The following is a 272029-nucleotide window of genomic DNA, read 5'->3' on the forward strand; positions in this document are numbered from 1 at the left end:
GCTCTAGAAACCCTTTCAAAAGAGCATCCAGACAGTCCCTGGTAAGCAACTGGAGATGTCCGCTGTGCTAGTTTGCTAGGTAAGCACAGCAGTAACAAAGTGCCACAGACTGGGTGGCTTAGGCAAAGGCATTCGCTGTCTCACAGTTCTGGAGGCTGGAAGTTGGCCATCAGAGTGTCAGCAGGGTTAGTTTCTTCTGAGGCTGTGAGGGAGGGGTCTGTCTCACACCTCCCTCGCTGGCCTATAGGTGGCTGTCTTTCCCTGTGTCTTCTCATCATCCTCCCTGTGAATGTGTCTGTGTTCAAATGCCCCCTTTTTATAAGAGTACCAGTCATATTGGATTAGGATGAGGTCATCCTAATGACCTCATTTTAACTTAATTGCCTCTGTAAAGACCCGGTCTCCAAGCCAGGTAACATCCTGAGGTACCGGGGGCTGGGGCTACAATATGTCTTTTTGGGAAGACATGATTCAACCCATAACAGTGTGCAGATAAGGCCCATGTTCCTTCCTTTCTGTATTCTGCTTCTCCACACTACATGCATGCCTTCCGCTCTGAGCAGGATGCACGCAAGGTCTGGGGAGAAAGGCCGGGTGTGGGCTGTTGGGCTCCGGGGATGGTGTCCCAGGCCTGCCTGGTGAGATGAGTCCCCAGCCTGCTTCAGGCTCCACGTGCGTCCTTTCCCAAAGCTGCACGTGAACAGAAAGGACAATGACGAAAGATTGAAATGTTGGTACCAAGTATTTGTTGTTCCTCCTCCACGGAGGAGGATTATACTTCTCTGTCCCACCGGAGGTGAGTACCCTCCACTACCTCCACTGACAGCCAGTCGGCCACCTATGAGTGAGGCCACCAACCACCCGCTGACTTGAACATTTATTGTCAGAGTCTCGGGCCTTCTTCTCTTATTTCCTCTACCTGCTTTTAAGTGCGTTCAGACCTGTGATCAGACTCTGTACAGTTTCACACATGGGCTTGTTGTCTCTCTCTAATCACATCATTTCCCATAAAGTTTCTGACTGCAGGGGCTCAAACACTGCTGCGACCAGTGTTGGCGCCCAGTCCCAGCTTTGTCCCTGGTCTGGTCACAAGATATCCCACGCATTCCAACCTGAAGACTGAGATTGCCATGGAACAGAGGGATCTAGTTACATGAGAAATAGTGGATCCATTTATAGTATTAGGAGGGGGAGGAAAGACTGTTTTAGAAGCATATACAAGTATACGAGGAAGTTGCTATTCAGGTTGTGATTAGGTTATGCAAACAGAAATTGGTTAGCTGTCGGGAAAACACGAGGGCAAGTTGGAATCTCAAGCTGAAACCATGGTTTCAAGTGACTGTTTTTGGTCTCTGAAATCATGACCTTGTTTTCTTCACTCCATCAGAGCCAAGGCCAGTGATCCCTGCCGTGGCCTTGTGAATCATTCCCTTACCCAACAGTACAACCCACAGTCTGGTTCTCAGCGTGCCATTCATGAACTGCAGGAACACAGACTCCAAGCTAGCTCAGCCGATGTCTGTCATTCTTCTTTGCAGTGGTCACAGTTAGGTGAGAACTGCCAGTTGACTAAGCAGATGGGTTGGCCAGTGGCTCCTATCACTGTTAACCAAATAAGGGGGAAGCAGGCATCATGTGAGGGGCCCTGGCCAAAGGTCTCAGTGGTCATAAGGGGCCCAGGACTGTGAGTTCACTGTTGGGATTTACCTCTGACGCTGGTCTGTTGTGTGAGCTTGGGGAGGGCCCTTCATCCTTCTGTGCTCCGTTTCCTCATCCGTAAGGTTGCACTAGTGAAGGTCTTCACCCTATTTATTTGATTCTAAACTTTTTGAAACCAGGGCCTCAGCTACCCGCCCCACTGCTTTCTCTTCAGAAGGGTGTGGTTTTTTCTTTCTATAGTCCACTCTGTTTCCCAAACACAATGGGCAGTGTAGTGGTTCGCATGATTGGTCTATTACAGTTCTAAAAATAGAACCAGTCACTTGGATCTCCTACTAATTGCCCCTCTGCGGTTGATAGACTCAGCGGGCAAGGAGGCAACACTTTCTCCTGTTTTAGAGTTAACTCGAAACGCACACATTGTGTGCCATTGGAGGGATTCCTGAGCAAGGAAGCTGGAGGATTTAGAGGCGAGAGGACTGTTGACCCTGTGGCTCAGGATTTCTTACATCCCAGCCCTTGATCTATTCCTGTTAGCTTGCCAGCTGCCTTTCCCCCTGCTTGGCTCAGCAAAACTTGGTCGCTCTTTCAAGGCTTCTGAAGCCTCTCCCACGTGGCCTTCCTCTATCCTTCTCCTCATTCCCCTAGAGAGGGGGTCCCTTCCTCTTCTCTCTCTATAAGCACCACTTTGTTGTGATACACTGCTCTGCACCACGGGTGTTTGTGCCTGTGCTCTGTTACATGGTCTGAATATCATATCCCATAGAGCGCCCACGTATAGCAGGTGAATGGAGGATTCACTCAGCTGGGTCTCATTTCCTTCCTCTGTTGCATGTCACGAACCCTCACCCCATCTGTTCTGTTCTTCAGTCTCAGTAAGTACATTTCTCAGCCATTTTCTTAAGCGCTGTGGTGGGCACTGTGAGGGGCCTCCCTGATCTCCCTTCAGAAACAGAGGAGTTTTTCCCTGGCTCCCGGGAGTGCAGTGAGGGCTCGCTCAGCGATCAGCGCACTGCACAACTGCCTAGCTAAAGGGAACCCCTCCTTCAAGGTCATGCCCCTGTCCTACAGCTACCCCCTTGAATGACTGAACTATAGGAGTTTGTACGGGCTTCCCACCCCAATTTGGTACAACTGCAAAAGGCCTTCCCAGCCTCAGAGATTCCTGTGAGATTGGCTGAGGCCTTCATTAAGACTGAATCACCACCCAAGTTCTCTGCTCTTCCCTGTTATTGCTATTGATCCCAAGAGCACCCCAATAGAGGTCATGCACACCAACTCCATCTCAGAGCCTGCTTCCCGAGTACCTGCTGCGCACCAGATACTATTCTAGGTGGTGGGGTTAGAGTGGTGAACAAGAGCAGGTCCCTGCCCCGGTAGAACATTGTTCTCTTGAGAGGAGGTGGACAAAAAACAAATGCACATATCAGACAAATAAGGGAGTGAGAAAGTGACTCAGGAAGTAGAAGAGAAATTATATATACCATATTTTGCATTGTATAATGTGCTTTTTTTTGCCCAAATTTTTGAGGGAAAAATAAGGATACATGGTATGTATACACGGATATAATAATGATTACATACCATGGGTATAATAATGAGCATAATAATTCCATGTATAATGCACACAAAAATACACACATATACACAGCAAAGTCTGGTATATATTTTTTAACATCAGCCAGTTTGTGCTTTCTTGACTGCGTACTTCTGCAGTGGGTATAGCTGCTCCTTCCATTGCTACTTCTTGGTCTTCAGGTTCTTCTTCGTGCTTGTTGAGTCAGTGGCACATAGCACGTGTTTTCTTGGGCCTCGTATCCAGGGGCATGTGCTTCTTGCCTTTGTGGATTTCCTGAGGTTCTCTTTCTGAGTCTGGTTAATGACGTTGAGAACGTGGTCAATGAATGTGCAAACAACGTGAATCTTGGAGAGCTGGGAGACACCACCTGTCACTTTGGTGAGGCACAGCTGGGACAGCTTCACCTTCAGGTCATCCAGCTACTCCAGCAGCCACTCCTTGCCACAAAGGCCTCCAGCCTTACTGAGTGTTGGTCAGTTGCTTCAGGGCAATGCTGAGTGGTCAGTGTAGGGAAAGAAAAACTTTTCCTCTATCCTCTTAGGTTTAGTTCCAGGAGACTGTGAATTAAACTGACAAAAGACAGTTTAACAGGAGCAAGTTTTATTTTGCACGCATGTGAGGGCTTCCCTGAAAAGAAGTGAAAACCCAAAGAGGGGATTAGACCCAGGGGGCTATATACCACTTTAACAAAGGGTGATACAATTACAGAGAAGTGACTAGACAATGGAAATACAGGGGTGGTTTGAGCTTTTAGGGCCATCAAATTGTGGGAAAGTGACTGGGAAATGTATGGTAAACAGAGGTTGCTCACTAAGGTTTGTTGTGCAGACTCAAGTTAATGCTGTCTTCAGGGGGAAGAGTCATCTCCCTTGATTAAAAGTGTTCTCTGCTTTCTGTGCTGGAGAGGGAGATGCCTTTACAAATGGAAATTCATGCTACCTTTACAAGGGAAATGTATGCCCTGCTTTTAGGTGGTAAGAGGGAGGACAGGCAGTTCTTCCTGAGCATATTTCTTAATTGCTTTCAGCTCCAAGTAATCCTTAAGCCCAAGTGGCATATTTTGGAGTAACCTATCCTGATCCCCTCTGTCAGCTAAGGAGGACCTGATTTCCAATAGAGTAGTGTCTAGAAAATATGAAGTAGAAATAGTAAATTAAACAGAAAAACCACCTCTTTATAATGCCTGTCTAAAACGAAAGAAAACCCAACTTTATTTATGAATTCACCTCCTACCCCGCCCTTTATAGACCCCATTGCCACTGCTCCAGTGCAGGCTCTCAGTTCTCGGCTGGACTGTCCCAGTAGCCTCCGAGCTTAGTTCTCTTTTCCATTATTTTTCTCTGTAAGCCAGTCTGTAAACCCAGTTAGATTACGTATTCGTAATGATGACAGTCAGTGTGTCACTGGCCCACTCAGCATCTCAGTTTTTCAGTCCCTGCAAGATAAAGTCTAAACTAATTTGTATTTTCAACACTTTTCAGTCTGGCTCCCAGTTTACCCATGCCATTCGTGTATCCCCATCTTCCCTTACCCGGCTATCCTGCTCCACCTAGACTCATTCACATGACGGTCCTTAACCTTCGCATGCCCTTGAACCGCATCCTGCTCCGTACTGGGAACCTGCAGCCTGTCTGCCTGCCTGAGGTACTTCCCGTGGACCGCTCAGGGAGCACCTCTTCTTGCCCCTTCTCCACCCGCCAATACCACCAGTTGTTTATGTTGCTCCTTTAGCTCTTACACATTCCTAAATTGATAATGATCTTTTATGTGTCTATTTCTTACCTCCCCAGCTAGATGTTAAGCTTTTCGCAAGCAAAAGTTATGCCTTTTACTTCTTTGTCTGACCCTCAGCAGTTTTGCACTTGGAAAGTGGACCCTTTTTCAGCATTTAATGCTGTGTGCTGACTTAGAGACAAACACCATTCCACTAGGGAGCCCTCATGCGACACTGACTGGTGGTTCCAATTACAGGAGGCGCACATGGGAAGCCACCTCCCGTTCGTTTTCACTCCATTAGGAAATTCTTTGTGTTAATTCAACATTTTGTCCTATGACCCATTAACTAAAGCTTCTTTGAAAGCAATTCAATTAAAACTCCGTGATTTTTTCAAAATTGCCAGCAATTCTAGACTCCTAAGTCGAAACTATGGCTTATAAAAAGCGCATTTTAGACATCACCGTAGCAGTGGAGGGGCGCTGCAGCCCAGGTGTGTTTGAGGGTGAAGTTCTGACAAGTCCCTCCCACACTGCTGAGGTCACTTGGCTGGTAAATAGATTTTGTAAATGCAGCTTACTGTCCAAAAGCTGCAGCGATGGCCAGTGGGAGTGGGGAGAGGTTGGGGTAGAGGGACTGAGCGAACAAGAAAAAGGACTCATGGACAACAGTGTGGTGATTGCTGGGGGCAAGGGGGGCATAAGGGGGCTAAAAGGTAATGTAAAAAAATACAATAATGATTTCAAAAAAAGCTGCAGCATAGGCTCTGGCCAGGTAGCACAGTTGGTTGGAGCGTTGTCCTGATACATCGAAGTCATGGGTTTGATCCCCGGTCAGGGCACAAAGAAGGACAATGGGTACAGTGAGTACGTGAGGACAATTATGTGCAATGAGTACATAAGTAAGTGGAGCAACAAATCAGTCTCTCTCTCTCTCTTTCTCCTGTCTTTGCTCTCTCTCAAATCATTTTTTTAAAACTGCAGGATAAGAAATACAAACTGTTCTAGTTTGGTTTGAACCCAAAACAAACACATATATACACACAAATATGTATATACATATTCTTTCTTTGCCTAAATAAGTATACTAGCAACCTGGGTGTCCTGACACAGCCCCAGCCACCAAAGTTAAAAAACAGCAGTCACCACTTTATAGTATCTAAAGTTCTTCATTCTCCAAAAGAAAAGTCACCCTCTTTGAAATAGCCTTTTCTGCACCGAGAACTGTTATTTTCTCAGCAAAGATTTACTGATAGCTTACAATCCACCAAATTGCAGTAAACAATACAAAGAAAAATAATGCCTGAGTTCTTTCCCCGAGTTAACAGTCTACTAACAGGTGGCAGGTAATATAAGGTTATTAAGTTCAAGTTCAGGTGCCAGGAGAAATGTGTACATTGGAAAGGGTGATAATACATAGAAGGAGGGATACCTTGGGTGGAAGGGAAAGGACAGGTCAAAACAGACTTCAGAAAGGATGTCTTAAAAGATGCTCACTTGGTTGGCAGTTCCTCAATAAGCTAAACATAAAATAAACATATGACTCAGCAATTCCACTCCTGCATATATACCCCCCAAAACTGAAACAGGTGCAAATAAGAACTTTGTCCACAAATATTCACAGCAGCACTATTTAGGATAGCAAAAAAGTTGAAACAACCCGAACATTTATCAATGGATGAACGGATAAGCAAAATAAAGTATATCCATACAATGGAGTATTATTTATCCATAATATACTGGTAAAATGATGTGCTAATATGCTACAACATGGGTGAATCTTGAAAATATTATGCTAAGTGAATGAAGCCAGACACAAAGGCCATAGATTGCATGATTCTGTCTATATAAAATATCTAGAATAAACAAATTCATAAGACAGAAAGCAGATTAGTCATTGCCAGAAGATTAGGGGAGGTGGTGGACATGGGGAGTAACTGCTTAATGGTTACAGAGTTTCCTTTTGGGAGGATGAAAATGTTCTGGAATGAGGTATGTTGACAGTGAAGACAGCACCAGGTGTTAGACCAGAGGAGTCAGACTGGACCTTGTTGGATCAGCAACCTCAGTACTTGAGTTCTGGCTAAGAAAGAATTCAGAGCCAAGTGCAAACTATAAGAGGAAGTTTATTTAGAAAGTCACAGAGGTAGTGGAAGTGACTTTTGGTCAGAGTTGTAGGAGAAGTGGGCTCAGGAAATGAGGTACAGGGGCCAAAGAGCAGTGCTTGGAACTGAGGAGAAAGAGAGAGGTAAGGAGAACATACCTTGGGGGAGGAGGTGGGGAAAGGCGCTGGCATGCTCCGTAGGGAGAGCCACGGTGCTGGGTCCCCTATCTTGAGGATGTTTGTCTTGAAGTCTCTGAGGAGGATCCCAATAGAATAGTCATCAGCTTTCCAAGTGTGTCCTTTCAGAGCTGTGGTCTCTGCTGATTGGTCGGTGCCAGAGCAGGGGGTCATTCGTCAGTGCAGCTGGCCCTGAGTCCGCCACAGCGTCCCTTGTCTGGTTTTGCTGCTTTTCTGGGCCTGGAGCTGAAACCCACCTGAGGCCTGGGTGTATTTGGTGCGAGTCAGAACCTCATTGTCCTGGGGGCTCCACGCTTCAGGGCTCTTCCCCAGCCCTCCTGCCCTTTCCCTGTCTGAGGGGTCTAGCAATGACCATGACTGTGGAGGAAAGGTCAGGGGAGGGTCCAAGCTGCATGACCAGGGTATGAAAGGTCAGAGGGTCTACACTGCGTGCGCAGTGATATGCTAGGGGAGGAAAGGAAAGGTCATCCTGGGTCCAGGTCACCCAGTCTTGCCCTTTGCCAGGCACTCACGGCTTTCTGCCCTGGTGACCTTCTGTGCCTGCTCCATCATCCTTGCTCTGCTCCCGTCTGTCCAACCGCCTACCTCAGGTGGTGATAGTGTTGCACAGTCAATGAATGTACTGCATGTCACTGTATTGCTGAATTGTACCCTTTCAAAAAGTTAAAATGGTAAATTTTATGTTATGTGTATATTACAATAATAATAATAATAATAACTATAATAAAAACACATACACAACTGACACGGGGGACAGAGTGTTGTGGGAAGAGGGAACAAATACATGTGGACCTGAAACTACCCGGTGGGTGGCTTTAAGAGATTTGATGTGATTGGTGCCAATAGCATCTCCTGGTCACTGTGGCAACCGAAAAGGTCCCCCAACCCCACACATTTCCAAACACCCCAAGGGGTAGTGCCCATAGCCAAGAACTGCTGACTTAGACACTGAGCACTTTCCACATTCAATGTAAACATGCCCTTCATGATCACCAGCATATTTAAATTAGAGCTCATTTCCAAGGGAGGATGTTAGCTCATCGATTCGAGGTCATCGACACAGGTGAGGCACTACTCTGGCATGGCATTATTGTGATATTGTAAATCTTCATTGAATAGGCAGATTGTTTGATTAATTATAAATTATTGCTCCATTAGGTATGACATGTACTGAAATTCAGGAAATTGTATTAAAATATGGGCAGGAAGATAGTTTTATGTCAAGACAAAAAGTCTTTATGATATTTTATTTAAAGGTGATTTTATGGCAACACAGACTTGGAATGTGGCCTTATTTTATGAGACACTTAAAACTAATGTGGTGGGCCACTCTGAAAAAGATCAAATGTTATAGATTTTGAACTGCCTCTTTAGGATTCTGTCCATTAAGTGATATTGGATGCTATCGATTGGGTTGGGGAAAGCCTTTTGAGACCACATTTTCTGACCGAAATAGTTTAAAGGGGAACAAACAGAAGGGAAACCCAAGTTTACTTTTGCTTTGAAACACCCTTCCAAGAAGGGCAGTCTGCTAGCACATCGAAAAGTAGATTGAAAAGTAGATTTATTACCAATTCAGCTTGAAAACAACACCCATCCCCATTTGTCCTGGGGCCTTGGTCAGGTATGGCCTTGGTCAGAAGTCCTTTGTTCCCTCTTTGATTGCCAGGATATCTAAATGAGAACCTTGTTACAGGGGGTATCTTGGCCTATGGAATCAAGGTCTCTAAAAATGGGTGGCAAAGAATGGAATGGAGGGAAGGAGAGAAGAAAGAAGAGAGGCAAAAAGTTTAAGCGACTACAGTTCACTCATACAAATATATATCCCAGTAGGTATAAACAGTATTTCTTTTTAACAGATACTCCTCTCATGGACCCCAAACCCCCACAGATGTGTAAGCACAAACACTTATCTACACATATACACTCACACACACGTCCCTGGAAGAGATCAAAAAAGAATAACGTAGCACATAATTATGGTGCTTCTTTTAGGTATCAGCCCTTATTCAGTTGTCTTAATACCACCACCGACACCAGCCCCACCCTTCCATCATCTGTGTCAGCGCAGCCACACCGAAGTCCATTCTCCTGACCTTCCCCATTGCCTCTGCACCCTGTTACCTTCTGACACAAACACACAACATCCTTTATGTCCCTGACCTGGGCGGTAACACCACCCTCCACCTCACCTCCCAGCAATCTCTTGATTGTACCATCGAATGGCTCTTCCCACTCCTCAACTTCCTAGATATTTTGCAGCACCGAGTCTTTCAATAATTCACCCGAGAAATGTTTGCTGTGAGCTTACTAAGCGCCATCAGGGTTCCAGGCAGTAGGAATACAGATAAGACGGACAAGATCCTGAAACCCTCTTTTCCTTAGTCTCCAGTGTGGGGAGGGAAGAATTTCCCCTCTTTCCACTCAGTTCTTCTGGCTGGCCTGGAAATTAACAGGAGACAATAAGCAACCTTATTATGTATGCACATAATGGGGGTTCTGTAAGAATGTGGGACCCTGAGAACAAATTGGGCAGTTGATGCATATGGAGAGAGGGGTGGTGGTTTGGACTTCAAAGGGGAAGAAGGCAATAATTCACAGGTAGCTGAAAAAGAGCAAACATGTAGTGAGCAAATTCTTGCTGGGCCACCAGAAACAATGGGACGCAGAGGGGAGTCTACCAAACAGGCTTTGCTGGCTATTTCCCTGCCTGCCACTTAATTCATATAGCCAAGGTGACTATGCTAAGGGGAATTGCTAAAATGAATAGTTCCTTTCCTTAAGTAGGTGTTTCTATCTGAATTCCTTCGGGGAGGTAAGGGGGAGGTCCAAAGGTTCTGAGTCTTTTGTTTTTTAAAAGTAACCAGCTTAAAATAATCAATATCCCAAAAGGCATATTTTGGTGTAGCAAAACTCTGATCCCCCTCACGGTTTACAACAGTCTCCTACGGTTCAAGCATCTCAATTTCATTTGAATCAATACAATTGTTATTGAGCTATTATCTGTCTGCTGTCTAAATCACTCAGCTAACCCCTGTCACTTTTCCTAAAGTCATTATTACTAGACTAAAGGTGTTCATTTGCCTGCGCGCATCAAAGCAAAGTCAAACTCGAACAGGAGTTTGCAGCCAAGAACGTAAGGTTTTATTATTTCAGGAAATGAGTCTAAACCTGGCATTGCAGCTAAGCTAGTGTGGTTCAAGACCTGGCTCCCTGGGGCTTCTAGGGGATGGGTTTTATAGGGGGCAAGGGTGTTAGGGTCATGGTGAGGATTGTGGCCTCCACCGATTGGTCAGCGTGAGGGTAGGGGGTGGTTGATCTTTGCAGCTGGTCCTGATGTCAGCCATGGCATCACCTCACCGTGTTTTTCAAGGGTGTGGGCAGTGGGGTCATTCTGGAGCTGAAGCACAATTGAGGCCTAGATGTTGTTCTAGTTTGACTGAAACTCTGGCTCTGTGGTGAACAGACCCAAGCCTTTGTTCCTAAGATTATTTGATACCATCCAGAACCTCACTGTCTACGAGGGCTTCATGATGAACGGAGTGGACAAGAAAGGGAAGGGGAGGCAGGTAAGTCAGGGTGCTCTTAGTGTGGGCAAGGCCAGCTTGAGTCAAAAGGAAAGAAGGAGAAAAGGTCACATCAAAGAAAGGAAGTTTCTGCTCGGTTACACCATCAGGGGGTTTCCACCCCCTTCCATCGCTTTAGATCTGCCTCTGGAACAGGGATCAGTGTAGGCACAGATTTCTCAGGAAACTTCTCTGGTCTCAACTAAAGGTCCTCTCTTCCTCTTTTGTTGCCCAAGGAACTCTCATCTCTCTCAGCACTTAATCATTTTACCTTGAGTAGAGTTATTTATTTGTATGTTTTATTTCCTGTAACCCATGACTTCCATGAGTGCCGGAAATGTGATTTATTCATCTTTGTGTACTCCATGGGATGCAGCCGAGTAGTTGGTACTCAATAAATGTTTGTTGAGTGAATGATTGAGCTCATGTTTGGTTCAAAATGCACTTTATCATTCTGCGTTTCTTTTTTCTCTCCCAGTAATTCAAAACAAAACCCACAAGACATTAATTCAAAAAATGTGGATCATTTATTTCTGCTAAAAGGCAAAATACAGCCAAGTACTGACATCTATTTGTGATAATGATCAATTTAGAGATTATACTGAAATTTGAAAACAAATTAATTATAATCGAGAAACATAGAACCATTCACTAATTATAGCAAACAGTAAAATAACCTTTGAGTCCTCAATCATGGTCAAAAAAACAGGATTCTAAATCAATGCAAAGGTAGGCAATCCTTTGTGAATGTTTGATTTATAGAACAACTTAAACAAGAAGGGGAAAGTTGACGCTCAGAACTCCACTCTTCAAGGCAGCACTTCCTTGCTCCCCAGCTGGGAGCAACTTTGTCTTCTCTTGGGCAGACACACAGCTGGTGTGGCGAGCAGGTAGCTGGGAACCCCTGTCCCAACTGTCCCCAGCACCGCAGGTCTGTGTCTGTCACTGGGCTGAGGGAGGGATGTTCGTGGCATCGCAGCAGGAAACTCAAAATGGATTTTTTATCCAAAAAAGAGATGCTATAAATTAGGCTAAATATATAAAAATAAAGCTCTTAATGGTCCTCTTATATTATATTTTGAGTTAAATGGCTCTTGGAATCAGGCGTGGTAACCTAACCATAAAACCTTAATGGTTTGGGCAATTGCATTTTGAATTCCTACCAGCAAACCAGCTTTTGAAACCCCCTCTTTCGGTGCCTTGTTTTAGCAGCTGGGAAAGTTCTATTTTGCTCTTCTGTAGTCCTATTGACCTTGTAACAGGACTCTAGGTCCCGTGGCCTCTGTCTGGGGTCTGGAAGGTTTCATATGCAGACATACCATTTGCTGAATCACAGTTGAAACCCCATGCCAGTGGCATCTCTTAGAAAGTAAGAAAAATAACACAAAAATGGAACTGTACAAGAAATGAGGCATTGAAGATGATTCTTGAAATGCTCTTTCTGAGATTTATTGCCATTAGATTTTATTCATTTGTGCAAAGAACAATTTATTTTCTCATATAATTCACCTGAAACCTATGATATGTTCTCATTTGCTCTGAAATCATAAACTCACGAGGTCGGAGAAGCCCTTGGAGATCATTTGGTCCAGTGCCCTCATTTTTTCTGCAAATACAGTGAAATCGCTTCTGTTTTATCTTTATCATAAGTTCTACATGCCACAAACTGTGTGAATACTTCCTCTGGGTTCCCAGTGTAGCAAACTGGGTTTTATATTTATAAAACTGTGGGAAGAATAAATGCAAGATGGAAGAAAACAATATCAGAATCAAGTCTATAAAGTGAAACTCTGGAAAAAGACCACAGAGTCAAAATTTTAAACAAAGACTCTACATGCAGGAAGAAGAAAAGGAAGAAGCACCCACCAGCAGTGGCTTACATAACTCCCTGACTCCTCGGCACCTAGGAGATGCGCTTATTCTTTCATCTGACCTTTGGGAAGCTAGCTTGGGCATTTGAGCAAATAACCGGAGGCCCCTTTATAAGGACGGCCTTGGTGGGCGGGGATGCCTTGGTCCAAAAACTTTTTTCTGTCACAATTCTCTCTTTCTTAGGACACAGGAAAGCCATGAGCAGGGCTGCCTGGTAAAACAGGGGTGTTGTCTTTTTGGGTCCTTTGTGATCCAGGAGGGTTACGGCTACTTGTAGAGAGAGTGAGTGGCGTCTTTGTAACATGGTGGAGAAGACCTGGAAATGGAGGAAGGTGGCATAAAAGCACATCCCTTAAACCCAGGTGCAGGTGGAAAGAAAACTGTTGCAAACCAGAATAAAATAGTCTCTGGATCAAACTCTTTTACTCTTCAGCTGGATCAGTTCCACCTTCATCTGCATTACATACTGAGATTCCTTGTGATATTTTCTTTTATTAAGGGGTGTTCAAAAAAGACTTAACAACTATTGATCGATTTTGATTCCCCTCGATTTAAATCAATGAAAAGACATTAATTAAGCGCCTGCTACGTTTTATGAGTTATGGTGTTTCTGGGTTTATAAAATTGAATTAAGACACATTTCCTGCTATTCAGAAGTTTATCATCTTATGGGAAAGACAGACTCATCTATCACCACAACAGAGATGATAAGAGCTAGGGGAACACAGATGAAGGAGCAATTAATTCAGCCTGAGACAGCCAAATAAAGCTATAAAAAGGTAACGTGTGAGTTAGATTTAAATGTATTAGAAGTGTGGTCAGGCGGACAAATAGGACGGGTTTACTGAGGAGCAAGCATGCCTGGCGTGGGTGGAGTTAGGTGCCTACCAGGGTCGTGGGGGATGTTGCAGGGCTCTGCAGAGGGGTGCTGGGGCCAGGCTGTGAGGTGCAGTGAGGGGCATGGGGAGTGGTCACTGGTTGTTGGTATTATTGTTTTGAGAAGGGGGATGGAAGGATCAGATCTATACTTTAAGTAGGTAACCTTGGAAACAATGTGGAGGGCAGAAGAGGGAGGAGAGCCCATGTGGGAAGCCTGAAAAGAGTCTAGTTGGAGGAGGATGAGCAGCTGGACTGCCAGCAAGTCTGGATGGGGGAGAACACATGCTAGAAATGTTTGCGGGTGGCACTGGTTGTATTTGCTGATAAACTGCATGTGAAAGGCAAGCAAGAGAAGGAGCCAAATGGAGTCTTAGGGCTATATCTTGGGAAGAGGGTGGATATGGTTCTATTACTGTCTCCAAAAGATAGACTCTCAGCTTGGGCAAAGTGGTAAATATATCATCCTGAGAATCCAAGTTTGGGTTAAGAAAGCAAACTGGAGAGCCAGCTGAGTATCTAGACACTATCTAAAATCATTCTTTTTCTAGATAGTGTCTAGAACAAGAGATCTAGACACTCTGTAAAATCATTCTTCTTGTTCCTCCCCTCTTAAACATACACTTCTCATTTCAGCTTCTTTCTGTGTTAATTTTCCCCCACACATTTGCTTTAAAAAAAAACAGCTTCATTGAGGTATCGATGACATACAATGAACTTTACCTATTTAAAGTGTACATTTTGTTGGGTTTTGAAATGGAACTATCATTACACTCAGGATAGTGGGCATATCTGTCGCACCCAGCTTCTCCCTGTGCCTGTTAGAAGTTCCTCTCTCCTGCCCCGCGCTGCCTCTCCTGGTCCTTCTCTTCCCAGCGTTACCGATTTGCTTCCTGTCACTGTTGAGTAGTTTGCGTTTTCAAGAGTTCTGTGTAAATGGAATCATGTAATAAGTATTTATTTTTGTTCAGATTCTTTCACTCAGCTTGATTCATGTTGCTGTGTGTATCTGTCCTTCATTCCTGTTGACTGCCAAGTAGTTCCATCACTCGGCTTTTTTCTGGGTTAGTTTCCTCCTTTCTTTGCTGCCCGGCTGCTTCCTGTGGAGGAAAGTCTGGCCCGTGGATGTCCCACGATTTACTTTTTATGGCTGCCTGCACCAAGAACTGATTCTCAACCTGATCCAAAGGTCAAAGATTCCTGAAATGGGATCTGACTGACCTGCTGTGGGTCAGACACCCATGCCCGGGCCACAGGACTGCGGTTGGGTGGGCAGCGACTTGATGGTGTGGCAGAGCCATGAGAATCTTACAATGCGTTTGACTTCTGCCGTCAGCCCGCATGGAACGTCCCTCTGACCTTGCACCACTCTTCAGCTTCACGCCAAAGTGGTGAAGTGCATCATTCTAGGGTGCATTCCAAACGTATCACATGTTAGATGTAAAAAGTATATCCTAAAAGGCAAATTTCTCTATAAATTCAGAGTAGAGAAGACCTTTCTAACTATGATACAAAACCTAGAAGTCATAAAGTAAAAGATTTAAAATTAAATTCCATAAAAATAAAAATCCTTGCTTGGCAAAAAAGCTCCTTGAGCAAAGTGAGAAGACAAATGGCAAATTCAGAGCAAATTGTTGGTAACTCATTTCACACTCAAAGTTTAATGTCCTTAATATTTTAAGAGCTCCTAGAGATCAATAAGAAACAGTTCCATTACCCAGAAGAAAATTGGGCAAAAATGTAAAGAGACAGTTGACAGAAAAAAAAAAATACAAACGGTTCTTAAATACATGAAGAGGCAGTCTCCCTTATATTAAGAGAAACACAAATTCAAACCACAATGAGATACCATTTTCCTAGCAAATTAGTAAAAACCTACGTGTACGAATGCACAGTGTTGGTAAGGACGGGAGAAGTGGGCGTTGTCCTACGCTGCTGTTACAAGTGTCAACTGGAGCCCCTTTAGGGGAAAGATTTAGTAACGACCATGAGAAGAGGTTGTCCCGTGCAGCAGTGTTCGCTGTGGCAGGAAACGGCAGCGACTCAGACGCCCACCACCAGGGAACTGTGGAATACCATCCGGGCACCCACGCCGCAGGACACTGGAAGCTGCACAGGGAGAACCAGGGCACTTCAACGAATCGGTGTTGAAGATTCCCGAGATGGAGCATGAAGTGAAGATAAAAGCAAGATGTAGAATGACAGGCAAGGAGTGCTTGCTCTCCTTTGTGTAGAGAGGAAGAGACTGCATTTTAAACTTGTGTCTGTTGGTCTGTGTGGAAGGATTCACAGGGAATATTAACACGGTTACCAGAGTGGGACGGTGAAGTGAAAAGTGGACACAGTGGAGGACAGGGGTAGAAAACAGACATTTGTGTCTGCTTAATTAATTGTTTAGTTAGTTAGTTAATTAATTAATTAATTAATTTTTCAGTCATGTAAATGTATCTACTTAAAAATCTAATGGCTTTTAAAAATTTATATCGCTTGCCTTAGATCGAACCAAGCCATTTTCTTGTAAGCACTGATTCACATTTTCAGGTTTGCCTTAGCCAGGCCAGCATGCTTCCTCTCAGTTCGGCTTCATGATTCGGTTTCAGCGTCTGATGCCTACGAATCTGGGTCATGCAATACACACATTCACACCCACACTGGGGAAAGCACACAGACGTGTGCGGACACTCACCTAAGTCAGCACGGGCTGTACATCGAGGGCCAGGTGTGCACACAGCCCAGAAATAGAGTGGAGTGAGTGGCATCTCTCTGGAGGAGGAGTGTGGGGTGTGAGGAAGTGTGATTTGGGACCGTACCTGGAGGGGAAAAGAGAAAGTGAACGAGGGGAAGGGAGGTGGGATCAACAGGGAGAGAAAGTTCTTTTGCTGCAAGTGCTACAGGTCCCTGCAAGGAGACAACTGTCTCTGACTCAGCAGATCTCAGAGCTGAGTCACCGTATCCTGCAGCACCGTGTGGGCTGATCCAAGAGGCCCCGGCTGGCCCCACGCCTCTGATTCCGTGTTCCGCATCCCTTCAATTTTGGGTAACCCCAGAAGTTTGAGGGCAACCAAGAGCCCTCTGGGCACATCAAGAGGCTATCGTGACCTTTCTTCCCAATAACTGGAGATAAGACCAGAAGACAATGTCCACTTTTGATGGCCCCATTTAGGGGGGTGAAGGAGATTGCTGTGTCACTGTGCCAGATTCAAATGCAATTCTCCCTCGAGAGCAGGGGTGTCAAACTCATTTTCCCCAGGGGCCACATCAGCCTTGCGGTTGCCTTCAAAGGGCTGAAATAGTTTTGGGACTATATAAATGTAACTACTCCTTAACTGTTAAGGAGTTGAAATTACATTCAGCCCTTTGATGGCAACTGTGAGGCTGATGTAGCCCCCGGTGAAAATGAGTTTGACACCCCTGCTCTAGAGGGAAGAAGGGTTTGCTGGCTTGAAGGCCTTTCAGGATAGTATTCTCTTTCCTGGCTCAGGTGCAGGGTGTATCTCCTTGACCAACTCATGTTCTGAAACAGCTCCCTGATGTCACCGCTGGGAAGTGTTCTCAGCCAGCTGCTCTGCTTGCCCTGGAGTGTGATCTGGAATGCCTCCAGCTGACATGAAAAACTCCAACGTGCAGGCCTCTGAGTCTTCGGTTCCTCATAACAGAGCTCTTAGGTGAAGTAGGGTATTAATCATTGAGAACATTTATCCAGCACTTAGTGTTTGCTTAAAAAAGTCACATACATTACTTAATTTATTGTTCACAACTACCTTATACACTTAACTGTTACCAGCCCATTTTACAGGTGAAGAAACTGAGCTTTGAGGTTAACTGCCTTCTCGTGTTTGCAAAGTTGGTGAGAAGCAAGCCAGTATTTGAACTAGGATTTGAATGAGCCTAGAAATCTGACACTTAAGGACAGGATGTCCCCCCCCGGAATGTGCTTGTATAAGCCCTTTGTGAAGTAAGGTTCTGCACACATCACTTGTTGTTACTGTGGAACATGGTCATAGCTAGCAGTTGCTGAGCAATTATGATGTGCCACAGATGGCATGTGTATCATCTCATTTAATCTTAACAATAACCCTTTGCGTATGTTGCTGTCCACGTAAGAGGCCTTGTCCAGGGCAGCGCAGCTGATGACTTTGGAACACTGGCAGTCTGACCCCAGGCCTTCCCCCATGCTGTGCTGTCTTCCCAAAGACTCAAGGGTTCGTGACAGACATTCAATGAGGTGTTAATGTTTCTGATTGGAAACAACTGAGAATTCCGATGTCTCTGGTATATGGCAGCGTGGAATTTCAGTTCCTGTGCAGATCCACTTTGAGAAAGACAAAAGTGCGAGTGGTCCAAATTCCGTCCAACTACCTTTCTAACTCCACCCCAGTTTCATGTCTCTGTTACTTAGTGCTCCGTGCCCTTTCTGTTAAGATCATTAAGGATCAAGTAGCCAGCACAGTTGTTAATTTGCGCTCTCCTCTCCTTTCTCCCTCTTCCAAATAGATCATTTGTCTTGTCAGATAGGCTATATCTTTTTCTTGGGGGATTTTTATCTGATTTCCCATGAAAGAGTGCTTATCTGCAAACCTACCCTTAACTCTGCACAGATAAACCCCCTCTCTGTTAGGAAACCACATTTAGTTGTCCCTGGGGAGTGATTCTCTTTGTTTTCCAAGTACTGCTAAAATTCAGTTTAGGCATGCATGTATGAGGTCTGTCCAGAAAGTATCCAGCCACGCTCTATGACAAATAGAGACATTTCTTGAAGAAGATACAATGTACATAGGACACTGACACCTCAGTCTCCTTCCTAGTGGGTACCTTGGGACCTCACACAGTTCTCCCTAACACCATCAGCTGTCCCATCATATTTTCCTGAATCTCATCAATTATCTGAAATCTCCTCCCTTTCAAAGGTGATTTTAGCTTTGGGAAAAGCCAGAAGTCACAGGGTGCCAGATCTGGGCTATAGGGGAGCTGATTCACCTGGGTGGTTTGATGTTTCACCAAAAAACTCTGCACAAGACATGATGCATGAGTGGGGGTGTTGTGATGAAGCTGCCAATCACCAGTTGCCAAAGCTGCATCTGTTTTTGTTGTATTGCATCTCTCAACTAACAAAGAACATTGAGGTAGTATCCTTATTAATTGTTTGGCCTGGAGGGGCATACTCATGATGCACAACACCTTCCCAATCAAAAAACACAGTTAATATGGTCTTGATCTTGCTGTGACTTTGCAGCACCTTCTTTGGGTATGGAGAGCCAGGTGACTTCCATTGGGATGACTAAGCCTTCATTTCCAGATCATGCCCATAGATCCACCATTCATCCTTGGTTACAACCTTCTTGGGGAAATCTGGTTTGTTGGTAGCAGTTTGAATCAAGTCATTAGCAACTGCAGCACAATGTTCCTTGTGCTCTAATAGCACAAGCCACTGAACAAATTTCGCAATGACACATGATGCCAAGATCCTGCATCAAAATCTCGGACACAGTAGTTTTTGGAATCCCCAGATCAGCTTCTAGTTCTCACACTGTGAGTCGCCAATCTTTGTTGATCTCAGCCTGTACACATAGAGCATTCTCAGGTGTTCTGCTGGTTGCAGGCCTTCCAGAACATGGATCACTTTCTGCAGATTCTCAACCATCTTTGAAGCCTTTGTGCCACACTTCTATTTCTGCTGCACTCATTGTATCATCCCTGAAAGCCTTCTGAATCATCCAAATAGTTTCCTCAGAGGAATGTTCAAGCTTAATGCAAAGTTTGATGTGCTCTACTTGCTCAGTCATTTTAAGTGGGACAGCCACACGGTGCACATGCTCACTCAATGGCGTCTACCACCCCCACTGACTGGTACAGTGAAGTTGTCGTTGTTCACACATGTGCATTCCAGCCCACTCTCCTTGGCTGCCAGGTTACATTAATGTCATGCAAACCATTCTCATGATATTAAAGATGGCTGAACTTTTTCTGGACAGACCTTATATATTTCATAAATCTCTAAAATCACTCCTAAGCAATCTTTAAGATTACAAAAAAGAGAGAGAGAGAGAAAGAGATGCTGCTTTTTCTTGACTTCAAATTTATAAAATTCTTTTCCTCCTTCTAAAGACACAGTGCCAACATAGTGTGTATGTGTCTCAGATTCCACTGTAAGCTTCTTGAAGACTGGGACTATTTTGTACTCACCTGCATCTCTCACAGTGCCTCGTACATAGTATGCGCTTAGTATCTATTTGCTGAGTGTTGTTTGTAGATTCAGAAAGCGCTGTTTCAATCAAGGAGTATTTATTATTTATTATTATTAATTATTTTTCTTAGCCTCTTTGCCATCACGATTTCTGTTGATCTGACAGTGCTGATGCACAGTTTTATGTAAAGCTCCTACTATGTGCCAGGCAGTCTGCCAGATCCTGAGGATGCAAACAGGATGAAATCTACTTTCTCCACTTCAGGAACTCATGTCTACACTTCAGCCTTTTTTTCCTGAGAGGAGAGTGCCATCAGTCCCTTAAGGGATAGAGATGTTTCTAGAATACAGAAATTTTCCTACATCCCCAGATGTAAGCACAAGCTGCAAAACGAGGCAGCTTGGAAAGGAAAAGACAGCCCGTCACGCTTGTGCTCACGGCACCCTTGTTATTGTTCCAGGTGGAAGGCAGAAGACAGAGGAGCAGAGAAATGGCAGATGAAGCCTTTTAATTTGCTGGCAATTAATTCTTTCACTTATTTTAAATTAAAATATTCAGCCCTTTCCCCGTCACTCATCGACAACTGTTAACATCAGTGTCTTTTCAGCATTTGGAAGGCCCTGAGTATAAATAGCCCATTACCTTGCAATGAAAGATAAATTGTGGAATCTTGATTAAACAGAATCCTCTGGGAACTAGCTTTATCGGTCCATTGATTCTTCTACTTATTGGAGATTTAGCAAGAAAAGTTTATTAGCATTTGTTCATTCCATCAATTAATCAACACAACACGGTGTGGTGGTTAGGAGCGGTCTCCGGAGCCAAGCTGCCTGGATTCAATCACAGTTCCATCACTCCGTTACCTTGGGCAGCTTGCCTCTCTGTGCCTCTGTCTCCTCTTCTGTGAAATGGAGCTGACAGTGGTCTTTATTTCATAGCATATTTATGAAAAATTATATAGATTAACACACATAAAGTCCAAAGGACAGTCCTAGAATGTGGTAGGTGCTACATAACTTACTGTTATTATTGTTGCCCCCTCTTATAGTCTATCCATGAAAAGACAATGAGCAGGATGAGCACGATCCCTCCTCCCAGCGAATTCCTACTGTTATAAAAATGCTCAAACAACACAGAATCATACAAAGTAAAATGTGAAAACATACTCCATCTCTCTGAATTCCACTCCTCAGAGGTAACCATTATTAATAGTTTTATGTGTATTCTTCCAAACTGTTTTTTCTAGGCATATGAAAATATATACATAGATATCAGTTGTTCATTTTTAGAAGAAATATAATAATGCTGCTAAAAATTTATCAGTACATTCTTGCAGGTCGGTCCATACACATCTCCTTTGATGTGGCCGCCTTTGCCTTCTATGATAAACCAAATTTTTAAATTTAATCTTCTTATTTCTTAAAAAATCCTCACCCAGAGATATGCTTTTTGATCTGAGGGGGGAGGGGAGAGACATCGATGTATCCCCCGTACGCACCCCAACTAGGGATTGAACCTGCGACCTTTCAGTGTAAGGCGCAGTGCTCCAACTAACTGAGCCACCCGGCCAGGGCTAATCTTCCGTTTGATGCATGTTAGTTTGTTTCAGATTTTTAAATAGTGCAAACAATGCCAAAATGAACATCCTGTACAGTTACCTTTGCACAGTTGTAGACTACCTTTTAGCAGAGGCTCCCTAAAATGGACACTGTTTTTCACAATGGACAGTCCATAGCATTTTAGCATTGTCTCTTAAACTGGACATTCTGTTTTTATGTTTATATGAACATGCTCAGTTGACAAAGCAGGACTGAGACAGCATTGGAAAGGCAGCCTCACGGCCGTTATGACAACAGCTACCCCACCACACCAGGCTGTGGAGAGGAGTCAACTGGGTTGAAACAGCTTGTTCTGTTGCAGTTTTCTTCCTTTTAAAGATGTGGTAGGAACATTCTCATTATGAGCTGTGATTAACCGAGTTCCAGGTAATTAAGGCTTTCATCTCCGTCTCAGAATCTCATTTACATCCCCTTTCTCTTCTAGTTTACTCTCCCCAAGACATCGTGACCTGGCAAAAAACACACAAACACATGAATCTATGACTTTCGTTCTTTTCCAAATTTTTAAAGCATCTGGACAGTGAAAGAAGGAGCAAGTGAGCAGAGAAAAGAGAGGAAGAGGTAAAAGAAATGACAGCCAGTTGGGGACCATGATATGTTTATACTGGAAAATCGCTCAAGAGCATCCTCATGCTGTAACTACACACAGGTTATGACAAATTGGGTCAATGCATCTGTGGTCCTGAACTAAGCCAAAGACAGGCCAAAACGTGGCCCCTGGATGCATGAGTTAGGGTACAGGCTGTTCCCTAAGGTTGTCTGAGAGTCAGGCACAGGGGCAGGCTCTTCCTCCCTCAGTGGGGGCTCCCCCCTCTGTCTAAGGTGGCTGCCGAGGTTGCTGCCATTTCCCACACAGCAGGAAATAGAAGACGGAGCACAGGCCCCTTCCTCTGTCAATAACATGCTACTAATGTTCACATCACTCTGCTCACGTTCCGATGGCGGGAACTTAGCCACATGTCCCTCCTAGTTGCCATAACAAAGTACCACAAACTGAGCAGCTTAAAATAACAAAAATTTATTGACGCACAGTTCTGGAGGCCAGAAGTTCAAAATCAAGGTGTTGGCAGTGCTGTGCTCCCTGTAAACCATGTAGAAAACAATCCTGCTTTGCCTCTTATAGCTTTTGTATTTTTTCTAGCCATCTTGGCATTCCTTGGCTTATCCATGCATCCAATCTCTGCCACCATCGTCACATGCCACCTTCTCCCTGTGTATCTCGTTGTCTTCACAAGGTCGTCATTTGATAAGGGCTTTTATCATATTGGACTAGGGCCCACCCTAATGATTTCATCTTAATGTGATTAAATCCACAGAGACTATTTCCAAATAAGGTCACATTCACAGGTATGTGATTAGGACTTTAGTGTATCTTTTGGGGAGGGACACAATTCAACCAATAATAACGATGTATGTTAACTATGGCTTTCTGACTCTAGCATGTACCAGAATCATTTAGCAGATTTGTTAGTATACAGATTGCTGGGCCACATTTCCAGATTTTGTGATTCAGTAGGTCTGGGGTGGGGCCTAAGATTTGCATTTCTCTTCTTTCTTTTCCTTTTTTAAAAATCCTCATTCAAGGATATATATATATATATTGATTTTAGCGAGAGAGGAAGGGAGAGACAGAGAGAGGCATTGATGTGAGAGAAAAACATTGATCAGTTGCCTCCCCTATGCATCCCAACCGGGGATGGAACCTGTAACCTAGGTACGTTTCCTGACTAAGGATTGAACCTGCAGCCTTTTGGTGTACAGGACAATCCTCCAACCAACTAACCCACCCAGCCAGGGCAGATTTGCATTTCTAATAAGTCCCCAGGGGATGCTGTAGCTGCTATCACTGATGGAATACTTTAAGAACCACTAGCACAGGGTCTTGCAACTCAGTATAATCCCCAGACCAGCAGCACCGGCGTCATCATCCCTGTTAGAAATGTAGACTATCTTTTGGCCCATGTCCCAGGCCTACTGAATCAAAATCTTCATTGAGCGGGTGATGTGTATGCATATTAAAGTGTGAGAAGCCTATTCTAGGAGACCCACTGTTCCAGCACAAGCTGGGAAGTCAGCTACTCCAGATACAGATGCAAGGTTTTATAAGATCAATCCAGTAGGCTCAGTCCAGGTCACGTTGGCCGCCTCATAGAGGCCTCTAAGAGCCTCAGGTGGTATCTGGCTCTCAGAAGCCACATCTCTCCCAGAGGTCGCCATACCCACCTTCACACCTGCGCATGCTTGGTGGATCCTGGGAAATCATACCTGAGATCAAGTTTTCAGACAAGTGACTGAACCTCATATGCAAATACCACATTTGCCAAAGAGAAAAAAGAGCTACTCTAAGAAGCCAGTGAAACTTCCAGTCACTGATGGTGCTAGGCCACAGGGAAGTGGGAGACCCACACATGGATGAAGGAGCATATAAGGAAAACGGTTATGAGGGTTTTTTCATGGACCTGTGCTTGATCTCTTGACTTATCTTGATTTCTTTTAGTGCAGCCTTGGGGATAACTATTTGTTTTCATGGCTACTCTAGTTTGAGAAACAGGTTCCCTTTTCTACGATACAGTTTGCGCTCTAAAGGACACTCAGGAAACAGCACGGCCCCTGCGAGTTCCTCTGAACGCACTGAGAGTTGTGCAATTCTCGCTGATATGGTTCCCAGTGATATTGTTTGCGGTGAGGTGTTTGCTCTGGCAAGACACGTTTCCAGTGGTCATTATTATGGTTTTCTAAATAAGGAACCTGGCCAGACCTGACCTTGCACTGAAGCGAAGAAAAGCTTTGGCATCCGAGACTGCTGCAGTGACTCAGGCCACACCTCTGCTCGCTGGGCTGGGGCCTCTCTGCTGCTCTGAACTTGAGACAGCCCAAGTCATTTGCTCCTTGCCTGTTCATGTGTACCCGCTGAAGGCAGTTTACAGAGTTGCCCACCTCCGGAAGATATGCTCCCAAAGGTGGTCCCCCTCCTGTGAAAATCTAACTCAAGAGCAATAGCATAGGAGAGTTTGAGCTGATATCTGCCTCAATCTCTTCACCAACTTCAACCTCTCCCTTCTGTAGGTACCGAGAGGAAAAGTGACTCAACGTGGCTCCCACAACTAGCCCAAGGCAGAACCTGGAGTAAATTCCCAGTGCTTGCCATGTCGCCCCTTCACCATGCTGTTCCCCTGGGAGGTGAACTGACTCTGGTGTCAACCATAAACTTATTACCTGCCCTGTTGCTCCAAACCATCACCAGTTCACACTTGCATTCTCTGCTCCTACCCAGTCAGATACATGAGTGTTAGCCCAGAATTCTGTTTCCGGGGCAGTACAGGTCAGGGATATACCTACCACCCAAAAGTGGGATGGGAGGCTATATGGTAGGACGGGCCGTTCAGGAGGACCTGGGAGTCACGCAGGCGGTGAGCAGAACCAGCCTGCTCCACGAGGTTCTGTGGGAACCGGATGACAGGCCCATCTAATGAGGCATCTAACACCCACCTCCAGCAGACAGAAGTCTCTGGGATTGGAGATCAGATGATGGCAGACATATCCGTTTTTTGAGCGATCCTAGAATTTTGTATGTGTTTATAAGGGAAATCTCTTGCATTTTAAATATTGGCTCACATTTTTAAATGTCTTTTAAAACACTGGCAGGCTAAGCACAATCCAGCCCATGGGCTGCCAATACAGCGTCTGCAGCACAGTGCTGGGTCTAGAAAAAAAGGGACGCCAGGCATTGCATAAATATTAAACCCTTCTTCATCTGTTGTCTTCCATGCCCATGAGAAGAACTGGAAATAGACCAAGAAACATTTCTCAATATTCAAATACGCCTGGAATTTACAAAATATTCAGGACAGTAGGGTCCACAGAAAATAGGCCTTATCTATTGCTCAAAAAGGGCCTTATCTATTGCTTATCTATTGCTTGTAATTTCAGTACACTCTTTGTTTTATACAGACAGTGTCAAGCAAAAAAGCTTTGAGTGTATCATTTTTTTAAAAACCTGTTAAAAAAGAAGTAATTCTCTCAAGGCCATTTTCGATGTTTCAGTCCCTTCTGCGCAACCCCACTTGCTTCCACAGCTGTTCAGTCTGCTGAAGAAACCCACTTCTGACCCTTCAGTAACTGAAGCAAATTCGCCTGCATTTCAACAAGAGCACAGGGACCCCTTACCCCATGGGTAAGCACCATAGTCAGGTTAGCACCTCTCATTCTCAATTCCTTTCCATCCTCGCTGGGAATTTAACACCCAAAGCACCAGTTGGGCAGCATTCCAAAGAGTTTCAACCACATGTTAACACTCACGTCCCCCTATCAGGCACTGCAGGCTGGATCCCAATCTCAGCCACTCATTCATCTATGCCTGACTTAGCTCAGACAGAACAGAGCAAAACTCTTGGGTCACAGGCCACATTCTTTTATCAGATCATCCGAGCTGTTGCTGAAGGGTGTTCATCGCCTAGACCAGACACCCCGGGCCTCGTGACGGAAGCCATGCCTTCTTCTGTGTATGCTCACCAGGCCCTGGCACCTCCGAGACTCTCCAAAGTGGTTTGCACAGCCTGCCGTGTTTGCTCCCTCCATCTGTCCAGCCCCACAGAGAGAGACCACAGGGAATGACCGGCCAGGGTGCTGTGCTGGCACAGAATGCTCAGCAGGGACTGGGGGCCAGGGGACAATGTTCCAGAAGCTGGCTGCAAGGACTGATGAGAGCTGGCTCTTCTTTAGAGAGCTTTCTGGGGGCGGGGGTGGGGGGGTGGGCTCTAGGACCTCCAGGTCTTCATGATGCGGTGTTGTAATCACAGCAGTGCTAGCTTTTATTGGGTATTGATTATGTGCCTGGCAGCGTTCTAAATGCTTCACCTGCATAATGTCACTTAATCTTCCCAAGAATGTTCTGAGAAGACTGATATTATCTTCATTTTGTGGATGAGGAAACTGAAGGTTAGAGAGTTTCCTTGTTCAAGGTCGCAGAGAGGGGCTCAGCCAGGATTCACACCGGTCTGTCTGGGTTAGTGCCCACTCATGTTTTGGGAAAATCCAGCTGTCTTCTCAGTGCTCACGTGAATCAGTTGTTTACCGGAATCGCAGGGAAGCACGCTGCAGCATGATTTTCAGAGGTGGCCTTGTGTTGTTGTTAATGTGTTGGAGTCAGACGGAATTGAATTTCAGATTTTACCGCCCCCGCCCCCACGCCACTTCCTGGATGTGAACTTGGGCAAATTACTTAACCTTCCTAACCTTAGTTTCTCACAGCTACGGAGTGAAACGAAATTAGTACCTATCTACCTCAGAAGAGAATTCTCAGAAACAAATGAGCTAATGGATATAAAGCACTCACTAGGATCTGACACATATTAAGTGCTAAATTGATTGTAGCTGGTGTTAAAATTTCCCTTCAGTTTTAGCTCTTTAAGAAATCCATATTTTCAAGAACGGCGGTTCCCTTAAGTGAGGTCTATGTATTACTAAGATGCTCCTAAGATGGAGAACAAACGTTGAAGGAATACATGATCCCCTCTATGCCCCCAGCTCGTGGTGCAGGCTGGCTCCCCCGGGGCAGTCTGGGCCGTCTCAGCGAAGGCCCCAGCAGGCTCCGCCAGGAGCTCTGGGCCTAGCTGGCCTTCAGGGCATCCTGACTTGGAACAGAATGACAAGACCTCTAGACCTTTTACTGATCAGCCACTGGGCGGGAGCCACGCCAGCCTGGGCGGGAGGCTCCCTGCAGCTGAGGGCCATCAGCCACAGCTCCCCGCAGCTGGGACAGCCAACCCTCAACAGACAGGGAAGGGGCATCTGGTGGCAGACCACAGTTTTCACTGCAGTTCAGTTGTACTGTTTTGTCTTTTTAAAATTTTTAACTACATTTTTCTTCCTAATGATCCCAACGTTTCATGAGTGAGCACGTTTTTCTCATGCACTTGCAGAGGCCATTAGGCGGTGAGGTGCTCCCCTACCTGCCTGCTTGTGCCCGTTTTTCACACAATGAAAAGTGACATACGGCAAGTCAGTGACAGTGACAGGGGATCACACCAGATCTTCTGCCATTCAGGCCAGGCTCTGCCTCTACAATATTGGTTACTTCTTCTTTTGCCACCATCTCCAGGTTCCGTGAAGCCAGACCTGAACATTGTGTTTGGTTTTGTTTCATGGAGAATGCTGACTTCTCAGGGCCCTGCCCCGTCACGAGAGCATCGGGAGCTCTCTCAATCGTATTCCACCTCCACACCTCAGGACCAGGACCAGGGCTGGGTGGGAGTGGCCGAGGGTGTCCCAGTCCACTGCTAGCCGCACCAAGCAGAGGAGCCTGGGGAGACAGCACCCTCATTGTGTAGCACTCAGGCCTTCCTGCACCTTGCGCCGCATCCCGGCTCGCTTCCTAAGCACAGCTGTCTAAAAGCAAGGAAGGCTGTCTTAAATCACGGTCAGTGCCAGGGACTTCTCCAAAGAAGAGCCAGTTGCATAGTCCATGATGAACCCCAACTGCGGCCACTCTGGTGACAGTCTTGATGGGCATCGTAGGACATTTCAAAGCTTGTTGCCAGGTATGCAATTTCTGGCTCCAGTAAAGTTGTAATTTCAGCACTCCTGAAGGATTCACCAATAAATTCTCTTTTATTTCCTGTAAGGGAAGCATTTGAAATATACAGTGTATTAAATCCCGCTTTGAATTCACCTGGCCCTCAGGGTATCATTTTAACCGTTTGCTGTCCATCCGGACAGGGGCTCCTGGACCCATCGGAGCTCTAGGCCAGAGGGCCCCAGATTCGCTCTTCGGACAAACACGCATGCACACACATGCCGGAGAGCTGGGGGGTGGCCCACTTCAGACACATAGAATTTATGTTAAGAAGGTTAAATGGGTCAAAGAAAAACATTTTATACCGAACAAAGGCATACTCCACAATACAGACCTAACAGCTGGAACTTTCTGTGACAATAACAGCTATGTTAGAAATGTAAGAAAAAGAATGCTTGAAATACAATATTTGTAAGAGACTCAAACACACATCTCAAACTTGGACAGCTAAAATAAACAAAAATTGTCAAAACCACAGAAGATCTGGATCATAAATAGAATTCTTCTTTTGCAAAGAGAACAAATGCCATCTTTTTCAGCTTTGGTGGAACATTTACAAAAGGTGATCTTATGATAAGATACAAAGATGAACTCTAAGTTTTAAAACATAAAATTTATATGAGCCATTTTATCATATCACAAAGTAATAAAACTGGAAATTAAACAAACAAATAGACCATCCACTTGAGGTGAAGGGCAAACTTCCGGGTAGTTATTATGACAAAATGAAATAAAAATTGTATAGTTTATTTTTATGTTATCCTCACCCGAGGACATCTTTGTCCTTGCTTTAGAGAGAGGAGGGGAGAGGAAGAAACATCGATGCTAGAGAGGAGCATCGGTTGGTTGCCTCCCACACGCACCCGGGTCAGGGGATCATACGGGCAGAGCCAGGGGGTCATATAGGCAGGACCAGGGATTCAACCCTCAGCTTTTCAACTATGGGATGCTGCTCCAAGCAGCTGAGCCACACCCGCCAGGACCTGCTGTTTTTAAAACAAGGAAATTGAATACACTTCTCATGTATTTGTGTAATAAACACTTACTGATGACTGCTAGATGACAGCCATTTGTTCTAAAAGCAAGACATACAGCACTGAAAAGATCAAGTCCATTCTCGTGGGCTTATGTTCCTACTAGATTGGGAGGAGATAGCTAGTAAAGAAGGACAGGAGTAAAACAAGAAAATATCAGGAGTGATACTCGTTTTAATAAAAATAAAACAGGCCCTGACTGGTGTAACTCTTGGTTGGGCATTGCCCCACAAACCAAAAGGTAGCTGGTTTGACACCTGGTCAGGGCACATGCCTGGGTTGTGAGCCAGGTCCCCAGGAGGGGGCACATGAGAGACAACCCATCGATGTTTCTCTCCCCTCTTTCTCCCTCCCTTCCCCTCTGTGTAAAAATAAATAAATAAGATATTTAACAAAATAAAATAAAACACAATGATGTGACTGAGAGTTACTGGCGTGGGGGCGGTACTACTCTTGGTTGGGAAGGCCTCTCCGAGGGCACTTGAGCCGAGCTCTGCACGGAAGGAAGAGCCTGCCGTCGGAGGACCTGGGAATGCACGCTGCAGCAAGAGGACGTGCGGCGCGTGTCGGAGTCAGAGGCTGCGCTCGGCGCGTGGGGAACTTAGGGGCTCCACGTTTCCTCATTACTGAAGAAAGAGTGAAAATAATTGAATTGTTCATTTAATTCAACAACTTATAATAAGGATTAAAAAGCCTTTAAAAAGAAGAAAGGAACAGTAAAGTAAACAACCAAAATAAACTGGTGCAAAAACAAAAACAAAAAGAGAACAGGATTGATTTGAAAATCCAGGTTTAGTTGTTTGGGAGGAAAGGTATAAAGAATAAGCATTTAATCAAACATTTTTTTTTAAAAAACCATATAAAAATAAATGTAGAAGGCAACTGAATTTTTTTAACAGAACTCAGATAATTCTAGCACCAAATCTGACACACACACAAAGAAAGAGAGAAAAAAGCATGTCAAACTTTAAATCAATCTTATTTACCCCTCTGGACTCATAAACCTACTAAATTGAACTCATAGTATATGAAATGACTCGTGGTTCACACCCAAGAAAGCTTCATTCCAGAAATGCCAGGATAACTTAAAATTCAAAAAAAAATTACATGATTTTTTCCAGTAAGATCTCTTTTATAATCACAATGGATGAATAAATGCTTTTGATAAAATTCAGCCCTTTTTTCAATTCAGAGTTACTCTGGCAACTTGGAAGACTAAGCTAACTTGGACCCCTTGCTTCATGTGACACAGAGAAATGGTAGATGACATACAATATACACAATTTAAATAATAGCCGGGGTCCTAAGAAAGAAAAAACTAGTTATATAAACAATGAAGAAATTTAAAGCCAGAATCAGAAGCTGATGTAATGATGACTTAGGGAATGCGGGTGGGGGTATCAAACCCCAATACTGGCTCTAATAGCCAAACATCAGCTTGATTTTTTGGGGGGGAGCCCATTAAAGGGTAGGATATTTGGTTTGGGGCCTGTATAGAGTGGGAGGCTGTGACTGAGATCGTTTTATAATATTGGGATGCCAAGAACCGAACTGGGAACAAGAAACATGCCATTCCCTGGAACAGCAAAGAGATGAGGAAACTGGAATCTTAGAGTTTTCTCTAGTTAGAGAAAAAACTCTTCCCCTAGAAACCAAAACCTCGAGCTTGCACTCTGCATGAGCATGGAGGCCAAATGTCCACTGCACTGGTGGTGAAGGCGTCTCCAAGTAAAAAAATCCAAGTAGAACTGGCTCAGCACTAGCAAGTCCCCAGAGCCCACTCCCACGGTCTGCTTTTCACAACCTGTGTTGAGAATGGTTTTTTCATTTTCGGAGGGTGGTAGGAGAGGCAGAGGGGAAGAATAAGAAGAGACAGAGGCTGGTTGACTGGGTGTGGCCTGGAAAGACTGAAATACCACGTGGCTTTGTTGAGACAGAGAAGCTTGCTGACGCTGAGTACGAGCACAGCAAAGCCCAGAGGACGAGAAGACCGCTCGTCAGAGAGCACCTCACAAGCAGAAATTACCGTGTGACAAAATAATCCACTGGTTAGGATTCACGATTGGAAGAAACTGTAAAAATAAGTATTTTTAAAATGATTATGTGATAAAAGGAGGTAGGTGATTAAAAGGCTGAAATTAAAATTCAAAGGGAAAATTAAATAGCAGATTTAAACACCATTTAAGAAGGTATATCTGAGAAAACTAGAACATAACAACAAAGTGTAAAGGGGTGGAAAGTATGACAAAGAAACTAAGAGTCAGAAAGATGGACTGAGAAGGAACAAGTAGTTTTAGTTCCAAAAGAAAAGATGAAATAACAGATAAAATATTTTTAAATTATTATATTTTCAGAATTGATAAAAACATGAATCCTTAGGTTCAAGAAACACACGAAGTCTTTAGCAGGATCAAAAATTCACTCTATAACTAGATACATTTGGGTAAGTGAGAACACACAGACAAAAGAGAGAAAATTAAAAGTAAGTAGAGAGAAAACACAAATTCCATTGCTGCAAAGGTTGCTATATGTCCCCCTAATATAGTCTAAATCTTCTGGAAAAATACAGTTTTAATTGGGCATATGGATGCTAATGATAGAATTCTATAAATAAAGCATGACTTCCAGATTTGACTTTAGAATCCTGTAATATTTTACATAATTATGAAAAAATTAAAATTTTAAAAAGCAACTCCTAAAACTAAAAAGTAAAAGGAAACAACCCTAACTTGTATTTAAATGGTGGCATAACCACATGTAAAGAAACTGGTTAAAGTGACTTTAACACACAGTAATTTGACTATATATCTCTGGTAGTATATACTCTTAAGAACAAAATTAATTACAGAATTAAAAAAAAAACTATTCATAGTAATCATATCATTAGTGAGTAGCAGTGGTATTACCACGTGTGCATTTGGGACAAAGCAAATGCGTAGCTATGGCACGGCATTGGGCTGCTGGGGCTGCCATGACAAACCACCGCAGACTGGGTGACCGAACAGCAGAAATTTATTTTCCCACAGTTCCGAGGCTACAGAGTCCAAGATCAAGGTGCCATGAGGGTTGGATTCTGGGGAGGCGCCTATTCCTCGCTCACAGACAGCTGCCGGGCCCTCCATGGCCTTTCCTCTGTGTGCCACACACACACACACACACACACACACACACACACACACACCCCTCTCGTGTCTCTTACTCTTAAGCACACTAGTCCTATCAGATTAGGGTGCTATCTTGTGACCTCTTTTAACCGTAACTATCTCCCTGAAGGTCCTATCTTCCAGTACAGTCCCACTGGGTGAGAGCTTCTTAATAAATTTGGGCAGACAGGTTTCTGTGAGAATTGTCAGGTGTCGGCTCAGCTATTGAGTCTCATTTGCTGCTGTCCCTTGCCTTGCACAGAACCCCCTTGGGAAGCCAATGGCAAGAAAGTGCACTTGACAGGGCAGAGCTCAGGTATTCCTGGGTTTCCTGGGTGGAGGGAGAAGAGAGACACGCCATCTAGTAACACTCAAACCCCCCACTCTTACAGAACCACCAAGAGGTAACAGGCAGAAAGTACAAGAGAACACAGAGTGGGGGCCGAGGTTTCAACGTAGGTGCTCTGACAGGTGAGAAATAGGATAGAAAGGAGAGGAGGGGGCAGGTCGGAGAGGAAAGATGGAGGAGGAAGAAAATGGCCTCCTCTATGTTCCCCACTACATTTTCCTTAACTCACCCCCCTTTAGTTCCCACCTACACATCTAAGAAAGAGAGAGATAAAAAGGGCAACGAGGATGAGTCAAGTTCAAAGGGATTTGATTGGCCACAGCGTTCTCGTGGATGTACTTGTCTGGGGAATGTCTCTTTCGTACCTCCGGCATGCTAAGCAGGGCTGCAGTCAGTGGCTTACACCATCTCTATTCCGGAGAAGCTCATTCTCTCTCCTGTCCTTAGCATGCTTGGATCATCTCTTCTTGCCATCAGAAAGTTGAAATATAGAAGCCCAAGAAAGAGGTATAGCTTATGGGAGAAGGTGTCAAGGAGGTTACTTGGTCTACATATAATGTTGAGTTTTGCCTTCGAGTGTGAGGAAAAAAATCCTTCGTTGGTTACTCCAGCCTCTCAGTGACCTAGAGTAGTGTCTGGGGCCAAAGTACCATAATAGACTGCATGCATTTGTTTGGCCCTGTGCTCTGAGCGTGGTGTCTCTCTTGTGGCCTCATGGGCAAAGGCTAGCTCTGGCAAGAAGGGCTCTGGTGTCCAGAACCCTGGGCCCAAGCCCAGCGTCACCGCAAAAGGATAGCACCTCACGCCAAATGAGCAACATAGATGATCAGATCTTCCGTGCTAATACCTCTGTGGCTAATGCCTTGGCAGGGGACCACTCTGCTCTGAGCCCAGCTGAGCAGTGACTGCTCATAGGGACCAGAGGGACCAAACGTGCAACTGTGAGGAAGACCCAGTTCTTGAGAAACGGTTGCTGTGCCTTCCATGTCTGCTCCTTTGCTGGCCGTGCCTCACGGTTTTCTGCTGTCTCCCTTAGCTCTTCCTGATGGATCTCACGGTGCTCCCCAACCGTAGGGAAACCCATTTCTCACAGAAGCTCTAGGAAACACATAATGGTGTGAGGTGATGGTCTCCAGCAAATGGGGCCTCACTTCTTGCAGATGATGTGGTTGATTTGTGAATGGCTCACTCTGAGTGGCAGATGAACAGTAGTCAAGGCAAGTTCAGAGACCGTTGCTACCTTGTTTTAGGTTTATTCCCAAGTTGCCACAGGGGCCTCAGATGCCATCCCAGATCCTCTGCTTCCCTCTTCTGGTCAGTGAGGAGAATCTTCGTAACACCACCAGGGTTCAGGGAAAGGAGTAATACGATGCTACCTAGTCATAAAACAAAATCATAATCTCCACAAGATCGCCATTCAGTTCACACATAGCTACACTCAGGAAGCAGGACGATGAAAGCTAATACCATCACATTTCAGATGCACTCACACGAAGGTCATTGTGGCATCTACTCTACTGGAGAGACCCAGTGGAAAGAGGGTAAACCAGCAGTCCCAGCCCAGGTTGTCAACGTGTGTTTTTGCAAAAAGGGAGTTCTGTGACCAAATAAATTTGGGAAATCTTAGGGTGAGGTAAGTTACACAGGTTTCTTTACAAACATTTCTCATAGCCTTTATATTGTCAATATGCACTGTGAATCCCCAAGGGGGTTAGCACATACAGTTTTTGATCAATGATTCCTTCATTGAGGAGCAATCCAAGGTCTAGAGTTTCATCCTGCAGAACACCAGGGGGATGGGGGTGGGGGCAATGAGACCCTAGACATTGGAGAGGCGAACTGAGAAAGAGAAATGTCCACACTATGAAATGACAGGTGTTGTCTCATGCAAGCCAGCACAAAGACCAAGGAAGCAATGACCACCAATACCTCTTGAGTTAATATTAGATTAAATTTTAGTGACCAACTCAGAGTTGAAGAGGATACTAAAGGTTCAAACATCCTTTTCATTTTTTAGAGAAGATGACCGAGACTCAGAAACCCAATGAAGAAATGTAACCATAGTATCTATTGGTGGGAGTCCAGGACTCACGACCATTTTGCCCAGAGGAGCTATGCAAAGAGTCCTCATTTTGCCATATTGGGTCAGCGGGTAGAAAAATAAAAACCTTAGTATAGGAGAGTATATATCAGGCCAACCCATTCACTGGGAAGAAGTGTACAAGATGTTGCAGCATCTGACCAAACAAGATCAGACTCACTATTGATTTATAAACCCACAACGGGCACTTTCATAAAAGTCATCATCTTTGTTCACACACTAAATGGAAAGTCAGGAAATACAGTTTGTGTTAAACTCCAAAGAGCTTCGATGCATTGGGAGAGCACCGCAGCCTTCTGCATTTGCTGAGACTATTCTGGTTGCTAGCGACAAGAACCCAGATTGAACTAGCTCAGGCAGAATGCAAAGGAGGGCAGGGAGCAATTTATTGGAAAGTTCTTATAACAAAAGAAAGAAGAGAGAGAGAGTGACAGAGCCACCAGGATTCTTCCTCTTTCTGTCTCGTGTGCTTTCCCTCTGCCCGCCAGCTTCACTGTCTTCTCCTGCAGGTGGGATCTGCCACCCCAGGGGGTTATGGCCACACGGGGCTCATAGCCTTGCAATGTCTCTTACCAGAAAGGAATAGTCTCAAGTTCAAAAGTTCCAGAGAAGGGCTCTAACTGGCTTTGCTTATTGCATTTTTTCTGAGACAAGGGATAGAGGGTCCTAGGAGAGGCAGACAGCATGATGGGTAAGAGGTTCAAGCATTGACTCCCCTGCCTGCTAGCTCTATGACCTCGGGCAAGTTACTATGTGCTTTTAACGCAGTTTCCTTATCTGTAAAAAGGGGATTATAATGGTATCTGCTTTATAGGTTTTATATGATGGTTAAGTGTGATAAAACACATAAAGAATTTTATGTGGTACCTGCAACAAGGTAAGCAATCAAAAATCACTAGCTATTATCATTACTGGTTCAGCCGGGAGCCTTGAAAACCTTGTAAGGTGGTTTCAAGGAATAAATGATATGATAAATGTCAAGCATTTAGCATCTTGTCTGCCACATAGTAGGTATGCAATAGAAGTTATCATTGTTATTATCATTAAGGCCGTGTAGGTGGGCTGTGGAAAAAATGACAGCTCTGATGTGAAGGGGGATTTCATTCATTCATTCATTCATTCATTCATGCCACAAGTACTTATTGAGTGTTTGTGCTGTGCCGGGCACTGTGCCAAATGTGAAGAACACAGAGCAACGAACAAGACCAACAAGGCGCTGACCTCACGAAGCAAATGTTCTAGTGAGGCTTTTAGAAGGGGCCTCTTGTTCTGTCCAGGAAACACAGTAGGTGCCCACTGCGCCTACCAAATGTCAGACCCCTACCTTCCCTGTCACTAACCAGCCCTGCAGATTTCCTGTCTTCTGCCTTTTCCTAAAACACTGTCACTGTCACCACCATATCTTTCTATCTCCTTGTAAAAGGATATGTTTTTCTATTCTTCTTTTTAAAAGACTTTATTTATTTATTTTTTAGAGCTAGGGGAAGGGAAGGAGAAAGAGAGAGAAACATCATTGTGTGGTTGCTTCTTGAGCGCCCCCTACTGGGCATGTGGCCCGCAACCCAGGCATGTGCCCTGACTGGGAATCAAACTGGCAACGCTTTGGTTCACAGGCTGGCTCTCAATCCACTGAGCCACACCAGCCAGGGCCCTTTTTCTATTCTTGATAAATGATAATCACTGTCATTTTTTTCTGCATGTGTGTATTACATGTACAAATTGTATTACATGTATGAATTCTTTTTGCACTTTATATATATGTTTTAAAATGGTAAATTTTATGTTATGTAAATTTTGTCACAGTTAGAAATTAAAATGCGGAATCTCAGGCCCAACCCAGACACACTGAATTTCAGCATCAGCACTTTAACAAGATGCTAGGTGATTTGTTTAAATTTTGAGAAACCCTGTATTTGACATATACTCTTAAGATATAAATTCCCATCATTCATCACTATTCCTAACTGAGACATATATTTTACTTTTCTCCCTTTTTATCTTTTTTCTCTTGGAATCCTTCATTTGTAAGAAGAAGGGAGAAATCACCGTGGCAGCTGGCAGGCTCCAAGGACAGTATGATGCCATGGCAACTGCTTCCATCAGTAACTTAATTTCATGTCTGCTTTTACATCTTTCTCTCCTTAATTCTGAAGTTGGGAATTTCTAAAAAATTATATTTTATTGATTATGCTATTACAGTTGTCCTGGTTTTTCCCCCATAACCCCCCTGCACCAAGCACCCCCACTCCCTCAGGCAATCCACCCACAACTGTTCATGTCCATGGGTCATTTGTGTCCGTTCTTTGGCTACTCCATTTCCTATACTGGACTTTATATCCCCATGGCTATCTGTAACTACCTATTTGTACTTCTTAATCTCCTCACATCTACACCCATTCCCCCATACTTGCTCCTACCTGGCAACCATCAAAATGCTCTCTGTATCCATGAGCCTGTCTCTGTTCTTCTTGTTTGCTTAGGTTGTTTTTTAGATTCTACTGTTGATATATTTGTATTTTTGCCATTTTATTGTTCATAGTTTTGATTTTCTTTTTTTTAAATAAGTCCCTTTAACATTTCGTATAAGAATGGTTTCATGATGATAAGCTCCTTTAGTTTTTTTTTCTTGTCTGGGAAGCTCTTTATCTGCCCTTCAATTTTAAATGATAGCTTCACTAGGCAGAGCAATCTTGGCTATAGATCCCTGCTTTTCATGACTTTGAATGTTTCCTGTTAATCCCTTGTAGCCTGAAAAGTTTCTTTTGAGAAATCAGCTGACAGTCTTATGGGAACTTCTTTATAGGTAACTAACTTCTTTTCTCTTGCTGGTTTTAAGATTCTCTCTTTGTCTTTAACCTTTGGCATTTTAATTATGCTGTGTTTTGGAGTGGGCCTCTTTGCATCCATTCTATTTGGGTTTCTCTGTGCTTCCTGGACTTGCGTGTCTATTTCCTTCACCAAATTAGGGAAGTTTTCTTTCATTATTTTTTTCAACTAGATTTCCAATTTCTTGTTCTTTCTCTTCTTCTGGCACCCCTATGATGTAAATGTTGGGCCTCTTGAAATTGTCCCACAGGCTGTTCAGACTATCCTCATTTTTTTGGATCCTGTTTTCTTCTTGTTGTTCTGACTGGTTGTTTTTTGCTTCCTTATGCTCCATTTTATTCATTTGATTCTCAGCTTTATTCATTCTACTATTGTTTCCCTGTAAATTGTTCTTTATTTCAATTAGTGTATCCTTAGTTTCTGACTGGGTCTTTTTTATGCTGTTGAGGTCCTCACTAAGTTCTTTGGGCACCCTTGTAACCAGTGCTTTGACCTCTGCATCTGATAGATTGCTTATCTCCATTTTGTTTAGCTCTCTTTCTGGAGTTTTGATCTGTTCTTTCATTTGGGCCATGTTTCTTTGCTCATTTTGGTGGCCTCTCAGTGTTTGTTTCTATGTATTAGGTACAGCTGCTTTGACTCTGTGTCCTAGTAGTGTGGCCTAATGTATGTAATAGGTGCCCTATGGGGTTTAGTAGCATAGCCTCCTCTATCACCAAAGCTGGGTAATCAAGGTGTCCTTTGTGTGGGTTGAGTATACCTTCCTGTTATAGTTGAGCCTTGGTTGCTCTTGGCAGTTCAATGGGAGAGATTTACCCAGGTCAGTAAGCTGCAGGGATTGGCTGTGACCACTTACCACCAACTTCTGCCCTCCTCTGTGGAGGATCAGCTGTGCAGGGGCATGGTGGTGATGCTCCAATGTGGTCTGTAGCTATCCACTGGGTGCGCTGACCCTGGGGTTTCCAAGGTGGTGCATGCCAAGGTGAGTCCCCACCTGTGTTCTTCCCAGGGCCACCCTGCATGAGCTATAAAGCAATCTGAGATGGCTGCTACTTGTGCTGGGCTTGAAGATTCCCAGAAGAAGCCAAGCTGTGAACCTAGGCTGGCTGTTGTTGCTAGTGCTGGGCCTGCGGGTCTCTGAGGCAAGCTGTTGCTTGTTTCATAGGATTTAGGAGGTTGTGAAGCAGAAGCCAAGACCAGCCATTCATATGGAAGAACAGCTTGGGTGGGTCCATAAATTGGGTGGGGTGGAGTCTCTGGGGATCTCCAAGGCAGGGTCAAACAGTGTTAGCCATGTTGATGGAGTCTCAGGTATGGCACCAGCTTGTCAGCTCTGTGGGGAGAAGGTTTAGCAAAGGGACAATGGCCTCTGCTCATCTTGATACCAGTCACTTCAGTTTCTCCCTGTATAGTGCTGGTGCCTTTACTGCTGCTACCCCAATGCTGGAGTTCAGAGGGAGTGAGTCTGAGTGAATTCATGTATGGGTTCTTTAAGAGGAACTATTTGGGACTCCAGAATTTTCTTCCCTAGATTCAATCCTCACTGGTTTTTGCAGCCAGAAACTGTGGGGCCTTATGTTCCTAGCAATAGAACCCTGGGCTGGGAGGCCTGGTGTGGGGCAGGGATTCCTCGCTCCCAAGATATCCCTCCCAAATTTTTATCCTCCCCACATGGGTGAGGGACCAGCCCGTTCTGTGTCTGCACTTCTATCAGTCTGGTTGGATGTGGCTTCTTTAATTCTGTAGTTGTCAGACTTCCATTCAACTCGATTTCTGACAGTTCTGAGTGATGGTTGTTCTATATTCTAGCTGTAATTTTGATGTGGTTGTGTGAAGAGGCAAGCCATGTCTGCCTATGCTGCCATCTTGACTGGCAGTCTCTCTGTTGGTATTTTAACAAACTATAGAAATGATCCCTGAAAGTATAGTCTTTCTTTTGGTACTTTAAAGACCTGGTAGACCACTGCTTTGTCTAGGTACTTGGTAGACTTGCCATCTTGATTAGTTTCAAATCTAGGGCATATAGAACCAAGGATGCAGAAGCTCAACTTCATCAAAAATAGAAGAATCCTTTAAAAATTGATCAATAAAATCTTACAGTGCACTATGTACAGAAATCATTTTCAGGTGATCAAATGGGAAAAGCAAGTCAATAAAGCTTCTAGCAGACAGTGTAGGAAAGTAGCTTTATGAATTCTGGGTCAGGAAAGATTTCTCAAACAAGATACCAAAGCACTTGCCATTAAAAAAAGTTTGAAAAAGTGACTCTTTCCAAACTTGGGACATATTTTCATTAAAGTTTACCACTAAAAGAGAGAAAAGACAAGATTCAAAGTGGGAACAACATTTCACAATGAGTCTAAACAATAAGGGGTATCTATCAAGACTACATAAAAAGTCCCAGAAACTATAAATCAAAAAGAAAACAAAAACAAACAGTCCAATAAAAAATGGGCAGCAAAGTTGGACAGGTGTCTCATGAAAAGGAAACCCAAGCAGACAATAAGAAAGGTGCTCAGCCTCAGTAGTTAGCAGGGAAATGTACGCTAAAATCGCACTGACAAGCTCTCGCCAGAGAGCCAACACCAAGCATTGCAAGGATGTTGAACACCCAGATCTCTGATACTCCGCTGGAGGGAGTGTAAACTGGCACAATTACTATGGAAAGCAGATTGACATCGTCTAGTAAGCTACAAGAAGTACATAATTTACGACCCAGCCATTCCCCTTCAAGGTATATGTCCCCATAAAACATATGCTTATGGGCACCAAGATACATATTTAAGAGTGTTCCTAGCAGTATTGAATAGTAGCTGCAAACCAGAAACAACCTAAATCTCTATCAAGAGTGGTGTAAGTAACAAATGATGGCATTTTCAGACTATGAAATGCTGTACTGTGGGAAATAGGAGGGGGAAAGTACAGCTCTATGACATAGAGAAGATGAATCTTAAACATATAATATTGCATGAAAAGAGACAAACAGAACAGTATACATTACTATATGATGTAATTTACACTAAAAAATTTTAAAGGCAAAATTAAATGATTTTTAGAACTTTAACTGTAAAGAAAAGTAAGGAAGCCAATACTATAAAAATCAAGAGTATTAACCTGTAGGGGAGGGAAGGCTTACAAATCAGAAAAGGTTTTCAGGGTGTTAGTGAAGTTCTGTGTCTTTACACTGGTAGGTTACACACGGGCTTGTTTTACAAATTGTTACATCATATCTTTATTTTGAAAACCTTCCAGTATGTCTGTTATATTATATGCACAGCGCTGATTATACTGCATGCCTACTGGATAGAGATAGAAATTAATACAGTGGGATAAAGAATAGCATTCAAGTTCAAAGTCACAGCTCTCCAAGAGGGTGCTGAAGGTCACCAGTTTAAGGTTGATCACCAGAGCAAGCACTGATGCGGTTTGCTGCTAAATGGGTCAAGTGGTGCCTTGCCCAACCACGTTGTACATTCCATTAGAGTAACTCGTAGGAAAAGGTTTTTCTAGAGAAAACATACAGTAGACATTAAATCCATATTTTACAACTCATCAAGGCTAAGCGTCTCCCAGAACCCCTATCTCTGAGTGAACGTGTAGCTCCACAGATTTACACCTGGTAGAGCGGAAACTCACAGGATGGATGGAGAGTGCCAGCTGTCAGACCTTGTGCTGCTGGGACACCGCTATTCCTAGCACGCCCCCAGTGTACTGGTCCCTGAGCACCTGACCAGCTCCACAGCTGCAACAGATGCACCAGCAGCAGCCGCAATCGTTTCTGCGCTGCACCAGCACCTCCCACACCCTGTGATGCTGCCATTGTGCATCCTCCCTATCTTCCCCACAACTGTCTTACTTAGATTCTTCATTACCTTCTAAAGCCAAAGCAGATTTTCTCTGTTGGGAGAAACTAAGGTGTGTTCTATTGACTTAGGAACATATCAACTACACAGCTGCTTCTTCAGAAGCTGTCCCGGACTCACGGGAGAGTTGAGAGGACACCTGACTGGCCAGGGCCTGATTCTGGACTTGCATTGTGTGCCCATGACCATCAGAGAGGTCCTGTGTCCATGGGACTCATCCCTTCATGTGACTAGGACTTGATAGGCGGATGTACAGAAGGACTGTGCATCAGTGTTCTAGTTCTGGCTTCGATTTCATCCCCCACCTTCTGAGCAAAAAAGAACCACAAACCACCTTCCCACTTCCTCTTTTACTTGGTTACCTCAGTCTCTTTTCTGTTTATTCTTCTGGGGATCGTTCCTGTAGGTGGCACCAGCTCGAGTGAGAATTCAGTGAGTCAGAGCCTGGGGAAGCCTGGGAAAGTTTCTAACTTGCAACACATGTTGGTTTTCCTCCTCCCAAAGTGGAACATCTGGTATGAGGTCTGTCTAATGAGTTCATGCAGGCTCATCTTCTGGATTTCTGGGGTTCACATCAATGGAGGTTTGATTCGATTAAAGAAGCATTTATAAAGCACCCGTTGTGTGTATGCAGCAACATGGGACACATACAGAAGAAGCATGTGTGCAAGGCTGAATAATGTCCCCCGAAGACAGCAGGTCCTAATCCCTAGAACCTGTAATATTACCTTATTTGAAAAAAAGCATCTTTGCAGATGTGGGTAAACAGAGGATCTGGAAAGGAAGAGAGTATCTTGGGTTAGCTGGGCAGGCCCTAAATGCAATCTCATGCATCCTTATACATGGACATCCTCCTACAGGCAGGATGAGGAGACTTAGACACACATACACAGAGGAGAAGGCGTTGTGAAGACAGCACAGAGAGATCCGAAGGTGCTGGCTGTGAAAACGGAAGAGATGCGGCCACGAGCCAAGGAATGCCGGAAGCCACCAGAAGCTGGAGGAGGTGAGGAACACACTCTTCCCTAGAGCCTCCAGAGAGAGCGGAGCCCTGCTAATTCCTTGATTTTGGCCCAGGGGTACTGACTGCAGACTTCCGGCTCCAGAACTGCAGGAGAACAAACTGCTGTTGCTTTAAGTCACCAGATTTGTAGTAAGTTGTTACAGCAGCCCCCAGAGAACTAATACAGTTTGGAAACAGCCCTGCTCTCCAGTAAGGGGGTGAGGACAGGGTTGTGCTTACTCTCTCTCTCTCACACACACACACACACACACCCCAAAATAAAACAAACAACAGAGGGTGACGGGGTGACATTTAGCGTTGAAGAGCATGCTGTCCAGCAGCAGCACCGTATCATGTGAACGGCCTAGTTCATGTCAAGTCACTGGTGCGCATTTGACGCCGCGCACTCGGCACTTGCTTGCAGGCTCACCTCACACACGCCACCCCTTGTGGTGACCAGGCCTGGCACGAGGATCGGCAGACTTAAGCTCAACAAAGACAAGAGTTGTGTTGGAGCTCTGGGAAGGAAGCCACTCTCAGACTGTTGGGGCTGGAGACCTGGCTGGGAGTGAGTAGAAAAGGAGTAGAACCGACTTCTTGTTTGAAAAACCCACTGGACAATGTGCGGATCCAGCATCCAGGGTCTCATTGACAGGCTGTACTTGGAAGGAGCCGGAGCTTACCCCGCAGTGGAGAGGCAAGTGGGCTCCCGGGACTGCCCTGGGGACAGAGGAGTCCTGGGGAGTGCTGACAGGCTGTAGACTCCGGGACAGTTCCCATCAGAGCGCCAGGGAGAGAGATGATTTATTTCATCTTTAAGCGGTCCGCGTTATTTCACCTCAGAAAGGAAAGACCTCATTTAATTTTGGTGATGCCATTGACGAGCGCATGAGAAATGCTACGCCGGGTTGTGAGAATGGATGAGCCCTCTCAGCATCACAGAATGCGGTGGCTGGTGGAGGAACGGGAGGGGCCCTGCGGGCGGACCCTCTCCAAAGGCTGCAAATGCCTATGCACCCCCCAAACACTGCTAGCTCCCCTGAAGTGGAATCCATTAACACCATCATAGCCACCAGTCTCGTGGTCCTTTGATTTGAGGAGTCAGGGCAAGGACCCCAACCATGGTACTTTCTGCTCAGATGTTAGAAAAGGCAGGACTTGGATTCATAATCAAGAATGGGCGGTGGTGCCTTCAGGAAGTCCTTACGAAGCGGTCCTGGGTCAAGGTCCCCGTCAGCACAAGCTTTCCCCAGGCGACAGCTCATCCCCTGTTGCCTCTGCAGCTGTGAACAGAGTGTGCTCCCCACTGACCAGCATGCTGTGCCGCCGCCGACTGTAGCGGTGCAGCCTGAGTTCACCTCCCTGTGCTTTAGAAGCTGGCAGGCCTGAGTTGCATCATAGACACGATTTCCACGCTCCTCTGCTCCGCTGGGCGCAGGGATTCACTTGGAGGGCCGTTGTCATTACTATGCAGATTGCTTCCCTGTCACTTGATTGAACACTTAGGAAGAAGAGGTTATTAATGTACCTTCTCCCTCAATTTCTCAGTGTGGGAAATCTGGCCACAGAGCCAGGCACCGTTTGGCTCCCAGAGCCACTCTGCAGAAGTGTCAGAGGTTCTGAGATGGGTGGTAGCCCCAGAGTGAGAGGAAGTCTCAGAATAAGCTCCCTTAGTGGAGCTGGGTCCGCCGCTGCTCCTCAGGGTCTGCGTTCCTCCCGTGCCGCTCTGGCAGCTTTGCCTGCTCCGGCGCCGGCCAGTGGTGCGAAGGAGAGGGAGGGCTGTCCCCATCCCACGACTGGGGGGAGGGTGGGCACTGCACAGGAGCTCAGGAGCCACCCTGTGGGTCTCTTTAGGAAAGGACCAGCCTGTGGTTTGAGGCAGACTCATGAGAAACAAGACATGCGTATTTCCAATGCCCTGCCCATTAGTCAGTCTGCCCCCACAGCCCGCCAATCAGCATCAGCTACTGTCAGTAAGTCAGGTTTGTGGAGGGCAGGGGACTTGTCAGGCCAGCCTCCCCACCGTGACTGGTAGGCCACAGTGCTCTGAAGTGGACACAGCACCGTGATTCCATTCCATTTCTTCACCCAATCAGTGTACCAGGAGAGACAGGACAGGCATTTTCCGGAGCACCAAAATAGTGAGAGATCAGAATCTAAAGACCCAGTGATGAAAGGCTGCTTAAAAACACTGGAGCAAATCTATGTAATGGGATACCCTGTAGCCAGTAAAAAAGAAAAGAGTTGGTTAACATACATATGAAATTAGTTCAGAATATATTAAGTGAAAAAAAAGGTGCAGGAAATATGTATAATAGGACACTTTGTGTAAATTCAAAACATGTGAATATATGTATATCTTTCGGTATATTACATTCATAAATTTTTTCTAGAATGCTCAAGAAAGTATTAAAAGTGGTTGCTTTGAGGATAGAGGTTGTTATTTTCTTTCTATATATTTTTAATGCTACATGTATATTGCTCTTAATTTTATTTTTATAACATTTTCCCAAAGTTTCCAAGGCCACCCCTCAGAGGGTCTTTCCAAGCCCCTCCTCTCGACTCCAGAGCAACCTTCTCTGGCCGTGCAGGCTGTATCCTGAACAACACAGGTGGGGCTGAGATCCAGGCTGCGGTGTGTGCGCCTGGCTGTGACCTGGGCGCAGGTTGCGGACACTGAGAGGCACGTCTTTCTCTAATTCCCAACATGCTGTGCTGCGCCACCCTTCATTTCACCTGTCACTGCTGGCAGCCCTTTATTTCCAGCACAGTCTGGTTGGGGTCTTGCTCCTTAGCACCCCCCCACCCCCACCCAGCCTACCTCTCAGACCGTCCTTCCCACCCTGGCCCCCACCCCTAGTCTAAGGCTCAGTCAAACTCCAGACCCACCCACCACCACAGCCAGCCCAGGTCTGCTCTCACGCGACCCGCCTGCCTGGCCGGACGTGAAGTCAGGCAGACGTTTCTGCGTCCCCAGCGTCTGCAGGTGCGCATGCCGGTGTTTATCAGGCGCAGCTGGTGGACAGTCAGCTCTCGATTAGTCACGCAAATGGCAGTGCGTGTTGGCACGTGTCATTTAAAGTCATAGATGATCGTGACGGAGGGCTTTGGATGATTGTTCTTGGAATATAATTGGTGATTTTTGAAATACAGACTTTTTCCACCATAGATTTGCTTGAATTAAAGTAACTTGTGTTCTTCATCTACTCAAAGTAGGAGACTAAAGGAAGGCAGAGCAAATCCACAAGAGACTAAGTCAGCCAGAGATTAAAGATTTGCTCTGAATAGTGTGCACAGAGGGGCCGAGCTCACTGGGGCCCCTGGGTAGTCTGTGTAGAGGAGCCGAGTTCACTGGGGTCCCTGGGTAATCTGCACAGAGGGGCTGAGTTCACTGGGGTCCCTGGACAGTCTACACAGAGGGGCCGAGTTCACTGGGGTCCCTGGACAGTCTGCACAGAGGGGCCGAGTTCACTGGGGTCCCTGGACAGTCTGCACAGAGGGGCCGAGTTCACTGGGTTAAGCCTGTGCATTGGTTTCTCCCTCTGTTTTAACATAGCAACCCTCCTGCAAACTACAAACCAATGCCAAACTGGCCTTTCCTCACAATGTTTTCTTCTTCAGTAAAATTAGTGTGTGTGTGTGTGTGTGTGTGTGTGTGTGATATTAGTGAATTTGATTTTACAAAGCATCCAGAATCCTCTTACTTTAGTAGTAACCACTTGAAGCTTAAAGTCAGCCTCAACCCACTTTCTCTGGCCTCATCTTCAGAGGGAAGCGTCATTAGTCTATGAATTTCTAGAGGTTGGCCCTACGTGCCCTTTACAAAGGCCTGCTGCATTGCCATTGCTACAGACATAATGGAATTTCACATTCTGACTATGCACTTTCATGATTAGGGTACCAGGCGAATGGTGTGTGTGTGTGTGTGTGTGTGTGTGTGTGTGTGTTGACTCATCTTCTGTGATGGTTGGACCTGACCTAGACTGGTGGCGGTTCTAGCAGAGGAACATATAAGCACAGAGCAACACGGTGGCAGGATCAGGCTCACAGATTTGGGGATGGGGCCGTCCACATGACCCTCTAAGAAGTATAAAGCACACAGAGCATTGCTTCCTACCACGGGGGCGATGAGAAGCAGCGTGTCTTCCTTCTGCCTCCTCCTCCCCACTGCCCCACACCTGGCAGTCCGCCTACAAGCGGCCCCAGAGACTTTATCTGAGGAAGGGGCAGGAAGAATTGCCCTCGCTCACCAGATAAGCTTGTCAGGGTAGAAACGTCCATTTGAGCAGATGTGTTTTCTGTTTTAACAATACAATCGAGGAGGATGATGGTTGCCCTAGTGTAGGAGTGTCAGTGACAGTTTTAAATTCCGTAGGGAAGGGACCAGGAGGCACGCACGCAGGCACGGAATGAGAAAGGCATTTCATAATTTTGCAAGAAACTGATGTTGCCCCTCATCCTTTACTGTGAAGATCTGGAAAAAGCACTCGTGGTACCTGGACATGCGGACAGCGACACCAGGCAGAGGCCACCAGAGTTGTTGGCTCTGGGATTAGCCAAGCCCAGCAGGTCACCCACTTACTGCCTCACACTCGAGAGCAAGAGAGGCCGAGGCAGGTTCTCGGGGTTTGGCGCCAGGATCTGCCTCTTCCCGACTGTGTGACCTTGGACAAGGAGCCCACGTCCTTCCCTGTGAAATGGGGCTGGTGACAGTGCCTCCAACAAGGTGACCAAGAGGATTATGACCAATAATACCTGCGGAGGGTTTGGCATGGTGCCTGGCACAGAGTAAGCGCTCGAGAAAAATTTCCTTCTCGTTATGCTCATGTACTTGAAAACAGTATGTCCCTCCTAAGTAGGCTAATAATCCACCTGGAATATTTTTCAACAAATGCCTTCTTCATAGACTAGATGCACGTAAACTCCAATCACGCCTAGGTGAAATGATCATGAATTCCAAATTGGTGGTGGCTGACATAAATGCACTGTCACTGCTTCTGTTGCCCATGTTAATACTCCCCTCCATTTGTACAGATAACTAAGAGCTAAAGGAAGTCAAAATAAAATGTGAGAGCTGTAATGCCCAAGTGGAACTTATTTAAGGAGTGATTATGGCTAGAAAATGGTCCATAAAAATAGCTCTCATCCTTACATCACCTCACTTGCTCCCAGCGGTGCTTTCAAGACTTCCTGAAAGCAGGCCTGCCCCCCGCAGACCCGGGACTCTGTTCTGCCTCACACGTCCCCAGCACACTGCCAGCTGAGTTCTAATTGCAGAAGCTTCATTACCAGGGATGATTGAAACTATAAAAAGAGCCCAGCTGAATTTTTCACATCCTGCTGGGTGAGCACAAGGACCGGCTCCTGTTCCCGTCCCCTCCGCCCCTTAGCAATTATACAAAAAAGTATACCTGCGTTGTCCGGCTTCTGCAGGAAGCTCCGAGCAGTTGATAGATGGTACCTCCCTTCTCCTCTGCACCCCCCTCCTCGCCCACGAGCGATAGGCCTGGCCTTCCTTGATAGCTGCAGAGACAAGAGCTTCATTTCTTAACCTCCCCAGCTAAGTATCTGCCTCAAGTCACCTAGAAATGTGTGACCGGAGAGAGGTAACCGACGTTTCTTCTGGCCCCATAGGCTTTTGTGACAACCTGTTGGCAACTATACCTGCAAAGCGGCCTGTCTCAGCTACACCCTTTGCATTCTGGGCCATCCACAGCACCTGCTCGGTGCTCGGTACTGCGTTAATTGCAGTGGAGCGAGATGTCCAGAAGCGAGAGGCCGCCGAGGAGTTTAAAATAGAATTGGGAGGCAAACTAGACAGGACTGCTCCTGCTTCAATAGCTAATAACTTTCAGGGTCAAGGGAGTGATTTATGCAAATTTTATATAAAATTTAAGCAAAATGTTTTTTACCTTTTTCTATGAGAGAGTGAGAGCAAGAGGGTGAGGGAACATGTATTTGTATATCTAAAAAGAGAGAAATGTCTGGAAGGATGTTCACCAAAAACGTTGACGGTTGCCATCTCTCGGACCCATGTAGCCAAATGCTTGAGAATGTAGTCTGAAGCCACAGCGTGGACTTAAACCCCAATTCTGCCACTGAGTTACCTTGTCTTTGATATATTGAGCCTCTCCAAGTTTCGGGTTTCTTAAAATGGGATAGTAATTGCAGGATCTCATAGGGTTCTTGGCAGGATTAGCTAGGAGAATGTACGCAGAGCGTTTTGCTGCGCCTGGCATTTAAATATGAGTGCTCAATAGATGTAACTGTTCACCGCGATGAGATGTGGGAAGCGGAGAGGGTGGGAAGGGAAGTCTCGGGAAAGGCAGGACTTGAACTGGTCCCTGGAGAACGGTGAAGATGTGGAAAGCTAGAGGGGAGGGCTGGGATGGGCTAGGGAAGTGTCCTCAGCAGAGACGGAAGCAGGAAGGAGCCTCACCTTTTCCCCACAGGAGGGAGGCTGTGAGTGAGGTGAGAAACGAGGCTGCATCAGCAGGGGCCCCAAGTCGGTGGGGGTTCTCAGGGATTTCGGTTGTTGTCCAGTCGGAAAAGAATGCTCTGGATTGCATGTGAGCGAGGAAGAATCTCATCAGTTGAGTGCATTAGAAAATTGCTCTGTAGATAAATTTTTTTTAATGGAGCTAGAAGGATAATAGAGGCAAGATGGTGGCTACGATTGTGTGGATTTTAGTGTCCCTGATGCCCCCAAGTAACAACGAGCATAGCAAAACCCGCTGACAAGAAGCAAGCCACCCAGACTAGAAGGTTACGGAGGGAGGACCGAGGACATCTGACAGTCCTGAGAGCCAGAGGACTCAATGACTAACAAGGGTTTGCCTCCAAAGGAGGGCGTCTCACAGACGTGTTGAAGCTGAGTGTGTGAGGCGTCTACGCAGGCTCTGGATGGTTGATGGTGGCATCCAGCCTACTGCCCCTCGGAGGGAGAGTCAAAGGTGAAGGAAACTTTTAGAAAGATTTTAAAAGGAAAATGCTCTGTATGGGTCATTGCCCTCCCCGACACTGTTGAGAGACAGGGAGGCAGACCGCAGGCCAGCGGGGCTGGTATGCTGATGTCGAGTGAGTCCAGATGCCCGTGAGCAGGGCTAGACGGCCAGACAGACAGCTGCGAAAGCAAAGGTTGGAGTGTCTCTTCTCACTGATTCTTGTCAAGGAAGTAAAACCCCTAAAAATTAAAAAAAATAAATAAAAGGGTGCTGAGGACCGAAGCTGGGATGACTAGGCTTCTCTCTCCATGAGGGTTTTCATCCTCAAGAAGCTGGACTGGGTTTCCTCACGTGGTCATGGAAATATGCCCAGGTGCTAAGTCTCTGCTTGCTTCAAATTCAACTTTACTGATGTAACATGAGTCCAAGTGAGTCACAAATCACAGGTGTCCCGCCCCCAAGGCACAGGAACTGACTCCATCTCTGACGTGCCATTGGTCGAAGTAAGGCGTGGGGGCTGACTACACGCTGTGCGAGGTGAGCTGCTGGCTGGGGGTGGAGGGCGTGCCTCAGTGTCGCAGCCCACACCGCCCTTCCGGGACTCCTGTGTGCGGGTGTTGATGTTCCTGTGTCTGGCTTTCATTGCTTTTACCTCTTCCAATATATTTCATTCCCTTTATTTCTTCCTGATGCCTTGTGAGATAGTCCTCAACCTAATTGTTTGTTCACTAATTCAAATTTGTATGTATCTATTCTGTGATCTCTTCAATTGAGTTCCTTAATTAAACTGTTATATTTTTTGTAGCTGGTATTTTTACTTGATGTTTTTTAAAAATTATTTTATTCACTTCAGTTACCAATACCATCTGGTAGTATTACACTTATTTCAAGATTTTTTTTTATCTGTCTATCCTATGTAGTATAATTGAGTTTATTACCATTCTGTTATTATCAGTGGCATTCCTCAGCTTTCTGGGTACTTTCATCTCTGATTTTTTTCTTTTTGCTTTATAGTTGTCCACTACTTGTTTTTGTGCCTTTACTGGGGAGAAGTCAAAACTCAGCCTCTTATCTGTGTCATTCCTGCTACTTCAAAGGGACATGGGGGGTCACCCCTGGGAAGGGAATCAGCAGCTCAGGGTCTGGGTGTGGCCATCCCTGGTTGCTGCCATCTCATAGGGCGATCTTGTCCCCACAGCCCAAGCGATTAGAAATGTAGGTCTGGAACTTCAGAGAGAGGTGAGGGTGGAGGACGTAGACCCACCAGAGTTTGGGGAAGTGACTGCAGCCATGGATATGCCTAAGATTTCACAGAAAATGAGTACAGAAGGTAAATGTCAGGCGGTCGGGTTCCGCAGGAGTCAGTGGTCCAAAGGGAGAATCTGGTTCTGCCTTCGAGAGGCACAGGGAATGCTGGGAAAAGTGAGAGCCATGTTTTGGTACCTGTCAGACCACATCTGTTTTCTGTGCTGTGGTTTCTTCCCTGACTGACAATCAAAATGCATAAATATATGTGACACTTCAAACAGACAAATCCACTCTGTACAGATCTGCCTAAATATTTAGACATAACCAAGCGGTGACAGAAATTATGGAGAAGTTGGAATTCCAGTCACTAAAGGCGATCCGTCAAAGAGAACAGCTCTCGTTGCACCCTGGCTGTCAGCGTCAAACTGGGGCTGGTTGCATCTTCTGGAATGGGGTAAGGGCAGCTCAGCAAATGTGGGGGGGCCCTCTCTAGTCAACTGCCTGTGCCCCTTACCCCTGAATTGTTCTTTGGGGAATTTTCTTCTCATGGCATTCCACCATGAGACGGCAGATTGGGGACATGAGCGGAGGTCAGAGTTTACACAGAGTTAAAAGAATATTCTGTCTAGCATCAGAAAATCGAGTTCAAGTCCCAGCCCCACTGGTTACGGCCTGTGTGACGCAGCCTCCCGGAACCTGCTCTTATCCGTACAGTGAGGATGTAGATCCCCGACCCCTCTCCCTCATGGGGCACGTGAGAGTCGGAGCTCATGGATGGCAGTGGTTTTTGAATTGTGTTCTTTGGGCTCCAGACTTTCACAGTGGTTCCTCAGGAGCCACAGCTACAAGGGGGAGGGAGGGTGGGAGCACCCCGGGGGGTTCTGTTTGCCCCGCACTGCACCAGGGAAGCTCTTTTATCTGCATTATGCACTGAGGTTCCAAAGGACATTTTGTCTGAAACCATGTGTCTGCTGTTGAAAACCACTGATGTGTATGAAAGGGCCGTGCTTAAACATTACGAGGTACAATTGACATATTTAGCATTACAGCAGTTTCAGGTGTGCAGCATGATGATCTGACATTTGTATACACTGTGAAGGAGTCACCACAATAGGTTTAGTTACCACCTGTCACCATGCATAGTTGCCCACATTTTTGTTCTTGTGATAACAAGCAAGAATTAGTATTACCACCAGGGAATAAGTTCACTGCCCTGGGTAAATGTTGGATGAAAAAGAATACACATCTGAAATGAGCTTTTTGGATTATCTGTGCTCTGCTCTTTCTGGCGTCCTCTCTTGAACTTCGTTATCAGCTAATTAAGAATTCATTGTATGCGAATTTCTATGATGATAATTATAATTGAGCTCCGAGTACTGTGCTGAATTATAATCTCCTCCTGTAAGGCCACAGACTTACTTGAGTACGCCCACGGACTGGGGGCTGAGCAGCCTGTGACCAGCCCACGTTTTAAGTTCGATTCCCCACCCTGGGCCCAGGGGAGCTGTTGGGTAGGGGCGGGGCCCAGGCGGTCCCCACCGCAGAGACTCCATCAGGGGAGCGAAGAGCCCCTCGGCCCAGAGAGCCTATGGGAGGGCTCGCCTTCCTTCCCGGCTTCCACACGTGGTTTCACGGGTAGACAAGGCCCTGTCACCAAGGGCTGAGTCCTGGGGCTGAGAGGCGGGACTCGGAATTCTGCTGGCAGGTCATGAGCCACCTGGCTCTGGTCAAAACAGGATTCCCTGGAGCTCGGGGTGTGACTGGTCCATGGGGCTAGTGTTCCGAGTGAAGGGAGATGGGTGAACGAAGGAAGCGTTTCAGACCCACGCTAGTTGGGATAAACCCTATCAGGTGCAGTAACCATGGAAGCGGGAGGTAGTTAATTATCATTTGTGTAGAAGAACACCATGTGTTGGCCATAAGTTCCTCCTTTTCAGCAATAGCACCCAAGAAATGCCAGTCAGAAATAAAGCGAACACTTAATTGAACAAAGCTCTCACATTCTTAATTATCCTTGCCTCTCACAACCACAGGCCTTTCAATCAGCGTCTCTCCAGGCAGCAGCTTCTGGAGTCAACTTGCTTTTTCTGAAGTCTGCTTCCACTGTCTCCGCGACACACAACAGCCTGTCTCTCTTCAAACACTGTCGTCTCCAATGCCACCTGGCCACCCACCCAGGACACTGGGAGGAAACATTGCTGATTTGTTTCATTTCAGCTCAATCAGGGAAAAGGGAGGATTGGAATGGTGTTTCTTAAAGTCATGGTTAAGGCCTAGGTGACCTCTGTCATGGTAGGAAAATGAGAAAAGTCTGGGGGTCTCTAAATGGAAAGCAGCAAGATCTTATGTAGAGGCTAAAGGAAAATTCCAGAATCATTCGTTTGTCCCAAGCAGAAGGAGCACAGAGCCCGTCGGTTCCGAGGAGACCGTGGGGTCCAGGCTCCCATCAGCTCACACCACAGAGGTCCGGACGAAGAACACTGTCCACCAAAGGGCAGACCCAAAGAACGTGGTTCGTACTGTCGGCCCTCATTTTGGAAACTTTCAGAACCTCACCAGGAGCTCCTAGTTGCTCCCGCAGAGAGTTTAAGAACATAAGAATTGCCACATGACCCCCAAACGTGATCTGCCCAGCCCCGAAGTTGCTTTATCACGAAAACTCTGGAGATGTCTTATGGGAGGGCATGCCGCCCTCCAAACCCAAATGTCCTTAGTGTCCAGCAGGAGTGTCTCCAACAGCGAAGTCTCCATAATTCAGAAGAGCACGTGAGCAGTAGGGCCGCTTTCATTACTCCCCCGCTTAGAAGCCTCTCCTGACTCTGATGTTCACAGGACAAAGACCAAACTCCTCCGTGTGACTGAGGCCCTCCGTGGCCTGGTTCCGCCAGCCTCTCCGGTCTCTCTGTTGGCCACATCAATGCTAATACGCATGCTACGCTCTCTTGCAGCTCTCCAACCTGCCGTGCTGTTTCATGCCTTGGTGCAGAGGGTTCCCTGGACGGTGATGCCCCTACTGCCCACTCTGGACCGTCCTGGTGATGCCGTCACTCTCCTTTATGCCCCGACTCAGAACAGCACCTTCCCTGTGGAGCCTGCCCTGGGACTCACAGGCTTAGAAGCTCCACGGCTCCAGGCTGCGGACCACCACCAGTCCGACCCGGGAAGTTGGGGATCCTGCCGTAGAGCAGTGAGGCCTTTACATCAGAGTCGGCTCTTTAAGGGCGTGTGTGTAGCCTCACCAGACTCAGCTTTCTCTGGACAGGGATCGCGTCTCTTTTACCCCTTTCCCCTTCGGGCATAGCACACGGTGTTGCTCACAGTAGGGGCTCAATAAGACTTTGTTAAAAATCAATGAATTAATTGAGTGACATTTAAAAAAACTCATTGAATGAAAGAAATGAATAAGTGAAACTTTAAAAAAGGTATCTGACTCAAGCTACGCTAATAAAAGAATCTTGAATCATTGCTAGAATGTTAAGATTTCTGTTGTAAACATAAAAGGAACAAGAAAAATAATTATAGAATAAACTTGATATGTGAAACTTGAATTTAAAACAGAAGGTAATGTTACTCATTTCAGTTTTCAAAAAGTACACACAGAACTGAGATAAATTATATTTGCATAGTATGTCATAGTTTCCAAAGCATAGTTATATAGTCTATTTCATTTGAACTTAGCAGCAGCCCCGTGGGGTAAGGTAGAGGAGATATTTATTATTCCCATTTTTCAGATGAGGCAGCTAAGGGTCACAGAGGTTAAAGAGCCGCACCGGAAGTCACGCAGAGGCAGAGGTGGACCCCCAGCATCCTGGGGGTAAGTTCAGCATTCTTTCCGCTCCACCAGGTGACCCCTGGTGGGAGGGTTTGATCATTTCACTGACGGCGAGAAGCTACTCCACGCTGCGATGTCCTAGTTTAACACTCTGAGCAGACTCCTCAACTGCCTTTCTGACAATAGGCAACAGGGTCCCAGGCAGCTCCAGGCCCAGGCATCTCAACAGGGTCCCAGGCTGCTTGAGACCTGAGGCAGGTAAACTTCAGAGTCATACCTCCACTCCCTCAATCTTCCTACCCACAGCTGACACTCTGGTGGATGTGGCTGCTCCATTGTCTCGCGTTTCAGATTCATTTTTCCGAAGACTGCAGCCAGAGAGGGAAGCTAGGGCAGGCAAGGGTGGGAACAGAGAGGTGATGGAGGGATGCAGGAAGAAGCAGACAAACCTGGGGTCAAATCTAGTCCTGCCTGCTTACTTTTCCATCTAGATAGCCAGTTCTTCCAGCACCATTTGTGGGAAACACTTCTCTTTCCCCACTGGATTATGTTAGTGTCTTTGTGGAGCATCAGTTGCCTGCACGTGTTCATGGTCTATTCTTGGGCACTCTATTCAGTCTCATCGACTTACTTATTTGTCTCTCCTAACACCACGCTGTCTCTATTAGTGGAACTTCATAGGAAGTCTGGAAGCCAGTTTAAGTCCTCCAACCCTGGTCTTTTTCAGCATTTCTTTGTGCAATCTAGGTTCTCTACGTATAAATGTGAGATTCACCTTGAGAATTTCTACAGAAACCCTGGTGGGATTATGATTAGAATTGCTTTAAATCTATAGGTCAATGCGAGGATACTTTACTTCTTAAGGATATTGAGTCTTCCAATTTATAAACAGGGTTTATCTATCCATTTATACATTTTAAATTTTCCCTTAGGAATGTTTTCCAGTGTTGAGATCTTGCACATATTCTGTTAAATTTACTCCTGACTATCACATGTTTTGCTGTTGTTGAAAATGGAGTTAAAATTTTAAAAATTAATGTTGTTTTCCAATTCTGTCTACTAACAGCAAATGGAGTTAGTAAGGCCTAAGCTTCAGAGTCCTCCTTTGCAAAGACCCTTTGCAAGACCTTTGGAGGTACCTTAGTGGTTTTAGCTATCATAATTTTATATTGTTTTTCTTAGACTGGGTTCCCTGAATTGTAAAAAATTCAGACCACACAAAATTTAGATCCATCCATCTGAGAGTAATGTTCTTGATTTCTCCTAGGGCCTCAGCCTTTTTCTCTGTAAAGTTGGGATCGTAATCCCTATCTCCTGAGATTATATTTTTATTGTGACAAAATACACATGGCAAAAATGACCATTTTAATCATTTGAAAGTGCACAGTTCAGTGTGCTATTAGTACACAACATTGTGCAACCATCACCTCTGTCTAGTTCCAGGACTTTATTACTCCAGAAGGAAACCCTGTACCCACTAAGCAACTGCTCCTTATTCTCCCCTCCCCCAGCCTCTGACAGCCACGAATCAGCTTTCTGTCTCAATGGATTTGCCTATTCTGGATATTTTATATCAATAAAATGGCCTTTTAGAATCCTGCAATCTGTGGCCTTTTGTGTCTGGCTCCTTTCACTTAGCGCAATGCTTTCGAGATTTATCCATGTTGTAGCATGTGCCAGTACTTCTTTCTTCTCACTGGCTGAGTGAAATTGAATTGTAACACACCACATTTTGTTTACCTGTTCATCTGTTGGTGTACATTTGGGTTGCTTCCATCATTTAGCTATTGTAAACAGTGTTGCTATGGACGTCAATGTACAAGTTCTTGTTTCAACACCTGTTTCCAGGTCTTTGGGGCATACACCTGGGAGTGGAATGGCTGAGTAATTCCAAGTTTAACATACTGAGGAAATGCCTAACTATTCTCCCTCTTTGGGTTACTTGAGGATCAAATGAGCTAACACATGTAAAGCTTTAATATAGTGCCTGGCACAAAAGACTTAATAAATCACTGCTAAAAGATAAAATTTAAATTACTTACAAGGTACTGGCAATAGATAACATCTATCATAAAATATGTCATATGCTGAAGGGAACAATTAGTCTCCACTCCCCATTGTGTTGTGCGGAGGGAGCACCCTCAGACCAACATTCTGAGACCCTTTCCTTCCCACTTCTGGGAAACGAGGAGTGACTTTCTACGTGAAAGACCCAGCTGGGTGTGCTTGTGTCAGCCCCTTCACTCTGCCCTCGAGATCTCCGTGCCTGCAGGGAGCACACACTCGGCCTCCTCCACTCTGCCCCGGTCAGGCCTGAGCCTGCTCGGCTCTGACTCAGGCTGCCAGAGCAGGATGGCAGGTACACGGAATCTGGGCCAGGCTGCCAGCAGGCACACTTGACCACAGATCTAAACCGCCTGCTCCAAACACCTTCCTCGTGAGCAATAAAGACTGTGTTTTTGCCTTACATCTGCCTGACCTCTGTGTGCCTCCCATAATTGGTTCTGCCTGTGGGAAGTACAAGGATATGATATACTGCCTGCCCCCCATTCTCTGCCCCTACAAAACCCTGAACAGATCCAGAAAATTTAAGAAGCCTGCCTTTAATCCCCAAGTTCTTCTACATCAACTATAGGTACTTTAAGTTGAAATCAAATATCATGAGTGATTATTTGTGTTTTTCAGAGAGTTTTTTTTTTTTATTCTTTGATCTTGGAAAAGTTGGAATTCAAACAAAAAGGTTTTGGACTATTCTCTGGTATTGTTATAGTAAACCTTGATACAGAAAACGCTTTGTAAGCAATTCTCCAGCGTGGAGAGAATTCATTCCAGCGTTCCCATGTTCTTTGTTGTTGTCGTTGACACTATTACAGATGTCCCCATATTCTTAAATTGCCAACCCAGAGATGGCATTTGTTTTCATTTTTGCACTTAATAGAGCGTGGCATGACATTCATGCTTTCCTCCCCTGGGATGAGGGTAGAATTGATGAGTAGTGAATGTTACTTTTTAGTTTAATTCACTAAGCATTTATTGAGCATTTCCTATGTGCCAGGCACTGTGCCAGGCGTTCTGAAGGAGACCAAGACGAGTAACCTTCCGGTTCTATAAAGGAACTTTTGGTTTGGTGGCAAATGAAGGAAGATATTACATAAGCAAGGACACAGCAAAATTTAGCTGATCTGGTTTCAAATGGGTTTCAGCCATTTGGTTTAGATAATTAAAATCTAATATATCTCACCAAAGGAAATTGGATTCAGGATTTTTATTTCATTACTACTCCCGCGTTGGTTATCCTCCCTTCTGTGAAGCTCAGTTCCTCTTTCCCTTCGGAAAACAACATGTTTCCTATAGTTGCCAACATATCACGGCCCGTTCAATAAACAGTTTATTTTATCATTATGGACCAATCCTTTAAGTAACTTCCTCATTTAGGGTTGTTGTTTTTTTTCCCTGCTACTTCTTAAGCATATAGCAGGAAACATCAGGCTAATGCATGAACGAACTAATGAATAAATAGAATCCTAGACTGAGACTCAGAAAACCTGAATTTTAATTTTGTCAGTAATCAGGGGTGTCCAACCTCTTGGCATCTCTGAGCCACACTGGAAGAAGAGTTGTCTTGGGCCACACGTTAAATACACAAACACTAACGAAAACTGATGAGCAAAAAAGAGATTTTAAGTAAATTTACAATTTTGTGTTGGGTCACATTCATAGCCATCCTGGGCCACACATGGCCTGCAGGCCACAGGTTGGACAACCCCCACAGCCGCTTCCCAGGGTCCCAGCTCACACTATTTCATATGACACATAGATTCAAAGGATTAGAACACAGTGACATCCAGGGCGTCTTTGTCCATGCAAACCTACATTTGAATGTATCCTGAAGGACACATATAGGGACATTCAAGGCCCAAATGACAGGCAGCTGTCACTAAATGATTTAGAGTGGGACTTTGAAGTTGCCGCTCAGCTCTTTCCCCTATTAGCTGTGTGACCTTGAGCAAGTCACTTAACCTCTCTGGGCCTTAGTTTCAAATGTTCCAAGGGGTTACTAATATCCCCCTAGAAGGTACTATGAGGTCAGGGAGTACGTGTTTTAACCAAGGGGTCTCAGGATATCAGTTTGCATGTTAAAGCATTTTATAAACTTCAGAAGAACTCACCCCCATAAATATTAGGGATTATTATTCTATGGCATGCCAAGTTTATTTAGTGTTTTTTATTTAGAGAGAGATATGGCCTAAACACTTTTTCTCCCCATCCAACTGGCTTTAAAACTGAGAATCTCGGTCAGTGGAGAGATTTCGTGGCTTCTCCGTCTCCTCCCTGTGGGCTTCCTTCCTAGCTAGTTCTCTCCCCCTCTGGATAGCTGTAAAAGCAAGAACGACTGCCAGGACAGCTCTTATCAAAATATTTTAGCACTTCCGCATCTGGTCCTGGCCATAAAATAGATGTGAAGAAACACTTATGTAAAGCTTTCGGAGCTGTGAAGGAAAAAGGGAGCTCTTATTTTATTGGCTCCCATTCATATATCTCCAGGACAGGAAGGGGAAAAAAAAACCCACTAAAAGATTTAAACCAAAAAGGCATTCAGTGAAAGAGACTTCAAGATATGACATGAGTCATAGCAACTAAGGTAAACAAGAGAAAGGAAAAAGCAGTGAATGCTGTAGAGTGAATTATCTTTCCCCTGGGCTCTGTTTAGCTCTGAGTACCAAGCACACTAATGAGCTGAGCCAGTGGGAGAACTCAATGATCCATATGCTAACAGATCTGCTTTCCACGCGGTCCTTCCCACCCCTGCCCGACTGCTGCGCTGACGCTGACGGCCCACATCCTTCCCAGCTGGTCTCCCCCCACCGCCCCAAACCCCTTCCTACCATTTTTTTCTGTGGCCCAGTTCTTTCTGTCCCAGCCCTCCTCACGGTCAAACAGAAAGTGGGTAAGAAAGATGACATTCATTTAATATGTATTGGGCATTTACCAGGTTCCAACGACTTCGCTGGGACCTGGGTGGGAAGATAAGACAAAAGCCCTGCCCTGGAGGAGTGTGGGGAAAGCTGCAGTGCAGAACTCACTTGGGGGTGCCCTGGGGCCACAGATAGGGCCCGTCACTCTCTCCCAGGGCCACCGGAAAGACAAGAGCTTTAATTAGGCATTTCTCATATTCATTGTATCCACTGTCTCGTATTGACTCCATGATATCCCTTAGGAGGGAGGCATCATTTTTATCACTTAATAGATTAGGAAACCAGGGCTCAACATAATTAAGTAAATGACTCAAGGTCACAAGTGACCAAATCTAGCTGACTGCAGAGCCTCTATTTTATCCAGTAACCTTGTGCTGTTGGCATTGGACAGGAAGATAAGGCTGGTGAGAGTCAGAGGAAAGGAGAAAGGGTCATAGGTTGGAAACCCTAGGTGGATTGTGGGTGCTACGTGGCAGAGTGGCAGAGAGACAGCCCTCAAGTGGCAGTGAGAGAAACAGGGAGGAGTGAGGAGAGAGGCCCTATGGAAAAAGAGAGAGGGAAGCCATGGTGGGCTAAAAACTGCCCTTACCACCCCCCAGATTTGGGTATTTTCTAGCTGGTTGTCAGACCGCTGGTAGCTCAACCTGCCATGGTGAAAGAATTTATAGAACAGAAACTGCTAAATGTTACAGATCAGCAGCCCACCCCTCTAGAAAAAATAGCCAGGTCACCAGCACACCACTGGAGGGGAGGTGCGGGAGAGTGTGGCTGGTCAGTGAAGCGTTTACAAATAATAAATTTCTTTGTGGTGGTTGTTGGGGGTAGGGGTCTCAAGTCTCAGCGATGTGCACCCCATCCATTCCCATGCCTCTATTTCTCATGATAAAGGGGAGTTCTGCATGTGTGTCAGCATTAACTGACTTTTCTTTCCCTTTTTTTCACATGCTGTCATAGTCAGACTTCTTTGGATGTCGGATTGCAAGTGACAGAAACCAAACTCAAACGCCCTTGAGCGAAAAGGGGCATTTGTTTGATCAGGCACTCCACCCAGGAAGTTGTAGGAAGGAGTTGGCCTCAGGGATCCCTGGGAGTCGGAAAGTGCTGTCAGCTGCCAGCTCCGGATCTCTTCTCCCTCTTTGTTTCGCAACTTGATTCTAGGTGTTGGCCTGTTCTTTCCAATGGCACAGAGGGCTTCTGTGCCGCGGAGGTGGGCGTAGCGAACCTCCAGTGGGAGAGGGAGGAAGCGGCCACAGATACTGTCGAGCTGTGTCTCCACAGCCCCTCCAGAAGAAAGAGACAGCTTCTCCCTTCCGGTATCCAACTCTGTCCCAGGGAACAACTGTGACAGTTCTGGCTTTAGTCGTATGCCCATGTCTTGGCCCATCGCTGTGGCCAGAAGAATGACATAATCTGCCTTCCTAAACCCCGAGGCCAGGGGGAGCAAGGTTCTGTTTGGTTGACCTGCGTGGTTTGGAGTAGGACAAGTGGGTACCAGAAGAAAGGGGAAAGGTAAGTTAAGTGAGCCAACCCAAAAGGTGCCCCTGTATCTGCAAATCTTATTTTCGGAAGCATTAACATCCTGGATCTTTAGATTATTTAAAGGAGGCACTTAAGCTACCTGGGACAAGGGCACAGTCATTTGACTTCAGGATTATTTCCCTACCAAGCTGATTTTTCACTGCACTTAGAATAAAATTTAAAATCCTTGTAAGGCCCTATGAGATCTGGCCCCCTGCCTACATCCAATTCTCTAATTTCTTTCCCTGTCACTACCTAGCTACCCAGTGTCCCCTTCATTCACTCCAGTCTAGTCACACTGGCTTCCTTTCTGTGTCTCAAGGAGGTCTAGTTCATTCCCATCTTCTGGCTTTCCAATTGCTGTTCTCTCTGCCAGCCAGAAACGCTCATCCCGGGGGTATCCCCATGGCTGACTCCTTCTCATAACTCACCTCACACATCACCTTTCAGAAGGACTTCCCTTAGCTACGACCAACTAGCTTTTCTCCCAGCTCTAAACAACTTCTGTCTCATCATTGGCATGTTTTACTTGCATCTACCATCATCTTGTATTTGCTTTTTCCTTGATGATTTTTAAACATTGTTATTATCCTGGCTGACCCTACAATGGAGACATGGGTTAATTTCTCTTTTTCTCCTTTGCAAAAAGCAATGCATCAAGTATCAATGCCCCTCCTCACAGGGCATTTTAATTTGGAAGTTTAAAAAAAAATTTAAGGACTTAACACAGTGTCATGCATGTTGTAAGTGCTCAATAATGTGTCTTAAATGAATGGGTGAATTTCTGAAAATCCTCTCAAGTCTTCTTAGCTCATTTTTAACCTCTATCCACATGACGACACATCTCTCTTCCCCAATAAGCACTGACCTCCTCAGCGCAAAGGACGTTCACTCACGTTCACCTTTTTATTCATTTATTTTTTTATTCCTATCCCCCTCCACCCCTGATCTTTGGCAAACCATCAGCTTGTTCTCTATGTCCATAGGTCTGTTTCCTTTTTGTTTGTTTATTCATTTCTTTTGTATCTGTAGATTCTGAATATAAGTGAAATGATACAGTATTTGTCTTTCTCTGTCTGATTTATTTCACTTAGCATCATGCCCTTTAGGTCCATGCATGTTTTTGCAAATGGCAAGATTTTGTTCTTTTATATTGCTCGATAATATTGCAATATCAATCATATAATATCACATCTTTTTTATCCATTCATCTGTTGATGGACATCTAGATTGCTTCCACATCTTGGCTGTTACTAGGAATGCTGCAATAAACATAGGGTGCATATATCTTTTTGAAGTAGTGTTTTTGTTTTGTTTGAATAAACACCCAGTGGACTTGCTGGATTGTAGAGCAGCTCTACTTTTAATTTTTTGAGGAATCTTCATACTACTTTTCACAGTGACTGCACTAATTCACAATCTCATCAATAGTGTATGAAGTTTCCTTTCTATATTCATTTCTTCTGGATTGTTGAATTTGTTGGCACATATTTGTCACGGTATTCTTCAGTGATTCCTTGTGTTTCTGTGGTGTTTCATTATATCTTCTCTTTCATTTATGATTTTATTTTTAGGGGGCTCTCTCTTTTTTTTCCTTGATGAATTTGGCTAATGTTTTAGCAATTTTGTTTGTCTTTTCAGAGAACCAGGTCTTAGTTTTATTGATCTTTCCTATTGTTTTTTAAATTTGCATTTTGTTTTTCTCCTCTGATTTTACCTATTTCCTTCCTTCTGTTTACTTTGGGTTCTGTTTGTTCTTCTTTTTCTAGTTCCTTTAGGTGTAGAGTTAGATGTTTGATTTGGGATTTTTCTTGTTTCTTGAAGTAAGCCTGTAAAGCTATCAACTTTCCTTCTGTGAATTGCTTTTGCTGCATCCCACAAATTTGGAAAAGTTGTATTTTCATATTTATGTGTTTTAAGATAGTTTTTGATATTTTGTTTGTTTTCCTCTTTGATCCATTGGTTGTTTAGTAATGGTTGTTTAGTTTCCATGTTTTTTTGTTTTTTTGTTTTTTTTTTCAGTTTTCTTCCTGTAGCTTTCAGGTTTTATGCCAGTGTGGTTGGAAAAGATGCTGTATGTGACTTTAATCTTCTTGACTTTACTGAGGCCTGTTTTGTGGCCTAATATGTGATCTATCCTGGAGAATAGACACTTGAAAAAAAAATGTGCATTTCGCAGTTTGGGGATGAAATGTCCTATAAATGTCTATTAAGTTGATCTGATCTAATGTGACATTTAAGGCCATTATTCCCTTATTAGTTTTTAGCTGGATGATCTATCCATTCATATGAGTGGGATATTAAACTCCCCTACTGTTACTGGATTACTGTGGATTTCTCCCTTTACTGGTGTGCAGATATTTGAAATTGTTATATCTTCGTCTTAAACTGAGCCCTTTGTAATTATGCAATGTCCTTTTTTGTCTTTTTTTTTTTTTACATTTTTTTTGTTTTAGAGTCTATTTTGTCTGATGTGAGAATTGCTTCCCCACCTTTTTTTTTCCCATCTGCATAGAATATCTTGTTTCTTCCATTCACTTTCAGTCTGTATGTGTCTTCCAATTTGAAGTGAGTCTCTCATAAGCAGTGTATAGATGGATCATGTTTTTGGTCTGTTCTGCCAGCTGTGCCTTTCGATTGGAACATTTAGTCCATTTACATGAAAAGAAATTATGGAAAAGTTTGTACTTATTGCCATTTTTGTTCATTGATTCTTGGTGGTTTTTATAGTTCCCTATTCATTTCCTTTTGTCTTGATCTCTTTGCTTGTGGTTTGCTCTTTTTGTTTAGTGTTTTGTTGAAGTTCCTTCCTTTTCGTTTTTTGTATCTTTTGTAGGGTTTTGGTTTGTGATTACTGTGAGATTTATCTATCCCATTCTACATCTATAGCAGTCTATTTCAAGCTAATCGGTCTTTAACATTAAATATATTCTATAAGGACTGCATTTTTACTCTCCCCTCAGTGCTTTATGTTATTGATGTCATATTTTAGATCTTTTTGTGTTGTGTTCCTCCTAACTACTTATTGTAGTTTGAGTTGAGTTTGATACTTTTTTCTTTTGGCTTTCATAGTAGCTCTTTCAGTTGTGTCTGATCAGCTGTATTTATTAGATATTTGCCTTTACCCATGACTGTTTTTCTTCCCCATATTTTCTTATTTCTGGTTATGGGATTTCCTTTTCTGCTTAAAAAAAAGACTTTAACATTTCTTGTAAAGCTAGTTTAATAGTGATTAATTCCTTTAGATTCCTTTTGTTTGTCCAGGAAACTCTTTCTCCTGCAATTCTGAATAGTAAACTTGCTGGGTAAACTATTCCAGGTTGTAGATTCCTTCCTCTCCGCACTTCAGAGGTGTCCTGCCACTCCCTCTGGCCCTTCAAGTTGCTGATAAGACGTCAGCTGATAGGCTTATGGGATTTTTTGTGTGTGCAATTCGTTGTTTTCCTCTTGCTTTCTTCAAAACGGTCTCTTTAACTTTTTGCCACTTTAATTACAACACATCTTGGTGTGGGTTTCTTTGGGCTCATCTTGTCTGAAACTCTCTGTGCTTCCTGGACCTGGATATCTGTTTCCCTTCCCAGGTTAGGAAAGTTTTTGGCCATTATTTCTTTAAATAAAGTTTCTGTCCTTTTCTCTCTTCCTTCTCCTTCTGGGATCTCTAACATGTGAACATTTGAGTACTTGCTGTTATTCCACAAGTACCTTAAGCGATCCTCGTTTTTTAAAGTTCTTTTTTTCCTTTTGCTGTTCTGATTGGTTCATTTCTACTAGTCTGGCTTCAGGCCACTGATTCATTCTATTGTCTTAGCTAATCTGTTGTTGATTTCTCCTAATGTATTTCCATTTCAGTTAGTGTATTTTTCAGGTCTGCCTGGTTCTTTATTATACTTTCTCTTTGTTAAAGTTCTCCCTAAGTTCCTCTATTACTCTCGAAAGTTCAGTGAGCATTCTTTGACTGTTTCTTTGAATTCTTTATAAGGCAAATTATTTATCTCTATTACTTTAGGATTTTTCTGGGGATTTTTCTTGTTCTCTCATTTGAGAGATATTTTTCTGTCTTTTTATTTTCTTTGACTTTCTATGTTTGTTTACATGAATTAGGCAAAATAGCTCTCTCTCCTAGTTTTGAAAGAGTGGCCTCATGTAGAAGAGTCTCTGTGCAGCCTGTGCGCCTGGTGGTTTTGGCCGGCCCACAGGAGTTGAGCAGTTGCCTAAGACACCCGGTGCACTGGCCTCCCCACTTGGAATTGCTTCAGGTACGGAGGCCAGGTGTGTGTCCTGTTGATCCTGTTTGCTCTCCTTGTTTAGAGCCAGGCTCAGGTGATGTTTCTGGGAATGCACTGCAAAGACCTTACAGGTAAGCCGGAGGAGGGTCTGGATCGAGCTCCCACCCACCACATGGAGGTGGAGGGGGATGTGAACAGTGTTGCTCACTGGTTTCCTAGACCCCCAAGAATTCCCATTGCCCCCCCCTGCCCCCGAGAGCTTCTGTGGCTCCTGGATTTTTCTATACAGTCTTTCTCTTGTTTGTTGTATAAAAAGTGATCTTGCATGGAAGCAACCTCTGAGTTGGCTTCATGTGCCAGGTGGTTTTGGGAAGCTAGTTGGAGCCAGGCAGGTGCTTGTGGCACCTGGGGCACTGGCGTGGCTGGAGTGACTCTGGCAGGGCAGTCAGGTGCAGGTGGTAATGGCCTGTTGTTCCTGCTCCCTCCCTTTGTTCAGAGACAGAAGGCTCAGGCAATGTGGCTGTGAATGCGCTGCTGTGATCTTGCAGGTAGGCCAAAGCACCAGAATAGAGCTCCCACTGCCCTATTGAAATGGAGGGGGATGCAAACAATGGCAACCGCTGGCTTCTCTGGCCCAGAGTATTCCCACAGCTCCCAGAGGGCTCCCTGGCTTCCCAGCCTTCTCTACTTGGTTGCTTTTTCTTTTCTGTTGTTCGGAAACCATTCATTCCGCCCTCAGTAGTCTGGCAGGAGTAATTGCTCTCTACATACATGTATGTCTGAGTTTGCTCCAAGAGAGGACAAGTTCAGCATCCTCCTATACCACTGCCATCTTGGACCTCCCAACGATTTGTTTTCTTGTTAACCAGCTGTATCTTTCTTCTAGAGTATAAGCGTGATCAGAGCTGGAACCCTGTCTCTCACTCACTGCTGTGTTCCCCTGCCCTGGCACAGTGCTCATAATAAACAGTGCTAAATGAATACCTGTGGACGAGAAAACGCACACAATTGAATTTATTCTTCTACTCTAATCAGCAGAATAAACTTGGGGCAAAAAAGGAGGTTCAGGCTTTATGTGAGGTTAACTTAATTTCATTGGTGCAATCCATCTGTCTTCTGTCCTCATTTCTGCTCCACTTAAACTGCTCAAAAGTAAATGATGTTCACTTTCTGGCCAAATCTAATAATGTCTCCTTGATTCACTTTATCTTGACCTTTTTGCTGCCTTTGGCTCTGTCACCCAACTACTCACTCGATTTTTCTCTTTCTAATGTCAAGTTCCACAGCTCTGTTACCTTTCTTCCCCTTTTTGCCTCTTCTTCCCTTCCTCATCTCTCCTTTGCTGGCTCCAAGTTTTCCCATTAACCCTGATGTCCATCATTTCAGTTTGTTTTGTGTGTGTATTTATGAGCATGTGAACATAGCCAAAAAGAAACTTCCAGAAGCCATAAGATTTATGGAAACCAAAGTTAATTAACCAACCAAGAGTAGAAGTCAGAATTCACTAGCGTTATTGGCATAGCCTATCAAGATTTTTTCCAGGAACTTTAACATCTAACTAATTTATATACTGACTAGAATAGAGGTCGGAGTATTTCTAAGGAGGTATCAATCTAGTCACAAAATCTGATGTCAGACACATCACCTTAACACAAAGAAAAAGTCAGAGACAAGGGCAAGTATTTGTGTCTAAAGTTCTTTATCAGGGTTTTATTCACAGTAAGAAAGTGCTTGTGAGAAAGCCAGTGCTCAATAAAAGGAGAAGAAATAAATATACCTTTAAAAATCATGATTGTTGCCTTGGCCAGTGTGGGTCAGTTGGTGGAGTGTCGTCCTGTAAACCAAAAGGCTGCAGGTTCGATTCCCAGTCTGGGCACATACCTAGGTTGTGGGTTTGGTCCCCAGTCAGGGTGCAGAGGGAGATTGATGTTTCTCTCTCATATTGATGTTTCTCTCACCCTCTCTTCCCATCTCTCTAAAATCAATAAACATGTCCTTGCTGAAGATAAAAAAATAAAAATCATTATTCTTTAAAGTAATTTTGCTATATTATTAAGTGAATAATGAAGGACAAAAATTTAAATATACACATATAATATATATATATAATATACATATGCAGAGATAGAGAATAAACAGGGTAGATTTACTTATGAATGATTGTCAATTATGTTATTAGATGTTTTCATACTTTTAAAATATTTTCTAAACCATCTACAATGTGTATGATTTTATGATATGTTTGATTTTTAAAAGAACATTTGACTTTGCTTTACTATAAGTACCTTATATACATTTTTGCATATATGATATATTTCAGAATGTCATTTTTTGAAAACAGGACTTTGGATTATTTGCAAAGACAGCTTTTCTGTAGCATTTAGAAAGATAAAGGACACATAGAACTCTGCATACAGGAGGTCAGGGGTTGTCGGTCCCGTTGCAAACAGAGTGGAATAACTGGGCCTGCACCACGGCATGTCGCATGCCCAGGGTGTAGGAGGCAGTGGCAGGGTGAAGCATGGAGTCAGCTTTTTCCGTTCCTGCCGGTGAAGTTCGGCCTTGTTTAATTAAAGAAGGAGATCGTTTGTCGATAGTGGTTTCCTGAGTTTTACAGGCAAGCCTCCCAGTGGAAAAACAACTGAAATCAGATGTGATGGGATGAATATTTAGTAGATAAGAAGGGCCAGTGTGTAAAAAAAATGGGATGCTGATTCATAAGTTGAAATACATAATTTAATTTATTAGCAGTAATCGGTAAATCTTTATACACACTAATGGAATAAAATACAAATTACGTAGCCAGCAGAATTCAGAGCAAACCAGCTATAAGGATAATATAAAACAATAAAGAACAACAGCTAAGTTAATTGACCATTGCCAGTTTTATTAATTGGAGAACTATATGGCAATCACTTAAATGAGGAAGAACTGTATTTTGTGCATGATACATTGAACCAGACCAGATATCTTTTTGGGTAACATATATTTTCCTCCTGTTACTATATTATTTTTATTATTGAGACTTTTAATATCAGAAGCCCAGATAGCACGCAACCCTCCTGGGCCTTCATTCCCCCATCGGTACAGTGAGGGTGTTGGCATGCTGGTTCTGACGCCTCCTTCTACGGTAGTGGAGCTGCAGGCTTCCACCAGTGTTCTGTCCTGTGTCGTGGAAGCAGATATTCATGTAAGAGTGTGATTAGCATCCGTATCCTTGGAGTTCAACGTGTCCTAATCAATCAGCCTTAATCATCATGTTGATAATAAGTTTTGTAGCATGCAAATATTATACATTTGATCTTATAAAATAAATTTACTCTGATGTTTTACTCATTGGGTAGAGCTCCAGTTAAGATTTTGTTGGGATGGGGGCGGACACGATTTTACTGCTTAAACAACGACAATCATAAAGAGTTTGAGAACTGATGAGCTGAAGGAGCTTCAAGGTTGTGCTCAGTCTCAGACTCTGAGATTACGTCCGAGGGGCATCACCAAGCTTCTCCGTCCCGGAACGATTAGATCCAGGCCTTGCCTAACCTAGCTCATCACCTTGAACTAATACCCTCAAAGGGCCAAGATCCGTTCCCTACACTACTTTTCACCTTTGAAAAATCACTTAAAGGATCTAATGGTCCCTTCGCACTTTTCAGACTGTCACACAAGGGAAGCAGTTCATGCTCTATTAATAAATTTAAAAAACCAGGCTACAAAGAAATATGAATACTTCCTCCCACTGTATATATATATATATAGCTGGGTCTAGATAGAGCAATGCTAGATAGATATATATAATATTACTTTTACGGATCTTACTGTGTACCATTACTATTTGACAGAATTTGTGTATATTAACTTACATTTTGCCTTAATCCCTCTATGAGGTAGATGTTATTATTTATTATCTTCATTGTACAGATGGGGAAGATGATGCACAACAGTTAATTTCATAACTTACCTGAGGCTATACAAATGCATAGAAAGAGATTTCTGGCAGTATTTGTTTCAAAAGTTTTTGTTCTAAAAGACTATGGGGTGATTTTTGCCTGTGTGTAATTTCTAAAAAAATGGGTTGTTTTTTTTAACTTCGGTAACACAACGAAAGGAGAGGCTCGTCACAGTCTCCACACTCATTTTTCCTGAGAAGGGTCTAATTTGGAGCCCGGGTGGCGGAGACCCCAGGATCAGAGACCCTGCTCCATTTCGGAATGGGGCAATGATCTACCAGGACTCAGAGATGAATTTGTTACATAACGTAGGACAGTAGCAATTCAGCTGGAGGGAAGAAATGGTTATGACATAATGTCCTTGGAAAGAACCCTTGCCCTTACAGGGTGCCTCCCTTTCACTAAGGGTGAATCTTCAACCTGTCCTGCCAGGCTATCAGCGCCCCGCCCCAGATAGCCAGGATTGCAGAAATCATTCACTTGGCTCCACCCGAATCAAAGATCTGGCACCAGGTCATGCCAGTGTTTTGTTGAACTGCTTACTTTCAATTTGTGTTACTTCTCTGCTTAAAGTCTCTCTCTTTAATTATCCCAGTGAGACTGTAAACTCCCGGATGGCACTGACACTCTGCGAAGTACTTTCTTTTATTTCCCAGCATGCACTGAGCACAGAAAGTGTTTGATGACTGGTAGCTGGATAGAATGGAATCAAGTCTGTATGTAATGGTAGATTTCGGCAATTTGGAGTATGTATTTTCTGTTTTAGACCAATGTGCAGCACATGGATAATTAAATCCATCATGTCAAAGTAGTGTCCCATTGAAAACAGATCACTTAGATATATGTTCTAAAAAAAAACGACATCCAATGGCCCAGCTGGACTGCCTGGGTTATACTAGGTCATACTACAGTGACAACCCACACTACAAAGGTGGACCCCACTGATGCACGCTAAATAAACCAAGAACAGAAGGGTTTCCCCTTCCCTTCCCTTCCCTTCCCTTCCCTTCCCTTCCCTTCCCTTCCCTTCCCTTCCCTTCCCTTCCCTTCCCTTCCCTTCCCTTCCCTTCCCTTCCCTTCCCCTTTCCTTCTGCTTTCTGAACAGTTCAGCCCTAAAGCCATTATGTGTGTCAGAGCAAGGTACAGCTCTCCTCAGAGAGGCAGGCTGGTATGCAGCATCAGAGCCCAAGTAGGGTGAGGATGGCGACGGCTGTCTTCAGGGAAAGGGGCAGTGGCAATGCTAGGAAACGGGCTACACACAGGGGACGTGGTCGAATAAATAAATGTATTAAAAATAATGAGGTCCAAGTTTCTCACTGTTGTGTAGAAGTTAAAAATACAGAAAGGGGGAAATGAGAATGAATACTGTGGTGTTAAATTGATATTGGAGGTATCAGTGTAAGTTTACAGGTGTGTGTGTATATATATATATATATATATATATAAATTTAGATGTAAATATGTTTATGTATATATCTGCCTACATAGATATCTACATATGTGGGTGTGTGTGTGTGCATACATGCATGCATATGCTTTCCCTAAATATTTCTCTGACTTTCTGATATTTTCAATTCCACATTTACCTCATCTGGCATTTACTTTTGTGTTCAGCATGAGAAGAGACACCACATATTTTTTTGACCAAATAGCCAGCCAATTACCCCAACACTATTTATTGAATAATTTATCTCTCCCCATTGATCTGAGATGCTTCCATTTCCATATATTATGTTGACTACAAACATCTTAAAAAAGCAACCTTGGTTGTCCGATTGTCTCATTAATGACGGGGAAATGTGGACGTATCTCTGCTGCTTCTCCTCTGACATCTTGCTGGGCATCAGTGTCCTGTTTCCAGCTGCATCCCATAGAGCATCCTTCAGCTCAACTCTTCCCCAACGGACCTGACCCCGTGTGTCCTCATGTATTCCTGAGCTCAGGGAACACCGGCACCAGCCTAACAGCCTGGCAGCAGGCTCTACCGCGCCCGCCCCTGCACCTCACTCTCATCTCACTGTGAAGTCTCTTCTCCCCTCCCTCCCCTCTGCCGCTCTTCAGTGCAGACCGTCATGACTTTTCCCCTGAGCTGCTACAGCAGCGTTTTTATGCTCTCTCCTTCCAATTCATCCTTCCTACTGATTTCTGAATAATGCATACAACTAATAAATAAATAATACATGGTATTAATAATAATCTGAGCCTGTCCCTTTGACTGCAATTCAAAAACTCGCCAGTTTGTGCAGTGTCTTAAACACCGTAGCAGAACACTCAAGGCCACTGTAACTGACCTTGCAGCTGCTCTTTTTCTACCTTTCCTCTCCCTCGTACTCAGCTCCAGACCTGGAATATGCCAAATACTCTCCAGTTCTGTACTTTTTTTGTCCAGCCTGGAAAATCTATTCTTTATTTTTTTTTTTAATTTTTTTAAAGATTTTATTTATTTATTTTTAGGGAGGGAAGGGAAGAAGAGGGAGAGAGAGAGAGAGACAGAGACAGAGAGAGAGACAGAGAGACAGAGGGAGAAAGAAACAGAAACATCAATGTGCGGTTGCTGGGGGTTATGGCCTGCAACCCAGGAATGTACCCTGGCTGGGAATCGAACCTGGGACACTTTGGTTCCCAGCCCACGCTCAATCCACTGAGCTACACCAGCCAGGGTATTCTTTATTTTAAGAACGTCTATTCTTCTGAGGTCCAGCTTTAACACAGCCCCTTCCATGAAATGTTTCCCTAATCCTCCAGTTAGAACTCGTTGCTTCCCACTTGTCCCCACAGGGCTTTGTGTCTTATACTACCCCACAGGTGGCAAACACAAGGCCCATGGGCCGAATCCGGCCCTCTGCCCTGTCTTATCCAGCCCGGCACCTTGTTTCTGCGCGGCGGCAGCGGCAGTGCCGAGCTCCTGGCCCCTAGTGAAGGAGTTACATTTATACAGTCCTAAATTACGTTTGGCCTTGTGTCATTGGCAACTGTGAGGCTGATGCGGCCCCAGTGAAAATGAATTCGACACCCCTGTACTACACATTTCATTTTGCCTTGTGTGTGCGTGCTGTACACCTGAGCTTCCAGGTCTGGATTCTGACCCCTGAGGGTAGGACCGCGTCTTGGTTACCGCCGGCCTCTGCCTGTGGCTAACAGTTTTAGCCGACTTACTTGAGCAGCTCACTAAGCGGTTTCCTCCCTCCCTCCCTTCCTTCTTTCCTTCCTTCCTTCCTTCCTTCCTTCCTTCCTTCCTTCCTTCCTTCCTTCCTTCCTCCCTCCCTCCCTCCCTCCCTCCCTCCCTCCCTTCCTTCCTTCCTTCCTTCCTTCCTTCCTTCCGCATTGATCTAATAAACGGCACCTGTACACTAGGCACTATTCTAACACTGGGGATATTGTGATGAACAAGACGAGTTTCTTGTCCTCTCGGAGCTCGCGTTCCTTGAGCGGTCCTATTTCATCTCACTAAGACTCTATGACATAGAGGCTGTTCCCCTCCCCCTTTAAGTTATCCCTCAAGAAGGGCCGTCTATTTGATGGGTGGCAGCCCTGGAATTCAGTCTGCGTGATACCAGCAACACTGCGCCTTGAAGAAAGATCTGTGAAACTGAAAAGTTGAGAGAAAAACAATTACGTGTCACCATTTAAAAAGCCACGCCCACTTTGCTATCTCTGTAGGCCCAGGAACTAATTAGAGAAACGGAGCCTCACACCCAAGTTGGATCTTTACTCTGTGGGCCCACATTGCTTTATCACAGAAAACTGAATGGAAAGAAACTCACGTTTATCAAGGTAGACATATCTACATACCTTACTTTTTCAAAACTTCACAAGAACACTGAAAGGAAAAAAATACAATGGAAATAATAAATAGTAAACTATGCAGAGAAGAAGAAGAAGGCCGGGAGGTCAACAGCGCTGGCTCCATCTCTACAGGTGGGGAAACAGACCCGGGAGGGGGCTCGTCTGAACACTGTCCACGGCCACATGGCCATCTGCCCCATTATGTTTTAAATAGAACTTTTACCAACACGTGTACAGAACTTACATGCATTAAATTATATTTAAAATGTGCATGGGGAAGTTGCTATTGAAAGGACTCCTATAAAAGGCAGATTATTTAATAAATGGTAATTGGATTTACTGATTTGCTATTTTGGAGGAAAAAGACAAGTGAACTAGATTCAGATCTCACTTCTTATTCCAAAATAAGTTCCAGGTGCATCGAAGATTTACATATAAAACCTGAAATCACAGACATCCTTGAGGAGCACATGGATGTATATATTTATAATCTTAGAATGGGCAAGGCTGTAAAAAATATTTTTACCAGATGGGGATGGAGCACAGAGCGGGTCTGCCTCAGGCTGGCCAGTAGTGTGTGGGTTCTATTTTTTTTTAAGATTTTATTTAGTTTTAGAGAGAGTGAAAGGGAGGGAGGAAGAGGGGGAGAGAAACTTTAATGTGTGAGAGAAGCATCCATCCTTTGCCTCTCACATGCCCCCAAATGGGGACCTGGTCTACGACGCAGGCATGTGCCCTAACTGGGAATTGAACCAGCGACATTTTGGTTCATAAGCCGGTACTCAATCCATTGAGCCACACCAGCCAGGGCAGTGTGTGGGTTCTTAATTTTGTTCAGGAATGATTTTACAACGTGAGTACAGGGTACTTTAACAATATGTTTAGCCCTGGCTGGCATAGCTCAGTGGATTGAGCTCGGGCTGCAAACCAAAGTGTCGTAGGTTCGATTCCCAGCCAGGGCACATGCCTGGGTTGCAGGCCATGGCCCCCAGCAACCACACATTGATGTTTCTCTCTCTCTCTCTCTCTTTCTCCTTCCCTTCCCTCTCTAAAAATAAATAAATAAATCTAAAAAAAACCCAATATGTTTATTAAATCTGGGAGCAGTGAAACAAAGGAAGGGCTTAAGGTAAAAGAAGCACCAGGAGAGAGCCTAGGTGGGGTGCTTTGGCTCCCTGAGAAACAAAAGTCACAGTGACAGAAGTGAGCCACGGCAGGGCTGCTCTTAGCTCACTGGAAAATCAGAGACGAAGGGTGTCTTGGAGCCCTGGCTAGGGTAGCTCTATCCGTTGGAGTGTCATTCTGCAGATGGGAGGGTCGTGGGATCGATGCCTGGTCAAGGAACATTTCTGGGTTACAGGTTCGGCCCCAGTGGGGGCATGTGCCAGAGACAACCCATCAATATTTCTGTCTCACATCGATGTGTCTCTCCCTCTATCTCTCCCTCCCTTCCCCTTTATTTAAAATCAATGAGCATGTTCTTAGGTGAGGAAAAAAAATAAAAAATAAAAAGGGGGCCTTGGAGACAGATTCAAGGAGGATGAGCTGCCACTGCCCTCTGCTCCCCTGATTGCCAGTCTCGTGGGGACCCTTGGAGTTTAGGAGGAAGAAAGCTGAGATACAAGGTGGGAGCTCACCATGGGTCCTTTGTCTCAAGGCTTTTTATCTTTCTTTGACTGCGGAGAATCCTAGGGGAGGTCTCGGGGGAGAGCCTTAACAGAATATTCATTAGCTTTCCAGGTGTGTCCTTCAACATGTTGACTCATCAAGCTGTGTGTATAGAGGGGTCAGGGTTCTTTTCTGGTTAGTTTTATTTTTAAAGAACATTATTGAAGAGGGACCAGGGCCAAGGCTGGTCTCTTCCGCAACATCCTGGAATGTGTAAACCGTTTGCTCCTAAGTGTCCTTGGTTAGTGAAAATAAAGCCTTGTGATTCATTAGCTGGCTATAAATTGCTTTTGTTTCAGCTTCCCTTATTCCACTTGTCAAGGAATTTCCCTAGCTTCCTGCTATCCTGCTCCAATGTAACACAAAATCCAGAAGTCATAAAGGAAAAGATTGGTAAATTTGATCACATAAAATTTAGAGTTTTATATGGCAAACTTCAATCTCTTAAAAATAAAAGATAGCCCTGACTGGTGTGGCTCAAGTGGGCTAAGCACAGGCCCATGAACTGAAAGGTTGCTGGTTCGATTCCCAGTCAGGGAACATGCCTGGGTTACTGGCCAGGTCCCCAGCTTGGCGTGTGAGAGAGGCAACCAATCATTCTCTCTCACACTGATGTTTCTCTCCCTCTCTTTTTTCCTCCCTTCCCCCTCTCTAAAAAATGAAAAATAAAGTAAAAAAAATAAAGATAAAATGTAGACCTCACCAAACGACTGCCCTGGGGTTTGGAGTTGAATCCCTGCATGTAACGTAGGACTGCATGGCCTGCGTGCAGGTTTTGCTTGACAACTGTGTGTTAGTAGACAGCCAATCAAAACCAGGGGTAGGGTCTGCAATCTATATCTTGGACTATTTGTTTTCTCCAAGTCCCAAATTACAACCACAGCTGATCCTTGAACAACATAGGTCTGGACTGCACAGGTCCATTGAAAAAGCCTGAATTATACTCAACTATAATTCACAAATCACTAGTTGGGGACCTTAATGTAGGAAAATATGTGGTGCTTTTTGAAGTTTCAGAATGGGAGGAATCAATGTGAAATGGACCCATGTGGTCTGTTTGGCAGTCAGGGCTGATTTGATAGATCCGAGCGACCAGATCCCCGGAATCCCTATCACTCCTCGAAGCTGGGTCTCAGTTGTAGCAGAAGAGAGAAAAGCAAGCATGAAAAGGCCCTGGCCCTTCTGGCTCAGTTGGCCGGGTGTCCTTCTGCAACTGAACTGGTGACCGGTTCAATTCCCAGTCAGGGCACATGCCTGGGTTATGGGTTCATCTCCAGTCCAGGTGCATGTGACCCTGGGTCCTGTCCAGGTGCATGAAACCCCAGGTCCTGTCCAGATGTGTATGATCCGGGTCCCAGCATGGATCCCTGGTCTGGGTGCACACAAATGCTACCAATCAGTGTTTCTTTCATACGGATGTTTCTCTCTCTCCCTCCTCTCTCTCTAAAACAAACAAACAAATGAAAATGTCCTTGGGTGAGGATAAAAAAAAGAGAGAGGGAGAAAAGAAATTTAGTTAAAGGGAAGCCGTGATTGAGTTTATGTGACTTCCCTTAGAAAAATTATGGAATGGACTAATTTGGAAAACATGAGGAGCTGGGCTTGTGTTACATTTAAATTTGCTAAGTGCATATCTTCTATGAAGCTATTTGTTAGACATGACAAACCCGAGCTTCTTGGGGATGAGTAATAGACCTTTTTTTCCTGTATAGCTGTGTTTTTATTTTCCACAGTCATTTCAGTTATTTTCTAATGACTTCGAAAAGTGCTGAGGCTTTACAATAAGAAGACAGGTGTTTAGGAAGGTGATTGACCCTCCCCGGCTAGTCATTCTGCTTTGTAATGGAACCTCAGTGTTTGTGGGGGTGGTGTTTGTACGACAATTGAAGGAGCAGCACAGTCAAAGAGCTGTAGCACTTTGGGGCCCAGACAGCTTTGTTGTGACCCTGGAAAGGTGGCTGAGGCAATCTTCCTGGTTCAGAAAAGATTACTGAACTGTCCCAGAGCCTCCCAGAGCCTCACAGAGCCCCAAGAATGAGACAGGAGACAAGGAGGAACGGTGAGATCAAGGTGGGGACAGAAAGTCCCAAGGTGGGCAGTTCCAGAGGGCCAGCTTCACTAGCAAGCTGGAGCACATGTGCACAGACATTCGTGGCAACAGTTGAAGAGTGAAACCCAGACGAGAGGGGACTCTACGGCCTGTCAGTCAGTCAGGAGGGAGGGAGGGGATGGGGGCAGGGAGTGTGCTCAGAGACGCTGCAATTAGGGTACAAATGCCCACAAGGCCTCGCAGGCTAGTGAAGTCTCAATATTGTTACATGTTAGGGTTCCTTCCAGGATGTTTGTGAATCCTAGTCATATTGACATACTTGTATGTAGCAAGGACTACTATTCCACGAGTTACAGTCAATGGAATTTGGAAAAATGGCCGTGGCATTATAGGAGGCCTAAAGCATTTACATATGGGTGTGGATCCTCATTCGTTGGTGAGTGCCAGCGAACAGTGAAGAACCTGAAGTCAGAAACACCCGAAAGGCTTCTTCTAAGACCTGGAAAGGGATAACGTGCTTGGCAAGTTTTTCTGAAAGGAAGACGAAGCAACTGTCGCCTTACTGGAACTTAATTACTTTGCATCCTCTGGTGAAATGAATGACTGGAAAGGAGTTTTTCATCCCTGCCCCAGCCCCCCAAACACCGAACTTCTGGGGAGACTGAAACCTCTTTGCAGATCAAGATAGGCAATGACCGCCAGACAGGACAGCACCCCTGGGTCAGCGACCAGTGGGTTCACCCCTCTGCAGGCCGCCTGCCGCGTGCATGCGAGCTCAGGAGCTCACGTTCTGGGATAGCGCGGTGGAAACCTTGGGGACTGGAGGCAAAAGCTGGTGTGTTCATGAGAATGTGACCATGGCACTGGGGCAAACTCACTGAAACTCCGGCTGAAGAAAACTGCTTCGACGCTGCAAAGATGGCAGGTACCGGAGGTAAAGTCGTAACAGCACCGCACACAGCCATGACAGCAGCTCACGTTCACTGACTGCTGGCCAGGAGTCGGGCAGTATGCAGAGCACTTTACAAACACCCTCTCATCTAGGAAGTTGAAGGAGATGAAGGGAGAGCCTTAGGGGCTTGACACTTGAGGTCATCCATGCCCTCCGTCAAGGGGACTTCAGTGAGAGAGGCCAACTGAGGACTCTTGAGCAGGTATTTCGGAGTGTTATCAACCGGAGCACACACAGGCAAAACTGCTAAATCATCAGCGGGCTGAAAAGTAAATCAAGAAGCTTACTTATTAAAACTGCAGACCCCAGGATGGCAGAGAGGAAAATATAGGTCAGGCTCGCTGACAACAGGCTGCCTTGAGCAGAACACTTCAATTAAAGCTCCAGCTGCCAGTCTAAGAACAGGCTCCTAATTCCTTCCAGCTGCTGAGACGAGGGCCGGGAAGCTGGAGTCGCTCAAACCATGGGGACAGCCAGTGACCGGCTAGGAAGGCAAGGGCCTCACCTCAGACCCAGGGCGTCTGAGAAGACCTACAGGTGGCCTCCTTCCAGTCCCAAGGCCGTCTTCCAAGAAACAGTGTGCAGACCAGTGCCCAGGAAACTGTGAAACAAAACTGCCCTTTAATGGGTTATCAAGGCTGCATGCAAAAAGACGGTGATGAGGAAGAAAGCCCTTGCTTAGCATTCCCAAGGCACATCGCAGAGAGGCAGGCACGGGCAAGTGGCCCAAGACATAAATTGGCTCTGTCTCTCACAATAGCCGTCACGAGGCATGCGAAGATTTGAGAATATCGGAGCGGCACAGGCCAGCGGGTCACATGCAATTACTACTTCCCAATCTCTCCACGACCTGCCCCTGACCCACCGCCTCCTCTTACAAGGCTGGAGAGGATTATGTGGTTTTAGCACAAAGGCTTTACCCCTCCCCACTGTGGAACCGCGAGTGCCAGGCTGGAGTTTTTCTGAAGGGAAGGAGGAGGTGGATGTGGATGGCCGTGGCTGTGTGCCTGAACCAGGAAGGCAGGCACGAAGAGACGCTGCATGGGTAGGAACCTGCTCCCTTTTATTGGAAGTGCTTGGTTCATACTGTGGGCTGCCGGCTGGGGCAGAGATCTAGGATTTTCCCGCAGCCTCACCTTGTGCAGACTGAAGCCTAGAAGACAGATGTGGGAAGGAGCCAGAGGCTTCTTACTCCTGAGTATGTCCCGCCTGGATCCCCCAGAATAAACTCAACAATCTTAGAGAGTGCCGGGTGAAAGGAGAGGCCGAGAACGTACTTCCCTAGGACCAAGTTTCCCCTTTCCTGTGCATGGGGCTGGGTGGGCTTCAGGGAAAACAGTGTGGAAGGGAGATGCACACCCCTTTTCCCTTTAGGGGGAAGTCTGCAAGATTGCCTTGCTTGGAATTCATGAGATGATCTTCAAGAAAGCCTAATTAATAAATGTCAAAGTCTTGGGGTCCCATGGCTTGTACGCATCCTCATGGCGGAGGCAGGGAAAATGGGTCTAACAAAAGGTGTAGATTTTAGCTCTCTGAACAGATTAATTACACCAGAACACGGTCCACAATGCTTGCCCCACCCCGCCTGCCAGAACACTCAGGACTTTCGGCGTCTGTCTCAGGTATCTGAGGAGAGCACTGTCAAAACACTGTGATTGAAAGGAAGGAAATGAGGCCATGAAATAATGTGTGAAATTTCGGAGAAATTTGGAAGCAGAATGACTTGTGTCTAGGCTCAGAAGATATTAACAAATATACTTTCAAAACCAGCACATGATGTTGTAAAGCATAAGGGAATGACTGAGGGAATGGCTGTGGGGGGCCCTCGGAAGACGCTTGACTGCAGCTGCCCTCTCTCACAGAGAGGGGCAAGTTGGAAGGGGGCACCCACTCATGCTCCCCTCCTCCTCCAAGTGTGCCTGCATGCTGGGCGCCTTTTCCCAAGTTCGGGTGTCTCGTGGGCCCACTGCAAACTCTCCATGCAGCCTGGGTGCCAGAGCAGTATACAAGTGGCACCGGCCAGGATCATGGCAGGGCAGGCATTTAGAAAGTTTTTTCCTCTCTTTGACGAACTGTCAGTTCAAAGGAGTGATGAGAAACCATAACTGTAGCAGGCATTAGGCTTCCAGAAAAATTTTAAGGAAAAGTATTGCAAGCAACAGTGTAGCTGTTGGATCCGGCTCCCAAGGCAAGGGTGGAAAGATTCAACAAGTTGACATGTAAGGTGGAGATAAAGCTTTTCTTCCAGAATGTGGAGACACCAAAGTGGTTCTAGATGATGACAAGGATTCTTTCTTAGAGCCGGGACACTCTCGGAAAGCACGTAGACTGAAGTACATACATCTCTACTGACGTGGCATCTCGTGAAACTGCCCGTTCCACTGAAGTTCCAAAATCTTTCATTGTGTGGATAATTCCCATGCCTCTTTTATAACAAACTAATGATATTTTTAAAAAAAGGAAAGAAAGAAAAGAGAAGAGAAAGAAGAAAAAGAAAATAACGAGTCTGATTCTATGACTCCAGGCCGGCATTTCCCTAACTTCCGTCACTCCCAGGCCATCACCATCGGCATTTGGGCCCTTTCTTTGCACGTAATGTTTTTATTTAAATTGATATGCACTTTGTAATTAACACACACCCTTTTAAAGAAGAAAACTTTGTATCATAACTCTAAAAATAAAAACCATATTACTTGGCGTTAATAGGAGGTAATAATCAAAACAAGTATTTGTGTAATGAAACTCAAAATAATGTTGTGAAGCATGAGCTAGATACTACTACACACCAAAGTCTTTGAGCCTGAGGCCAGCTCTCTCTTTTAAAAAGGGGGATTAGCAAGGGATAGACTGAGAGGGAACTGGAAAGCGGACGGCTCCCTCACTGCGTGACTCAGTGCCGTGTAAAGTCAGGGTCTTGGCACCCGTGACAATAACCATCTCCAGTTGCACTGACGCTCCGTTGTGGTTTGTGCACCGTAGACTTTGGGGAAGCACAGTTGCAGACCCTCCTAAGGTGACGCCAGCCTCATCCACCCTGAATGGAGTAGCAATGAGATGGGGAGAGGGGACAATCAAAAACATCTAAAAAGCAGACTGGAAAGATTATGAAGCAGAAACAAAGCAGGAGCAAAACGTAGAAGGAGCTGAGAGGAGGAGCAGATGTCTGCATGTAAACGGAGAGCACTGATAAAAGGGAGAAGCAAAGCTCTTTAAAGAGCGAAGTGGCTACTACGTGATGTCACCGCCAGTGAGGATCGGCATGAGCAGAAATATGGAAAGTTATCCAAATAAGCAGGTGGACAAACTGCAGGCCGTGGCAAGTGTTATGTAGAGAGGGGACATGGAGGAGAGAGGTGGCTGGGAGGGGCCTGCAGACACCTGTGGTGGCCCACTGCTAGGTCACCGCGTGGTCAAACCAGCTGGCTGAAGTAACAGGGTCTGTTGCTGAGTCAGGAGTTTCAGCTACTTGAACACAGACACACTCTTCCTCCCTCTCCCTCCTTCCCCACGCACCCACCCAGGAAAGAATAGGAATTTGTCTGGCTGAGTTTTACTTCTCAGACAGCTGTTTTGCATGTAGGGTGTGGATTGCCCATCACTTACTTTGTTTTTCTAGAAGGAAATAAAAGGTGATTTATGTGGGTTCAGTGGCCAGTGAGAGTGATAAAATTCCCAACCCAAAGCATTGCTATTCAACTAGCTGTTCTGCTATCTAATCTAGTTTCTAGCAAAGCAAGTAAGGGTCACTTGGGGCTCCTACTGTTACCATTTATACCTCCAAAAATAATTTCTAATGATGGGGGCAGGGGAGATACCTGGATCAAGGCAAAAGCTATGCGTGGATCACGTCAGAAGCTACACATATGTTAACAAACAAAACTGTGTTTAGTTGCTTTAAAAGTTCCACCATCTGGGTTATAACAGTGACTTGACACAATGAACATAAACATGTAATGCTCTCCTTCATTTATACACAATATACAAATATGTAAATATATACAGGGTCCGGCAGAAGTAATGCCTGCTTGAGTGTGGTTGGTAGGGTGATAATATGGGTGCAATAATTTATAGTTTTAATTTGAACATTTCCCCTAAAATGTCATATGGTGTGCTTGAGTGTGCTATTGTTATATCACAGAATTAGATGCTTATGATTTTATAATAAAAGATTTCATTATTTGTGCCAGACCCTGTATATTTAAGCTTCAAAATGGCATTTCTCAAGTACTGTTTCAAATGTGATTTTTCTGAATTTTCAAAGACCCTTCCAATTTTGGGGTGTCTTCACATTGACCGAATGAGGCAGAATGATAAACTTCCCAGGTTTTAATGTAAGGTTTTAAAAAATAACAGATTACATGTACATAGTGCATTGCAGTCTGTGGAGCATTCCTGATACACAGCTCACCCCACCCATCTTCAACATGACCCTGTGAAGCAGTGAAGTCTACGGAGGAGCTAACCAGCTCGGCAAGGTTCAGTGACTCCCCCAGGCCCGCACAGTCAGGAGAGGAAGCTGGCATCTCACGGGAGCACGGCCGAAGCTGGTGTGCCTCCAGGGGAGGAGAGGCTGGCTGTCTCCTCGGAGACCTCACAGGTGGTCTTCGCTGAGCCGCCAGGTTGTAAGATCTGTGCTTAGCTTACAAATGTCCCCGGATTTTGCTCTCAACGTCAACTGAAGCACCCTCACCAGGTCCATAAGGGACCAAAGTCGATGCTGGAAGGCTGGCTTCTTTCCAGTGAGAAATACCCCTACCACATGCACCAGATAGAATGCAGTTGCCGGCACCCCACCGCCCTCTCCCCTGCGGGCAGAAGCGCACAGGGATGGCTAGTTACGGTCGCCGTGGGAGAAGGGCCTGGGAGCGCCGTGGGAGAAGGGCCTGGGAGGCAGAAGCCGTTATCACCATCTGGCCCATCCCAGGAAGGAGGACGTTTAGTTGTGAAGAGGGTAGTCAACCTGCCGCAAGTCACACGACTAGTGTGGGACACAGCCTTCAAACCCAGGTCTCGTTGCTTTCAGGGCTCTTGGAACTCCTGGGAGGAAATGAGTAGCGATTATCTGGGATGGTGCTGATGGTGGGGCGGGGCGACGAGACAGGAGAGGACCGGAGGTGGAGGAACCCAGGAAGGAGAAGGTGAGGGGGAGGGAGAGGGGGACCTGGAGAAGTAGGACTAAGAGCAGGGAGAGAGGGAGGGGATCAATCTGGAAAGAAAGGGATAAGGGAGGGGAAGAGATGGGAGGGGGGGCGGGTGGGGCGCAGGATGTAGCCTCTAATGGAAACAAATCTCCACACTTTTTAGGGCTCTTCACTGTAACTCAAATGTGAGCAGATGGCAGGGCAGGGCGGTGTTGCCCCTGCCCCGCCCGGTCTGTGCTGCCCTGGGGGGCAGGGCCATTTATCCGTCTGGGGGCAGAGGTGGGGGCAGGGGAGGGGGAGACCAAGGCAGGCACTGCTGCCCAGCGAGTGCCTGCGTGCTGACCTTCTTCCCTCTTGCAATGGGCTAACCTACCACGTGGGGATTTGTACGGCAACCCATTACAGGAGGCAAATTCTAGCCCATGCCACTCCAAAGTGACTGTCCTGGCCCCACTGTTTCTTTTCTAACTTAAACATATCATCAGTTAAACTCTCCGAGCCTCGATTTCCCCATTTGTAAAATGGGACTAAAACTGCTTGCTCTACTTTCCTTAAAATAGCTAATTGTTTTGAAGCATTTACCAGGTGCCTGCACTAAGCACAGTGCTCTCTCCACAGGCACCATTGCTTTTCTTTTTATTTTTTGTTTACTTATAGATTTTTAGAGAGAGGGGAAGGGAGGGAGAAAGAGAGGGAGAGGAACGTCCGTGTGCAAGAGATACATTGATCAGTTGCCCGCAACTGGGGACCTGGCCCGCAACCCAGGTGTGTGCCCTAACTGGGAATCGAACCAGAGACCTTTGAGTTTGAAGGCCAGCACTCAGTCCACTGAGCCACATCAGCCAGGGTGACACCGTTGTTTTTAATACTTAGAACAATCTTGTGATTCATAAAATAAATTATGATTATACTTATTTTATAAATGATTAAAATGAGGGCCAGCAAGACTAAGCATCTTGCCCAAGGTGGTCTTAGGGTACTTTTGTTATAAAAATCTCAAAGATTTAAAAACTTTTAAAAACTCCCTTTTTAAATAGGTTTTTTTTGTCTCAAAGAGGAACTTTTTTTTTTTTTTTTTAAACTTAGTCCTGGGACCAGGGGAAGCTCCTGAGGAGGAAAGCATGTGTTTGATCTCATTTCCAGGCAGCGCCCCCTGAGAGCACGTTCTCACTCTGCAGCCGGAAGTTGCTCCGAATCAGAGCCTCAAGAGAGGGGGGCAGGGAGAACTCCTCCAAGTAGGTCAGGGCCCCAAGCGGGAAAGGAGCGGATCTGTGCACGGGTGGAAAGCCCCATGACGGGCTGGGCTGAGGGCCGTGGAGCCCCAGCCCCTGGGCCGGCAGCAACAGTGGGTGTGTTTATTTACAGCAGCAGAGCGCTTCGCACAACGCCAGAGACGTGTCAGCGCTTTCCCACGGAAGGTCGAAGGTCGCGCTCTCTGGAGGGGCCTTTCCCGGTGGAGGCGCCTGCCAGACAAGCCGTGATGCGAGACTTGGATTGAAAGTTTCCAAAAACCTTCTCGAAATTCTTTCTTTAAGAGTGACATAAATACCTTGTTACTGACATGTAATTTGATGAGCAGTAATAGGGGACCCTAATGCCCCCTCCTTCTCTAATTTTATAGCTTCCTCATGATTTTTTTAGAGGTTTAGAGGTATCATCTCTTTAGGACCCTGTAGATTTTAATTACCAAAGCAGCTGCATCAGTTATCACCAAACGCGGAGTGACCTTATTTTATGACTGAAACAAAACTCGGAGCTTGGGCCCAGCGGCAGGCAGTTAATAGGTCATTCCATGAAGATTTATGTATACTTTGTGGACAGAGAAGAATTTCAAATAGGGTGAGTTGAACTATGAACTCGCTTATCTTTAATCACTTTAGGCAAGCTAGGCTTTACTTTAGTCAGAGGCTGTGTCCTGGCTAAATGGGGTTGGTTTTTAGGAAGGTTCCAAAAAACACCGCCCTTAAACAACTCCGAGAATAGTAAATTCAGCAGCTCATTTTAATCTACCTTCGGGGGAAACAAACACAACCACCAGGTTTTCTTTTGTTTCGGCGCGAAGGTAGCTCCCCGGTGGGACCCGAGAAGCAGGCAGCGTTTCATAATTGCCTTTATGCACCTGACATATGGAAATACTACACCGAAAATGAAAGCAAAAATGTGGGACAGAAATAGCTGCGTGTTGGAAGGAGGGGGGATGTGTGTGGGAGAGGGTGTGGGTCCCTCTTCTCTTGCCTCTTAGATTCAGTGACAGTATCAACCCAGCTTCTAGCCCACTTGGCTGCTGTGAAATTCTTGAGAAAAAAAAATCTGCAATTAAAATTCTCAGTCTCTACATCCCTCGTCCACACCCACTATATCTCTTCCCCCCCCCCCCCAAATCTGTTGCCAGTGCCTTTGTTACGATCGTTTCTTGTGGGGGGTTTTCTCTCCGGAATAACAGCGACATCAGGAAAATGTCGTGACCATAGCTCGCTGCTCCTGGGACCACCGTGAGGCCGGCTGGAGGCCCACGGGCTCAGACCCCGGCCGAGGGCCGCGGAGGCGACTGCTTCGAGAAGGCCACCGTTCACTTCATGCAGAAACATGAAAACGGGAAATGCAGTGATATTTTATTCCATTTGCTGCTCCTCTTTCTAAAAAATAGAACCAAGGCAACAAATGATTAGAATGAAACAAGGTTATTCTTAGCGAATAAACATTCTACACGCAGAATCAGTACAAAACGTGGTTTGGAGATTATTCCGAAGAAAACATTCAGTGGCCATTCTTCATCTTCCTATCAGTGAGGGCGGGCTGGGGTTTTTGGGGGGAGGGGTGGGGGTTGAAAACGACTGCCGTTTAGAGAATAGGCCTCATTATTCTTGTCTTTGAAAGTGGCCTTCAAATGTACGTAAGCTTTACAAATACGTTTGTCATCACAGAGACAAGTGTCCTTTCAGCATGCCTTGGCTGAGACGGGAGCAAACGTGGTTGTGAGGAGGCGCTGAGATGTCTAAATGAAGGCCCCTAGGGTTTTCTGCACTGTACGGGGTCCTTCGCTGCAATATGAGGCCCAGAGCACCTTCGCTGTTAGGGAGGGAGGTCAGGAGGGGCTGGGCCTCAAAGTGAGGAAGACACCAGGCGCAATGGAGTAGAAGCGACAGCGTGCCACCAAATGTGACTCGTATGTCTTGGCCCTGACACAGTAAATACATGTCTTTAATCACCTGCCTTATTCCCGGCTCTCTTTTCCCCCAAAGCTCTGCTCTCTGTTAATCGTCTCTTGCATCTGTCTAGTGGCCGTGTGCCCTCCGTGGGGGAGCTCGCTGGGGCTGGCGTGCCTAGAGGAGCAGAGAGGCGTCCCCTGGTGTGCTCCTGCCATTAAGTCAGATGGTTCTCTTCACTGTGGGAGAGGCAAGGGCCAGGCTCCCCACAGTTCAGATGTCACGTGCACGAACACTATCACCCAGCTTCATCACGCTAAGACAGATGCTGCTGAGCTCAGGGACTGGAGGAGCTCAGCCTCAGAGGACCAGACTGCAGAACGAGACGGAAGTCAGGATGGGGAGCAGGGCCCGCCCAGCCACCGGGAGGGAGGCTGGCTGGCATCTTTGGAGGCAGCTCAGTGCCATGCGTGTGAGTCCAGGCTGTGGGATCAGACAGTCTGGGTCCTACTAACCAATCAGGCACATTTCTAAATCTCTACGGTTTCAAAGGCAGCATTGAGTTTCCTATTTTCAAAAATGGAAAAACTCTGTTCTGATAATCGCAAGAGATAATGTGCAAATTGCCTGGCATGTAGCGAGCACTCGACAAATGTTAGATTTTTATCACCAAAAACAAAACAGACTCACAATATATGCAAGTCCCACCATTATGCTGTATACCTTAAGCTTACATAGCGATGCATATCAATTTATCTCAATAAAACTGGAAACACTGAATAAAATAATACAAAAATAATAACAATACAGTAATTATTTTAAAAAGAGTACACAGACACAGATTTTTCCAGTGGCGTCTGATGTGTGACTGATGGTTCTTTTGTCCCCGAGCCTGGGTCCTCCGATGGACAAGCCGAGGGGCGCATGCAGCTGGCCTTCAAATTGGGCCTTTCGCTTCAGTTGCACAGATGTTGGTTTTGTGTGGGATTGATTTCTGTGCAGAGGAGCTGGCGGGAACGTAGGCTGAGCTCTCAGTTGGCCATTTTCCCTTTCTGCTCTACCTGGTCTCTACAAGCCGTCTAATGAATATTAATGAGGCAGTATTAATGAATGTCTACCTGAGAGAATTGCAGAGTGGTAACAACCTCTGACCTTTCATCCTGTCTCCCCAGTTTGCTGGGGCTTCGAGAGTGACGATTACGCTTGTAACATCAATTTTTATTAAATAAGGGAAGAGATGAAATTATGAAAATGAAAGGCTTGGGTGCAGTTGGCTGTGGTGCTTTTTAAAAAATGTGCATTAACTATTAACATTAACTTTGTTCCGGGCGCTGCGCCAGCAGCTTCTCTTGTGCTCTGCCCTTCAGTCATTGCGAGACCCACGTGGAAGTCATTTCAACTCTGCCTTCCCGAGGATCAGAGAAGTCAAGTGACCTGCTCCCGGTTGCACAGCTGCAGTGGTGGAGTCCTAACCCATCGGTAGCCGCATCTAACTACCCATCCGCTCCTTAAATATTTTTGAAGTGCCTGCTATGTGTTATTCACTGTTCTAGGTGCGGGGGACACGATGGGGAGCCAGAGAGGCCCCGTCTTGGTCCTCACGGCCTCCTGAGGACAGCGGACAAATAAAGAGGCGATTGTAACGTGTTACAACGCAGAGAGTGTGGGGTGGTAAAGGCATTCCGGGCAGGACAAACGGCCTCTGCCAAGGCCCAGGGGCCAATCGAACAAGGCGCTTTGGGGGAACTGTGGGGAGTCCGCCGAGGTGTTCCGTGTCATGTAAATAAAGGCACAGGCTGTGGGCTCCCAGGGAAGGGGCTGCCTCTGCTCAAGGAGAGGCCGGCTGGCTTTGAGTTTATCCCACAGGACACATTGTGCTGTCTGGCCCTGTGATGTTTCCCAAAGCAGTAACGCGGTCTCTGAGGATGACTATTTCTCTGACCATCACCATCCGAAAGATCGGGACCCAAGGTTTCTCCAGGCTTGTTCTGCATTCCTGCGCCTCCATTGGGGAGAGGGGCAGCCGTGACTGGGTCGCAGCACCTCGGATTCACCAGGAAGTCACCAAAACAAGACACAGCATGTGCACGCAGGCCTTGTGCGAGGTTCCCCTGTCCCAGAGGGGCAAACATCGCTCCGCATAACATCACTTGACCTTGACCACCTACGATCACGGTGTGCCAGGCTGTGTTCTCTCGCCGCACAGGCACGGACTCATGAAGTCTTCATCACAACCTTCTGAGGCGGAGCAGTTACTCCTAGTGCTTCAGATGGGGAAACTGAGGTGCAGAGAGCTTAAATAAGTAAGACACCCATACTTTTACACAAATAGGTGCCAGAACCAGTATTTAAGCTCACGGCAGCACGTCAGAAATATATTCAAATTGCTAAATGTTCATGAAATCATCTATGTAAATGGCGAGAGATGAGCCAGAGTTCCACTCTCTGGCAGTACATGAATTAAAGCCATTTATGGGCAATCTTGTTGATAAATCTACCACCTCCCACACTCGCCCCAGTGCTTTTGACTCACCACCTCCACTCCGCCAAACAACCAGGTGTTGCCAGCCTCGTTACTTTTAGTGGAGCAGCGAGCGATGGCATCGAGCGCAGACCTCGGCTCCACGGAAGTGGAGTCACCGCCTGTAGGTGGGTGTTTTCTTCTGAACTCTGGCTCCTCCTCAGATTGTTCCGGAAAGGCTCTGCCTAAGGTAGGTGGCAGTGACATGGGGGCAGTCCTTTGTCCCTAGAGAAACACTGTAGGGCTCGTGACATGATCACGTCCCACTCCAGGGGAGTCTGGTTTAGTGGCTCAGGGGCGGGGCTGTGGTATGCAGGTTAAAAAAAAACTCCATGGGTAATTATGATATAATGAGGAAACTGAGAACCACCGGAACTGGTCAATCAGAGGGGGTTATTAATATGTCTGGTTAAGAATGGCTGACACCAATGATGATGATGATGATGATGATGATGATGATGATGATTGAATTAACGAAGTAATGCTTCCATGAAACCTTGGGACTTTAATGCTCCCAGACTGTTTGGCTATTTCCTTAGAAATAAACAGAGATCCCTGCCTTTGTTGTGCCACGGTCTTACCAAAAGGCCCATCTCTTTTTTACGGAAAGCTGCCACCTGGGACCTCTGTGCTCCTTTCTCGTCACCAACGTTCCACTCTGTGCCTCTGGGTCCGTCTTCCCTCCAGGTTTTATTCAGGTTGCTCCCCGGCGTTCCTTTTCCCGTGTTCATGCAGCGGTTAGCTTGCGCGCTTGCCTTGAGGTCCATGGTCACTCCCCAGCTCTGCTTTTATCTGTATAGGAATTTCTGCTTCTCCTGTTACATTAGCATACGTGGACCCGATGCTCAGGAGATGCCGTGACTGTCCTTTTGCTCGAGGCCTATCAGAATCGCTGGTAGAGAAGGAAAGATGTCCAGTTTAGATGCAGAGACCAGCTCTGTTCATTTTTCCCAAAATCATAAAAACAATATAGTCAGCATCTCGTGGGGACACTTTTCTGAAAAATAAAACACAGCACTGAAGATCTTTCCAGGTTCCTTGTTATTATATTATCATAATGATTAACACTGTTACTGTGGAAATGATACAATTAACTTTTTTCCCCTCGATGGGTGCTGATGCTATCTCCAAATTGTGATGAATCTTTCTGTGCAGTGTGTATAAATCTTGAGCATTGTTCACATCTGCTGGTGTATCGGTTCCTTTCCTTCCTCCCTCCCTTCCTTCCTTCCATGCATACATATTTTCAGGGAGTACAAAGATTTGAGGAAAAAAGTTACCACCAAACACAAAAACCCCTCAAGTTTAATATATATATGGTTCAACTGGAAATATAAGGAACTATACTTTTATTGCCATGGCTTAATCGTGTTCATGCTGTTTAAAACTAACAAAGTACAATTTTGAAAAATACCAGAAAAGCAAAGTGCATTGGCTCTCTCGTCTTATGCTGTAGGGAAGACGCACCCTACAACATCTCGATAGCAAGGCCTGTGATTTGAGCATCTTCCCATTGACAGAGTGATGTCTGTACAGCACAGCGACACCTGGAGTGTGCATTTGGTTGAGTGATGTAGCAGCTGGCCCGAAAGGAGAAGGCCACTCACTATCTTGCTTGTACTGCCCCGGCCTGAATGCAGAGGGCTGCAATTGAAGAAGCAAGACGGTCTGAGGTGAAATTATGCAATAAGGGCTTGTAATAAACAACTGCCTCCATGTGTGAAATTTACTGCAGTGTTAACTCTCAAATAAGTGTTAACTTGAAGAATCAGACAGAAAAAAAATGACTTTGTCTTTCCAAAACACATCCTTGCCAATCTTTAAGAGGCAATGCTGGAGTCACACATCTCATTGTGATCCTTTTCCTGTCAGGAAACTTTCCGCCTGCAGACTCCCGGTCGGATGCCCTCTGGGGTTCCCAGTAGTTTCTGGGCCATCAGGCCAGTTCTGGGTTCCAGGCTCAAACTCTTCCAGATGCGACAGAATGTTTGGCTGAAATTGGCCCAGCCCATCTGGACTTTAGAACTAAATCTCATCTGCGTTTTGGAATGGCTGTAAAATAAATATGAAAACTTAAAATTCATAATTGGAAATCTGTAAGCCCTTTCCACCTTTTTCATGCTTGAAGCTACTAAATAAAGTGTTCTTGGAAAAATAGCTTCTTAATTTTTAGCACTTATAAGTGACTTCAGTTTGGCTGTACAATATATACACGCACTGTTGGCGACGTCAGTCAATGCAAAAGTCATTGTTGAAGGATAAACACTAATAGAATGTCCAATTCTATTGGACATTCAAACAATAGTTGAGGTAATTAATAACAAGCAGGAAAAGAAAAGAAGTTACGTGCTACAAAGTCTATGACTCTGTAAGAATTCACAGGTCATCACATTGGATCTACTTGTTCTTGATACGAGCTGTGCCCTCAGAAAGCCGTGACCACGGCATTGCTCTAGCAGTTAGGCATATCGGTGTGTTTGAGATGCATTCTGTGTGGAAAAGTATAAAATATGCCATCAAATATAAGTAATCTGAAAGGACTATTATTATTAAGTGGAAATGATTATTTAAAATAGATTGACATTTTGGGGGTATTTTTAAAGTATAATATTCCCTCAGATTATTGAAACATCCGCTAAGCACTAAAAGTTTAAAATAGAATTTTTAAAAGAGATTTTACTGATTTATTTTTAGAGAGAGAGGAAAGGAGGGAAAAAGAGTGGGAGAGAAACATGACGTGTGAGAGAAACAGCAATCGGTCGCCTCTCTCATGCTCCCAGCTGGGGACCCGGCCTGCGAACCAGGCATGTGCCCTGACTGGGAACCAAACCAGCGACCTTTCAGTCTGCAGGCTAGTATTCAATCCACTGAGCCACACCAGCCAGGGCTAAAATAGAATTTTTGAGTGTTTCTTTTTGTTGAACTTTGGGGAGACATCTTTTTAAACTGATTTATATTGTATATTGAATATAATTTAACTTTTTAAAAAGATTTTATTTATTTTTAGAGAGAAAAGGGAGGGAGAGAGAGAGAAAGAGAGAGAGAGACAGAGAGAGAGAGAGAGAGAGAGAGAGAGAGAGAGAGAGAGAGAGAGAGAGAGAGAAACATCAATGTGCAGTTGCTGGGGGCCGTGGCCTGTAACCCAGGCATGTACCCTGACTGGGAATCGAACCTATGATGCTTTGGTTCGCAGCCTGCACTCAATCCACTGAACTACACCAGCCAGGGCTGAATATAATTTAACTTTTTAGTGAATGGGCTTGAATGTCAAAATGGAGGGGCTAAGAGAGAAGTAAAATCAGAAACAAGGAAACAATATCACCCTTTTCCCCTAAGGCGGGCTCTTCCTCTTCATTGCCATGCATCGAGTTTTCTAGGGCAGGAATGCGGATACCATCTTTGATCCTGTCCCCTGCCACCCAATCAACGGTTCTATCTGAATGACTCTTGAAATGCCTACTCTTCTTCACCAGTGACATGGTTCATGTCATTCGTATCTCTTGGCTAGATGGTAGAGTTTTTTAAACTGGTGTCCTGCCTCTATGTAGTCTGACCACCCTGAAGTCCATTCTCCAGTTTATAGCCAGAGTGATCCTTCTAAAAACGCACATCTGATCCAATCATTCCTCTGCTTAAAACCCTTTAATGGCTTCCTATTGCTCTCAGAATAAAACCCAGCTCCTTAATGTGGCCTCCTTAGAGGCCCTTCATGATCTGATCTCTATTAGGTCTGTTTTTGGTCTGCTTGATCTAGCTGTGTCTGATAGATTGTTAAATTCTCCCGCTTGGATGGTGGGCTTGTCAATTTCTCTTTGTAATTCTGGTGGTTTCTATAATTGAAAGCAATGTTGTTAGGAACATTTAACTTCTTGACAATACCCTCTTTATTTCTATTAATAAATTTGTTTTAAAAGACTTTTTTTTTTGCCTGATAACAATGCTTCATTAGTTTTCTTTCTGGTAATATTTTGATAATTTTTGATCCCTTTATGTCTAGTATTTCTGTGGTTCAGTTTTGTGTGTCTCGTGCTAGCATTATATACCTGAATATTATTTTACACCAACCTGATGGTTTGTCTTTTATAAATAAATACTTTAAATCTGTTCAGTTTTGTGTTTGCTGGTATATTTGGACTCAATTCTGCTATTCTCTTGTGTATATATTGTGTGACATGCTTTTCCTTTTTTCTTTTCTACTTTTCTGCCTTCTGTTGAATCATCAGTTTTTTTTTAATATCAAATCTTCCTAACCATTGGCCACATTTTTCTCGCTTCACTTTAGAAGCTCTAGATCAGCTTTTTATTAACATAAAATTCCATATAAGGTATTAAGACAAAGTCATTGCTTTGCTTTCACTACCCGTTGTGTATTTTCTTTCTTCTTGTTATTTTTTTAACACTAGTTATTTTTCATTCTGCCATCATATTTTATTAACTTCTCCCCTCATCAGTGTCTCTTGTACCCTATGCTTTCCCTCTGCGCTCATTTTTTTAGGGGAAGTACATTCTTCAGTTGTCCCTTTGGTGTAGGATTGTGAGTGTGAAACTCTCTTAGTCTTTCATGATTGAAGTGTCTTTGTTTCACCCTCTCCCTTAAATGACCGGTTAATCTGGAAATCAAATTCTTGGTTGAAAGTGTTCCGTTCAATATTTCCAAGATACTTAATTGTCTTGCTGTTGTTGCTTTTTAGCACTGTAGTCATAGTCCTTTTGTAGATAATCAATGTTTTCCCCTTTGGTAACTTGAGATTTTATCTTTTTCCTTATTGCTCTGTGGTTTCCCTATAATGTGACAAAAGTGTCAGTTTACTTTTATTTGTCTTTCTCATTACACATGGTGTTCTGATGCTTTGATTAGAAAGCCTTCGTCATTTCTTCCTGTTTTAAAAGTATCACTTCTCCACTCTTCCCTTCAGTTTTTCCTTCTGGAACTCCTGTGAGACGTGTGGCAGTCCCACTCAACAGAACCCTGTGAATCTTAACTTTTCCACATTTTTACATCTCTATTATTCTCTATTATGTTCTGAGTGAGTTCTTCAGCATATCTCTTTAATTCATTACTTTTTCTCTTCAACTTTGGCTGGCTCCCTAGTTAACTCTAGCTATGGACTTTTTCATTCCAATGATCATATCCTTATTTTCAAGATTTCTGTTAGTTCTTTTCAAATTTACCTGCTCTCAGTTCAGCTTGTATCTGTTTCTCAATTTCTTGTCCTTTTAAAATCAGTGCTATGCCTTCATTTGTGACTTTGAAAATGTAAAAATATTAATTAAAAAAATCTTTTGTTAGCCCTGACTGATGTGACTTAGTTGCTTGAGCGTCGTGCCACAGGGCAAAAGGTTGCTGGTTCAATTCCCTGTCAGGGCACAGGCCTGGGTTGCAGGCCCCACCCCCTGGTTTGTGGGGTGGTTTGTGGGGTATGTGTCAGAGGCAACCTATCGATGTTTCTCTCCCTCTCTTTCTCCCTTTCTCCCCCTATCTCTAGAAAGAAATATTTATTTTTTAAAAAAAGATCTTTGTCAAAGATTCCACAGAGTTAATTTTATCCTGAGTAAATTCAGGTTCTGATTGTTCGTTCTGTTGGCCCTCTCTCTCAGCATCAGATATTTCTGTTTGGAACTTGGTGGTCACGCTCATATGGAATGGGGAGTTTTTATTTGCTTTTTTCTGTTTTGGTTAGTTTAGTGTTGTTCTTTTCCTCTTGCCCTCTCTGTGCTCACCCCTCCATGTTCAGAGATTTTTGCCTCCCCCTGCCTCCCTGAACCTCCATTCTAGAATAGGACGGAATGTTGGCATTCTGATGCTCCTGCCCTGGAGCGATGTGACGATGTTGCAGAAGCAATCACATGGCCAGCTGCTTGGCTTGGTTCCTGACTCCGAAGCTGTGCCTTTGTCCTTGAGCTTCCCCAGGCAGTGGGTTGGCAACTTTATTTGCAGCCTCCTTTCATGAGCTCCTGACTTCAAGACCTAAGTGTGGCTCCTGTCCTCCAACTCCTTGGGAGAGCACCTTTAGTTCCTGTCCCACTGCAGGAGACAAAAATCTTGGCTTTCAAAACAGGCCCACTGGAGTCCTGTGGCTTCAGACTTGCCAAGCACTACTTCAGTTCCATTTCTGATCTATAAAAAGATTTGTTTTTGAGCCTGGCTATATCTTTTTGGTTTTCTCTTTCTACATTTTAGCTATCATCATTTGTGTGCAGTAAAGGGGGCGGATCAAAACATGACCTTACTGCAGCAACTCGAGCAGAAACCTTTTGGTGTTTACCTCTCCAGCTTTAGCTCCCTCCATCCCTTAGTCTACCACCTCTGTTCTAACTACAGTTAATTTCTTTAGAAGACCAGTAAGTTCCACGTCCTTCCCCCTCCTCCTGCAAAATGTTTGGATGAAATAAGACAAAGAGGATAGTCATGATTTTTAAAATGTCAGCTTTATTATAGATAAATTAATAAAGAACAAAGTTCTAGATGTGTAATCCAAGGGAGCTTGCTAACACCCTGCAACTCGCAGCCATCACAGAATGCAGCTTCAGAAGAGCCGACCAAAGGGGGTGGCTGCATCTGCAGACACATTTACCCAAGATCGTTATCTGCACCGGTCTGGGGCAGAAAGAGAACAAGAAAATGAATCCTCAGTGATTGGGGGGCTTTTTATTTTTACTAGTATTTTAATTTTTTATGTGCCCTCAATGGCTAAAAATGTTGGCAATGGTGACAGTTTGGGGGGTTCTTTTTAGTAGGTTAGCTCCACCCAATCAAGTAACTCTCTTCTGAATGTGAGGCATTTATTTACATAGTCATATGGTGTGGGAGCCAGAAGTTACATTCTTTCTAACAGAATACCCTTCCAACATACCTCCTACCCCTTCCCCGTGGAAAAATCGGGCCGGGGAAAGGAAGTTTCCCGCACACATGCCACGCTCTTTCTCCTTCATCTGAGTCTCTCTACCAGTTCTTCCCACCTCTCTCTCTGCCAACTCCTTACTCACCCTCATGGCGGTCATAAAAATAATAGTTACTATTTACTGACTCTCAACTACGGGGAAGCACAATCACATACGTTACCTCATTTTGAAGTCTCATAGCAACCCTATGAGGTACGTACAGGTTTTCATTCTAGTCTCAGGGGCGGAGAAACTAAGCATAAGGAAGGTTTCCAATGTTTCCACCGTCACACAGGTAAATGGCGGAGGTGGGATTAGGCCCACGTTTCTCTAGTTTCAGAGCTTCTAACTGTTCATTATACCCAGCTGCCTCCCATATTTTATTCATCGTTGGACAAGCTCAATAATATTTAATGAGTAAATATGTAAACCACTGAAACATCTTCTCAAGCTCACTGCCTTGAGTGGATGAAGAATAACTTTCGTGTGAGGATTTATAAAGAATGCTGAACCTCCTTTGGCAGCAGATTGCTCTTTATAACGGTGGACGCGAGCATCCAGTTTGGAAGTTATGTGTAAGGGCTGCCTCCGCGGTCACCTCTGTCCAGCCCTTTCAATGTTAGGTCTTCTCCTCTGGGCTGCCCAGGAAGACAGTTGCTCTCTCTTTGTTCTCCCCCACTTTGGTCCCTGGCCCAAGCCTGCTGGCCACCTTAAAGAGTGGACTCCTCCGGTCTCCGGTCCTTTCCCCTTGTAGAACCACCAGTGCTTCACAGTCACGTCCCACTGGTAGTCACTGCACCTGTGTGCAAAGACATGTTGTGTATTAGCCAGGCCTCTTTGCGTGGCAAACCACAGAAACTAATTTACCGAAAGAGGAATTTATAGGTTCATGCAAATGAGAAGTTCACAGGATGAAGCAGCCTTAAATATATCTGGATTCAGAGTAGAAATAGATTTACTATGAGCCCAGTGGAGCCACCTTCTGGGTTCCTCATTGCTTGGCCGTCTTAGGCACCAGGAGAGGCCCTAGCAATATATTGACATAGTTTACACAGTCCTACACTTTTCTAAAAGTTGTAAATTTCACTTCCCCAATCCAAGAGTGTTGGGGGATTAGGGCCAGGAAAGCTATATACAAGAAGAGTAAAGCAGGGGAGGACTCTGAATAAGTGGCAGGAAAAAGCAGCCAGGGGTGCCCATGGCTGTTCTGCTCCCTAGGCTGGAACACAACCTTTCTCTCCTCCTGAGGAATTAAAGACACAGCTCAGGTGGCACTTGATCTAGGAACCTTCCCTGATGCACTCTAGCCCTCCTCCCCTCACTCTGGTGCTCTTGCAGTGTTCCCAGGAGCCCCTGGGGCTCTACTCTATCAGTAAGCACTGTTCTCCCTGTCTTGTAATTGTCAGTGCTCATCTGTGTCTCCACACCCAACCGTGAGCTCATTGAAATAGGAACTCTGACTTGGTTCTCCAGTCCCTAGCACCTAGTACAGGGTTTGTCACACAATAGTCCTTCAGCAAAGAACTTTTATAAGCAATAAGCAAATGAGCCTCATTTTGGTTCAGGGAGACAGGGGAAGCTTTTTGGGCCTTGCTAACTTTCATGGAGCTAAACTGAGTGTTTAATAACATTGGACTTCACCTTACTCCTCTGAGGGAAAAAGCTTTATAGAAGAGTGATTTTCGAACTTTTTTTTTTATCTCATAGCACACATCAACTAATTACTAAAATTCTGCAGCACACCAAAAATATACATTTTTTCTCTCTGACAAAAAATAGGTACGATTTTGATTCATTTACACTGGACGGCTATCATTGTGTTGACTGTTGTTATTTTTCTAGTTTGACAATGTGAGGGAAAAGAGGTCAGTGCCCCTGACTAAGTAGTCAGGGATGGCATGCTTTAAAAATCCTCACAGCACACGGTTGAACACTGCTGCAGAGAAGAATGCAAGAGCAGAAAGAGCAAGGCTAACGCCTGGTCATTTTTGCCCCTATGTATTTTTTATATTCCTACATTTCTCCACACATGGTCACGTCTGGTCATTGCTTCTCTAACATCTTTCTTGGATACTTTAGAAACTAGTTTAAAGTAAAAAGGAACAGGTTACATAAGTAAATAAAAAGCCTATTTTTGTATGCCAGTTGTATTTTTCCCACCTCCAGCATATGACTCTAGTTTCACTAACAGAGCTAGAAGTGTGTGTGTGTGTGTGTGTGTGTAATGGGTGTTAAAACTGTTTCAATAATGGAAAAGTAAACACGATTGAACAAACACAAGTTTACTTTTCGATAATGGAAAAGTAAACATATGATTGCAATACATAAATGGATCTCAGGAATGGTCCTATAAGTCTGAAATATGTAACAGCCGATTTTTTTGTCAAGAATTTAATAATTTTAATTTCCTAAGATACTATTTAACTTATATAGAGTTATAAAAGGGAAATCACCACTTTGTGGACACTTTGGAATCTTGTCTACACCTTTGATCAAAGCATAACTCCTCTTGGAAGATGACATATTTTCTTTAGACCCCCTAGAATGAGATCTTTCCCTGTTGAATATATAGGGTCAAGCACCAATAACGCCCCTTTTTGTTACAAAATCATAAGCATGCAATTCTGTAACATAACAATATCACATTAAGCACACTATGTGACATTTTAGGTGAAATGTTCAAATTGAAACTATAAATTATTACACCTCTGTTATCACCCTACCAACCCGTCAAGCAGGCCTTCCTTCTGTGGGACCCTGTATGTTGACTTGTTTCATGTAGACTCTGCTTTCTGTTGACGCCCCTCGGGTAGATCCATCGTGTGTTCAGCTTGATAAAACTGAGCCCACCTATTGGAAATCTGACCCTAACTTTCTCAAGTATCAGTTTCTTTAAAATTATCAATTTAATTATAAAAATAACAAACAGAACCCATGGGGAAAATCATATGAAATTATCTTAACATAATAGTTATATTTTTTCAAATGTTCCCTTTCAATCTTTTTACATGTACATTTTTATATACTTGTATATCATAATTTATGAACAAGTTTGCAATTTCCTTAAAAAAATAATAAACCCAGTACTGATTCCTTTAAAACATTTGACACAGACTGAGTCTCTAGAAGACAACACCCCCTCCCCACACTTTTTGATGCTGGTGTGGGATTATATTTAATACAGTAACTAAGAGGATCATCAATGGCCTTCTATTGTAGACTGCACTTGGACAGCTTGCAGCCACCCCAAATTTAAATAGTGATGTTTTTACTCTCCTGAAGGGAAAATGAATTTTGCAAAACAGGCAGGGACGAGCAAATGGAAGGGGCCCATGTAAACCCTCTCCACCAGCTAAGAGGCTAAGCCTGTGCCTGTGTAAGTCACACTTAACTAGGTGATGGCAGCTTGCGTGTATCCTTGTGGTTAGGTGTTAACCTAGATAATATTTACTTTTCAAGACTCATATAACTTGCCATTTCATTCAGAGGTCAATATTTATTTTCTGAAGTGTCTTCCTTTCAGAGAGGCTCAGCATTAGACACCTGCTGATAAAACTGACAGTTTATTAAAGACACATTGGGAAGGCAGTGAGTTATTACACGCACTCTTCGCAAGCGCCAACAGAAGTCTCACTTTGGATTGGGCGTTCTACCGCCGGCCCAGTGGGTGGACTCAAGTGCTGGCTCTTAACATTTGTATGTTTTGATTTGGTAAAGCAGGGCCCATGACAATGACTTCTTTTGTCATATGGTAGGTAGTTAGATATGCAGAGCTTCTGGAAATAGTGCAGACTGGAATGTATTTTGGATTGTGCCAATCAACAAGAGGATAATTTGCTTGTTTTTAACTTATGGCTGACCAACCTTCCCTCCCCCTCCTCCCGGCCACTTAAGGACCCCTTCTCCAATTCCCAACCATCAGTAAGGATATGTCGAGGGGATGACAATTTATCATAATATCAGAACAAAACACGATCTGGAAGAAAAAAATGTATATTGCACAGAAATGTTTTTTCACTTAATCGCATTGTGGTTCTTCTCAATAGTATGGATAACAAAAATCCACCCAGACTGCTTTTAGCCTGATTTCAGACAATACTGTTGTGTTTTCGGGTTTCAGCTCCTCCTCATGAATACTTAATATGTCTTTCATGGGCGGGGTGGTGGTGAGGAGTGTGAAGATGACAGGAAGACGTCTTCCAGACACAGCACCAAGAGGCTGCTGTCAGATGCCCCAGAAAGGAAATCCAATGTAAAGGGCAAGGTTGCCATTTTATTTTTATTTATTTTAAAAATGTTATTTAGTTATTGATTTTAGAGAGAGAGGAAGGGGGGAGGGAGAGGAACAGAAATATCAGATTTGTTGTTCCACTAATTTATGCATTCATTAGTTACATGTGCCCTGACAGGCGTTGGAACCCGCAACCGTGGTGGTGGGGACCACGCTCCAACCCACTGAGGCACCCGGCCATGGCACCATTTTATTTTTAACACGGAGCCTGGCTCGTGGTCGGGGCTCAATACTGATGGCTCGAGAGCTTCTGGTGCCCAAGTATGCGCACATGGGCCGCGTGGAAGAAGTTTGAGACCATGTCATTGGGCCCTAGGGAACACTGGTCTGTAATTAAGACAAGACTTCCACGCAGCAAGATTAAAGGTAAACCTTAGCCGTCAGACCCCCTAATTCCAGTTACCCTTAATTGCAGGGGAAGCTCCGCCACCCGAGCCTCCACCCTGTAGCCCAAACGCCGGGTCCATCCCCCCAGCCGGCGAGAGCGGAGCGCTTGGCACGGGCGAAGTTACCAGCGTAGCGCAGATGGGCGACGGTCTCTCCCCCGGCGAGCCCAGACGGCGGCGGCCCGGCGCTTCCGGGGGCGCGCGGGCGCCGGAGCTCGCAGCGGCGCGAGGCCGGAGCGCGGCCCGGCGGGGCGGGGGAGGGGCGGCGGCGGCGGCGGGGCCGGGAGCGTGCGCGCGCACCTCACACTCCAGCGCCCGGGGACGCCCACTCGCGAGTCCCGGCCGTCAGGCCAGCCCGCGCCCTGGCGCCCCCTTCCCCCGCCCCCAGGCTCCCTCTCCGGCGAGTGCCTAACGGGTGTCGGTCCCCGGGCGGGCGGCGCTCTCCGGGCCTGAGGCGGCAGGGGCGAGCACCGGGTCGCAGCCCCGCACCGCGCGGACGCGCCGCCTCAGCCGCAGCTGCCGTCAGAGCGATCCGCCGCGAGGGACCGGAGGCTGCACGGAGGAGGGCCTGACGGCGGTCGGCGGCCGGCCGACCTCAGCCAGCCGAGGCGCGGCTGCTCCCGCGCGCCCGGGCCACCTCCTCCCCAGAGCCGAGCGAGGAATGAGCAGGCGCCGGCCCCGGGCTCTAGGACCGAGGGGCCGCGGCTCGGCTTCTCCCCACGCCGCGGAGCCGCGGGGGCTCGGTCGCCGCGACCGGGCGCGGCGCGGGCAGCGGCGGCCTCGCTCGGGGGGCAGGCGCCGGGGTTAACTTCACCGGCCGCGAGGAGGAGGAGGAGGAGGAGCCGGCGGGGGCGGCCCCGCGCGCCCTCCCCCTCACACGCCGGGGCTTCTCAGTGGCCGCCCGAGGAGGAAGTTCCGCTCCCTGACAGAGCGGTGCGGTAGCAACAGCGGCCGCGGCGGCGGCGGCCGGGAGGGCGCTGGTACTTGGGACGCGGATGCCCTTCGCGCCGGCCGTCCCTTGGGCAGCGCCGGAGCTCTGGCCGGAGCCGGGAGCCGGGGGGGCCGCGTCCGGAGGCGCGGGCGTCGGGGACCTTCCGCCACTTCGCCCAGCGCCGCTGCTTGGGCTTCCTGAGGAGGTGGGAGACCGCCCTCGCTGTTGGCTGGCTTCCGAGGAGCCCCTGATTTTTCCATCACTGCGGTTGAGCGGTTCTGGAATCGAGGCAGAAGAGGAGGTGAAGTGGACCTTCTGCAACTCCTCGGGTCTGGTCAGGCCCCCTTCGGGGGCGGGAGACCACGCTGGAGCATCCACTGGGGTGCAGGAATGGAAGCACCCACCTTGCATCTTCTCTGCGGTGCTGCTTGCCTGATCCACCCTTAGGAATGAGAAGGACACTTTTAAGAACCTCGATGAGGTCCTGAAAGCCAAATGGCAGAGAAGATACCACAGGACAGAAACTAGTGATCGTCTGGGGGGCCACACACGTTTCCGAATGTAATTGGACAAGCGTGGAAGAGGTGCCCTATTAAAAAGCACAGCGATCCTTGACGAGGAGAAAAATTGAATTTCCCCACTTTTTGCCAAGATTTTGAAGACTGTCCAATGTATTGTACATTTAATGTAAGATAACAGCTTTATAAAATATTCTGTCCAAGAGCGTAAACGATGACTACCCCAGCCCTGCTGCCCCTGTCTGGACGAAGGATACCACCCCTGAACTTGGGGCCGCCTTCCTTCCCGCATCACAGGGCTACCCTGAGACTTTCTGAGAAGTTTATCCTCCTCCTTATTCTAAGTGCCTTCATCACCCTGTGTTTTGGGGCATTCTTCTTCCTTCCAGACTCTTCAAAACACAAACGCTTTGATCTGGGTTTGGAAGATGTGTTAATTCCTCATGTAGATGCCAACAAAGGGGCTAAAAACCCTGGAGCCTTCCTGATTCATGGACCCGATGAGCATAGACACAGGTTTGTTTATTTCAGAAGTTCTGGTATTAACATTTGGCAGAGCAAGGTATGGTTTATTGCATCAGATATCTCTTCTGCCTCCCCCACCCCCACCCCCCGCAGTAAAATGTAATTTTCCTAGTCCTGAGACTTACTTCAAAACTGGTTGAGTAGAACCATAGGGTGAAAGGGCCCCTAGAGCCCCATCTGAAGTGCAGCTCCTTTGTTTTATATATGGGAGAAACATTTGTGTCCGGAGGTAACCTAAAGAAAGAGTGACATATGTTGTGCCCTCATTTATTAAGAAGGTGTTGCGTTCAGTCGTTGTGCCAGCCAGTGAAATAGGTGTATTGAATCCTGACAGCTTCTATAGGTTTGTCGAGTAAGTATTAAAGGATAGTCTGTTAAAGGGTTCACATTCTTTCAAATCACCAAATCTGAAGTGTGCTGGCTTTAGGGAGAGTTTGGCCAAATTAGGATAAACTGGGAGCTCTGGTTACAATATTTTTAAGTCATTTGTGTAATTTGTATCAAAAGAGTTTGGGAAAGTAGTTTACTTTCCTCAAACTTGCACTTTTTTTTTTTTAACCTGCTAAATCTTTCCCCTCTTTTCTCTGTTTCTTATCAAATAATTTTGAGTATGTGATAAATGTCATATGCTTGAATTGTTTTCAGTTGACATTAGTTTTAACTTCTTATCAAGCAGGAGGTTTTGGAGAAAGCTTCGGTTCAAATGTGAGCCTAAGTTAAATACTTGGGAAAATGCACTGTTGTAGCAAGAGCTGTTTTTTTCCTTTTTCCTTGATCTTGTTAATTTATTATTTCCTTGCCGGTCCTTTTACTTTTGGCTAAACCTTATGGAATAGTTCTAACATTGTTTCATGACATTCTTTTGTAACTAAATTATTTTGGATTTTTGCCATAATTTTCAACTTCTGTACTCTTTTGTATTTGTTTCTTTTATTTTGCCTTTTGCTCTTTCTGACTTGAAGAAAAATATGTTGTGGTCTGTGAAATATGTTGCTGAAAATTAACACTGAAAAAACTTGTTTTCCTTGAAAATCTTATTTCCCAAGGTATTTATATAAGCCATGATAAGTAGTTGAAAAACATTTTTTGAGCTCTTTGATGGCCGTGTATTAACATTATTTAACTCTGTCCAATGCTAAGGAGTTTCCCTTATATTTTAAGTGTGGTCTAAAGGTTAAAAATATATATGGTTTATATATATTTAACCTTCTAGTTTAAAAACAGTCACATAGAAGAATTATCAGTTAAGCGGAATTAAGATTTAAAATTTGAATGAAAATACAGATATTTTCAAAATATCACATTTTTAAAATGCACGTTTTTAAAAGCCTACTCAAATCTCTTAAGTAAGAGTTCTGAAATTCATATAGCCTGTGAGCACCTGTGCTAGTGTATTGCTATCCAGAACTATTGAGTTCCTGAGTTTGCAGTGAGAGATTGATTATTGAATTCAGATAGCAAGGGGTAATAAGTGAGCCAAATCCTGAGTTTTGGGTAGTGAGAGTCTGAGTAGCAAGTGATACATATGAGAATTTATTGAAATCTCTCTGATTCCTGAGTTCTGGTAAGCAAGAATTCAAATAGAGTTCAGGTAGCGAGGGATCTCTGCATAAATTTCTGGGTTTTATCAGTTATTTTTATATTTGCTTAGTGTGTTATCAGTTGTTGCTTAGCCATATCTGAAAACACAGGCTATAGTGATAAGAATTCTTGTAATTTGAGCAATGAAGTGCATTTCAAATTATAGATTATTCAGACAGTAAGCTCAAACCTAAGACATAAAACATCAAATCCAGTTAAACATTAACTTATTTAAAAATAATTCAGAAAATAACATTTTAACAGAATTAGTTGGTACTAAGATCATACATAATTTGGGTGTGGGTCAAAAAAAACTTAATTTGGAAAATATAAATTGATAATTCAATTTTGTATGTATGGAGAAAAGTACAGGATAGAGGGATGAGGGTAAGTTAAATCATGGCCATTATTTTTTAAAAATATTTTATTTATTTTTAGAGAGAGGAAAGGAGGGAGAAAAGGAGAGAGAAAAACAATGATACGTGAGAGAAATGGTAATCAGTTGCCTTTCACATGCCCCCAACCAAGGAGCTGGCCCACAATTTAGGCGTGTGCCCTGACTGGGTATCAAATTGGGAACCCTTTGGTTCACAGGCTGGCACTCAGTCCACTGAGTCCACAAGCCAGTACCCATTATTTCTTATTCAAGGTAATTAAGGGATACTTTTTGAATTGGCTTTTCTTTATTATTGAATTTGTTTACTACATTAGTTAAGTGCTTAAGCTCTGGAGTTAGGCTATATGGATTCATACCCTACTTTGTTACTGATTAGAATTGTGCTCTTGAGCAGATTTTTAAACTTTATACCTATGTTGCTTCCTCTGGATGACAATGGCATCCATTGATACTTTACAGATTATTATACTGAATGAGATAGTTCATGCAAAGTTCTTAATTCCTAGCATTTAGTAAGTGCTCAATAAATATTAGCTATTATTATTATGAATGATTATAATTTTAATTGAATATTTTAATTCTGAGTCTTACCTTTAAATACTGTACATGTTTCTGAAAAGTTGGGTACAGATTAATATTTTAAAAGCACGTCAGAACCTTATTGTGTAAAGGAACATTGTATAACCAAACTAGTTAGCAACAAGTGTGTATTGTGTGTCTACTGTGGTCAGACCCTGCCTTTATGGACCATCAAGGCGGGTGATGTGCATTAAATGAATAAATTTACTTTTGAGGTGTGATGAGTGTTAGGAAGTTGTTCTCGGTGCTGTCAGAGCACACGTGGTGTGATTTAGCCTGTGGAGGCCCCCGTATGGGGGTGGTGGGTTGGGGGTGGCATTGGAATAGGGAAGGCCTCCTTGAGGAAGCAATGGCTCAGATGCTGAGAACAAGTAGGAGATCTCCGAGTGAAGTAGAGATGTGGGGGGAAAGTCAGAGCAGAGGACACTGACGTGTGTGAGCCTTTGGGTTAAAAAAAAACTTGGCATCATGGAGGATTTGAGAAATATTCAGTATGGCTGATGTAGAGATTTCAGTGGGGTGCTAGGTAAAGAGATTAGAAGGGAGATCAGATTCGGCCTCTTTATTGTTTGAAAAGTTTGAGTTAGCTGACAGCATTCACATATCAGGAGATTTCATGTAAAAGTCTGGACTTGTGATTTCTCCTGAAAAATCAGAGGTTATGGTGACACCCAAGTTTGTGTTTTCAGAGGGCAGCACTTGGCTGAATCTGGGCAGCAGCTACTGTCTCTGGAGGGACATGTGCTCCTCACTTCATACCACTCAATTAAGTTGCCAGAGAAGTAAATCTAATGAATCAATATGTTTTTAAAATATTTTATTTATTTATTTTTAGGGAGGGGGAAGACAGGGAGAAAGAGAGAGAGGTGTGGATCGGGTTGCCTCTCTCTCATGCCCCTGACCTTTGGCCCAACCAGCAACCCAGGCAGGTACCCTGACCAGGTATCCATGGGCAACCTTTCACAACCTTTCACTTTTCGGGGTTGATGCCCAACCAGCTGAGCCACACTGGCCAGGGCTAATGAATCAATATTTACCCTGGGTGGTGTTGAGTTTGGAATCTCTAGGCAGTATCCTGGAGAGTTTGTACTTAAGTGTTTCTATGGGAAGTCATTGAAGAGTTTTCATTAAAGCAAGGGAATAACTTAGTTAATTATTGAGAAATTTTAAAAAATGAATTACTTGGGTTGCAGTGTAAACACTGGATTGGAGAGGAGCAGGAGATGTAGTGAAATCAGTTAGGAGGTTCTAGGTCACAGGATATGATTGACTTAGACCACAGTGGTGATAGTGAAGGGAAAAAATTAGTGGATGAAAGTGGTTGATTCAAGAGCTGTTCAGCTGTTGTTTCACAGAGTTAGTGGTTCATTGAATATGGGGGCTATGGTAGGAGGAGTCCAAGATAACTAGTTTCTGGGTGTCATGGCTGTGGGTTACTAAGAAATATATACTATTTAATTCTATTTAGATTTATGTACTTGTGATTGCTGGGGGGAGGGGGCATAAGGGGACTAAATGGTAGTAGAAAAATACACTAAAGATTAGATTTATGTAATTGATGTTACAGGAATTTAAGATAAAGTGTTTTTGTCAGAAAACCTGTATGTTCCCTTCTATTTAGTGGTTCATAAATAATTCAGTTCATACCTTCTAGATGATAATCATGAAGTATGTAGTTTGGTGTTGATGATAGTGTTTTTAGCACCTGTGATTTTAAAGTAACCAAAACAGGTTATAATATACATGAATGTTGTTAAAAATATATATTGATACACATCAATTATCACATTCATAATTTCTGTATATAATAGACCTAATTAAAATTTAACTTAATTGATTTATTTCACTTTTTTAAATTAACACTTTTATGTAATGGCATTAATATAAATGGGCTTTGTAGTTTTGTTTTGTTTTTTAAATACTTATTTGAATTGTCAGCAAGTTTCATCCATCAGTCAGGATTTTGTTAGTGTGAATTGAATACTTGAGGGTTAGGTGTGTGTTAATGTCTGCCTATTTACTTATACAGAAAGAACATAGGCTTAGGAGTTAGAAGGGGCTAAAGTTGCCCCTTGCTTCTACTAAGCATCTGTGTGACATTGAACTAGACGTAATCACACTGACTTGTGTTGGTCAATATGGTGGTCGTTAGTGATATGTGACTGTTAAAATTGGAATGTGGCTAGTTCAAATTGCAGTGTGCTTTAATGAGCATTACTTGAGGTTTTCATGTCATGATTTGTATTTTTTGCTTGATTTAGTTTTGCTTTTTCTTGCAAAATTAGAGATACAAGATTTCATCATTGTGATTTTAACTTCCTTTTTTTTTCTCATCTCATTCGTCTTCCATTATTTTTTCCCCTATCCTGTGTTTGTACTTAGTGCTTTCTGCTCCTGTTTGGGGGAAGTTACATCATTTTATCCTGTGAGTCTGCTGAACTTTGCCTTGTAGTGTATTTCTCCTCATTGGTTTGTGGCTATTTTCCTAGTTCTCTTTACTGAGATGTGACTAAGGTAGGTCTGAGATATAGATGCCTTTATTACTTTTTTTTTTTTGTCTACTTATATGTTGAGTGAATACCTTTTTCAGCTGTGGATTTGGTCAGCTGATCTGTACAGCTCTCAGTCTGTGTTTTCTGTTCTACTATGATGGTAGAGTCTTTCGTCCTCTCAGTTGTTTTGGTGATGGAGTAGGTTTCATGTCATTCCCGAATTCAGAGTACAATTAATTGGCAGCGTGGACAGCTACTGGGATTTTTTTGTCTTGTCCCTTACCACCTGGAATGCAATTTTTCATTCCCATGCCCTTTATTTCTCCTGTGATCCAGGAGCTGCTCTCCCAAGAGCCTAGCTGGTTACATAGTAAGTCAAGAACTGGGAAGAGACTGGGGAAAGGCAGGTTGAACAGTGCTCTGACTGCATGGAGGTCTCTGTCTCATTTTCTCATCACAAGAGACCCTTGGTCTCTGAGATAAATTACAGTTGGGGTAAGGTAGTAGTTTGGGGGCATTTTTTATTTGGCGAGGTATGGCTTGGTGTTCTGTGTATTCCAGGTATGCTTGTAAGTTAGTAAACAGTTCTTTCAGATTCTGACATGATGGCTCTTACTTCTTTGATAGTCTGAGTTTATATTATTTTCATCATCTTTCCAGAATATTAATAGTTATTTGGAAGAGGCTGTATTTTGGGGCTGCTCACCAGATGACGTTTGTATACTCTTCTTTAAAACCTAATTTTGATCCTAAGCAAAATGACAGTGGCTTTGCTCCTTTTTTTAGTTCAGCATTATAAAATCACTGATCATCAGAATGTTTTCCATTCTTCTCAGAAATGAATAGAGCATTAGTATGGTATGGTCAAAATGCAGAATGCCAAGGTAAAAGTCCTGACTTTTATGTTGATCAGTAAGTGTTGGAAGTTCTAGGAAATGACATATAGTAAAATGCCCCACGAGTTGAATGTTAATAGATGAACAGTGTTTATTGGATGAAGGTAAATGTTTTAAGGAAATAAAATTTATTTAAGCATTAATTTACTTGCTTTAAAAGCTCTATTAGCCTTTTCAGAATTTCTCTGGGGCCTAATAAGAAGTATTCTAGGGCTATGAAATGTTTATTTACTCATATTTATTAATACTTCTTTTGGACTTTTCTTATTAAAGGATCAAACACACAGTCTCAGAATATTCCTTTCAAATTATTGACATAGACTTATGTTAATTATATAAGCTTCTATAACATGTAGTTAAAAGTTAGATGTTATTTTTATCATAATTATTTATTGTAAAACTATGCTTGAAATTACTTTGATCGATGTGCATTTAATCTTATTTCCAAATAGTGTTCTCTGATCCATCGATATGCATTTAATCTTATTTCCAAATAGTGTTCTCTGATCTACATGGTTCTTGTTAATATTAATTTATCCAGTAACAGCTGAGATTGCCCAAATTCACATATAGATTTATTCTTTTACCCCTCCTGCCTCTAGGTAGCCTTTTTCCTATGTACTTTTATCTTTCTCATGTATTGTCTATGATTACAGATTTATGGTCATTTGCATACTTACCTGTTTCTTCCAGTAGAACACGATGAACTCCTTGAGGACATCGCGACTGTCTTGACTGTCTTATTTATTTTATATTTCCAGTGCTTGAAATGTCCTTAGTAAAAGCGAATACTTATGGAGTAAATGATATCCATGGCATGGTGACAAGTTCCATAAGAGAAGGTATTAGCAGAATAGAATGCAAGGAAGAATTGAGAGAAGAGTGCTAGAGTAGGAGGAATGATGTTTGAAGGTGAGAAGGATACAGTTGTAATAAAGGCCCTTTATAACAATTTTAAAAATTAGGGAATAAGTTGTTTTGATCCTATGTAGAGCATACTTATTCCTGTAAATGTATCTAAGGTATTTTGCATACCCTCACATTGAATTTCTCCTTGTTTAGGAAAAAAGGAAGAAAACAAAGAGTATGTGATAAGTGTTTTTCACATATTTAACTGTTAGTCTTCACATCAGATCTGAAAGTTTGGTATTACTAATCTCCTGTTTACAATATGGGTACCTAAAATGTCGACCATATAAAAGTTGGAAAGTTGGCACCACAGAAGCCAAACATCTTTTTCAGTAGTGCATGGTAAACATTAATGTAATTGATCAACTGGGCAAACGTTATGTTTACTATTGTCTGACAATTATAAAAATGTTTGGACTGACTCTATGTATTAGCTAGGACAATCATTTTGCTACTTTCATTTTCCATAACTGTCATAATTCAGTCATAAAACTTTATCTCGATTGCCATTGATTTTTTTACTGGAACTTTTTTCTTTTAGAACATGGCTATCGTGAAGAATGTACTGGAGATTTATTTGAACATTGGGTTCTAGAATTTATGATAAAGAAAAATCTTCAAAGGGCATTCATTCCAGTGATCTACCTGGGAATTTTATGTAGTCCAGAAGGAAAGCACCATTGTATATTTAAAAGTACATTGGGCTCAGTGTTAAGAAATAGAGGCTCTAGTTTCAGCATTGTCCTTACTTGTTGGAATCCATTTACATAAGCTATTAACCTGTCTGTGCCTTATTTATAAAATGAGGAAATTGAATGAATCTTTAAAGATTACTTCCATTCATACATACGAACTGCAAGTAATTTTATGAAATAGGGAACTGAAGAATGCACAGTAATTTAGTTCAAGACATCATAAATACTATGAAAATAAAATGTATTCTAAATAGAATTAGCAGTGCCTTAAAAAAAAATCCCCAAGCAAGGATACGTTAATTGATTTTAAAGAGAAAGGGAGAAGAGGAGGGAGAGGGAGAGAGAAAGAGAAACACTGATCAGTTGGTTGTCTCCCAGTAGGACCCCCTGCCATTGGGATCAAACCCAAAACCTAGCATGTGTCCTGACTGGGTATTGAACCTGCAACCTTTTGGTTGCAGGCTGACACACCAGCCGAGCAACCCAGCCAGGGTTATTTTTATATATAAAAATTAAGATTTAAAAAATAATTTTATAAATGACTATAATTCATTTATAGATATTACAGTAAACCCTTTCCCCACTTGTCCATGGTTTTGCCATTTGTGGTTTCAGTTACCTGTGGATAACCATAGTCAAAAAATATTAAATGAGAGATTTCAGAAATAAACAATTCATAAGTTTTAAATTGTTTGTCATTCTGAGTAGTGTGATGAAATCCCATTCCATCCCACTCTGTGCCTTCTGGGAAGTGGATCATCCCTTTGTCCTGTTTGTCCACGCTTTATACACACTACCTGTACGTTAGTCACTTAGTAGCTCCTACAGTTACCAAATGGTCCTGGTATTGCGATGTTTATGTTCAAGTCACCCTTATTTTAAATAATAATGGCCCTAAATCGAAAGAGTAGTGATGCTGACAATTCAGTTATGCCAAATTGAAGCCACTGCATGCTTTCTCTAAGTAAAAAGGTGTGTGCGTATAGGAGAAATTGTAATATATGTAGAGTTTGGTACTCTCCACAGTTTCAGGCATCCACTGGGGGTCTTGAAATATATCTCCTGTGGATAAGGGGAGACTACCATATATGGTTATTTATATAATGAAATCTGTCCCAACTTAAAAAGTAAATGAATGAAATGCTGCCCTGTACATTTTTGTTTTTCATAAGTTTAAAAGTAAAATTTGTTGAACATTTTTAATACCAAACTGAAGGTAATAGGTGTATTTTCAGAAGTATTTCCAAGTGTCATTTTTGTGCCCCATTAACAATTACAGCTCTTCACTTGTATAAGACTTTAGGATAGAGTTTGTGGAAAACAAGAGTCCTTTAGTAATTCAGGCCTCAGACCTTGTGAAATTTTATTTCATTTAAGACTGTAATTTTCTAACCTTAATATTGAAAAGTGCCTTTGAAAATGTCTTCTTTTGTTTTCCATATCTTAACAAGCACTTTAGGGACAAGTTATATAGTTTTAAAAAAAGAATATGATGTAATCTGGAGACTATAAAGACCAATATGTATTGTTTTCTTTTTATATTTTTGATATTTACATGTTTATAAAATCCACCTCTGTTATGCAGATATCTTGACAGCTCCTTAGTGACACTGCTGTTACCATTTTAAAAATATTGGTCATCTTTATTCAGCAAATGTTTTTGAGTAGTTATATGTACTAAGCATTACAGTAATATTGGGAATTATTGTAGAATAGTATAGATGATTAATTTTGACTCAGACACTACTAGAAATTTAAATCTTAGGTTCAAATCTTACCGTTTTAAATTATATATTATTATCTTTGGAGTCAGATTCTAGGGGTTCTTAAAGATATTTTTTTCACCTGGGTGAGGCTCTGCTGCATGCATTTAGGCTATTGGCGTTTTTTGAGAGTTCAGATAAATTATTACTTTATCTTTCACCCTTTTTGTTTTTTTCTCTATAGGCTTTTATGTCATTAACTTAGGCATTTCTGGCAAATGGACTAGGTTATCTGGATGTAAAGTGCAATGTTCCTGCAGCTTTTTTCAATAAGGAAATAGGCCCTAGCATCTGGGAAAAGTGTGCTAATTGTTATGCTAAATTGAGATCTGGCATGATTGTATATATTTATGTGTCTAAAACTATTTATATATAGCTATATGGTTATGTTTGGTTAGTTTATAAGGTTATGTGTGCATACATGGCTCAATTGCGTGGCAGTAAGGTGGCATCTGATATGAAATTTATGTCTCTTTGGTGTATATTTGTTATGTGTATAATAATAAATGTGAATTATTTTTCTGTCAATTTGTGATGTCATTATAAAACATTTCTTTTTTTCATGACCTAGATTTTTTTCCCTGTCCTTAAAAAGATTGGTAATACTGAGGGTGTGCAGAACATTGAACAGCTGGTTCATCTTGTGTTTATACTGTCTGTGTGAGTCTAAATTAATACAGTTTTTGTGAAGAACAATTTAGTAATATCAACTAATTGAAAGTACATATTCTTTGATCCAGCAGTTCTTCTAAAAACGTATTCTTGGTAAATCTTCATATCAGTGCACAAAGTAATGTTCAAGAATGTCCCCTGAAGCCAAACCATGACATACTGTAAATGATCCAAATGTCTGTCAACAGGGGATTAGTTAAATAAATGACAGTGTATCACTATATGTATTCCTTTTTAACCCCTCTATGGATTTGCCTGGTTATTCTCAAAAGCACCATACTATTTTAGTTCCATAGTTTTATAGTAGTATGTTTTGATATCTGGTATATATTCTCTGTATCATTTTTGTTTTTTAAGAAGTTATAAGCACATATAAAAGTCTTAACAGATAATATTAATGTCACTGTACCTATATTTCAAATCTTACCATTTTAACTGAATGTTTCCTTGTTGAGGTAAACCTGTGAGCTTGACATTATCTTTCTCAGTACATGGTTTTATACTTCTACAACATATACATTGATATAAATTATATATTAATAAACATAAATATATTTTTGTATGTTCTTAAAACATATATACATATCATTCTGCAAGTTTTTCTTTTTGTTCAACTTTTTTTAATGATTTATGTATGTTGTATAAATTGGGCTTTGGTTCAATTATTTTATCCACTTAGATATGATTAAACCTCAAATTATTTATACATTCTCTTATTGATAGATTTTTTCGTTAATTCCAAAAACATTCTTGCACGTGTGTTCTTGGCCACCTGTGTTTTTTCTCCAAGGTAAAAGCATAGTAATAGAAGTGTTAAGTTGTAAAGTATGTGTGTTATATAGACTCTAAGTTTTGCTGCTTAATTAGTCTCTACAGTGGTGGTTGTATCAATTTACACTCACACTTGCATCTTTGGGAAGCATGGTATTGTGTATTTAAAAAATCTTTACCAGTGCGATGCCAGTTTTAGTTTTTATTTCTCTCATTACTAGTGAGGTGGTATATTTTTAAAAACATATTTATTGGTTGTTTGGGTTTCCTGGTCTTCGAATTACTCACTTTTTTTTTTCTTTTTTTGCCTTTTTCTTATGGAGTGTTCTCCCTTTTCTTATTCATTTGTTGCAATTATTTATATATCCTGATGAATTCTTAGGTAGATGCTTTACATGTATCTTGTAATGGATGTTTTATTTTTATACTTTGTTTATGGTGTCTTTAGTTTTACAGAAGTATTAAATTTTAGTGTAATTGAAATTGTCAATATTTTCTTTTATGGTATTGGTTTTTGGATTTTGCTTTTCTACCCTGAAGTTACATTCTCCTTATTTTCAAGTTTGGTAGTTTAGAAGTTTTGTTTTTCACATCTAGGGATTTAATCAGCTTGGTTTTGAGCTTTGTCCATGATGAGGTTAGGATTGAATTTATATTTTTCCATATGGGTGTCCAGTTGTCCCCATGCTACTCATTGAAGAGTCTGTCTTTTCCCATTACTTTGTAATGCTGTTTCTGACATACAACAATTTTTCTTATTTTCATAGGTTTGGTCATGGCTTCTTTGTGTCCTTTTGTAGATTTCTGTTAGGCTTAGCATAGCATACTGTTTTAATAAGTGTAGTGATAAGTACAGCTTTAGGTAATGCTGTGGACTGAATGTTTATGTCCTTCCAAATGTGTGAAAATACTAGTCCCCAAAGTCATGGTATTAAGACGTGGAGCCTTTGGGAGGTAATATTTCTATAATTAGGAATGGGATTAATGCCCTTATAAAAAGACATGAGAGACTTTGCTCTCTCTCTGCTCTTTCCTCCACGTGAGAAATTGACAATCTGCAACCCAGGAGAGGGTTCTCACCAGAACCTAATCGTACTGGCATCCTTATCTCAGATATCCAGCCTCCAGAACTGTGGGAAATAAATTTTTATTATTTATAAGCCACTTGGTCTGTACAGTACTGTTGTTACAGTAGTACAAAGTGACTAAGACAGGTAGAAGGGATTCTCCTACTTTGTTTTTAAAATTGTGTTTGTCCTTTTTGATTCTAAGCTCTTCCATAAGTATTTTTTTTAAATTGAGGTAAACTTTGTCTAACATAAAATTAACCATTTTAAAGTGAATAGTTTAGTGGCATTTAATACAATACAATGTTGTTCAACCACCATGTCTATCAAATAGTTCATATCATTTTCATATTCCAAAAGGAAACTCCATACCCATTAAGCAGCACCACTCCCTATTCCCTGTCAGCCCCTAGCAAACCGCCAATCTGTTTTTGGTCTCTTAAGGATTTACATTTTCTGGTAAATATAATTGCTTGCATGGTAAATATTTCACATGAAGGGAATTGTGCTATGTAAGACCTTTTGTCTCTGGCTCTTTCACTTAGCATAACTTTTTTGAGGCTCATATGTACATTCTTTTTTATGACTGAATAATATTGTTTGTACATACACAGCTTGTTCATGCTTTCATCTGGTGGTGGACATTTGGATGTTCCCATTTTTTGGCTATTATTAATAGTGTAGCTTGAGCATGTATGTGAATGTATTTGTTTGAATACCTGTTACCAGTTCTCTTAGATTGCTGAATCATTTTACATTTTTTATCAGCAGTGTCTAAAGGTTCCACTTTCTCTCCATCCTTGTCAACAGCTTAAAAATATTATATCCATTCTAGTGTATGTGAAGTGTAGTATCTTATGGTTTTGATTTGCATTTCCCTAGTGACTAATGATGTCGAAAATCTTTTCATGTGTTATTGGCTATTTGTGTATCTGTTTTGGATAAATGGCCATCCAAGTTCTTTGTCCAATTTTGAAATTGAGTGGTTGTATTTTTGTTGTTGAGTTGTAGGAGTTCTTTATATCTTCTGAATACTAGACCCTTATCAGGTACATGGTTTGCAAATATTTTCTTCTTTCCTGTAGGTTATCTTTCACTTTTATGATAATGTCCTTTGATACAAAATTTTTTAAAATTTTGATGAAGCCCAATTTATTTTCTTTTGTTGCTTATGCTTTTGATGTCATATTTAAGAATTCATTGCCAAACAAAGGTCATGAAGATTTACTCCTGTTTTTTTAAAGACTTCTATGATTTTAACTTTATGTTGTAGAGTCATTTTGAGTTTTTGTGTAGGAGAAAGGAGTTTAACTCCATTATTCTGTGTGTGGCTCTCTGGCTGTCCCAGCACAATTTGTTAAGGAGACTTATGTTTTCCCCATTGAATAATACTGCCATCTTTGTTGAAAATTTACTGACTGTCCTTGTATGAGTTTATTTCTGGATTCTTAGTTCTGTTTCATTCATTTATATATGTTTATCTTTATGTCAGTACACATTGTTTTGATTACTGTAGCTTTGTAGCAAGTTTAGAAATTGGGAAATGTGAGAGCTCCAACATTGTTCTTTTAAGGTACTGTTGGACTATTTGAAGCCACTTACTATTTCCTAGGAATTTGAGGATCAGCTTTTCAATTTCTGCAAAAACAGCTGTTTGAGTTTTGATAGGGATTGCATTGAGCCTGTAAATTACTTTGGGTAGTATTGTCATCTTAACAATAAGAAATCTTACAATCCATAGCCACATTATCTTTCCATTATTTAAGCCTTCTGTAATTCATTTCAGCAATGTTTATAGTTTTGAGTGTATAGTGTTTCACCTCCTTGGTTAAAGTTATCCTAGGAATTGTTCCTTAATTTTCTTTCTTTCTTTTTTTTACTTATCATTTTTCATTTACAGAAACACATGCGATTTTTGCATGTTGATCTTGTGACCTCAACTTAACTGAATTCATTTATTAGTTCTAGTAGTTATTTTTGTGGATAATTTGGGATTTTGTGTATATTTAGGATGATGTCACCTGTGAATAGAGATATTTCCACTTTTCTCTTTTCAATTTGGATGCCTTTTATTTTCTTTTAATGCCCAATTGCACTGGCTAGAATTCAACGGTGCAATGTTGAATAGCAGTGCTAAAAGTGGCATCTTTGCCTTATTCTTTTTTTTAATACTTACCTGAGGATATGTGTACTGATTTTAGAGAGAAGAGGGGGAAAGAGAGACAGACAGGCAGACAGACAGACAGACAGACACCAATGTGTGAGAGAGACACTGATTGGTTGCCTTCTGAATGTGCTCTGACTGGGGATTGAATCCGCAATCTAAGTATGTGCCCTGACTGGAAATTGAACCCGCACCTTTTGGTGTATAGGATGATGCTCCAACCAACTGAGTTACCCATCCACAGCTGCCTAATTCTTGACCTTAGGGGGAAAACTTTCAGTCTCTCACCTTTGAGTATGATGTTAGCTCTGGGTTTTTCATAAACGCTCTTTATCATATTGAGGAAATTCCCTTTCTATTTATAGTTTGCTAAGTGTGTTTATCATGAGTGTTGGATTTTGTCAAATGCTTTTTTCTGCATTGGGTGAAATTTATATATTTTATATCCTTTGTTCTTTTAATGTGGTGTGCTACATTGATTGATTTTCTTATGTTGGACCACCTTGTGTATGGTGTATGATCATTTTAATAATGCTATTGGAATCAGTTTGCTAGTATTTGTTGAGGATTTTTGCAGCTATATTTGTAAAGGATATTAATCTGTAGTTTTATTTTCTTGTCATGTTTTAGTCTGACTTTGATATGAGGGCAATACTGGCTCCTTAGAATGAGTTAAGAAGTGTTACCTCCTCTTCTGTATTTTGGAAGCATTTGAGTAGGATTGGTGTTAATCCTTTAAATGTGGTAGAATTTACCTGGGAAACCATCAGGTCCTGGGCTTTTCTTTGTTGGGAGGCTCTTGATTCCATATTCAGGTTCCTTACCTGTTATAGGTCTTTTCAGATTTCTATTTCTTCTTGATTCAGTTTTCATAGTTTGTTTCTAGGAATGTGTTGAATTTATCCAGGTTATCTAATGTGGTGTTGTATAGTTATTCACAGTATAGTATTCATTTTTAATCTTTTTTTATTTCTGTAATGTCATTGGTACTGTCCTCATTCTTATTTCTGTTATTTGCATCACCTCTGTTTTGTTTTTCATCATTTATCTAAAGGTTTGTCAAATTTGTTGCTTTTTTTTCAAAGATCAAATTTTTGGTTTTGTTGATTTTTCTCTATTGTTTTCTGTTTTCAATTTTGTTTATCTTTAGTCTAATCTACCACTAGCTTTGGGACTTTTTCTCTTCTTTTTCTAGTTCCTTAAGTTTTAAAGTTACATTAATTTGAGATCTTTTTAAAATGTAGGCAATTGCTGCTATGAATTTCCCTCTGAGCCCTGCTTTTGTTGCATCCCATAACTTTTAATATATTGTATTTTTGTTCTTAGTGGTCTTGTATTTTCTAATTTGCCATATGATTTTTTTAAAATGTGTTTTGTGGATTATGCTATTACAGTTGTCCCAATTTTTCCCCCTCCACCCGGTACCTCATATTCCCCCTGGCAATCCCCCTACTTAGTTGATGTCCATGAGTCATACATATATCATGCATATAAGTTCTTGGGCTACTCCATTTTCTATACTCTTCTTATCTTCCCCCCGTCTATTTGGTATCTACCAATTTGTACTTCTTAACCCCTGTACCTTTTCCCCCATTCTCCCCCTTCTCCCACCCAACTGATAACCTTCCAAATGATCTCCATATCTATGATTTCTATTTCTCTTGTGTTTGTTTGCTTAGTTTGTTTTTTAGAATCAATTGTTGATAGTTGTGAATTTATTGCCATTTTAATGTTCATAGTTTTGATCTTCTTCTTTTTCTTAAATAAGTCCCTTTAACATTTCATATAATGATGGCTTGGTGATGGTGAATTCCTTTAGCTTTACTTTGTATGGGAAGCACTTTATCTGCCCTTCAATTCTAAATGATAACTTTGCTGGGTAGAGTAATCTTAAATTCTAAGTCCTTGCTTTTCATTACTTTGAATATTTCTTGCCAGTACCTTCTTGCCGCTAAGGTTTCTTTTGAGAAATCAGCTGATAGTTTCAGGAACTCCTTTGTAGGCAACTAATGATCTGTTTTTTTCTTGCTACTTTTAAGATTTTCTTTATCTTTAACCTTTGGCAATTTAATTATTATGTGTCTTGGTGTGGTTCTCTGAGTCCATCTTGTTTGAGACTCTTGCACCTCCTGAACTTGTATGTCTTCCTTCACCAAATTAGGAAAGTTTTCTTTCATTATTTTTTCAAATAAGTTTTTAATTTCTTGCTCTTCCTCTTCCCCTTATGGCACCCCTATGATTCAAATGTTGGTATGTTTGAAGTTGTTTCAGAGGTTTCTTCACCTATTCTTGTTTTTTTGGATTCTTTTTTCTTCTTGCTGTTCTGAATGAATGCTCTTTTCTTCCTTATGTTCCAAATCATTGATTTGATTCTCAGCTGCCTTCACTCCACTTTGTTTCTCTATAAATTTTTCTTTATCTCACTTAGTGTAGTCTGTTGCCTGGGTCTTTTTTTATGCTGCTGAAGTGGCCAATGAGTTCCTTAAACATCCTAATAACCAGTGTTTTGAACTGTACATCTTATAGGTTACTTGTCTCCATTTGGTTTAGTTCTTTTTTGGAGTTTTGTTCTGTTCTTTAATTTGGTCCATATTTCTTTGTCTCCTCATTTTGGCAGCCTCCCTGTGTTTGTTTCTGTGTATTAGGTAGAGCTGCTTTGCCTCCCTGTCTTAGTAGCATGGCCTGTTGTAGAAAAGTGCACCCGTAAGTTGGATGGGGCAGAGCCTTAGGTAATCACCAGGGTTGGGCAACTCATGTGAACAAGGGCAATGGAGGAGTCTTTGATGTGGTGTCACTGCTCTGTGGCTTTGTGTGGGGGTGGACTCAGAAAGGGGACAGTGCTGCTGCCTGGCCTCTGAAGTTTTGTGTTAGAGGAAGCTGTTCCCCAGCACTTACCCTGATGCCAGACACTTCATTTTCTCCCTGTATGCCATTGGTGCCCTTCCAGCTGCTGCCCTGGTGCTGGAGCTCAGATAGAGTGAGTCTGTATAAGTCCTAAGTCCATTGCAGGCCCTTTAAGTGGAGACACGTGAGAACCCCACAGTTTCTTCTGCTGACTCAGCCTCCACTGAGTTTTAACCACTGGGTTAGAAGTTGTGGGGATTTATCTTCCTGGCAGTGCAGCTCTGGGCTGGGTGGTCTAATGTGGGGCTGAGATCCCTTGCTCTACAGGGATCCCTTGCTCCAGAGGTGTCCCTCCTCATTTTTATCTACGACACATGGGTTTGGGACCACCTGTTCTACGTCTCTATGTCTCCGCCCTTCCCACCTTTCTGGTTGAACATGACTTCTTCAATTCCTTGGTTGTCAGACTCATATAGCTCGTTTTTCTGACAATTCTGGGTGATAGTTGTTTTATAATTTAGTTGTAACTTTTGTTATGGTTGTGTGAGGAGGTGATCTGTGTTTACCTACACCTCCATCTTGACCAGAAGTACACCATGTGATTTCTTTTTTTTGGTGCTTAAATGAATGTGTTGTTTAATACACACATATTTTTGAATTTTTATTTTTCTTTTGTTATTTTTAAAATTTTATTTATTTTATTTTTAGAGAGAGGGTAAGGGAGGGAGAAAGAGAGGGAGAAAAACATCAATGTGAGAGAGAAACATCGATTGGTTGTCTCCTGTACACACCCGTATTGGCAATCTGCATCTGAGGCAAGTGCCTTGACCTAGAATCTAAACAGCGACCTGTGGCTTTGTAGAATGATGCCCTACCAGCTTAGCCATGCTGGTTAGGACTCAGTTATTGATTTTTATCTTTATTTCATTGTGGTCAGTGAAGGTATTTTGTATGACTGATCTTTTTACATTTATTAAGGGTTATTTTGTGACCTAACATGCTTTCTATTTTAGAGAATGTTCCATATGTGCTTGAGAAGAATGTGGGTTCTGTTATTGGGTAGACTGTTCTGTATGTTTGTTAGGTTTAGTGGGTTTATACTGTTGTTCATATCTTCTCTTTCCATACTGGTCTTTTGTCTAGATAGTCTAGCCATTATTGAAGGTGGGGTATAGAAGTTTGCAACTACCATTGTGAAATTGTGTTTTGTCTTTCAGTCCTCTCAATGCTTGCTCATATATTTTTTGGTTTTTTTGTTTGATGTATATATATTTATAATTGTTATTTCTTTTTGATAAATTGACTTTTCTAACTATTTTAGAATTATATTATCAAGATCTCATCCTTCTGCTTTCTAGTCTCCTCTTAGTACTCCCTGTTGGTTGAACCTGATAGGAAACCAACTGACAAAAAAGACATGGAGGTAATTTGGAGAGTCTGAGCCCCAACATCGTAAAGTAGAGTATCTAAGAGTGGATTTGGAGTTGAGAATTTTGGTTTACTCACTGGTGCTGTATGGCTTTCTTGTTTTTAGTGTATGGGCTTTAATTAGATCTAGATGAGCAGTGGGTGGGGCAGTCTCTGAGGGGCCTCTTAGTCGAATTGGAGTTGAATAGCTAACAGCTCACCTCAGGCAAAATGCCTGTCTGTTGGGATGGGCCTTTTCTCTGGAGAGCCTGTAAGTTGTAGGTGATAGCTTTGACCTGGGTAGATGATCAGGAGGATTTCTTCCCAGGAGGGACTGAGACAGGCCCTCTCAGCAGTTCTCAGCTTAGGCATGTGAATAGCCTTACAGGAAAGCTGTCTGGATAGGTTAGTGCCTTGGGAGGTCCCAGGTCTCTTTCTAGATTTCTGAAAGTACCTTCTTCATGAATGAGTAATAGTAAATAGTAATTATGGGCTGATTGACTGCCTTCCTATATTCCATCTTGTTCTCATTTATGCCATAGTCAGAATAACTTGGAGTTTTAAGCATGTAGGTGAGACTCTTATTTTTCAGTAGTGTTAGTGGGTCAGAATTTTTCATTCTACATTAGCTGAACTGCCTTAGCAAGAATTGAGAGGGAGTGAGTCAAGGCAAGAGCTTAGGTCATAGTCCTAGAATATCTCCTCCATCTGCCCTAAAAAGACTTAGAGAGGAATCTTGGATACAAGTGTTAGAAACCAACTATAATGCATGTAAAATAGGTATTTTTTGGAAGAATATTGGTTGGCTTTCAAAATTGATATTTGGTCTGTGGAACTAGGTTTAGAGGACAGGCATTTAAGGAAGCAGGTATGCAGAACCATACTGAGGGTCAAGAAGTAGTTAAAGCACCATGGCCAGTGCGGCTGGTCAGTAAGAGCTGGTTATCATTATGCTACCTCTGAACAGTGGGTTTCCCTGCTTTTTCAGTGATTTCTGAAATTGAATTTTTTTTTAAGATTTTATTTATTTATTTTTAGAGAGGGAAGGAAGGGAGAAGGAGAGAGAGAGAGAAACATCAATGTGCGGTTGCTGGGGGTCATGGCCTGCAACCCAGGCATGTACCCTGACTGGGAATTGAACCTGCGACACTTTGGTTCGCAGCCTGTGCTCAATCCACTGAGCTATGCTGAAATTGAATTTTTGTTTCTTTATGTCACTTATTCCAGATCTGTAGTTTCAGGCAGAGCATCTGATCACCTAAGTGTAGGTCATAGGGCCTTGCCTTGATGTTTTACAGTAGAAGGATAAAGTACCTAGAACCGTTTTGCTTCTATAGAAAGAGGAGGGAGCCTGCTACCAAAATGCTCGCGAATTTCTGAATTTAGATGGAGGGTTACATATTAACATCTTAAGAAATATAAACTGAAAAGGACCCTAAGTTTTATTATAGTGACTTATATTATAGTTAGGAATAAAGTTCTTACTTGTGCTGTGCTACTTAGAAATGTAGATATAAACAGTCTTCCTGGATTCTACCGTTCTAGAACTTTCTGTGCAGTGGTTTAAAATGGGCCAGTACTGTTCTCCTTGGAGAGAGGTCTTGGACACATGGGAGCATTTTTCGTTTGTTACAATGAAGAAAAGAGTGACACTATTGGTATTTAGTAGATGAGGGCCAGGAATGCTAACCAGTCCACCATAGTGCCCTGGTGTCCTGCACAACAGATAATTGAATTGTCTTGCCTGACATGCCCAGAGTGTATCTGAGAAACACTAAGTTATAAGGATCATTTAAATGAAGGGCCAGAAATTATTACTGGCCTCCATCTTTCATCGTCTGCACTGTATAGCTCCGGCATTATTTCTCACTTTCTTGTTTTGCTTCTGGTCCCTTTCCTTAGTTCAAGAGACTTGGTTCCTTTTCAAGTCTTCTGCTCCAATTTAAAATCTGTCTCCAGGACCATTTATAAAAATTAGCTTGAAATGGATCTTGCTTGAGCTGCCATAACAAAACATCATAGACTGATGGCCTAAATCTCACAGTTTTAGAGGCTGAAAAGTCCAAGATCAAGGTCTAGCAGGTTCAGTTTTTGGCATTTAGTAGATGAGGGCGAGGAATGCTAACCAGTCCACCATAGTGCCCTGGTGTCCTGCACAACAGATAATTGAATTGTCTAATTGAAGAGAGCCTGGCTTGTCCTGGCTTGCAGGTAGCTGCCTTCTTGCTGTGTCCTTACATGGCCATTCATTTGTGCTTGGGGCCGGTCAGGAGGAGGGGGAAGGGTGGGGTGGGGTGGGGTGGGGTGGGGCGAGGGGAGAGTTATATAAAAAGAAAGATATATTTCTGTTTCTCTTTGTCTTCTTTTCTTTTTAATAGTTTAGCTTTTATTTATTTATTTTTTGTATTCCTCACTTGAGGGCATGCTTTTTGATTTTAGAGAGAGGGGAAGGGAAAGAGAGAGAGGGGGAGAGAAACATTGGTAGGTTGGCTCTTGCACATGCTGGAACTGGGACTGAACCCACAACCCAGGCACATGTCCCGATTGGGAATTGAGCCTGCCACCTTTTGGTTTACAGGTGGTTACTCCAACCAACTGAGCCCAGCCGGCAGGGCTGTCTTGTCTTCTTATAAAACCACTAATTCCATCATGAGTGCCTCACCCTTATGTCCTGATTTAACACTAACTACTTTCCAAAAGCCTCATCTTCAGATACTATCATGTTTGGGGTTAAAGTTTCAACATATGAATTTTTGGGGACACAAATATTCAGCGTCAGGGATAGTGTCTTAGGGAGAAACCAAATAAACCTAGGCAGCCACAGAAACAAATTACCAGTGTTAGAAATTTGGGTCCAGAGTACTTAGTAACCTGGTAAAGGCTGACCATATGTATTTTGTTGTAACAGTTGAGAAAATACAGTTAGATGTTGAATAGGAAGAGTATATAAAATAAGAACAGAAATGAGGATAGAATACAGTGTATTTGAGGTGCACTGATGATAGAGCCAATGATCAGCAGCTTGTAAAGGCAGGCCTGAGGAAGAGGGACTTGCAAAGGAAGGATAAACTCAGGTATCAGTTTTTAACTGTGGTGGGTATAAGACTGGTGTGAGGTTGAGGAAAGTGGAAACAGCAGGTGGTATAGTACTCAAGGGAGGAAGGGAGCACCACTGAAGTAGAGGTGGAGGCAGTTTTTAAGGAAGTTTTTAGCTATTTATGTATTTTTTAATACATGGATGAGGCTTTGTGTTTGTAGGTGAAGAGTAAAGATCTACTAGACAAGGAGAGAGTGAATAGAAAGGGAAAATACTCGTATCTTTGTCTGAATATTTGCAAAACAAGATTTCAGTGCAATTTTTTGTATACATACATAATCGAGGATTGTGTTTGTCCTTTACAATGTTTCCAAACATTTAAATACACTAATTGGAGAAGGAAATCTATCCTTTGGTTAATATATTTCTGGCAAATCAACCCTCAGATACTAATGAGAGCCCTAGGGAAAGAGAACATCTAAGATAGAGTGTGGCTCACTTACAATTAGGTTATTTACCAGCTATAAAAATCACAAAATACCAGTGGCTTACACAAGGTAGAAGTTCATTTCTGATCACATGAATTCCGTGGGAGCAGTTTCAATAAGGTAGGCTGAGAAATAGACTTTTTATTTAGCAGGATCGTGTGCTTATCTAAAAATTGAGGGCTCTGGGACTAAGAAGGGAGAAAAGATGTTGAGAGATAGGTGTTAGTATTTATACAGTAAAAGTCAAATTCTTAAATAACATTTATCCCTTATGTGAAAGGCATAGTGTTTAAGAAGTCAAAATGCCTGTGTTTGTAACTAGGTTCTCTACTTACTAGCTCTATGACCCTAAACAAATTACTTAGTTTTTCTCTTTGTGCCTTACTGTTTCATAATAAGGTGAGAACAGTGTTTAATAGAGGGTATTTCATTAATGGTGTGAGAATTTAATAAGATAATCTATGTAATTCACTAAGCCAGTGCTTGGATGCAATACACCTAAGCCACAATAGTGATTATTTTTGTTGTTATTTGTCTAAGTTTTTCAGGGACCAAGGGGTTTGCAAGGTGACTGTGGTGACGGTTGAGTTAGATGTTTAGAGTAGCCATCATTGTTGGCTGGTTTGGAAAGTAGTACCTACCATTCCTGCATTCAGTCACGTAGATTGGGTGGAGGCTGAGAGAAGACTGAGCTGTTACAAAATAGGTCTGAGTAGAAAACCCAGTGTCCACACTACGGTAGTGGTTTCCAAACGTTTGTGTTCACCAGAATCATCAGGGGAGTTCCTAACAATGTAGATTCATGGGTGTCACACAGTCCTGCTGAATTGGAATGTGTGTTTGTAACAAGGGCTCATGAGAATTTTAGGTAGTCATACCCGCATCACTCAGGAATGATTGCGCTATAAGCTCTATGGTATTTCCAAAATGCAAAAGTTTTCGAAGAGCATGATGTACTATTACAATAATGCAAAATTTCCCATCCTCTTATTTTTCCGCTTATCTCTTTCCTTGACACTATATTTTTGTTTATCTTGATACTTAATTCTTAATTCTATTTTTGATTTTCTCTCTCCCACCTAGTTTTTCACTGGTATGTCTTCCTTCCTTCCTTTCTTCCTCCTCCCCTGCCTCCTTTTTTTCCCCTTTTTGTTTTTAATGTGTCTACTGACAAGTTACAGATTGCTGTTTTCTCTGTTCTCATTGGCCCTGAAATTGTAACTTACTTTCTAGGTTCCCTCTTCCTCCATTGTGTAACATGTTAGTATGTTAGCCCCTGTCATATGGGGCTCATACCAAGTTATATTTATCCTCTTCTTCAGGCAGATGGGCTTGAGCCTCTCACAGGTCATTCCTACCTTTTAACGCAGGAGCAGGAAACAGCTACCAGAGTTTGGTGGAGGAAACTTTAAGTTTTATGTTTAAAGCTTGAAGTTCTTAAGGGTCATTCAAACCATTCTTTTTTTCTCTCTTTTTCTTACAGGGAAGAAGAGGAACATTTGAGAAACAAAATTCGAGCTGATCACGAGAAGGCCTTGGAAGAAGCAAAAGAAAAATTAAAAAAGTCAAGAGAGGAAATCCAAGCAGAAATTCAGACAGAGAAAAATAAGGTAGTCCAAGAAATGAAGACAAAAGAGAAAAAGCCACTGCCACCAGTCCCTATACCAAACCTTTTAGGAATAAGTGGTGGAGACCCTGAAGATAATGACATAAAAAAGAAAAGGGAAAAAATTAAAGAGGTAATAATAAGCTGATATTTAAGATACAGAGTGGTTGTGGATATATATTTGACTGGAGAGATAGACACACTGTTTATGTTGTCATACTTTGGCCTTGTTTGTTTTGGGGTCATAGTTGTAGTTCAGTTTCTAAGTTGGCAGTAAGGGCTAGAACTCTCTTTCTTAATATTGGTTATAATTACTGAATACTTAAAATTTTGACAATGTTTGGATGGTTACATCACTCACCCATTTGTGTTCAGAGATCTTTTGATATTCAGCATTTTATAAATAATGTAGAATAGATTTATAAATAATTTGTCACTGAACAAGAAATTTCTTAAGTGTTAAGAAGTTATAAGGGACTCTGTTAAATGCTCTGTATATCTCCTTAGAAACATGCTTCTGAAGAGTTAGCATTAAATCTGCCATCTTTTAAGGAATATGTCATGAAACCCCATAACTTCACAGCAGATTAAGAATACATATTTTTTCCAAAGAATCTCAGTGGATTGAAGAATGAGGAGGGATTGATCTGAGAGTTTTTTGTATTTGTTTAGTCACAGAAGTCTTTCAGTTTGTTACTTTAGTAATGACTTGGAGATACAGAGACTACTGGGGTGGGGGTGGGGTAGGAATCTAGTGACTATTTCAGGTGAACTTTGTTAATTAGAACCTCAGCTAATTCCAGGTGGAGGTTGCAGTTGTACTACCTCTGTAGAAGAAGATTCTGTCTGGGTGTAATAGCATCAATAATATTTCAAAGGCATTGTTTGTCATAAGATAATAAACTTAGTTCAAATAGTCAAATATTTATATGGACATGTTCTAGTGATGAATATGAAAGATTTAGTAGGTACTTTAAGCTTGGCCTTATGAATTATTATAAGACCCTGGCCTTGATGGAATCAAAATAGCACTGTGCTCTGACTTTACCTCACTCCTGGCATCTTGTTTTATGTACAGACTGCTTAAGGCACTTTCTTTGGACACCATTGGAGACACATTGATTGGTTTGTTTTTTTTTTCCAGATGCCTGACCTGCTTTTTTTTTTAGATGTCATTAGAATGTATTGAAGTACTTTCTCATGTACATAATAATTTAGGTAGATAACTGTGTGCTTAGGGAACCCTGAGACCACCCAAAGGTCATTGAGACCAGTCAGTGATTTACAAGAAGTAGTCACAGGAAGGACTCAGTGAAGCTGTTGTATTCGTGGTTTCAGTTTATTACAGCAAAATTAAAATTAGTAATAGAAAAGGCGCATAGGAGAGAGTCCAGGAGAGACCTGGTGCAGGCCTCTCGTTGTCCTCTCCCAGCGGAGTGATATGGACAGTGCTTGGTTCTCCCAGCAGTGGTATGTGGCCGTGGGCATGAAGTGCTGCCTACCAGGGAAGTTCCCCTGAGCCTTGGTGTCCGGGGTTTTTACTGGAGGCTCCTTATGTATGCTTGGCTGAACTTAGTTCTGCAATTCCACCAGAGTCAGGCTGATACCATGTGGCCAAAGGCCCCTACTGTAAATCACATTATTATCATAAACTGACACAGCCCAGGGCTTCAGGTAGACAAAGATACTCATAACATACAGGATAATAAAGGGTTTGAGGTTATTTTCCAGGAGCCCAGTGTGGGCCAAACCTTTCTTTGGGATCTGCGGGGTTTGGACAACCTAGATCTGCTGAATTAATCCTTTAGAGCACGCCATATTATCCAGTTTTCTTATAAATCATCATAAAACATAATGACCCCTTTGTAGGTTCCTGTTAAACCTTATGGTACTGACTTAGCAAGCAGAGAGAGTTGAAACCTACGCTTGCAGGGGAATGAGCTAACTAGAGGATAGGTGATGTGAACTGCAGAATACCTGAAAGTGTCAAGAATTAGACACCATTTACTTAAGGTTGTATTAAGAAAATAGAGCTGGAAAAGGATTATTTGAAAGTTTTAAAAGGAGCTCTTAACCCCTAGATCCCTAATTCTATACCCTGTGCATCCCAGCCACTACCCTCCCTTTCCAAACAGAAGACAAAAGTTAACCTTTTGGAAGGATAAATTAGAGAATATCTGGATTTTGGGAATACCAGGTGTGGCTGAGTGAAAGCGCAGAGATCATTCTAAAAAATAAAGAAAGTGATGGGGGTGCAGGGATTAGGTAAAAAATGCATTCTGAATGTTGAGATCACTTTCTCCTGCCCACTTCTCAGAAATCTGGAAGCCAGGTTTATATTCAGCACAGTGGAGAATGGAGGACTTCTCTCTGGGGAGACTGGTCCAAGAGAAAAGACCTACACTGTTCCTCAAGCACCCCTGGGTTTCACTTGGTCTCTCTAAGATGAGTCTCAGTCAGCTGCAATAGTTGGCTCATTCACTGACAGCCTTTGTCTAATAAGTGCCTCACTCGTACGTGGAGAGCAAACCAAAGGCCACCAGACATTTAAGGAAAGTTTCTCACGTGACAGGTCAAAACAGATGGAACAAGTGAATTCAGAGGGTACAGAAATAATAAAGGGAGCAGAAAAAAATATTAAAAAATTAACATCATTGGAGTGACAAAAAATGAATTCATGAAATAAGAATAGTAAGTTATAAAAAGGAACATTTATAAAGTAACAAAGAGCTTTTGGAAATTAAAAATATGATAGAATTAAAAATTTCAAAAGAAGAGTTTGAAGATAAAATTGAGCAAATCTCTCAGGACAAAAAATGGAGAAAATTAAAAAATTATAAGATCAATCTAGAACATCTGACAAGTTATTAGATAGATATGGTTGGAAGAGAGCAGGGATAATGGAGAGAAAGAAGTCAAAGAGACAACTCAAGAAAATTAGCCAGTCTAAAGCAAGTGAATTGCTGGATTGAAAGGACCTGTCAGGCATCCATCACAATAAGCAAAGAAGAAAAAAAAAACAACGGACTCTTGAAATGTTAGAAAAGTAGCATTAAAAAGATCATAAAAGTTTACAAGGGAAAAAAAAAGGTTCCACTCAAAAGATTGGGATTGTACATAATGGTTCATCAGATTCCTCAGCAATAATAATGGAAACTAGAAAGAATTATGTCTAATCAAATTATGAATCAGATCTGACAGTAAAGATATTTTTAGGCATTTTCTCAGATTGCTACTGTAAAATATACTTCAGCACAAAAATAGGAAGAGAAGGGATTTTGGAAACAGGGTACCTGTCACTATAGAGAATAAAGAAGGGCATTCCTAGGACTGCGACTGAGGGGATCAGCAGCTGATGGCTGTGCTTCGTGTGGTGAGAACAGCAGTCCAGAGTAGAGTAGGATAGAGAGCTTCAGGAAGGGTATATTACAGAATAAAATAGAACTGATAGTTTGTCTGACTTGGATGTAAATTCATAACTGTTATGTTACAAACTAAGGAAACAAACAAAAAATCCCACTAAACCCTCAGACCAGCAGCTAATAGCAGGGAAAACAAAGGTCGAACAAAGTAATGTAATGATTATAAGAAAAACATGTTAACTACATTGGGAGTATGTGGGCCAGGGAAATACATATATGTGGGGAAGTATATGTAGAGGTGAGTGGATAGAGGCACTAGAGAGCTCAGTTATCTTAACTATAGGAGAACATAGTAAATATCTAAAGCTTAAAAACAAGAAATAGCATTATAACCTATATTTAGAAATATAGTGGTAAATAGGGAAAAATAGGTGAAAGTTTAAGTAATTGTCTCAGGACAGTAGAAATTATGAGTGGGAAAGATATGATAGGTTATTAGATTTTTTAAAAAATTTAATGTTAATGAAACAATATATATATACAACAAAATGTACCTGTTTTAAGAGTACTGCTTGATGGGCTTTGGCATCTGTGTAACAGCAGTTACAGTCAAGTTATGACTATGTCCCTAATGTCAAAATGGTTTTCTTGTGCCCCCTCTCTGGTCAGTCCCCCTGGTTCCTTGGTCCCAGGCAACCACAGATCTGTTTTTAGTCATTATAGGTTAGATTTGTCTTTCCTAGAGTTTCAGTCAAATGGAATAGAGTAATAAAGCATGTGTGACATTTTGTTGCTAGGCTTTTGCTCAGCATAGTGTTTTTGAGATTTATCTGTGTAGATGCACATAAAGTTAACTTTTTTCTTAGTAGTATTCTATTTTGTGGCTATACCATGATTTCGTCTATTCATTTGCCTGTTGAACATTTGCTGTACATTTGTCCCAGTTTTTGGCTGTTAGGAACAAAGTTGTTATGAACATTTGTGTTCAAGTCTTTGGGCACATGTTTTAGTTTTAGTTTTGACATTTTAGTCTGTGGTCTCTTGTGAGTCAGTTTTTTTAATTGTGAGAAGTAAAGGCCTTGCTTTATTTTTTTTACATAGGGCTTTCTAGTTGTTCATTTGTTGAAAGGACTGTCTCTTCCTGATTGAATTATCTTGGCAGTTTTGTACAGAATCAGTTGACAAAATCAGCAGGTATTGAGTCTCTTTCTGGGCTCACATCTATTCTGTTAATCTCCATGATTATCCTTAATGCCAGTATGACACTGTGTTGATGACTTTAACTTACAGTAAGTGTTTAAATTAGGTAAGTCCTCCAGTTTTGTTCTTTGTATAAATTGTTTTGGCTCTTCTGGGTCCTCTGCCTTTCTAGAATTAACTTTTCTACGAAAATAAATGGTTGCTGGGTTTTGATTGAGATTTTACTGAATCTGTAGATGAATTTGGAAAAATTATCTTAACAGTAGTCTTCCATTCCATGAGCATGTTACGTCTTCCTGCTTTTTTAGGTTTTCTTTAATTTCTCTCGGTGGTGTTTGTAGTTCCCAGTATATAGTTCTTACACATATTCTATTACATTTTTCCTAAGTATGTCATCTTTCTTGATGCTATTATAAATTAATTGTTTTAAAATTTCCATTTCTGTTGTTTATTACCAGATACGGAAATATATTTGATTTTAGTCTGTTAAATTTGTATCCTGTTATTTTACTGAAGTCACTTATTATGTAGTTATAGTGACTTTTTTTTAAGATTGCTTAGAATTTTTCTTGTACAGAATTATGCCCTCTGTGACTAGAAATTTTTACCTTTTTCCTTTTTGATTTTTATGTCTTTAATTCTTTTTCTTCTCTTATTGTACTCTCTAGGAGTTCTAGTACACTGTTGAAAAAAAGTAATGAGAATGGACATACTTAAATTTTTTTCAATTGTAGGGGTTCAGCATTTACTCTTATACCATTAAATGTGTAGTTAGAAGTAGGTTTTTGGAGAGATTCTATTCACTGACAGTTTTTATCATGAGTGAGTGTTAAGTTTTTGTCAAATGCTTTGTTTACATCTATAAAGATTATTGGATGATGTTTTTTCTGTTATTCTGTTAACATGATGAATTATATTGATTGGTTTTTTGAATGTTATATTAGTTTTAAATTCCTGGGTTAAACTGCATTTGGTCATTGTGTCCTTTTTATATATTGCTAATTTTTGTTCAGCAGTCCTGCATTTGTGTTTTTATTGGTTTTTAGTTTCCTTGTAATATATTTGCCTGGTTTTGGTATCTGGGTAAGTCTGGCTGCTGAAAAAATAAATTGGAAAGTGTTTCGATGTGTACTGTTAAATTAATAGATTTTTGCTACATTACAGTCTACTATTAAATAATTCAATTGATATATAATTAAATACATTGCTTATATATAATTGTGTTACTTAGACTCCTTGGGTTATAAGAAACTCAGTACAAACCGATTGATATAAAAGTATTTATTAGCATAATGGCTCTGAGGGCTTCAAGCTTGGCTGAATCCAAGTCTGTAGATGGTATTGTCAGTAATATGTATCTGTCTCTTTCCCTTTCTTTTGTTACTTAGTTTCTTCAAATTGGGAGAGAGTTAGCCCCCATCAACTCCAAGATTATATATTACTTAGACCTTGAGGTTGCAAACTGAGAGAGTCTTTCTGTCTCCTACTGTCTATACTGACATGTGTGTGTAAAAGGAGTTGATTGTCCCTATGTGACTCACATGTACACAGTCACTTTGTCCAGGTCAGGGGTTGGCAAACTACAACCTGTGGGCCAAATTCTGACTTGTAAAAAAAAATTATTACTTTTTTTAATCCTCACTTGAGGACCTGTTTATTGACTTTTTGGAGAGAGAGGAAGAATGGGGGAGGGTAAAGAGGGGGGAAGAAAGAAAGAAAAGAAAGGAAGGAAAAGGTAAAGGAAATGGAAAAGGAAGGAAAAGGAAAGAAAAGAAAAAAACAAACAAACATCAATGTGAGAGAAACATTGATTAGTTAACTCCCTTATGTGTCCTGATTGGGGATCAAACCTACAACTTTTTGGTGTACAGGATGACACTCCAACCAACTATACCATCTGGCGAGGGCTCTGCCTTTATTTTTTAAAAAGAAAGTTTAATTGGGACTTCTAGCCAAGATGGAAGTATAGGTAGACACACTGTGCCTCCTCACACAACCAAGATAGGGACGACAGCAACAATTTAGAAACAGAATAACAACCAGAACTGACAGAAAATTGAACTGTATGGAAGTTGGACAACCAAGGAGTTAAAATAGACACGTTCATCCAGACCAGTAGGAGGGGCAGAGTTGGGAAGCCAGGTGGAGGGGGTCCCAGAACAAAGAGTGTGGGGACCGGCATAAGTCAACCTGGGCGTGCAAGCGGCAGCTGGCAGTCCCCTGCCAAGGGGTGGCAACCGGCAGACCCAGTGAGGCAGCAATTGTGAAGCAAGGTACTGCACACAGGGCAGCTGGCTGACCAGGCGGTCCCAGGGTCCCAGTGTCAGGAAATAGAGACTCAGGGCACTGATTGAAAACACCTGTGTGGGTTGAGGTGCAGGGAGAGACTCCCAGCTCCACAGGAGAGGTTGTTGGAAAGACCCATGGGGTGCACAAGCCCACCCACATGGGAATTAGCACCAGAAAGGCCCCGTTTGCTTGGGGGAAGTGGTGGAAGGGACTGAAGTCCGATGGAGAGTGGAACAGGCGCCATTGTTCTTCTTGGACCTCGCCCCCACATACAGTGTCACAACCCAGCAACTGGGTTGCCCTGCTCTGGTGAACACCTAAGGCTCCGCCCCTTATATGTATCAGGCACGACAAGACAAAAAAAAAAAAAAAAAAGATGGCTCAAACAGAAGAACAAATGAAAGCCCCAGAACCAATACTTTTAAGCGACCGACAGATAGCCAACCTATCAGATGCACAGTTCAAAACACTGGTGATCAGGATGCTCACAGAATTGGTTGATTTTGGTGGCAAATTAGATGAAAAAATGAAGGCTACAATAAGTGAAATGAAGAAAAACACACAGGGAACCAATAGTGATGGAAAGAAAGCTGGGTCTCACATCAATGGAGTGTACCAGAAGGAGGAAAACAACATACAATCAGAAAAGAATGAAGAAATAAGAATTCAGAAAAATGAGGAGAGGCCTAGGAACCTCCAGGACATCATTAAATGATCCAACATCCGAATTATAGAGGTACCAGAAGGAGAAGAGAAAGAGCAACAAATGGAAAACTTACCTGAATAAAATTTAGGAGAACTTCCCCAATCTGGCAAAGGAAATAGACTAACCAGGAAGTCCAGGAAGCTCAGAGAGTCCCAAAGAAGTTGGACCCAGGAGGAACACACCAAGGCACATCATAATTACATTGGCCGAGGTAAAAATGAAGGAGAGAATCCTAGAAGCAGCAAGAGATAAGGAGACAGTAACCTACAAAGACCTTACAGGCAAGAAGGGGCTGGAAAGAAGTATTCCAAGTCATGAAAGGCAAGGACCTACATCCCATATTGCTTTATCCAGCAAAGCTTTCATTTAGAATGGAAGGGCAGATCAAGTGCTTCCCGGATAAGGTCAAGTGAAAGGAGTTCATCATCACCAAGCCCTTATTTTATGAAATGTTAAAGGGACTTATCTAAGAAAGAAGATAAGAAAAAGAAGATAAAAAACATGTATAGTAAAATGACAGCAAACTCACAGTTATTAACAACCACACCTAAAACAAAACCAAAACCAAAATAAGCAAACAACTAGAATAGGAACAGAACCAGAGAAATGGAGATCACATGGAGGGTTAGCAACAGGGGAGTGGGAGGAGGAGAGAGGGGGAAAAGGTACAGAGAGTAAATAGCATAGATGGTAGGTAGAAAACAGGGGAAGGGTAAGAATAGTATGGGAAATATAGAAGCTAAAGAACTTATGACACATGGACATGAACTAAAGTGGGGGGAATGTGGGTGGGAGAGGGTGTGCAGGGTAGAGGGGAATGAAGGGGGGTAATGGGACAACTGTAATAGAATAATCAATAAAATATATATTTAAAAAAGTTTAATTGGAACAGGCATGCCCACTTGTTCATGTATTGTCTAGGGCTGCTTTTGTGCTACAGTAGCAGAATTAAGTAGTTGGTATAGAAGCTGTATCGACTGCAAAGCCTAAATAGTTAAAGAAGGAGTTTGCTGATCTTTGGTCTGAGCTTAAGAGGTTCTCTAACCAGGCTGTGTTGTTTGGTTGTGCAGTCAGGATGTCTTGATTGACAGTTCAGTCATAATCACAGTGGAGGAACGGGAACAGTTACCCAAAAGATTGGCAGTTCCTAAAAGAAAAGCATGCCAAACAGACACCTTCCTTCTTAATAGAAAGAACTTACCTACTACATTCAATTTGTGTCTACTCTGAGAATAAACATTATGTGTGTTTCACACTGGTACAGATGTTAGTAGTATAACATATTAATGTGGGAGATATAGGAGACTGTGTGAGGATTTGGTAATAGAATCTTTAAATTACATGAGATACAGAGATAACAGTGTGAATAATGTAACTGTTTGGATTATAATTTCTCTTTTCTCAGATGATGAAACATGCCTGGGATAATTATAGAATATATGGATGGGGGCATAATGAACTCAGACCTATTGCAAAGAAAGGCCACTCCACTAATATATTTGGTAAGTTTACTTTTTCTAATTCTGTTTCCATTTTCTACATTCATTTTAAAAACACGATCTAATTTTTAAATACTTTCTAAAACCTGAGTATTTCTAGAATGGGATTATTATTTGAAGCAACATGTATTTTTTTCTCAAAGTTCAGTCAAGATTGGTTATGGTTGCTTTGGAATACACAGGTAGGTGGTAGATTTTCAGTTTACATACAGGTAATTTGGGTCCTTTATCTGAGTATTTTGAACCTTTTTCTGCATTTTAAAAAAATCCTTGCCCAAGGATGTGTTTATTGATGCTAGAGAGAGAGGAAGGGAGAGACAGACAAACAGACAGACTGGCAGACATAGATATCAGTTGGTTGCCTCCCACACACACTCCAGCTGGAGATCAAACCTGCAACTTAGGTATGCTCCTGGACGGGGAATCGACCCCACAGCCTTTTGGTGTATGATGCTCCAACAAACTGAGCTACCTGGCCAGGGCTGCATTTTTTTTTTAATACTGAGAAATTAGTTACCTATATGTAATTCTTTTTCTTCAACACAGTACTAGTTCTAATACTCACATATTATAGAGCTCTGGAGGGAAGGAAAGGAAATTTCAGTTGTGCTGTGCACGTGCATAACTTGGAGATACTGCAGGTTTGGCTGCATACGGACCATCACAATAAAGTGAACCCTGCAATAAGGCAAGACACATGAACTTTTTGGTTTCCCAGTGCATGTAAGGGTCAAGCATACACTATACTGTAGTCTTTTAAGTGTGCGATAGCATGTCTGAAAAACAATATAATACCTTAATTAAAAGATGCTTTATTGCTAAAATTACTAATCATCATCCGAGCCTTCAGCGAGCCCTAATCATTTTTCTGGTGGAGGGTCTGGCCTCCATGTTGATGGCTGCAGACTGATCAGGGTGAGGGTTGCTGAAGGCTGGAGTGCCTATGACAGTTTCTTAAAATGAGACAGCAGTGAAGTTTGCTTCATCAGTTGACCAGTGATTTTTCTGTAGAATGCAATGCTGTTTGATAGAATTTACCCGCAGGGCAACTTCTTTCAGAATTAGGGTTGGTCCTTCAAACCCTGCTGCTGCTTTCTTAACTTAAGTTTATGTAATATTCTGAATCCATTGTTGTCATTTCAGTAGTCTTCACAGCATATTCATCAGGAATAGATTCCATCTCAGGAAACCACTTTCTTTGCTCTTTTAGAAAGAAGCAACTCCTTACCTGTTTAAGTTCTATCATGAGATTGCAGCCATTCAGTCACATCTTCAGGCTCTACCTCCACCTCTGGTTCTCTTGCTACTTCCAACACACCTGTAGTTATTTCCTCCACTGAATTCCTGAACACCTTAAAGCTGTCTGTGAGGGTTGGAGTCAACTTCTTCTAAACTCCTGTTAATGTTGATATTTTGACCACTTCCTATAAATCATGAATGTTCTTAAAGGCATCTAGAATGGTGAATCCTTTTCATAAGTTTTCAATTTACTTTGTCCAGATCCATCAGAGGAATCATTATCTGTGGCAGCTATAGTTTTATGAAGTGTATTTCTTAAATAATAAGAATTGGAAGTCTAAATTACTCCTACAGGTTTGATGTTGTGTTAGCAGGCATGAAAACAACATTAATCTCATAGTACGTTTCCATTAAAGCTCCTGGGTGACCAGGTGCATATTCAACAAGCAATATTTTGAAAGGAATCTTTTTACTTGAACAGTAGGTCTCAAATATTAAAATATTCAGTAAACCATGCTGGCAGCAGATGTGCTGTCATCAAGCTTTGTTTTTCCACTTACAGGGTGCAGGCAGAGGAGAGGTAGCATAATTCCTAAGGGCCCTGGGATTTTCAGAATGAGAAGTGAGCGTAGGCTTCAACTTAAGGTCACCAGCTACGTTAGCCCCTTATAAGAGAGTCAGCCTGTCCTTTGAAGCTTTGAAGTCAGGGCTGACTTCTGCTCTCTAGCTGTGCAAGTCCTAGATGGCATTTTCCAATATAAGGCTCTTTTGTATACATAGAAAGTCTGTGGTTTAGTGTAGCCACCTTTATTAATTATCTTAGCTAGATCTTCTGGAGGATAACTCACTGCAGCCTCTTCATCAGCTGTTGCTGTGTCACCTGGCATTTTTATTTTATGGATATGGTTTCTTTCCTTGAACCTCATGAACCAACCTTGGTTAGCTTCAAACTTTTCAACTTCCTCACCCCTCAGTTTTCACAGAATTGGAGAGAATTAGGGTCTTGCTGAGGATTGGGCTTTGGCTGAAGGGGATGTTGTGGTTGGTTTGGTTTTCTGTCTAGACCACTACAGCTTTCTCTCCATATCAGCAGTAAGGCTGTTTCACTTTCTTACCATTCACGTGTTCACTGGAGTAGCACTTTGAATTTCTTTCAGGAACTCTTCCTTTGCATTCACATCTATCTTGGCTAAGTGGTGCAGGAGGCCTAGGTTTTGGCCTACATTGGCTTTTGACATGCCTTCCTCACCAAGCTTTATCATTTTTAGCTTTTGATTTAGAGTGAGACATGTGACTTGTCACTTAAATAGTTAGAGGCTGTTACAGGGTTACTAATTAGCCTCATTTTAATTTGTTGCATCTCAGGGAATAGGGAGGCCTGAGGAGAGGGAGAGAGACGGGGAAACAACTGGTTGATCAAACAGTCAAAATATATACAATATAAATTTTTTCATCCTATGTGAGCACCCCTCTCAAATTACAATAGTAACATCTGAGATCACTGATCACAGATCACTGTCACAATAATGAAAAAGTTTAAAATATTGTGAGAATTACCAAAATGTGACACAGACATGAAGTGAGCCAGTGCTGTTGGAAAAATTGGCGCTGAGACTTGCTTGAAGTAAGGTGGCCACAAGCCTTCTGCTTGAGAAGAGCACGGTATCATTGAGGCAAAGTGACATGAAACGCAATAGAAGGAAGTATGCCTGCATATAAAAAATGAACATGTCCAAGGTGACTTATTGGGTAGATTGAGTGGGTTGTGTTATACATTTCACAGTCACAAAGGAAAAACTAACAGTGGAATGTGGATGGAGGTCTGGGGAAGGGCTGTGTTCTACCTGAGTTATCTTTAACTTTCTACTTCTCAAGTTCAGCCCACTTGCTAAAGTTCTCTTTAAAATAGTTAACTTACTTAACTAACATCTTTTACTCAACCCAGTGATAAGTTTTGAGAATTATCAAGTTGTTTTTATGGTCTTCACTTCTTTCCGCTATTTTAAGTCCTTCTGGTTGCAATGATTATCTTTTAAGTATTAATAGAGGTAAATACTAATGAGATAACCAGGCACATAAACTAGTCATATGTAATGTAATTGTGTCTACTAATTGTAACTTACCAGCTTAGTAATTCAAATAGCAGTATTTTTCTTTATGAAAACTATGGAAGAATTTTTTAAATGCCCTGTTTCTCTTTTAATTTGTTTTCGCTTGAGGGTTTTCTATAAAAAAGAAAATTACTGAAAAAATAATTTTTTCTGGGTTTGAAAGATGTTAGGATGTAAGAATTATGGTAAAAAATTTTTTAAGTATTATTTTAAAATTTAAATTAAAATGAGATGCCAGAGATCTTGTTATATGACATTTAATTTAACAGAGATCACACTGACATAAAATACATTTCCTCAGCAGAGGTCATAGATGGAAAAGTTCCCTTGCTTTGTGAATACCACGGTGTCAGACATTAGTACAGTAAAATACATTATATTTAATGGTTAATTAAAATTAAATCCTCTCTTCAAGTATCTCTTTATATTAAACTCAGTGATAAACAGTGAGCCCTTGTAAATAATTGGAGTATAAACATGTACTGAATTTAAGTGTTGATATTAATTTTCTTCTTTTTTAAAATTGATCAATTTTAGAGATAGAGGAAGGGGTTGAGGGAACAGTGGAGAGGTAGAGAGAAAAAGAGAGAGAGAGAGGCATCAATTTGTTTTTCCATGTATTTATGCATTCATTGGTTGCCTAACGGGTGATCAAACCCACACAGCCTTGGCATATTGGGATGACACTCTAACCAACTAAAGCTACCTGACCAGGGTTCCTACTTGTTTGTTTTTTTTTTAAACTTATTTCTCAGAACATTTAATGTATTAACATTTATCAAATAGATACTGGTCCTAGGCAAGGTAGTAAGTAAATAACATACATTATTTCATTTAATCATTGCAATAACTGTGTAAGGAAAGATTATTTGCTGAAATTAAATTCAGAAGATAAATGAGCTTTCATGTAACTTAAAAAGTCCATTCTTTAGAGTTCAGTACAAATCTTTTAGTGAGCCAAAGGGATGCTTCTTTCTTAACTGAATGTAATTTTGTTAAAATCCTAATGGAGAAGTTTTCCCTTAATGTTTTTTCTTTTAAAAATAATGGAATTTTAAAAAAGTGAAGGGCAGTTTTAGTTTTTGGCAGTCTGGTCAGACTTCTTCAAGTGCAGGCTTTGCAGGTCACTGTCTGGTTAGGTTGGGGAACGATGGGTGGGGCCTGGCGGGTTCGCGTTATTGTCACGTGGGTTCTTGCTAGTTGGTCGTTAGGCATGCTTAAGTTGATTTACTGGGTACACTGAGAGTTATTGGTGAGATCATAAAAGTTAGGAAAGTTAGAGTTGGAAAGAGAGACTTTGCAAAATAAGCCCTTTCATTCTGGGTTAGCTGGGTATAGAAGCACGGTTTTCCCAGTGGTCCTTCATTTCTGAGGGATCGTTATGTACATGAAGAGTAATTAAGTATATATTCCAATAAAAAGTTGTACTTTCTTTTACCAATCTGCCATGAGGTCAGTTATTTGGTTTAGATTGTGTAGTTTGGTCTGTGAATAAGACAGTTCTTTCCTTCAGAGCAGTAGTCACATACACATTAATAGTCACAACATCAGCAGTGTTTGTCTAGTTCATACTGTTGTAGACTGTATTGTCTTCCCAAATTCACATGCTGAAGCTCTAACCCCCAATGTGTCTTTGAGGAGAGAGCCTTTAGGAAGTAATTAAGGTTAAGTGAGACAGTAAGTGTGGGGCCTCTTAAATGAAGAGTGGAGAGACACCAGAGCTCTCTCTCTGGGCACATGCTCCGAGGAAAGGCCACGAGAGGACATAGTGAGAAGGAGGACAGCTACAAGCCGAGAAGAAAGCCTTCACTGAAACCTGGAGCTTTGCTCTTAGACTTCTAGTCTCCAGAACTGTGAGGAGATAAATTTCCATTCCTAGTCTATGATATTTTGTTACAGCAGCCTAATAAGCATACTATATTCCAAGGACTTAATTCAGAGATTTATGTGAACTGAACTTAATTAGTACTAATAGCAATTTATGAGACAGGTACTATTATCATCCCCATTTTACAGATGAGAAAGCCAAAGCACAGTTAGGGTCAGCTAACTTTCTCAAGGTCACACAATTAGGAAATAATGGAGCAGGATTTGAATCCACACATTCTAGTGCCAAGATCCACGCCTATAACCACTATTGTATACTGTTTCAGGAATCCTTCAAGACAGAAAAAGTTACTGTCAGCACATAGGAAAACTCCATAGTGAGGAGGAAAATATAGTGAAATGGTAGAAAAAGTGAAAAGGCAGGCTGCAGCATTTTCAGTAGTTAAAATTAGGTGCTTATATCTTTTATTATTATTTTTAAGTTGGGTACAATTACCCAACTTAAAGGATAATAATGGAATTTAAGGATTAATAAATGAAATTTAAGACTTGTTTCTTATGTACTTTGTTCCTTTTCATCTCATATTCTTGCTAGCGAGTATGATTTGGGAGTTTTTAAACCTGTTCTTTTATCTTTGTGTAAATAGAAATCTGAGAGAGGGGGAGTAGTTCTTAGTGTCTCATTTGACATTCCATGTTCAGTATGCCTTTACAAAATTGGAATCAGAGTCGAAAGGAATGTTAAAAGTCTAGCCTCTCTATTACTATAGGAACATACAGGCGAGCATTGAACCTTTACTTGCTTTGTTCCAGGTTATACAGAAAACAACTTAATCCATTTAATGAAGTCCTTGAGTAGATCGGATTCCAGCTAAGCTTTTTTCTTTCTTTTTTCTTCTTCCTCTGTATGTTGACATGTTTAGGCTGGCTTCTTAGCAGGATAGTTGCAGCAGCTTGAAGCTTCATATTTTCATGCTACCATAGCTATAGAAAAGAGAACACTCTAGAGAAAAGAGCACTTGGCATTTTTAGAAACTTCATCGAAAGACTCATGGTTTCTTGTTGTTGCTAATTGAGTTCTGTGCCCACCCTTGAACCAAATGCCATACCCAGAAGGGTGGGACATATTTGTTTGGTTTTGCCCAGTTAGGGCTTACCCCTGAAGCCTGTGAGTGGGGAGAGGGGAACATTGCTGGACATAGTTGGCACTGATACTGATTTTCCCAGCAGTGACTAGAGTCTGCGTATGCTGCCTGCCCATTAGTCACTTACTAGCTAGCTATTTTGGTTATCAGATCGACTGTTGCAGTGCTTGTATTTGAGTAACCCTTATTTTACTTAATGGTGACTCCAAAGCCATTCATACAACTTTCAAGACAGCATATTATAATTGTTCTATTTCATTATCAGTTATTATTGTTAATCTCTTACTCTGCCTAATTTATAAATTAAACTTAATTATAATTATGTATGTATGGGAAAAAACATAGTATATGTAGGGTTCAATACTATCCACAGTTTCAAGCATCCACTGGGGGTCTTGGACTGTATCCCCTGTGGATAAGGGAGAGCAACTGTCCTCAGTATTGTAATGTCAGTTCTCTCAAAATTCAGACTCAGATTTAAAACAATCCCAATAAAAATAACTTTAATGTATAAATGATAGACTGACTCTAAAAGAAAGGATGTGAAATGTCACATTTTATAAAAAAACAAAGCTGAAGGGTTTACATGACCTGATTTTAAGATTTACTGTGGATCTGCAGTAACGAGGACAGTATGATTTTAGCATAAGGACAGACGTAGAGATCAGTGGAAGTGAATAGAAGTAGTACTGCGCATGCTTGGTTAATTGATTTTCAACAATTGTGGTGAGGTAATTCAGTGGATAAAGGATATTCTTTCCAACAGATTGTGCTGGATTCACTACACAATTGTATAGAAAAATAATGAACCTTGCCTCTTCAACATTGTGCACAAAAATTAACTTGAGCCCTGGCTGGTGTGGCTCAGTGGATTGAGTGCCGGCCTGGGAACCAAAATGTCACCAGTCGATTCCCAGTCAGGACACATGCCTGGGTTGTGGACCAGGTCTTCAGTTGGGGGTGTGTAAGAGGCAAGCAGTCAATATTTATCTCTTATACATCAATGTTTCTTTCTCTTTCTTTCTCCTTCCCTTCCCCTCTCTCTAAAAATAAATAAAATCTTTTAAAAATGCTTTAAAAAATGAACTCGAAATGGGTCATAGATCTAAACATAAAAGCTAAAAGTATAGAAGTTCTAATGGAAAGCATTTGAGAAAATCTTTGTAACTTTGAGGTAAGCAAAGAGTTTTTAGAATACAAAAACATAAACCATAAAAGAAAAAATTGATAAATTAGACTTTATTAGACATTTCTGCTTCCTAAAAGACAAAGAAAATGGTCCTGGCTGGTGTGGCTCAGTGGATTGAGCACTGGCCTGTGAACTGAAAGGCTGCCAGTTTGATTCCTAGTCAGGGCACACGCCTGGGTTATGGGCCAGGTGCCCCCAGTTGAGGGTGTGTGAGAAACAACTGAATGATTTGATGTTTCTCTCCCTCTCTTCCTTGCTCCCCCTCTCTCTAAAAATAAATAAAATCTTAAAAATAAAAAAAAGACAAAATGAAAAGGCAAGCCATAAGATTTGGAGATATATGTGATGTATGTATATATGAATGTATTCAGAATATGTAAATCATATAGTCAGTAAAGCAAATTAGTCATCAGGGAAATTAAAATTCAAGCTACTGTTCAACATCCTACATACCCATAAAAAATGACTAAAATTAAAAGACAGACAATATCAAATGTTGACAAAGATGCTAGAGCAACTAGAACTCATATATAAGCTGCCAGAAGTATGAGATAGTGTACTCTGGAGATTGGATAGTAGTTTAATTTTTCTTACTATGTTAGATTGTTGCATCAATAATATGCAAAATTCATAAATTAAATTTTAAGTTCTTATGTTCTATAAAAGTTTTTGTAGGAGTTATCATGCTTAAAATTAAAGTAGAATTTATTTTATGAAACTTACAATGGTAGCCCTTTGAGAACTGAATGTTTTTCTTGGTCTTTTTGTTAGGAATGTTCTGTTTTTTCTTTCATAAGTCAAAATATTATATATATTCATATATTAGAAAGTCATCAGTTCCACTCATTTTTAAAAAATTTATTGGGCCAATATGACTAAAGTTGGCTTTTTATAGTTTTCTTAATTTCCTCTGAATCTGTTTGTTGATGCATTCTCATTTCTTATTTTGTGTTTTTTGTATTCCTGTGACTACTTTTAAAAAATTGGTTAGTGGTAGATTCATTGTATAGGTCTTTTCATAGAACTAATCTTGAATTTATTATTTGGACAGTTTTCTTCATTTCTAATTCATTAATTTCTGCCTTTAGCTTTTCCAGTTCATCTGCTTTATTGTTGAAGTTATCATTCTTTTTCTTTCTTCTTAGTAGAATGTTGTGAATTCAATTATTTTCATTTGTTCTTGTTAGGTAGTATATAAAGTTTTTAAGTTATGAGTTTTTCTCTTAGGATTGCTCTAATTGATTTCTGTGTTCTCACAATAAATTTTATTAGTGCCTTATATATTCTGCAGTGTCATGTTTTATTTTTTCTTTGACCCAAGGGTAGTTTTAGCCCTTTTAATCTTTCCACTTGAAATCTTGGGTTGTCTAGGAGAACAATCCTAGTGATAGCCAGTATGTCAACTTCGTCTGTCTCTGCCTTGGGCTTTTAGCTGATGGCAGAAGCCTATAACTATCTATAAACTTTGCAATAAGAACAAAAGATGGTACTCTTAAGGATTTATAATAAGTATGATAAATATTTTGGACAAAATACTAAAATAGAAAAATATGTATATTTATGTGATTATGCAAGAGATAGGGTTACATGGGTGATTAAATGGCTTGATAAAGTTTTTGTTGTCTGAATAAAAGCTGAAGACAAGAAAAGTAAAAGGAGAGTATGTCCGTAATAACCCAGAACAAACATTCTAGTTAATGTCAACATGAAGAGAACTGAGCTGGGAAAAGGAATTTATCAGAATGTGGTAGAGTATTTGTCTTATTAGTGGGAAGATATACTTCTTGATAAATTGAAGACATTGTTAGGAGCACATGGACAAGAAAATGTGATGTAAGTGAAAGACAACTATTATAAGAACAAATTTGTATAGCTTTATTTTTTTACTAGATTAAACATTAATATTTTTTCAAATGTAAGCCTATCACATTTTTGAGATACTCAGATATACTTCAATTTATTAAAATTTTTTTGTTCTATTACACTTGTATAGCTTTAAAACTTCAAATGGGAAAATACTATTTGCCCAGTAGGGAAAAGAATAGAAGGAAGAAGGAAAGAATAGTAACTTAAGTACTTACTGTCAAATGCTGACTCCTAAAATATCACCAAGATAACTTGTTGATAAGACAAAACTCTATCTTTGTTTAATGCTTACTTTGGGAAGGTAGATCACTACCTCACCAGAGCAGAAACCCATCAGATGGGGAAGGAAAAGGTTGAGGTATTTATTGAGATTTAAAATCCTGTTTAAGATGGGCCTTTCAATTGGAGGATGCCTGCTTATGATCAGTTAAGGATCATGACACAATAATTTAGCATTTGTAAATGGAGAATTTAGAGGCAGAGTTCAGAGTTTTGGGATGTAAGCCATCATTTGATACTTTCTTTGGATGCATTCATGAGTCTTTCAGGAAGCTTCTGGAATGAACAGTAAAAGTATTTTGCAGCTTTTGTCATTCTGAGCAAGAGACTCCTGAAACAGTAAATTCTTGATGAAGGTAGTATAATAATAAAGTTATTTTAATGTAGATAGTAAGCTGTGTGAACGATTTTCATTCTCAGAAGATAGAAATAATAATTCCATTCCTGAGGTTGGGGAGGACCCATCTGCTCCCCATTATTTATCATTTTACTATGCTACTAGGTTTGTTCATTGATATTTTATTCAGAAGTTGTGCGCTTACATTCATTGGTAAGATGGGCTTATTTTCTTGTCATGTGTTTACATGTATCTAGCTTACAATATCCAGTTGATATTAGCAAGCTTTTTTTGTTTTATCCTCACCTGAGGGCATTTTTTTTTTCACTGCTTTTAGAGAGAGAGGAAGCGGGAGAAAGAGAAAACATGGATGTGAGAGAGAAACATCAATTGGTTGCCTCTCATTTGCACCCCAGCTGGGGATTGAACCTGCAGCCTGGTTATGTGCCCTAACTGGGAATCAAACCTGTTACCTTTCTGTCTACAGAACTATGCTCCAACCAACTGTGCCACACTGGTGGGGCAGCTAGCTTTTTTAATTAGTTCCTCCCTTGTGGAAACATTTCCATTAAGGTCAGGATTATCTCTTTCTTGAAGATGGGTAGATCTAATTATTTTGATTTTCTCTACTCACATTTTATTTTATGGTTTCCTTTTTCACTATGATGAACCTGCTTTTTGATTGCTAAGGATTATTTCTGTTCCATGGTTATCTAGCCTTGTCATACGTATGTTGTTATTTTTAACTGTGTATTTTGCCTTTTCTACAAATATGTACCAGAAGAACATCATTGTCTTATGTCTTAGCTTATTATCATCTTGAACTACCCTTCCCATTTCTTGAATTAATCCTCCTCTTTTTAAAAAAAATCTTATTTAGTTAAGTAGATTATGACCAAGAAGAAAAGGACAATTATAATTTTAGTGTTGCTTTATCCTATTAGTTGTCAGTGTGCCATCTTTAAGGAAATGTATTAAACAATGTATATTATCTGTTTTTATGGAAGAGCGAACCATGTTGGATATTCTTTTTGCTCCTTATATTCCTATTATGATTTGCTTTTTATATATAAAATATTATAATAGATCTTATGTGAAGGGCATCATTTTAATGACAGTTTTTCCTCTCCAAATACAGGAAATTCACAATTGGGTGCCACCATAGTAGATGCTCTGGATACCCTTTATATCATGGGGCTCCACGACGAATTCCGCGACGGGCAAAAGTGGATTGAGGACAACCTTGATTTCAGTGTGGTGAGTGTGTGGTTGATAATTTCTCTGACTGACTATGAAAGGACACAGTGTCCAACCACAAGAATTTTGAGCATTATGCTAGCAGTTTAAGGATATTCTAAGTCCCTCTTTTTCTTTTGGGATTATCAGTTATTTAATTTTTGCATAAAGTACACTCTCTCACCATCTTCCTTCTACTTTTCTTGCCCTTATTTGAGGCAGTGTGTTAGGGCAATAGTTAGGGGGAGAGCACAGTGGCCTAGAAACTTGAGGAAAGCATAAGCTGTGAATAATAAATGTCTTGTTATTATTTTTAAAGATTTAATTATTCGGTAAAGCTTTGATGAACCTTCCTGCTTAGCTCTAGACCCATGTTAGTATTTCGGCACAGGTGTTAAGTGCTACTGCTTAGGTTTGCCCAGCACAGCTACATTCTACCTGTGTGACTTTGGAAAGTTTCTTGTTCTTTCTAAACCTATCATAAAATTTTACTATCCTAGTGCAATATTGTGAGGGTCATTTGAGATAATCTGGTACATATAAAGTGTTCATTAAATGGTAGCAATTATTTTCATTATTACCAGTCTTCATCTAAAGATGTGTGGACTGTTTCAAGTCTTCATTACCACCTCTCACGATACTTGTGCTTGCTGATCCTCCCACTGCAGTCAGAGGTCACTCCTTTTCTGTGTGTGTTTCTCTCTGGCAGATTCTGCATTGTTTCAGTTGTGATTTAAATCCACAATTATTTCTTCTCTGATGTTTTTCCTGATGCTAACTAGGTAAAACTGATTGCTTTCTTTTATATTGTTCAAGCATTTTGGATATTTCTCAATTAGAACAATTTTTATTATCAGGTAGGTTTAGGTTTGGTTGTGAGTGGCAGAAATCCCAATATAAAATAGCTTAAACAAGATAGATGTTTATTTCTCTTTCATTCAAATTAAGCACCAAGATAAACTGTTTAGGGCTGATTTGGGTAGCTCCTTGATCACCAAGGGCCTAGGTCTGGCTGCTCTGTCAACCTCAGTGTACCGCTCCAAACTCCTGGGTCAAGGTGATTCCTCCAATAAGGTGGGTAAACCTTCCAGTTGCAGAAAAGAGGAAAGGATAGAGAAATATATGCGACTGTTCTTTAAGAACACTTCCGGAGAGTGGGTCACCTACTTTTGGTTGTATACTGTTGAGTAGCTCTTACTCATGTGGCCCAGCCTTACTGTAAAGAGGGGCTAAGAAATGTAGTCTTTTTTTTTTTTCCTGTTTGGCTATGTGGTCCTTATTAGGTTGTACTTTTTATATCTTATTTAAGAAAGCCCTACTCCAGGGTCATGAAGATGTATTACTCTATTTAATTCTAAATACTTAATATTTGCTTCTGCATTTAGGTCTTTAATTTATGTGGATTTGATTTTTTATGTAGGGCAAGATAGGCCCTACATAATTGATCCTAGTACCATTTATTTCCCCAGTATTTATACATGCCACATTAGTCATATTAATCTGTTATTCTCTGTTGGCTTTTTCCTTTATCCCTACATCATTATTAAACTGTCTTAACTACAATGTTTTTGTGAGAAGCTTGATATCTATATTTGAATCTTGATGTCTGGTTTTGTTTCTCTGGGAAATTATCTTAATTCTCAGTTTTTTGTTATTCTGAGCTCTGGAATACTGTTGAAATTTTGATAAGGGTTGCATTCAATTTATAGATTAATTTGGAGAGAATTGCCATCTGTGCAATTTCAAATACTCCTGTTCATTAATGTGGTAGGTTTATTATGCCTAATAATTTGCTGGTATATCATTTTTATCAACTGGCTCTATCAGGAACCAGTATTATACCATTTATTTTAATTAGAGGACTTACTGTTTGAAATTGTTAACCAAATAATGGGGAACTGTAAAAGCAGAAAGAGGACATTGTGGTATCACAAGAGGTACTAACTACAGTAAACAACTACCACCCCTGGGACTTTGAGAACAATGTGAAGGGATTGGGATAATTAAAATTTAGTAGCTAGGGATCTGTTTCTGGTTCCCTAGGAGTTCTTAGAAGGCTTTCTTAGGGCTGGATCTCCAGCTTCTGAGGAGGGTTATCCTAGTGCTCATATCACCAAGGGCCACAGTGAAGCTGCTTTGGAGATTGTGTGCATGTGGCAAGGAACCTGGAACCAGCTGCCACTCCCAGGGTGAAGACACTGTCAGAAACTAGAGGTAAATTGGACAGAATAAGTCCCTTCTCCTTCTTCTAGCCTTGTATGATCTTAGTAAACCTCCTGTTGGCACAGCCTATAAGACAGCCAGCTGGCAAATGAGAGCTGCCTTTGCAGAGCTCCAGTTCCAGTATTAAGAAAGCAGAGTACAGATAATGGATTTGAACTGAGAAAAGAAAGCTTAATAGTCAGCACTGTCAGTCATTCACCATCCCTTTACTTTTAACCTTGTATATCATATGTTTAGCTGTCCATTATCCAGTCTTGGACTTTAACTGTTAAATTTGAAATAATTACATTTATTATATCATATTTGGAGTTGGAGCTTCCATCTTTGTTTGGCTACCTATATTATTATACTTTTGATTTGCTTTTATTTTCTGTCTTTATTTTGGATTAAATTACTTCATGTTTCTTTTCCCCTCTACTAGTTTGACATTTATATTTTTCATTTTCATTAATTTGGGGGTTGTTCTAAAATTTAACATGTATTCTTATTAAAGTTTAAAGGTGTTTTTTAATTTATTGATTTGAGAGAGAGGAAAGAAGAGAGAGAGAAACAACAATTTGTTTTTCCACTTATTTATGCATTCATTGGTTGCCTCTTGTATGTGCCCTGACCAGAGACTGAACCCACCACCTCAGCACATCAGGACAGTACTCTCCAACTGAATTACCTGGCTACCGCCTCAGAGTTTAAAATCAGTCAGGCTCTCTGTTCTCTTTCTGAAGAACAGAAGGATCTTAGATTGCCTTAACTTAGCTTATCTCCCTCTTGTCTTACATGCAATTCTCATCTAGTTGGTCCCAACTTGTATTTGAAACTTCCAAATAAAGTAATGAATAAATACATGTATTTATTGAATTCTTCCTCTGTAAAAGGCATTGTTCTAGATTTTGTGAAAAAAGTGGTGAACGAAACAGAGTCTTGCCTTGACTGGTGTGGCTCAGTGGGATGAGTGCCAGCCTGTGAACCAGTCACTGGTGTGATTCCAGTCAGGACACATGCCTGGGTTGTGGGCCACGTCCCTGGTTGGGGCATACAAGAAGCAACTGATCAGTGTTTCTCTCTTGCATTAATGTTTCTGTCCCTCTCTTTCTCTGCCTCCCTCTTCTCTCTAAAAATAAATAAAATCTTTTACAAAACCAGTTTTATCTCTTTCTTTATATTCTAATTTTGGGAGAAAAACAGTTGTTAGCCTAAAAATAAAAAGCTAAAGTGAGAGGCAACAAGCATTTATTTGGGATCAAGAAGAATTGCTCTCCGGGGACATAGGTTTAGGCAGAAACCTAAGTTATATTCCAATTAGGAGGGAAGGCGAGGGGTTTTTGTGAGAAAGGAAAGGAGAATAAGTATGTGATTAGAAGTAAGGCACTTCTATTGGTGCTAGTAAGCTGAGTCATTCTCCAGCTATACGCATTGTAGTGATAGTTCTAAAGAATGTTCTTAATTTTCAGTCTGTGTAGTCAGGATTTCTGCTTTTCTGTTAGCTTAAAAACAGCTGTTTGGAATATAATGTTGGTCTTCCCAGTTCATAGGTTATTTTTGTGCAGTTTAAATGTGTATTCCAAAGGTTCGAGGAGTAAAGCATGGCAGGTAGTGTCTCTAGGGATGGTGGCTCTGTCCGTTTTGAAATGGCTCTGTTTATAACATTTCTCACACAGTGAACAAAGATTCCAAGTTATAGATATTATCGTGTATTAGTTGGTGGTAAGTGCTGTGAAGAACAATAAAGAGTAAATAGGACTAGAGTAAGTAGTGCTGGGGATTGCTATTTCACTGGGGAGGGCATTGAAGGACCCTGTTATGGTGACATTTCTGAGAGGAGACCCAAGGAAACCATATGCATATAAGGTTCTCTCCTAATAGATATTATAGCTGGGTATGGAATTAGAGGTTGATGATTATTTTCTCTTAAACTTCTAAAGATACATTTCCATTGTCTTTCAGTTTCTGTTAGGCTGTTGAAAAGTATCTAATTTTTCAAAGACAATGTCTTTTTTCCCGCTGTTTTAATATTTTATTTTTTGCTCTGGTGTAGTGTAATTCCATTGCTGTGTGTCTGTTATTTTTTAAAAGATTCATACTGTTTTATCAGGCTAAGGATTTATGTTTTCATCAACCTTAGAAGATCCTCAATCATTACTCCTTTAAATAATGCCCTCCTCCCATTCTCTCCCTACTTTCCATCTAGAACTTCTGTCTCTCTTGTGAGGAAAGGTGTGAATTTTACAAATAAAGAATTATACAGTAATCAGACAATAACTGTTAATTAGGGAAGTAATGCAGTGTCAAGGATATTTGTGATGAGGGATTATTTTACTATTTTATATTGTGTTGTCAGAAAGATCTTCAGTGTAAAGATTGTCACAGGAGTTTGGCAATTCTGGAACAGCAAGTAGACCCATTTGATAATAAAAAGTTGAGGCAAAGGAATATTGGTGGGAGACAGCATCAAAGATGCTGTGGGGAATCTGATTATGTTGGGTCTTACCAGTCAATTTACTCTGAGTGTAGAGTAACTAATCTGAGTTAAGATTGAAAAGGCTCACTCAGCTCTAGGATGCTGTATAAATAGAGTGTTAGGAGAAGGGTAAGGATGAAATCAGGGAAACTATGTAGATTATTAAGGTGATAGAGGCCCTCCTTCTCTCTTTCCCTTCCTCTCTGTATTTGTGAATGTCTGTTGCTGTGTGCTGTGTATTGGGAATATGTGGAGTAATATAAAGCACTTTGCTTTTGAGGACGCAGTGTGATGACAGTTACGTTATTAAAATTACATTGTGTTGTGAAAATTCTATAGTGGAGAAATATATTTGTGTTATCAGATGATGTGTTCTGTACATGAATGTTGGAAGGACTTCAAGGTAATCTATATTTCCTTTTAATTTTTATTTAAAAATTGATGATGTTATCTTTATATTGGTCAATTGTGTATATTCTGTGAAATCTTTGGTCATGTTCTTTGCCACTTCTATTTTTCTTTCTGTGTGTTAGGATTTTTCTCAGCATTGTCTATTTTATATTTAAATACAAACAGACTCTATGTAGTAATGTTATTAACACTGCTGTACTGTATTTATACCAGATTTCCTGTTTGCTTTTTAATTTTATTCATAATTTTTTTCTCACAGGTAATTTGCATTTGGGGAAATTCAAATCTTTCTATCATCATTTGTTATTAATGCTATTGATTTTATGCTTACAAAGAACCTTCTTTCTCAAGGAAGTTTACATATTGTCACATTATCCAAATTAATTTATTTTTTTAAGGATTTTATTTATTTATTTTTAGAGAGAGGGGAAGGGAGAGAGAAAGAGAGGGAGAGAAAGGAAACATCAGTGTGTGGTTGCCCCTCGTGCACACCCTACCAGGGACATGTGCCCTGACTGGGAATCAAACCAGTGACCCTTTGCTTCACAGTCTGGCTCTTAATCCACTGAGCCACACCAGCCAGGGCTCTTTTTTTTTTTTGTTTAAAGATTTTATTTATTTTCAGAGAGAGTGGAAGAGAGAGAGAAGGAGAGGGAGGGAAATATAAATGTGCAAGACATATATATATTCAGTGAGTTGCCTTTCACATGACCCCAACTGAAGACCTGGCCTGCAACCCAGGCATTGTGTCCAAGTACAGTTGTTCAAGTACAGTTGTATCAAATGTCTTGATAGTTTCACAATAATATGTAAGGGACATGAAAATGGCCCATCGTTTTTGGCAATTAGGAAGCAGCAGGCACAGTAAGGGAGGCGTGAGATGCATCAACAAATGGGAGGGGAGATTACAGCATGAGAAATGAAGATGTAAAGAATAGAAGAATATTTTCCACAGGATGTTTGCAGGAAACATATGAAGTATTGAAAACATTCCAAAAACTATAAAGTTTTCAATGTATGTGAATATTTTCAATATGTTTTCACAGAATTCAGAGGTGTCTGTGTTTGAAGTCAACATTCGATTTATTGGAGGCCTGCTCACAGCGTATTATCTTTCAGGAGAGGAGGTAAGCAAAATCAAGCAACACACTGTTTGTTTCGGGGAAGGGGTTGTGAGTGGAATTTATTAAAATGAAAGGTTCCCCCAGCAGCATATCACTTTCTTAATTGTGGAATATTGAACTAATGTTAAGGTTTGTTGAAAGAACTGTAGGCCATTGGTGGGGAGTTTTTCATTTTGAGAATCTCAGTAATACGTACATCCATCACAGATCTTAGTTTCCCATACACCATGTCTCCTTTGCAGGAGTGGTCCTTCTCCAGAATGTTGCCACTGCAATTAATTGCATGGTTGGAACAAAGGGGGGAAAGTAAATAAGACTATAATTAAGGAGTGAATCAGGAAGATTGAATACAGATCCTCCTAAGACCAAAAATTAATTATTAAAACTGTTTGGAAATTGAATCCAGTTGTTTTTTGTTGTTGTTGTTGTTGTTGTTGTTTTCTATATATTAAAAAAACAAAATACAGCTCTGAATTGTCCTTTCTAGAAGTCTTGGTGTAACACACATGGACAAGATATTTCTATTTTGTTTTCTGAGAAACTGCTTTGCCCATGTATTTAATTGGTTTGTTGGTCTAACTAAGCAGAAGAGCTCCTCGTAAATTAAAGAAAATTCATCTTTTGTTATATGTGGTATAAAGATGGATTTCCATGTTATCTTTAGTTGTTATTTTTAGTGGTCAACCTTACATCATCTCTTTTAGGCCTTTTTTTTAAACCTTTCTGCCTTCTAGATTTTATTTATTACAAAGCCTTCCTCATGTCTGTTATTACAAAATAAAAATTCCCATTTTCCTTCTGGGTTTTTATGATTTTATATGCTTGTATTTAAATATTTTATCTATGTTGTATTCTTGTGTAAAGAGAGATAATCCTGCACTACGATTTTTTTTACAAGTAATATATTTGAAGATGTTGGTATTTGATATAAATATTATATATCATGTCTATTTCATTTGTAATTTTACTGTCAGACTTATAAAGTCTGTAACTTCATTATCCCTGCAACCTATGTTTCTGTAGCCAGAACACTTGAGTTCACATTTAATAAAATTTACAAAGTGAGCTATACTCTGGCCAACAGCTTTTTAAACTTTAGTGTGTATCAGAATCACATAGGGCGTTTTTAAAAAATGAAGATTCCAAGCCCTGCTCTCAGGACTGTGATTCAGGTCATTTAATGTGGAGACCATCATTTCTGTCTTTTATCAAGGCGTCTTGTTAAGGGTGATTTTGGAAATGGTGCTTCTATACTTGGGGAAACTTTGACCTTAGCTTATTCAAATAAAATTATTGTAAATTAAGTGATAGTATTTTTAAGATCAGGTTTATTGAGCTATTACTTGTTACATAGAGTAAAATGCACCCATTTTAGTGTATTCTTTTATGAGTTTTGATAGTGAATACAGTCTAATAACCACCAGCACAATCAAGATACAGGAGAATTCTTCCCAGAAAATTCCCTTTTACTGTTCATAGTCACCCCACCCCTTGCTGCCTGCCTACTAGTCACTTAGCTGCCTCAGTTATCAGCTTGACTATCATGGTATCACATTGTTTGTGTCCAGGGAACCCTTGTTTCAATAATGGTCCCGAAGTGCAAGAGTAGTGATGCTGGCAATTGGGATATGCCAAAGAGAAGCCGTAAAGTGCCTCCTTTAGGTGGTTGTGAATTCTCTCAGTTTCTGTTAATCCGAAAGTCTATAAATTATTTTCTTCAGAAAGATACTTCCTCTGTATGTAATGTGACACCCCCTCATCCCCCACCCCTTCCCTGCTTTGGCTCCCGTTAAGATTATCTGTTCATATTTTGTTTTGTATGAAGAGTCTGAGTGGTTTTACTTTTCTTATTTTTGGAGGGATGGGTAGGATTTATTTACCTTAGTTGAGGTTCTCTGAACTTCTTAGATGTATGGTTTGATATTTTTTGGAAAAATTCTCAGTCATTATTTTTTAAAATATCTTCCTCTGCCTCCTTTCTATCCTGGTATTTCACTTACACGTAATTATTCTGTTTGAAATTGTCTCATACAGTTGGTCCAAAGGTTATGGGTTATTGTTATGCTGAAATTGTCTCATAGCCCTTGAATTTGCTGTTCTTTTTAATCCCACTAACTGCTTTTTTATTCCTTGTGTTTCAGTTTGGCTAATTTTTATAGCCCTACCTTTAAGTTCACTGACTGTTATTCTCAGCTCTGTTCAGTGTACTTTTGAGCCTCTTGAAGGCATTTGGCATCTCTGTTACTTTGATTTTTAAAAAATTAGTTGTAATATTTCATTTGACTTTTATAGTTTCAGTTTCTCTATTATAATTTCTAGTTGTCTTCATTCATGTTTTCCACCTTATCCACTGTCTTTTAACATAAGTCATAGTTATTTTAAATTCTCTTTCAACCTCAGAGTCTGGTAGGTTGCTTGCTTTGTCTCTAGAAAGTGCATTGTTTTTTTCTTGCTTTCTTAGGTATTCCATAGTTTTTGATTGAATGCCAGATACTGTGTATGGGGCAGTAAATAAAGACTGCGGTTAATGATGTTTATGCCTGGATTGGCATGCCTGTGCTGTCTGGAGTTGAACCATGCGTGGGTTTCTTATTGCTAAGGTTATCTGCAGCATACCACTAGGTTTAAAGTCCCCTAGCAGTGCCTTGTAATTAGAGTGGGCCTGGTTTGCAGACACGTTTTTCTAAATGTTCCTGCTCTACCACAGACAGGTATGCCTGTGCCTCAGAGGGGGGTCTCTTTCTAGCCGTACCTTGCCACGCCCCCAGCTGTCACTCCATGCTGCCTATCCTCTATGTCCCTACTCTTTTCTGTCTTATCTATCTGTATCAATATCAGTATGTCTGTATCTGTCTGTCTAGCCATGAGTTCACACCAAACACAATAAAGTTTATTCTTGTCTTCTGCCTTTTCATATTTCTACTCTTCTGATGGTAAGAAACCTGCTTTCCCATATCCTTTATTTATTTATGTATTGGCTTAGTCTTGCTGTATGAAACCACTTCCCTGACCTTGCCAGGCTGCTGCTTTGTTAGTGCACCTTCTTCACCTGGTGCTCTATGTGAAAGGGCTTGACTCCTTTTGCCTGGTTGGTCTTACTTTCCTCCCGTTGGTCCCAGCGCCTCCGCAGGACATTGCTGCCCACTCCAGTCACCCCTTCTGGGCTCAGAGCCTTGACCTCAGGAGATTCTGGAGTGAAGATTAAGCAACGTAGGGAAGAATAAAATGGAACTATTTTGATGCCTTCAATTTTAGACTTTTGCAGATGCTCTTGGGAAAGGAGAGCATTTTTTTCTTACTTTCATGCTTATCTAATTATGCAGAAGTTCTAAATATTTTGTATGTAATTGGCGTATCTGATTAATTTTCCTACCGAAAGGCATATGATTCAAAATTAATCGTGAACAGCTCATTAAAGAGAAGTGTCAGCCGTGGCTGTTTCACACTGGGCTCCCTACCTGAAGGTTGAAGCAAAACGTTGAAGTTTTGGTTGCTGTTGTCATAGGAAAACACTAAATGCTGAAAAATGTATGTTGTTACCAGTATTGCTATTTTTGCCATTTTTATGCTTCCGACTTGAAGAAGAAACATTTTGAGGTAGGGGAAAGTATTGATACACATGCTTTGTTGTTAGATGTTTGAGTTCCTACTCTGCCTCTCTTTCATAATGGTTTTTGGTAAGGCATTTACCTTCTACAACGTGAATTCATCTGTGAAAGTGTGAGAGCGTTCACTTGAGAGTTGGGCGGTTAAGTTACGTGTCAGTGTTAACATAACACTGACTCGGTATTACGTTACTTTTCTTCCTCCTCGACTTTTTCCTATGTGGTGACTATTCTTTGTTTCTAATGCGTGGGGAATCCTTTAATGTATTTAAAATAGGTATATTAATTTTTTAGGATAGAATCTACTAAAAAATAAAGAGAACATGTTTTACTTTTTTGACTTTCTCATACAGTAGAATATTACTATTTTACTTTTCTCCTTGATCATTTTACATTGAAAGCTCAAATCTGTATGTTCTAGGAAACCAACAATGAGTCCCTGAGGTCTGCTGAAAAGAAATAAAACATAAAAAAATAAATTGAATATGACATTATTGTAATACTGACAGACAATAAATTCCTATGTCTCACATAAGCCAGAAAATTACCTATAATTTATAACATGGCAAAGAGCCTCTCTTACAGAATATTATACATGTGTTCTGTGTTCTGGTGTAGGGAACCTAATGAGGGTTATATGTCATCCTAATGAAGTGTTCCTCCTCTTCTGTTGCTTTATAAATATCACAAATGGGAAACTTTATCATTGTGTTTTCTTAGAACAAGGCTATTTATATTAAATATTCACAAGTTTAAAAATCTTGATGATTTATTATGTTTACTTGCTGCTAGCCTCAGACATACGGTATATCTTTTACAGGACTGTCTCATCTCATTTTTTAACGGTTATCAAAGTGGCATCCCTTCCTGAGTAAGATAATAACAATTTATGTGGATAACTTCATCTGAAATCTGTCAGAAAGAGTAGAGAAATGGTTACATGGAGTTTAATACATATTTCACAGATAATAAAAACAAAATAAAAGAAACAGTACCATCAAAATCTTTCTTTACCAAAACACAAATGTTACTGTATTGCCTATAGGGTAAGATCATTTCTGAATAAGTTCATGGATATTTTCTAAGACAAATAGAATATCCCTTTTTAACCTAAAGTCCTTTAGGAAAAGTTCTGAAGTTAAAAAAAGGAATGTAAAATATAATTTTTTTCTGGTTTAAATATTAGTCATTATTATCCTATAGCACTAATTCTTATTTTTGGGGAAACCTGATTTTGCTCCAAAAATTGCTACTATTTTCTTTCTTTCTTTTTAAAAGATTTTTATTTATGTATGTATTTCTTTTTGGAAAGGGGAAGGGAGGGAGAGAGGGAGACAAACATCAATGCGTGGTTGTCTCTTGTACGCACCTAACTGGGGACATGGCTTGCATCCCAGGCATGTGCCCCAGACTGGGAATCAAACTGGCGACTCTTTGGTTCGTAGTCCAGCACTCAGTAGTACACTGAGCCACATCAGCCAGGGCCAAAACTTGCTACAATTTTCATTGAAAATTTGACATCTTCATTTTCTACAGAAGTGCTGGTAATCAGACAAAACATTCCACTATTCTTTGCCAACTCAGATAACATTTTAGAATAGTCTCTCCAACATTTTCCTCTTAAAGCGAGAGTCCATCTGTGTTTTTGTATGCATTCATACATGTTCAAAGTCACAGTACTAGTAACAGTTCATAGTCGATTATTAGGGTTATGATTACTGGTTTGACAAATCAGAAGACAGAGTTTGGAATCACGTGCCACAGGAGCTAAAAATTTAGGGGTGACATATGGAAGGAGTGCACCAGAGAGGAGAAGCCCCAAATGCTGCATGTAGGAGACTATGTATTTAGACCACAGTGTTCCCTTTATTTTTATACCACAACTTTCTGCCTGAAATAAACTCTCATCCTTCTACTTTCTGCCTGATAAAGAATTTCAAGGCCCAACTTAAGGCCCAGTTTATTTATTTTAAACAACTTTATTGAGGTTAACTTGCATACAATCAAATGCACACACTTTAAGTGTATGGTATGTAATTAAATGTGTAGGTTGAATTATAACAAGTGTATGATAAGTTGTTGGAGGGAATACAAATGGTAACAATTTTTGGAAAGTAATTTGGCAGTGTCAACTAAACATTTAAAATTTAAAATTCTCTTTGACCCAGTAATCCACTTTTAGGAATATATTCTCTAAAAGTAACAGTGTGGGTACAGAAGGTATACTTAGAAGAATATTTCATTGCAGTAGTGTTTGTAGTAGCCAGTATTTGAAAAGAACCTGAATATTCATCTAGGGGGGAATGGTTGAATAAATTAATACATCTCTTACTACAGAATGCTGTACAACTATGAACATACTGCAAGTTTAATAAATGACAAGGTCTATCTGGAGAAAGTCCAGACATTGCTAATACAACGAGAACAGTTTGCATGACATTGATGTAACCCGGCAGCCAAGGAGTGTGGACTGGAGTGCACATGCATGAACAATGATGACTTTACTATACTAGTCAGTGGGGATGGTAGATGCCATTGAGTGAGCATGTGTACTTTGTAGTCGTAGCATTCAAAATGACTGAGCGAGCGAGTAGAGCAACAAAGCTGTATCAAACTGTGTTAAGCTTGAACATTTCTCTGAGGAAACTGTTGGGATGGTTCAGAAGGCCACAGCTTTGGGCAACTGGTGGTAGACAGCTTCGTCATGACAACGTGCTTGCTCATGTATCACATCTCAGACAGAATATTTTTGGCAAAACATCAAATCAGCCAAGTGGCTTAGCCCCTCTACAGCCCAGATTGGAGTGCTGTGGCTTCTGGCTTTTCCCAAAATTAAAATCACCTTTGAAAGGGAAGCGATTTCAGACCATCGATGAGATTCAAGAAAATATGATGGGATGGCTGATAGTGATTGGGAAACTGTGTGAGGTCCCAAGGTGCCTACTTTGAAGGGGACTGAGGCATCATTGTCCTATGTACAATGTTCCTTTTATCTTCTCCAATAATGTCTCTATTTTTCATGTTACATAGCCGGATACTTTCTGGACAGGCTTCACATTTTAATTAGGAAAGATAGGCTTGCTCTGCATGTGTGTGTGTTTTCTGTTCACTAGTTAGCCATTGCATTATTTTGGATAAGACATGTGGCAGAGTGGGCTAAAACGGTTTGTAGAGATGAGAGACATAAATGATTTCAAGGGATTTGGGAGATAACATTTAAAAGGATTGGTGATATTTTGGAGGGAGAATGAAGCAGAAGGAATAGTTTGTTGTCTCCAGATTCCTGGGTTTTGGCACTAGACTGATGGTCTGAAATTTATTAGATATTAAATGCTTTAAGAATATTAGATTGGGAGAGGAAGATCATCAGTTCATTTTATGTATTTTGAGTTTGAGGGGGTTTTGTTACATTTAAATGGAAACAGATAGTTGACAGATGCAGTAGATCTGGTGTTTACTGGAGAAGTCTTGACTCAGGATACAAATTTGGGAGTCAGTTGCTGTGTAGATGATAATTGAAAACAAGCACATGTGAAATTGCTCATGAAGGCAATTTAGGGGATAGGGAGAGAAACAACATTAAAGGTCAGATATGAGGAGGATGAATCAGTGAGGGAGTCAGGGAGACTGTAGGATTACTGAACACAATGGAAGAAAGTATTTTAAGGAGGAACAGCTCACTAGTGTCTGAAAATGCTGTTTGCTCAAATGTGTGGCTAATTCTTTGCAAAATCCATTTCAATGAAATAATGGGGCAGAAGCCATGTTGAGATAGGTTGAAGAGTGAATGGGAGGAGAGGAAATGGATACAGAAAAGTATACAATTTTATAAAAGTATACAATTTTATAAAAGTTGGACACTCCAGTACTTGTGTTGTTATGTTAGCAGGAAAAGATTGAATAAAAATCCAACTACTGAATTGTATGTATGTACAGAAAAAAGAGGATGTAAATATGTCAAAATATTAGTTGTATTTGGTTTAGAATGAAGGAACTGTGATTTAAACACTTTTTTCTTTTTACATTTTTTATTTTCCTGGTTTTAAAAATAAGCATATATTTAATAATAGATAATAACAATATGGGTTACTTATTTATCATCCAGGGTCCAGTTAGGAGGCAAAAACTATGACAGTTATTTGAACAGATTTTAAAACAATTATTTACTAGATATAAAATTAACTTGGTAATTACTAGATTAAAAAGAATACCTAGAGGGTATTATCCCAAGTGAAATAAGTCAGAAAAAGAGCAATACCATATGATGGTATCTAGACTTCTCACGGTGATTACACTGTAATGTATATAAAATGTAGAATCACCATATTGTACACCTGAAACAAATATAATATTGTATGTCAACTATATTTTTACTTTAAAAAAGAATAATGTGTAGCCTTGGCCCGTGTGGCTCAGTTGGTTGGAGTGTTGTCCTATAACTGAAGGGCTGAGGGTTTGATTCCTGGGCAGGGTGCATACGGGAGGCAACTGATCGATGTTTCTCTCTCACATGGATGTTTCTCTCCCTCCCTCCCTCTCTAAAAGCAATGGAAAAATGTCTTTGGGTGAAGATTAAAAACAGAAAAAGAAAAAGAAAAAAAATAAGGTGTCATTGAGGTGGCTCTAACAGGAAAACCAAGGCCAAGGGACTATGGAGAAAGGGTTTCATTACTGAATCTTAGAAACTTTAAGAGGACGGGCTGAAACAGACCTGTAATGATAGTGTGCTAGCAGGTTGGTGCTCCTGCTGCTGTCCTTGGAGTGAGGGTTGGGGATGATGAAGCTGGTTCTGCAAATGTTGGAAAAACTGCAAAGTGGATTCAGCTGCTGCCACAGAAAGGAAGTGTTGCTGCTGATGATCTGAAGGGTTAGGAAAGCAATCAACCATAGTGCTTGAGTGTCCTTGCACACTTTTGCTGGGAATAACAAGAATACAAGGCCCTGAGTGCTCCTTACTCAGGTCATTAGGGTTATGCTTGCAAGGATGAGTTAATGCTAACTAGGCTCGCTTCAGCTATAGAGGAGATTCGCCAAGCTCAGTGTCCTTCTCCTATAACCCACTGTGTGTGCAGGAATCCATAATAGGCCCTTTGGATCATCCCTGTGGGATTTAGGTGGTGGGGTGAGGGTGGGCATTTACAACCAATGTAAATGAACTTGAAACTCTGCTGCTACTTGGCCATGAATATTATAGGGTGTTTTTTTTTTTTTAATCTGTGATCCAGTGGTCTTCTGTCTTCTGCCAACATTCATGAAACTGTAGGTAGGCTAATCTGTTAGCTTGCAAGTTGAATAAAGTTCTAGATTTCATCATGAGTTTTTAAATATTGCTTGCAGGCTAATTTTGAATGGGAGGTGTATTTGAATGTGTTCCTACCTCTGTGTTAACCTGTTTGCAGTAATCTTTATTTTGGGCCTAGGAACAGCTGTGCAGCCATTAAGGATATTTCTGTTTATGATGATAATAAAAATTCATCCAAAATACAGTATAAAGAGTCAAAGAGAGAAATTAAGAAAGAGTTGAGAGATTTAAAACAGAGTTCAAAGTTCAAAGTATGTTTAGTGGGAGTCTCAGATGAGTTTAATGGAACAGATGATAGAAAGGTAGAGGATAGCCCTATTTAACAAGATATCAAAAATAAGGAAGAAATATTAAAAGCTGCCAGAGTGGGTTGATTACTTAAAAAAGAATGACACCTAACAGCAGAGTTCTTGGTAGCAATAGATGCTAGAAGACATTGGAATACTATCTGTAAGCTGCTGAGATAAAATAACTGCCTTGTCATTCAGGAGGGAAGATATAAAACCCTGACCGGTGTGGCTCAGTGGGTTGAGTGTCGTCCTGCAAACCAAAAGGTTGCAGGTTTGATTCCTGGTCAGAGCACATGCCTGGTTTGCAGGCTAGGTCCCTGGTTGTGGGCGTGCAGGAGGCAACCAATCAATGTTTCTCTCTCATTTCAGTATTTTTCTCCTTTTCCTTCCTCCCTCATTTCTCTTCTCTCTAAAAATATATAAAATCTTTTTAAAAAGAGGGGGAGGATATAATATACAGGACAAAGCAATATGCAATAAATTAATAAAATATTTTGAGGAATTTAATTATTAACTATAAAAATTAAGATTAAATAATGCAAGGTATGGGAATACATCTATGCCTATATGTCTATATCTAGACATAAATGTATTCCTACACCTTGCATTATTCTTAACACGTCTATGTCTGTGTCTGCCCAAAGGGTGTTTACATGTCATAGGCATTTGGCGATTACGACACCGTGGACTCGAGCATAGGTAGTTTGGACCCACACAAAAATACAAGGCCCTGACTGCTCCTTGCCCAGGTCATCAGGGTTATGCTTGCAAAGATGAGTTAATGTTAAATAGTCTCGCTTTAATTATAAACCACTGCTGCATTTTCTTTTATTTCTCTTATTTTTTTAATCTTTGGTTTTACCTGGAAAGCCCTATGATGAGACAGTCCAGAATGAAACATGAGATAGTGCCGAAAGATGAGACTCCCACGTCATAAAGCGCTCAAACAATTTTACTGGGAAAGAGCAGAAACTAGCCTAGTTGCTAATGATGCAACTGGGCCAAAGCTGAAGGGTGTCTAGTGGCTGCTGTGCACAAAGGTAAAAGGAAAGTATGAATCTTGCCCAACATACACAATCAGAACACAGAACATAAGGAGCATGAACCAAGGTAAACTGGAAACCGTGACGCGAGAAAAGGGAAATCTAAACGTTGCAGTGCTTGGTGTTAGTGAACTAAAGTGGGCTGGAAGGGGATAGTCCAGCCAGGCAACTATAAAGTGTCCCATTCTGGAATGACAAACACAAAGAAGAAATAGAATGGCTTTGATACTGAGGGAAAAGGGTAGCATGGGTCAGTCAGACTAGGAAAACCTATTTGCACAGCCATCCATCATTCAAGTCTGTGCTCCAACTACAGAGGCTGAAGAAGAGGAAAGGGGAAGCTTTTATACAAGTATCCAAGAAAATATTGATCACACACCCAAACAAGACATGCTGTTAATTTTTGGAGACTGGAACACAAAAGTAGGAAATATAGCAAAATCAGATGTCATCAGAACATTTGGGCTAGGGGTCAGAAATGAAGAAGGAGATTGACTTGTGGATTTCTGCAAAGCCAACACCTTGTTTACTGCAGACACATGCTTCAGATAGTCATATAACTGTGTACATGAACATCACTAGATGGCCAATGCAGAAATCAAATACACCGTGTAATTGGAAGCAGGAGATGGGGAAGCTGTATTTTCTCTGCCAAAACAAGACAAGGAACAGATTGTGGTACTAACTATGAACTGTTAACATCAAACATTAGAGTAAAACTGAAGATCATTAAAAGAATCATAGTGCCAAAATACAGTATAAATAACATTCCTGGTGAATTTAAAGCCTACATAAAAAATATATTCGCACTGTTAAACTTGATTGAGAACAAGAAGAACTGTGGACTAAAACTAGAAATATTATTAGGAAAGTATGAGAAAAGACAATGCCGGATGACAGAGGAAACACTAAAAATTGTTAGAGATGGGCAAGAGGAAAAAGCTAAAGGGGACCAAAGCTGTGTTAGAATCCTGAAGCAGTTTTTCAATGACCGTCACTAGAGATAAAGAGAACTATCACAAATTGTCAATGTAAGAAGATAGAAAACAACAACAACAACAACAAAAGACAACAAGAGATCTCTACCACAAAATTGAAGAAATGAGAGGGAAATTCAAAACTAGATTAGGAATTAATCTGACCAGGATACAATAAAGGGAAGGTGGAAACAGTACAGTGAAAATCTATTTAGAAGAGACAAAAGAATGACAGATACTTTTAAAGAAGATTTCTATGAGGAAGAGCAAAGTGAAAGCTGCCCTGAAAGTATTGGGAGGAAATAAATCACCACGGGTAGATGAGGTAACCACAGAATTATTTCAAGCCACACAGACCAAGTCTGTCAAAACTCTAAAAAGAATATGTCAACTATTGTGAGAAAATAATGGCCTACAGACTGGAAACCTTTAATATATGTTCTAATCTTCAAAAAAGGAGATGCCAAGGAGTGCAGAAACTATACAACCATTGCTCTGATTTCTAAGGAAATTGATGCTTGTGGTGGCACACTACCTTATGGCATGTGCCTTATGTGGAACAAGAAATGTTGAATGTTCAAGCTGGGTTCAGAAAAAGAAGTGGCACTTGAGATCTAATGCGAGCATTTGTTGGAGACTGGAGCACCCTAGAGAATTTCAGAAGAAGGTGAGCCAGTGTTTTATATACTACAGTAAAGCCTTTGACTAAGGTGATCATGAAAAGCAGCGGGTTGCTCTGAAAGAAATGGGCGTGTCTCAGCACTTGGTTGTCCTGATGTGTAACGTGTTCTGTGGACAGGAAGTCACTCTCAGGACAGAATATGGAAAGACAGAATGGTCTCCTAAAGGCACAGATGTCAACAAAGTGTGCATTTTATTTCCCTATTTGTTTAATTTGTAAACAGAACATATCATATGAAAAACTGGGCTAGACTTAGAGGAAGGAAGAGTGAAAATTGTTGGGAGAAATATCAGTAACTTAAGATATGTAGATGCTACCATTTTATTGCCAGAAAGTAGGAATGATTTGAAATGACTAGATAAAAGTGAAAGAAGAAAGTGCTACTTGCATTTGAACAACAAGAAGACAAAAAGTTATGATTACAAAAGAGATGCATAACTTTAACTTATATGATGAAGACATTGAAATTGTAGTTTGGCTTTCCTTGGTTCAGTCATCAATTCAGATGGGTACCATAGTCAGTCCATCAAGAGAAGGCTGAGACTTAAAAAGACAGCAGTGGAAGAATTAGGAGCAGTTACCAGGAGCTAAGATATGTCATTAGAGGCCATGGTAAAGATCATCCACACCCTTGTATTCCTAAGTACTGTGTATGGATGGAAGAGCTGGACAGTGAAGAAGGCTGATAGGGAACAAGTTAATTCACAGTCAAACCTTGGTTCTCGAATGTCTCCTATCTCAAACAGTTCAGTTCTAAACCAAGTCGTTTATAGAAAAAATGTCTTGGTTGTTGAACAAAACTTTGGTTCTTGACCCAACAACCCTTTTTATGCTGATGCATTATTTCTAATGGGGAAAAATGATTTAGTTTTCAAACAAATCACTACTTGAACAACTTTCCAGAATAAATGACAGTTGAGAACTGAAGTTCCATTGCATTTGAAATATGGTGTTGGAGGAGAGCTCTGCAGATACCCTGGATCACCAGAAAGAGGAACAAGTGGGCTCTGGGCAAGCCTGAAACATCACTGGAGGCAAAAATGACAAATGAAAGCTTACTTTGGGCACATCATGAGAAGGCAGGGTATTTAGAAAAGACAGTAATGCTGGGAAAAACAGAAGACAGCAGGAAAAGAGGAAGACTGAATATGAAATGGATAGATTCCATCTAAGAAGCCATGAACCTGAGTCTACAGGATCTGAGCAGGGCTGCTGAGGACAGGACACTGTGGACATCACTCATTCATAGAGTTGTCAGGAGTTGGAGCCTAGTCAATGGTATGTAATACACCAAATCTATGTTTATATCTAGATACATTTAATGTCTGTATCTGTATGTAATATATTTGACTCTTGAACAATATGAGTATAAACTTTGTGGGTCTATCATATAAGTGTTGTTCAAGGGTTAGCTGTATTGTGAAATAATCATGCAGGAACATGGACTTTATAGCTGGACTACCAGGGTTTAAAATTAGGCTTACCACTTACTAGTGGTATGACCTTGGACAAGTTCACTTATCTGTTTTATACCCCAGTATGCTATTTTTGAAATGGGAGTAACAGCCATACATCTCATTGGTTGTTGTGAGGATTAAATGGGTTAATGTATCTGTTTGACATTACTGTCATAGTCATCATCCCAACATTTTTGTAGAATATCTTAAAAAGTGCTTAAAACCTTTGTATACGACCATGGATATCTCAGGGAGGTAGGGGTTGGTATGTAAGAGAGAAGATGATTTATACAACAGTGAATAAAACAAAAAGATTTCTGCCCATCTACTGTAGGGGTAACAGGCAATAAACAAGATAGATACATGGCAGAGTGTGTGTTTACACACCTATATGTACACTTACATGCACTGAAAATGGTAAGTGCTAAGGAGAAAGATAAAGCATGGAAGGGGATAAATGGCTTTTAACTTTAAATACAATGGTCAGAGGAGTGTGTGCAAAGGTAGAATTTATGTGAAGATCTAAAAGAGATGAGAGAGCCCTGTGGATACCTTTCTGTAAAAGCGTTTAGTTGAAAGGAGCAACAAATGAAAAGACAGTGCAACAAAAGCATAACTGGCATTGTCAGAGGTCAGCAGAAGAGATCAGTTAGTGGAGCAGAAGTAGGTTGCTGGAGGCAGAGCCAAGGAGAGGAAGTGAGACTGTAGAAATCCATTACTTTCAAAGATTTATATCCTTTTAAAGGACCGTGATTTTTACTCTGAATGAGATGAGATGTCATTTCAGCATTCTAAACTTGACTTCTGTTTAACATTCTCACTTTAACTGCTAGGTTGAAAATGGGTGTAAGACTATTACCTTAGTACAGTAATTTAAATAATTCAATAAAGGAAACAAAAGCACACGTGGATTCTATTTCCTTTTCTAGAATCTACCATGGTTCTTGCCATCTACTATCTTGCTTTGTTTTATTGCTGATATTTTCAAACTCTTTGTAATCTTGCCACATTGTTTCTATTTAGTCCCATTTCTTGTGGTTCTTTCAGACCTAGGAATAATTGTTCTTGTCCTAATTCTTCTGAACCTAGGACAAGTTTGAACGTAATTCCATTACCTATAATTTGTTACAGTAAAAATAACTGGGAGATTTTACATAATGGACATTGAACACACAAAAGGTCTTGTTCTATAAATAAATGAAATGTTTTAGGATTCTTCATTTAAATACTGTTGAGGCTCTTAAACATGCAAATAATTGATCTGTTTTTATCATCTTACCGGTCAAGTGTTCTAGTAGCAGAAAACAGAATCCATTCTACCTAGTGACTTACTAAAGGGTAATGACTAGGTAACAGAATCTTTGGGAGTGACATGATGTTAGGTATTTTTGTTACGTAGCTTGGAACCAGGCAGCCAGGAAAAATATCCAAGCATGCCATATAGCTGATCAAGCAGCATCTCCATGGCCTTTATTGTCCACAAGGTATCTATGAAGGACCAGTTACTAGAACTTCTTTATTAGAGCTACCACAGAAGAAACAGACATCTTCACCACTGTACTTGCAAGACCACTGCCTCAGATCGTTTACTTCTTCCTTCCAAATATTGCACACTTATGTATACTTGGTTCATTGTCTAGAACCTTAGCTGGTGTGGAATCTGGAAACTTGTGTATACTGTTCTGTCCTCTGCAGTATGTGGAGGTATGCCTGGAAGATTTGAATGATTTGAAAGATTTGAAAGATTTTATTATTTGTGAATATCTATCATTTAATAAAAGAAATTAAATGAAATTGACAATGGGTTATCCTTTTTCATATTAGATTAGCAATATACATTTCAATAATTTTCATGTTAAAAATCACAGGGAAACAATCACTAAAAATTTGGTAGAAATATAAATTAGTGAAACATGTGGAGGACAAATTGGCATTAACTGTCCAGATTACAAATGAGTACACTCATTGATTGAACAATTTGGGAATTTATCTTACGTAGTCACATAGTTTGGAAACAAATGTCCATTAATAGAGGACTGGCTAAATACAATTCAGTGAATTCACAAAAGGGGAAATTCTGCAGCCACTGAAGAGAAGGAGATGGTAGACCTTTGTGGACTGATTTGGAACGATCTCCAGGGTACAGTAAGTGAAAGAAGCAATTTCAGAATGGAGTGTACATGTGTGATATTATGTGTGTAAGAGAGAAGGAGAAACAAAGGCTCTGTGTGTGTATAAACCATAAGAAAATTTGTTTCTGGGAGAGCCAGAAAATGAGAAATCGATGTGACATGGCTGGGACTCATGCATACCATGCAACTGATTTAATTTTATCTGCCCTTCCATTCTAAACGATAGCTCTGCTGGATAGAGTAATCTTGGATGTAGGTCCTTGCCTTTCATGACTTCTTTCTAGCCTCTTCTTGCCTGTAAAGTTTCTTTAGAGAAATCAGCTGATAGTCTTATGGGAACTCCTTTGTAGGTAACTCTCTCCTTTCCTCTTGCTGCTTTTAAGATTCTCTCCTTAACTTTAATCTTGGATAATTTAATTACTGTGTCTTGGTGTGTTCTTCATTGTGACCAACTTCTCTGGGACTCTCTTAGCTTCCTGGACTTCCTGGAAATCTATTTCCTTTGCCAGATGGGGGAAGTTCTCCTTCATTATTTTTTCAAATAAGTTTTCCATTTCTTGCTCTTCCTCTTCTCCTTCTGGCACCCCTATGATTCGGATGTTGGAATGTTTAAAGTTGTCCCAGAGGTTCTAATCCTCTCCTCATTTTTTGGAATCCTTATTCCTTTATTCTGTTCCCGTTGAATGTTTATTTCTTTCTCCTGTTCCAAATCATTGGTTTGAGTTCCATTTTCCTTTTCTTTCATTTTAAAGATTTTATTTATTTATTTTTAGAGAGGGAAGCGAGGGGGAGAGAGAGAGAGAGAGAGAGAGAGAGAGAGAGAGAGAGAGAGAGAGAGAGAGAGAGAAACATCCATCAATGTGCGGTTGCTGGGGGTCATGGCCTGCAACCCAGGCATATGCCTTGACTGGGAATTGAACCTGCGACACTTTGGTTCGCAGCCTGCACTTAATCCACTGAGCTACGCCAGCCAGGGCCATTTTCCTTTTCTTCACTGTGGTTCCCTGTATATTTTTCTTTATTTCACTTTGCATAACCTTCACTTCTTCCTCTATTTTACGTCAGTATTCAGTCATTTCTGTGAGCATCGTGATTACCAGTATTTTGAACTCTGCATCTAATAGGTTGGCTCTCCTTGTCATTGCTTAATTCTTTTTCTGGAGTTTTCATCTCTTCTTTCATTTAGGCCATACTTCTTTGTCTTGGCACACCTGTTATGTTCTAAGGAGCAGAGCCTTAGGTATTCACGAAGGTAAGGCAACCCTCTTCACTGCATTGTGGCACTGTCTGTGGGGGAGGGGTCAGAGAGGGAACACTGTCACTTGCTCCACTCTCGCCCCACTTTCCATCACTTCCCCTGCTACCCACTAGCGAATTGTGTCTTTCTGGTGTTGGTTCCCCAGGTGGGTGGGTTTGTGTATATTGTAGGACCCCGTGGGTCCCTCCAATGGACTCTCCTATGAGAGTGGGATATTGTCGCAGCATCACAACCCCCACAGGTTTTTACTGCCTGGGGTTTGAGGCTTTATTTCTCTGCACTGGAACCTTGGGTTGCATGGCCTGTCTTGCTCCTTAGTTGTTCCTCCTGGTTTATTCCCAAGCAAATGTGGGACTGCCCCATCTGCCAAACACTTCCTTGCCATGTGTCCTGTCTGCCTCAGCTGCTGGTCTCCGTCCCTCCTATAGTCAGGACTAATGTTTCTTTTTTAACTCCTTGGTTGTCAGACTTCCATACAGTTTGATTTTTCTGGCAGTTCTGGTTGTTTTTTTGGTTTTGTTTTTGTTTTCAAATTGGTGGTTGTCTTCCTTTTGGTTGTGCAAGGAAGCAAAGTGTATCTTCCTATGCCTCCATCTTGGCCGGAAGTCTTAAAAACTGTTTTGAGCAGTGGAAAAAATGTCAATAGGTGTATTGCATCAAATGGAGAGTACTTTGAAGGTGACTGAAATTTAAACATGTAAGAATAAATACACAATTTTTTATAAATAAATTGTGGGGTTTTTTGGTCCTATCTGGTATTCATGAGTAAATAAGGATAAAATACTATATAAGAAAAAATTTTCTTAATGATATTAGGATGTTGCTTTTTGGTGCGCTATATGGTATAACTGATATTAATAACACAGGTAGTTGGAAAATAGAAAATATGTCATTGATTACTTCTGGAAGTGAAATGGGAATGCTTTCTATTTAAACTGAGTTTATGTTTTTTAAGACATTTTACCATTTTGAACATTAGTTTTATATGTAAAAAAGATGTGATACAAAAATATGATTAACAAATACGTGACATTAGTATTAGTTCTTAAATAAAAACTTAGTCCCTTCTTCCTCATGGTAAACAGAAGCAATACTGTTTTTAATATAGTGTAATACGTCTTTACTAACATATAAATATTAATGCAAAAAGAACAGAATTTACATTCACTTTTGTGAATTAGTACAGTGAATATAAGAAAATTATTAAAACTTATACCTTAAATTGTTCTATTTTTCATTGGGATTTTTGTGTTAAAGTACGTATTCAAAAAAGTGGTAAATTGTTGATACAGGAAACTTTCTAGTTAAAAGTTCTGATAATATGTTTTGTCTTATTTAAGGAGACTTGCAAAGCATCTTAACATAATATTTCTTTAACTACCTACACATATTTCTCCCTCATGTTTTCTACCTCCAATAATATTGGTGTGCTTTCTTTAATACAATCTTGGTTTAGAATTTTGATCTGTTCCAGACCCTCAACTACTTCCTTATCTGAAGAGTCTAATAATATTTTATGAAAAACAGTGAAAAGATGGGACCTTAAATAACTGACCAATTTGAAGTCAGTTTGAGAGGGGATAGGCTTGAGGCAAAAAGGAGATCATGCCACTTGCCCTATAAGATGTTATGATCCAATCTCAGTTTGGAGCCTGTAAGTCAGTAGTCTCCAAAGTAGGGTACACAAACCTATGTGTTTTGAAATGCTAAGAATATTAGAAATTTAACAATTTTAGTAGGTGTATTTTGGTAATAGTACATGATTTTAAGTTTGGAAACACTGATATTTAGGTATTTGATTGTTTCAGGTCCACCTCCCAAAAAAGTGTATCAATTGGAACCAAGGGGTGAAATATTTATAATTCTGAAATTAAACTTGGAATGTGAACTCAAATGTTTTATTTCCCTTTAATAATTTGGATAAACCTTCATGGAAAATGTTGAGGCATAGACATACTTATAGTACTTCAAGGGCATTTATCCAAATTGGGTTGCATCTCTTTTGTCTTAATGTTTGTACTAAGCTTGTATTCCATGGATGAACATTTCATAGCCTAATGTTTTCTCTTAGATCTTTTGCCATCTGAAAATACAGATACTATCAACAGCAAAACTATGTCCTTCACTTTCAGTTACTTGTAATTTCAGCCCATTATACATTGGGTAGCTTTCCTCAGCATCCAGTTTACATTTTGTGATTGTTGTATGCCACATGGTACCAAGAGATGCCATATTTTGCCCTATTCCTTCTTCTGTGTATCCAGTACATTGTGGTACGCATCATATGAGAGACCAGCAAATGCCGATGGCTATAATTTATGAATTGATGACTAATTTATGAATATTCATGTTTTTATCTCAGGTATTCAAGATTAAAGCAGTCCAACTGGCTGAGAAACTCCTTCCTGCCTTTAACACACCTACTGGGATTCCATGGGCAATGGTGAATCTGAAAAGGTAAATTCTGTTTTTATGTAATATTCCTGTTTTAGAATTCTGTGTTAACTTATCTTTTATGGTTTTTATTTAATTTATTCATTAGCTATTTTTTAGTGGTTGCTATAGGAATCACACTGTACATAATTGATTTTTCAGTTAACAGAGTCAGTATTTTAACTCTTCATGTAACAGATAGAAACATTTCAACCACACTGTTCATTTACACTATCCTTCCCATCCTTATTGTGCTAAGTTGTCAGGTGAATTACATCGTAACACACTATTAATCTCAGAATACATTGTTAAAATATTAAACAGACCTATTTATTTTATACGATTGAGGGGAATAATAATCTAATATTTACCCACATGTTTACTGAGTAACAGTCTAATGTTTATGAGGCAGTATATCTAGTGTTCTTTTTTTCTCTTTGAAGATCTGAGTTTTAATGTGATATTACTTCAGCCTAAAGAATTTTATTTAGCATTTCTTGTAGTGCTAATCTGTAGGGATGAATTCCTGTTGTGGTTTTTTTCTTTGTTTGTTTGAAAAAGCCTTTACTTTGCTTTCATCCTTAAAGGATATTTTCAGTGTGTGTAAAATGTTTGATTGATGGTTTTTCTTACCATACTTTGAACATGGTTGTTTCTCTCTCATCTGGTTTTCATTGTTTCTGATAAGTCAGAACTTGAATGATCATTATCCTGTTTTATTCTTTCTGTATCCTGCTTAGCCTTTGCTGATGAGCTTGTTGAATCTGAATATGTCTTTCACTAAGTACAATGGTAAAATCTTGGTTATTATTTCTTCAAATGTCTTTTCTGCCTCATTTTTTTACTTCCTTTTGCAATTTCAATTCGTGTATTTTAGATGTTTTACTACGGTCCCACAGGACCCTGAAGGTCTTATTTTTTTTTCTTATCTCTTCTCGCCGTGTGTTCAGCAGTTCAAGGATTTCCTTTGATCGTGTTCATGGACTCTTTCCTAGGATGCTCTAATCTGCTCATAAGCCTACTCATGAATTTTTTTTTTAAGATTTTTGATTTGCTGCTCTTTCATTCTCATTCTCTGCTGAGATTTTCTATCTTTTCTTTCACTGTGAATGTATTTCCCTGTATTTCATCAAGCATGGTTAGAATAGCTGTTCTAAAATGTTTGCATTCCTAACGTCTAGGTCACCTTGGAGTTGGTTTCAGTGGATTATCTTTCACTGCGTTTGAGTAACACTTTGAATGTATCCTGGACATTGTGAAAGTTTTCTCGTGGAGACTCTTGAATCTCATATTTTTCTAAGGGGTGTGTGCATGCGTGTCTGTTGTCTGTGTGTTATTAAGTAGTTATTTAACTTAGTTGGATTCAAACTTTAAACTTTCTAGGATTCCTCTTCCCTCTTTTTTCAGCAGCTCTAATTTCTGCAGATCACTGGCTTCCAGTTCTTCAAGACAGAAAGACTACAAGTTTTCTGTCAGATATTAGCTCTTTTGCCTAGAATGGACTTTGTCTTTGGGCTAAAAGCTATTAAAAAATGGAAAACATATCCCATGCTCACCTGTTTTTCAAAGTCCCCATTATTTTCAGGATTGCCTGACTTTGTTCATTCTTCAGTGACTTTAGTTCATTGCCATTTTGTACTTTATCCAGAGTTTATAGTTTTTTTTCCCCCATGGAGAAACTGGTTCAGTCACTAGAAGATATCAGCATCATAATACAAAGCATAAATTAGAAAAATTTTGTTAGATTTATTCACAGTGGCTTGATTTTAAAAATGCTCTGATAAATAGTATTTAAAATTTTTAAGTTTCTACTTCTGGAACATGAATACAGTTGTTTTTGTAAACTTAGTTTGAGTTCAGTCTTGCTGAATTTGCATTTTCTTGATAATATCAATAATTTATCTGAAATCCCACCCCCCCCTTTACTGTACTGGCTACAATATGGAGTAGAAATGGTGATCACAGACATTCTTGTCTTAGTAGAAAGTGAGTTTCTTACCAGTAAGTATGATGTTAGCCATAGATTGTTTTGTAGATAATTGTTATTAGTTTAAGGCAGTTCTATTTATTCTAATATTTTAAAAGGTTTAAAATTATGTATTTTTGAAACTTTTTCAAGCAATTTTTCTATAGTTTATTTCTAAATCATTTTATTACAGTCATTTAGCTTGATTTATTTTCCAATGGGGAACCATTATTACATTGAAGGAATAAACCCAATTTGATCATGATGTAGAATTCTTTTTATATATTGCTGGATTTTTGCTAATATTTTGTTTATCGTCTTTGCATTTTTTTGTGTGTGTGATGTTGGTCTATACTTTTTCTCTTGATATTCTTGTCTAGTTTTCATATCAAGGTTGTGCTTCTCTTATAAAACATGTTGGGTAGTGTTCTTTCTTCTCTTCTCTGGAAGAGTTTGTATCGGAATTATTTTTTTATCCTTATGCTTGATAGAAGCTTCCAGTAAAGCCATTTGGGTCTGGAATTTTGAGAAAGTTTGAACACTGCTGATTTTATATCTTTTATCACTTAAATAAATTACATTAGATAACTTGTTTTCTATTTATTTTAAATAAATTTTAGTAAGTTATACTTTCCTAGGACTTTGGTCATCTAGCATAATATAGTAATTACATCCTTGTATTGATTTACTGTCTGTATTATATGTTACATATTTTCAGTAAAGAGTGGCATTCAGCTTTTTCTGCATACCCCTAAGCAAGATACTGTAGATATTCTCAGTGAATAAAATACACTTTCCACTTTCAAAGGACCAACCAGGACTGCATGATATTCAGTGGAGGGACACATGGTAAATACCCAACTAATCTGTTACAGAGGACATCAGTTTACAGTCAACACGATATGAGATCATCAGAGAAAAGGAAGTTTACTTTTATTTAAGAAGGTTAGGGAGTTTTCAGGAGCATTTTAACTTGTTTTTGTAAAGGAGTGAGAGATATGAATAGGTGGTAGATGATGTAAAGCATCCTGAGCGGAGGAAATAATTTAACAAAAAGAGATGTGGAAATGGGAAGATACAGGTAAGAGACTGACTTTTAGAGAAATGGCTGGTGATGAAATATGGGGGTCTAGTATGTATGAACCACCAAATGCCTCAGCTAGTCCTCTGAGTAAAGAGATTTATGAAAGGGCAAAAATGCCATTTTTGTGGAGAGCCTTAACCTTTATTCTCGCCTTGGAGTTACTGAGATATATTTCAGTACCAGGAGATTAAAGGAAGATCTGAAGAGGGCATTTGAAATACTTTCCTCTGAAAAAGTAACAAGGCATGTATAGGACATAAATGAAGAGGGTCCTGGTCATCACTGATGCCCCTAATGTGGTGAGTTAACTCATGGAGCAAACTGGGAGCACTTTTCTGGAAGTCCTTTGCCCTTCTGAAGGCCGCAACATTCTCAACAGCAGGGATGTTTAACCCCTTCACTAGATTCAGTCCTCTTGCTTTGTACATGCATCCAACAGAACCATGCCTGTTTTGTTGACCACCATATTCTAAACACTTAACATGCGGCTGCACGCAAGTAACTTATCCTACATAACAGTCCGATAAGTAGTGATTCTGACATAGTTGGCAAAAGCACAAGGAATGAAGCTTAACTAAATATGCAGAATAGAAGCTGAATGGACCAGGAAACCATATACATGAAAGGCTTTATTAAAAACAGCAGAAGAAACCACACCAAGATGACATTACCCAGCCAACAGGCTTGGCATCCTCCACATAACCCTTTAACTGCTATATCACTGTATTTCTCCAGCTTGACCACTGAAGGTAGTTCTGTTATTCAGGGTTCAGTGAAGGATTCTGAGAGGAAATTGTTTACTATGATTTTGGATAAGTACTTAGTTTGGATTGATCTCTTCAAGAAGGAGTAAATAGATAAAAATTAAGACCTTAAAAGGATTTTACACCTTTGGAAAACTCAATCAAAGAGTCAGAAGAAGCAGGCATTTGATGAACATTTACTTTAGGAAATATTTAAATTTTAAACATAAGCTTGCCTGTCTTAAAGTTTTCAATCATGTTGAACTTAAAAATATTATAAGCCAAATAAAATTTAAGGGGAATAACAAACTAGGAAAAATATTAGTAGCATTAATGATATTGATGGCATGTGAGTATCGTAATATATAAATAGCTTTTACAGACTGCTATGAAAAATGCTCACCAATTATTTTAAAGCTGCCACATGACTGGGTAATTCAAAAAAGAAATACTATTAAAAATAAACATTAAAACCTTTAGCTACTTTAGTCATCATTTTTTTTTTACCAAGAAAATTGACAAAAAGAGAATGATGTTATTTAGGTTTGTCAGAGTGAAGAAATGAAAACCATGTATAATTGTTGGAATTGGAAATCTGAGTAATGTGGAAGGTACATTGGCAGTAGGTTCCAGAAACCTTGAAATATCCCTGCCCTTTGACCTTTCACTTCCAGGACTTTATCTTGGTGAAGTGAAAGTATACACAAAGATTTGGTTGTAAGAGGTTTATGGCAGTGATGTTTATATTAGTGAAAGAATCATTACATACAAAGGGGTGGCATGTCCATGCCGTGGAATGTCACAGCCATTTGAAATGATGTTCTGGAAGTGAACTTTTGGAGAAGGATGATACTTGTGATGTATTAAGTGAAAAAGCAACATATGTAAGAATATGACCCTATTTTTAATGAAATAAAATATACTCTATCATGCTGGCTACTTGCTTCTAAGTAGGAAACAGAATTCACTTTCTTGCTGTATCTTCCTTCTCCTTAGGCTTGTCCCTCTCCTTCCCTCTTCTTATCTCTTTACTTTTCTCCCTTACTTTCTTTTCTCTTTTTACGTAGCTAGATATTTAATTGGAAAAAAGAAATACATGTTTTGGATGAATATACATGTATTGAAATGGCATATACTCACTATAAAGTAAGCTTTTGATTCCAACCCCCTAGTCTTTCAGAAATACCACTGTCAAAAATTGCTTGACAGTCCTGTCGATATGTGCATAAATGCCCTTGTGTGTATGTATTATTTACTTGTCATTTTCATTTAATAGCAGAGCTTTATTAAACAAAAGATTTAATGAAACATTAGAGTCAGCACATTAAAATCAAGAATAAGACAGTATTTAACATTTTTTGTAGGTTTTAACAAGTGAAACCAAATAAGAAAAAGGAATAAAATAAAGATAATGAACTGGAAACAAAATTGTAAATAATTGTGGATCATATGATTCCTTGCTGAGGAAAAAAAGATGATCAACTAAAAACTGTGAGATTAATAAAGGGGTTGGCCAAATTGGACAGTTAAATATTAAAACATCCTTTTGAACCCCAAGTATATTGGATAGAAACTACAGGAGGCTTATATCTTAGTATAAGTAAAGGCAAAGCCTTTTACTATCTTAGCAAAGCCTAAAAACAATCCTTGAAAGAACCTAGCTACCGACAAGTTATTTAACTGTCAAAAGGAAATTGAAAGTGCTTTAAAGGAAGTAAAAAAATTCAAATATTCAGTAATATTTTCATACTGTCCAGAATCCAACAAAAATTACTACTTATACAAAGAAGCAGGAAAATATAACCCATAATTAAGAGAAAAAAAACAAACTGTCAATAGAAGCATGCACAGAAATAACTGAGATGATGGAGATAGCAAGAAAGGACTTTAAAATATCTCTTATAAGTGCTCCGGGATTTAAAGGGAAATGTGAACATAATGAGAAGAGAGATTTTTAAAAGGATCAAATGGAACTTCTAGTGCTGAGAAATACCTGAAATGAATTCACTTGGCAAGCTTACCAGCAGATTTGACACTGCATCAGAAAAGATCAGTGAGCTTGAAGACATGGCAGGAGAGACTATCCAAAGTGAAGCAGAAAGACAAAATAAAAATAATGTAGCTAGTGACCTGTGGGACAATAATCAGATGTCTGACAAACATATAATGGAGTGGTTTGGGGGGACAGCAGGAATGCAGAAAAACTATTTGAAGAAATGATGGCCAAAAATTTTCCCAAATTTGACAAACAACTATAAACCCACAGGTCCCAGACACTGAATGTAACCCAAACAAGATAAACATAGAGAAACATAATGAAGGGCTGAAAGTCAATGAAAAAGGAAAAAAGTCTTAAAAACTGCCTGAATAATGAAGACACTGTGTGCAGGGAACAAGGTTAGCACTACTGCTTGCTCTGTGTCTGCAGCAGTGCAAGCCAGGAGACAATGGAGTGCGTCTTGAAAGTGCTGAAAGAAAAAAAATCACTCTCAAATTCTGTAACCACTGAAACTATTTTTCAAAACTGAAGGTGGAATTGACATTTTTAGACAAAGAGCTTAGAGAATTTATTGTGAGCACACCTCTATTACCAGAAATATTAAACTTTTTAATAACACTGATGGAAAGGCAGATCTGCATAAAGGAATGAAGAGCAGTTGAAAGAGTAAATGCATGAGTGAATATAAAAGGTGAAATTGCAAATCAGAGCAGTTACTTGAAATTATGATCTGATTGGTTTTTGGCAGCTTGTCACCTTTTTTATATTGGGAGCTTTTCTGTTCTCATCAGTATTATATTTTGTTTTTAGGGATTTTTTTTTTATTTTCTGAGTTGTTAGACTTTATATAGGTTATAATTTAACATTTTAGATTGTTCCTGTGAAGCTGTGTATAAGATATGTGAAAAGCTTTGTTTAAAATTTAGTGTTCTGAGAAGTGTTTAAATGCACTATGACTGAAACTCCATTTGGGACTTCTGGCCAGAGAGAGTGTTTGTAGGGAAGAGGGAGCTGTTGGACTTCCTGGGGACTTGGTGTTCATGTCCTTGGCCACACCGCCATCCATTCGCCATGCTGCGGCCTAGGTAGTCTTTCTAGATGGTGTGCTTTGTTCCTTAAATCTTATGTTACATTTCTTAAAATCCTTCATGACTTTTTATCACACTTAGAATAAAAATTTCACTGTAACCTTCCCAAATTCTTACATAATTTGGATCACACTCTCTAACGTTCATTTCCCCTTCCTGAGCTCTAGCCACCCCGGCCACCTTCTTTTCCCTCAGGGTCCTCGCATTTGCCATTTCTCTGCTGGGAACTCTCTCCTTCCAGATCTAGGCATCACTTGCTCCTTCTCACATTGCCCAGGTCTCAGTTCAAATCGTGTCTTTTCAGAAACACTTTCTGAACATTACGCATAAAGAGCCTGTCTCCTAACTCACCTTCGCTAGTAGCCACTATTCTACTCCTCTATTTAATTTTCTTTATAACAATTATCATGATTTAAAATATTCTTATTTACTATGGGAGCAGGAATGCTGTATGTCAGGTTCACTACTGTATCTACCAGAGCATAGTAGGCACTAACTGTTTAGAAATGAATGACTGTCCTCTGTAGTTACTTACTAATACATATCCATATTTCATCCCTGATTCTCACTTCTAGCTTCAAAAAAAAATCTGCCAGTGGTACCATATTTTCAATAACAGTGTAAAAACTGCTCCAAATGATTAAAAAACTTTAAGTGAGGTAGGGATACCTTGATATCTATTTTAATGTTTTCACAACACATAAATAAAATATGACATACTGAATTGGCAGTGTACAGGTATATATAAAAAGAGAAAAAGACTTACAGTTTTACCCTGTCCTCAAAGTAAAAAAGACCCTGGAGAATGGTTTAGAGTTCTAGTAGGAATAACTCTGCTACTTGAATAGTTAGTTAATCTAGACTGCCAGTTCCAATCATGGATTAGCTTCTATCAGGCTGACCCTACCTCCAAAAGCAATCATAAAGTCTTGACGAAATGGTTTGGGCACACTGGAGAGCAACTCCAGTTGCCCAACTGGATTGTCCAACTCAGGTAGGATTTCCTAAGAGAAGGTCATCTTCATATAAATATTGACTTTTTTTTTTTTTTACCCCTGGAGCATTTTCCAAGTCATGCTACAGACTGGTAAAGGCCAAGCCTCACTTGGTGGTGGACTAGGGCCAGGAGACTGTTGTGGTCAGGTCTTGGAGCTGCCAAACTGACTGAGACATGAGTCACAAAATCTCAAGACAGGGAGGATTGTAGAAGAAAAGCCCACAATTTAATGCACGGAATTTTCGCGAGTTGTTGGTTGATTCTGTGATTACACATGCAAGGGGAAGGACTCAAGGAAATCCAGCAGAAAACAGCATTTGGGGGCTAAAGGGCAAAGGAGAAAAGTTAAGTCACATGGTTTGGGGAGGCAGAGGTTAGTGTTTAAGGCTGCCAAAGGGGCGGTCCTTTGGTAAGTGCCCCAGGCTTTCAGCTGAGTCTCAGAGTGCCACTCTCTAGAAGCAGAGGTAAAACTGAGATAGATACCCTTTAAAAAGCCTACCACCGAGGTAATCTGCCTGTACTCAGCCTGTGTTTCAGAAAAAAACGTGACCATCCTAGAAAGAAGATAATGTCCAAAGCCTTGACATTTTTTCATTTATATTGTCTAGCTTTCAATAACAAATTAAAAGCAGGCTAAAAAGGGGGCAGGAAGGTATAGCAATATCTATAATCAAAAATGTCAGGAAGGTATAGATGTAGCAATGCATCTGCACAAAAGAAGTGTACGTGAGATTACCCACTGGAAAGGTTTTCATAGTAGCTAAATATTAGAAATATGCTAACAGACCACCAGTAGGGGTTGATTAAATTGTAGTAGTTTTCATACTGGCACTATTCGCATTTGGGGCTGGACAGTTCTTTACCGTTTGATGTCCTGGCCATGACAGGACATGTGACATCTTTGGCCCCAGCACAGTAAATGCAGATTGTACCTTCAAGGTTTGAGACAACTCAGGATGCTCTCACACATTTTCTTGGCCTCTGGGATGGGGCATGCCAACCGAAAATCATTATTATCACATGCAGCTGTAAAAAAAATGAGAAAGTTGTTGATAAACTAATTTGGAAAAACCACTGAGATACATCTTAAGAGTAAAATACAAGGTACAGAGCAGTAAGTATACTTTGCTATGTTTTGTTTAAGGTAGGAGGAAAATAAGACTATGTATTTGGATTGCTTGTATATGCGTAAAAATTCTGTACTAACACATAAGTTAATGTGATTATCTGTGGAGCTTGGTGGTGTGAGGAGAGATGAGATTTCTAGGGTAATATATGTTTACTATGTACTTTCTTATGCTGTTTTAATTTTTTAAATATGTGGGCATAGTACCTATTCAAAAAATTTAAATAATAAAATTTTACATATAAATAGGTATTATGTTAGATATAACAATTCCTAAGCAATTTATTTAAGGCTTATGTATTCATTGAGGAAATGTTCTGGTCTTTTTCCAATTCTATCTCCTTTCCCCTTTGTTTTCCCTCAGTGGAGTCGGGCGGAACTGGGGCTGGGCATCTGCAGGTAGCAGCATTCTCGCTGAATTTGGGACACTGCACATGGAGTTTGTCCACCTCAGTTACTTGACAGGGGACCCGGTTTACTACAAAAAGGTTAGTTTTCCTGCCTTCTTTTCTTTGTTATTAAAGAATCCTTTAAGCCCTGGCTGGTGTGGCTCAGTGGATTGAGCACCAGCCTGTGAACCAAAGGGTGGCAGGTTCGATTCCCAGTCTGGGTTGCAGACCAGGTCCCCACTAGGGGGCACATGAGAAGCAGCTACACACTGATGATTGTCTCCCTTTCTCCTTCCCTTCCCCTCTCTCTAGAAATAAATAAATAAAATCTTAAAAAAAAGAATCCTTTAAGATTTACCTAAAGACTTGACTAATGCTTAGAAAATGATGGCCTTGCCCTGTTAGATGTGACTCAGTTGGTCAGGCATCATTCCACAAAGCACAGTTGCCAGTTGGGTTTCTGGTCAGGGCACATGCCTGGGTTGCAGGTTCGGTCCCTAGTTGGGGCATGTACTAGAGGCAACCAATAGATGCTTCTCTCTCAAATCGATGTTTCTCTCCTTTTTTTCCCTCTTTTCCTGAACTCTCTTTAAAAATAAATAAAATCTTTAAAAAGAAGAAGAAAGAAAACAATCACTTTTCCAGAAATATGTTTATCAGGACTCTGGGCTTCCTTTTTCTTTTTAAATTACCTAAAAAAAGTCCTTTCTATTTAGGACATATTTTAAATATTTACTGTTATTTGAGAAGTTTTAACCACTAGAAGGCTTTAAAAAAATTTGATTGCCCTCTCTATTCAGCATTGTGCTGAAATTTCTAGCCAGCATGGTAAGGCAAGAAAAACAAAATGAACAAAAGTTCAAGAATTGAATTGACTTAAAAAGGAAGAAAGAGCCCTGGCTGGTATGGCTCAGTGGATTTATTGCTGGCCTGTGGACCAAAGGTTGCTGGTTCAATTCCCAGTTTAGGGCACATGCCTGGATTGCAGGCCAGGTCCCCAGTGGGGGGCACGTAAGAGGCAAACCACATATTGATTTTCTCTCCTTCTCTTTCTCCCTCCCTTTCACCCTCCCTTAACCTCTCTAAAAATAAAGAAATAAAATCTGTTAAAAAAGATGAAGAAAGAAGAAAGTAATCACAAATTACATGATTACCTAAAATATTGCAACAATCTACATTTAAATTATTACAAATAAGAGCTTAATATATTTTTTGACTATAGATACTAAAAATCAGTAGCATTTCTCTGCATGGGCTAACCAGGCAAGAAAGTATCACTTTACAAAAACATACCATATGTGGTAAGAACAAAAATGTAAGTTTTCTGCAGATAAATTTATCAAAAGATAAACAAACTTCAAAACTACTGAATGCTATTGAAGAGGACCTTAATGGAGAGATGTGTCATGTTCCTGTATAGTTAAACAAGATAAGAATTTCAGTTATCTCCAAATTGATTTTTAGCATCAGTTCATTGCCAATCAAAACGTTTTGCTTTATATTTTTATTGTTGCTTAATTTTTAAATAATTATCATATGTCATCATACAAAATGAGACATTTTAAAAATAGGAGTTATTCTCGACCACCACGCACACAAAGATGGCAGAGGAAGTAGTGAAGGTTCTGAGTGAGGAAAAAACACAAAGTTAGTTTAATGTAAGTCCTGGTGACATTTATTTTTGTTAATTGCAGTATTTATTTTGTTTAGGTCATGCACATTCGGAAACTACTTCAGAAAATGGAACGTCCAAATGGTCTTTACCCAAATTATTTGAACCCAAGAACAGGTCGCTGGGGTCAGTGTAAGTATTTCTGGTACAACTGATGCTTCGTTAAAAGATTATTTGTGTGAAACTTTTGCTTGATGTCGTGAAAAGCACATGACCTGTGGAGTGAGAAGCCCCCGGTTGGTGTCTAACCTGTGTTTTACTGGTACAGTTATCTTTGGCAAGTTTCCAATCTCTTGCAGCTTCAGTTTTCTTCTTGTAAAATGGAAACATTAACAACCTATCTAATAAGAGTATTTTATTTCTTGTATGTGCAAGCGCTTTGTTAAAATGTGGTGGAGCATTTGCCAAGGGTTGTACCTGGAGCCCCTGTTTATGAAGCATATCTTCATGTGAATAAAGGATAGGTGTTTACTGAAGGAATGTGAGAAACAAGAGAGGATCGTGAACGACTTCTGGACAAGCTGTGTCCAGTCATTCGTCTTCAAGGATGGCATCATCAGTGTCTTTTACTTACTAGGCTCTGCGCCAGGTTCTTGGATGAAACTGGAGATGGGGAAAAATATGCAGGCCTTCGTCTGAATTCAGGGAGCTCCTGGGGTAGGCAGGCAGATACACTTAGAAGTAGCTGGAATACAATGTGGTAAATGTTATAGCTGCGGAACGTTCCAGCTGTTATGTGAGACTGTGGTGGAAGTGATTCCCTCTGTCTGAGGAGAGAGCATTTGGTCTGGTGAGGGGGTGATTTTCTTATTACAGCTTTAGAATTGCCCTTTGAAGGAATTGACTTTTTACAAATAGTAAGTATTTATATGGAACTTAAAGAATTTTAATAAATTATGGGTTTATCAGTAGTATTCTCTCTTAAAAGTCTGGAAAACTAAACTACTAAAGTTGTGACTTTGCCTCTGGTGTAACATGTTTGGATTATTTTTGAGACCAATAATAAAACAAAGTAGTAAAAAAGAGGTAGAAGTAACAATCGCCTAATTTTACGTGTGGGGATCGCTGTCGAATCTCCCAGTGAGAAGTTATGCAGGCACGTGCTGCCGAGAGCAGGAAAGCATTCGCCGTGGAATTGTCCTTCGGGCTCCCCTCAAGGAAATCGTCCTCTGCTTTGTGAAAGGAAAACAGATTGGTCAGTGCAAGTCTGTCTTTCAAGGATCTGGGAATTTTGGCTCCTCCTGTGTACTTCTTTTTCCCTTTCCCAAAATTCTTCACATGTAATTCATTTTCTGTGTCTAATTCCTAGACTGAGTAAAATGATACTTTAGTAAAGAAAACAAAACCCTGAGAGCAGCCTTTCTAAAATATAAAAATGTGTTTTTCTTATTTTAGGTAAGGATGACTGGTTTGGATGTCTACTCAGTAATTAGGGTGAATTTTTTCCCCCTTAAGTGTTCTGTTAAGATTTGGGAACATTCTAACATTGGCAGGGGGAATTATGTTCATTTTCTTTCTTGTGCCAGTATATGTTTTATATGGTGTAACTATTTAACTGTAAAAAATGAAATCATAAAAGTACCAAAAAATGGTTAGTTATAATCAGGAAAGCCTTTCCTAAGCATGGCACATAAAGCAGAGATCATAAAGAAGGGGTCCGAGTTCGCTATATTTAAATGTTAATCTCCTGCAATTTATAACAGCAGTCAAGTAACGAGCCAAGCAGATATATTTGAACATATTTGGAAAACAAAGTTTTTATATCCTCTCTATATCAAGAACTTTTGTAAGAACATAAGGAAAAGATGATCAGCCCCAATAGAAAAATAGATTGGGAACAGTTCACAAATGACTAGTGGACACATGCTCACATTTAACTTTGGAAGTGGTGTTACTGGTGTTAGTGGGCCCTGGAGCCAATGTAAGGTGTGGCAACATGCTCAGTCTCTGCAGTGGAATTTATAAAGACTGCCGTCCTTGTACCACGCTTGTGCCGTCTCCACAGACCAGAGACCTTTGTGGCTCTCTTTTCCCGCTTCACCAGCTCCTTGATCAAATCAGTGAGGCTTTTAAACAGAACACCCTATTTTTCCCCTCGATATCATTGGCAGTCTTTTTAAATTTATTATTTTTAATTTAAATTTTATTTTTCAGTTACAGTTTCCATTCAATATTACTGTGTATTTTTTTTGTGTTTGTGTGTATTAGGTATGTAGCATAGTGGTTAGATAGGCACACGCTTTACAAAGTTTCCCCCCAGTATATCCAGTACCCACCTGGCACCATACATACTTTTACAATATTATTGACTATAATTCTCTATTCTGTACTTCACATCCCCATCACTACTACTCTTACAACCAGCAATTTTAGCTTTTTTACTCAGTCCCCCAATACACCTCCTCTCTGGTGACCTCCAGTCTGCTCTCTGTATTTATGGGCTTTTTAATTTTGTTTGCTCATTTATTTTGTTGTTTAGATCCCACATATAAATGAAATCATATGGTATTTGTCTTTCACTGACTAGTTTCACTGAGCATAATACCCTCTAGGTCCATCCATGCTGTCACCAATGGTAAGATTTTGTTCTTTTTATGACAGAGCAGTATTCCATTGTGTAAATATGCTACAGCTTTTCTACCCACTCAGCTAATGATGGGCACTTGGGTTGTTTCCACATCTTGGCTATTGTAAATAACACTACAGTGGACTTAAGGGTGCATATATTCTTTCAAATTAGCGTTTCAGGTTTTAGAAGACACTGTTCTTTACATATTAAATTGTTAAAGGAAACGAACATGTCCCTGTATGCAGTGGTTCAGAAAGTGTGGAAATGTGTATGCCCTTTGAACCAGCAACTCCTTTCTAGGCATTATTCCAAAGAAATTTGCAGGGCTACAAATATGAAAAGTTTATTTACAGTACCTTCCATGTTTTTTATAATAGGGATATTTTAGAAACATTCTAAAGCAGTACTGTTTAGTAGAATTTTTTAAGAGAGAAAAGGGAGGGAGAGAAATACATGTGAGCAAGAAACATCAATCAGCTGCCTCTCATAGGCGCCCCCACCGGGGACTAAACCTGCAGCCTAGGCATGTGCCCTGACTGGGAATCGAACTGTGACCTTTCAGTTCACAGGAGGACACTCCAACCAAGTGAGGCATACTGGCCAGGACAGTAGAACTTTCTATGACTAGGAAAATGTTCCATATAGGTGTTAATACAGTAGTCAGTAGCTACATATGGTTATTCAGCATTGGAAATGTTGCAAGTAGAGTTGTGGAACTGATTTTAAATTTTATGTGCTTTTAATTAAATTTTAAATAACTACTGTGACTATTGCCTACTGCACTGGACAGTGCAATTTTAAAGCATCCTGCTAAAGAGATTTGGTTAAATAAATTAGAGTCCCTGCAGATGTGATATAGTGAGTTGGCCAAAAAGTTCATTTAGTTTTATCTGTAAAATAAAAGACATTTTTCATTTTCACTAATAATTTTATTGATTTGGATATTTTGAGTATGTTGGCTATCTCCTGTGTGGTATAATGTTGACTGTTCTCAGTTGATGTCTCAATTTGATCACTAGCAACTTCATCTGGTCTTTCAGACTGTGGAGCATTGTCCAGTGAGAAATCTCCAGCACAAAACTTCGCAGACCACTTTTGACATGTTTGGTCAGTCACAGCACCTTCTCCATACACTGCACAAATCCTTTTTTGCGTTTCAGTTGCATTTTTACCTTTCTTGAAACAATAAAGCACAATATACCAAAAATGTTGCTTATTTTCTCCCATCTTCAATATTAAAAGGGCTGCACAAAAATTCACCAATTTTGATAAGTTTTTTTTAATGCATGTTGCTATGACAGCTGTCACCATACAATCTAACAAAATTGTTTCAAACTTAGAGACAACTAAGCACTGCTAGCGCCATTTTACAGAATAAAAACAAACTTTTTGGCCAACCCAATGCTATGCAGTCATTAAAAGTTACGTTGTACAATACTTAACGTAGATTAATTAATATGGCATACCTAGAAAGATATTTAGAGAGAAAATAAACAAAACTAGAAATCAAAGTGTTGTCTGTGTTTTTTTCTGAAATTTTTTTGTTTACCTACAGTAACCTAAGTTTGATAATGCACATCTGTTACTTTTGAAATAATATAAAAACACTTTTAAATAAAAAAGAGGATGCCATCTTCTACCCCAAAATCTTAAAACACTGAAAAATATGTCACTGTTTGAGAATTGTCAGCCTTGGAAATAGCCAATGGTATAGCATTGATAGTATTTTACTTATTAAAAATTGAACACTTCTTCTTTAGCAAGTGGTGGTGTGAAAAATGGAGAGCCCCATATAAAAGAATGGAGTTGGGCCCTTATCCTATATGTAAAGATTAACTTAAAATGCATCAGAAACCCTAAATTTAAGATCCAAAACTAAACCTTTTGAAAGAAAACAGGGACAGATCTTCAGGACCTTGGATTTATCAATGGCTTATTCAAAAGCAGAGGCAATAATAGAACTGGATTTCATGAAAATAAAACATTTTGTACATAAAGGACTCAGGAGAATGAAAGCCAAACCATAGAATGAGAGAAAATGTTTGCAAATCTAATAAGGGCTTAATATCAGTATATATAAAGAACTTTTACAACTCAACAACAGGACAGGCACCCAATTTAAAAAATGGGTAAAGGACTAGAGACATTTTTTTCAAAGAAGATACACAAATTGAAAGATGCTCAATGTCATTAGTCACTAGGTAAATGCAAATCAAAAGCACTTCACACTTGCTAGGATGGCTGTGTTCAAAAAGACAGAAAATAAGTCTTGGCAAGGATGTGGAGAATTTGGAAACTTCTACATTGCTAGTGGGAATATAAAATAGTGCCACAGTGGAAACAGTTTGATGCTCACTCAGAAAGTTAAACAAACATTGAACTCTAATGGACTCAGCAATTCAGCTCCTAGGTGTGTACCCAAAAGATCTGAAAACACGGACTCAGACAGACCCTTGTATGGTGATGTTCACAGCAACATTATTTACAATAGGCAAAAGGTAGAAAGACTCAAAGTGTCCAACAGACGTGTAAGCAAAACCGGTACATCCATATCATGGGACATTATTCAGCCATAAAAAGGACTGAAGTTCTAATATGTGCTACAACATAGATGAACCTTGAAAACATGATGATAAATGAAAAAAGCCAGTCACAAAAAGGACAAATAATGTATGACTTCACTTATATGAAATATCTAGAGTAGTCAGATTCATGGGGACACAAAGTGGATTTAAGGGGTTACCTGGGGCTTGGGTGAAGGGAATGGAGAGTTATTGCTATTTTAATAGGTACAGAGTTTCCATTTGAGGCGATGAACAGTTTGGGAATAGAGGTGATGGTGGTACGGCATTTGTGTAGTAATTCGTGCCACTAAATGGTACACTTAAAAAATGGTTAAAATGGCCACTTAAAATGTTATGCAGTATATATTGCATCACAATAAAGGGTTGGAATAAAAGTAACCCTGTCATTCTTCCTTGTTTTTCCTCACAAAATAAATTGGAATTACTTCTTCAGAAAACATTCACTCTCAGCAGTATGAACTTGAGAATGCCATGTGGAAAGCTGCTCAATGGCCATGTGGGCCGGGGGCCTTTCAGCTCCCAGGGGAGTTGCCCTGGCATCCTTCAGCAGCTGCAGCCCTGACTGAATTGTCCAGTGTGCTCTTTTTAATGTTTTTGTATATTTTATATCAGCTTCTGAAAAGTATATCAAATTCCATTATTATCTTTGAGCAGTGTACATCTGTCATATCCATAAATAGTCTGCAAAACAAACAGCGAATGGAACTGAAATTTAACAATTCAGCTCTGGCTAGCTGTATTGTAATTAGAGTAAATGGTAATGTTTGTGACATGCACATAGCAATCACAGAGAATAATCACTGGTAATTATTTTCAGGAAAAAGTTCTTGGCAATAGATATAAAAGAATGTAGTGAGAAACCTAGATTTAAAGGCACATCATCAGTATTTTTCTTTTTTTTTTTACTTAATTTTTTTTACTTGTTTCCTAAGTACATTGTGTAGCCTATGCCATTTAATGACTGAAGTGAGGAAAATATAGGGAATTGGTCATTAGTGATTTATTAAATTTTATACTACTAAATTAAAAATTGTGGAAAAAACAAGAAAGGGTATAATATTTGTAGCTTCCCCACTTAATAATTTAGATAAGTTATTTAACTTCTCTATGCCTTTGTTTCTTCATCTGTTCTAATTGTACTCATTTAATGGATGATCATTTGGGTCATATTTTTGAGATAACATATTTCAAAATGTTTCATAAACCTTAACACATGATACATATATTTTTATTCTAGAATTTTCTATAAAACACTTCAATACATAGCTTCTGTTAGAAACCTGCCATTAACTTTGTGACATGCTGCCATAGATTATATGAATCATTGATATTTAGTAGTACTTTATAATGTGTTATCAGTTTCTGATTATCAGAAGGATATTGGAGTGGTGTGGGTCATTGAATTTGACACCTGGCAGGCATGGTTCATTCAATGGTTACAGTAAGAAATCAATCAGTCTACTAGGTGATAGATTCCATAGTTATCATGGATCTCAGGCTTCTGCTGTGTATTCATTTATTAAGCATAGAATCTTCCACTGGAGCGACAGCCTAGAAAAGCTGGAGAGAACCTCTCAGCAGGACTGTGACTGCCTTCTGTAACCTAAATAACGTACAACTAAATCTGTAAACTCTGATAATAATTCACAGACCAAAAAAAAATTCCTCCTAAACCAGGATGCCAAAGACTTTTGCCTTTCCCTGCTTTTCCCCCTATTTTACCTCCTTTAATTCTGTTATATTTTTAAATCTTGTTTTCTTTCCTGCTCACTTGTTCTTTCCTTAAATCTGCAACATATCAAGATATATATGTATGAAGCCAAAGTACAAAATTTTTAAAAGCCCTGTATGTTATTTTAATGACTGTTATATAAGAGTGCTGTGCTCCAGAGTACCATTTATGTCCTTTAATCGCTCCATGCATTCTCTCTAAGCTCCTGTGGCTCAGACCCGTTTTTGTACAGATAGCTCCCTAATGCATGCCCTCAGTCTAGCTGTCTCTCTGGATTTCTCATATCTGATTGCCTGTTTATCATATTCATTTAGATATCCAGCTGGGAACCCAAATTTAATATGCCCACTATTCAAACTCCTTTGGGAGTCTGGTCTTCATTTCTTCTTCCCTTAGGTTAATTAGGCCTTCAGTTCTCTCCCACAGTTCAGTATCACCTCTTACCGATTCATCCTCTACAATGCCCTTCACATGATGTCATCATCTTACCCCACTTTAAAATTTATTTGATGTCTTGGGACTGAGACATAATTATTAAATTGTAGAACATCATTTGCTTTGGCTTTGTGGTGTGAGCTAAAGCCACAATGTAGGGGGTTAAGGAGCAAGCAGATATGAGAAGGAAGTAGCTGTAAATTCCAACTCTTTTAAGAGAGAGCAGAGGAATGGAATTGGGTATTCTTACAAAGCACATTTCTGTATAGTCACCTGAATAGTCTGAAATACTTAATCTGAACTTAATCTGAGCTATGAGATGGTTAAAAAGTTATAGGTGCAAAGATCTGTTTACAGAAGATTATAAAACTCCAAAAGGAAAATCTTACTATCAAGACTTTTGTGCATTTTTCTAATAATCTACATCATTGAGGTATTAAAAGTCTTTTTTTAAAAAAGCTATCTTTTTAATGGATAGTTCATGTAAACAATTTAATGTATTACAATTATGAGTATCTTAGTAGAGGGGGACTTAGGAAAGTGTTTAAAATATATACATGGAAATTTTATTAAAACTTGAAATAGTGAGTACTTCAGATATTTAATGCATTTATTCTGCAGATATTTTTTGTTGAACTTGTTTAGGTATTGTGCTAGGTATTGCTGCTTATAATGATATTTTTTCTAAACTGAGAATGACTGTGAAAGTGGAGTCATTTTTTAAAAACATGGTCCAGTTTATTAAAAAAAGAAAAAATATCTTATAATTGTAAATACTTGAAAATGGAAGTTCAGCCATTCACTTAATAATTGCTTATTGAGCACATATTGCTATAAGTAAGAATGTGTAGGTCTGTAAAAAGCATAAGGCAGGGGTATTTCTTCCCTACTATAATTTTTATTTTGTTTTCAAGTATGGTTATGCCTTTTAAATACTTATTGCATCTTTTATCTTTGGTATGTGTTTCAGGGATGGAATAAGATTTTGCATGAAGTTAAAAGATCATATTGATAAGATTAATTAATAAAACTATTAATAATATTTTTAAAATGTTTTCTATGTACAACCAAAAATCATCTTGAATAACACAGTGGTTACAAGTGTAAAAGTTCAACACCAGAAAGAACTACCCGAGTAAACCAAGATTCCCTAGGCTTCTACATGCTTGGTTTTTATTCATGATTCTGTAATGGGAGCAGATTAGGAGACAGGGAATGAGAAATTAAACATATGTAACTACTAATTGCAGAGTTATCCAGAAAGAAGTGAAGTGAAGAAAGGTTTATTAGGACTTCTGCCTCATGGTAGAAGACTGAACTGTAACTTTACCACGGTGGCCTACCTTCATCCTTCCCGAGACTGCTATGAAAGGAAAGCACAGAAATGTAGAAAGGAATAAACCCATAACAGTAAAGGGATTTGGAGCCAAGTGGGAGATCATAATGGACAAGATATTTCAACAGATTTTCAGAACATGTTGTGGCTGGGAGTGGGTGAATGTGATCTGAGAATGCCATAACCTAGAATACATCACAAGAGGACTGCAGAAAAGGTAACTGATATAATTCCAGAGAGAGTTGGGTTCACAAACAGTAGGTACAAGCAATTGAATACACGAGAGCTTGATTCAGGGTCATTATAGGGAACACGGGCTTTACTTGAAATTCTTTTCCACCGCTTTATTCTTGGCATCTACTAGTAGGCAGTATTATGCAGCTCTTTTTTTAAAAAATTGAATGATTTTCTTGAAGAACAGTAATACTTTTTCATATGGATGTTGGTACCCCAGAATAACGCCTCCTTTCATTCTAAACTTCAAGCAGATCCACAGTTTCACAATACACACCTTGTTCCTGACTCTAAAGCAAAGCCTGCCAGTTAGCCCACCTTTCCTCAACTTAGCCTACGCAGAAAGCATCCAGTCAGCATTCCCACTCATGAGAGAGACCTAGTGGTGATTCGGTCTCCTCAGTGAGGAAACCCACACTAGCTGCCCAGAACGTCAGTGATACGCAGCTGTATGTAACAGCATGGTCGAACCTCACAGTGTTGAGGTGTAGAAGCTGGACACAAGAGAATTGGTGATACCATTTATTAACTATACCGATAGGAAAAGCAACAACAGTGGTTGGGAGAGAGTATTAGGTGATAACCATATAAAAAATCAAAGTGATTACACAAAAAGTCAAGATACTGGTTACCGTTAGGAGGTGGGAATTGTGATTGAAAAGGGGTACGTGAGAGGTTTTTAGGGCACTGGCATGATTCTGAGCAGAGAATAAGCAAGTATTCTCTGTAATGAGCATAACACGTATTATATATTTTTCTGTATGAATATTAAATATCACAGCAAAAACATGTAAATTCAGAAAGGGGATCCCAGAGGAAATTGAGGCAGTTTTATAACTAAACATTTTTAATCCTCTCTTTCATTCTAAGAACTCTAAAAAGATAATATGTTCCTAAAATAGGAATAGGACACTGTGAAAAAGAAGCAATTAGAGAACAGAAAGAGCCCAGAGATTAAAGTATGATTGCTGACATTAAAGCTTCAGTGAAAGGACTAAAAGGTAGAATTGATTTTTTTTTAAAAGCTCTAGAATATAGAGAAAGATGACTAAGAGGCTAAATTTGAGAGAAAAGAATAATAGAATCAGTCCAAGAGGTACGATTTGCAACTAGTATGGCAGAACTAGTATGAGTTTCAGAAGGGAGAACCGAGCAAGTGCAGTGGAGAAAACAAAGCAGTGATGTAAGAGCATTACCCCAGAGCTGAAGGATACTAATTTTACCTTTGAAAAGTGCTCAGCACAGTGAATGTAGAAAAAAAAAATTAACCAATGCCAAAATGAAGGTTTAACTCAGAAAGGCCAGTTGAGTGTGAGGAGGGGAGATTGAGAATACCTCAAGCCTATAAAATCACATCAGATTTCTCACCAGTGGTATACTTGGTGTTACAATGTAGGAGAGCACCTTCAAGAAGCTCTGAGAGGGATGATTTCCAACCTTGAGTATGATACCTGTGTAAAATAAAAGCGAGAGGGGAGCATAGTAAAGACATTTTCGGACAGCGTGGTTACATTCCACATACTTTTTTGGGGGAAATTATGTGGAAAAAAAAAAAGAATCAGTAAAACAGGTGTAAACCAAGCATAGGCTTAAGGAAATAATGAATCTAACTCAGGAAAGCAAGAAAAGTCTCAAGATGATAGCTTGTGCAGTGTGCTTAGGAAATAAGATTGGGAGGAAGGCCTTTAGGGGAATGAGGAGGCCAGGGGTGACTCAGTGTAAGTCTAAGTAACATGGTTGAGAGGCTAGGAAACAATACGGATGATTAAAAAAAAAAAAAGGATGGGAGACAATAGGAAGGCAACTAAAAAATCCAGGGGAAAAACTAAAAAGTATGCAAGAAAGTCATGGTTAACATATGAGGACAACTAAAATACAGCAGGATTTTAAACAGTTGATGAAGTCTAAGAAAAGACCAGGCAGCTGGTCAAGTAGTGATAGCGTCATTCCCTGACTGAGTCAAGACATTTTGCCATAACCACAAAACTGAGGTAGCAGTATTGGTGGGGGTATTTGGACACAGTTGTTTTGATACAGCAGTTTTAAAGTGGTTGCTCTCTAAATATGAAACCACTGCCCTTTTTTCATTACCAAGTAATGTGCCCAGTGGGCGCCCCTAATCCTTATTCTGTCCCAAATGCCTGTTAAGTATGAGGACTTTCCCTGTCTATTCCATACTGTTTTCATATTTTATAAGTATGTTATCTTTTATGATTTTTTTATAATTATAAAATGTTTAAGTCTGTTAGAATTAATTTAGCATCTAAATGTAATCTATTCTCTAAACCCATCATTGTATATTACCATCATTATAAAATTCTTAAATGTAAGTATGGTGAGTATTGAACACTATGAGAAATCTAATTGTGGTTTGTGTATGTGTGTGTGCAGTTTGAGGCTTAGAATGAGATATCACATTGTGACTCTGTCTTCTCTTCCTCAAAGTGTATTGTCTGATACCCAATCACTTAATGTTAGGAAATGCAGGATGTCAAAATAATCAGAGGTACCTCCTTCAGAATAGGTAGATGGAAACCAGTGGAAAAGCTTGTTAAGCTAACAAATCACAACTGAAAGTAAATTGACATTTTATGTGATGGCCATTTATGTAAGTTTATATATGAACTTGGCAAAACTAATCTATGGTGACAGAGGTCAGAAAAATGGTTATTTTAGGAAGTTAGGTATTGATCGTGAGGGCCAAATATGGAAAACTTTTGAGATGATGGAAATGCTATATATTTTTTATCTTGTTTTGGGGTATATACATATATAAAAATGTGTATATTGATAAAAGATAAGTATATACAATAAAAATGCAAGGGCTCCTTTCTTAGAGGTAATCACTGTTGACAGTTGTCTTTCAAACCATTTCTGTGTGTACAATAGAGTTCTTTAAACATACAAATTTTGAGTGGTATTAAACTGTGTTGTTCTGAAACTTGCTTTTTTCTATCCACTCAACAGCTTTAATAAATGTCCTCCAATATCAGGTTATAGACCCACCTGATTCTCTTTAATGATTTCATAGTCTGCTAGAGTATGTTGATACATGATTTATTTCGCCACTTCCCTAGACATATGAGGTATCTTATTATTTTACTAATGCAAATGGTGCTGTGATGCATTTAGATCTGTGTTTGTATATTTATGCAAGTAGTATTATAGGATAATTGAAGAACTAGAAAACCTAGGTTAAATTTTGATAGCTGCTACAAAATTGCACTCCAATCTAGCAACTGTAAACCATAACCTTACCAACATTGTTACCAATCTTTTTTATTTAGGGATTTAAAAATAAAGTTAACATGTTTATTTTATTTTTTTAAAGGCATGGAAATATGTGATTTATTTTTTTAATTTAAATCACTTTTTATTTTTCAATTGTAGTCAATGTATTAGTTTCAGGTGTACACCTCAGTGATTAGATATTATATAACCCACTAAGTGATCATCTGATGTTATCAATTTTTTAAAATGTTTGCCAATTAGCCCTGGCCAGTGTGACTCAGTAGGTTGGGTGTTGTTGGTTGGGTTTGATTCCCAGCAGGACACATGCCTAGGTTGTGAGTTTGGTCCCTGGTCAGAGCATGCATGTAAGGCAACTAATCGATATTTCTCATATCAATGTTTCTCTCCTTCTCTCCCTCCCATTCCTCGCTCTAAAAGCAATGAGAAAAAAATGTCCTTGGGTGAGGATAAAAAAAAAGCTTGCCCACTATATAGACAAAAATGGAATTTCATTATTTTAATTTGTTTTTCTCAGATCATTAGTGTAGTTGAGCTTCCTTTCTTAGGTTAATTATCAATTTTTATTTCTTTTTTTGTTAATTGTATGTGCCCTGTGTCAGTTTTTCTTAGTTTTTAGAGTTCTTTGTGTAGGACATGAACCCTTATTTCTCTTATGCATGTTGCAGGTATCTTCTCCCAGTCTTTTTCTTGTCTTACAGATTCATTTATGGCAGCTTGTATCTACCGTGTGACACAGTCTTTCCCTTTATGGAGTCTTCATTTTGTGTTTTGTTTAAGAAGTTCATCTGCTTAGGAAAAACAGATATTTTCTTATATTTTCTTCCGGTATACTTAAGTTCTTTTTTTTTTTTTAAGATTTTATTTATTTAGTTTTAGAGAGGGGAAGAGAGGGAGAAAGAGAGGGAGAGAAACATCAGTGTGTGGTTGCTTCTTGTGAGCCCCCTATTGGGGACCTGGCCTGCAACCCAGGCATGTGCCCTGACTGGGAATCGAACCAGCAACCCTGTGGTTCACAGGCTGGCACTCAGTCTGCTGAGCCACACCAGCCAGGGATGGTATACTTAAGTCTTGTGTTTACCTTTAAATCATTAATCTACCACAAATTAATTTTTGTAAGCTAAAGATATAAATATCAGTAGGTATTTTCCCCAGAAGAGATATACTGTTGTTCCCATAAACCACTGAATAGTCCATTCCTCTCTCACTAATTTGTAAGACCAGTGATTGAAGGGTTATCAGATATGTGATATTTTTCTCTTCATGTGGGGATGACATGAGTTTTGAAATAAAGTTCGAGGATGTAGGGCAGGGTTTACGGAAAGTCAAGGATGAAAGTGTTGCCTTGGGAGTTAATGTTGTTCAGCTAGATAAGATTAAAGGTGTAGATGGTATCTCATCTTTAAGAATATACCTAGTACTAACAAGTATGTACTAAGAGCTGTATAAATAGTAGTCGAGAGTTTTAATTCAACAACTTACTATATTATGGAAGTAATAGTACAAAGGAGTTCTTGGGCTTTTTTTATTTGTAGATTTATTTTACAGCACAGAAATCACTATTTATCATTCTATAGAAAAATTAGCTATTTTTGGTTAACATCAGATTTATGTATGTCTCATATTTAATCCTATAGCTTATATAGTTAAAGCCATTAATATATGAAAGGTAATTATTTATGATTCTGGAAGTGTTTGGATGTGTGACAATATGCAAACTAGTGATGGAAGAAAAAGACAACTAAATATGTGAAATATTGTACCATATCCAGCCGGAAAAGATTTCTAGAAAATTGGGTACACACATAGAAGAGAGTGCTTATTGTGTGCTCTTACTGGACTGAAGTTGAAGTATGTTGGAACTAGAGCTGTCAGCGTAATTTTTCATTTTAACATGTATTATTGTCATTATAATTGATAAAACATTGCTTACTTGTGCTCTGTCTTCTCTTTTCTCCACCTCCCTCTTTTTTGTTACAGATCATACATCAGTTGGAGGGCTGGGAGATAGTTTTTATGAGTACTTGCTGAAAGCATGGTTGATGTCAGATAAAACAGACCATGAGGCGAGAAAAATGTATGATGATGCTATTGAGGTAATACGATCAAGAACATTTACCTGTTTAACATAATGAATATCCAATGTATTTGATAGTGACAGATGAACACCTTATATGCATTTTATTATATGCATTTGTTGTAGAGTTTCTTAGTATTTTAATGTAAAAGTCAGATTGTTTTCCTTTATTGTGGCATTTTAAAGAAATTGTTGAGGAAGGAATATAGTGTAGCGTATTTATGTATGAAAATTTAATTAATTTTAGTTATTGTCTATAGGAAAAATTTCTGGACAGGAAAAATTTCTGACTTTACGTGCATTCCCATTAACATTTTTTCTTTCAAATGACTCATTGAAGCTGCATATGTAAATCATAAGGGTGAAACACATGTATAGTACTTTCCAAGTGCCAGACACTGTTCTCACTCCTTTAACGTGGGTGACGTAGTTTAATCTCCCCTACCACTTTGCACACGGGGACCTTGGGGCACCGAGAGCTTAAGCAACCTTATGAAGCTCGCAGAGCTAGGAAGTGATGGAGCCTGGAGCAGAACACTTTAGATCCGGCACTCTTAACCACTGTACCACATCTGTATGACCTCATGCCACAGTGTTCATACACCCCAAAATTGGGACATGTTTCTTAGAAACACTTATGTGTGGTATTTCCAAGTAAAAACTGTGAAAGAGAAAAGTATGTTAAACATTTAATAAGTTATTTGCTTTCTGATCTAGTAAAAACATATCTTTTTAATTTTAATTACTTTTGTAAAGTCATATATTTTGAATGCACTACAAAGTATATATCATTCTGACTATAGTATAACTCATACTGATCAATACTATAGTCAGAATGGTATAACTCATACTGATCAATATGATCATCAAGTTCCAGTATGACCAGTATTGAGTTATAGTAGTTGTTTGTCTCTAAATTAAACCAAGGATCTTATTACCTATTTTATATCTTTACTTAAAGGCAACCAGTTTTCTATAGTTGTTTATAAAGATGCACAGGAGGTGAACTAATATGTGGCATGTAGTGCTTGGCCCATTGAGGCATTAGGTAAATATTTCTTGAGAGACTATGTTAACTAAAAAATTGAACTAAATTAATGTGTATTAAGAAATCTCCATTTTGGTATGTGACTTCCAAAATTCTTTATGAAGTCTTACATTTTGAAAAATTGGAAAGTTTTATTCTGTTATTAAACTTTAAGCCTAGAAACTTTTATGATCTAAGAAAAGGCATTACCTAGGAAGAACATAATATTCTCAGAATCATAGTGTTAAATATAGCCCTTAGTCATTCCCACTAGGCTATGGATGGCTTCCTTGAAGACAGACTAATTGTTTATCAGTGTCTTAGCACCTTGTACAATACCTGAAACAAAAGGTGATTCAATAAGTATTTGATAAATGAACAAATATATTTAAATATATTCATTAATATTGTAAATATATTTAAAATATATTTTTATTTTTAATTATATCTATATTTTATATTTAAAGTACATGCGTGCTTTACATGTGTGCCGCAGAGCACTGTGGTTAAAAGAAAGTAACAACAGTAGACATTTACAGTGCAATGGTTCCTTAGTTTGCTTATCAACCTCTCCTCATTTCCCTAACAGGTAAAATACAGTTATTTACTATTTATTTATAAAATGGTATTAACTAAACATTTATTGAGTTCATATTACACTTATAGGCCTTGTGGCATATAAAATGAAGGCAAAGGCATAGTCCTTATAGTTCTGTAAAACATTATTATAAAGAATATAGAATAAATTTTTCCAAAGCTGATTGTTACTGAGCTCGTCAGAGAACAACCCATCATAAAAATGTGGGTTAACTCTATTTCCTTTTTATTGTCGGAAAAGTATAGTCTCTAATCATATAATTTCCATCAAAGAGAACCGAATTCGTGTAGTTTCTTAAACTTTTCTGTAGAACCTGAACTATCTCTAGGGGTAGAGAATCCATAGACCCTGGCAGCAAAGTGTGAGAACATAGTCCAAAATAACAAAGCTCTTAAAAGTCTCATTTTTAAAATTAAATGTAATTGTTGGATTCTACTTTGTATAATATTCATGTTAAAAACCTAGTCAACAAAACAAACAAACAAGCAAAATATAACCAAAGACACTGAAATTGAGAACAGGCTGACAGTGACTAAAATGAAATACTTTTCTTGCCATCCTCATGTGTCTGGAGTAAAATTGACATCACAGGAGGGTGCACCGTGTTTTCCGCATGGCCTGTCCTAACCGCAGCACGGCATCTAGGGGCTTCAGCTGCAAAGTAAGGGACTAAGGCATTCAATTTGACTTTTCAGCTAGTTTCATAAGCTTTAATAACATACCAGCATCTTACCTAATGGTGCCCTTTTAAAGTATGTTGAGAGAAGGTATAGTTACACAAAAAAAGAAGCCATTTGAACTAATCAGAATTAAAATTTTCTGATTAGCTTAGGTATTCTTTCTATTCAGTTTCTGTTGTATGAAATAGAAAATAAATCGGCAGTCATCAGGTTCTAACTTGTCATCATGATCTCAATTGACTGATTATTATGAATGTTTTTAGCTCGAGTAGAAAAGTAATCTTTAAGCTAGTTTCCCCTTGTCCACCTTGTTTTGTTATAGTAGTGATTTGTTCAAATTTATGCAACTTGATTAGTCATTCAAAACTTAGTTATTGTAAATTAAGCCTTCCAGTTTGGGAAAGTTACTGCTTTGTGGAATATCATATTACCAAGGTTTTATCATCAGGAAGATGCAGTAACTTTGAACACTCACATTTCACTTCTGAAATTTTGAATATCTACTCTTTCTTGTAGGCTATAGAAAAACATCTTATTAAGAAGTCCCGTGGAGGCCTCACCTTTATTGGAGAATGGAAGAATGGGCACCTGGAAAAGAAGATGGGGCATTTGGCCTGCTTTGCGGGGGGAATGTTTGCACTTGGAGCAGATGGTTCCAGGGACAAAGCTGGTCATTACTTAGAGCTAGGGGCGGAGATTGCACGTACATGCCATGAGTCATATGACAGAACTGGTAAGCATATTAGTAATGCTAATCACTTAGCCCAAAATAACCTACTAATTAGAAATATGTTCAGGAATCAGAAGGAAAATATATAGGCATTTTTATTTCAAAATAGTTTCCTCTAATACAGTAAATTATTTTCTTAAGAACTTGAATTTTAATTCTGGAAATGTGTTCCTGCATTATTTTCATTTTATTATTTCTGAATTCTGCTACTGTTTTGTTAATAAAGGTTTTGAAGAACTTAAAAACAAAGAGGTAGGGCATTTGGGGATGTATGGGACAACAGTATTTATTTTAATATAGTAAGAATTCATTAGGCATTCATTTCAGTTTTTGCAAAACAGTCCCTTAAAAGGACACAAAATAGATTTAGGTTAATGCCTGGCCTATCCTCTTGTGAAAATAAGAAAATATTAGTAGTTATATTGGATGTATAATTGGTATCTAGGTAACTAGTAGTATCTAGATAACTACTAGTTACTAGTAGTTTTTCTCTTAGTCATTTCACCAATAATTTTTGAGTTGTTGGTGCCTTTATTTTTTTTTTTTTAAGATTTTGTTTTTTTAGACGGGAAAGTAGAGAAAAAGAGAGGAAGAGAAACATCAATCATTTGCCTCTTGCACATGACCCATACAGGGACTAGGCCCGCAATACAGGCATGTGCCCCAACCAGGAACTGAACCAGCAGCCTTTGGCTTTGTGGGCAGTGCTCAACCTACTTAGCCACGCCAGCCAGGGCTGTTGGTGCCTTTAGCTGTAAAGATCCTGTGGCATTGCACTAGGCAAATATGTAATATTTCCTGGCTTCAGTGACCTTACTTGGAAAATGAGATGATTCTTAATGGTGACAATAATTGGTTCTTGGGGGTGAAAAAATACATTTTTATGTATAAAGCATAGATATATATATAAAGTTATAGGTACGTATTATTAAAATCTTATGGAGAGAAGGCAATTAGTTTTTTAAAAAGCCTGAAAATAGGGTTGAGAAAAACTTGACTAGACTGTCTAAGGTTTCTGTGGCTTTAAAAATATATGTTTCTATGTGAAATAATGGAGAATAAATTGCTTGAAAGACTAAAAACCAGTGAATTCTCTTTGTGATTTCAGGAGTTGAATTGTTGCGTATATTAAATAACTGAACTTCCGTTTTAGGGTTAATTTATCATTAGGTACCATGACACAAATATGATTGGCATAAAATTTATTCTGGTTCAAAATCTGTCAAGTTCTTTTTATATAATAAGGAATTGAACTTGTGGTGAAATTGACCCTTCAATTCCCTCAGTAACTAAGTCAGTGATTCCATTTCTTAACAAAATATAACTAAGTCAAAAGGACATTGAAGCAGATCTTATTTTAGGGTAGTTTTAAGTGTTGGTGTGTAATACATGTAAAATCAGTGATCTGAGTTACAAATACAAGCTAAATTATGTTATGTGAATGATACAGAGTATTAAATATTTACTTAAAAATAGAGCTCAAATTAGTTAAGACATTGACAACAGAATGGGTATTTAGTGTTTGTGTTAAGACCCATAATAAGACTTGTTGCTATGCAGATTTTGAACACACATCAAATAATAGCTGTAAAATAGTAAGAGTGCATCAACAGACATGTTAAAAACAGTGTAATAAAATATTGCAAATAATGTAATTATTGTAATTAATCCTTCACTCCATTAAACATGGAGCACCTATTCTATGGCAAGCATTATGCTGGATGCTGATAGGTTAGAGTGTGAACCAGATATATTTCTGCCTTTGAAAATTCATAGAATGCCAGAGTAATGGAAGAATTCTCTGTATTTCTCATTTTCACATTTCATAAGGACATTGTGGAAGCTGAAAGGAAACATTGTGAATATGGAAAGAACATGTGCACTGGGATTCAAAATCCCCTTGTTTATTATGGGTGAGCCTTAGGCAAATCATTTGAACTTCCTAAGCCTCAGTTGCTCCATCTGCAAAAAACTGGAACAATAGTACTTACTCTGACTTCTTCATAATGTGAATACAAATAACATTTTTTTTAAACATGCCGTCTGTGGTTGCTGCTGGCACGCCCATTCTGATGATCATCCTCACATTGCAAGGGTGCTGTAAAAGATTACTGTTTGATTGTGTGCTGTATTTCACGTCTTTCACTGTTTTGTGCTTATCTTTAATCTCAGCTGAGATGCTTTAATTAAAAAGTACGGTCCTAGTTTTGCTTATTTCCTATCAGGTCATTATATCTTCTGCTGTGCTTTTCTTAATAGCTGTGCTATAATTTTTGGCCACCTCATTTAAAAATATCCATCTACTTCTTATCAGTTATTCCAGCTAAATTCATAGGACAATTGTTGCCCTTGAGTTTCACTTTCATTTGTTGTTGGTTAGAGTTAACATTAACTCAAAATTTGGTAATCTTCATATTTTCCACCTTATTGATGAACATGGCCTGCTGCTTAATGTTTAGCTGTGTTTGTAGAAAACACTGCTGAATCTGTTCATGAAACTGAACAGTAACTTAGTGGTAGTTTCATACTATTACAGCTCCAGGGGAAGCTAGATTGGTATGTTGTTTCAGCTTATTCTGAGGTATAATGCGAAACCGGTGCCCAGACTTCCAAAATATAGTTCTTTCTTTTCCTAGGTTTCTGGATTAAATTTTTCTAAGCATCATTAATATAGTGACTATTATGTAGTTTGATTTATTTCATATTGAAATTGGACAAAGCCTTCCCTAGATTATGTGCTACCGTATTTGGCGGTAGGGAGATTTAATCTGTTTAGGGGCATATAACGAATCCAATGGACAAAAGATCCATTGAACATGGAATACTGAATGTATTTTAAGACTTTCCAGCCCTGGCCAGTGTGGCTCAGTTGGTGGGAGCTTTGTCCCATAGGTAGAAGGTCGTGAGTTCAATTTCTTTCTGGTCAGGGCACATAACCTAGATTGTGGGTTTGATCCCCAGTCTGGGTGCATATGAGAGGGAACCAGTCGGTGCTTCTCTCTGTCATTGATGTTTCTCTCTCTCCCTTCCTCTCTCTCTGAAAAAAATGTCCTTGGGTAAGGATAAAAAAAAGTTAAAGGAGTTTCCACAACTGTTTTTTTTCCTTAGAGGGAAGGATACAGGAAAATAGTTTAAGTTCTTCCCTTCATATGAGCCCTTTCAAACTGTAGTCAGATTGCCTGTCCCAGAATATTCCTTGTGCTTTTTTTCTGTTGTTGAATTTCTTTTGTTGACTGGAGTATACTTATTTTTCTATCTGTATCGGTCCTACGTATCTTGGAGTTGTCATATGAATTGCATTTCCCATGACTTTGTAAACTAATCTGTGCCTTCTTTAAACTTTCATTATCTTACCATTGACCTTTATCACATTTGATGTTTTACTTAAGTTTTTTTATTTGTTCATGTCTCTTTACCTCTATCATATGATTTTTGCATCCTCTGGAGTTCTTTTTATCCAGCCAGTAAATTATTTATGGCTTTGCCTTAATTTTTAATTGTTGGATTAGTAATTTTCCTTTTAGAAATGAAATATCAAATGTAAATGGAAAATTTAAGATAGGAAATAGAAACTAAGTGAAATTATTTTTTACATTTCTTAAACAAAAGAGCACCTAAGAATAGTGCCTTCAGAAACGTGAGACCCGTGGTTTGGCCAGAATAGTGGGTGTGGTAGCTTATACAGTTTTACTCACCGACCCTTCCCAGGGCACATGTGTTCTCCTTCTTGTATGCTTTATTTGTGAAGTTTGAATGACCAATACATAAAACAGTTTTTAGTGAGAAGTTTAAAATATTAGTTCCATGCTGTCAGTTTCTGCTTCAGTTTAGATGATACTATCATTGTAATTATAGAAGTTATCTAATTTAAAGTAGGTCTTAATATTAACATTTGAAAATTCCATGTAATCACTTCTTAGCACACTTAGTCTAAAGAAAACGTGTAGGAAATCCAGACAAAATAACTTACCTTACTTTTTTAAATTGGATTACCATCATATTAGTACTTATAATGTTTGACTTTTATCATCATTTTAAAAGCACTTATTAAATGCCAAATAATATTGATTGTCAGACCTTTCAGTAGCTGGATAGAAGTTTTCTTTACAAAACATTGATAATTTGTTGGTTATTCCTAATTTCAAATTCCATTGAGGAACTGGTCGGTACTTTTTGTACACACATAAAGTTTTGCATAAAATTTCCGAGGCTTTTTGGATGCAAATCTGTTTCCCTCTTCCAAAGCCTACGGTAGAGTTTGTGGCCCTCTGGTTAAAAACCCCTGCTTGAGTTCTGCTTTAGCTCTCCAAGACTTGTGGAACACAAACTGGTTATTAACTCTTGTGGATCACATGTTTTGCTTTTAATCAAACTGTCTACCATCTTCACAATGTTTTTATTTTACATTTGGTGGGGTTGGGGGGTGGTAAGAAAGGCCTTGTTTTCACCTCCTTTAATTGTGATTATTTGGAGCTTATGGTGTCACCCCTATAATGCTGAAATTTGGCCACAGCAACACATGCCATGCCAACAACTTGGTTGTGATCTTGTTTATGACCCACCAGCATTATAGTTCTTCTAGTACCTTTTCTTTTCTAAGAAAATATAAAAATGTATAACATTGTCATGAAAGAGATGAGAAACCTTGACACTATTTGCCATCAGTGCAGCCTAGTAAAGAGAAAGAAAGATGGCTGCTGGGAGTGGTGATGGTGGGCACCTTCAGCCTCCCGATGAAAGATGGCTTTATCGCCCAGGTTTAGGTGCTGGGTGTGATTAGAAAGAACGTCTTAAAAAGCTCTTCCTGTAGCCCTATATTCCAGCCTGAATGGAAATCATATCATTTAAGGAATACTATGCAATGTGGAAACATACGCGTATGGCTATGTTTTATTCAAACTGGAGAGAAGTTTTCTAACAAAATGTTGATAATTTGTTGGTTATTCCTAACTTCAGGAATAAATGGGCAAATTACTGGTGAAGTTTCTTAACGATTGGCAATTTCAACTCTACATTACTGCATATTTAGAGTTTATTTTTAAAACTGATTTGAGTTTTAAAATATTTTTTATATACTATATAACATGCTTTTTAAAAAAGGTATATACTCTACAACTAAATCTAATTCAAGGTCTAAGCTCTGAGCTCTAAAATGTTATCACAGGGAAAAAAAAGACCTGAGCTCCAAAATGTTTTCCTGTGTGTATGTTGTGTTAAAAGGATTTAAAATTGTCTTGACTTTTTAAAAAAATAATTCTGCACAGGACAGTTATGTGTCTCATTTTATTTTGGGCCAAAACAGAATATGTAACGTGCTTCTGTCTTACCTTTGCATTTGTTTCCAGAAGACTAAGACTCTTGCCGGTACAGTTAGGTTTAGCAGGATGTTGATGTACATTATTTATGAGAGAGATTTTATGTCAGAATAATAGGTATACTTATGTCTATCATAAGAAAGCCAAATGTGGATTTTTAAAAATCACTGATTTTGCAAAACAGCAACAGTAAAAATAAAAAACAAAAATAACTTACATCATCCCCATTCCTTCAGGGGAGAGGAAAGCTCTGACATACAAACCCAAGTGGCTGATTGTGCTCATTTATTTCTTTTGTCATGTTACAGCTTTAAAGCTAGGTCCCGAATCCTTCAAGTTTGACGGTGCAGTAGAGGCGGTGGCAGTCCGGCAGGCTGAGAAGTATTACATCCTCCGTCCCGAAGTCATCGAAACCTATTGGTACCTGTGGCGATTCACCCATGATCCGAGATACAGGCAGTGGGGCTGGGAAGCAGCTCTGGTAAATAAACCAGTGTTTCACTTCCTGGGCGAAAGTGCAGCATCAAGTCCTTTTGCAGAGTCATGTCTCCTCCTCCGTGTTACCTTGTCATGTTCAGTAACTGCGGGGCTATCTCCGTTTATCGGATGGAAGACTCTTACTCCATTTAAGTTTCTTAAGCAGCAAAAGTAAACCTTAGACTCCAGTTTAGTTCTGTTAGAAGTATTTTCCCACTCTTATTGAGTAACTATAAAGAGTCATTTAAAAGGCAGTTTTTTTCCCTGTCATTATAGACATTCTATGCTTTCCTGTTAATGCTCCAACTCAAAAAAAATTGTAAAATTGCCCAGATTCACAGCCTGGTTAGGTTACCTGTTCATTTCAGCCTATGTTCCAAGTAATTTCTTAGTGGATCACCACACCATGAGAAGGATCAGTGAATTGTTTTACACACACACACACACATACACACATGTGTGTGATATATGTATTATCATATAATATATATAAATATGAATATATATCTTATATAAATAGAAATATATATATATGAAATGAGGAATTTTTAATGGTTAGTAAGTAAAGAAAACAAGTGGTTTACTCTTACCATACTTGGCTTTGAGAGAATGAATGGTTCTCAGTACCCGGGGAGAAAGAAAATCATTAATTTTTTTGTGAAAGTATAGCTTATTCCTGAGAGTGAGGGAGTGTTTTATTCACTGAGATAGACTAATTATGAGAAATAGTAATAATAATGATGAATATTCATATTTAAATTATTTAACTTAAGCCTAGAGTATGGACAGAATGAGGCAATTCTAGGTGAGATAAGTGGTGTCAGTAAGTTGCTCAGACAGGAACAGACAAGGTGTGTTCTAGGTCAGAATGTAGGCCAGTTTATATAAAAAGGAGGTTTCACAGCGGCAACCAGAGAGAGGAGTTTCAAGTCATTGTGTTGATGGCCTCATGTGCCAGATGAAGGGATGCATACCTTACTCAGTGATTGAGGAATAGCACACACACAGACACACACTTCTCTCAGTAGGTGTTTCTCACGGGTATGGAAAGACCTTGACCTGTCTAAAAAGCCCATCAGATTTTTCTCCTCACCGCCTCCTCCTACCCACCAAACCTCTCCAACTTTAAGAATCTGCTATAGAGCTACTAAAGATTTCTGAAAGGGGGAGGAATTACTAAAGGCTTTTTAGTGGGGGTGGGTAACAAAACAAAAGGATGTGCTTGTAATCTGCAAATGGGTGGGGTTTGGAGACCCCTGCATTAACCTGGACATACTGTAATAAAGACTTGAACTAAGGTGAGGACACTTACACGTCATTTGTCATTCAGACCCGGATAGTCCTTATGGAGTTGAACAGTAGTAAGAAAATGGTAATGGGAGGTGGTTACATGAACAGGAGCTGAGGCAGCATTTGCACATGCTGCTTTTCCACCTGGTTCCAGAATCTGCAGCATAGCTGTGAGGGAAACTGTGTACTGCCGATGGGGAGATAGCCCAGCTGTTGCCACAGTGGCTCGGGAGCAGGACACACACACTCATGGTAGCAGTGGCTCACTGATGCTATGTTCAAACCATATTTTCTCTAGGGGCAGTAGATGGGTAAGGTAATCCTGCAGTGAATCTACCTGACTGTCCCCTAATATTTAATGATTCTTTTTTAAAGGAATAAGGGAGATAGATCTGAATTAGGGGTGAGGGGTAGTGGCAGAAACTTCCTCTCATTGAGAATAATACTAGGATAATTTCTCCTGTTCCTAAGGTCCTTTTTTCCTGTGCCCTTTCTTAATGTATGGCCCAACTCATCTGTCCAAATCTGAATTAACAGGAGTTCAAATTTTGCTTTTAATACCTCATATGGACACACACGAACTCTCATGTGTAAACAAAGGACTGAAATAGTGATGCTTTAAATTCAAGTTTCAAAAGTACATGTGATGAGAAAGGGGGTAGAGGCGGAGACAAAGGAGGAGGAATTCATATCTTAAATAGAATTTGCTTGCTTGCCCAACCACTGGCCTCCCCAGTTGGGTGCAAAGAAAGAAAAGGGAAGATGGGCTGAGACAGGATAGTGGTATCTCAGGTATTCTGTAGCTTTAGCTATTCCATCTACATACTTGAACTTCCAAACACCTGAGTATATTATGCATGAAAATCAGCCTTCAAGAAGTGACTGTAAGTGGCTTAAAGATGAGTCATGCCTCCCTGCTCATATCTTAGTATTCTTCAATTGCTCTGATAGTTCTGTGTGGGTAAAGACACATATTCATTGCACAAAACATGGTATTTAAAAACTGTATATTTAAAATATGTTTAAAATATTTAGATAGAGGAAAGTACCAAACCCTTTGGTAAGAAGACTTGAAAACCCAGTTGTAATCAAAATGGAATGATAATAAAAACAAACAGTTTGATTAAGAAAACACTTTCATTGTTAATTAATGTTTCATTAGAAAGGAGGAGGACCAGAAGAGTAAGAATAGTAGTGAGAACAGTGACCACACTTTCACTGCGCAGTATCTCGGGGTCAGGCAGAGAAAGGAGTCCACCTGTGCTTTCAACTTTTCATAACAGGCCTAATTATGGCTGGAATGTATTGTATCTGCACAAGCAGGATTTTTGGTTGCTTTGAATTAAAAACAAGGTTTGAATAGATTCCATTTGATTCAGTATGTTTTATTTAGACATGTTCAAAGATACAAAAAAGAGGTATAAATTAAGAATTTTTACTTCCAGTCAGTAGTTAATAAAGTGGAGCAAATTACTTGGCCTCAGTTTTCCCATTGAAAGTAAAGCTAACACAACCTCATAGGGTTGTTGGAAATTTAAAAGACAGTGCATTAAAGCTCTTAGAAGAGCCTTCAGCACATCAGCACTTCATAATTGTCAGCCCTTAATATTGTAATGATTGCAGTAGGTTTGTGGGTGGGCACTTCCTGCCAGTTGGTGCCACCTATGATGCCTAACTCATAGAATTACGATAATACAATCTCTGTCATAGTGTATGTTTGCAGCAAATAATATCTCATTGCTGTTACTATGCAGAGCTCCTGAGTAATGCTTTCTTTTAGCATGTTTGGATTATTGTTTATCCCCGGAAGTCATAAAATTGTATTTAAAAATTTTAATTTAAATTGACCTCCCCCGAATTGTCAGAATTAATGAGACTTTATTGTGCCATACAGGTCTTGAATTCAGTGTGAATAGCCTAAATTTGACTCCTAAGTTAGAAAAATGTAAGGTGTCTTAAAAAGATGAAAGAGTTTTGAGGAGGGAGAAATTCCACAGGAAATAGAATACTTTAGTCAATTTTTCCTGAGGGAACTATTTCCACTTGATAATAAATTTTACTCTTAAACTGTCAAATTCTCATAGAGAGCTCTTTGAACTTTTGACTGTTGTCCCTTAACTTGACCATAAAACTTGAAATTTGTGGAATTGATTCTGTGGTCTGATCTCGCTCACAGGCTATTGAGAAGTATTGCCGCGTCAGCGGCGGGTTTTCCGGGGTGAAGGATGTCTACTCCTCCACGCCTGCGTATGACGACGTGCAGCAGAGCTTCTTCCTGGCTGAGACGCTAAAGTAAGTAGAAGCCTTTTAAAAATGTGGTGCTGTAGGCTGGCTTTGCTGTGTGCTCCCTACGTGATGAATTACTACTAATGTGTTACACTGGGTTGTATTACAAATATCTTTTTATTTATTTGGGTCTTAGATTTTTAGCTGCATCTCAAGAAGAATGACTTAGACTAGGAGGTAGGTACTTTGTCACAAAAGAGTTTAATACCTTTATTTTGTCCTTAGTTCTTTAGTCTGCATTAGAAGCATCTGGAAGACTTTTTAAAACACAGATAACTGGGCCATCCCTGCAGTTTCTGATTCAGTAGCTCTCGGGTGGAACTTAGGAATTTGCATTTCTGACAAGCTCCAGGGCTCTGCGGATGATGCTGGTCTGGGAACGGCATATGAACTCCCTGCTCTAGCTAATGAAGTCTGTTAGGAGTAATCATGGTGTTTTGTTGGTACCAGAGGATATATGACCATAGCCACCCATCCTTTCAGTGGAGCTTCCCGTGAGGATACACATAAAGGGAATGATGGGAAAGAAAAAAGACAACTGAGTTATTGGGCTTATACTCACCCCTCTGGCACAGCTCCCTGTGTACAGGCAGGAGGACGGCGGAGGCCTTGATTGTGTCCACTTCCTAAAGACTGCAAAGTAAATATCTCTAGATATTTTCTCTTAAGCTTCATATTTCTATTTCCTGGCTCTCTGTACCTGAACGCCTCATAAACTGTCAGTTTGTTCAGAAAAATGTTTATTTTCTAGTCATTGTTCAGGTTACTTGAGGATAGATCAGTAGACAAAAAGTACAAACATTTCTACTTTCCTGAAGTTTACATGCTAGTATACTTATAGCTTACATTTTGGTATATAACATTGAAATTGTCTCAAACTAAGTTTCTTTTCCTAATGGTCATTTTAATTCAGTTTTTCTTTTATTATCCCTAGTACCCTGATTTTCCCATCTTTTCAGTTTGTGCATTATAATTTTCCTTTTCTCCTTCTAATATATCACTGTCTTTATGATTCTTGTTACGTTTCTCTCCATACCTGCAATTGGTCCTAAGCCGTACTCTCATCTGCTGAGATGGTTTAGAACGCCTGCTCGGTAGTCCGCCCCCGACCTCCGGCAGGCGTTCCTGCTGTGATGCATCCTGCGTGGTCGGGCTGCGGCCGTGCGATGGTTGAAAGAGCCTGGACTGGCAGATACCGCCACAGGAGCTTTAGTCGTGCACCTGCTACCGCCTAGCCAAATGAACACGTCAGAATAAAATTCCTTGGCTTTCAGTTATCACATCTGTAAACTGTAGAATTTGACCCAAATTATTTAAGAGCTGTTTTATTTTTTAAGACCAGAAAAATTGTAAGAATAAATGAGTATGTCTATATCTTTCACCTAGACTTACCTATTGTTAATTTTTGCCACCCCTGTATATTTATATGTATACACACACATACAGTTTTACTATTTATTTGTTGAAAATATTTTTGCTCTGTAATTTGAGTTACAAGATTTCTGATACTTATATAAGCATTTTCTTTCTTATTTTTATTTATTTTTTTATATTTTATTTATTTTTAGAGAGGGAAGGGAGGGAGAAAGAAAGAGAAACATCAATGTGCGGTTGCTGGGGGCCATGGCCTGCAACCCAGGCATGTACCCTGACTGGGAATCGAACCTGCGACACTTTGGTTCGCAGCCCGTGCTCAATCCACTGAGCTATGCCAGCCAGGGCCAGGATTTTCAAAAAAAGGGCATAATTCTATGTAATCACAGTACAGTTATCACACTTGGGAAACTTAACATTCATTATAGTACTATTGTTTAATTGTTTAATATGTAGTCCATTTTCAAGTTTCTCAATTGTCCTAGTAGTGTACTTTAAAACTACTTTTTTAACCCCCAGAGGATCTTTGGTGCATTTGGTTGCCATGTCTCTGTTGTGTTCTTTAAAAACCCAGAACAAAGTTTCGTGCTTGTATGACATTAACATAGTCCTTAGGCCACTTGCGTTGAAGGGTGTCCCTCAGTCATGTATTTGTGTCTCCTTCTGATTAGATGGAGTTTAAAGATTTTTGACACAAATACTATCTAAATGATGGATTCTCACTGCACTCTTTGAAGAGGCACATGATAACAGTTTAGCACCTAGTCAGTGATTTTAACTTTGGTCATAAAGTTAGATTTGATTATAACGTCATGCAAAGAATCTTTTTTTATAATTAATAAGTGATCTGTGGAGTGAGAACTCCGAGACTGTGACTGTCCTTCTTCCAGCAGTCTCTCAGTGTTAGTAGCATCCCGCCTGGATCAGATGCTGCTATAGTTGCGGGAAAGTGCTCATTCTGAGGCCCCTTTTAGTCTTAAAAAGAAATTACTGTGATTTTCCAAATTTATATACCATTTTCTTCATAACACTTTCCTCCTGCTCAAAAGCTACAATGATTCATTCCTTTCTAGCTTCATTTCTCATTTCTCGTACTTATAGATTCTATCCTTAAACCAAGCTAATCTGTATTCAGATATTCATGTATATAAACATACATGAAATTTATTCCTCTGCATGTCATTGTTTGTTTTGTATTTTATTGGTTCTGGCAGGAATACCCTTACCTTTTCTGTCAATTAATGCCCTTCTCATTTTAAATTTAGTTCAGATCTCACCTTGTGCAGATTGGCTTTCATAATTCATTTTTAAATGCCTCATCAGTGCAGAACTGGAGCACTTTAGCACATGGGATAGGGCTGCAAACATGGGGCATTGCCAGCTTTCCCCTTCCAGCATGTACATGGAATGGCCCCGGTTGACCTCGGTGATTTTCCCTGCCGAGTTCAGGAAGGATCCTTCTTGACACAGTGCTCTTAAATAGCCAGTTATATGTATGTATATAAAACACTTTCAGAAAAACATATATGTGAGTACATTTGGATTAATAAAAGTAGCCAAGGTCAAGCAAGAGGAGTCATGCAGATAACTGTAATGGACCTAGACTAAGGAAACTGGAACAGCTGAGTGCTGCGTTCACCTCTGCGCCGCCTGGCAGCTCAAGCAAAAAGGGGGCATCCTGCTCGGTGTCAGTTTTATCTTTTTGAGTTGAGAGAACATGTTACTTTGACATATGAAACAAAAATTTTCCCTACTGCTAATTATAAGATGACTTAATTTGCTAGTTCATTATTTTAAAAAAATACTGAACTATTAGGTGAACCATATGAAATTGCTTTTTTGAAAGTCAAAACCAGCTGAATACTGACAATTTTGTATGGTTCAACCTAATACATAATGATAAATATCTTCAAACATTGATGTTATAGAAGATACAAAAACAATCCTAATGTACTTACTCTTTATAAAAACTGATGACATAATATTAAAATGCAATTGAATCAAGACATTCTGTGATGACTAATGTAGTTGTGGGCTTATATTTTTCTTTATTATTCAGATAGAGCTTAAAACTCTGCAGAGGAATGAAGATTAGGCTGACTCTACAGAATTTTCTCAAAAATCAATGAATTCAAATAGGCTTTTGTCAGAAGCTGAGTAACTGTTAATTGAAGCTGTATATTCTATCAGGTAGTTGAAATGCATTGTGAATTCGTTAAAGAGTAACAGTCCACATGTTTTAGCTACCCGAGAAAGACGAAGGGACACTATGCAGGGTGCTTTCTTCTTGCTTTAGCTTACCACTAATTACATGATGAAAATGATATGTGGGTATGGCAAAGTGATTTCATAGTGTGGAACAGAAAAAATGAAAAGTAAGTTTCTCTGTACCCCACATCCAGCCTCATTTCCCAAAGACAACTGTTATGAAACAGTTCTTGATATATCTTTTGAGAAATTTCTGGGAATGTGCCAACATATAAAAACATATATTTATAAGGTATATATCCTTTATTTTCCCCCCATAGATATGTTTTTGTATACCTACTGTTCTGAAACTTGAATTTTTCATCTTACTCCAGAAGACATTTCCATATGGACACATAAGTCCACGGAGGAGTAGCGAACCATAATGTGTTGACTCGGTGGTGCCTAGTCGTTAGGTATCTGAGCTGGTCTAGACCTTTGCCGTTATGAGAGTGTTGCAATGAATGCCCTTGCACATGTGCCTCACTTCCTGTGTGAATACAAATATTAGTTTGATTCCTAGAAGTAAAATGGCTGGGTCAAATGGCATATGCATTTGAATTATGATAACTTTAATTCAACAGAATAAGTCTAGAGAGCCTAACTCTTCTCAGAATTTCTCATAGATAGAAAGCTCTTGAAGTTCAGGGGGAAAATATGTTTCATAAAGTTACCGTATTTTCCTGTGTATAACATGCTCCTGTGTATAATGTGCACCCATGTTTTACTGCTATCTGTGTATAATGTACATCCTTATTTTTCCCTCAAAAATTTGGGCAAAAAAGTATACACTATACATGGCAAAATATGGTAACCACTTAGAAATGTTGGAATTGAGGGTATTCTGAGAAGTAAAGAAATATTTAGATAGTACTTGATAGCTAAAAGGAGGTTTGAATGAGCAAGCTTTTTAAAAGGTCCATCTTTAATTATGTTGAATTTTAAGTGATTAAGAATAAACTCAGACAAGAGAATAAGACACTTAAAAATTTTTTATATAAGTTAAGAATACTGTAAGTCAAACAATCAGAGGTTCTTTGGAAGTTAACGGGGATAAGAATTTCAGCATTTGCTCACCTTTTTAAACTATTATTTTCTGGATCCTTAATTCCACTTCTTTGTTCATTATATAGATTTGAGCTCTTTTTTTAACCTACTAAGTAAATGGTAATTAAAACTCAGAGGTGATATGTAATATATGAGATAATTCATCAAATACTTAAGTGCCTCATATGTGCCATTGCTGCTTCAGGGATACATCCTGATATCAAGGAACTTACAAATCATGTTCACACCCTAACTTGTAACTGCTGTATTCTTTGTGTACCTGCCTGTGAAAATATGCCCTATCTATGTGTGTGTGTATCATCTGTACTCCCCATTTTTCTTTCCCCTTGTCCTGCTTTATTTTTCTTTATATCACTCTAACTACCCGACATATATATATATGTTTGTCATTCTCTGTCAGTAGAATGTAAGCTTCAAAACTATAGGGACTTTTCCTTTTAACTATTCTCATGTCCCTGGCACCCAGCACACAGTACAAGAGGGACTCAATAAATACGTGTTGAATTTGTTGGATACCTCTTTAGTCTGTTAAGAAAAAAGTTGGCTCTTTGTATCTGTACTCTGATCACTCTTAAGTAGTAGGTTTTTTGGGTTTTGTTTTTGGCTAGAAATAAATGATAAAGATTTATATAAGGAAACACAGAAACATGGCTAGGTGAAAACCCAGAAATGTTCTGAAGAAGAAAAGTTAAGAGTTCTTATAACAACAACTGAGTTCTTGAAAGCAGTTCGTCCCGCATTCTTAGCCCTAGGACTGGTTCAGGATGGTTATCAGTAAGACGTCAGGTGGTCTGGATAGGTGAACATTCTTTTCTCCGTCCTTCAGAGGGTAATCAGACGGTTACCCGGAGGTTTGATGTATATCTAGGCATTGCTGCAGAACTGGAAAGTTCAAAAGTTTAAGTTCCTAGGCTTGTTAAAGCAAGAATAGAACAGTTTCCTCATACTTCAACCTACTTGATTTTAGTAATTTAACAGGTTGACTATAGTGACTCCAATGTATATATTCACTCGATGCCTCTCATTATGTAAGTTTAAGGTGTACAATGTGCTGATACAGGATATATTTATATATTGCTGTGGTTACCTCTGGAGTGTTAGCTAACGTCACTTAATTACAATTTCTTTTTTGTTGTGAGAACATTTAAGATCTGCTCTTAGCAACTTTCACGAATACAATACACATTGTTAACCGTAATCACAATGTTGTGCCTTAGATCTCCTGAACGTAACTCCTAACTGGAAGTTGGTACCTCTGACCAGCATCTTTCTAAACCCCTTACCCCACGCCCCAGCTCATGGAAATCACCATTCTATTCTGTTTAAATGTAAGTCAGGCTTTTTTAGATTCCACGTATGGGTGGTATGCAGTGTTTGTCTGTCTGTCTGCTTTATTTCACTTAATGCCCGTAAGGCCCAACCATGTTTTCCCAAATGGCAAGATTTCTTTCTTTTTTTTATGGCTGACTAATAACTCATTGTGTGTGTGTGTGTGTGTGTGTGTGTGTGTGTGTGTGTATCACATTTTCTTTATCCATTCACCTGTTGATGGACGCTTAGGTTGTTTCCATACCTTGGCTATTGTGAATGATGCTGCCAAAAACACAGGGGTGCAGCTATCTGATATCCTGTTTTCATTTCATTTGGATATAAACCCATGAGTGGAATTGCTGGATCATATGGAATTCTATTTAAAAATTTTTAAAATTTTTTATTTATTTATTTTTAGAGAGAGGGGAAGGGAGGGAGAAGGAGAGGGAGAGAAGCACCAATGTGTGGTTGCCTCTTGCGTACCCCCTTACCGGGGACCTGGCCTGCAACCCAGGCATGTGCCCTGACTGAGAATCCAACCAGTGACTCTTTGGTTAGCAGGCTGGTGCTCAGTCCACTGAGCCACACCAGCCAGGGCTATTTTTAATTTTTTGAGGAACTTTCATACTGTTTTTTATAGCAGCTGTTTCAATTTATATTCCTACCAACAGTGCACAAGGGTTCCCATTTCTCCCCATCTTCTGTAATACTTACCTCTTAGCGTTTTGATAATGGCCATTCTGATAGGTGTGAGGTGACATCTCATTGTGGTTTTGATTTGCACTTCCCTGAAGGTTAGTGATGTTGAGCATCTTTGCATGTACCTGTTGCCATCTGTATGTCTTCTTTGGAAACTTGTTTATTCAGTTCTCTGATCATTTTTTAAAATGAATTGTTTTTGTTATCGAGTTTTATGAGTTCTTCATATATTTTGGATATTAACCTCTTACCAGATATATGACTTGCAAATATTTTCTTCTATAGGTTGCCTTTTTGTTTTTCTTATTATTTCTTTGACTGTACTCAAGCTTTTAGTTTGATGTAGTCTCATTTATTTTTGCCTCGTTGCTTGTGTTTTTAATGTTAAATCCAAAATATTGTTGTCAAGACACATGTTAAGGAACTTTTCTGCTATGTCCTCTTCTATAAGTTTTACGGTTCTAGGTTTTTAAGTAGCAGCTTTTAATTTCCCTTTTTTAAAAATTTCTTAATTGGATTTTAAGGCATTCCGCGATCCTCTTATATAAAATTTTAAATTGCTCTCTTGTTCCTTATCATTCCTTTTTACTTTACCTTTTTGCCTATACCAATCTCCTAACATGCCACATAATTTCCTCAGGTGCTCCCCAGCTAGAATGTAAACTCCATGAGGGCAGTGATTTGTGTATGTTTTAATGGCCATTGTTTCCCCAGCGTGTATGGTGAGGCCACATATTCATGTATCTATGTTAAATATTTGTTAAATAAAAGAGTGAATCATTTGATTCCAAGAGAGACAGCTGAAAAACAGTGGTTTTATAAGATTTTTGCCAAAAATGGGAAAGGAGAAAAGAATAATAGACCTACTTCATTTCCTGGTTGGGGCTCAGGGTTTGAACTGAGAATTCAGTTAGTGTTGGGAGATAACTCATAATGAATGGGTCAAAGAATTTATAAAGCAAGCAAAAAAGGCACCAGGCAAGATGGGGCAAGTTAGGGTGTGAGGGCGGTGGATCTGTTTTCAGTAGAGTCAAAGGTTCAGGTGCCCGTGTAAAGGGTAAAAGCAGAGACGGTGCACACTATTGTTGGAAGTTACATAGAGTTGGTAAACCTAGCGCAGTGGTTCTCAAAACTGGAGCCTGCACCAGAATCACCTGGACAGCTTCTGAAAACAGATTGCTGGGCTCCATCACCAAAGGTTTTGATCGGTAGGTCTGGACTGGGGTCTGAGAATTTGTATTTGAAACAAGTTCCCAGGAGGATCACCCTTTGAGAACCACTGATACTGGTGACTTAATATTAAGCAATTAGAGATGAAGGAATTACTCACACTCCATGACAAAGAATAGCTAGTACACCATGAGGTCAGGTGAGGAAATCATTGTTCAGCTATTTTATGTGGTCCAGTCTCCTCAGATGGCGTACTGAGGGCCAGAACCATGGTCTCCATGTTTTAAAATCCTTCTTAGTACCTGTCACAGGTCACAGTGCCATCCAAATAGCAGACTGTAGGGATCGCAGACGCACACAGTGAATTTCACTTGCACAACTTATATAAGTATTTTTTCCAATTTCAGAACTAGGTACTTAGAAATATTTTCACCAGGTTTTTCCTACAGTAGAGACTGCTACAACACAAATTATTCTTATGTAGCAATAACAAATAATGTTATTCTTCCCCATCCTTTACCATTAGTCTTCATTTTTCAGCTTTAGAAGTCAACTTTATTGAATTATTGTAAATGTACAGCTTATTGTGTTTTGGCAAATATATAAGCCTGGGTAACTACCACCTAATTAATGTTTCCATCTTAGTCTTGCAGTGAATTCCAGCCCACCCACAAACACATAGTTTCCTATAACTATAGGTTGCCTCTTCTAGAGTTTCATGTAATTGGAATCATGCAGTATGCTGAAGTAATTGAATTTCTATATGCATATACAAAAATAAAAATGGATCATAGATCTAAATTGAAAACCTAAAAAAGAAACCCCACGACAACTTTTAGTAGAAAACATAGAAGAAAATTGGGGGACCTTATGGTGGGAAAAGGTTTTTTCAGACATTGCACCAAAGGCATAATCTATAAAAGAATGAATTAATCAATTGGTCTAAAATGTAAAACCACCTGCTCTTTGAAAGATGTTTGTAAAAGAATGAAAGAAAATGAAATGAAGTGATGAAAAGTGGCTAGAATACATACAGACAATAAGATAACATGCAGCCCCAGTTAACACCAGGGAAAAGAGTTGAGTGTCGTACTCAAGATTGTAAGGATGACAGATGAGCTCAGTGCCGTCAGCACGAATCGGAACCGCGGTGAGCTACCACGCCACACCCGTCAGACCGGCGGAGTGGGCCCACGCCTGAGAGATGCCTGCTTTTACTTTCTCACTTTGGGCTTTTTGTGAAGATGTGAGGCATGAGCATCTTGTAATTTTGAGGAAAAGGTCAAGAGTTGTACAAAGATCCTGATTACCAGAGGAAAAAAAATTTTTTTTTTAAAGATTTTGTGTACTAACTGATATCCTTTTTTTAAAAAGATTTTTTATTTATTTATTTTTAGAGAGGGAAGGGAGAGGGGGAGGGGGGAGAGAGAGAGGGAGGGAGGGAGGGAGGGAGAGACATTAATGTGCGGTTGCTGGGGGTTATGGCCTGCAACCCAGGCATGTACCCTGGCTGGGAATTGAACCTGCGACACTTTGGTTTGCAGCCTGCGCTCAATCCACTGAGCTAAGCCAGCCAGGGCCGGAAAAATATTTTTAAATTTTTTTGTTTTTTAATTTTTTTGACAGGGAGAGTGGGGTGCTCTCTTCCTTGATGTTTATATTTCAAAGACAGAGCACCCTGGCCTTTAAGGAAAACATTGCTGGATTGTAAAACTGACAAGAGGTTGATTTGGCTTTTGAAAAGATTTACATACGTATCAAAGGGATAATTACAAGTGTTCTCAAGGCACCAGGAAAATTTTAGTATTGTTTTCACTAACTTTGCAAAACTGGGAGCTCTGACCATGTTTTACTGCTGACTTAACCAGCCTTTGTCACCATCTCCCTCTGGGCTGCTGTGTGAGATACCCACCCGCGTGTGTAGTTCAGGTGTCCTGTCTCCCATAAGCAGAACCACCCTAACTTATTTGACCCCTAAAGGCAGAGGAGAGTGAATTCCACATTACATCCAGGAGAAAGCCTAACCCATCACAGCACGCCAGAAGTGTCTGCCGCCTTCAGTTGTTTTTGAGGACTGCACGTGTGTCTCCTATTTGAATCCGTGGCATGCCCACGCTGCTTCCCATGGTTTTCTTCCCACCGCTGCAGCGGGTTTAGGGTTTGACAGCAGATGTGGAGGAAGGCACAGAGAGGACAGCCTTTTGGAGAGATTAACAATTGTATGTTTTAATGCATCATCTTTTAGAATATCATTTTCACTGATTATCTTTAATTTAACTTGATTTCCAACCAGTCAGTTCCAAATAATATCTTAAATAAGATATTATTTAAACGGTAGAAGGATAAATAAATGGAAGTTTTAAATAAATTATTTTTCAAACAATCTTTTTTTTTTAATGAGGCCTTGTAGTCCTTATGTAGGGCTTTGTGTTGTTGTAACATCATCTGTCTACCCATAATACACCTGCCATTGCCTTTGGTCATTGAGAAAAAGAATAAACGAGTCATCAAGGCCCGTTGGACAAACGAGCGAAAAGGACTAAGTAAGAATACATTCACCTGGTTATATACATCCACTTCTGTTAGCCTTAACCTTTTCTCTGGAGACACGTTCATGTTTCTCCTCAGATCTGGTGGCTTCTTTCTGAAAAGTTCCCTATTCAGTTATCGGGCTGATGATTTCCGGCTCCACCAAGTCCTCTGAGTGTGTTGTCTTTACGTAAGAGGAAGAGAAAAGAGATGTATGTGAACAGCATTTAAAAATAGCTCTAGAAGGTACCCAAGACATCCAGCGAAACTGAAGTACTTAATAGCACCTTTTATATACCTACAGGCTTCAGTTAGTGTCATTTGTAATGTATTATCTCTAACCTTGAAATGTAGTTTAAAAAAAACCTTTATTAGAAGTAAAAAACTATCTAGCAGTCTCATAACTAATTTAGATAGTAGACTTTTCTCAACTTTCACAGCAAAGATCATGCTTCTCTAATTGTTCTATTTTTAGACTCCAGGTTTAAATTTAAATTGGTAATAGTATACCATGTCCTTGACATCCTCTTGTGAATTTATTATCCAAAGTAAAAAGAGCTGTGTAGCCATATTACTTTAATTTTAAACATTGACTTTGTAATACATTTTGAAGTGTGTACTATATATTGTTTAAGCTTTGGGGCAGCCCCTGTTCTCCAGCTTTACTTGATGCTGCCAGAAGGGGTCAGTCTTGCTCCAGACCCCTGTAACCAAGCAGCAGTGCTTCAGGTCCAGGGGCACGGAGAGGTAGGGGTGGAAGTTGTATTGTGTTCCTGGGGCTGCTGAGAGAGATTAACTCGTGCTTGGTGGCTCCACAGAAGTTACTCTCTCACAGTCCCGGAGGCCAGAGGTCTGAAATCAGTTTCCTCTAAAGGTGTCCCTTGGCTTGTGGCAGCATAAATTCAGTCTTTGCCTCTGTGTTCACCTGGCTGTCTTCCCTTTGGGTGTCTGGGTCCAAACCTCCCCTCCTTTCTCTTATAAAGACACAAATGCTTGGATTCAGGGCCCACCCCAAGTCCAAAATGATTTCACTTCAAGATCCTGGAGACCCTGTTTCCAAATAAGATCACATTTGGGGGCTCTAGGTGGAAATGAAGGTGAGGGCGCACTAGTCAACCCTCTACAGTAGTATTTAATTAAGATCCCTTAAAAAATATCATTTTCACATTTGTTATCTTACTGATTTTCTTTAACACCTATGTTTACATGAAGTACTTCCATAGCATCTCCCATGGAAAGGGGTCATTCTTGAGGAAAGTATTGTATTTTCTCTCTTCAGTCTTTCACACACTCTTCTTCCAAGAAGTGATGGGCTGTTAGCCCACAGTTAACCGAGAGAGAGGAAGAGACGTGGACTTGCACAGAGCACAACTTTCCTGGGCATGTTTGTGCCCTGAACACCAAGGGCTGGTGCTTCTGGTCTCCGTGTAGTAAGCAGACCTATCCAGGTCTGACTTTTCAGTTCTAACGTCTCTGCCTGCAACCAGGTGCATAAATCAGTCAAGTGGGGTCCCAGGTCAGGGGTCAAGGAGAGAGACCGGGAGCCCTGCCGCCCTCCCTTCCAGCGGTATCGCAGCTGATACGCAGTCTCCGCGTGCCGCAGTGCTGAGTGTGTGTACTGTGTCATCCCGATCTATGGCAGTGGTCAGAAAAGACAGTAAAGTACTTGTGTTTAAAAAAAATAAATTTTAGCTAAAACACTGTAACGGAATTCTTCAGTGAAGCCTAGACTTTGCAGCACCTGTGAAACCACTAATGTGTTAGGAGTGTGCAGAAGTTCCTGCTGTGTCCAAATAATGTGCTTTACTGCTTTCCTCCAGTGTTTATTTACACATACCAGTTAATTAATTTCTAGTTATACTACGTAAGTTTCCAAAACATATGACTGATATGCTACCTTTAAAAGAATGTCTGAAAAATTATGAAGGTGTTTGTCTTAACGCCACTTTACAGCTTGTTCTGTGTGCGTCAGAGCGGGGTGTGGAGCGTGTCCCCACTCTCTCCTCTCGGGGATCTCGAGCAGCTCGCTGGGCTCGCTTCCACGCCGCTCTGGAGCGCGCTGTTGCTGTGTTTCAGACCGTTGGAGCGCCTGGGGCCCTGCTGTGTGTTTTCCGTCAGAGCTGCTCCGAGCGGTGGTCGGTGTCCTCTGCCACTCTGACGGGGTCCCTGGATCTCCTTGTTGAATTCTAACCGAGCTCCTTTTTCTTCCTTTTCTTTTCAGGTATTTGTATCTGCTGTTCTCCGGTGATGACCTTTTACCTTTAGACCACTGGGTGTTCAATACGGAGGCTCACCCTCTGCCCGTGTTGCGTTTAGCCAACACCACACTTTCAGGAAACCCGGCTGTTCGATGAAAGCAGCTTCAGAAAGACCATTCTCACCTGTGTGTTGTTTACATGGACCGCTTAGAAGTTAATCCGAGAGGGGACTTCGGAAAACCTGAACCTCTTACGTCAGCCTGGCAGGTTGAAACACGACTCATTCCCCACGGACTTGTCAACTTGTAGATATCTCAACTTTGAAATGATTCCATTTTGTACCCGACCAAAACACGTTCCGGTGGTTCCGGGGTGCGCAGGACGGAGACCTCGCGCTTTGATTCTCACGGAGGTGGCCGTGTGAGAAACGGCTCTGGTTAGGCCGGGACCGTGTCCGAGTCCCGGGGTCTGAGGCCGGACTCCCTGAGAGCAAGCCCAGAGTGTGGGCGTCACAGCAGGAGTTAGAGGTGGCCTTTGTCACCAGTTTGTATGTCTCCCCCCAAAGGGGAGCACTTTCAAATCAAACATGTACACATTGTTTAGCCCTTTTTCTCCATTTTCAATAATGGAGTGAACTAAAATAAACAAGGACAAAAGGACGATGTCACTGCATCAGCAGCAAGAAGACTCGGAAAAGAAACAGAAGTACCTACCCCTGCCTGAAGTTTCAAGTTCCCATTGGATGACCAGACTGGCAACCATTTCAAATCCCAATCTATTCCATTGCAATTTCTTAGTTAAATCTAGTTTTCTCTGGGGGCATGATCTGACCAAGAATGTTCTTCAAGTCTGTCTCCATATGGAGCCATCGAAACTAGTCGTCACAGCCACTGCGTACGAGCCTGGGTTCGGGGTTCTGTGCATGGCGTTCAGTCTCGTGTTGGCAGCATGACAAAAAGTGGGGAAATGCGCAGTTTTTGCCTTGAAACCTGTTCTAAGAGAAAGTGTTGGTTTTGTTGGTAGGAGATTCTTTTTCCAAACCAGCAAATCTACCAAGTAAATTTTAACCATTTTAACCTCATTGTAACCTAGTAGAATCCCTCAACTTACAACTTTATTTACATGGCTTGACAGAATCTGCTGGCAGCTCTGAGTTTGCCGTGGAAAGCCCCACAATGCACACATCTCACTGAGTCAAAAGCAAGACACGTAGAGTGGAACTTCCTTCAGTAGCCTCATCTGAAATGGGGACATGGGTCCTTGATTATCTCATCAGATGAGTGAGCTTTTCAAAAATATTTTTATGTAAAAATAAATTTAACTTTTATTTTCTCCAAGAATATTTATAGAAATCCAAAGAGTTCATCAAAATAGCTGCAAAATAATTTTTAGTGATAAAAGTGTGGTGCAATTAATCATATTACACTGAATTTGGGGTATAATAGCTAAAGGATTTCCTCACACCATCAATAGGTTTTGCAGTGATATTTCTTTTTAAATAAATTAATGTTTCTTTATATTTGGGGGAAGAATTTGAATTTTATCAAGAATTATATTGTAAGATAAATATCTAATGCTTATAAATTTTCTGTCCCTTAAATTTATGTCACAGTACAAGACACTTCTTTATATTTAATACCAACAGCTTCCATTGACAATAAAAGTTGGGAACAGTATAATTAGTCCAGTATTTACTCTGAATCTGAAGATTTCCTGAAACAATGTCTGCGAGAAACCCACCTTAGCATTCTGCAGGCATATTTCCTTATTTTGATTGCTTTTCGTTTTAACCTTTCATGGACATGTAGATTACATTGGAAAAAGATTTATAAATTAACTAAATATTTTCTAAGGGTGATCATCTTACCTCACGAATAGTCAAAAAATCTTCACAGTCAGCAAATGGTCAGTAACGAGAACCACCCACGACTTTTTAGTATATGTAAGACACCAAGGGTGTAGAGCCCGTTGCATCACTTCAGTCTTAAAGAGCGCTCAGTTTACCACATATTGTGAAATCGTAATATCTTTAAACTACTTGAAAATTGAAATTTTAAATGAGAAGGGTAGGTGACTAACTTCAGAAGAGAAGGGGGAAAAAAGTACTTGATTCTCAAAAAAAAAAAAAAAGTGAAAACCGTGAGTTGGCAAGGGCCCAGACAGCTGTGTAGGCGGCCATGAACCCACCCTGACTTCGTTTAGAAGAATTCAGAGCAAAGGGCCCTTCTGGGTTCCCCAGGAACTTCTCAAGGAATAAGACAGAACCCTCACTCCCAAGTGCTCTGTCGTATTTCTCCAGTGGCTGGAGCTTGGCAGAAGGCACACACGGGTACAAGCCTGGCCAGTGCTAGAGCAAGCACACAACCTGAGAGGGACAGTGGGAGGCTCATCCTCAGCACCCCCTCCCTTCCTTGTGAGGACGAGAAGACCAGAGCCTCGAATAATGCTTCCATTTTTTCCCTTCTGAATACCAAAGGCAATTAAATTAAAGTCAGCTACAAATGACTTTCCAGGGTCATGTTTTATTTTTGTTACGGATTTTTAAAATTGTTTCCTTCAAGATCAATCCTTATGCCATATTCTGCTTAGTTTCCAAGAGTGTTCTTTACTTTGTCCTGTTCTTGACAGTCCTTTGCATTTCGTAGATCTATTACTCAGGCTAAATAACTTGTTACATGCATAAAGCCTTCCGCAAAGGGCCTAGAAATGCTCCTTTCCAGGTGTCTCTTCAGAGTAGACGCCGTACTTTGTGCCTTTGGCACAAATATGCAAAATAGGTCAGTCGGTACATAAAAAAAAAAAATAGAGATGGTTGAATACCCCTCTAACTTCTACATTTAGTTCTTTTACAATTTTAGAATCACCTTTTTGTTCAAACCAGTATGAAGTTGTTAAGACCAAGAGAATGTGGCCCTAACCAAAAAGCAGCCTGGGTGCAGAAAAAGGAGTCCCCTGTCAAAGGGTGCTTCCTTTCCGGCGGGTGTGAGCTGTGGCTTGTCTCTCCCACGCCAGCTTGTCCCTGTCCTGGAGCACATGTTTCTGTGTAACTGAGGGTGGGAGGAATGTATCCCTCTTGTGGAATATGGACCCTGCTTTTCTACGGTGTCACCTGGGGCTTCGCTGGGTAGGTTTTAACTGTGCCGTTTGACCTTTTGATCATCTCATCTCCACTCTCCATTGCCGGAGTCTCTGTCAGAACTACAGGTGTGTTGATAAGAGACTGTGCATGCCGTTCTCATTATGCAATTTCTCCTGAAGCCTGGATTTCTCAGAATGAATGTGGGAGTGAGTGAGCAGCACGCAGCACCCGCCTTGCGCCAGGCTGCGCGCTGGGCACTGCCGGGCGTCAGGACATTGGTGATCCCACTGGCATTTTCTGTATGAGAGTAGTTCATACCATTTTAAATGGTTCCCAGTATCAGTCATGCTTCAAAACTCTTAATTTTATAGGTCCTTGCATTAAAGAGTAAAAGAAATTATTTATAATATATTTTAAACAGTGTGTTACTGCATAATCCCAACAGCTATAATTGTAGTTAATAACTAAACTTTCAGAAAATGTCAAAGAAATACTTGATTTCTGATGCAACTTGGGCTAAAATACTTGGAAATAAATGCAAACATTCTTATTTTGCTATATTTAATTACATAATTAAAAATAATGTTTTCTAGAAATGCTGGTTATTTTATATTCAAAGCTTTTTGTCACATAATTCTTGGGTAAAACTCTCAGTTGTATACTGGTTTTGCTCTGTGTCCTGATAGTGGTTCCATGATGTTAATATAAAGAAAAATATACTAAAATATTTCTAAGTTCCAGATAGTAGTTCTCAGTAGTAGTACTTTGAATAGTTATTTTTCTTTACGTTTTCTCACCCTTAAACTGGCTAGCTCATGTCTTATCCGTTCTCTACCTAGATGTATACATAAATACAGTTTTACACGGAAAGGTTTTCACACCATGGGGTTTTTCACTGACAAAGGCTGGTTGGTTAACTGGTTTCGGCTGCACAGCTTCTGAGCAGAATATTCGAGTAACCAAATATGGTCTTGAGATATTTTAATGGACTTATTCTGGTTCAAGAACATTGGTGATGATGATTTTCTGTTACTGTAGCTCATTCAGACCTCGGTGGAGGTGTTCTTCTTGCTCTTTCGTGGCTCAGCAAGCTTTTCTCTGAAGGTCCAGAAAAATGTCTTAAGCTTTGTGAGCCGCCCTATCCCTACGACTTGACTACTCCGCGCTGCCACTGGGACTTGAGAGCAGGTGCAGGCAGTGTGTAAACGAAGTGTTCCAGTGAAGCTTCATTTACAAAAACATGGAGGGCTGGGTTTCACCCATGGGTCACAGCTGTTCACCTTGATCCCAAAGTTTAATTTGTGTGTAAGACTCTCATCTTTGATCTACACCTTTTCTCTGTGTTTGAGTTATGCAATTCATTTAAAGCAAAACGACATGTGTATGTATGAGTGTGTGTATTTGTGTAACCTGAAGCTGTACATTTTGTTGTCTTGAAAATAGATATACTCCTGGAGCCTGTCCAGCTTTCAATATGATGTACCTATCGTGTGAAAGAGGCATATTTTTTGTTCTTGGGGTGTACCGTCAGCCAATATCCTTGCCTTGTCATTCAGTGCCACAATGCCAGAGTCCCCACATAAAAGGAAGTGTTTGTGTGGTGTCAGAATCCTACTTCTGTCGAAGTTCCGCCTGCTTGTTGACCTTTGGACCAGGACTCTGGGTTGCTGGGGCTGCAGAATTCCTCCACTCCAGTGCTCTTAGAACCCTCTGTTAGGAATACGATGGAGTTTCCGAACCTTTGTGCTGCAGAAACCAACCTCTTGAAAAGTTTCAAGCAACAGAAAATGGGTTATGTGCCATTTGACAGCCGCTGTGAACTTCCGTAGGCTGCAGAGGGCACTGCCCCTGTTACCTCCAGAACTGCCTACAGCTGAGGAGTGCAGAGAAAGACCCATCCCCAAGGACAGTCCCCCCTCCTCTTCCCTTGCATAACTGGCCTGAAACCCTTCACAAGTCACTAGCATTGTTTCACAGTGTCAATATGCATCATATTGGAATTAAAATCTCACTCCATCTCAACCTTACACTTCCACTGTTTAACAAGTAATCCATTTTAAACTTTGTTCGAGCTCAGCAGAATTCATGAAATGACTCAACCCCGTATTACTAGTATTGCAATGCACCAGTCACCCTTAGAGATAATGTTTTGCTAAAAAGTTCATCAAATGTTTCACGAGTTTTGGAAATTCTAGAGGAGGGGAAGCTTGTATTCCAAGTGACAGGGAGTGCACATCGTGGGCTGCCTTTCTAAGTCCAGCATACGCTGCAGACCACTGCAGCTCAGTGTGAAAGTGAGCGTGCGTGCAAGCACACAGACCCACATGCACTTACCATGTAGAGGATTTAAACAATTGCAGAAGTCTTACAGCTATTCAAATATTACAGAATTCACTGCAGAATGCATACCAGAAACTCCATGGAGATCAGCTTAGCTCTCTTGGGGAAGATTATTTTTTAGGAAACTTAAAAATTAGATTTTGTTGGATTAATTAAATAACTTATCCCCAGTTTTAATGATTGGATTTGGAAGTTGAAATGCCATTGCTCAATCAGACTGGTCTCAAATTCACCAATACAGTTTCCTTAAACCGGAAGTGGGGTAAGTGTAACCTCCTGAATCGGTACCCACTGGCCGCTCCTGAACTGGTTTCCAGTCATGTCCTCCATATGTAATTTTTATAAAGCAAAGGTAATATTGTATATTAAAGGTCAAATAAAGATGTTCTTTAAGTGAAAAGTCTTTGCGTACCCTTCATCTGTGCCCGCCGATGGCAACACAGTCCAGGCTTCCTGTTGCAGAACAGGTCTGCCTGTCACAGCACCTGACCGTCTTCAGTCCCCCCATTCAGGGAGTGCTTCCTCTGGTTCAGCGAATGGGCACGTTCCTCAATGTTACAGCAGGATGAAGAGTGGGCTTACGGGTAATTTTTATTTCGTCTGATGTAAAGAAAATGAGTGTTACTGTCCCTGTTATCTCTAAGGCCCAGCCTACTCCAGCCTCAGAGATCATCGAGCTTTAAAATACCGGGATCACTGGGTCTCATTCGTGTTAAAATCTGACTGCGCTTTAAGTGATTCTTGGACAAAAAATAGGCCTAAGAGGCCTGTGAAATAGAAGCCCACCGTGGTTTAATCCATCGATGCTGCAAATGCAGAGGATACTTTAAACCCGGCGTTCTCGGGGCTCCAAGTACGGCAGTGAGGGGTAAAGCCTGCCACAACAGCCAGTTCGCTCTTGGAGGCCTCATTCTTCCTGGTACAGTGCATTTCAACTTGGTCAAAATTTCGAACTAGGAAACACATTGTGGGCATGTCAAGATTAACTGTGGACTTACCTTTCCAGAAGCAACTAAAACGTGACCAGATAAAAGAATAAGGATCTCTGAATGATGATAGTTTGATAAAACCTGGGCCTCTCTCTGCCAGGTACTGAAATTTTCATCATTTTCTCACTGAGTTACAAAAGACTGTCCTCAACATGCAGATGGCATTCGGATTAAGGATATGGGGTTCCCCTAGGAAATGGGAGGGGGCTGGTGATTGCCGAGGGCTGGGGGGTGGGACCAACAGGGAGAGGTCGGTCAAATAAAACGCAGGGGATGGTAGTTAACACTCTTGAGATTCTTGAAAGTTGCTGAGAGAGAGTAGGTCTGTTCTTAACACACACTCACAAAAGTAACTATCTGAGGTGATGGGTGTGTTAACTAACCATTTTGTGGTGGTCTTCACATAATATGTACATATGTCAAATCATACCTTAAATTTATACCACGTGTTGCCAATTACATCTCAGCAAAACTTTTCTTAAAAGTGTAGGTTCAGATGGTGAGAGGCTGCATGCACCTTTTTGTTAACCTAGCACAGATGTCTTTTAAAAAATTGGTGTAAAAAAATATAACAAAATGCTATTTTAACCATTTTCAGTGTACGGTCCATGGCATAAATAATTACATCAGCAACGTTGTGCTGCCATTACCACTATGTCCAAAACGTCATCACCCCAAACAGTCTCTATAACCATGAAGCAATAATTCACATTCTCTTATTCCCCCAGGAGAAATCTCCATTTTTTAACCTAAGAAAATTTTAATTTTTTGCCTCTATAAAGGATCTGGAGGAGACTTAAATATGAAAAATGCATTTACCCTGGCCTGAAATAAACTCACAATTTTAGTTACTATTTTAAATTATCTTTGTCAGCAGCAGATCAGAGTAATCATCCCTTTAGGAACAGAAAATTTGAGAGGGACACGCAGTCAGCAGGGAAGTCAAGAGCAAAGAAAACCATTTAGTTCTCCCTCATTTTATACATAAGGAAATTGAAACCAAAGGAGGCCAATGGAGCTTAGATGGTCTTAAAGATGGTTTTCCAATTGTATCATTCTTGATTCTATGAAATAACACTCATGCAGTTTTGTTGTTAAAAAAGTTTAATGACGTGTAAATGTATTCTTCTTAACCAAGCAGTTCAAAAACTAGATAGAAATCACTTTTTGTTAAAACACATACACAGCAAAAATATATATGCTGAAAATTAGCAGTTATCTTTGTTAAGGATATAAGAGAATATTTGCTTGTTTAACTTTATAAAAAATTAACTGCATTATCGAGGTACAATTCACAAACTAAGACCTTCCCATTGTTAAGTGGGAACTTCCGTGATGTTAGCTGCCCTGCAACCCTCGCACGGACCCGCCCACTTGCAGTCCCAGGCCACTCCCACCCCAGCATCTGGCCACCACTGATCTGCTTTGGATCCTCACAGATTGGCCTTTTCTGGACATTTCATATCAATGGCATCAGACACATGTGGTCTTTTGCATCTGGCTTTAACCTAGCATAATGTTTTGAAGCTTTACGCTGTAGCTAGTATCAAGAGCTTGTTCCTTTTTATTGCTAAAAGCATTTCACTGTCTGGATACACCCTATTTTGTTTCTCCATTCACCAATAATAATTGGATAGTTTCCACTTTGGGGCTGTTCCCAGTAATGCTGTTAAGAACGTTTGCATACAAGTCCTTGTGTAGACATGTGTGTTCACTTCTGCTGGGTAGGTGCTTAGGAGTGGAATTGCTGGGTCATATGATAAAAGTTGTGTATGGCTTTTTAAGAAAGCACTACCCTGTTGTTGGCAGAGGCAAGAACAGCACCAGATGTTAGACTGGTGGGGTCAGCAACCTCGGTACCTGAGGTCTGGCTAGGAAAGAATTCAGAGCCAAGACTCAAACTGTAAGAGACTTACTTATTTAGAACGTCACAGAGGTAGAAGTGAGCCGTGCAAGGAACAGGCTCAGGAAACAAGACACAGAGGCAGAAGAAGGGGCCTTGGAGCTTAGGAGAGAGGAAGGTAATGGGGCGGGGGGGGGGGCGGGGAAGGAGAGGGGAGGGGAGGGGAAAGTCACGGGTGTGCTACGAGGAGAGAGTGCTGGGCCCTTGGTCCTACGAGCTTTTTTTTTTTTTTTAATATTTTATTTTTTTATTTTGAGAGCGAGGGGAAGTGGGAGGAGAAAGAGAGGGAGAGAAGCATCAATGTGTGTTTGCCTCTCACACACCCTCAACTGGGGACCTGGCACACAACCCAGGCAGGTTCCCTGACTAGGAATGGAACTGGTGACCCCTTAGTTCACAGGCCAGCACTCAGCCCACTGAGCCACACCGGCCAGGGCCAAGAGCTTTGAAGGGTGGAGATATTAGGGGAGGATCCAGGCAGGGATCTCAACAGACTATCCAGCTTTACAGCTGTGTCCTTTCAGGGGAGTGCTCTCTTCTGATTGGTTGGTGCCAGGACAGAGGTTCCTGAGTCGTGGCAGCTGATCCTAGCATCACCTGCCACGTTTTGCAGCTTTTCTGGGCCTGGAGCTGAAACACAGCTGAGGCCTAGATGTTATCTCCAGGGAGGAAAGGTCAGGGATTCCAAGCTGCTGACCAGCCACATGGTCGGGAACAAAGGTTACCCTGGGGGGCTTTCATCCCTGGTGACCTTCTGTACCTGGCCTCACTTCTTTGCTCTGCTCGTGCCTCATCACCCACTACACTGTGGGTATTTGCATTCCCCTCAGCAACATATGAAGGAGGGAGTACCAGTTTCTCCACTGACGCGTGCCCACCTGCCTGCAGTAAGCATGGAACGCTGTGGATGGTTCGTCAACACACGAGAAAAACATACACAGAGACAACCGGGTCCTGTGGGGGAATCGGGACAGAATGGCCACTCCTCACGTGGGGAGTGCCTTGGCCACCCTCTCTCCTGGAGGGCACCATGGCCACTCCCTCTCGTGGGGAGTGCCTGGTCCCCCTGCACAAGCAGGGTTTTATTCTTGAATACCAATACAGTTTGCAAATTACAAGTAGCTAGCTTTTGAAAGGTGCTGGCAGATTTCCTACTGGGATCCTAAGCCAGAGATTATGGGGTTTTATCATTTAAAAAGACTACAAGACTTCAAGCTTAGTTCTGTTTCCTGCCCATGACTTCATATTCTAATTAAAGAGCATCCTCCAGCAAGCAGATTTCACAGGGCCTTTCATATTCTATGTCCCAGGCCTGATTACCCTGGGAGTCTGCTATTTCTGGTCTAGGCTGTTTTGCCCCTGTAGGTCTCAGAAGACAAAGGTAGCCAGGAGACTTGGATTTCTCACATCCAAGAGCAAAGACTCAGGCTTTTACAAAGCCAAAAGGAGTAGGGGTTGATGTCTGATCACCCCTTCATTTCCACAGCCCCGTGAGTCTTGTCCCTGTCATTCCTTCGTGAACGCGTCTGTCTTAGATTCACTCTCTATCCAAGAGAATTGTTACCTGTCATTAACTGCCGATCATGCCAGGGAAATAAGTTTTGTCTCCTTCGTGGCTCCTTGTCCGGAGGTCTTTCACTCAGCCTAAGTCATGGGGGGTTACAGCTTCCTGAGACCAGGTAGGGTGGTCCCCAACACTCCACGTCCCCATCGGCACTCGGTGCTGTCTGCCCTGGCACAGCCATTCCAGTGGTGGGGATGTCACTGTGTCCCGGGCCCTTGGGAGTGCCTTCTGCCTGTGGGGGGGGGGGCCTCATTCAGCCGGGTCCTCCCCGAATGTGGCCTCTGCCTTGCTCCTGCGTGCGGCCTTCCAAACCACCAGGGCTCTGTGGCCAGGTGCACTTCGTCTGACTCGGTCCCCGGGTCTGTCACCCTGTTACACTTGTGACTGCTCTGCCATCTGTTGCTGGTCCCAGCCGGAACCGCAGCCTTAGGCCAGCTGCAGGGACCCTTCCCAGTCGTTTGCCACTGAGATTGCCCGTGTTCCTGACAAGCCCGGGGACCGGAGTTGCCTGCTTTGCACTGCAGAGGAAGCTGTCCTGTCCGGCTGGCCCAGCTGGGAGCCGGGGGAGTGACCCCAGGCCAACACGTGGTTCTTACCCCCAGGGTCAGTGAGTTTCTTGAGTGAATGCTTCTTGATTTGTTGTGTGCCTTTGCTCAAGTTCTAGGAATTTTGTTCACTTTATTCCTTTTGGGGGAAAGGATTTGCTCCTCTTTCTGTCATTGGCCATTCCAGGAGTAAATAGGAGATAGGTGGATGGATGGGTATTTTTATTGATATTTTTTATAAATTCCTCTACAAATGTTAGCCTTCTGAAAGCTTTACTCTTTCCACCTGGAAGGTCTTTATCTGCTTCAGTTAAAATCCTATTTGTCTCCGTGCTCTCACACTCTGAAACTTACAGAACTCTGACTTCCCTAGCTTCGCGTGATTTCCTCCACACTTGTACATACCTCATTCCTGTTCTGTACTCAGAATTTATCATGTTCCGCCACATGTACTTGCAGACATGCCTGTACTGTCTCTCTTCGATGGTCAGCCACGCAAGGACGTAGACAGTGTCCTGGCCATCTTTTCATTCCCCTTAACGTTTTAAGTGTCTGTTGAATAAGCACCCAGTTCTCAGACCCCTGTACTCTCCACCGACCAGGCTGCCCCATTTAAGGGTGACTGTAGTCCTTTTCTTTCGATTTGGAGTTTCCTGTTAAAAACAAAACAAACAAACAGAAAAAAACCCTTATCAAAGCCACAGACACTAAGAAAGGTTTAAACATTAGAAACATAACATGGTGTGTACCGTGTCTTTCTTCTGTAACTGTGTGAGGCAGCGCTGTTGGCGCACACAGCGTCAGGAGGGTCTAGAGGGAGAGGCGGGGGTCTCAGGAGAAGGGGGGTCTCTGGAGAAAACTGCGGCCCTTAATCTCCCCCTGGCTGATTCTCAGGCCTCAGGCAAGTTATTCGGGTTTTCTGGACCTCAGTATATTTTCTTTTAAATATTTTATTTATTTATTTTTAGAGAGAGGGGAAGGGAGGGAGAAAGAGAGGGAGAGAAACCTCTGTGTGTGGTTGCTTCTTATACGCCCCCTCCTGGGGACCTGACCTGCAACCCAGGCATGGGCCCTGACTAGGGATCGAACTGGAGACCCTTTGGTTCGAAGGCTGGCACTCAATCCACTGAGCCACACCAGCCAGGGCTGGACCTTAGTTTATTGTCTATAAAATGAGGGACCTTTACTAGAAAATTAGAATTTGATTCATGAGAAAGTTAATATAGTTATTATATTCCACACACATTTATTGAACTTTTATCTACTGTTTCCAAAGGCTCTAACAAGCTTTAAGTGTACAGAAATAAAAATAAAATCTCTACCCACAAACAGGGACTGGCCTGCTTCATATTGTGACCTGTGGTCTAAGAGAGGAGAGCATTTCCTGTTACAGGGGTGCAGTGGCAGGAGGAGCTCAGCGTAGGTTTGGAAGGGGAGAGGACAACCAAGAAAGATTCTGACTGGCCCTCGGGGAAAGTAACTGACGGTTTGAACGTAGTTTTAAGGGGAAGTAGTGTTTGAAGATAAAGGGAGCAGGAGCCATTTGATAAGGCAAAGATACTTGAAGAAGTGGTGGGAATGAGATCCAAAGCACAGGTCGGAGGAGCAGCCTTGAACTTGAGAAGGGATGTCCATTTCTCTGAGACCCAGGAAAACAGCCCTCTTCCGCAGTCCTTGACGGGCCCTGAGCCTGCCTTGTCCGTGCCCACGGCACCCCCAAGATGCCCGCGGTGGCTCTCCCTCCTGCGAGTCCAGGGCCAGCCATCCGCTAACGCCAAAGAGCCCGGAAGATACAAAAACTGAATGTGACTTTGGAAGAGGATAAAGGGATTCCCCTGGAAATATCTTCCAAAAATATTCATCTCAAAACTTTAGGTGACTCCCAGAAAGAATTAGCATGGACACAGTGTTTTGGCACCAGAGGGCGCTAATCAATCAGTGAATCAATCTCTCTGCCTCTCGGTCGGCGTTTTAGAGACGCAGTGAAACCTCTGACATTGACCAACAGAGGGCGCCACCGGTTGGGCTGCCCAGGTAAGCCAGTGACTAAGGACTTGCTGGGACCTAGAGCAGCCTCAGCCGAGGATTCCACGGGGCCGGGGCAGCTGCGGGCCGGGTCGTGCCTCCCTGAAACCAAGTCAGTGACGAAATGTTTGCCAAACGCAAGGCAAATGTTGCCCCCCAAAGACTTCCTTTTTCCCGAATATGACCTCCCTTCCTTTAAAAAGGGCTCTGAACTAATAGGTAAAAGTTATTAGAAGATGAAAAATATCTCATGTCAGAAGCTAGGCCTAGAATAATTCTTATGTGAACCCAGCAAATAATTTTAGCTTACATAGGCCAATGGATATGTAGCAGCATAGTAGATTTAATGACATTTTATAAACCAAATTGTAAGCAGTTCTTTTTTAATTTTATTTTTTCTTTTGCTTTTTATTGAGTGTAGTGGGGTGACACTGGTTCATAAAATTACACAGGTCTCAGGGGCACAGTTCCATAACGCATCATCTGTGTGTTGTATCGCGTGCTCACCGCCCCCAGTCAGGCCCCCTCCCAGCACCTCTCACGGTTTTCTCATTTATACGACACTGCGTACGCCCGTTTGGAATTATCTTTTCTCGAAACATTGATTGAACACGTATGTGGCAAGAATCCTGGGAGACACAGAGACAACTCTGATACTTAACTTGGGTGTCTTCTGGGCTGGGAGAGGGTGAACTGGCAAGCCAGGAGTTGAGTGTCCCAGCACAGGTGCGGCAGATGCTGCGGAGGGAGCAGCTGCTGGCGGAGGGAGGGCGGGAAGGAATGACCGTACCACCGTAAGTGCCGACCATGAGCAGAGCCAGCCTGTGCGACCTCCCCTCCCATGCAGCAAGGACAAAGCTTGGGGGTGAATTGTGCCTTGGCAGTAGGTGGGCTACGGTGGTGAAGTGCGGGTGCAGTGACCTTTCGGAGAGGAAGCACTGGCCTGAAGTTTGAGGAATGACGGGTGTGCTGGATGCTGCAGGCACCGGGCGGTGACCCGGCAGTGAGGAACAAGGCAAGGACATTCATTCTAGGAAAAGGGAACATCGTGTCTTAGATTCGGGAGGGATGCAATTAGGAATTTGTTCTTCGGCACGTTTGCAACTCCTGTTAGATAGACATCTAGGTGGGCAGGAAGCATGAACAGCTGGCCGGGCGAACCTGGAGCTCTGGAGCCTGGGCTGCAGACAGAAACCTGGCCAGTCTCAGGGTGAAGCCACTGACGTGTAGGTCACTGGGGAGAGAGAGAGGAAGGACACGGTTCCAGGCACACCAGCATGTAGGGGTCTGCGGGGGGAGAAGCCAGTGAGATGAGGGGAGAACCAGGAACTCAGTGAAGGAAGTGGTTGAACAAGGCCGTGCGAGGCCCTGTCCCTGGGGATCCAGGGAGGGGAGTGCTGAGCATTGACCAGCAGACACGGCAATGGGGAGACCGTTGGTGACCTTGGCGGAACTGTTCTGTGGGATGGTGGGGACAAAGGGGAGCACAGGGCGGTGCAAGGAACAGCCAGAGGAGAAGAGGAGGGGACAGGGTCAGCAACTCTTTAAAGGGGTTTTGCTGTTTTGCTGCAGGGGGAGCATAAAACAGGGCCTCAAGAAAAGATTTCCTTTTAGAGGAGATACTGCAGCGGGCCCGTGCCCTGATGGGGTGCTGCGGTGGAGAGGGAAGCTCGGCTGTCACTGTCAGAGGAGGAGGAGGAAGGAGTGCTGCGGGAGCCAGGCCACCGGAGGGAGGGCCGTGGGCGGGGGTCGGGCACAGGAAGGCCCTGGCCTCCCGTTCACTCTGGCCAGGGGGGGGGAAGGCAGAGCGCAGGGGAGGGGGCAGGTGACAACACAAGGAGGTCGGACTCGGGCAGTGCCCTCTGGACTGCTCCGGATTTTCCAGTGAAGTAAGAAGTGAGCCTGCTAGATGAGACTGGGAATGGGGTGCGGGGCGGCCCTGGCCGTTGAGGACGAAGGAGGAGGTGAGAATCAGGACACGGAACAGGTCCACAGTGCAGCAGGCGTGAAGCCCTGGGGAGCCGCCCCCGGCTTATTTCGGCCCACCCGAGCTAATCACAGTGCCCGTGGCCTTTCTTCCCACCCTTGCATGGAGGACAATTTTAAAAGCCAAATTAGATTTTAAAAACAAAAGAAAAAAATTTTAAGGCATCTAAGAACTGCAAGCTAGTGAAGAATCCATCAGACCAATATTTGGGAGGAGCACACCCGAGAAGTCAGCCCAGCCGGCCCCACAGCCGCCTTTGACCCGAGGGCGCAAGTGACAGGTCACAGGTCTGGGACACTGAATTCCTCCCCTGGGCCCAAGTGGAGCCTCAATCGGTCGCCCACCCGGATTCCCTGTCCTCTGATGTCCAAGCATTCATAAGACACTGCCTGCCGGGCACCCTCCCCCCCCCCCCCACCGCCCCCCCCCGAAGCGCCGCGGGGGGCGGGGCTAAGACTGGACCTCAGTCCTGAGACCCACAGGGCTCGGGGCAGTTCGAGTCCAAGGGTCAAAGCACAGGTGACCTGGGGACCTGAAGGCGGATCCCTCGTCCCTCTCACCCACCTCAGGAAGCAGACAGCAGTGTGGAGACAGGAGAGGCCACGGGTGGACCGCGCACCTCCGAGGTCTATCCTTACACACGAGCCGTCCTCAGCTCAGCACGCACGCCCGCCCTCCGTGCCCCGGCTCTGCTCGGTGGGTGGGTTGGCCTCTCCCCCGCCGCTCCCGGCCTCACACCTCGCCCTCCGCTAGCCCGGCAATGGGCAGCTCTGTGGGCTGGCGGAGTCGGTAACTGGGCCGCAGGAGCCAGAGGGACGGAGACCGTGCCAACGCGGCTGAACGTGCAGGACGGAGGGGCGCGGGCAGCAGCTCTGCGCACCTGGCAGGCTGCGCAGGCAGGCGCTTCTCTCCGCGACCACTGAGAGGCGTCACGCACGGTGGGGCTGATGAGAGGGCTGGCCCCAACCCTCCTGCTGGAGTGCTCCCCTGTCCCCCACCACAGCCGAGCTCAGCTGTTGGGGGCCAACAGGAGGGCGCCCCCTCCCCCATGAGGCCAAGGGAACCGATCAGCCCCTACTGTGCACGGAGGGCCCCGAGCAGCCCCACCTGCCTTTCCTCCGCCTGACAGGCAGGGTCACTGAGGAGCAGCCCGGTGTGGTCTTGGGCCAGCGCTCGTCAGCGTGAGGAGCGGGAAGCAGCTCTGTCTCCTTGAGCAAGAGGGACTTAGGAGAAGGGCGTACAGGGCTCAGAGTGGCTGCGGAGAGCAGGGCGTACAGGCCTGCAGAGTAGGTGGGAACTAGGGCTTCGGGAAGCTGGGCCACAGAAGCCCCTGGGCAGGCGGCCGCTGCCAGGCGCAGCCTCCACTGTGGGGCGTCAGGCCTGGTCGTAGAGGGCTCTTGCTTGGCAGGTGTGAAGTTTGTGTTTGGGGGTGAGCAGTGAGGAGGGGTTCAGTTGCTCACGCTGGCTAGCAGGGCGAGGGAGCCTGGTACTCAGGGATGCTCTGGTACTGCAGTGATGGGTCCTCCAAGACTCGGCAGTCCGTCCGGGTGCTGGCAAGCAGCAGAAAGACAGACATCCCCACAAAGTCAGACACTCGGTGTGAATCCCAGGTCTGCTGCATAGTCACTGTGTGACCTGAGCACGAATCTAATGTCTCCGAGCCTCAGTTTTCTCATCCGAGAAATGGGCTAGTAACACGCCTCTCCCCGGGTGGTCGTGAGGATAAATTGGCTCGCTCCACATGGCATCCCCAGGGCAGACCATTGGAGGCCCAGACCGTCCTTGCTTCCTGAACTGTCCTGTGGGACAGGAGCCCAGGCTGAGGGTCTGGGCTGCACTCACAGCCCGGCCACAGGACTGCAGCCTCGCTCACCTCCTCCCCGCCCACTGCGCCTCTTACAGGTGGGGGTGGTTGCTGTGCATCATCGTGTAGAGACAGTAAATCCTCTGCAACTCAGGTGCTTGTCTTTCGGTGTAGCGAGAACACCCTAGTATTTCCCTGCCCTTCTAGAACACCAGGCACGGTGCTCATCACACTACAGACAACCCCTCGGGTGACCCTCATAACAAAATGCCAGGCGGGTACTACAATGGCTCTCTGCCGGGCTGTGGCCTACAGGGGCTGCGCTGTCCCTGCTGCGTCCCCACTGTCCCTGCTGTGTCCCCACCGTCCCTGCTGCACTGGGCACTGAGCAATGGGCAGAGGACTCAACCTCTGGAAGCCTTCCAGGCTCGAAAGGGCGCCAACGTGACACGGTTGTGGGCTGTTCCCTCTGGCCACTTGGGGCCCAGCGCTCTTCAGCCAAATGCCCGGAAGTGGCAGCCGTGTTTGTGGAAGAGAGAAGGAAGCAGCTCACTCAATACCTGGCTCAGGCAGGGACGGTGCATTTCATTTACCCCTTTGAGGAAACATTTCCAAGAAACACAAAAAGAAGCGTTCTGAGGACTGGGTATTTTTCCACTTGGCAAGCACCTCGGTTTTGTAGGGCACACGGTACTCCTCGCTGACTCTAGCCCTTTCCTCCTTCCTCCACCCACGCTCTCCGTCCGCCCAGCTCAGGCCCAGGGCCCAGGTCAGCTGTGCACACTCAGCTCGTGGGCCCTTGTCCCTTGGTGGGGAGGACCGAGGTCTGCTGGAGAGGTGCCACCCAGCTGCCAGCTGGAGCCTGTGGCTTGTACTCAGAGGCCAGCAAAGTTTCTCGAAAGCAAGAGCAGGGAGGCAGGGCCCGAGTTGGTAGAATTCCCCAGGAGCCAGTGGATGTCAGAGGCCTCGGCTGACATACTCCCTGTGACGTCGGGAGAGTAGAGCGTGCACAGGGCGCAGCCTCCAGCACCTTGGCCACAGCACGGAGCTTCTGTGGCTTCCAGCAGCTCGGGCTGATAAACCACCAGCGTCTTCTTGAAAGAAGCTCAATTTTTTTTTAATCTAGCTTGAAGGGGTCCTAGAGGCTGTCCCTGGGGACAATTTGCAAATTAGGTAACAAAAAAAAAGGGAAGTGTTTTTTTTAAAAACATGTATTCACGCAACATTTGTTTATTTACAAAGCACATTCTATAATCCTTAGTGCTGGGCTAATGGAAGGTTTACAAAGATTAATTTTGTTTGGTCCCTACCCGCAGGGGCCTATCAGGGAGATCATCCCAGAGAGGGCTTCATCCCTTCCCTGTGTTTTTGTCCACAGTTTGAAATCCAGTGTGCTCTGGCGGAAGTGACTCAGCTAACAATTAGGCTAAAGACATGTTTTTTTTGCATCTATAAACATTATTCCATCTAGTCCTCATAACAAATTCATGAAATCGATGCTATTAATAGTCTCCATTTTACAGATGGGGAAAATGGTTTTTAATTAGAGTTAGTGTAGCCAGGATGGGTTTGGTTCAACTCCACAAGCATTGCGTGAGCACCTGCAGCACGGCAGGCACTGGGCCAGGCGTCGGGTGGCCCAGATGAATGAAATGCACACAAGGTGAATGCAATCTCGTCCCCGTTCTCAGGATCACGGTCTAAACATACCCAAAACACAAGGCGGAGCAAACACCGTGCAAAGGCAGGACGTGCTGTGGGCAGAGAGGGCTGGATCCCGGGGCGGGAAAGTGGGAGCGCGCTCTGGAGAAGGCGGCAGCAGAGTTAAAACAGCCCTCCCCGACTCCGCACCCCCTTCTGCCTGTCCGCCTGTCCTCCTGTCCCCGTGTGGCTCGTCCAGCCACCCCGGTTCACTCACACGTCTAGTCGCCGGTTCAGACACGCACCAAGTATTTATTATGCTCCAAGGTGCCCTAGGTCCTGTTCTGGGTGCGGGGATGGGGGATGGACAACAGGCAAAGTCCCAAGGACTCGCACACCTTCTGGTGGGGTGGGGTGGGGATGGGTGGCAGAGGCCAGCAAAGGGATAAATAGACACAATGTCAGCGATGGTGGGAACCAGCGTAGCACAGGGCGGAGGGGCAGAGGCTGGCGTGGGAGGGGAAGGCGGCGTGGTTTGTTCCCAGCGCGTGTCAGAGAAGGCTCCCCAGAGGCGGACACACCTGAGCAGGGCCCTGAGCGGAGCGACAGAGTGGGCCTGGGCACTCTGGGGGGTGGTTTCCCGGGCAGAGGGAACGGCGGGCACAAAGACGCTGCCGTGGCGGAAACACGCGTGGCCAGAAGGCAGGGGCACCGTGAACGAGCAGAGGACTGGTGGGAGACCGGGGTGGAGAGACCAGCAGGCCAGGCCAGCAGGGGCCGACTCTAAGGGGGGCAGGGGCCACTGGGTGATCCGAGAGGTGTTTTTAGAGGTGATTGTGGCCGTGTGGTTGAGAACGCACTTTAAAAGTCCAAGACAGGAAGCAAGGACAACTTGTAAGATATTTTTAATTTGAGAAACGAAAGAATAGAGTTGGCCTTTCTGATGAAGGGAAGTAATAAGAGGGGCTGGGCTGTGGGCGGGGGACTCCAGGGGCTGGAGCTCGGACGTAGCGTGTAGCGTGTGGCGTGCCGGTCAGACATCCCAGAGGAGGCACTGAGCAGGCAGCTGGAATCCTGGGCCCGAGCCCCAGGGGGAGTCAGAAACACCCCCACCTCCCAAGGAGGCAAGTAAGTGGAGGCCTCGCTAGCGGAGTACTTCACGGTTTGGTGTGCAGGACGGCAGCACAATTTCCTTTCCAGGAAAACCTCAGGGGAGGGACGAGGGCACACGCCGACCTGTGGGTGTGAAGACGGTGGAAAGAGACGTCCTCTCCACAGAACCAGCACTTGGCTTCATTCCCTCCCCATCTATGTCTCCGTTTTCTGGTTCATTCATTTCCGCTCTTAGGTACTTCTTCCCACTGCCTTTGGGTGTTCTGTTCTTTCTTTTAAACTCTTAGGGTGGAGTGTTCCCTCATTAACTTTTAGCTTTTCTTCTTTTCTGATGGAAGTGTTTCGGGGTATAATAGTATCCAAATGTCACATACGCTGTGTTCCACAAGCTTTGATACATGGTGACATCACCCTCATTGAGTTCTGAGTGTTTTAAAATTTTCACCATGACTTGTCCCTTAACCCTGCCTGCTGCCTTTATTGCAAACAAGGATGCAATTACAAAACTAAATTCACTGCAGAAAACCGACAGCAATGACAGATTCAAATAACAAACAAATGGAAATTCTGGGAATGAAAAGTGTGGCCACTGAAATGAAAACCACACTCAGTGGATAAAACAGAAGACTGGACTCTTCCGAAGACTCTATTTAGCATGCAGCAGATAAATACAGGAATATGGACAAGACGGAAGAGTTGGACCTCAGAGAGAGAATGAGAAGGCCGCATCTATCTGATGGGAGTTCAGAAAAGAGAACGTAGGGAGCGTGGGGGAGGGGCGGTACTCGGGGGGTTCCAGAAATAAAGAGGAACACATGTGAGCCCATGGGGTCCAGGAGGCATAACCTATCCGAGGAGATAAACACCAGCTCACGCCTGGACACTGGGCCGTAAAATGGCGAGACATCCAGGACAGGGAGCAGCCAGACAGGAAGGACAGACGAGCTAAAAAGGATAGACGAGCTAAAAAGGACGGTTAGGAGGACGGCTAACTGCTTGACGGACGGCGGATGCTGTAAGACGGGCCCGAAGGGCTGTGCGAGAACAGCTCTCGGCGTAGATCTGTGTGCTCAGCAGAAGTGCGGTCCGTGACTAAGAGCGAAATAGGTACAGGAAGCAGCGTTGAGAGCATGTACCGCCAAGGGACCGGTTCTAAAGAATAAACCTCCAGGAGGAAAAGGATGCCAACAGTGTGGTATGGTGCGGTAGGCAGGAAAAGACGGTGAGCAAGTGAATGGTAACTACGTCAGTAAACTCGAAGCTGCCGTTTGCCGAGTGACAAGATGCTCTGAACAGCACCCCGAGTTCAGAGGGAGGGACACAGAGAGTGGCGGTCTGGGGTGGGGATGGAAGGTAGCGTTCCACCTGAGGGCGCCAGGTGAAGTGTGCATGCTTGGAGGGTGACCACAGGAAGACTGAAAACAGCTCGCAAACATTTCAAATGTGTGGAGAAGGGAAACATGAAGCACAGGAAAGATTTTGATCAGTGGTTTTAGAAGGCAAGGGCGAGGAGTGGCAGTGGTGGCCAGGTTAAAGCAAAGCCGTGGCGTGCTCCTGACGCAAGGCCAGGCTACCTGGTAAGGACATGGGAAGGTCATACTGAAGAGGTGGACGTGAGGGGGACGGATCGGGCTGGTGCTACAGGCGACAACTGCCCGCCATGTGGAACGTGGATGGGGACGGCCTGGCCGGGAGGCAGGGGCAGTGACCACAGCCCAGGGCCAGAGCGATGAGGGTCTGAGCGGCGGCTGCAGCGGTGACCACAGGGACAGGCAGGGCGGGCTGGGAGGTGAAAAACACGTTTCAGTAGTTATCCTGCGAGGAAGTCCCCAGGGGCCAGGCTTTTACAGTGAGCATGACAGCCTCTGATCTCAAACAGGGGCCTCCGATCTCCGGTTTTGTTCCCAACCCAGGCCTGGGTCCTGGCTCAGCCTCAAGGCCTCCCTGTGGGGGGCTGGGCTGTTGCCACATCCTCTGTGTCCTAGGTACTTCCCGGCCTTCTCCTCCCGCCCCTGGGGGCTGTGCTCGCCGGTCTGTCACGAAAACCGGTCCCTGCGATCACCATCCGAAGCCCTCGTCCTTGGGGAGCTGGAGGGACACGGGGGCGGGGAGAGAGGAGCACACGCAGCACCTTAGAACCGCCGTGTCCGATGGCAGCGCTGAGCGCGGGAGCCGGCCGTCTGCTGGGGGGCCGGCCTCCCTCTCTGCTGTCAGGTGTGAAGTTGTTTTGGGTTAAGAGTGGAAGAGAAACCAGCCACCAGCCAACTCGAGCCTGTGTTTCCATCCACCCCCACCCACCAGTCTTCCTTCTTCTTCATGTAACGAGGTTTGGGTTGTTTTTTTTTTTTTCCAACAAATAAGGAACATCTTGAAATAAATGTAAAACCTTGCATTTAGATTTTAACAGTAGATTTCTCCAGCTCTAGTGTCAGAAGGCAGTTCTGCAGAAAAAGACCAGCATTCTCACAATAGCAGTTACTGAAAGAGAAAATAGAGAAGGACACCGTCTGAGGATCTCTTTCTTTAAGAGAATTTCCCCTGACTGAAAACACGAATGTATACGTTAGAAGGACTCTGAGCAAACAACACAGAAAATGAAAATAGACTTCATGTCCGGACCTGTAACACTTCTGAACTCTATGGGTACAGAAAACAATCTGAGCCCTGGCTGGTGTGGCTCAGTGGACTGAGTGCCGGCCTGTGAACCAAGCAGTCACTGGTTTGATTCCCAGTCAGGGCACATGCCTGGGTGGCAGGCCAGGTCCCCAGTAGGGGGCGTGCAAGGGGCAACCCCACATTGACATTTCTCTCCCTCTCTTTCTCCCTCCCTTCTCCTCTCTCTCAAAATAAATACATAAAATCTTTAAAAAATACCCGAAAAGCTCCCAAAGAGAGTGGGGGTGGGGGAAAATAAAGACATTTTCAGACAAGCACAGTCTTAAAAATGTGCCACCTGATGCAAGGGGCTGAGAACGGCCAGGCCGGCCTCCGTGTTTGGTGGACGTCCCAAGTCACCATCACCAAATGACACATGACTAAGTGAGAGACTCTATTTTTAGAGTTTACTTCAGAATGTGTTTTTTATTATCAAAAGTTTTGCAGGTTGATTTTAAAGTTCAGCGTTAGAAGGTCGCAGCGGTGTTGGCCCGCGCTCGAAGAGGCCGGATCGCTCCTGTGGGCACTGTGGCTGCCCCCGTTGCCACCCCCCCCCCCCCCCCCCGGCCCCTGGACGGGAGCTCACTTCCCACTGAGCTGTGGAGGGAGGGAGAGAACCCGGTGTCCCCTTGCCTGTACGGGGGCCCCGATGGTGCTCCCAAGGAGGTAATCTTTTATTTCTCACATAACCACTCCTACTTAGAGGTTTGGTTGCTGATGAAGATGCCGTTTCATTGGAGCCGTCCCACAAATTAAAGTTTTGTGCTGCCGGAATATTTTCATTAGGAAACTCTGGACTTTTGTTCTCACACAACTGTGTATTTTTTGAAACCTGGGATAAACAGGTGTGGATGCAAAGTAACATGACAAGATTTTTGTACATTTCCATCCAATTTCAGCATTTGCCCTGCAGGAGAAGGAAAGGGGGGTCTTTTCAGCAGAAGTAACTCCAGAGAAGTCGCCCCGTCAAGGTTCGGCATCTGGTCACTTCCACGGCAGATTCTAGCCAATGAGTCAATTCCTCTGCAACCAACCTGTGGGTGTTGTTAGCAAAACCCGCTATCTCTGTGTTAAGTCACATACACTGTCAACTCATTTTCTTTAAAAAAAAAAGATCAAGTCATCTTATAAAATGTGGTAGCTGCTGTTTCATCTTGTTTGACACTCTCCCATCCATAAATGACAAAACCACCCAGAGCCCGTGGCTTCTCTTTGGCTGGAGAACAATGACAAAGAAAACGGCCCACCACTTTGCTTCAGCCTGCAATTCTGTTCAAATGTGCTGCTGTAATTTCACTCTGAACACACAACTTAAGGATGGACACAACAACGTTGGCCTGTGACTCCCAAACCACTCTTTTCCTCGCTGTGGTTTTTCTGTTGTCAACCTCAGGCTTGGTTGTCCCGCCTATGAATGTTTTGCATCAGTTTCACCGCCTACCAATGAGACTTGAGTTACGGTGTTGTCTTCCTCACATACCACACCGTAACTGAAAACCTAGAGGAAAAAAATCTTATAGTATCAACAGTTTCACAGATGATCCTGATATTGGAGTTGTTAGACCTGAATCTAAAAATAATGAAGGCCATGGACTAGGGATCCGGAGCAGAACAGAGGTGCTGAAAAACAGCTCTTCAAGTCTGCGGTTAAAAACGGCCTCCAGCAAAACTACATTGCAAACAAGGGAAAGAAACAGAAGGGAAAACGTAAAAAAGTGGAAGAGGCAGAGCCCGAAGAATTCGTGGTGGAAAAGGTGCCTGACGCACGCGTAGTGAACAGGAAGGTGGAACATCTCCGGCAGCGGAGGGGACTCAGACGCGGCCGGTACTTGGGAACCTGAAGAAAACTGAGATTGCCCAGAGTTAATTGAAGCATTTCTACCTTCTCCAAAGGCTGGTAACCAAGAAGATGGTCCAAACAGGAAGTCTTTATCTGACTGTGAATCCGGCGATGGCAAATGGAAGAAGAGACGAGACGCTGCTGGTGAACCAAGAGGCTTTGCCCAAGCGCTTGTCCCTGAGCCGGTCACTGGGGCCACAGACAGCAGTGGGAGGTGCTGCTTCTCCTGAAAAGGGAAGGTTCAGCCGAGGCCGGTTTGTGCAGGCGGAAGAGGCACATCTGCAGTGTCCTCAAATTGTAACGGCTTTTTATGAAGAGAGACTAAGCCGGCGTTCCTGTCGAAGACAAAGCCCAATAACGCTTTGTGTTGCTTTATATATATATATAATGGATGCAAACTTTTAAGAACAGATGACAAGACGGAGAATGTCATCAGAGACTTGAAACCTGTAAAGGAGTCAAATGGAAACTTCAGGGCTGGAAAAACAGAGTGACTGACATGAAGCAAGACACAGATGGCTTGATCTGCATGCCGATTACACGCAGCAGGAGAGAAGACCCATGACCAGGAACACGGGTTCGTGGAACACACCTGCCCGGAAGTGGAGCCAGAGAGAGAGAGAGGTGGAAGCTGCCGGCAAGAGCACGAGACACGCGTGGACAGCGAACAGATCTCGTGTGAACACGGCCATGTCTCAGGGGCGGAGAAGGGAGAACGGGACAGAAGCAGCGTGTTAAGGACTGCTCGCCAAGGCGGAAGGGAACGTGTGTGTTTACCTCATGTGTCCCTGAACACTTTCTTTTTTATGCATTGTTTATGCCCTCCTTATGTCTGGATCGAGGATGACTGATCTCGGAGGATGCTGTCCGTGGCTGTGAAGTTCCTTCCGTTGTACGGGGTGTGGACGGGACAGAGCACACCCCACAGACCTCAGCACAGCTCCTTGAAATGCCTCTGGCCTCGTGGAATTAAGCACAAAAGGCAAAATGTAGTTCTCAAAGTTTATTTTGTTAGTGTTTTGAATATTAGTACATCAAACCACTGCACGACGATTCAAATTATGTTGTAATTTAACCTCTATTATTCTGTTTTGTGGTATTTAGCTTTTCGTTCACATTTTTAGTTTAAAAAGTCCTTCATTTAGTTATCTAACTAACCACTCTCTCTCACCCTTCCAATCGACCGATAATCTCTTTCCAATCTATGCAACTCTTCCGATGTTTTTTTTCCCTACTTGTTTTTGTACGTGAAATAACTCATGAATTATGGCAGCACTTCAATTCTGGAGTATTAGACATTTATATTCAACTTACTTATGGAATTAAAACAGATAAAGTGGGTAAGGACACTCTCACTCCAACATGCACCTAAAATGATTGCTTACCCACGAAGGTAAATATTCTAATACTATGGCCAGTCATCTGAATTGCACGACATCCACATTACTGATGGTTTCTGGCTAATTAGATATGGTGGCGGTGCTCAAGGTCACACGATTACCGGTGGCCACACACTCATGGATGCCAGAAATCATGCTGAGGTGCGCATTTGGCTCTCGGGCCTTCCTAAGGCTAAGGCTCAATACCAAGGCTGAAACAAGTACCCAGCCTGTGCCCGCCTTGCCCTGTTTCTTGGGCGGTCTTTACCAAAATGAAGGTGAAAACCGAGAAAGGAGAGAATGTGAGATTCAGGCAGCAGGAGTCCCAGCCTAATGGAGGGAGGGAGGAAGTCCCTGGTGGCAAAAGGAGATCTGGGGACCGGAGCTGTGCAGCAGGGGCAGCTGGCAGCCCGTCCGGCGGGTCAGAAGGAGCCGGAGACAGACAGGGCTCCGGGACACTGAGGTTGATAGGAAACCCGATGTGCCTGAAGGATCGAGGGGGTTTAGAGGGACAGACCGGAGCTGTGGTTACGTCAGTGACAGTGGGCGCAGACCCGTGCCCGACACCAACTCCGCGGGCCTCTTCCCGCTGTCCCTGCAGCAGGCCGGCCGCCCAGCAGGCCCCAGAGTTCGCGCCCTCTCCTGCCCAGCTCTGCGTCCAACACTTGGCCACAGAGTGTGGAGTCTGGTCTCCCACGTGGGCAGCCCGAGCGGAGACCAGAGAATGCAATCTGGAAATGCGGGGGAATAAATTCACGTGGAGCAAATGTCACCAAACGAGAGGCCAGAGACAGGAAGGAGGCGGACAGATGAATTCTCTTTCCTTTTTCTCTTCCATGGAGGGCGCTGGGATGTGGTTGAACCTCGCAGCTCACCCAGAGAAATCGCAGGGACAAACAAACAATGACAAGCACCCGGCCGTGGCCCTCGGTGGCTCTCGAGTCCCCAACACAGTGACACGCTGCTTCGAGTTGCTTCCCGTCTGTTCTTGCCTTCCTTCTGTTTTCTACATCCTCACGAACCTGGCTTCTCCCAAATAAAGTCTAAGCAGTTTAATCTGTATTTCGGACTCTGCTTTTTGGAGGTGTGGGGCTAAGATTAGAACTAAACAAATAAGCAAGAAACTTAAAAACTAAAAGTAGGAAAGAAAAAATAGTAAGTGTAGTACATAGCATTCAGTCATAACCTCTAAATACTAAGGACCCAGCGAAAAGTGAAACCTGGCGACACTCTGAAGGTGGCCCTGGGGATCGTCCCAGCGTCACCAGGAGAGGGAGGAGGTGCAGGAGGGGTGGAGGAGAAAGAGGCCTGAATTCCCATCTTCTGTAGCGAAAAGTCAACCAGGCTGAAAACCCAAAAGTTAAACAAATTAAAAGAAACAACTAATAGAGTTGAGACGTAGTTGCCCTCCTGGGAAATGGTGAGACGAAGACACTTCTCATTTGCAAGCCTGGCCGAATTAGTGGGCTCTTCCACCAATTCCAGTTACGCCTTCGCTTTCAAAAGATACATTTGAAAATACATTTCAAGTGCTAGTTATGATACAGGGCAAGAATGTGGTTTTATTGTTTTTCACACTGAGATCCAATTAGGGTAAATGTATGTTTAACTTTTCAAGAAATGTCCAGGCTTCTGAAGTAATTGTACCATCTTCCGTCTCCTTCCGCACAGGAGACTTTTGCCCACGATGCCTCCGAAAAGGAGGGGACGTCTTGTCGGAACTTCACGCACTCCGCGGTGGGTGGGAGGGGCCAGGGGCCTGTGCCCACCCGCGGCGTGCTGGCGAGCCCCGGCTGGGGCTGTGCCAGTCAGACTCAGTCCGCACAGCCCCCCCCCCCCCCCCCCCCCCCTTCACAGCCGCTCTGAACGTCAGACACGAGGCTTCCGCCTGCCCCAGGGGGGCAGACTCTGCCTGTGCCCTGCAGGAATCCAGCTGCTCGCCAGCGCTGGCAGCTGAGCCGCAGCAGAAGCCAAGGCAGGGCACAGAGTCCCTTGAAATCGCTCTCTACAGGGGGAGCTTCTCATGTGACTGCAAAGAAGCCTCGTGTTTTCTCCGGGCGGCGCTGCCCAGGCGCGAGCGCGGGAGGGTGTTCTCCAGCGTACGGATGCGTCACGGGGAGGGAAGGGGGTGGGACCCTCAGGAGGCCCCTGTGGAACAAGAGGATGAACGCTTGGGAGGCGCCCACTAAGCACCAGCTGCCCTGCTGGGTACTCGAGCACTGTCGCTAAACCCCAAGGCGTGCGAGCCTTGTGCTGTCTCGGAGATGAGAACCCGATGTTCAGAGAGGGTAAGCAACAGGCCAAACGGTGCACAGCACTGGGTGGGGCATCAGGCTCCATCGACCTTCGGAGCGCTGTGTTTCCCGCCGCAGACCACTGCTGCAGAGGTTCCCACGGGAGAGGGCCGCAGCATCTGCCTGCTCTCAGATCACGGCCACAGCCGCGGCCCGGGGCGCCTCGGGCCAGCGGCTTCATCATCATCGCTGTCGCCGCCGCTGTCCCCGCAGTCACGGTGGCGGGGCTGTGCGGCGCACCAGCTGATCACACCCTCGCGCATCTCTCTCCTACGTGCACTTACGACGCCCTGACAAATAGGCGTCACGGTTCTGCCCATTTTTCAGATGTGCACAAGGAAAGTCAGAGTGGTCCTTCCAGAAGCTTCCTACCAGCTGAGCCTCAGGGTAGCCCCTGTGCACGGTGGGAGGGCAGAGCAGGCTCCCCACCTGGGCGGTGAGGGGCTCTGCCAGAGAGCTGTGCCCGTGCTTCCAGGTGAGGGCGGAGGATGCCAGGCCCAGCGGATCGCCGGGCGTTTGAACTCGGCCTCAGAACAGCAAATATTGATTCAAGAAGCTGCCCAAAGGAGCTGACATTTTTATAGTCAACAAATCAAACCAAGCCCCTCCCAGCTCCCCTCAGTCAAAGGCCCTTTCTCTCCCCAGCGGCCAGGGCACATTTCTGTCACCTGTGCCAGGGAAGAGGAGGAAGAGCGGGTGGGAAATGTCCACAGGGTCTGGCTGATGTCACCACCTCACCTTTAGAGGGAAGGGGGAGGCCCCCGCTGCAGGGGAGGGACCGCAGAAAACCAGCCCGCGGGCCTGAACCTGGCATGGAACCCCAAAGACAACAGACACACCCCCCCACCGCTTCCTCCTGGGGCGGCTCTTGGGCTGTTCAGCACGGCTCGGTGCCCCTCGCTGAAGGGAGGAGGCACCCGAGGCCCAGAGAGGAGCAGGCTCTCCAAGGCAAACAGCAGGGGAGCGGGAGGTCCGCCCCATCTGCCGCTGGGAGCCAGAGCACCACCGGGGCGGCGCTCACAGTGCTGGCCGCCAGAGGCAGTCGCCAGGCAGACAACGGTGCCCTGTGCTCTTGGCTCTGCCAGCGTGCCCTGAAGCCCGCCATCCACGCGCCTGCCCCCATCACTGGGGCAGCTCCCTCCACCTGGGGTTCCTCCCTCCCATGACCCCCCAGAATGCTGCTCACCATTCCTGGCCCTGCTCACCTGTCACCTCTTCAGGAAACCTTCTGGCTCCCTCTGTGCCTTGCCCCCAACCCGGGGCAGCCGCACTCACCGCCCCCTGCTCAGAGCTCCTGCTTCCTGCCCCATGGCGGGGAGGCTGCTTGCCTGGGGTGGGTCATTCCGAGGTGCTCGTTTCCAGTCCTTCCAGGCCCCCAGCCCCAGGGAGGGCAGGAGCTGCACCGGCCCATTCCTGTGGCCCCTGAGACCCTGGGAACAGGCCTGGAGCCCCGCAGATGTGCAGTCAGCGTCTGCGGAATTGGATTAGAACCATCCCAGACGTGACGCACGTTCGGCTGCACCGGGACGGGGAGGAAGCTGCCCCAGCCCACCGCAGGAGGGAGGCTCAGTCCCGTGTTGCCCACTCAGCCTCTCTTCACCCCTCTACCCATCACCCAGGGGCTGAGCCTCTGCTGTGGGCCAGGCCCTGCCAGGTGCTGGGAAGGTGAGGGCCGGGAGCACGCACTCTGCACCCTGTCTGGAGCTTCTGGAGCACGCCCAGGGCCCTGGTCCGGGGACCCGAGAGGCCTTTCGGCCCCCCTGCCCTGGTCTGCGGGCGGGGCTCCGTGAGCTGAGGCTCCAGGGTGTCATGGGGCACCGGGCAGCCCTTCTCACGACTGGCCCCCGGCCGCCCTGGGGGGGACACAGCGACACGCATCCCTGCTGCACCGCACCTGCGCACTGCACCGCACCTGCGCACTGCCCGGAGGATTCCCTCCCGGCCTGTGGTGGGGGTGGCCTGGAGCTAGCTCAGGGTGCGAGCTGGGTGCACAAGTGCGTATTTCGTCACCTACAAGAGCCCCTCAAAGACTCTCACCCTGAGTGGGCAGTTCTGTGCCCTGAGTCCACCCAGGGGCCAGGAGTGGGCAGCTCTGCTAGTCTCCACAGGAGGCCTCCATACCTGGGTGTGTCCAAGGCAGCTGTCCCCTCTGTCCCCAGGTCTCTGACAGCAGGAAGGGGAGAGGGCCAGCAGGCCGGCAGCTGGTCTTTAGGAAGATGCCCCAGGGGTCTTTTTGCTCACATCAGTCACAGTAAACGTTGTCACACAGCCACCCCTGCCACAAAGGCCTCTGGGAAATGTGGTTTCCAGTGGGGCAGCCGTGAGCATGGATACCGGGGACAGTGAGTGGCCTTGGACTTTCTCCTGCCCCACTCGGAGGAGTGCCTGGTTCTCCCCGACAGGCCTGGCTGCCCAGGGGCCTTCGCCCTGCCATCTGGATCTGGGGACGTGACCTTCCCCCCCCTGCACCTTCCAGCTCGGAGCAACCTTGGGCATCCTTTTCCTCATCTTCAGGAAGGGTTCGTGGATCGCTAAGGCCCCTCCAGCACTGACATTTGACATCTGTGGCTCGGGGCAAGTCATTTAACCTCTCCGGGTATCGATGTCCTCATCGGGAAGACAGAGACTAAAACCATTCTTACCTCAGAGGGCTGTTGTGAAACCGTGCGGGGCTCTGCCTGGCAGACGAGAAGTAGCAAGTGCCTGTCTAATCAGAGCAATCTGCCTGCTGCCTGTCAGCGCTGCAGGAAGAATCCGACGTGTTCCTTCAGGCTGAGGCCTCACGAAGGGTCAGCGTGCATTTGGCACAAGCCCTTGGGAACAGGTAGCAAACATTGCTAATCAATCAAGACACTCTCTGCTCTGGCTGGGAGACAGCCTCCCCCCTCAACGCAGCCCCCCAGGAATCCATGCAAGAGGGCACCCCCTCCTCCAGGAAGCCTCCCTGCTTCAGCCCCAGGCTGTGTCCCCAAGTCCCCGGCGAGCACACTCCTGTCCTGGCTTTTGTTATGCTCGCCTGTGATCCCCTTCCTCCACGTCCTTGCTCCGGCTGGCCTGAGGGCCTGCAGGCCGTGGGTGACAGCCTTGGTCTCCCCTGGGGAGCCAGGAGCCAGCGCTAGCCCAGTGCCTGCAGCCTTGTGTGTATCCAGAAAAAGAACTCCAGACCCTGGGGCTGGCAAGTGGGGTGACACTTAGGGAGGGGCAGTGGGCTGTGGGACCTCCTCACAGGAGACTGAGTTCCCTGCTTCGGGAAGCGGCTGCGGGAATTGTGGGGCGGGTCTCCCGTTCAGTCTCCCCCTGCGGGGCAGGCGGGCTGGACCCTTCCCGTGATCTGGGCCAGCAGGCATCTGTGGGGACTGAACCAGGCCAGCCAACACGGGACCTCCGAGAGTGCTCCGGGGGAACTGCCTTCCCAGGGCCCCAGGGTGTTGCCTGAACCTCAGGCCCCAGGCTGCAGGGTGACTTCCCACTGAGTCAGACACCTGCTTTCTATGGCAGCAGACTGACCTCAGCATCACCTTGGCGACAGTGGAAAAGGGGAGGTGGCGGGGGAGCTGCCACCTGCCTGGTTACCCCAGAGAGGTGCTTGCTGCTGGGGCTCAGGAGGGCAGGGGCGGGGCAGTGGCACCACTGGCCTTGAGCTGTGTGGAGCGCTCACAGATGTGGTGCTTGAGCCCCGATTTGCAGTGCCTGGCCTCGTGGCCACACAGTGTCATCCGAATTGTGGACTGTGAGGTGCGGTTACCAGACATGGGTCCCACGGGGAAGCAGCATGAGATTCAAGGGGACAGGGAAGGCCTGTGTGTGGGCTCGCCCCCCCACTGGCCCGCCCCAGGCCCTCCGCTGCCGGGACGAGGAGGAGGAGGAGGCTGGGAGGACGGCCTCACTAGGAATACCTCTTGGCTGCCCAGCCGATTGCTACAGCCGTGTTCTGGATAAGGGCTGTGGGACTCGGAAAGGTTAAGTGCCTTTCATAGGTCACATAGCTGGGAAGCCAGGTGCAGGGCCCGCGTCTCTGTCCTCCGGCCTCTGCGGTGCGGGCCGGTTCCCCTGCCCGGCTGACGTCATGGCGCTGCCCAGACCCGGATCCCACGGGCCCGGGCCTCTGAGGATGGGTAACAAGTAATCACTGAACATTTTAAACTTTCTGTCCCTGAGCTCAGGGGGCTGGGGCTGGAGATAGCAGGAAGCCAAGGACCCCGACACCCAGGACCTCCGCCCTGGCGCCTGCGGTGTTCAGGGACGGGGTGGTGGTGGCCCCAGTGGCACCCCCGAGCGAGCACTAATGAGGATAGTGGTGTCCACATGCATCTGTTAGATGGACAGGAAATGTGCTGGCTCCCGCGTGTGGGCTCGCCCTCCGCCCCGTGTCCTCCACGCCTGCCACCACCCTCCCGGGGTCGGCCAGGGCCGTCCGTGGCCTCGGGAGGGACCAGGGCTGTGACAGCAGGACACAAAGGAGGCAAAGTCGTTCTGTAGTTCTGATCTCCACCCGAGGCCCTTTCAGAGGCAACCGCTGTGAAAGTCAGTGCCACTTATTTACAAAATCAGGGAGTGTTAAGAGGAAAAATGGGGGTTGTTTTTAAATCCAAATGGGCTCACACTCGTCGAGTATTCACGGAGAGCCTGTTTTGTGTCGCAGGTGCTGCCGTGGGAAGGGAGGCTGCTGTGTCCACAAACACAGTGGGAGAGGAGGCCGACACAGGGCCGGTCAGCCTCCGAGGCTTTGGGCCCCCGGCCTTGTGGGCTGCAGGTGGGGGGTTAAGTTGGGGTGAGTGTGGGGGAGGTGGTGGTGCAGTCCAGTGGGGCCTCCGGGACCAGGGGCCTCCGGGGCAAGGGGGCTGGGGGCTGGTGTGGGGGGCCCTGCCCAGCCCTGCCCGGGCATGTCCTGGAGTAGGTGTCCACCGCGTCTGTACCAGGATGGCCGCTGAGTCTGGGCCCGTCCAGGCTGCCTGACGGGGCTCAGGGCCTCTGGCCTGTGTGGCTGAGCCTCATCCTCAGTGGCCCAAGCTGCCGTGTCCTCATCCTGTGACACGGGGTGAGGAGCCCACTCTGCCTGGAGTGTCCTCTGTCCTCCTCGGGACTGAGATCCCCCAGGACACGTGACTGGAAGAGGATGTCCCGGGTCAAAGGGCAGCGCTTGTAAGACTCCCTGGCGGGTGTCGCCAAACGGTTTTCCGGAGAGACTGGACCATATGACACTGCCCCGGCAGTGGGCAGAAGCCCTGCCTCCCCTGCGGCCCCGTGGCCTTGGGCCTGCTCCTCGGCCTCAGTTTCTTCATCTGCAGGATGGGGGTGCACCGTGGAATTGTTGTGATGTGGAACACAATAGGGCTTAATAAATGTATCGTCTCCGTTTCTTTGGCTAATGGTGAACTGAACTTTCATATTTCTTGTCTTTCTTCTCCAAAAAATAACATGTCTTTTGCCCACTCTTCTATGGACTACACGACTTTTCCTAACTGATGTTTTAATAACTCTTTTTCTGCCCACTACATTGACATTGAGTCCTCTAGTATTAAGTACGAGTCACATATTAGAATCCCCCGTGAGCTCTTAAAACTCAAATCGATCTTGTGGCAGACGCCTGGGCTTGAGAATTCTTAGCCGTCCCCTGATGCAGCAGCGTTCATTTCTGGTGCTCTGTTTGAATGTCACCATTCGTTTGCTGCTTTTGTTTGCACGGAGCTGAGGTTCCGGAGCTTAGATGTGTGCAGCCGTGTCCACCCTGCTTCGCCTGTGCGAGTTCTCCAGCAGCCGGGGTCACGTTCAGGAAGCTCTCTGCCGTGCAGACAGGCCCGTGCTCCTCCTGGTTTCCCGCCCCAGCCTCCCCTCTTATGTAACGTCCACCCCCTCGCTGGGTCGGCAGGCCGCTGAACCCTCTGGGTTTCTGTTTCTCCAAAATGAGGAAGCTGGGCTAAACCAAACTTTCCCAAAGTCCTCCAACTGGAAGGAGGACTCGTGGAAAAATGGTTTCCTGGCCAAAGAAGTCTGAAGAATGCACGTTTATCAAAAGTGCTGAGAGGCTGTGCAGTGAAGCAAGGTGAGCTCACAGCCGCTCCCCGCGGCGCAGGCCCCGGAGCACGAAACACCTGCGTCGGTGCAGAACTCGTGCGTGAGCGCTAATGGCTCCATCAGCCGTGATGGTCTGGGGGTGGCTGCAATCCAAACATCCGCGAACTGAAGACAAATGGATAAACAACGTATCCTCGTGAGAGAATGCTGTTCAGTCATTACAAGGAACGAACTGTTGCGTCACGCTCGGCTTGAACAAACCTTGTAAACGTTGTGCTGAATGAGGGAAGCCAGTCACAAAAGACCACACAGTATAATTCCATGGGTATGAACTGTCCGAATTAGACAGGTCTCCAGAAGCAGAGGGGGGTGGGGGGGCAGTGGGGAGGGACTGCTGATGGGCACGGGGTTCCTTCCTGGGGGGATCAGGGTGGTCTGACATGAGATTGCATTGATGGTGTTGTAACTGGGAACAGTCACTGAACTGAGTAGTTGAAAGGGGTGAATTTTGTGGTTTGTGAATCATATTTCGTAGTGTAGTTTTTCTTTATTTTTGTGTGAATTAAAAAAAATTAAGTATATTATATTGATTATGCTATTATAGTTGTCCCATTTTTCTCCCCCTTATTGCCCTCTGCCCTACATGCCCCCTCCCACCTGCATTCCCCTACCTTAGTTCATGTCCATGGTCGTACATATAAGTTCTTTGGCTTCTCCATTTCCCATACTGTTCTTAACCTCCCCCTGTCTGTTTTCTACCTACCGTCTATGTGACTTACTCCCTGTACATTTTCCCCCATCCCCCCCCCCACATCCCCACTGATAACCCTCCCTGTGATCTCCATTTCTGTGATTCTGTTCCTATTCTAGTTGTTTGCTTAGTTTGCCTTTGTTTTTTTAGGTTCCTTTATTGATAGTTGTGAGTCTGTTGTCATTTCACTGTTCATAGTTTTGATCTTCTTCTTTTTCTTAGATAAGTCCTTTTCACATTTCATATAATAAGGGCTTGGTGATGATGAACTCCTTTAACTTGACCTTATCTGGGAAGTACTTTATCTGCCCTTCCATTCTAAATAATGCTGTTTTTTAAAAAAAAATGGTTGGGATTTTGGATGAACTTTCCAACTTTGTCTTTGCCTAGCCCCATGACCTTGAGATTATATATATTTAAATATCGTCAAGCCTCAGTTTCCTCACCTGAACAACACAGCCCAGAGCACCAGTTTGTGCGGCGGGAAGGGTACGTCCTCATTTGCTCCTTGCGGCCTCTCCAGGAACAGGCTAAACAACAGGAATGAAATCTGAGCTCCTAGAAATCTGAGCTCCTACAAGGGCAACTTGGTTTACCTAGCCCCACAGCAGGGGTGCCTGGGTTTGAACCCGTTTCTGCCAGGCTGGGCACCGTGGATAGTGTTGGCCTGGGCCTCTGGGTTGCTGAGAGGTTCGCAGCAAGAGCGTACAAGCGTGTGCTCTGGGAGCCGGAAGGGGCTGTGCGATCGTGAAGGGCCCTGCTAGCTGTGACGATGGCAGAGCGGTGGTCTGGGGGAGTCACGCCGGTACCTGCTTCCCCTGAGGCTGGGGCAGCATTTTTGCTTCAACCTGTGGCCCCTGACCAGCAACCTCATTGCTCTGAGCTTTGTGATCCTCTTGTTCACGTGGAAAGCTAACCCTTATATCACAGGAGCTGGTGGCACTAGTAGTAACAGCTGCCCCTTTACTGAGTGCGAGTTAGGTGGCCTGCACCCCACCGGATCCGGCGCCTCCGTAAAGCTCAGGGGATGCTAGGGTCACGTGGGGTCACCCCCTTTCATGGCAAGCCCAGGGAGACACACCAGCCAGCTGATTTATAGCCTGATTTTTTCCATTTAATGTTAATCCCATCGTTCAACGGCCGCTAAAGAGATTATAGAGGCTGTGTAGCACTCTGTCACGGGCACCTATCACTGCCCTGGTGGTTGACATTGTTCCCGCTCTGCCTTGAAGTACAAACAACGCCAGGACGGACAGACCTACTCGTGTGCACGTTTTATTTCCTCGAGGTGGATTTCTGGAAGTGGAGCGGCCGGGCGAGGGGTGTAAACTCACTTGCTGTCTCCCTGTGTGTTGCCAGGCGGCTTTCCAGAGAAGAGGGGTGGAGCCCTCCACACCCTGGACAGTGCGGGCCGGGCGGGGGAGGGGACCGGAACCAGCTCAGGCTCTGTCCTCCTCCCGTCCACTTGGACGGTCCCTGAAAACTGACCTGACTCGGCCTCACCGTTAGTAACACTTAGGTTAATGAGTAACTGGGGATAATCAATGCCACAGGTCTGTGGAAGTCCCCGGGCGCCTTCCCACGGGACCCTGACTGTCGGGGTAGACGATCAATCGAGAGGGCGTGACGGGTGCTGCGGACTCGCTGGCGTCAGGAGCTTCGGGCTGGGGTCTCGGGGGTCATCTGCCCGTGGGAACGCCAGTCGTGGCGAGGAACCGGGGCCTTGTCGTTATCAAACCGGCCAACCGCCATAATTCCTGACCTTTACCGAGTATTTGCTCAGTACGTGATGTGTGTTAATGAGTCCAATTCTGGTGTGAGGTAGGCTTTCTTCTTGTGCCCATTTTGGCAGTGGGGTGGGGAGGCGAAGGCACAGAGAGGTTGGCAACTCCGCTGAGGTCACACAGTACGTAGGTGGTGGATTCGGTTTGATTTGGTTCTAGGCCCTCCGGCTCCACGGGCCACACCCTCGCCCACGACCACATGCTCTTCCGTCTGGCGGGCGGGCAGCAGGTGCTCTCGGTCAGCCAGTCTGGGCCTGGGGGGAGGGCGCCGAGGCGTGAGAACCCGGGGCTGGGTGTCAGAAAGCTCCTGGGAGAGCAGCACTCCACAGAAGGCGCGGCTGCACCTGGGGCACTCTGATGGGGTGCTGTGTCTGTCGAGGGAGTCAAGGCAGGTGCAAAGTGGTTTTTATTCCTTTTGTGCTCAGTGAGGGCAACACTTCCCTGGACCTCTTCCCTATACCACTCACAGGACTAAGAGTCAACACGGCCACCCATGTCCTTGGGGTCCTGCCCAGCTCCCCCTGTTCTGCTCCCCCTCCCGCCAGCATGGCTGTGTGGGTTCCGTGCCCACGTGGGCCGGCTGTGCTCCCTTCCTGTGTGCAGGCGCAGCCCTGGGGCTGGGCCCTGGGAGCTCAGGGAGACCCCGCAGCAAGGGAGTGCCCGAGGGTGCTGGAGGGGTCTGTGGGCAGAGGCTCAGTGGAGGTCTTTGTACAGTTTCTTCCCCGAGTCCCCACAGCCTGCAGGCTCCCGAGAGCTGGGCCTGCGGCTGTGTCCTGTGCTCTCTCCCCATGGCCTCTGCTGCATGACATGTGCTCAGGAGTGGACAAGGGGTCGATGGAGGCAGGTGTGGTAAGAGGGTTGAACACGGCGCAAGGACTCAGGGGTCTGCACTCAGGAAAAAGGCAGAGGGCCCGAGGGAGGGAAAGGCGGCTGTGGAAGAGAACAGCAGTGAGAGAAGTGAAGCCAAATGCTGAGGGTGGGGGCCCAGGTGACAAAGGGAAGCCCCGGGGCCGCCTGCTGGGAGGACACAGCCAGAGGACCCACAGGCGAGGAGGAAAGTGGGGAAGTACAGGGTGTGGGCTGGTGGTGGAGCGGAGGTTGGAGAGGGGACCGGACCTGCGGATCGGTGCCATTCCAGGGTGCGAGGGAGCCCTGGGGCGGGGGGGGGGGGGATCGTCAGAGCGCAGACCGTGGGGCCCGCCCCCAGGGTAGTTCTGGTCAGCAGGTCTGGGGAGGAGCCTGTGTGTCTACCCAGTGCTACCGAGCTGCACCGCTTTGAGCCCCACCTTCCTGCCCACCTCGGGGTGTCCTGTCCCTTCGTCCCAGGCGGAGCCGGGGCCTGGAAACATCAAAGCTAAGGGAGCGACCCCTGCCCTCAAGGAGGCCGCTTCAAGCCAGGGGGCCGCTGTGGCCTGAGGCTGCCCCGAGGCGTCGGGTGCACCTGTGTTCCTCGGAAGCGGGGTCCCTGTGCGAGCACGCAGCAGGTGCACAGTGTCCGGGCAGCAGGGAGCAGGGCCCCGGGGAGGCGTGCCCCACCAGGCTGGCTCGCCGGGCACAGGTGGGCTTCTCCTCCCCGTCTTCATGCTGTCTTCGGACCCCTGCACAGGCAGCGGCAGTCTGGGTTGGGGGAGGCCGGGCCGGGAGACTCCTTCCCTAAGCAAGTTCCTGCGAGGAGCCAGACAGACACACAGTCACCTGCTCTGTGGTGTGAACCAAGCAAATGAGGTCCCTGAAACAGAGCCCTGGGGCCACTGAGACACCAGTAGGCACCTCCCCCTCCCCCCCAAGTGTGAAGACCTAGGGCACTGGGGGCTGAGGCTGTGGGCCTGTAGTTGGGTTCAAGTGCAGCCTCTGCAGCTTTAGGAATGAGTGGACTCGGGCACATTACTAAACTCTCTGAAACTAGGACACTGTATCTGTGCAACCAAGGCACTCAAAGTTTCCAGTTCGGTCGGGTGGGTGTGGGGATACAGGAGGGTGCCCTTGGTGCCCCATGGGTCCCGTCTCAGGGCCAGGGAAGCCCCTGCATGGGTGGCTGTTCCCAGGTAGCAGGTGTGCACTGAGGCCCCTGCTCCTGGGAGTAACCAGGACACCAGGCCGCACACCCAGCACGGGAGCAGCAGGAGGCGGTCCTGTTTCCCTTCGGGGGAGGGCTGGACTCATCGCTGCTCCCTGGGCTCCGGTTCTGCAGGGGCCCCGCTGCCCTTGGGACTGGGGGAAGGGTCAGGGATGCCATCGGGCGGGAGGTTCTCACCCTCGAGCCCGCATCAGAGTTCCTGCAGGACTTGTTAAAACGCACTGCTGGGCCTGCCCCCGAGTTTCTGATTCGGTAGCTCTGGGGCCTGGGACTCTGCACTGCTGACCAGTTCCTGGTGATTCACAGTTTGAGAGCCCTCGGACTAGGCTCCTCTCTGCCAGGCAGCTCCCCCAGTTCCACCCCGCAGGGTGCTGAGGCCCGGCACAGGTCGAGCCCGCCGTCCCCAGCCTGGGGCCCTGGTGGCCCTCCTGGGGCTCAGTGTGCGGGCCTCAGTCCCTGCTGCCCCGTCATGGTCTGTCCCGTGGGCCCCTCCTCCTCTGTTCCTCCCAAAATCACCTCAGCTTCTTCAGCTCTCTGCTGGGGAACGGGGCCCAGACCCGGATGGAGCTGCCCAAGCTCCTTGCCTTTCGTTAGGACACAGCTCTGTGCCTCCTCGGGCCCCTGCAGAGCCTCCTTCCTGGGCCCTGCCCACCGCGTTCACCCCAGGACCACGTCCCTCCTCACGGGGCCTTTTTGCAGGGGCCCGCGTGCCCACCCGCACCTCCCTGGCCTGTGGCTTTATCTGGCCCCACTCTGTGTTTGGCCGGAGCCCTATCCAGAACTTTCCTCCAGTGCCACAAAGAGGGCTGTGGGGGCAGGGCTGAGGCTCAGGAATGTGTCGGTCCCGGTGGGAAAGGCTTCTCTCTTGTGGATCCAGCTGCAAAGTACCTATGAAGCAATTATTTACCAAAGGAAAAGGCAATAAAGGAGTTCAATAAATATTTGTTGAATAGGGGCCTAATAACACTACTTTCCGTGGTGCACACTCACAAACGTCTCTCACGGAAAAGAGAAGCACTTTGGCTCCGACAGCCTGCAGGTGCGCGTGTGAAGGCCTGAGCCCCTGACCCAGCACGGGAGATGGGAGCCCCAGGCAGGGAGCGCCTCTGGCTCGGTGATTTCCGGTGATTTCCAGTGACTTCTGTGGCAGCTGGTGTCCCAGGCTGGGTAGTGCTGTGAACCCCAAAAGGGGCTTGGGAAACCCTGGTCCCCGTGCTAGGAGAACTTCTCTGAGCCCAGAGTGGGGAGAGGGCTGCCTTAGGCCCTGAGGACCGGGTCCCCAAGCTCATTGTCCTGGGACGGAGTCCGCTCGACACCTGCCTGGGAACCTAAGGGAGGGAGCAGGTGGGGCGTGAATGAAGGCAGTTTTTATCCAATCACAGAGCCCGCTCACCCCAGAGGCGCCAGCACTGGTACCCAGCAAAACCCGAGAAAGCCACCCCCTCCCTTGACCCCCAAAGGGAACTTGGGGCCTTAGGGGTCATTGCTAAGTGTCACAAACAGCCTGATGACCTGAGGTCAGAGATGTCTACAAACACACACACACCCAACACACGTAAGTGCACACACACATGCTAGGGTTGTGTCGGTGGCACACCCTTCAGCCGGCTATCCCTCCTGGGGACTCATGAGTCAGAGGAAGACTTCGGTGGCAAGATGGGCAAATGGGTGGGCGAGAGGTTGGAGAGACATCTTGAGACAAGGCTGGAAGGGAAGAGTCCCAGAGGCTGGGCTCCGGGGTACTAGGTCGGAGGCCATGGTGGCTGAGGCTGAGCCCGGGGTAGTGGGTCAGAGAGGACTCGGAGTGTGGATGGCCAGTGGTGCCAGGTCTGGGAGGCCAGGGCGGCAGGTGGTGCCCTGGTGGATCGGAGCTGCTGCCCACCTGCTGGTGCTGCCCATGGCAGGAGGGGACAGAAGGAGTCAGGCGGGGGGCCGGGGTCACTGGCGCGAGTCCTAGCTTGAGAGTGATATTACCGGGCTGTGTGCCCCCCGGAGACCCACGGGATAGGGGTCGTGCCTGGCTTAGGTCCTCCTGGGCTGCGTCTCTGGCTGCTCCCAGCCCGCGGGGACCAACCTCCCAGCTCAGGCCACACTCCGTTGTTTCCTTCTTCACGTCGCTGACCTTTCCGACCTTCACCTGTCGTGATGTCCTTCTCATCGTAGGAACCAGTGGGGGCTTCTAAGCCCTTCTGGACATTTCCTTCCAACTGAACCTTCCTGGTAGAGGGCACATCCCGATACCTTCCTGGGGCCGTGTGATGTTTGGGACCTTGTCTTGATATTTGTCTTCGGTGCCCAGTTCGCGGAGGTGTTACACCTTTCAGACAGGGCTCCAGCTGGGAGTTTGGACTTGCTTTGCCCGGGGCCCTGAAGGGTTAGTCAAAGGATATTGTCCATCTCCATTTCAGCAAATTTTAGCTGAGCCTCTGCTCAGCGCCAAGCTCTGTGACAGGAGCTGGGGGTGGGATGCAGGTAAGACACCGTCGCACTCCCTGCCCGGAGCGGGGCAAGGAAAGATGACGGAGGAGCCAGTAAACCACAACACAGAGAGAAACAGCGAGGGAGAGCCGCGTGGGACACCGCCACACAAGCGTGTGCTTGACTACAGCAGGGAGTGCTCAGGGAAAGCCTTCTGGAGGAGGTGACGTTCGAGCTGGGTTTTGAAGGATTCATAGGAGTTCGCTCATGGTACATAGCAGGGAACGTTGCCAGGCATTCCAGCAGGAGGGCCTGGCGGGACTGAAGGTGCACGGTGGAAACAGAACCGTGATCATTACTAAGGCCCTGCTGGGTTGCTGGGGTGGCCCAGAGTGCCCCTGGGGAGCAGGGCCTTCATCCTGGAGAACGCTGTGGGCACTGCTTCGCTGACTGCTCTGCCGCCCCAGCCTACATGTGGTGCCACTTCCTGGCATTCTGCATCATGCCGTCCTTCCCCCACCACCTTCTCCTCTCTTTCCTCCAACTCCCTGCCTGAGTCTGCCCCTCCTCCGATGGTCTGGTCCTGGATGCAAGGCACTGTGGGACTCTCCCGGCCACGCTGCAGGGGCTGGAGCTGTTCCAGCGGCTCTTGGGGGACAGGGAGCCCAGGAGGCAGTTGGTGCCCAGGGGGCAGCTGGAGAGATCTCCAGCTGGCAAAAGCCCAGCTCTGAAACTAGGCATAGGGAGGGAAGGGCAATCGCCCCCCCACCGCCATCACTGATCACCAAGTGGGGCTCAGAGGGGGGCTCCACCTCCAAGGGCACCTGGAACACCAGCAGGGCAGCTGGTGAGGACCAGGCAGGAGAACTGGGCCGAGAAGATGGAGCCAAGCCCAGGGGTGGGGCCCAGGCCTCCGTGAGGGATGCTGCCCTGGGGCAGCGGCGTGGGGGCTCGGTGTGCGAGCCTGTTGCCAGACGGCCTTCCCCTGGTGTAGCTGGCTGAGGCTTTCTAAGGCTGGAGTGGTGGGTGGGGTGGGGGGGGGGGAAGACCAACACAGTCACCTGGGGAACGGGGTGTTTCACACTCTGGGTTGTTTTCCTCGCACAGGGGCAAATCTTGGCAGGTGTGACCAGCCTCGTGTTTCACATTGACACCTCACCTTCATCTGGGGCTTCCCCTCTGACAGGCACTGTGATGCGTTTGGAAAACATCACCTCGTTTGACTCCATTCCCGGTCTGCACGGGAGGCTCTCTGAGCATCCCTGCTCAGCGATGAGAAACCATGCACAGGGCCGTGCCGCCGCCTGGCCAAGACCCTGAGCCTGCAGCGAGGAGCTGTGCCTGAAATTACTACACAGTGCTGCCTCGTCCCCAAAGGGCAGGGCTGAGGAAACAGCTGTGTCTGCCCTGCTGGCCCCTGCCCCTACCTATGCAGCAGCAGCAATTGCTTGTGGGGAAGGGGTGGGCGTGGTCACTGTCAAGGTGGGAGAAGGGCTGCCTGAGCCAACCCATGCTGCTCCGCCCTCTCCCCTCCCCCCGCTAAGCAGAGGCTGGGCAGCTGTGCACTGGGTTGGCCCTCCTGGGGCTGAGGAGCCGCCAGGGGCTGAGTCAGAGCCTTGGGATTAAGCATCCTCTGAGGCCCACGGTACCTGGTTGTGGTGGAGGCAGTTGGCTTGTGCAGCCAGGCATTAACCTGAGTGCAATACTTGGTATTTCCAGTCATTCCGGCTGGAATTAAACTTAAATCGAGCCCAAAAAGCACAGCCAGGAGAATGTGAGCAACTTGCCAAAACACCCGGGCAGCCGGCCGCTCAGAGGCTGGCCTCGCTTCTCAGGACACGTGGGCCGTTCACGCCCCACGCCTGGGAAGCGGGAGGGGCAGGGGGCCGAGCACCCGCTGCACTCCCAGGCATCCTCCCAGCCCAGGCCCCACCTGGCTGGCGTGTCCCTCCTAAACCACCTGTGGTCAGGTAACAGGCATCTCAGCCTGGTGGCTGAGGGAGGCAGCCAGGGGTCAGAAGCCCTGGGGTTTAACCCGACTTCCACTGCCACCACAAGTCCCTTCACCTGGGGACACGGTTACAGTCATTGGCTTAGTGTCTAGGGATGTGGGCGCTGGAGCCAGTGTGCCTACACCTGACTCCATCACCCGCTGTGAGCCTGCTGGCCTGCGACACTCTGGGCCTCACCTTTCTCGTTTGGAAAAAACAAGACAATGTCACCTTGGATGATGTGAGTATGAAGTTGGTTAGTATGTGTGAAGGGCTATGCCCAGCATTGGACCACCAAAGGTCTTCTTCAAGCGATATTCTCCAGCCGTGGGCCAGGTCCGGCCCCCAGAAGAGCACGTACTTCCAGGGGAGGACCTGGCTGGACAGAGTGTGTGCCATGCTGCACAGGCCAAGCCTCACCCAGTGGCTGTGCATGCAGGGAGTGTGTGTGTGTTTGTGGACATGTGAGTATAGAAACATGTGCACCTATGTGTGCCTGTGTCTATGTGTACATGAGTCAGTGAATACATGCACATGTATCATGCATCTGTGTATATGTGTATACATGTGTTTTTGTGTGTGTACACACATGTATCTGTATGTCGGTGTGTGCGTGCATGCATATGTGTGGTGTATTTGTGCCTGTATGTGTGTACACATATATACATACAACTATGCACGCGTGAGTGTGATGTGCTTGTGTGTGCACACGTGTACATATACAACTGTGTGTGGTGCGATTGTGTGTGCACATGCACATGTGTACATATACAACGTGTGTGTGTGTGAGATGTGTGTGCCTGCATGCACAAGTATATATACACAACTATGTGCATGTGTGTATGTGTGATGTGCTTGTGTGTGCGTGCTCAAGTGTATATACACAACTATGCACATGCATGTGATGTGCTTATGCATGCATATGTACATATACACAACTATGTATGTTATGTGTGATGTGCTTGTGTGTGCACCTGTGTATATATATAACTATGTGCGTGTGTGTGTGTGATGTGTTTGTGTATGTTTGCACACCTGTATATATACAACTATGCACACGTGCGTATGTGTGTTGTGCTTATGTGTGTGTGCACATGTGCATATATGCAACTATGCGTGTGTGTGAGTGTGTGCACCTCGTGAGCGGGTGTGCAGGCAGAGAGCACAGACAGCCAGCCTGTTGGCTCTCAGCTGAAGTGCGGATGGGAAGGCACCACGGCAGGAGCCTGTCCGAGCGGCAGTGGGAGGAACCCGGACCCCGGGAGGAGGGCTGAGCGGGGAGCTGGAAAGGGAAGGAGGAGCGAGCCAGAAGCGGTCAGCGGAAGGCATCCAGCCGGATCTAGAGGGAGGAGACAAAGAATAGCAGCAGGGCCGGCTCCTCCACAGTGGGCTCCGCGCTCCGAGCTCTCTGGGGCTTTCACGTCACCAACAAGGCAGGCGAAGCTCAGAGGAGCCTTCCTGGAGCTGTTGGTGGCCAAGCTAGGCTACCAGAGTGTCTGTTCACCCCCCAGGGCTGGGCTTCTGTGCTGGTCTGGGCGCCCCCAGGGTCGGGGGAAGGCAGACAGAGGAGGGGGACAGGCACAGGCACCGTGCTGTGCTGTGTGCACTGCGGGTGCAGGAGGCTCCCTGCCTGGGTGACGGGCACTGTCGGGAGGGCACTGTGGGGAGTGGCCGTGGCTCCAAGTGCTGGGTAACAGTGCCCAGGGTCCCAAGGAGGGGCAAATTGGCTAAGTAGAAGAGAATCCGAGACCCCCAGAAACCAGGGCAGCCGGAGGGCTCCGGGAGAGCAGTGCGGTGGTCAGGAAAGGGCCTCTGCCCAGACTCCAGGGCGTTTACATCTTTGTTCGGTGCACCAGTGAGTCTCGGGGCCACGCAGGTCCCCTTTCTGAGCCTCCATTTGCTCCTGTGCCAAGTGGGGCCGTGCCCCCCAGCGCTGGCCTCACAGAAAGAAGCAGTGTAGCCTAGGGGTTCAGAGTACAGAGGTTGGTATCCCAGGAGCGAACCTCAGCTTTGACCCTTAGCAGCCACGTGACTCTGGGCAGGTCACCTAGCCTCTCGGCCTCATTTTCTTCTGTGTGAAATGAGGATAACCGTGGTCTCGAGGAGCTCTAGGGTCTCTGTGAGTATTAACTCATAATCCCTATGAAACACTGAGGACAGCCCCGGGCGGGCACCGAGGAAGGGGCCAGCAGGGATCAGTTACTGTTGCCATTATTTTCCATGAGGCTGTCGGGACAACGAGCTTGCGCAGAGGTGACTGCGGAGCTGCAGGAAGATGTGTGGGAACCGAGTCGGTTGCATGATTGTTTGCTCTAACTCATGCCCTTCTTCCCTTTGGGAGTAACATGCATTTCACCCCATTGACTTTGGACTTGACCATGTGACACGGCCTGTGAAGAGGTGATGATGATGTTCTCCAGGTCTCAGCAGAGCTTGGAATGCACCAAAAGAGTTTCCAGCATCCCACTGGCTGTCTCCCTCTATCAGAAGAAGGGGCTGACCCCCCACAGGGCAGCTCCTGCAGCCTGGGACGGAAGAAGAAGTCAAGGGGGCGGAGCCACAGGGGCCCTTGGACAGCCACCCTCGTGTGATGTGAAAAAGAAATATTTGTTGTTGAGAGCTACTGGGATTGGGGGTTGCTTGTTGACATATCCAACACGACCCTCACAGATAGTATAAAGAGGAAAGGTCTCCAAGGAGGTGCCCCGTGACCTACTGGAGAGGAGAGAAGACAGGTCTTGGGAGCTAATGTGAAGGAGGAGAGTGAAGCAGACGCAACATGCAAACACTCAGGCGTGCGCATGCGCACACACAAGGAACCCGGGGGAACTCCCAGCACGGCCCACCTTTTATTTTCCCGAGACAAGACGTGGGACTACTTAGCGGGCCGCTGGAGCTAGCTGGCTTTCCTGCAGGGTCTTCTCACCACACCCTACCCCAAGGGCTCCTCCCGTGCGTGCTCCTGGCCTTGACTCCGGGGCGTTCTCACCGAGCACGCCCAGAGGCCCTTTGCATTGGCCTCCGTTTTGTTTGCTTGCACTTGTGCCATCCTGCTGCAGGCACGACGGAGGTGTGCCAACGCCAGCCCCTGCCACAGACCACAGGAGACATTTCCTGGCCTCCGGTTGGGATGTGGGTCCCTTCCCGTGGGTTGTCCTCCCGAGGCCAGGTCTGTGCACTGGCGGGGCGGGGAGGTGGGCAGCGGCAAACGGTTTGTTGCTGCGCTCTAGAGAGGTTTTTCTCCGAGGGGACCAAGGGTGGGCACGCTGAGGTCCCCACTGTGTTGCCCGCCCTCCGGCCCCAGCGTGGGCACAGAGGGTCTGGCAGACTCTGCCATCTTGATTTTGAGATGAGGGGCTGCTGGAAGAGGCTGACCTCACTGGTCTGGGAAAGTTTTCCACTTGGAGCGCTTTCCATCCAGGAGGCAAAGCAAACATCTGGTCGTACAGTTCCCCTGGCCCCTGCCAGCCACCCCACTCGGGGATTCCAGGCAAATTCCATCATTGCTCCATTTCCTTTCCACCCCATCGAGCTGAGCGTTGGCTGCCTGTGTCTTCCCTTCTGTCCAGGGAGCCGTTCACAGCCTCTCCCCCATGCCCGCTCCTGGCCCTGATGAGAATTTTCCTGCAGCTTTCTGTGGCCTGTGGTCCTGTAATTTCCCACCGCATGCTTGCAGGCTCTCCCTGCACTGAAGACTTTCTGAGTAATTATCACAAAGGCCTTGGAGAAGCCGCCTCGGTAGCCCAGCAGCACCCAGCCCCCACCCAGTCCGAGGCAGCTTTGTCCTTGTGCTTAGTGATTTGGGTGCAAGGACCAGGAAGGAGGCTCAGGCTGCCTCAGCGGCACTCCCGAGGAGCTGCCTCCCTTCAGCACGGAGGTCCGTGGCCCCTTCGGCGGTGCATCATCTCCTCCCTGCCTGTTCCTGGGTCTCCATCCTCCTGTCCCCTCGGCTCCGTGGCTGCTGCTCCTGTGGCTGCCACCCCAGCCTCTCCTCTCTTCTCCATCCCGTTTGCTTCTGGTTGCTCACGATGCCTGGTGCTTCGTGGCTTCTGCTTACTGCCATCCTTCTCGCACGCTCTTGGTGCCGCTGCTGATGGGAGCTGCCCTGGTGTGGCCACTGTGGAGACTCTCTGAGATGGCATTTCTTGCATCTGGTCCTGGCTGGACAGAGCTTGGGGCCAGGCCACCTTGCTGGTCCCAGGTGTCCCCGTGACATCATTGATGGTCTTGGAGTCAGGTGCTGAGCCCCAGACCCACCGGTTGTATGTGGCAAGCAGCAAGGTGACAGGAGCCGAAGCTCAGCCACCGGCAGCTGTGGAGCTTCCAGGGGCTGCTCTGTTCAGAGTGCGGGCTAGGGGTGGTGGGCACGCCGGGACTCCGGCCAGGGAAGCGCCAAGGATGCTCTAATCTGCCCTGTTTACAACCAGCCCATCTGTCTCCTGCTTCTGCTCAGCACTCACGACGCCTCCACATGGGCGGCTCCTCACGTACGCACCCATCGCCCCCGTCCAGAGTCCCCTGCCCAGCGCCATCCGCCTGCTACTCACGTGCCCACTCAACGTCTCCAGCTCCTTCCCCAAGTTCCCTTCCCTCACCCTTCCCTTCCAGGGGCCTGTTTTTCTTGCCATAAGGGTTAGTCTTTGCATGTGACTTGTCCAGCGCTCTCTTCCACGTGTCATTGCCACACTGCTCCTCAGGGTCACTGCAGGGTGTCAGCCCTCAGCACTGTGGCACCCACCAACAGGCCCACTTTCCTCCTGCGGCCCAGCCTCTGCGGGCGCAGAACGAGGAGACAGCCCCCCCCCATCTGGTGGAGGCATCAGACAGGAACCAGAAATGATTCAACACCCACAGTGGTGTTCGTGAGACTGGGGCGTTTCACTCCTTTGCTTAAAACTTTCTCGTGCTTTCTATTCGTACCACAAGTCACAAGAAGCCCTCCGTGTGGTCTGCTGGTGCCTGTGTGACCCAGTCCCCGCTGACCTCGTCAGTCAGCTCCTCTCAAGCCACATTCCCCAGCTCACCCTGCACACCACCGGGCTTTTCAGTTCCTCAGAGATACCACACTGTGTCTTCTCGGCTGACCCACACGCTCCATGGGCAGGGCTTGAGGGGGAGCCAGCAAGCTGCAGGGGTGTGAATGGAGGGAGAAGCCCAGAGGTGGCGTGGCCAGACTGAAGGGGGCAGCGGTGGGAGGCAGGCTGCGGGGCTCCGGTCAGGCTGAGAAGCTGGGCCCGACGCTGTGAGCTGCAGCCAGGGCCTGGGCTGTGCTGCCTAGGGAAGATCACGCGTGATTCGGGAGAGGGCCTTTGGCAGCCCCCCCAGGACGGATGGAAGCATGAGAAACCTGGGAGCCAGGAGACAGGTTGGGAGCCTTTGGAGACAGCGGAGCACTGGCTGAGGAGGCTCGGGAACTGGGGGGTGGGGTGGGGGTGTGTGAGAATGGATGGGGGCGAAGGCCGGGGTGTTGGGGGAGGCAGGACAGGCTGACTGAGTGGAGGTGGAACCAAGTCTGGGGAGATGGGGTCTCGGGGTCTCTCCGTGGGAGCCTCACCCTGATTTCTAGGAGGGCAGGGGGACGGCAGGGCCTGGAGCAGGGGGGGAGAATCGGACCAGGAGCACGGGGCAGTCACTGGTGGTGCCGGCGTGGCGCCGTGGCGGTGTGCTGTGGGCTTTGCCAGAAGTCCCACCACCAGTTCTCTTCCCATCTCTTGCCACCCACTAGCTTGCTTGGCTAATCCCTTAGTCTCTCTGCACCCCAGTTTCCTAATCCGTCCTTGAAAATAATAATGTCCTTGCGTGATGCCCTGAGGTGAGGCAGGCAGAGGGTACCACACGATGCCCAACACATTGCCAGTCCGGAGTTAAACATCAGAGATAAAGCAGTAATAATGCTCATCGCACAGACTGGGGACCTAGAACGGAGGGGACCCATGCTTGCCCATGCGGGCACAGGAGCTCCTTTGGAGAGTGGGACACCCTGGCCCGTGTCTGGGATCTCAGGAAGGTCCCCAAGCCCCTCGGTGGGGGCTGTGGCACCTCTCGGGCGAGCGTGGCTGAAGGGCTGGAATGGGCAAGTCTGCTGGTGCTGAATTCCCCTCGGCTGTGGGGAGCCAGGGCAGGTGACAGAGGGGACAGGGGAGGGCCCTGCTGCCAGGCCCGTGCTCCCAGGCAGTATCTCCCCACTCCCTGCTGCTCGGTGGGGCTTCTGACCAGACAGGAGACGGAGCAGCCGCTGAGGCCACGCTCTCGGCCCAGCCTCAGGTTTGGCTGAAGGTTCCAGGGGCCTCGGTGCTCCCCACCTGCCTAGCGACCGAAGTGGCAGCGCCGACCCATGGGAGACGTGTTCTTCAGGCTCTCCCACACAGGGAGCCACGCTCACGCTTCTGCAGAGCATCTCGGCCCTGCCCTGGTGTCTGGAACGGCCACCTCGGGCGCCCCACCACCGTGCTGCTGCATCTGCGTGACGCCAGCACCTGGACTGGGACAGGGGGCTCTGACTCAGTTGGAGCCAAGAGCAAGAGCCTGGCCCTGCAGCCACTGAGCAGTGGGCTCTCGAACGTCCCAGAACTCTGCACTTCCTCGTGCCCACCTGCAAACTCGGAGGTAATGCTCGCCAAGTCCTCAGCTTGGAAGTTGGGTCATGCTAGACAGTTGTTACAATTCCTGAAAAAGCTGTCACACACAGGGTCACATGGGGCCCTCACAAGAAAGCTGTGGCGCCGATGAGGCAGTTTTTAGGATCCGTATTTTACAGGTGCACAGAGGTGACGCTTCTGGCTGAGTGGCACCTGGGCCCAGGCCTTTCCCCCTCAAAGCTGGGGCTCTGTGCCCTGGGCTCCCACCGAAGAACCCATCTGTCTGTTTACGACCCTAATCTGGAAGGTGTGAGGTGGGTTCAAGCAGTGATCTTTTTAACAGTCTCCCCACAGGTCAAGCTGAGGAGCCTTCAGGAGGCAGGGCCAGGCAGCAGAGGCTCTGAGCCACAGCTGTTAAACTCCTGTGCCCCTGGAGAAAAGGAGCGAGTCGGGCTGCCCTGCACGGGCCGTGGGACTCGTCACGGGAGAGGCTGGCTTGTCTCCAGACCACAGCAGTGGCTCCAAGAAAGGGGGTGGAGAGGGAGTGTGCCCGAGCTGCCCAGGAGGTGCCTGCCTGGAGGAGAGCCCCTGCCCTCGGAAGTTCCGGAGAGATGCCCCTCTTCGAGAGTGCTCTGCTCGAGCCCTTTCTCTCTGGCTCCCTAGCCCGCGGCTCTGGCGAATTCTTTAGTCTCTCTGCCTCCATGCTCCCAAATGAAGCTTAAACATCCCGCCTCCAGGAAGCAGCCCTTGGTTATGCAGTGAGCACTAGTCTTGGTGAGCGGCTGCTCCAACTGTGGTTACCTTTGGCTCCGGGGGCCTCTCCTCCTTTTCAGCCCCTTTCGGTGCAGCTCAGGGCCAGTCCCAGCGGGGAAGGCAGGCTCAGGGTCGCGTGTGGAGATGAGACAAACCCAGCGGAGGTCCGGTCAGCTTTGCTCCGAAGCTCTGTCACCCCCTCCGCCAATGGAGCCTTTCCTCGCAGCAGGGTGGCCAGGGGCCCACGGAATGCTGGCCAGATGAAGGGACAGCCAGGCACAGACCACACTCTGGGTGACCTCTGGGCCACACAGGGGACTGGGCCACACAGGCACCAGCAGGCCACACGGAGGGCTTCGTGTGACTTGTGGTACAAATAGAAAGCACGAGAAAGTTTTAATCAAAGGGGTGAAATGCTCCAGTCTCACGAACACCACTGTGGGTGTTGAGTCATTTCTGGTTCCTGTCTGATGCCTCCACCAGATGGTGGGGGGGGGGGGCTGTCTCCTCGTTCTGCGCCCGCAGAGGCTGGGCCGCAGGGGGAAAGTGGGCCTGTTAGTGGGTGCCACGGTGCTAAGTTGACACCCTGCAGTGACCCTGAGGAGCAGCGTGGCAATGACATGTGCAAGAGAGCACTGGACTAGGTACATGCAAAGACTGACCTGGGGGACACTGCCAGGTGCCACCTCAGACATGACAGCCACTCGGGAGCTAACTTTGCTGTCCCCGATATGCACCACGGGCACATGGCTGCACTGTCCCCTCGCACAGTGCCAGGGAAGTGGGGACTCTGTCCGTGCAGGGACAGTGGGCACGGGTCGGGCCAAAGGAGTGGGCACCCCGAGGCGCTGTCCACTCTTCCTCTCGCTGTCCGAGAGTAAGAAAGACTCAGCGAATGTTCTCGGTGCTGGAAACTATGTCCTCATCTTGGGCTCTCTCCATGACCACCAGCTCCACTCCGCTTGGTCGGCTGCCCTGAGGAATGTGTTCAGCAGAACAAATAGAAATGTATTTTATATTGGATCTCCGGCAGCAAGGATGGGCTCTCACTGCTCTTGGGCTTGTAAACTGGAGCCGAGACCCAGCCCGTTCTGCGGAAACACACAGGCGGGTTCCTGCAGCAGACACACGGACTACAGGCCACGGGTCGGAGGGCTCGGGGCTGGGGGACGGGGGCTCACTGCGTGGTGGGCACCCTGAAGCTCAGAAGTGGTTTGCCTGGAGTCACACAGCAAGCTCGGGAGAGCCACGCCCGGACCCAGGTGTCTGAGCCGTCCCCACCCAGGTCCCCAGCTGGTTTGTGTGGGACGTACCTCATTCTTGGGTGTTTGCCAGTGCTTGAAGCTTAACGAGGTGGAAGCGGATTGGCCCTGAATTCTAATTAGTAGAAAGGCCATGTTTGGGGATTCTCAGATACAATGCTAATCGTTATTCCCGAGAAGGACAACAGAGCTTTATACGATTTTGAAGTAACTTTCTAATCCTCA

General features: G+C 43.2%; 1 protein-coding gene and 1 pseudogene across 2 annotated transcripts; both read left to right on the forward strand.

The window, feature by feature from the left end:
• Positions 1 to 100709: 100709 nt before the first annotated feature.
• Positions 100710 to 226836, forward strand: MAN1A2 (mannosidase alpha class 1A member 2). Of its 2 annotated transcripts, none has more exons than XM_028502763.2 (13): positions 100710 to 101683; positions 124938 to 125193; positions 134023 to 134119; positions 145248 to 145366; positions 151481 to 151561; positions 170667 to 170761; positions 180105 to 180228; positions 181840 to 181933; positions 195922 to 196037; positions 198840 to 199056; positions 204677 to 204849; positions 208312 to 208427; positions 221041 to 226836. In XM_028502763.2, exons 1-13 carry the CDS (start codon positions 101382 to 101384, stop codon positions 221171 to 221173), a joined length of 1923 nt encoding a protein of 640 aa, XP_028358564.1. In that variant the 5' UTR covers positions 100710 to 101381; the 3' UTR covers positions 221174 to 226836. The 2 variants fall into 2 exon arrangements, with proteins under 2 accessions (XP_028358564.1, XP_035871142.1); XM_036015249.1 differs by having other exon boundaries at positions 101606 to 101729.
• A 10684-nt stretch (positions 226837 to 237520) lies between these two features.
• Positions 237521 to 245071, forward strand: LOC118498114 (annotated as a pseudogene).
• The last annotated feature ends 26958 nt before the right edge of the window (positions 245072 to 272029 follow it).

This window comes from Phyllostomus discolor, chromosome 14 (genome assembly GCF_004126475.2).
Source record: "Phyllostomus discolor isolate MPI-MPIP mPhyDis1 chromosome 14, mPhyDis1.pri.v3, whole genome shotgun sequence".
Taxonomy (NCBI): domain Eukaryota; kingdom Metazoa; phylum Chordata; class Mammalia; order Chiroptera; family Phyllostomidae; genus Phyllostomus; species Phyllostomus discolor.

Bases quoted from the DNA above. Each gene is read 5' to 3' on its own strand.
- MAN1A2 (XM_028502763.2), top strand. From the start codon at position 101,382: ATGACTACCCCAGCCCTGCTGCCCCTGTCTGGACGAAGGATACCACCC. The intron at 204,850-208,311 runs GTAAATAAACCA...TCTCGCTCACAG, and splicing joins GGGGCTGGGAAGCAGCTCTG to GCTATTGAGAAGTATTGCCG. The intron at 208,428-221,040 runs GTAAGTAGAAGC...TTTTCTTTTCAG, and splicing joins TTCCTGGCTGAGACGCTAAA to GTATTTGTATCTGCTGTTCT.